This window comes from Xyrauchen texanus, chromosome 4, assembly GCF_025860055.1.
Source record: "Xyrauchen texanus isolate HMW12.3.18 chromosome 4, RBS_HiC_50CHRs, whole genome shotgun sequence".
NCBI classification, from domain to species: Eukaryota; Metazoa; Chordata; class Actinopteri; order Cypriniformes; family Catostomidae; genus Xyrauchen; species Xyrauchen texanus.
In genome coordinates, this window is record NC_068279.1 from 43,079,579 (window position 1) to 43,299,854 (window position 220,276).

Sequence of the window (220,276 nt, forward strand, 5' to 3'; positions counted from 1 at the left end):
CACATCCCTCTTTGGGATCTTGGTTTAATGCATCAAGTTAGGCAAGTTTCATCAAAACTCATGGATTGATGGATTAATATGTTGCCAGAACTTGGCCTGCAATGTTGCAGGATCTTGATCTATGTTTATCCACCATTACCATGAGACAATGTCATTTCACGCAATCTTCACTATCTAAGATGTGATCAAATCTAACTACATGATCTATCAAGTTAAAACAGATGATCCACCATCCCAAAGCATGACACACACCTATCAAACGCCTATAGTAAGTTGCATATTGCACTCAGAAAAACATAGTACTTTCTCAATCTGCTAAGTTCTAGTCTAATTGGTTGGCTTTACGCAATTTCAGGGAGTAAGGGCACAAACGTCTTTTTTTTTTTTTCATCTGTCTTTCGTGTTTATGAGGTTCAAGGCTAATATACTAAGTGTTAATCATTGAATATACAAAACCCTGGATTTGCAAAAGTTAAATTGGTGCTTGAAGTTTTGATTTAGGCACTTAGTAGCAGGTTACTTAGATATCCATGAGCATAACTGTGCATTCCACTTTGCTTTCTGATTTATGTCTGTGAAAATCAGTACTTATTACTTTTGGAAGGTCAGAAATTCTGATTACAAAATCTATACATACGTTTCTCTATTTTTGCACTGTTTTCTGTACAACTATTCATGGAGACTGCTTGACGTCTACTCCATACATTTGGCATTTACAAACCAAATTAACGATTATTCGCTTTAAATGTCAGTAAGACAGTCTCTTCTTGTCTAAGTTGCCAGTTCTTCACTAGAATATGCTGAAATGTGTGCCAGACTTTATTACATAGTTAAAAGGAATTACAGAAGAAAACTAGGAAACCAACCACCATTTAGCTCAATAATATTTCTACTCATATACTTAATTTAATAATACAATTTATTCATATACAGTTTATATTTAGTTTGACTTAAGGCTGTCAATTTAACAAGTTCAGTGCAATTATTTATATAAAAATAAAGCATTAAAAAATGTATGCAATTAATCAACTGTAAATTCCATCAGCAAGGGGCAGTCGGCACAGCCCCAGCTACACAGACAACAAACCACCTTACCAAGAGCAAGCAGCCCAAAAACAGGAGCCTTACACAGCAGGAAGTGTTCTTGCATTCAGAGACAGTTGGATAGGGCACAACTTTGAATGCATACACAGACCAACTAGATAAACAAAATAGCACAGATAGATGCAAGAATGTGTCCTGTGAGGACAGCCTGGGCTGAGTTTCCCAAAAGCATCATAAGCCTAAGCCTTTATATGCAGTAGATAATGTGTAATTTGTAATGTTTACATTCTGCATTCATGACGCTGATGCGCTAACATGCTATAAGCAGCCATAATTAAACAAACAAAAAAAATCATGACATGTTGTTGGAAAATGTCTCTACATGAACATCATTCAGATGCAGGCAAGTTTGCACCAGCAAGTTAATAAATCAGAACGCTGGTGTGTTCATGTTGACTGGTCTTATTTGACTGAACAGCAATTATTCATCAGCTCCAGTTCACACCTACTGATGACATGGATGAATGTCAGTAAGAAGGTGTTTAGCAGCTGGTACAAAGTTTCCTGAAAGTTCACATTGGAGAGTGTTGTGTTCTGCTTATGTTGTAATATCCTTTTAAGAAATTTGTACAAGTATGTGCTCAGAATGAGGGAGGACAAGAAAAGTGTATGTATTGGCACGTTGAGATGACGTCAGTAAAGTTCAAGTTTATTTAAAAACTGTTTCTTTATTTAAATGCACAACATATACAATAGTGAGCTATTAAAGACCACTGAATCCAACTCAAAAACACCTTTGTTTTGGACAGAATGACGTCACACTATTCATTCTTCCATTTTGTATTAAGTATGCCAGTGTCTTAACCCCAAACTCTAAACCTAACACTTAATATAACCTTAACCCCAGCCCTAACTATAACAGTTCACTTACTTCCTACTGCCAGAGATCAATAGGGATATGACGTCAAAGGCACAGTACAGGTGATTTTTCGGGCATGAGCATTTGCGGTATGGTGGCACTTGGAAATTCTGCACATCGCATACCAAATTGGGTAACTAATTTTCAGATTTACCATGAGACAATGTTGGTATTTTCTTAATTTCAGATCTCAACAACCAGCAGTAAAACAAGTACAGGATCACTTAAGATTCTCTATTTGTTTTGCAGAAAAATTCACAGGAGCCCAATTTTAGTAGATGAGCCTGTGGGCATGCAGCGGAACACACTTCAGTGGAGGAACTTCATCACTGCACCCTTCCCTCCACGTTTTAATTACACACAACAAACAGCATAGATGTTTCCTAATAAGATGGAGTCAGAGATGGTCTCATCAGTTATGGAGAAAAAAGAGGGAGAGAGAAAGTGGAAGAGCTTTCTCAAGTAAAAAGAGCATTCCTTATGCATAAAGAGGGAGTTCTTCAGAAGAATACAAACCCACAGAGTACAGTAAACATCAAGTAAATGAGGACTGCTTGTGTTTGTATTTGGACCCTTGAATTTCACATCATTAGACAAGAAATTATCAAACCAAATGGCATCTGCAAAGAAATGATGCTAGAGCATTTCTCATGCTAGAGCTAACTCCCCTTTTCAAAGCCATTTTTGCAATTAATTGAAACCAACTTGTCGCAAAGTCACCTTTAGTGGGTGTATGAAGTCATTTCCCCTCAAGTTCACACAGGTAACCCAACAGTCACTATAGGTGTAGTTCATCACTTTAACTATGGACATGTTTCACTAATGTTTGGCAACCAGAAAGGTTCTAAATACTTATTATTCATTTTGAACAGTTAATATATTGTTGGGTTGCATGTTTATGTGGTTTACAAGGACAATTTTTGACAAGGGTATTATGATATAAATTTTGTTAGGGTTAGGGGTTGTGTTAGGTTTAGGGGATAGAATCTATAGTTTGTACAGTATAAAAATCATGGTGTCTATGGAAAGTCCTCATAATGATAGGTAGATCAACATGTATGTGTGTGTGTGTGTGTGTGTGTGTGTGTGTGTGTGTGTGTGTGTGTGTGTGTGTGTGTGTGTGTGTGTGTGTGTGTGTGTGTGTGTGTAATGCAATGACGCTGATACATTTTTTAAGTGTGGCCAAATACTTTCTGGGGCTACTGTATGTGATATTCTTACTGGAATAAAAAGTTTTACTGAAATTTGCAGTTGTATGCAAAACAATGTGCACGTGAACTAGACACATGGTGTCATGGCCCTATGCAATCTGTAAAATGCTATAAACAGCATGCACTAATTTTCCTAAAGGTTCTGATTTTGTTGACTAGTGCAAGGACGCAAGGACCCCCATTAACTATTTCAAAAGTGCTTCAGTCATCTGCTTCAACAATTGAGACTCACACTGGTGCTGCACAAGTGTGTGCATTGTGCCTCATTATTCTTTTAACTTAATCTTGTTTGACCTTCACATTTACATTAAGTATCTCCTTGCAGTATTATAATTTATATGCGGTTGAGTATTCTTACATAAAATCAAAGGTTTCATAAAGTGGGTGCTCTTTAGTTCATTTTGGACATTTACATAGTACAATTATTCCCAGAGCAAGTGTGCAATGGTTTTGTGCTGCAGGCCGAATTTTGTGCCGAACTGCTTGAAAATCACAGCAATTATGATACAGAGGCTTATTAAAGGAATAGTTTACCCAAAAAAGAAAATTGTATCATTAATTACTTTAACTCATGTTGACTCTCACAAAACATGTTTTGAGCCATTGAGCCAGTCACCATTAACTTTAATTGTAATGGGAACGGTGAAAGTAAATGGTGAATAATGAACTGTTTGGAACAATGTAACTGTGAGTAAAAGATGTCTTGGGGTGAAATCAATTTTGGGGTTAAATATCCCTTTACCCCAAATGGGATAAATATTACATTACATATTTTAAACGCTACTACTTTAAAGTGGACAGGTAATGCATCCTGTTGTGACCATCATCGAGTTTTTACTTCATGAGAAAAAAGTAAAAAACTTACTGTGCAGTTGAAAGATGCATTTGTGTTAACTCAAAGCAGCAGAACCACTGCAGTCAAAGTCATAGAGCAACACTGCCCTCTTCAGAGAGAAAAATGTCCTCATAGATTAGACCAGCTGTGATACCTAATTCCCATATAACAATCTTGCAAATTTATGAGATTTTTGGGTGCAATGTCAACTGTATTAATGGATCTAATAAAACATAAACTGTAGGAGAATAGTAATAGAGAATCTGACAAGAGTGGTTTAAGTCTGGCCTGAGGAACCTATTTTATAGCATTGGACACTTAAAACACTTAAAATGCCTATGTATTATAAAGCTAAATGAAAACCAAGTGACAAATATCAAGCTTATACACTAATTGGTAGATTGACATGAGTGTAACAATAATGTGCTTAACTACACCTGAGTGAACTTGAGGAACTGACTACGTACATCCACTACAGCTGACCTTGGGACCAGTTGGTATAAAGTAAATGCATACATTTGAAGTCAAAATAAGTCAAGCATGATTTGTTTGAGGACACTTGGTTTGATAATTTTTTAATCAAATGCAATGGAATTCATACAGTTTAAGTGTCCATATACTTTCTGATGCCAATTTTCTGATTACAACATGTTTGTACAACTTTAAACAGTGGTGTGTCTGTAGAGTGCAATTGTACATCTGAACTCGTGTCATATATTTAAGATATACAGCTGTAATCATTTCATGCCTCTGGAGCAGGGGTTTCTGATGCAATTCTAAATTCTTTAGGAACGAGACATTTATTGATGTCTTTCGGTTGTGCAAAATTTTTTTAATGTAAATGCATGATACTGTTTGCAAGAGTACAGCATAGCTGAGCAATCCTATGATTAACAAGTGAAGTGTGTATTGATTGCACATGACCAAAACAGACAAATGTCATGTCGAGTTATTTTATTGCTGATTAGAAGTTGAATATATATTTATATGTACAGTTGCATACATAGTAAACTCATATGAATATCCCATGTTGTCGAATGAGCGATGATGGACAAATTAACAATTGAATGAATTTCTACAGACTCGCAGTGGTAATGTAGCTTAATCCAACACTGCTGATTGTCACTGTGGCACTGTCTAATACTGCAAATCAGAAATCATGTCTGAATCCTAGGGATAAGGAATATCATTTTGAATCCTATTTTCAGGAGCTAAAACTATAAATAAGCATTGGAATTCTTTTTTTTTTTTAATTAGTAGTTTTACAGAGCCATTCAATTTTTTAACATGTATATAATTCATTCACAATGTATATTAAAAAGAAATAAAATGGTGTGGATGTAACAGAATCAAAACAGAAAGTTAAGTCCCCTGTGATCATGAATGATCATTTAAAAATAAAATAGCAGCAAGTGAAAATCACCAAATCTGACCTGGAAACCAAACCAAAATGCCTTTAAAACCCATACGAACTAAAATCATAGCTGCAGATTCTTTAAAAGTGCCTTTCACTAATGAAGCATACCATTTTACAATACTAGTTAAGATTTAGGATTTGCATTGATGTGCAAGATTTACCAAGTACAGACCGTTTTATGTAACTGTTTTTAAAGAAATCTTGTCTGCTCCAGATTCATTCCAAAAGTATAATTATATCTTTTTAGGTGATCTGCTGTCATTTAAGTCAGAAAAGGCATCACAGTCGTAAATTGGCAACAGAGGGTCTCATCTTGGTGTAAGATTCAGGCACCCTCATAAGTCAGCAACTAAAATATGATTTAAAAATGAGCCTTGCACTTCTGCAGACGTATGTGAACATAGACACTTGTATGAGATCAACTGCTTCTGTTAAAACCCAACCCAACCTTGACCCAACTTTAGCTGCCTTAAGATATGGTGAAGATTAAGATGACGACCATGTCTGTGTCCCCATGTGTGCATTGATATTCTAGTCATATAGTGGGGAATGGATGAGGGAAATGCCATTCAAGGAATAGTTCAACCAAAAATAGAAATTCTGTCATCATTTACTCACCCTTATGTCATTCCAAATCCATACTTGTTTTTTTGTTTTTTTATTCCATGGAACACAAATGGAGATATTTTGAAGAATGCACTGGTTGCCCTTTTCCATGCAAATACAATTAATCACAACTGGTGCTTTCAAGGTTAAAAAAGGATGTAAAAAACACCACAAGAGTACCACAAATGTAGTTAATTTGACTTGTGCACTATTCAAAGTCTTCTGAAGCCATACGATAGCTTTGTGTTACAAACAGATCAAAATTTAAGTCATTCACTGAAAATCTTGACATCTGCCCTAGCTCTTATGCCTTCAGTTCATGAGAGAATTAACAATGTCTGATTGTTGATGTCTATGTATCCCTTTTTAAAGCTTGATCGCCCAGTCCCCATTCATTACAGTTGCATGGAAACAATGACCAGTACATTCTTAAAAATATCTCCTTTTTGTGTTCCATGAAAGAATGAGTCATATGGGTTTAGAACAACATGAGGGGGAGTAAATCATTTTCATTTTTGGGTGAACTATCACTTTAACCCTAAGACACATCATCACCTATTAACACAGACGCATTCACATGCATCCAACCTTATGCTGCACAGCATTACTAGCAACTCTAGTATTCCCTTTTCATATCAAGATTAATTAGATCTACAAACAAGTAGATCAAGTTGATTGTTCACATTGCTGAACCTTGGGCCACTTGGCTTTGTGCATCTCGTTTTAGGCAGTCCTCTGTAACACCCTGTGAGGCCAGTTCTGAGAGCACATTGTCCAGGTAGTTGGGGTCTGGGTAGCCATGGCCGGACACATTGGACATCATCTCTGTCTTGTGGTGGATCTCGTTCCATATAACGGTGTCAGGTTCCCCTGTGGTGCTTGAGGTGCCCACAGTGAAGATGAGGCGCCGTGTCCACGCCACTTTCAGCAACTCGAGTACCTGGAGACAGTTACCATGGAGATGATGAGTGCCTCAGATTTAAAGTAAACACAGTGTGTGGTTTGCTCAAAAAGAACGAGGCATAGACCAGAGCAATGTGCAAAGATCAACACAACACAATACATGCTGAGCAAGACCTGGGTCACAATCCAATATATACTGCATTTCTTTTGTTATTGCACTGCAGTATGTGATTTATTTTCTTGCAAGTCCTTCATGCAAGTGAAATTGTATGCTCTTAAAACCCACATGCACATGCCTTTAAACAATAAAGACAAATTATCATAAAAGAAATCTATCAGTTGCAATAGCAGCTGTCAAAAATGCTGTCTTTGCCATCAATTAAACCTCTTCAGCTCTGATGCATATTTTGGCTGCCACCTGCACTTTTCACATTTAAAATTAAAAGCTCACTTAACACACTGACAGTGGACTGATTGAAAAATATTGTTCTCAATTTGCATAAAATTTCTCACATAAAAAAATTAACAAAAGCAAAGATTCCACTACTTCATAAAATATAGTATATATTTACAATATTACAATGAACATCTTTTTATTTACTTGTTTTGTCTTGTCTTTGAAAGCCTGTGATTCAGGCTCTGTTTGCTCCCTGCTAAAAATTTTCATTTTTGTGGAATTCATTACACTATATGGAAGCATTTACTAGGAAAAATGTATTTTCCTCTATGACCTTCCATCACAATACACAGATCTTAAATGCAGCTCATTGTGCTCATCCATTGGCATGGAGTCTATTTTGTAAACCCACACATCTTCCCCAGTGTTTCCTTGAATATCTCGGCCTCTGAGTGGACTATATGCTTAATCTACTTTTCGCCAGAAAACTGAAATCCTAATTTTTTAATGGGTAGTCGGAGCAGATAGTTGCAGATCTAGCATGTAATTTGTAAGTTATCATGTTTAATATTTTTGGTTAGTATACAATTCCCATACTTTCATTTGTTATTGAAAGCTATTATTCGGAAAGTTATTATTTACTATGGAAATGGAGCAAAAAGCATTGCAGACACTGCATTCAGCTCCAAATTAATAGTGCCCTTATTTCTTATTCTTATTTCAACCACAGATTTGTCATTTTTGCCATTTTGGTGGTGGTTTGTGAATGGGTGCACTGTAAACCATTGCTTTTGTGATTAACAGATGCGAAAACGTCTGCGTTAAAGTTTACTAAAAAGGTTAATCCGGTAAATGTATGGCAATTTAACAGGTTTTATATGTGAAAGTGGTTTATGATTCAATCTTTATATGAACAGAGTCGATTCTCTTTCTATTACCTTTCTGCCTTTGTCATTATCAGGAAGGAAGCAGAATCGAGGGAAACCTCTGCATGTATACGGCTGTCCTGGGTTTGGATGCTCCGGACCCTGCAGAGAGAATGGAGTGCATTAATATTAGAGTGTTTAGTGCAGTGCTGAGGCAAGGATAAAACTATTTTTGCATACAATAGGAATGAACAGTTGCGACTGGTCAGAGGAAGCTCAGCCTCCTCAAAAATGTATTAAAAAAAGAACATAACAAAAGCGATAAAATAACAGATTATTTTTTCCAATATACACAACTCGGATGCCTTTAATGGAAAAATACGTAAATGTTTTTTATGCACGGTAGCCAGGAGAGTTTAAATTACTGTGTGAATCGGTATGAATGCCTAAATGGATATTGAAATGACGCAACGTCATCTGGTTCCTTTCAAACAGCGTCCAACAAAAAAAGGCAATACAGAGGCAAAATTTAATTTGCCTCCTTCCATGTTCATAACCAATCATTATCAGAAGTAACCATTCAAGCCATTTAGCTTTCAGTATCACATTTATTCTCCATTAAGACTGCATGTGATTAACGTGACAGGTGAAGAGAAACTTAAAACAAATACACCAATGATGGAATAAAATCTATGTGTGAAAGGCTGAACGACAGGATCACATAAATTTACACAATGAAGCAGTGGAAGTTAAAGTTAGTCTGCACATACTGTATACGGTGAGTAGATGTTACTGTACATGGAATGATTCCCTCCATTAATTTATAAATGTTTGCATTGATTGCAGTCTGTAAATGCTGGTGTGTCATTTGTTTCATTCTTTTGTTGTATCGACAAGGGTTGAGTTGATGATTGGAAATATTATAACACAACAGTAGTTATCATGACTATTGACCTTATTCACGCTAGCACCATCTTTGATTTGATGCACAACAAGGCTGTGAGGTATAGACTTACCATCTATTCAATGGCACGAACAGTATAAAGCTGTACAAAATCTCTTAGATCACATCAGATTTTCTACAACTCCTGTTGTCTGTACAGAATGTTCTTGGACAGATATTTTATCAATGTTTTGTCCACGGAACGAGCCAAAAACACAATAAACTGCAGTACAGCCCATTGAAGACACTGAAAGTCTCTACCTCACAGCCTCGCTGTCATTCCCATTAAAAAACAAAGATGGTGCTAGTGTGAATAAGGTCTATTTAAATATATCAGGGAGAGGACATAATCTGTGTACAGCAGCATAACTATCAGCAAAAAACATATAAAATACATGATATTTAGACCCAGTGAAAACTTTTATTGGTTTGATATTTCAATACTGATTTATATATTTGCCTCCCTGGAAAAATCTGTCATGGACTGCCACTGGGAATGAGTCAGTTATGCAGCATAAGACACCACTTTGATCTATTCCTGCAGCATAAGCAATCGGACACTAACGTTGGACTGCTGGATGCAATTATTTGGCAGGTTCATATAGCACAGTTTTTTGCATCTTCTAAAAAGAGGTTACTGTTATACATATATTCATATGTAGAGGTATAGAGGTTATAGTATATACATAAAACATGGTTCATGTAAATAAATCCAAAATTAACTATCACTAAATATTATTAAAAGAAATAAATAAAAATAATTCATGGCCATGAAACTAATTTTGACTTGCATTTGCCAAGTGATAATGTTGAACCCTGCATTTAAATATAAAACAGCACTCTGCAGCACTGGTGTTAGTCAAACCTGTATTCCGGGTGGGATATTGTAAATGATTTGTATAGTGCCGCAGTCTGGGTGTCCAGGCAAAGACTGATGAATGCTGTAGATCTCCATCTTGCCCTTTGGTTGGGTGCCTGTCTTCTCTCCGTAGATTGTCTTACATGAGGGGCACTGTAAGCTCCCATCCTATGTTGTGACAAGATTCGACAAGTGGGGAAAAAACTAAATGTAATGAACTTCTGGAATGACCCCAAAATTGCACAATAGTTTAAGACAAGAACTGCGCTATTCAATTTCTTAAGATCCCAAGTACACAGTAATTAACAACTTGGCCCGGACACGCATTGCATTGTACTACTGATCGTGCATAGGGATTTCTATAATGGTATCTGTAACTGAAAACTATGCTTCCTCCACACCACTAGGTGTCACTGTCCAAGAAGTCGAAGATAACAAGCAAAAAATTACTGTGCGCACCTTTAAACATGTTAACATATGTTAAATTAAATTACATTTTAGGAGCTAAAAACAAATTAGCCAAAATATTTAAATGAACAGTTCCCCTGAAGTTCCCACCCCTTGCTTGTTTGAGTATTAAAGGAATAGCTCACCCAAAAATTAACCATTCTGAAAATTCTTTCATTATTTACTGTCATTTTGTCTGTGGAACACAAAAGGGAGAGTTTGGAAAAATCATCTGCCTCTGCTTTTATCTTTGATAAAATATGCTGCAGGTCTGACGTCATGACATTTGACTTCGACATTTTATGTTGACGACATCCAATAATGGATTGGGAAGATTATCAGTGAATGATGACTTAAATCTCAATCTGTTACTCACACAAAGCTATCGTATGGCTTCAGAACACATCCAATACAGCACAGATGTCATATGGAATACTTTTAAAGAGCTTTTTGTCCTTTCTGGAGCTTGAAAGATGTGGTAACTATAAACTGTCATTGTATGGAAAAGGTCTATGTGAAGATTCTTCAAATTTCTCCCTTTTTGTTCGATGGAAACAATGCCGGGCATTTCAATTCTTAAGAAATGCTACAGAATCCACGTGGCTTACTGATAGTAAGGTAATACACACCTTTGTTCCATTGTTGTACATGGCCAGCATGCAGAGCATGTGGAAGGTGTGTCCACACTTCATGAGTTTGCTCACAGTGTTGGGCTGAAGAGACTGAGAGCACTCAGCAGGGACCTCATAACCAGACGGGCAGGCTAACCGCTCCATACAGATAATACAGTCCTGATACCACACAGCCACATATAAAAAAATCTTATAGGGCATCCTGCAATACCACACCTTCACAATCAGAGGTTACATTCCCAAAATAGTATACAGCGGGGACCAAAAGTCTGAGACCACTAGTGGAATAGTTCTTCTATTTTGCATTCAAGCTGGCATAGACTGCACAATTTTGTGCAAAACCTGATGATCCATGTGTGGTGATGGGGCGTGGTCGAGCAATGTTCTGTAGAGAGCGAGGCTAAGAGAGGAAAGCGGTAAGGATTGACACCTGTGGGAAATTACCCCTAAACAGCTGTTTTGTGTTGCAGTGAGGGCTGGAGAGGGATATAAGGGCAGTCTAGACTACCAGAGTGCTTCTAAGCAAAGAATTATAACTGTCTGTATAAATGAGAACATGGTCATGTGACACAAATCTGCTTCTTGTGTTAGTGAAAAATAGTGCAGAATTTTTACGTCACAACTTCAAAAATCCTAAAATGTTGTTTTATTCCAGGTTGAAATAAAACAATATATTTTTTTAAATGTCTCTGACTTTTGGACCCCAGTTTAATTTTTTTATTTATTTTCATTGTTGGAGAGAGGACCTAAAGAAATAGTAATCCAATAAATAGACTGTAAATATACCTCATCTGGGACAACAGGCACTTGCTCCATGTATTTCTTAATGACTTCTTCTGGCTTCTGAGGGGCTAAGGACACACATATAACACACTTTGAACTAGTCAACTAACAAGCACCCAAATTTAGGATTCAGATGTGAACATGGAGTTTACATTAACATACTTAAACCAATATTCTCTGAGGTTAACATTCAGATATTAAATTCTTTACAGTTATAAACATGTATTCTGAAAGAATTCACTCTTTAAGCATTAAACAGACATTTAAAATATAAATATTTATTATTAATTTGATCAAATCTATTGTGCCATAATTAGTGCACCTTATTTACAGTACATGAAAGTGCTGTGAGGAAACTATGTTTACTTCCTGGCAATTGCTATTTTTCAGTATACTCTGGTTTCTAAAAAGATCAAATAATCCATAAAAACGTACGTTTCTATTAAGCTATTATACATAATATGGCATCACCTTTCCAGTGTAACAACCAGGAATCAACAACAAATTACCCAATGCATTAATGCCATCCTGGTAAACAGTTTGTTTTTAATGAGCATGTTTACATGCACAACCTAACACCAAGTGTTCTTTTCTGGGAAAAGGTCTTAAACGATTTAAGCAAAACTCGATTTTTGACACTCATTTTGCTTTGCATATAAACAATTATTGTCAGCTTATTCGGTGCGCGCATACATGTTTGTTTTTGACGATTTGTGTTGCGTTGGCATTTTCAAAGCCGTTCACACTGACAGGGATTAAATCACTGGAGGTTGACGAGTCCAAGACAGCGACTAACCCCCTGCTGGTAGATGCTGTAACTACACCATTCTCGGGGCGAAAAGCCCGTTTTACCATTATTGGTCATTTAAAAGTAACCGTTAATTGTGACGAAATGCAAGCAGCATATACATTCCAAATAGTAAATGCTTTATCAGTGGCAAAATTTAGTAGGGCCCTTGAAAGCATGAAATGGACTTACTTTCCATTTCCATTTAAAAAAAAGAATAATCTATATCCAGAACTGAATGCCCATCAGCAAAGATGGAAGCATGCAGGTCACGTACATCTGGGGAGGTCATGCTTCAGCCAAGTAGCTGCCATCGAGATGAAAGGGAATGCTAACCGATTGCTTTATCCGTGTATTGCAGACCTCCATGTTAGAGTCTCTGCGGTTTTGATAGTTGCTCTTCAGGTTTGCCGCATCGCCAACTGTCGTAGTCACACATGTAAATGCATATCTTTAACTCTTTGAAAAAGAATGACTTAATTTTATTGTAAAATCAATGTAACATCGTGTCAGTGTGAACCCTCTGTATTGATTTGCATGAAACCCTTAATAAAGCAAAGCATTGCAGAGTGCCTAAAATACCCTCAACCAAGGGTAAACCACTGTAATGCACAGCCACGAGTGGCTTATTGCTTTTATAAAAGGGTGACAACAACACTATAATAAGACGACAATGTTCAATAAATAGTTACATAAAAGTAAACAACTCTTCCGCAAAGTACTTGACTAACTGTAGTGCATTCTAATGCAGTAACTTACCGCATTAAAATACAATTCAACTGATGTGCAGTCAAATGTGTTTGTATACTGTCTATTAAGAGTTGATAGAGAATTTAGAGTCATTTTATTTTATAAAACAGGGTTTTATAATGCAATTTTCACAAAACAAAATTTTTGAGAGTTATTGCCTTTGTGTTGGATGTACAAACACACTGACTATTCAGATCACAGACCTTAGTGTTTTTAGAGTTATCAGCCAACAATGCAATAGCCAGTTCAATACTGAATATGTGTTTAGGATGTTTTAGTAAGCCGATATTAAAGCAGTAAACTCACATTGCTTGTGAGTGTCAATCTGAACCTAATACGTCTTCTCTTGTAACGTGGGCATTAGATTAACAACAAACATAGAAGTGATCAATTGTTATTCAAAATAAAAAAAACCCAGTAGACATCAGTCTACCATGTCCCATAGGTGAGCGCAGGCAGGTGTGAAGTCATATACAATCAATAGTGCATTCATTGTGGTGACAATGAGGATGAAAGCAAGGCGTGATCGTGATGGCACAAACATGAAATGACTGAAAACATGACAGCTGAAGCAAGTGATAACAAGCAACACATAAATGTCTTGGAATAGCTGGAAGAGGCAAATCACTTAAATCCTTCTGAAACTAAAAAGCTAAATCCCATGGCAAAAGAATACATTGGAAGTAGAATGGTAAAGAAAAATAGCAAATTTTAAAGGAATACCATACGCAAAAATGAAAGATTCTGAGATTATTTAATCACCCTCATGTTATTCCAAACCCATATGCTGCTATTGTTTTCCATCAAGCACAACATTTCTTGCTCTTCTTTCTCATATAATGACTTTCTTAATTTTTCTAGATGTTTTCTAATCATCTTCTATAAAATGTGTTGGTATTTTGTGATATATATATATATATATATAAAATTAGACCAAAATACTTGCAATATTATTTTTTGCTTATAATGCTCACCCCTACTTCACATAGATATTTTTTAAATACCACAACAGTTTATAGTGGCCATGTCTGTCAAGCTCCAAAAGGGACACAAAAATCACCACAAGTACTGACGACATGACTTATGCACTATATTGCAGTGCCTGTATTCACAAATATTTATCTTTCTGGGGTCGGCAACCTTTTTGACATGGAGCACCATTTTTATTTTCCTGGTCAATGGCTGTGCCAATTTTTCAGATTTAAATAGTTTATTATAATTTTTTAAAATGCAGGCTTCATGATCCGGTCAACTATTTAGCCCTTTTCAGTTAATCGCACCTGCAAAATCCTAAAACTTTATTTCCAGGTTTCATTTATATTTTGAATAGACTCACGATGCAAGTTTGTTTTCTCTTTTAATCGTTTAATGTAATTTTGAGTGTGACCATGGTTTAAGGAGTGTGTACCTGTATGCTGGGTTGGAAATCTCAAGGATTAATAGTGGTGTTTTCCTTATTACATTATGTGTTGTTCTGAATGCAAAAAGAAACAAATGAGACAGAATGTAAACTGTCATCCGCGCAGCTTGCCCGAAGGCGGGCGCGATTATTCCAGCGAAGCGCTGCCAGCTTGTGATGTGTGAATTGCTTGTAATTGCAATCATAAACAGGGAACTAATATTTTATTTACTAATCATTAAATGTAGCCTATTTATACAAAATGTATATATATAGATTCATGCCTCATTGTCTACATGAACTTCATGACTTCACCCCATATTTTAGGCAAGGTTCTGTTAAGATATTGCTCAAAACCTTTATCTCTGGTGTAACTGGGTTGTTTTGGTTCGTGGTGGATGTAATTCCATCCCTGACTAAGTTTACAATAATAATAAATAAATAACAAGACTATGTCATTAAATTATTTGAATACATTGACTCGATTGCAATGTGGCTTGACAAAAGAAGCCATGCTTTTGAACATCTGCAATTTCCTCTTAAGGATTTAGGAGTCCTCAAGAAGCTTTCTAAGTTGTCGTGGGTTTAGGAGCTATATACTGTACACTACCGGTCAAAAGTTTTGAAACACATTCTTTATTATAATTATTTATTTTTTTCACATTTTAGAATAAGTCATCAAAACTTTGGAATAACATAAATTGAACTATGGGAATTATGTTGTGACTAAACAAAATCCAAAATAAATCAAAAATGTGTTATATTTTAGCATCTTCAAAGTAGTCACCCATTGTCTAGAATTTGAAAAAATATTTTTTATTAAATTTTAGTTTTATAATTAAATTAATATGGTGACAATTATATTTTTGTCAAAAAAACTTTTATACCTTCAGATAAAAATGTTTTTTTAAATCACGAGAAGCATTTCAGTCAAGTGTTTCAAAACCTTTGACTGGTAGTGTATAAAAATAATTTTTAGTCAATATATAATTTATTTAAATAAGAGTTGCTTCTAAATGAGCTATTTCAAGCCTTCAGATTCTTTTATGAATAGGTACCAAGGTTTTTGAAGCCATACAATAGCTTTGTGTGACAAACAGACTGAAATTAATGACATTATTCACTGATAATCTTGCTCTCCAATGAGCGGTCAATTCAAGAACCGAATCAGTCTGATTAGTGAACTGAGTTGTTCTTTTGCACAAGTTATTTTCAATGAACGGACTGACTGATACAGTTCTGGACTCATTGCCTCAATCAGTGACAAAACAATCTGAGTTTGTAGCTGACTGGAGAGGAAGATTATCAGTCAATAATATCTTAATATTTGTTAATCTAATAATATTTGAATGCAACTCTGTTCTCTATACAAGCCTTGTGTATGGCTACAGATGATTTGAATGAGTTGACTAAACTACTTTCACAGAAAAACATTATAGCATATGGTTTTACAACGAAATGAAGAGGGGTTAATAATGACAGAATTTTCATTTTTAGGTGAACTATTCCTTTAAATAAAAAGGACAGTAGCAGTGACGCTTGCAGGCCAGCAGAGGGCATAGGTTTTGGTCAGGCTTGTTGGCGGTGCTGAACTACCTGTCCTGGACTGTCTCTTTGCCCTCTTAACGTAGCTGGGATGGGCTTTGGTGGGCCTGCTGGAGCCAAGCTGGGAGAACGGGGCTGTCATGAAGCGAACTCCCAGTCCTGCAGCTGACATCAAAATGGAAGCCATGCCTGGAACGGCGGAGGCCATGTGGAGACATGCAGGAGGAGGGGGGAGGAGGAGTGGAGGAAAGGAAGAGTAATGAGCCAAGAGTGGAGAGGCCAACCACAAGTGGGGCATGCTCTGATGAGGTCAAGAGAAGTTTAGGGTCCTACTCACTTCTGCATAAACTACAGGAGAAATAATATCAAAACATCCATCTATTGGTGCTGACTACTGTACAACACCTGCAGTGTCAGAAATGAACTTTTACAATATGGGGCAACATTTGCCACCTGGATTAGATTTTTGGGGGCATTTTTTACATTTATGGAAGCACATTGTTTTTTTCCTAACCTTTTAAAACAAACTGTGCCTCATCTGTTTATGTCAAGTCAGTTTCCATTTATTTAGATGACCTGCTTCTTCATTAATTGAACATTAGGAACTGATTTGAATGCCCAAATAAATAAATCAAAACACATATACAAGGATTTAAAATATCACGAACTTGCATGGTATCAATGTATGAATGCACTGGCCAAGCCCTCAGGGCGACAGATATTTATGGGGCTGTCCCATTTTCGAAATCATCCCAGTGTACTGAAACATTGGCTCAAATTACCAGAAAGCACTGTATAAACCAGTGAGCATCAGTTGATCACTACATTGACTTACTGGAAATGTTGTCACATTTTCTTCTCAATTTGTCAGAAATGGAACATGACTGCACAATTCATATATTTGCACTTTACTTTCTGACATTGTCCAATGATAAGCAAAACACATCCTACAAGAAGGATATTAGCCATGGTGTATTATAAAGCGATGTTGATCAATACCAGCTACTAAACTCAGCAAAAAATAAACGTCACTTTTTCAGGATGCTGTATTTTAAAGATAATTTTGCAAATATCCAAATAAATATAACAGATCTGTATTGTAAAGGGTTTAAACAATGTTTTCCCTGGTTAAACAATTAATGAACCTGTGGAACGGTCATTAAGACACTAACAGCTTACAGATGGTAGGTAATTAAGGTCACAGTTATAAAAACTTAGGACACTATAGAGACCTTTCTTCAGACTCTGAAAAACAACTAAAGAAAGATGCCCATGGTCCCTGCTCATCTGCATGGATGTGCATGATGCATGGCATGATACATGGAGGCTAGAGGACTGCAGATGTAGCCAGGGCAATAAATTGCAATGTCCGTGCTGTGAGACGCCCAAGACAACACTACAGGGAGACAGGAAGGACAGCTGATCATCCTCACAGTGGCAGACCATGTGTAACAACACCTGCACAGGACCGGTACATCCAAATATCACACCTGCGGGACAGGTACAGGATGGCGGCAACAACAACTGCCCGAGTTACACCAGGAAAGCACAATCCCTCCATCAGTGCTCAGACTGTCTGCAATATGCTGAGAGAGGCTGGACTGAGGGCTTGTTGGCCTGTTGTAAGGCAGGTCCTTACCAGACATCACCGGAAACAACGTCGCCTATGGGCACAAACACAGACAGGACTGGCAAAAAGTGCTCTTCACTGAAGAGTCACAGCTTTGTCTCACCAGAGGTGATGGTCGAACTCACGTTTATCGTTGAAGGAATGAGTGTTACACCGAGGTCTGTACTCTAGAGCGGGACCGATTTGGAGGTGGAGGGTCCTTCATGGTCTGGGGCGGTATGTCACTGCCTGCAATGGCAACAAGCTCAGTCCGATAATGCAATCTCAACACTGTGCGTTACAGGGAAAACATCCTCCTCCCTCATGTGTTACCCTTCCTGCAGGCTCATCCTGACATGACCCTTCATCATGACAATGCCACCAGCCATCCTGCTTATTCTGTGCATGATTTCCGGTAAGATAGCAATGTCAGTGTTCTGCCATGACCAGCGAAGAGCCTGGATCTCAATCCCATTGCGCACGTCTGGGACCTGTTGAATCGGAGGGTGAGGGCTAGGGCCATTCCCCCCAGAAATGTCCGGGAACTTGCAAGTGCCTTGGTGAAAGAGTGGGGTAACATCTCACAGCAAGAACTGGCAAATCTGGTGCAGTCCATGAGGAGGAGATGCACTACAGTACTTAATGCAGCTGGTGGCCACACCAGATACTGTCTGTTCCTTTTGATTTTGAAATTTTTGTTAAAAGTTGACATAAGCCAGATCAGCACTATGAAGTCTCACAGTTACACCATGTTTTTAAAGATCACTGTATTTAAGACAGACCCAAGAGCACCCCACCATCAGTCTATTGAAAACAACCCTATAAATGTCACTTTGCCCCAGATCTGTCTGTCTGTTCCCCAACAACCTCATTTGTCTTAGTGCTGTGGCTGTCTGCTACAAGAACAACAGCTATCCACAGATCATTAACTTGACCATTTTTAAAAGCTCTTTTATGACACATCAACTCAATACCCACAAAATTATGACTCCAACAGACAAGAAAAACACTGACCTCATGTCAAAGTATGTGGCATGAATAAACTTAGTTCACAAAAAAGTAATTGTCATCATTTACTCACCCTCATGTTGTTCTAAATCCATGAGACTTTCTTCCGAGGAACATAAAATTAGATTTTAGGCTGTTCATTCCGTTTACCATTTAATTTCATTGCATGGAAAGAAGAGCAGCATCACCATACTTCAAAATCCCTCCTCTTGTGTTCCATGGCAGAAATAAAGTCAAACTGGTTTGAAATGACATGAGGATGAGTAAGCCCAGAGTATACTTCGGTCAGACGCGAACGCAAGATATCTGCATTCAGGAAGCATGACGCAAATTTCACCAGTAGAGTGCCCGAGCACTGAACGGTGCTGCCCGATTTTTCAAACCATGCGTACTGTACTCTGAACGAGATGCATACGCATGCGCCTGGAATTATTTGCACTCATTAGTGGGTCCACAAGGGGGCAACACTCACAACTGAGCCTTTGCTGTCATGAAGATGCACTAGATGTAATCACCACTTATCATCAGGAGATGTAGAAACAACAACAGCAGATGTACACATCAAAAGTGCATGTGTGAAGAGGTCAGGAGATACCTGCATACCTGTATAACTTGAGTCTGAAGGAATATAAAAAACTCTACACGTGTATCCTACAGCAGTAGCAGCACACATGCGCCAACCTCTAGCAGGCTAGTGTCCGACTGTATGCATATGCTAAGCATTTGCATCAAATCCAAAATATACTTTAGGCTTAAATGGCAACAGAATTTTCAGTTTTTGATGTGGTTCATACTGACACTCCCAAGACAGTTCAGCTGCTACTGCAATATCAAACATCTTTCTGGAACGAGAAGAAACCAATACACTACTGTAACGATGACAAAGAGGGTTTTTCCCACTTGTGTGAATGCATGATGGATGAGTGATGTACCTGCCAGTGCCGCACTCACATTACTGGATCCGTTCATTTGTAAGGGGACAGTTGGAACACTGTGGAGACAAAAAACATAGATACTTAAATGCATACAAATGCAGCATTGAGAACACCAGCATTTGACACTGACATTCACTGGATGTCTGGAAGATGTTCTAATACAGGAGAAAAATACTGTTTTAGATGACCTACTAAAGAGAAAATGAAAGCAAGGTACTTTCCTGAAGGAAATCCCCAGCCTTTCTCAAGCTGTCATGGTGGCATGCAATGGACCTTATTCATAGTAGTGAAATGTTTTCAGATATGACAATGAGGCTGTGAGGGACAGATGGAATCAGAGTATCACCTATTGCTTGCATATACCGGAAACTAGTCGGTTGCCGGCCCCGTCCCCCCTTCAACGTTTTTTCACTATTTGAAGGAGTTCCCATATTAACCAAATGTAATTTTACAGTAGTGATAATTGTAGTAACTGTATTGGTGGTAAGGTTATAACCATCTTAGGGGGAAGTTATTGGCTCATACAGGGCTCCAGACTAATAAAAAATGACTTCGGAGCCATTGGCTCCTTAACTGAAACATTAAGGTGAATGATAAAAAGGGAAATATCACTAAAACTTCTATTATATACCATCTGCAAATATGTGCATATCTCGTAATATCGTAATAACCCAACATCACACAACTTCAGCAGATGCAGCATCATGTGGAGCGTTCATAAATCTTCCTCTAAAGCATTTATTCTAACAGTCTCTCCTCAACAGTTCCCGGTCACCTTTAACTGTCTTTTCTAATGATAAAAGGGAAATATCAATAAAACTTCTATTATATACCATTTGAAAATATGCAGATATCTCCTTTAAACAGATGTAATACACGAACCTAACGGAAATACAGCGTCTTCTTCCGGTCGAGCGCTCATCTAATATCTTTCTCTGAAGCGCAGATTCTATCAGCCAGAATCAAAAACTTCAGAATCAGGATCAAAAGTTCCTCTCATTCACAAATCATGATGGTCACTCTGTGACAATCCATGCAGGCCCTTTAAACTTTCAGGAGATTGAGGCATGTGAGCGCAACTTCAAGGCTGCGTCCGAAACCAGGAAAATGCTGCCTTGTAGGCTGTATACGGAGGTAGGATGAAAATAATGTACTTTTCAAACTGTTCTGAGACCAGTTTCAATAAGAGATCCAATCATTGGATAGATTTTTGTACAAATCTACTTAAGGAAGTATGTGTATATGCTTAACCTGGAAATACTGCAAAATGTATCATGTATTTTCTGTCCAGTTTTTATTGTGAACTTTCCTGTTGAAATAAAAGGTGTCAATTATATTATATATTTTTTAACATATATAATTTATTTTAGCAGGACTGAAAACCACACATGGTTTTCAGTTTCTGATTGAAACAGAATGACCAGAATTGTGGTTTGTGGTTCCAGCCAACAATGTTCATTTCGGAGCAATCAACCCACACATTAACCAGAAACTACATGTGAGAATCCATCCCTGAAGTGACATGTTTCTAAATACAGGCATTTCCTGGTTCCCCTTTCAGCCTTTTTTTTTTTTTTTTTTTTTTTTAAATCAGAGGAGAACAATACAATCCCTACATCAGGGTCTTCCCTTTCCACTCAACACAATAAGTGCAGACTTGCTGTCCTCCATGTTTCCTAAATCAGGCCTTTACTCATTTTCTCCATGTACAGGGGAGGATCTGACACTATTACACTGTGAACAGCCAATTAAACTATCGCAACAAAAATGGGAGATGATGATTCTTCTTGCTCTTGAGCTGAAATCAGTCCAGACTGAGAGGAAATGATGTTACCATAGTCTTCCTGTCCATCCCACATTTAAGTCGTTGTTTGTGAAATCAATTGACTTTGCAGTGTTATGGCTATGTTACCATTTGTCTGTGCTTTGATGATGGAATATCAACGCTTAAGTCTTCAAAAAATGTGTTTGCCTACTACAACTACCAAGAGGAAGGACACAAAAATAGGAAGGAAAGACACTTAGTAACTGATGTAATAAAACCTTTGGACCTTTCCTCTCATTTGAAACTCTTCGGGTCAAACATCTTGTTTCCTTATCACAACAAATATTGCCGTCGTGTATTTTTAAACTGCTCTATGTGGGAGGACTTCTCTGCTTTTGCAAAGTCCTTGAAAAATATGGCAAGTCTCTTGCCCTCACAAAGGTGTTTACGAAGTACTGTGTCAGTATAGAGGCACATGCTGGTATTGGATTGTAATACCATGGTATATATACACTATGGCACTGAAGGAAAATCATATTAATGTGCTCACTGTACATACCCATGACAGGAGAGTATGTGCTATTCTGTGTTTTTTATTGGCTACATCTTCCACAGTGGGTGGGAGCAGGTGTTTTTTTTTCTTGTCTCAGGCAGAATTAAAATGGGTCGCATGCACCATGATATCAAGGGAAGCCTGATATAATCGCGTATGTGTGCCACTGTACATTATCCTGTCACCGAAGCTCGCAGCCCTGTTGATGAGTGCGCACGGATCGGACAGAGTGCAACTTCAGGCTTCAGTCACTCCGTGCACATCCGTGTCCCATATGAGAAGCATATTTAGTGCTTATAACAAGAGTTGCTGCATTGCCCGATGGTCGCATATTCAAATTGGTGTGTTACGATTGGTAACGACATCTCAGACATCAAACCAGATGCATCTTCATGCGACATATTAAAGCTAATGCAAGCACAAATTAGTTTTGAGAGCTTTGATTGGTGATTTTCAGCATATAACAACTTCTCTGTTCTGTTCCTCACACAAAGCTATCATATGGCTTCAGAGGACTAATTGTAATTTAGGATGCTTTTTGTAAATTTTAACAGCACTGACAGCATAAGATTAGACTGAATATGCGGCCGAACAGCTTATGTGTTCTACAGGAAGTCATACGAGTTTGGAAAGAGATGAAGGAGTAAATCAGGGGTGGGTAAAAATATTGTTTTTCTGATAAATCGCAAACTTCATTTTCGATATCGATTCTTAAATCCCAAGATTGATCTTTCACTCAATGCACAACCTTCTACTACAATCACAGGAAATCACTTGCAACAAAATGTTGACCTATGTGACTGAAGTGAATATATTTGGCAACTGGCTGGTAAATGTTTACATGTCACTCACCAGTAATTGTGTAATTTATTTGTGAAGTGTTCATCAGTGAGAGTTAAAGTTGTTCTGTGTAATGTGTGTTCAAGACGAGATCCACGTGACACATTTGTCATTGAATACTGTCTCTTTTAATACCCTTTCTGTTCTTTACAGTCAGTTGTTGATCAAAAACAACTACAAAAAACATTTTATTCTAATCATGCATCACACAGATGAGGTAAAACCATTCGAGTCTTCTCTAGTTAACATGCGCTCATTTAAAGATGCTGATTACAGAAATGACGTTTTTTGTTAAAGTGACAGTACCGGTTTTAGCACGTGTTCAACAAATCAATGTAAATACTTGTAAATAGTACAAATTATGGAATTTAACAATAAATATGTAAACATTCATGTTCATTTGTTTTTTTAAAAAGCCAAAATGTGACCAAAATTATGAAAATAATCAAATATAATTAATAAACTTACAATTTTTCTAATGTACATAGTTAAAATGTCCCCTGTATAAGTAACATCATTACCTGGGAGATTATTTATTTTATATGCAAGCAAAAGGGACATTATAACTTATATATTGAATATATATTTATCAATATTAAATTGAATCGAGAGCTTGTGTATCGGAATCAAATTGAATCGGGAAATCTGTATCATTATCTTGCTCTAGAGTAAATGTAAGAATTTTCATTTTTTATTAACCAGATTAAGATCTAAAGAACGTTTCTGTGGCATACTGCTAATTATTACAATAATATGGCCTATATAACTGCAAAATCTGTTCCACACAAATAATGTGACAGGAACAGAAACACTCTGCTAACTTCCACAAATAACTGGGGATACTAAACTAGGCCCACTGAATCAGTCTCACCTTGAACCGTTGGCATGGTGGCCAAAAGCTTGTGGTGGTCCTGGGGGATGAACCATGGAGGTGGAGGTCCCCCAGGGGCCGTTCCATAGCAGGTTTCCCACTGAAAGAGGTCTTCTGGGGTAGGGTGAGTAGACTGAAGAGGGGCTAGCTCCTGGAAGTCTTCCATGTTGGGTCTGGAGGTTGGGTCGGTTGGTCTGCCCCGCAGAGAAGGAATGCCGCGATCGACTCGGCATGGGACCGGCAGTGCTACTGCTGCTCATGCACTGCTGACAGGTACAGGCTGGGCCCGAATGAATAACCGACCCAGAGGCGAGGGGATACGGTGTACTGCCCTGCCGCCTTACATGCCGTCTGTAACTGGAGGACTTATTGATCTGCTCAAGAGCTGTGAGGTCCACAATGTAGTTGTAACCATGTGAGCTGAGGTCAGCTGTGGCCTGCCCTGCTTGATAGCTGTGCTCCAGCAAAATGGAGGTTCGTATCTCGTACGCTGTCCAACTTCCTTCATCATTCGCCCATTCCCAAAGAACACCACTACCCAGGGCGGATGACTGAGGGAACAGGCTTCGACGCACTGAGCGCATCTTTCCTAAGAGGCGTTAAAAAAATAAAAAAATAAAACAGTAATAATGGATCCCATTTTACAAAACGAATAGTCTTATCATTTAAAACCTAAATACATTGTTCAATAGCAGAAAATAAATAAATAGAAAAGTTGATTCAAAATAATACAAATACAAATTGTAGAAAAGTGAAGTTAGTCCTTAAAAAAAAGCATAATTTGTTTGCAGAGGGCCACTTTTGTTTGAAATTTTGTTATCTACTGCAAAAAATTCAAACATTTGTAGGTGTGGCTTAAGTGTCCAAATACTTTTTTGGGACCACAGTATGTTGTCGCTATCTTTCTAATGCACATTTACATCTTTCTCTAACCAAAACAAACAGATTCTCTGGTTAACTGTGTGAAAGAGTTGTATTTCATCCACAAAATGTGCAGTGCATCCTGTAGGAATCTGATAGCTAATTTCCTGATATTTTGTCATCTCTTTCCTGTTCTTTCCACAGAGACCACAGGTGTCAAAAGTCATTCAAACATCCCCCCCAAAGCAAGCATAATCTCTAGCTAACAGACCAAACACTATATACAGTGATCAGCCATAACATTAAAACCACCTGCCTAATATTGTGTAGGTCCCCCTCGTGCACTACCCCGCATCTCAGAACAACATTCTAAGATGATACTCTTCTCAACACAATTGTACAGAGCGGTTATCTGAGTTGCTGTAGACTTTGTCAGTTTGAACCAGTCTGGTCATTCCCTGTTGACCTCTCTCATCAACAAGGCATTTCTGTCCACAGAACTGACCCTTACTGCATGTTTTTTGCACCATTCAGAGTAAATTCTATAGACTGTTGTGTGGTGAAAATCTCATGAGATCAGCATTTACAGAAATACTCAAACCAGCCCGTCTGGCAACAACAATCATCCATGTGATTATCTAATCAGCCAATCGTGTGGCGGCAGTACATAAAATAAGATACACAGATACGGGTCAGGAGCTTCAGTTAATGTTCACAACCATCAGAATGGGGGAAAATGTGATCGCAGTGATTTGGATAGTGGCAGACAGGCTGGTTTGAGTATTTCTGTAACTGCTGATCTCTTGTGATTTTCACACACAACAGTCACTAGAATTTACTCTGAATGGTCTGGTATTTACTAAGATTGCCTTTGTTTTATGTTAGATTTTGTTAGAATTTTTTTTATATAATTTGGTATGAGATTTCTCATCATCTCAGGTTTGAATGGACAAGTCTGCCATCACACTCACCTGTGTCTTGTCTGAACTGTTTGAGGTTGGGGATGTCAATGATGTATGCAGCCAGACTGGGGTCTACCTGTCCCAGCGAGATGCTGCTGGCTGTAGATGTTCCTCTCTGATGCTGGAGACACTGCTCGATGTAGCCGCACACCTGTCCAGTGTAGGGCCTCCAGTAGCCCAGATCATCCAGCCATTCCCAAACCACCACCATCGGCTGAGCCTGTCCTGGCACTCCAGTGGAGGAGGCTGCGAAAGATGATACATTTCTAGATCCACTCCCACCAGAGGCAAAACTAGAGCCTGTTGCCATTTTTCCAGGAGAAAGGATCGCCTGCAGGAACTGACCTCAAAATACACCAGCAACTGGAGTCAAGAGAGTCATGTAAAAAGCTGGGCCAGCTAGCAACACAGCGCGTCGGTTTCACCCGATTTACATCCAACGAACCAGATTTAACCAATAATAAATCGACCAATGTCACCAAAACAACCTCTTATTCAGCTGGACACACTTATTAGCCGCAGATGGGAGTGTAAACACACTGACGTCGCATCATCTTGGAGTCGCAGCTCCAGTTTAGCCGCGTCTCGCGTCACTCTTTGCCATTAAATTGGTCACTGTTGGATTACTAGGCAAAAAATCGATATCATGTCAATAAACTATTATTGAACTATAACGTAATCAGGTCGCGAATAAAAACACACTGTTCGGCATTGTTCTTTTTAAAGTGCGCACTACAGATACTTCCTCTCCTGCGGTGTCGGTGTGTGTTTGTGTCGCTGTTAGTGGATTCCCATAGACACACACACATTGTGAAGCAAGACACAGAGAGCCATTTCCTGTTAAAAGTCTTTGTATTTTTAACAGCGTTTTCTTCACTGGCTTGAAATAATCCAATGTAGTTAAATCGTTTCAGGTGATTTTAATTTTGGTCATATTTTTATTGTGTCACGAACAAATAATAAAAGGTATTTTTTTTAAAAACTTTGATAAAGCAAGTGTTACTTTTTTCAATTACTTTCTCAGGTGGTTGCTACCGATTACAGTGGTGTCTATCAAATCCATTCTGTGTCCTAAATCTTAAAATGCGTTTCCGTTATGCCAAAGCCAACCGTCTGAATGCACAGGACTTTTGAATAAACTAAATTTAGTTGATATCTAAGCAAAATAAAAGTCCCTCACTACCGCTTGCCAAAGGGCTATACACAAACATGCCGTGTTGTGATATTTTGTGTGCCCAACCAGTCAGTAATTCTGAAGAATATCACTCAATTATTTTGATTCTGTGCATATAGGTTTGCATAAAACCTTACAATATGAACTGTGATAAAGTGATAAAATATAATGACCATGTCCCACATGTTAAGAACCTATATAAACATATATGTTTTAATATAGGTTTTGATATAGGTTTAGAATATATGTGACAATTGGCCGGTTTCCTATATTATATGTACATATATGCACATATAGGTACATATATGTCTACTTATATAGGTACATATATGTATACATGTATATACACATATATGTACACTATATCTGCATATATGTACATATAATATTGGAAACCGGCCAATTTTATATATGTCACATATATTCTAAACCTATATCAAAACCTATATTAAAACTTATGTTTATATAGGTTCTTTCCACACTCAAAAAAATTATATGTTGGACTAACTCAACTTTTTTATGTCAACAGGATGCACACAACTGGGTTATGTTGCATTTAAGTAACATTATTTATTTCGGTAAACGTAAGTAAATTCCTTTAGGTAAATGCAATTTTGTTTAGTTGAATCAACTTAACAGTCTTGGTTTTGTTTTAAACAATAAAGTTAATTAACTACAATTATCCTAAAATTTATATTTTTAAATTCATCCAAAATAAATAATCAATTTTCATTCTGTTCCAGTTTTTTATTGAATCCATTCAATAACAATTCTGAAAATCTGTAATCTCAAAAGACTAACTTTTCTTTTCAAAATGAAAAGAATCTGCTTATTACAAGAAAATAAAAATAAATAAAAGCAAGCTGTCTTTAAATTAAAGGATTTATAAAATATTCACATACAAGTGTTATACTTAAAAAATAATAGCGGTCTTCTTTTGCTTCGTGTGCCTCCTTTTAATTGCACAAGAACAAAAAAAAAAAAAAAAAAAACAGTATTATGTACATAAATATATGTACTGCAACAGCCAAACAACAGTGCAACATTATGGAGAAAACATAAATCCTGGCTCTTGGTCCTGACCTCAAGTTACAGCGTTTCTGAAAGGAGTTTATTTTTCAGGACCTGGACCTTGTTTGACAGCTTGTATGCATCTAGCTCCATAAAAATCTTTTTAAATACTTCAAAAGTGTACCTCAGGTCTTGTGGGTAAGCCAAGTTTAAAGTGTAAATTAGACCAAGCATCACAGAACAAGCATTTGCCACATTGTTCAGGTCTTCAAGTATTTGGACGCCTTCAATGATAATGCCAACATCTTCGTAAGGGTCTGTAGCATCTGCCCCTTCATGTACGATGACATAAATGCCTAGGGTGGTGTTTCGCATTGAAGTTTGGCCTTCATCATGTTCAACGTCCTAAAAAAGTAAAATACAAATAGAAACAATTAATAACAGATCAGGGGTGAAAGTAGGGGTTGGTTTTAAAGAAACATACAATAGGTTTTAAAAAATAATAAGTAAATAACTTACCAAGTACTCCTTCATAAGGTTTGAGGGGTCTTCGTTCATGTAAACAGTAAGGGCTTTCAAGATGCATTCACGTTTTTTTCGATGATGTCATTCTGAAAAAGTTGAAATGAGCATTAGTTAGCACTTTGCTTTTTAGACTTGTTACTGTACCTCTAACATTTTATGTAGCATTATACAGATTATCCCACTGTGTTGTTTTCATTCAAGTCAAGATTGTCATTCTTGTGATAACATGAAGAAACAGAAAAACTGAGAAAGATTAAATCCAGAAAAACTGCGTCAACATTTCCAAGACACCTGAAGAAACCTTCCTGCAAAGCTACCTGAAAAACTATGAGCAGGTGTACCTGCACAAAAGCTTTTTTACACGCAAAGGCTGTTCACGCAGAGTATTGATTTTATGTAGTTAATAGAAGTAAATAAAATCTATTTATGGCATTGTGTTTTAAAGCAGTACAAATAGTACTGTAGCTTCGCAGGAAGGTTTCTTCAGGTGTCTTGGAGATGTTGACGCAGTTCTTCTGGATTTAATCTTTCTCAGTTTTTCTGTTTCTTCATGTTATCACAGACAAACTTGATGATGATGAGATCCAATCTCTGTGTGGATCATACTGGCTATTGTCAGACTCCTTGTGCATATAAAAATGTCACTGGATTATTACAATTAATGGCAAAAGAAATGTTTGGAAATGTAAACCGATATTTCGTACTGACACACTGCAGTAAAAGATTTAAATAACTGGCTTAAAACCATTTTTTTGGGGTGAAAATATTAACATGCCAAAGACTTTTGCACAGTACTGTATATACCAGACTTTAAAGGAATACTTAACCCAAAAATTAACCCCCTCGATAACATGAGGCTATACATAATGACTGAATTTCCATCTTTGGGTTAAATATTCTTTTAATCTATTATTAATTATTGTCAGATTTAAAATTATGATGAATTTAGAGAACATACCTGATCCATAACTGACAGGATGTTTGTCATCTTCTGTGTTGCTGTTCCTCCTTTCTTTCTGAAGATCCTGAGGAGCTGGGTTGAGAAATGATGTTTTCGCCTCTTATGTGAATTGAATGTGCTATAAACATTTGATTTAAACGAGCAGTCCTTAAACATACAACTTACTGTCTCGTGACTGCACAAATGCTTATTTATGTGGAGAAAGTAATCATTTACTGAAGGAATGTCAGTAACATCACAAACATGACAATTTATCTTTGTACTTTCGCTAGAATTTTGCTTTTGAGGTTGTTGCTCACTACCATGTGATCTGCATAAGTGGGACCGCAGTGCATTCCAGGTTTTAAAAGCGCAGTGGACAGTAAGAATATGCGCATGGATATGCTTGTCTGCGGCCATAGTGTCCATGTACCAACCTGAAGTATTTTAAAAGCTTTGATCTTGATATGTGAGATGAGCCACAATCTCTGCACAGCCACATGTAGGAATCAGGAACTCCAAAACTCTGTGAGAAAAAAAAGATGTAAGTCACCAAAGAATAATAATAATATAAACAACACTGTAACACTTTATAATAACGTTCAGTTATAAGTGACTTATAAGTTATTAGTTAATGATAAACTAATAATTTACAAAACATGTCTATATTCATAAATAATTAAGAAGTGTTGTGCTAACATTTTATGAATGTTTTGTTAAATTAGTTATAAGTCACTTCTAAGGTTATTAGTTAATGAAGAACTAATAATTTACAAAACATGACTAAACATTCATAAATGACTAATAAGTGATATGCTACAAATTTTTATTGTTTTGTTAATTCAGATATAAGTCATTTATAAATTATTAGTTAATAGGTTCATAAATTATTAATAAGTAGTATGCTATACAGTAAAAATCTGTATATATCCATGGTAAATAGTTTACACTTTAAATTAGGCCTAACCACCAAGCTTACATTACTTAGCTAACATCAATGCCATCTTATTCATGTGTCAAATGTGTTTATAGCTGTTATTTGGGTCTTCCAAAGTTTGAGTGTTAACATTTGATATTAAATAAAAATGCTCAACACCATTATTTGAGACAGTTATTAAAACTGATAACATTACTAAAATCTGAAAAAGTGCTTTGCTTTATACAGTAACATTACAAACAACAATCCGTTAACACATAAATGAAGAAACTCTTTTTAACTCGCAATTTAATAAGTAATTTGTGTCTTTGTGTGGATAAATTCACATCAAAGTTCAACAAGTATATAAAGATCGAAACACACGAATGTAACGTTATAGGCCTAACTAACAAAAATGCGGCAACTTCATTAAAATACCATACAAAACACGATATCCGCGATAAACCATCTACTGACAGCCTCTAGCCTATATAAATGCATAAAAAGTAAAATACCTCACCTCTGCGTCCACAAAGACAAAACGTTGATTGTGAAATGTTTGGCTGCACAAAATGGCGATGAGGGACTTTGAGTGAGCTGAAGGATCAAAGTTGATCGTTGGATGTGCTTTCCATCTGCGCATGTGCAGATATAACTCCATCTGCTGACCAAAGTGCGGTACTGCAGAAGCAACACAACTGCATGGGAAATATCACTTTTTCTAATTTTGTCAACACAACTGTTTTAATTTTAATACACAAACGTAAGAGCATTATTTAATTTAAACATAATTACATTCTTTGGACCAACAACAACCAATTTTCATTTTTTTGAGTTGGGGCTTATCAGTATTTATAACGTTAAGGAAATAAGACGCAGAGACATTGACATTGTCTTCAAATTCATTAACCACAGTGAAATGCTCAGATAGATGTGGGATGATGATGATGATTACTTGAATGCATGTTCTATGCACTTTTTTTTTTTTTTTGCTACATTTAGACTGTAATGACCTTTCAGCCATATTCATCTAGAAACTGCATTAAGACAATACAGAAAACATTGCATTTTGCATTGCATTTGGTGGATGTAATGGTGAATGTGTGGATGTGTATGAGCTGTAATGTGAATCTGGAAGTGACTTGAAATTGGAAAAAAGGCTTGATTGACAAAATAATAAAAACGACAAACCATTTTGTTATTTCCTTCTTTTCCACTATCTTCATACAAGAAAGAATTGACCTTGTAAATGTTTCAGGAAAACATGTAGACATAGCTTTCCCTCTCCTCTCACATAATTGCCATAGTTAAATTCCATAACATGCAAATAACATGTGATACCAATTTCACGTGTTCGCATAAGTTCTTGCATAGTTTTTTTTTTTTAGTTAGTTCTTAGTTATTGCCTTGATAATAGAAAATATGAGCTAGGCATCATGTATGACAGTTGCCAAAGTGAGATATGAGCTACAAAATGACCAGATCCTGCCATGAGCTATATAGGAGACATATCTTGTATGCACATATAGGGCTTATATGTGGATATAAAGAAGCAATACAGGAGACCTATATGGCCTGTATGCACATATATGCACCTCAATGTTGCCTATATGTGGCATATATACACATATATGCAGCATATATGTGACCCGGTGTGAGTGTTAATGACAGCACTGGACACAGGAACATAAATTATTCAAGAGGTCATTTATTCCAGACTTCACTTGGAACAGCGCAGCGTTAACTATGCAAATTTAGAATGTTAGACAGAAAAGCTTGCTAAATTGAGTGACATAAATCAAGGTGTTTTTCTTATTATCAAACTGAGTCTCTCTTGCCTTTCTGTTCTCAGTCACCACGTTAACAAATCAATTACAGGAATCTAACTAACATAGACAACGATAGTGGATCTCATTTGTTCATCACCACCCTCTATAGCATGTACACACTTCCACAGCAAATGATGAACCCCATTTCCCTTCTTACTGCTTCACACTCGGCCTGGAAACACTCAAAAGGCCTTCAGAGTACTTCTCTCCCCTGCTTCGAGATCTAGTGTCGATCAGATTTCTCCACATGCGTCTCGACAGAAGTTAAAAGTTCCCTCTGCACAATACACAACCCTCACGACACACTAAGAGAGACTTCCAGGTCACTATATGTGCATATTTCCCTTTATTTTAACAGTAACACAGAGTCTAATGGTCTCGACACTCCACCGCATGAGCAGCACTTCAATCACTTTGTGTTCACGCGCTGTTCACAGGCAATTTTTCCGACACTTCTAGAATGTCACACATCGCGTTTCTTAAAGGGCTAGTGCATTATTACGTCAATGAGTGAGAAAACCCTGAAACAGTCCATAGTGTAACTTCCCTTATCCCAGAGTATTGGTTAACTAGTACAGTACTGTGTTTGGTAACATTTGACCTGGTTACATATATATTATCATATATGTGCATATATGCTATATATATATATGCAGCATATATGTGCATATAAACTGCATATAGGTTGCATATATGCGCATATATCCTCATATATGTTCTTTCCATGTGGGGTATTACAAACAACATTGCAGCATTGTTTGCTTCTGTGTGAGGCTTGGGACTTTCTGAAATAAATTAATAAAAGCATTAGTTAAATATGTATTAATATATTATTTGATGTTAATTGTCATAGCAGGCATAACACTGTCAAATTCAAGGATAGCTAAATAAAAAATTCACACAAAAATGTAAATTCTCTCATCATTTACTCACCCTCGTACCATCCCATATGTGTAATCCTTTCTTCTGCAGAACGCAAATTAAGATTTTTTTTAGAAGAATATTTAACCTTTGTAGGTCCATATGATGTGAGTGAATGGTGACTAGAACTGAGGAGGTCCAAAAACCACATAAAGGCAGCATCAAAGTAATCCAAATGACTCCAATGGTTAAATCCATGTCTTCTGAAGTAATATGATAGGTGTGTGGGTGTCCTTTCAATAAATGTTCACTTTTACTACGGAATACTTTTGTTTTTGGCGATTCACATCCTTTCTGCATATTGCCACCTACTGGAAAGGGAGGAGAATTTATAGCAAAAAAAAATAAAAAATTGCTTCAAATTTCTGACCACAATTCACTAGTATTGTATGGACAAACAGAGCTTAGATACTTTGTGTTCAGCTTAAGAATGTAAAATAAATCTTGTATGGCATGAGGGTGAATAAATGATAAGAGAACTTTAATTTCTTCGTGAATTATTCTATTAATGTTTTCATGCTAATATTGCTTGGGCTGTTGTCCTTGCACAACCTATTAATCCAGCAGATGGCGCTAATTCTAGTCTTATGATTGGATGTATTACACATTCTACACTGTCACTGAGTATCTTTGATTACACAAGAGCATATTAAAACAACTGACATATGAGAAACAATATATAATATTAAATATAATATAAAAAACCTACTAAATAATTCAAACAAAAGCATTTTTAAAACGCATTACATAACATCAAATCTCTAAACATCAAATCACAATCACACAAGTAAATCAATAAACGCAAGGCAACACATTTTATTCCAAAGGCCTAAATGGCATTAAGGTACAGCATATAAATACTGGTGATTCCAGAGACAGACATTACAGAATTACATTATAGCATTCTTTCATTTACAACCAATATATTCAAGATGTTTTCTCCATGAAATTTCTCACTTTATGCCTTTGTTTAATGAACTTAAGGGTAAGTTAGAAAGCTAAAATAATACAAAAACGTCTCTCAATGGAATATAAGTTAGTGCTATCATGTTAGGATACTCCAACTTGAGATACACAAACCTGAAGCAAAAGTTTCTCTATGAATACATACAGTAGCTAGTTGTTTTTAGCGTCATTAGTCGTGTCATTCAGTATTTTATGCTGCATACCGAATGTGGTACTTTACATTCCCTGCATATACAAGTTTTTTTTTTTATTTAAATAAATAAATAAATAGCAATACAAACATTTGCAAGGCGTGAGACCTAGTTTAATACAGGAACCGTATGCAGTATGCATGTACGAGCTCTCGGCACCAAACAAGGCTGTGAACCCTAAGAGCGACCAGTCATATTTGGGACAAGTGAAATCCCAAATCCCATTCCTACTGCTCTTTTTAATATGGTTATTTAACCATGATTGTGTCCAGCACCTCCTAAGAGAAATCCTGGTGGCAAAGAAATATAGTTTATCTGATCTGCAAATGATGGCCACTCCAAACAACCTATTTAAGTTATAAAGATCTGGCAGAATGTCTGATTTAGTGCTGGCTTTACCCATCGTTAGCACTTCATCATTAACAACTGCATCCTACAGTTCACACTCTCTAAGATCTGCCAGCATACACAAATGTCTCCATATGTGACCCATATGTGGGTTGCAAGATCAGCCATGACACTGGAGGTTTAAGCAGAATTTAGCATTCAGTAATGTCAGTTTTAAAAAAAGGTCCCATAACGTTGCAAGTCCTCAATATGGCATCAGAGAGTTCACTAGAATTTGACTTTGCCAGGAACTTGAACATTCACTCCACTATAGTCCACCATGTACATGGGCCATTGCTGCAAAAAAGGAGAAATAAAGAAAGTGACTGTTGTAGTACTGCATCCAAATTAACATGATCATTTCACTTTCATCAAAATGTAATAAACTGCTCCAATTCTGAAACAACTAAGCTTTTTGACTGATGACTGGCAAGCTACTTGATCATGTTACATACAACCCCAATTCCAAAAAAGTTGGGGTAGTATAGGAAATTATAATAAAAACAAAAAAAGAGTGATTTGTAAATTCTATTCACCCACTAAACATGTTATTTCACATTTTACCTTGTGCATTTATTTATTTATATTTTAAATATAGACTCATTTCAAATCAGATGATTGCAACACGGTCCAAACAAGTTGGGACAGTCGAGTGTTTACCACAGTGTACCATCCCCATTTCTTCCAATAACACTTAGTATGCATTTGGGTACTGAAGACACAAGTTTTTTCATTTTATCAACCAGAATATTTCCCCATTCATCCATAATGCAGGTCTTTAGTTGTAAAAATTGTATGGGGCCTTCATTGCTGTACTGTGCACTTCATAATGTACCACACATTTTCAAACGGAGACCGTTCAGGACTGCAGGCAGGCCAATCTAACACCTGCACTCTCTGCTTATGCAGTCATCAACTTCCACAGTATGTGGAAAATGCAAGGATGCCCCTGGAAAAGACAGCGTCTGGATGGCAGCATATATTGCTCCAAAATTTTTACATATCTTTCTGCATTAATGGTGCCCTCGCAGATGTTAAATCCACCCATGGCCATGGGCACTGACATACCCCCAAACCATGACATCATTAGCTTTTGGGCCTGACATCGATTAAAGCTTGGATGGTGTTTTTTACTCTTTGGCCCTGAGAACACGACAGCTGTTGATGTGTGTTGAGTCTATGTTTCATCTATGGATGCAGCTGTGAAATGGTGTTGACTGACAAAGGTTTACAGAAGTATCCCCAAGCCCATGTCATGATATTCATTACAGACACATGATGGTTTTTAAGACAGTGACGCCTGAAGGATCAGAGATCACATGCTTTCTTGAGTGGTTTTCATCTTGCACAAGATTTGACTGGATTCCTTGACTTTTTTAACTACTGTATATTGTGCACTGTAGAGGGTGACATGCCCCAAATCCTACATATTTGTCTTTGGGGAATATTGTTTTCAAAGTGGATTATTTGCTGATGGGCATCGACCATCCTTGCTCTTGAATGACTACACTTTTTTTTCATGGCTACTTATCCACTATAACACATTTGCTTTAACTGTTTAACATCTCATGTTTCACACCAACTTGTAATTTCAACTTGTCAGATTGATATTAGTCCTAAAATGTCCATCGCAACTTTTTTGTTTGGTATGTTGCATTCATCTGATTTAAAATGAGTGTATATTTAAAAAAAAAGAAAAACATCACATGGTAAAACACCAAATAATGTGTTGTAGTGCTTTCAATATAGCACATGGTGAATATAATTGACAAATTACTCCTTTTGGTTTTTATTAGCATTTTCTAAACTGTCCCAACTTTTTTTAGAATTGGGTTTATACATTGCCAGCAAATTTGCATTCAGGTCGGACTCTATGCTGGTAACGGACACACACTTTTCACGATCCAACCGTATCATTAAATATTCAGTGTCACTCTGAAATATGTCACATTACAGAATTAATGGTTTTCAATTGCCACTTAATGTTGACTTTAAGAGTTAAAAATAAAAAGTGTAATAAGAGATCAACCCTTATGTAATCCATTGACATACCATGACCGGTATCTGATTGGTTGATAGCGCTGAGTCTGCTCCAGTGGGCACAGCCGCTCGACTGTTGCCAAGCACCCGTTTGCGCTTGCGTCGATTGGTGGACGCTTCTTTCCCCTCTGTGAAAGATACAAGAAAATGGTAAAATAACTTTCTTCAGAGACTGAAAGAAGCACAAGTTAAAGACAAAGAAATGGCTCTTACCTGTATTACAAGATTGACTACACAATTCTGTAAAAGGCCTTAACAAAGACAACAAGAAAAATTAGATCCTTTATATCAAACCATAACTTGGATATACAGTATATACAGGTGAAACTCGAAAAATTAGAATATCGTGCAAAAGTTCATTAATTTCAGTAATTCAACTTAAAAGGTGAAACTAATATATTATATAGACTCATTACAAGCAAAGTAAGATATTTCAAGCCTTTATTTGATATAATTTTGATGATTATGGCTTACAGCTTATGAAAACCCCAAATTCAGAATCTCAGAAAATTAGAATATTACATGAAATCAATAAAAAAAAAGGATTTTAAATACAGAAATGTCAGCCCTCTGAAAAGTATAATCATGCATATGTACTCAGTACTTGGTTTGGGCCCTTTTGCATTAATTACTGCCTCAATGCAGCGTGGCATGGATGCTATCAGCCTGTGGCACTGCTGAGGTGTTATGGAAGACCAAGATGCTTCAATAGCAGCCTTCAGCTCTTCTGCATTGTTTGGTCTCATGTCTCTCATCTTTCTCTTAGTAATGCCCCATAGATTCTCTATGGGGTTCAGGTCAGGCGAGTTTGCTGGCCAATCAAGCACAGTAATACCATGGTCATTGAACCAGGTTTTGGTACTTTTGGCAGTGTGGGCAGGTGCCAAGTCCTGCTGGAAAATGAAGTCAGCATCTCCATAAAGCTTGTCTGCTGAAGGAAGCATGAAGTGCTCTAAAATGTCCCGGTAGACGGATGCGTTGACTCTGGACTTAATAAAGCACAGTGGACCAACACCAGCCGATGACATGGCTCCCCAAACCAACACAGACTGTGGGAACTTCACACTGGACTTCAAGCATCTTGGATTGTGTGCCTCTCCATTCTTCCTCCAGACTCTGGGACCTTGGTTTCCAAATGAGATGCAAAATTTGCTCTCATCAGAAAAGAGGACTTTGGACCACTGAGCAACAGACCAGTTCTTTTTTTCTTTAGCCCAGGTAAGACGTTTGACATTTGAAGCCCATGTCCAGGACCCGTCTGTGTGTGGTGGCTCATGATGCAGTAACTCCAGCCTCAGTCCACTCCTTGTGAAGCTCCCCACACATTTGAATGGCCTTTTCCTGACAATCCTCTCCAGGATACGGTCATCCCTGCTGCTTGTGCACCTTTTTCTTCCACACTTTTCCCTTCCACTTAACTTTCTATTAATGTGCTTTGATACAGCACTTTGAGAACGTCCAACTTCTTTTGCAATTACCTTTTGAGGCTTTCCCTCCTTGTGGAGGGTGTCAATGATGGTTTTCTGCACAACTGTCAGGTCAGCAGTCTTCCCCATGATTGTGAATTCAACTGAACCAGACTGAGAGACCATTTAAAGGCTCAGGAACCCTTTGCAGGTGTTTAGCTGATTAGAGTGTGACGCTTTGAGCCTACAATACTGAACCTTTTCACAATATTCTAATTTTCTGAGATTCTGAATTTGGGGTTTTCATAAGCTGTAAGCCATAATCATCAAAATTATATCAAATAAAGGCTTGACATATCTTACTTTGCTTGTAATGAGTCTATATAATATATTAGTTTCACCTTTTAAGTTGAATTACTGAAATTAACGAACTTTTGCACGATATTCTAATTTTTCGAGTTTCACCTGTATTATACTACAAGAGGGTCTCTCATCCGAGTTAGCACTGCTCGTCCACATAACAATCAATACATCCATTTCTGAGCACTTACTGTAGTGGGGTTTTGATATTGAAGATGATTTCATCATGGACCTGCAGGATTTTTTCCAACCGAACTATGTCATAAGTATTAGGATTTCTGAAAGGGATGTCATCTGGAAGTCCAGACACTTCAAATGAGCCTGGATTGGCACGTATTAACTTGTACGGGACAAGGACTGAGCGGTCCAGACCCAGAGCATCACCTGAACACAAGAAATTGGCAAATAAACCATTGGAGACTATAACAAAAATCAATCATTGTGTAGAGGAATATAACAGGAATTACACTAATAACTTACCATATTTCTTATTGAAGAGTTCTTTAACTTGTTCTCTTAATATCACCTTCTCTCCCATTCGGTTGATCTCATCTTCTTCTGTTGAACAATGAGAGGATATGTGCCGGGTTTACTGACAGACTCTAAATTAAAAAGATCTTTTTTGCTAAGCTTTAAACAAACATCACTGCTTAACACTGTGTCTATGCTGGAAGCTGCATGTCACCCACAAATGTTCTCAATCGTCAGATCAATTAGCTGTAGGTCTATACTTCAGGAACAGTTAAATTGGTGAATATCTTAAGAAATAAAAGTATTCATAAACTGGCGATGCATCAGACACTTGCAGTGTAAACATCTCCCTTGATTTTAATGCCAGGTATCTAGTATCTAGCAAATTTGTAAGTGAACAGAATAAGGAAAGATATATTTTTTTACACATTATTTTCCGCAGACCCACTTGCACCACTGTTTGAAAACCTCTGATGTACTATTATAAATTAATACAACACCTCATCTACATACTAAATGATGCCTCATTCTTACCACTTATCGCGGTGTAACCTTTCTTCATTATGGTTATTCTTCGTGGTGCTAGAAAATGTGAAATATTTTAATTTGGAATCACAACTTCCATGAGAAATTCACTCAAAACAGACAATTGAAAGCAAAAGATGCTGTGAGATTTCAAATGCATACCTGGCTTGGGAATAAGCCCTTGGAAAGGCCTGTAAAGACAGAAAGACTTCATAATCACCTTCTCAGATGTCTTATATAAAATGCATCTAATATGCAGTTGCCACAAAAAGTATTTGGACACTTAAGCCACACTTAAAGATGTAAGAATGAACTTGCGTCACTTAATAAAACAGACTAACTGACGTTTATTTTAAAGAAATATAACGCAAACTCACTATAGCAAAACATGTAACAAAAAAAGTTTGCTTTTAAAATGTGAGGGGTTAAAAGGACAAACCAATATTTTTTTTATTAGGTTAAAACTAAAGACAAAAGGTATTTGGACACTTGTGGAACATGTCCATAGTTGATGTGATGAACTAAACTCTGCTAAGACACCCGTGAAGGAGAACTGACTTGATTCAGTCACAGAAAATGACATCGGGAGCAGTTGGTTAAAAGTACTTGAAAAGAACTATGAAAGATGCAGTTAGTTCTGAGAAAATCTGTAACATCTTTTGTTTGCTGGTGCCACTTTTGCAAATGCCACTTATTTTGACATTTTAAGCTATATTTACATGGCAAATCTGTCACAAAGCTGCATCTGAAGTGGCATTTAGTTGTATTTACGCAGACTGGTTAATGGAATAGTTCACCCAAAAATGAAACTTCTCATCATTTATTCACCCTCATGCCATCCCAGATGTGTTTGACTTTCTTTCTGCAGGAGAACACAAAGATTTTTAGAAGAATATCTCAGCTATGTAGGTGCGTATAACCCTTACAAAAAAACTGCCGCAAATTTGCCGCTCGTTATTTTCACGTGCAAATGAGTGTCTGAATCACTGCAAATGTTTGAAGCTCTTCAAAGGTAGTGGTGAACCTCCAGCAAACCTTCGGCAGCATTATTTGCTGCAAAGCTCATTTGCATGTGAAAATGATCAGTGGCGAATTTGCACATTTGGAACTCTCATTTTTGTAAGGGAATGCAAGAGAATGGTGATCAGATTTTGTAGCTCCAAAAATCACAAAGAAAACAAAAGTAATCCATAATACTCCAGAGGTTAAATCAATGTCTACTAAAGCAATATAATATATATGTGTGTGTGTGAGAGAAACAGAACAATATTTAAAGTCCTTTTTACTCTAAATCTCCACTTTCACTTTTATATCTGAATGTCACATGTGGTGCCTGTTTAGTTCCCCTTTCACATCTGAAAGTGAAGATTTAGAGTAAAAAAAGACTTAAATATTGATCTGTTTCTTACTAAAAAAGTATCTTATTACTTCTGAAGACATGGATTTAACCACTGGAGTTTTATGGATTACTTTTATGCTGACTTTATTTGATTTTTTTGGGAGCTACAAACGTCTGGTCACTATTCACTTGCATTGTACGGACCTACAGAGCTGGCATTTGCATCCTTAAATACAATTTTAAAGCAGGCACGGAGCAGGTTTAACTCGGCTCTATAAGGACGCCTTAATGCAGTTTTAAGTGTGTCTAAAAGTGTCCAAACGTATACAAATAATTTTGGGGCCACTGTACATCACATAAATATTAACCTTCACTATTTTTCCTTACTCAAATGAGTAAAGAAGTTAGAAGTTATGTAGTGTTCCACCTTGTAATGCTAAAAGAGATCTTGTCAGCCACAGCTAATATCCTCTCCAGATTCTGTGAACCGAAGGTGCAGGGTTTTCTGAAGGGGATGCCAGGGGGCAAGCCCTCGATAATCACTGAGCCAGGGTTACTCTTGATCCTCTTGTAAGGCACTTGCACAGGATACTTAATGCCCAGTGCCTCGCCGTATTTCCTGTTGAACAGGTCTTGGACCTGCTCGCGCAGTGTGTTTGCCAAGTCGATACGGGAGAGCTTGGCCTCTAAAGTGTCTGCGGGCAGAAGAATGATGGAAAAGCCAACGGTTTAGTCACAGCAGATCAGGAAAGGAAAGGAGGGATTTGAAAACGTACTAGCATCATAGTTGTGTGGCACATGGCTTGACTCAGTGTTGAATTTAGTCAAAATGCAATTGTAATGTGTACAACGCTTGATAACTTAATCAGGGTGAAACCTGAGAATCCTGGTCTCTTGGAGGCTGGGCCAGGGTCATCTGATTGGTCTTTGGAGTCAGTCTCTACTGAACATTTAATCAAAAGAGCATTACGTTAGACCTTGGTTAAAAAAATAAAAGAATTCGAATGAACATAAATATCATTCTGATCTGTTAAGAAAATTGCAGAAAACTACGCAAATTCACCTGAATCAGAGGTTGATTTAGAAAGAGACTCATGTTTGACCTGTTCTGTTAACAATTCTGGCCTGAAAAAAAAAAGAAAAAGGCAAATCATTTACATTTCCCCTTTTTATCATTATTATCAAAAATGTTATGTCAATAATCAGACAAGCAGCTTTTTGACAGGCTGTCAATGGTTCTGAGTATGTATTAATGTTTTAGATCTTTTAATATGTTCTATATGACAAAAGATCTTAAAAGGAATATTCTGGGCAATTTTCAACTTACAACAACCACTAAATCTCTTCCATGTTTTTGTCCAAACCACTTTCAACATTAAAAAAACAAAAAACATTTGCATTAATGCAGCAGTTATAATGGAAGCCACAAACAGACAAATGGGTTTGAGGGTTTAAAGGGTAACTAAACCCTAAACCAACTTTTTGTATTAAATGATCTGTAAGAATGGGGCTTTATTAGTACTGGTCATTGATTCAAGTAACTTTTTTGACATTTGTGCATAAAGTGTTTTAATTCTACAATATATGGTGTAAAAACGTCTGAGTGCTGCCCTCTTCAGGTTGAACGGTGGCTACTGCAGTTGAATTTTCCTATTGGCTGTTTGCAGTACTTCGTGACGTAACCGGTGACAGCTGATGTAAGCAGGTTCCAGCTCACCACGCCCTTGGTACAAGCTACCACGCCCATGGCAGTATAAAAACCATCTTGTTTCGTCAAAACCACTGTAGCGAGTCAGGAGTTGGAATTGCGAGTATTGAAAACGATCAGGATAGAGTATTTTAGCATCTATTTAGCATAGCATTTATATAGTTATTTAGATTATTTAGTGTAGTCTAGGTAGTTAATTAGCATATTTGTTAGTGTAGTATTGTTAGAAGCATAGTTAGTTAGTAGCATAGTATTGCGTCAGTTAGGATAGCGTCAAGTTAGCGTAGATTATCTGTATTTAGTACAGTGGTCAGGATGGTACGTAGGTGTAGTGTTGCTGGTTGCAACAGCACTGCTGGAGTGTATAGCTTTCCAGCAGACTTGGAAATTAGGCACCAGTGGTTGCATGTCCTTGTTCTGGAAGACCGCGAGTTCCCGCCTAGAGCTGTAGGAGTGTGCAAACTGCATTTTACGCGGGATTGCTTCTCCAACGCAATGGAGGTGGAAATGGGCTTCTCCAAACAGCTCGCGCTGAAAAGCGACGCAGTGCCAAACGCTGCTCCTCCTGCATGGAACCCACCACCGCAGCGGCGTCTTGAGGTGAGTGATCATATATATTTGAATCACAATTTATGGTTAGGCTAAAGTTAATCCTCTGGGGTCGACAAACGCGCCGGCGCATTTGCTGGATTTTTTCACATAGCGGCAAAATATGAATATGCCTACAGAGCGCGCGCTATTGACATCAACTCGATAAAACTCATCAGATTCATGTAAATGTCGTCTAGCGACCGTGTGAGGAATAATAACAACATAATAGTAATACTCCTGGAGAAAATAACCACTCCAGTCACTCTCCATTTTAGAGTCTGACAGCAGCTGTCAATTAATCCGTCACTACGGGTCTCAGGTGCACGCCCCACCGCTCAGCCCCGCCCTCGTTTCGTCCCCTCTATCCCCGCTGGTGTCTGCCCACTTTTCCAGCATTTTTCAAATATTGCTAGTGGGTGGAGTCAGACTCTGAGCAGGGGTTTAGTTACCCTTTAAAAGCAGATAGACACGCCCCCCTCGCCTGTCCAGAGAGCTGGACCTTAATGAGATGTATAGGAGGGTGGCAGCCAAACTGTCTATGGACTGGCCGTCACAGCAGGCTGGTCAGGGCACAGAGAGGGATCTGTACGATGGCAAATGGCTGCTGTTTTGTACTGCCCTGGTAAATCAATTTATTCCAGCCGTCCCAGCGTGCGTCATTTTGGGACAAGCCTTTTTCACAAAGAGTGCCTGTTAAAGGTTTCTCTACACTGGATGTGCTCGAAATGGAGGATCTCCAGCCCCCCTCCAGTAGAGAGTAAGTGGTGAATCACCTTCACCCCGATTGTCGGGCGTTTTTTTTCATCTGCTCCTGCTTCATTGCCAGGATGGACGGAGAGATTGTTGGCCTCCATTTTCCAAAAGATGTACCGATCTTCAGCCTTAGTTGTAAGAGCTCTTAATCCCACCTTGTTTCTCACAGCATTTCAGCCTGAGTTAGAGGAGATGGGTTGACAAATTTATGGGGGGTCAGCCAGATGCGGCGTTCAGGGAAGAGATCTCAACCTGCATACATCAAGATGGGCTGTACAGAGCATGGGTCTTGCCATTGTCTAAGAACGGGCTATTTGGCTCGGTCTGTGTGGCCTGTCTGAGAGGGAGAAGACAGATTTCCTCGATGCCCTAGCGAATACGGTGTCAAGTCAAGTGGTTTTTATTGTTGTTCAACCATATACAGTTAATACAGTACACAGTGAAATGAGACAATGTTCCTCCAGGACCATGGTGCTACATAAAGCAACATAGGACAAACCCAGAACAACATGAGACTACACAGGCTAAATAACATGCCTATATTAAGTGCACGTGCAAACGTGTGCAAAAAGTATGGGACAGTACAATAAATTACTAAAAATGAACAGGACAATTCAGTGAGAGCAGTACACAGTACTGCAAAAAGATGACAGTTTCTAAAAATGCCAAATGTAAACATAACATACTATGGGATAGTGTTCTATGCACATAGCAGTTATTGAAGTAGCAGCCAGGTATAAAGTGACAATAATTAAAATTACAACTCGGGACACGTGTGTCAGTCCAGTCTCTGAGTATTGAGGAGTCTGATGGCTTGGGGGAAGAAGCTGTTACACAGTCTGGACGTGAGGGCCCGAATGCTTCAGTACCTCTTGCCAGATGGCAGGAGGGTGAAGAGTTTGTGTGAGGGGTGTGTGGGGTCATCCACAATGCTGGTTGCTTTGCGGATGCAGTGTTTTGTGTAAATGTCTTTGATGGAGGGAAGAGAGACCCCGATGAACTTCTCAGCTGTCCTCACTATCCTCTGCAGGGCTTTGCGGTCCAAAACAGTGCAAGTCCCAAACCAGGCAGTGATGCAGCTGCTCATGATGCTCTCAAAAGTCCCTCTATAGAATGTAGTGAGGATGGGGCCTTTCTAAGAAAGTAGAGATGCTGCTGAGCTTTCTTGGTAACAGAGCTGGTGTTGAAGGCCAGGGGAGGTGCTCCACCAGGTAAACACCAAAGAATTTGGTGCTCTTGACGATCTCCACAGAGGAGCCGTCGATGTTCAGTGGAGAGCGGTCACTCTGTGCTCTCCTAAAGTCAACAACCATCTCGTTTGTTTTGTTGATATTCAGAGACAGGTTTTTGGCTCTACACCAGTCCGTTAGCCGCTGCACCTCCTCTCTGTATGCTGACTCATCGTTCTTGCTGATGAAACCCACCACGGTCGTGTCATCGGTGAACTTAATGATGTGGTTCGAGCTGTGCATTGCTGCACAGTCCTGAGACAGCAGAGTGAACAGCAGTGGACTGAGTACACAGCCCTGGGGGGGCCCCAGCGCTCAGTGTGGTGGTGGTGGAGATGCTGTTCCCGATCCAGAATGACTGAGGTCTCCCAGTCAGGAAGTCCATGATCCAGTTGCAGAGGGAGGTGTCCAGGCCCAGTAGGTTCATCTTTCCAATCAGGTGCTGAGGAATTATTATGTTGAATGCTGAGCTGAAGTCTATGAACAGCATTCGACCGTATGAGTCCTTTTTATCTAGGTGAGGGCCAGATGGAGGGTGGTGGCGATGGCGTCGTCTGTTGAACGGTTGGGACAATACGCAAACTGCAGTGGGTCTAGCGAGAGGGGCAGCTTGGTCTTAATGTGCCTCATGACGAGCCTCAGTGTGATTAGAGGAAAAAGGATGGGAAATTGTTCGATACCTGCCTTCCACTGCTTGCCCCCTGCAGCCGTCAAATTCCATGTTCACAACCCATTTTAGAGGTGGACAATCTGGTTTTAGAACCCAGACCAGGCCTCCTCCACTGCCCCAGCAGTCAGGGCAGGGAGGGCCACAGATGAAGCAATGCTTCTTTCAAGGTGGCCAAACATAATCCGTCTAACCCTCAGGGGAACAAGAAGAGACGGGCGACCTAACTAGTGTTCTGGTTCGGGATATGGAGTGGGTGAACAGCACTCACAGAGTCTTTGTTCCACTCCTCCCTCATGAAGCAAGTTTGTTTTCCCACCCCTCCAGCAAAGAGGACATTGCACGGCTCATACACAAACAATTTAATTGGAATTTAAATGGGTGCCAACCCATTCCCCCAGTGCCTCTCAGTTTGCATCTCCCCTCTCCACCCACGAGGTCAGAAAAGAGAGAGGAATAAAGTTTGCACAAAAACGTGTGACAAAAATAAAAATCTACTTTGTGCATCCAGGCAGTAGGCCAAGGGCACAGCAATGGCCTACTGTGTGAAAATAAATCACAAAATAATACCAAACTCAGAGGTGCAATCCTCAGCTCTGCTACTAGATGGTGCTGCAGCACCATCTTTGATCAAGAGCTATGGTGGGCCCCTCTCTGTTCACGCAGAAAGTTGCCGTGCATGCGCAGTTGATCCCTGTGTTTTATCTACAATACAATGGGGTTAAGTGGTGGCTCAGTGGTTAAGGCTCTGGGTTACTGACTGAAAGCCCCGCCAAGATACCACTGTTGGGCCCTTGAACAAGGCCCTTGACCCTATTTGCTCCAGGGGCACCGTTTCATGGCTGACCTTGCGCTTTGACCCCAGCTTGGATTTTAGAGGAGAAAATAGCCAATTTACTGAGCAAAAGAGCAATAAGGATTGTGCCACTGGAGGACAGCTGTCAGGGCTTTTACACCAGGTATTTCATCATCCCCAAGAAAGGAGGAAGTCTCCATCCAATTCTGGATTTGCGAAATCTCAACAAATACCTCAGAAGGTTCAAGTTCAAAATGCTCATGCTCAAAACACTCAGTCAATCTGAAGGATGCATATTTTCATGTGGGCATCTACCGTCATACAGAAAATTCCTCAAGGAATAGCTTATGAATATTTGACGGTGCCTTTCGGACTTTCATTGGCACAAGAGTCTTCAGCAAGTGTATGGAGACAGCGCTAACGAAGCTGAGGTTAACGTGTCTCACGTGTCTGCTTATCTAGATGTCGCGGCAGCAAGCAGAGATAGATATGAGAACGTCTCATTTAGTGAATCTGCCATTCAAAATAAATGAGACAAAGAGCTGTCCGATGCCCCCACAGGACATAATTTATCTGGGTCTCAGATTGAACTCCAAACAGTATCAAGCATTTTAGTTAGAGGAACACATCGGCTCAATTCGCAGTTGTTTGTCCCTTTTTCAGAAAGGGAAAAAAAGTGTCAATGAGGTTGTGTCTACACCTATTGGGTCTGATGGCCTCAACGGTGTCAGTCATTCCTTTGGGACTACTGCGAATGAGAGAGTTTCAGCATTGGATTGCAGCACAGCACGTGTCCTCGCCGTCACTTTAATCGCAGATTAAGAGTGATGTCAGATGGGATGCTCGCTCTCAGTCACTGGAGAATCCCTTCTTTCCTTCACGGGGGAACCCCTTTTGGGGCCGTTTCTCTGAGGAAAGTGGTGGTCGTCACTCACAGGTTGGGGCATGGTGTGCGAAGTCAGAAAACAGAATGGGGTTTGGCCCACGGCACATAACTTTCTGGAGTTATTGACAGTGTTTCTAGCATTGAAGCACTTTGTACAGTTCTTTCAAGGCCACACTGTCCTAGTCAGATCAGACAACAAGACAGCAGTGGCATACATTAACAGACAATGATCAGAAATGGGCTGTTTGAGTAGACACAATTGTTCAATATTTATTTTCTTTTAGATAAAGGCAGGGCCTTTTCTACCACCAAGGTTTATCTCGCTGCAATATAAGCTTGTTGTGTGGGAAATGACTCGAACACTATGGGTCAACCACTGGTTCCATCATGGAATCTGTCCATGGTCCTGAACGTGCATTCTCAGCCTCCCTTTGAGCCAGTTGACAGTATAGAATTAAAGCTCCTTTCGCTAAAGGCAGCTTTATTATTGGCCTTATCAACAGCAAAGCGGGTTAGTGAACTACATGCTCTGTCAGATCATCACACTTGTACGTGCTTTGCGGTGGATTTTTCAAGAGTGTCTCTTAAAACGAGCCTCCAGCCTTTGTGCCTAAAGTGAGCAACACTGTGGCCCCAGTGCTCAGCTTTAGCCCGTGGATTTGCTAACTTTTTACCTGCCTCCTTTTTCCTCGCCAGAGGATGAGGGACTTCACTGTTTGTGTCCAGTTTGTATGTGGAAAGAATGAAGGCATTGAGAAAGAGTAATCAGCTTTTTGTTTCTTGGGCTGATTCTTGTAAGGGCAGACCCATATCATGGCTTGATATGCGCTTGTCTCATTGGGTAATAGAGGCTATTATATTAAGTTATAATAGTCTGGGGCTGTGACCTCTGGAGGGCTTGAGAGCTCTCTACCAGAGGCATGGCTACCTCATGGGTGCTGTTTAAAGGCATTTCAGTCCAGGACATTTGTGCAGCTGCGAGTTGGGCATCGCTTCACACTTTTGTCAGATTTTATAGATATCTGCCCATGGACCCGGCAGAGTTGATGTTAACTGGTAAATAACCGGAATATGCTTGTAATTTACAAACCTCTTTATGACAAACTTAATCTGACTACTGGCAGCAAGAATCCTCTGGAGTTTTGCTGCCCCAAAACAGTTCGGTCTTCGAAATGTCATCCCTTCCGGTAAACCTGTGACATGCAGATCATCTGGATACATCTGGAACTTGGAGTATGGCACTTTAGCAGGCTCAGGCAGGCCAAGAGCCTCACCTGGAACGAGAGAGAGAGAGAGAGAGAGAGAGAGAGAGAGAGAGAGAGAATATGACTCAATATGACAAAATCTGATGATTATGAAATCTGCACATTACTTCTGATCAGATGAATACATTTAATTGACAGATTTGTAGGTCTTGTATGGCGAGTAAGTCATTGACTCACTGTACTTAGAGCTGAACAGACTCTCCGCTTGCTTTCTCAGCTGAAGGATCATCTCTCCGATGTCTTCTGGGGAAAGGAACCATAATCACACCAACAGGCCATAATCGAAGACAACCTTGAGTGACCTTTAAAAAAAATTTAGTTTTACCTTCAACAGCTCTCTTGAGCCCTTGCGGTGTAGACTTCGGTGCCAGATCTTCTGCAGAAAAACAAACAGAAACATCAGCAACCTTGTAGTGCATGGGTAGTATTTCAATGTGTATCATTTGATCAAGAACATATGTATTCTACACACTTTGCTGGAGATGTTTTGATGATTCAACTCACCTTTGCTTTACTCCAGTGACCATGTGTTTAATGCAAACTTCAACATAACAAATCGAGTGTCATTAATTATGAGTCAAAATGCTCAAACTGTGAGTCAATATGAACACTTCAACAACACCAGGTTTCAACCTGCTGACTCTTGTTAGAATTATACATGTAAAAACTCTTAAACTCTGCAGTAAAATATATTAATATATTCTTGAAATCAAGAATAAATAAATGTGAAAATATTGTTTCAGCTTTGAATTATAATTATTAAAATATTTAAGTATGAAAACAAAGTATTTAAAGGTGCACTCAGTAATTGTTTATGTATGTCGTCTTGGACTTACACTGACATCTAGTGGTGTGGATGCAACATAATTCAAACGATGATTAAGTCAATACTTGAGTGAAAGTGTCCAATGACAGTGCGGTTAATGAGATTAAAGGACTAGTTCACACAAAAATGAAAATTCTCTCATCATTAACTCACCCTCATGACATCCCAGATGTGTATGACTTTCGTTCTTCTGCTGAACAAATATGAAGATTTTTAGAAGAATATTTTAGCTCTGTAGGTTCATATAATGCAAATGAATAGGTGCCAAAATGTTTAAACTAAAATCCAAAATCCACGTAAGGGCAACATTAAAACTCCAGACGACTTTGGTGGTTGAAGCCATATCTTTAGAATCGATATGATAGGTGTGGGTGAGAAACAGATCAATATTTAAGTCCTTTTTCCTTCACTTTCACTTTCAAATTCTTCTTCTTCTGTTTTTGGTGAGTCAGTCTTCATGCATATCGCCCCCTACTGGGCAGGGAGGAGTATTTATGGTAAAAACTGACTTAAAATGTATCCGTTTCTCACCCACGCCTATCATATCATGTCTGAACACGTGGATTTAACAACTGGAATCTTATGGATTACTTTTAAGCTCCCTTTATGTGTATTTTAGAGTTTCAAAATGTTGGCACCCATTCACTTACATTGTGAGGACCTACAGAGCTGCAAGATTTTTTCCATACACATCTGAGATGCCAGTGGGGTGAGTAAATCATGAAACAATGTTCATTTATGTGTGAACTATACCTTTAAGGGATTAAAGCCCTTAAAGGTATAGTTGCAGCCATATTCAGCGGGTCAGATCCTGTAAAGATTTGGGGATTTCACCATATGTGGTGAAGTCCAGTCAGTAACTTATTAAGCTACAGGTTGGATGCTGATGGCAGCCTCCATGAGGGGACCCTCTCCATGTAGAATAAAATATATTTTATAAGGTTATTGATATGACTGAACACTTCATCTCATGTGAATGCTCATATTTTATACATAAGTTTATTATTCATTCCTTTAGGGGTAAAACAATTTAATAAGGAAATAATTACTGAGATTGTACCTTTAATTACAATAAATGCATTATAAATAAATTTTGTTTAAAGCAGGGTTCCCATACTTGACAAATTAATTTCCCTGACTTTATCATTGTACAAACCATGTCATTTGATTGTGATAACTGAATAAGCATTTTGATTCATTTAGATTCAGACAGATGAGAACAGGTTTGACCAATTCATTGAAAATGAATCAAAATAACAGCTGTCTCAAAAATCACAGCACACTAAATATTCAGAGCTGAGCATAAATAGAAAAATTTATATTCACTGTAGAAAATACCATAACTTTTATAATTTTTTGAGACCTGAGAAACCTTTTTAAAATTCTCTGATATTTCCCATTGTCTTCCATACCTGGATTTCCTTGAGCATGGGTACCCTGTTAAAAAATATTGAAATCAATGAAATATACACACCACAGTGGTTGAGTGTTCATATAAACCCACAGTTTAATACTACTGTGCATATTAGGGGCTAAGACTAAGGGTCCATATGGGGACGTTCTAGTGGATGGTGGTTTATTGTAGGGGGGAAACTAGCACACCACAGGGAACAAGTTTGGTTTTCATACTGTACTTGGCATGGGCTAGGACTACTGTTTGGGTAAGTCTGGGGTATTGGGTTTAGGGTGGAAGAAAGTAATGTAAAACTTGAATCTTACCACAATTCATCTTATTTTTTGTTATAAACTCTGGTTAAATGCCTTTTGTACATTTTATAGAGTGTTGTACTCCTGTTTGGTTCTTCACAGGGGTCTGAACATGTGTTCAGTTCCTTTTGAGAGATCAGGACATGGATTCTCCATCCTCACTGTGAATATAGTTCTTTCTAGCATATTTTCAAAACATTATTACTGTTCAAATCAGTATTTGATTGACTTAAACAGCACTTAACAGTCTTGTGTTGAGCATTAGCTCAATTAAATAAGTGGTCAGTGTATGTACATTTCTATTTCCATTTATTCATTTAGCAGAGGATAATATACAAAGCAACTTACAAATTGAGGAAGGAAGCATTAACACGAAAAGTGCCAAGACAGACGTTAGACATCTTTTTTTTTTTTTTATACCCAATTATCATTTGGTATAAATGAGTGTGAGTTTTTTTAATGAGCTTTACATGCACATCTCAAACAATGACAGGCACTAAAAGCTGGTAGAAATGGGGCTGAGGGATTTGTAACTGGAAGAATACATTGGAGAGGGTTACTTTAGAGGCTTTAATATGTCATATGTTTACCCGCCCCTTAAAGAGATAGCTCAATCGGGATTGAAAATTCACTCATCATTTATTCACTCTCATGTCATGCTGTTCTGCAAATGAGATTATTTATCATTTTCCTTTGCTTTATCTCTCTCCCTTTTTTCTTTTTTAAGTGAACCCATTATACAATTTCCAATATAGTAAAGTTACAATTTGTTATAAATCTAAGTGCACCATGATAAATAATGTCTAAGGAACGTAAAAGATAGGAGGGTGCAGATTTATACAAAACATTTCCATAATCAAGCATAGGCGATTCACATATAGGGCAAAGAGATGCTAGATTTGTTGTTCATTTCTTTGAGTTACAGAAAAACATGGCTTTAGTTTTATCAGCATTTAATAAAAGTTAGCTATATTAGTTAGGTATAAAGCCTTTGTTGCGCAACACCAAACGCAGACTGTAGTTGAAACAGAGCTTGATGTATTGTGGGAGTACTACAATAAATTACAGTGTCATCGGCATGGAAATGAAAACTAAAATTTATAACATCAGAAATGTGTTCTCCCAATCAAAAAGCCTTGTTCACTACATTGAGACATGCATCGTCTAAAGATAATACTAGGTTTTATTTTGGGTAACTTTGCATTTCTAACTGTAGTGACAGCACAATTGTCACTAATATTGTGCACATAAACAGACACTATTGAATACTTATGCAGAGCATTTGCTGAAATAAGGGTTTTTTAAGTTAGTCTGGTAGGTATATCTACTAACTGTGAAATATTACAGAATAATTGTATTTATATCAATATATAGTACAATGGCTGCAGCCAGTTCCAATTAAAATCACCAATTAAAACAAGTTCCTTAAAGTTTAGTGATGACAAATGACGAATTAAAGATGAAAAAGCATCGTTAGTTGTTGACGGATGTATGTTTTAAATTCTCAGAGAAAACTACATTAAGTGCAAGAAGTTCAAATTGTTTAGAGATCGATTTGGAGAACAACAAATTAACATCACATCTATTTTTTATATAAATTGCTATCCCACCACCTCTTTTTGGGCAATCTGTCCTAAATATACTATAACCATCAATACTAATGTCTTTCTCTAAACCAAATTATTAAGCCAAGACTCAGAAATGACTAAAGCATCTGTATCTGTACCTGGGATTTGGTCATACATTCCCAGATATCAATAACAAAAAGTATTATCATGCTTCTTTGTATAACTGATTTAACAGGTGAATCCTTATTCACAGGCACTGTACAGTTAAGAGGACAATTTATGATGTTATAATTGTCAGCCTTCGGAAGGTCCACAAACACATAATTCATCATATCTAACAATGAGAAACCTGAAGTCAGGTTCCAAACAGCTCCAGGCCATGGCCTAGTCGGTCACGCGTCCCTGATCGAAACTAAAAATCCTGATTCAGACAACAACGTCAATGTCTATCGCTCATCTAGGCAGTTGTATTTGTTCATGCCACATTGCGCCCCAAAACAGCATCCACGCACCACATAGATTCAGAGAACAAACAACCAACCGGTCAGGCCAGCGATGAAAAAAACAGAAGTCAGGTCCCAAACAGCTCCAGGTCGCAGACCTGAACCTGCCACTCGTCACGACCGAAACTGGAAATCGTTGATGAAACAGTAACATCAATGTCTATCTCTTGTCTAAGCGAATGTCCTTGTCAAGCAGGTTCCACTGTGCCCAATACACTTTCAAATAAATTTTACGAAATTTTTAAAGTAAAAATCATTATATAATCCTACAAATGAACGGTGAACAAACAGACAGACAGACAGACAGTCTACCAAACTACTGCGTTATACATGAACAATGTAAAAGCAGAAGAAGAACTCTCAATAACGTTCATAGGAGGGCTTTGTGAAAGTAGATTTATAGTAAAAAAGGACTTAAATATATATCTGTTTTTCAGCCACACTTATCATATCACTTCTGAAGACATGGATTAAACCACTGGAGTTGTATCGAATACCTTTATGCTGCATTTATGTGATTTTTGGGGCTTCAAAGTTCTGGCCACCATTCACTTGCATTGTATGGGCCTACAGAGTTGAGATATTCTTCTAAAAATCTTTGTGTTCAGCAAAAAAATAGAGAAAGTCTGGGATAGCGTGAGGGTAAATGATGAGAGAATTTTCATTTTGGGGTGACTACACCTTTAAGGCAAGAGAAACAGAGCATGTGACATTAAGGAGGAGCTATATCCAGATACATGAGAGAAGGCCAGGATGCCTTTACCTGATACAGGCTCAGAGGGACGACAGAGGTCAGGGGTCACCCGCTCAGCCGGAAGCTCACTTGGCTCCTCTGTAGGAGCACTGGACTCTGAGAACACAAGATGACTTCAAAAAGAGAGCAAAACTTGTAGAAATAAGCAAAATATCAACGCAATCAGCTGAAGCTTCATTGTGGGACTGGGCAGAACATACCTGGCACTGTCACCTGGATGATTTCTCCATCTGGGGGTTCAGTTTTGATCTTTTTCAAAGGTAGACAGTCCCCAGAAGGCCCTGAAAAACAAAACATATTGGATTACTTTTAAGTTTACACATAATGTTTTTTTAATATAATCATAAAACTACAGGGCAAAAGCTCCATTTAAACGATGAGTGGGTGAGTTCACAAATCTACCTGCTTCACATTCAACCAAAGGACTGACACAGGAGCTAGTCGATCTGCAACAAAGACATTTGCAAAGATTTTGTGTGAAAAATGCAGAGGAAAAGGATGTATACAGTTTTTTTTGTCCCATGCATTATTCCTAATTACTTTTCTACTTTTTAGTTGCAGGAAATTATAGTATAACCGCTATAATACCAACAACAGTATATGAGGTATAATGTACAGCCTGCCAGTCATTTTCAAAAAACATGCCCTAACAAGCTTTATTTAGCCCCAATGACTGGCTGACTGCACATTTTTCTGATTATTACATGGATAATTACCAAATAAATAAATAAATGACATGAAATGTTGATTTGAGTTTAAATTGTTTTATTACGTAAGAAGAAAGAATGATACGAGAGACATAAAACTAGCACAACTATGTAGGAAATTAGTTGCATAGGACAACTGTCAATCGAATTTTAGTGGTAATTTGACCACAAAATGGTGCAATTGACCAATCAGAATTAAGTATTCCAGAGAGCCGTGTTACAACAGTATGGAAATACTGATATTGCACTTTTGTTGTGGTGGGAACTAAAGGGAAACGGTACCTGCTACTGTGAGTGTTGCTGACCAGATCTAGGGAAGAGCTCGGCACCCTGAGTCCATCTGGGAAACCGTCCTCAGGGGTGGCGCCATCCTGTTTGCCCTCCTCCTTTGCAACTTTACCAGCAGCTTACAAAGAATGAGAAAATTCAATACATACGCATACAAAACAAACATCATGGTATAATATTGCCACACACTGTAAAAAAGTGCTTTGTGAGCCAACTTCACAAAATAATAAGAATATATTATATACAGTTGAAAAAATGTAACCACTCCACAGATTACATTTTAGCAAACTATGGTTTTGGCAATTCGTTTAGTACAGCTACTTTATGCATGACACGAGTTTTCAACTTTTTCCAACAATTGTTTATAGACAGAATGTTTCACTTTTAATTGACTATAAATCACAATTCCAGCGGGTCAGAAGTTTACATAAACCAAGTTAACTGTGTATTTAAGTAGCTTAGAAAACTCCAGAAAATGATATCAAGCTTTTAGACAATTAGCTTTGGACAATTGGACGTGTACCTGTGGGTGTATTTTAAGGCCTAACCGCAAACTCTGTGCCTCTTTGCTTGACATAATTGGAAAATCAAAAGAAATCAGCCAAGACCTCCGAAAATAAAAAGACATATCTGGTTTATACTTGGGAGCAATTTCCAAATTCCTGAAGGTACCACATTCATCTGTACAAATAATAATATGCAAGTATGAACACCATGGGACCACACAGCCATCATAAAGCTCAGGAAGGAGAGGCATTCTGTCTACTAGGGAGGAACGTAGTTTGGTGCAAAAAGTGCAAATCAATCCCAGAACAACAGCAAAGGACCTTGTGAAGATGATGGAGGAACCAGGTAGACAAGTATCTATATCCACAGTAAAATGAGTCCTATATCGACATAATCTGAAAGGCTGCTCAGCAATGAAGAAGCCAATGCTCCAAAACCACCATAAAAAAAGCCAGAATGCAGTTTGCAAGTGCACATGGGGACAAAGATCTTAATTTTTGGAGAAATGTCCTCTTGTCTGATGAAACAAAAATTGAACTGTTTGGCCATAATGACCATCGTTATGTTTGAAGGAAAAAGGGTGAAGCTTGCAAGCCGAAGAACACCATCCCGACTGTGAAGCATGGCGGTGGCAGCATCATGTTGTGGGGGTGCTTTGATGAAGGAGGGACTGGTGCACTTCACAAAATAGATGATATCATGAGGAAGGAAAATTATGTGGATATATTGGAGCTACATCTCAAGCCAGGAGGTTAAAGCTCGGTCACAAATGGGTCTTCAAAATGGACAATGACCCCAAGAATACCTCCAAAATTGTGGCAAAATGGCTCAAAGACAACAAAGTCAAGGTATTGGAGGCGATACTTGCATATTATTGTTTGTACAGATGAACGTGGTGCCTTCTGGCATTTGGAAATTGCTCCAAATGATGAACCAGACTTGTGGAGGTTGCATTAAATGTGAAACAATCTGTCTGTAAAATTACTTGTGTCATGCACAAAGTAGATGTCCTAAACGACTTGCCAAAACTATAGTTTGCTAATATGAAATCTGTAGAATGGTTAAAAAAATGAGTTTTAATAACTTCAACTATCTATCTATCTATCTATCTATCTATCTATATATATATATATATATCCATATACACACACACACACACACACACACACACACACACACACACACACTATTTAATATGACTGAATGTACTTGCCCAAATTAGGTTAAACCATGTAAAAAATTTAATTTTGTTAAGGACAAAGTTATTCTAAAAAAACATTTGTGTATTGGTATATTCATAATATTGTATTTTTAGATACAGGGGGACAAACAAATTCTTTAATTTAATGCTTGCATCTTAAAGTGGATAAAAGAAGCCCTCTTTTGAATTATGGGTCGTTCACAAATAAGGTTGTCCAAGCTGAGTTTGTAAGTAAGAATTTACAAATACACATATACATATATATATATATATATATATATATATATATATATATATATATATATATATATATATATATATATTTGTGTCCATGTTGGTTTAATACATTTTTGAAAATTATTGAAAGCATTTTCTAAAACAATTTGACTAAAAAAATATATTTCAATGGTGTTACCATCAAGCAAGCGATATTAAAATACTTTCCTTGCACCTTCAATGAGACGTGTATCTGCAGAACAAAAATAGGTGTTTTTCAATGAGTGCAAACGGAGCGTCGCATCAAAGAAACAGAACCCACTATAAATCAATGATGCAATAAATCAAATCATTTTGAGCTGCACACACTGTCAATGTCACGTTTGTGTTTTCTTCTTGTTTTCATGTCTTTTATTTTAAAGTTTAGTTCCTGTTCCTGTTCAGGTTATGTGGTTTTATGTCATGCGATTTACTGTTTCCTCATGTGTTCCTGGTCATGTGACATCATGTGTTTATTAGTGGTCATGTGTTTATTAGTTCAGTCTTGTGATTGGTTGTCTTATTTACTTGTTACCCATGTCTGTGAATTTAAGCACTCATTTTTGTCTTTGTTGTCAGGTATTGTTAATGTAACATTGTTGGTGTACATCATTTCATGTCAAGTGAAGTTTCAAGTTATAGTCAAGTTCATGTTTATGTTTTGTTTACGTTTGGATTGACTGATTTTGGATTTCACATTTATATTAAACTGCACTTGGGATCTTCATATCATCTCTTCGCCATCGTTACAGAATACCTGATCGCCAAATGAACCCAGCAGTTCAGCTTCTTTGTTTATGTCAGGGGGAATCATCGCCTGGAGGAATATGTAGAGGACTTCTGCGCTCTGGCTTGCAGGGTCGACTTAATGAGATTGCCCTCAAGGACCATTTCCGTTTTGGGCTGAATGAGCCGGTCTCCTCCCTGATGATGAACGGTTGGAGTACCTACAGCCTGACTCAGTATATCGACCTTGCCCTACTGATAAGTGGTTCACCGTTCACTGTGGGGGAGGTGGAAAACGAGCCAGAGTCCCATGTCACACGGCCGTCGAGCCATGTCACGGTCGACGCGCCAGGATCCCACGTCACGGCCGACGCGCCAGGGTCCCACGTCACGGCCGACGCGCCAGGGTCCCACGTCACGGCCGCCGAGCCAGGGTCCCACGTCACGGCCGCCGAGCCAGAGTCCCACGTCACGGCCGGCGAGCCAGTGTCCCAAGTCACGGCCGCCGAGCCACGTCACGGTCGACGAGCCAGCATCCAACGTCACTGTCACCAAGCCAGGGTCCCATGTCACGGTAACCGAGCCAGGGTCCCACATCATGGTCGCAGAGCTTGCGCCACCTTCTGCCCCGGACCCCCGAGTCTGCTCTATGCCATGTCACGCCTCGGCCTGCTCCATGCCATGTCACAGCCACGCCTCGGCCTGCTCCATGCCGTGTCACAGCAACGCCTCAGCCTGCCCACCTCTGCTCCATGGTCCCGGCCCGCCTCTGCTCCATGGTCCCGGCCCGCCTCCTGCCGTACCATGTTACCACGTCATGCCATGTAGCCACGTCAAGTCACCACGGCCTTTAGCTCCCCACAGTGAACTTTGTGTTTATGTTTGGGGAGTTGGGAGCCACCCCTATTAGGGGGGGATATGGCATGTTCATGTTTTGTTTACGTTTGGATTTACTGTTTTTGGAGTTCACGTTTTGAACTGCACTTGGGTTCTTCACATCATCTCGTCTTCATCTGACTGTCATTGATTGTTACTGTCAGACATTATTAGAGTCAACAACACAAATAAATGGTTTAGAACATTTGTGTCGACACGCCCGCTGTACAAAGGTTGTTACAATTATTAAATTTTGCTTGATCAAAATGTGCCTTCACATTTGATTTTTTTTTTTTTATTAAAATGAGGTTCAAAGAGGGTCTTCTTTGTTTTTTGCTTTGTCACATGACATTAACATGGCTTCTTGCATCTTGGCTTTTTCAAATGAGATTTTTTTTAAATGCTTATTCTTTTTTTAAAGAAATAACAATAAAAGATTATTCCAAATTACAAATGCCAACATTTCTTTTATCAAGAATTTCAACTCTTAATGAGACTTGGTGGTGTGTCTCTGGGACACCACTATTTTTTATATTAACCCCCCCCCCTCCGAACTTGAAAAAAAACAAAAAATACATGTTCATCGTAGTCGCATTTTTGTCACAACAGTTTTTTTTAAGTGCAGAAAGGATTATCAATAGCAATAAGGAAAGTGCAGCTAAACAGATAATTCTGGGAATTGTTCAGTAAATACATACCTGTAAAAATGCGTTCATCAAACATTCTAAAGACAAAAAAAAAAACAAATTGTGAGTGTTTTTATGAGCCCACTTGAAACATACTGAATTGCTGTCTATGCATGTCTGTTTCGAGCAGCGGGACATTTCCTCATTATGCCAAATCAGCGGCTCCATGCTGGCTCATGTATGGCAGCGGTTATCACAACCAGCATGGTGCTGAACTTTGGATGCCTAGTTCTGCTCTGCCAGATGGCAAAGATGGCTAAACAGTCTTTTTTTTTGTAATAAAGCAAATTAAAAACTCAGTATATCCAACATTTATATCTAGATTCATTTTTCAACGGGCCACACAGTTAATTACGGGACAAAAAATAAATGGTTATCAGTAATTAAATCTTTTACATTGTTGTCACAAGTGCAAAAATTGGAAGTGCTACCAAACACACCAGCACCAGACAGTTTCTGTTTTACTACACCAGAAATGTACTGTAGATTTGACTTTGACTTAAGGTTATATTCAGTTTGATTGAGAAAATCCCTCCAGTTAGGCCAGTATTCATTCTCAATTAGGAGTATGTTGAGATGGAGTTACCTTTTGACAACAAAGCGGACTGCATGTCTTTCCTCCAGGATCCGTTTTAGTTTAGGCACTCCGTAAGTACATGGCCTCTTGAAGGGAATCTTGTCTGGAATTCCAATGATCTCTACTGCTTCCGGATCACAGGCGATCTTCCGGTATGGCACAGGAACCATGTGATCCAGGCCTAATGCCTCAGCTGAAATAAGTAAATTGTAATGAATCAGCCTTGGCTTTTTATCACTAAAATTCATATTTTTATCATACACTTATGTATTTGTTAATTTTACATTGGAGATTTGGCTCACCGTATCTGCTGTTGAAGAGGATCTGAACACACTCTCGAAGGGTGTTGATATCCTCAGTCTCCCTGATGAACAAGTCCCATTTTTCTGTGCACACAAATCAAAAATCATGTGTTTAACACAGTGCTTCCTGCAACACTATTCATAATAAGCAGTGTTGACAATAATAAATAGTACAATAATTCTTACTGCATTGTACTCGATGACTGCACACACAATAGAATATACTGCACAAAGTGCTGTCCAAATTTGCAAATTAGTCGCTCGATTGGCGTGTGTATGTGCGGGCAGGTTTGGGTGGTTTACGAGGAAAACTTTAGGTTACAAACTGGTAATTACAAGGGTATTATGCTATAAATGTTGTTTATGAGGACATTTCTAGTGTCCCCATAATTCAAATCGCTTAAAAAAACAACATACTAAAAGTTTTTTTGTGAGGGTTAGGTTTAAGGGTAGGTTAGGGGATATAATCTATTGTTCGTACAGTATAAAAATCATTATGTCTATGGAGAGTCCTCATAAGGATATGGACCGACTGGCGAATCAGACTGAAATAAACTGGAATCACCTGAATCGGAGTCACATTCACTTCCTTATTGAATTGGCTCAGATACTCAATAGCTAGAGAACTCACTAGAAACGAGAACTATTTGTGTTACCTGTACTTTTTTGAAAGCATATTTACAAGCTTTTCTTGAAGCTTAAAATGAGTCTAATTACTGAGTGTTTGTTCATATGAGTTTCAGAATTTCTAATAAATTGTATTTTATTTAAAAGCCCCTGCATAAAACAACCTGCTTCATGAAACACTGCTTCAACAAGCTTCCTATGCAACCAACAGCAATAATGTAATTATCCAAAATCAGATTTTTTTTTTTATATAATACATTTGTCATGTAGACATTGAGTTGTTTTCCTCTGTTGTTTTAGACATTTAAGACAGGTCCTGACTCTCTGCGGTGCCTGACGATCTCATGCTGATCTTTTCAGAGGAACAGAAGCTGGATTCCCAGGTGATCTGGCCAACCTCCCATTACTACCATCCACACCGCCAAGACCCATTATGTCCCATCCACCTCTAAATCTAACATCTATCTACAACTAAACATATAGCTCTGATATCCAAATAATCTGTGTACCATTTCTAATGACTTTTTACATTTATTTCTGTAGGTGTACTTTTTGGATGTAGACATTTTAATTATACAGCAACTTTTAGAGTATTCAGCTTCAAATCTTGCATACTCATAAGACTCTTTGCTTTATGAGAAGGAAATGAAGTTTGCATCCTGTTCTAGTTCCATTAGACATGTTTCTTGAGACCCCATAAAAGCCCCTGAAATGAGGCCCAGCCTGCACTTGGCCAGACACTGTGATAGTATGTACAGTCTGTCGCCCACCTGATTTTTCATGCACAATGGAGAACAGAAGGCGCTTGGAGACATGGATGCTGGGATGACTTTGGGCAAGATCCCCTGCCAGCCCTATTCGCTCACCTGGAACAGACAGAAACAGAGTCATGGCTACAGCCTCAGAGAAAGTGTATAAAAACAAACATTTACATATGGTTCAGCACCAATGTGAATGATATAGTTTATCTTAAAAGACCCTATGAAATGAACAGGTGGGTGCTGTTTTCTTTACTGTGTTGACATATTTCTTGTTGAAACAGGAAGCTGGGGTGGGACATATTAAAGAGTGTGTCCCTTTTTTAAATGGCCAGGAGGATTTCGTTTCATCACAGCCACGAACCATGAATTGTAACCTGATGTTCCGCAGGAAGGGACATTCTAGAGAGCATTTGATTGAACAAAAAATGGGACATGCCCAAGAGTACAATTTTCCATTTTAAATTAGCTCTCTGCTAATTGTTATGATTTGGAGAGAGGTGAGCACCCAAATGCAGAGTTCAAAACCAAAAATACTTTAATGCAAATATGGCAGCTATATTAGATATAAATCGATCTTCACAATCACATCACTCTTTTGTATAGCGGCAGAACAAACACAGGTAGGAAGGCCTCAGCAACTTTTTGACAGATAAAAACGTGGCTTCACTTCGCAAGCTCCACATGACAGGGAATCAGAGAGAGAGAGTTGTGGCGAGTTGGTATGTTTGTCACCCCTCCACCATTTTGTATCGGCAAGTGTGTCAAACCTCCAACTGAGGGGAGCGAGATTTCAGTCTGCACATTTGACACCCTCGGACAAAATCTAGTTGTTTGGAGTCTGCAAGTGTGGCACAGGCTTAATATGCATTCTAGAAAAGCACAATCTAGATCGTTCCCACCAGCAAACACCTGGAGTTTCTTACCATTGTCAGCATATTCTTTGGCCTGCACAGCTTTATCATCAGCGGATGCCCACATGCCCAGCCGCTCTTTACCTAAACTGTGCAGGGATATGGGCTTCAGGTCCAGCTTGCTGTCTGGGTGGGGCTGGGAGGACATGGGCATGCTGTACAGGAAACTGGAGAGCATGGAGTTGCTAGCAGACACTTCCTGCAAGGAGGGTTTGACGGAGGCATGGTTGCTTACACTCTTTGAGATCGAAGAGTGATGGTTGACATCCAGACAGGATTTGGCATCCCTTGTGGGTTCCTCTTGTGTTCTATTAACAAAACAGGAAGAATTTGGTCTTTGGTCAAGCTAATTAATGTGTTTATGTGGCTAATTACTGGTGATTTATAAAGAAAATTACAAAATTCTGTAAAGTTCAGGCCTGTTGCGAATAAACTGCTCAAAGGTTTGCAAATAATTTTTCACACCAACACAAAATACGAAGCGATTTCTTTCATTCACAGAACAAATTTAGCATACCTGAATGGAAGCACTATAGTCATTCACATGCTTTAATGCAAAATACAGCCCATCTTATAATACATATACACTTGCTGTAATGAAAGCCCTTCAATAGGATAACAGACAGATATTCTAAATCACCTTTCACTGCACAAAACTATTATAGTCCTCAAAAAATAAGAGCTTTACGGATTATGTATAATAACTGCTGATAGCAGACGACTTGCAGTCTGACAGTAATTGTCTTGCAAAAATTGTGTTCCAGTCAGTTATTGGATGATAAAACCCAAAGTATACTTCGGTCAGATGCATACGCTAGGCTTCCAAACTCCTGAGGAGTATTAGTCCATTATCTCATAGCCATCGTAGCGCACATTTGTTTAAAAATTAGAAACAAATTTAAAAAAAAATCCCATGTACATAAGTATTCACAGCCTTTACCATGACACTCAAAATTGAGCTCAGGTGCATCCTGTTTCCACTGATCATCCTTGAGATGTTTCTACAACTTGATTGGAGTCCACCTGTGGTAAATTCAGTTGATTGGAGATGATTTGGAAAGGCACACACACCTGTCTATATAAGGTCCCATTGTTAACAGTGCATGTCAGAACACAAACCAAGCCATGAAGTCCAACGAATTGTCTGTAGACCTCAGAGACAGGATTGTATCGAGGCACAGATCTGGGGAAGGGTACAGAACAATTTCTGCAGCATTGAAGGTCCCAATGAGCACAGTGGCCTCCATCATCCTTAAATGGAAGTTTGGAACCACCAGGACTCTTCAAACTGAGCAATCGGGGGAGAAGGGGCTTAGTCAGGGAGGTGACCAAGAACCCGATGGTCACTCTGAAAGAGCTCCAGCGTTTCTCTGTGGAGAGAGGAGAACCTTCTAGAAGAACAACCATCTCTGCAGCACTCCACCAATCAGGCCTGTATGGTAGAGTGGTCAGACGGAAGCCACTCCTCAGTAAAAGGCACATGACAGCCCGCCTGGAGTTTGCCAAAAGGCACCTGAAGGACTCTCAGACCATGAGAAACAAAATTCTCTGGTCTGATGAAACAAAGATTGAACTCTTTGGCCTGAATGGCAAGCGCCATGTCTGGAAGAAACCAGGCACCGCTGATCACCTGGCCAATACCATCCCTACAGTGAAGCATGGTGGTGGCAGCATCATGCTGTGGAGATGTTTTTCAGCAGCAGGAACTGGGAGACTAGTCCGGATTGAGGGAAAGATGAATGCCGCAATGTACAGAGACATCCTTGATGAAAACCTGCTCCAGAGCGCTCTGGACCTCAGATTGGGGTGAAGGTTCATCTTCCAACAGGACAACGACCCTAAGCACACAGCCAAAATAACAAAGGAGTGCCTATGGGACAACTCTGTGAATGTCCTTGAGTGGCCCAGCCAGACCCCAGACTTGAACCCGATTGAACATCTCTGGAGAGATCTGAAAATGGCTGTGCACCGACGCTCCCCTTCCAACCTGAGAGGTCCTGCAAAGAAGAATGGGAGAAACTGCCCAAAAATAGGTGTGCCAAGCTTGTAGCATCATACACAAAAAGACTTGAGGCTGTAATTGGTGCCAAAGGTGCTTCAACAAAGTATTGAGCAAAGGCTGTGAATACTTATGTACATGTGATTTTCTTTTTTATTTGTAATAAATTGAAAAAGATTTCAAACAAACTTATTTCACGTTGTCATTATGGGGTATTGTTTGTCAAATTTTGAGGAAAATAAAGATAAGGCTGTAATATAACAAATATAACAAAAAGATAAGGCTGTAATAAGGCTGTAATATAACAAAATGTGGAAAAAGTCAAGCGCCGTGAATACTTTCTGTATACGTTTAGGTATAATTCGACTTGTTGATCATCCTGACCCATCCCTGGTGTGAACAGGCCTTCTGATTAGAGTCCCCAATGTTGCTCTAATCAATGTATAATACAGTTATAGACTGACCTTTTGACTATGAAACGGATTCGATTGCTCTGTTCTAAGATCTTCATTAAGGTCTTGGTGTCGTATTCAGAAGGCTTTCTCAAAGTTACACCATCAGGTAGGCCATACGCAACAACTGAGCTAGGATCCTTAAGAATCCAGTCATAAGGCATAGGGACCAGGCTGCTCTTCCCAACAGCCTCACCTGAAACACATTACATGGAATAAGCAATGTTTTTGCTTGTAAGCCAAATCTCATACATCCACACTATATTTTGCCCATTCAAACATCAAAAAAAAGATTAATAATAAAATAAAATAGTGAGAGGCTGTTTGGTTCTTACTATAAAGCACGCTGAACACCTCCTCCACCATCTTCCTCAGAACGAAGATGTTGGAGTGAGTGTCTGTTAAGGCTCTCTGTCTGCCCTGCTGCCCGCACTCTTTGCCAGTCCTGCTGGAGTCCACATCAGGAACTTTGGGGTGGGAGTTTAAAGAGGTCAACGCTTGCAGACAGGATACTTCTGTGGATAATAAATCGGTTTACTTCATGAGAGTAAACTCTGCAGTGAACAAACCTGTAATTAGAGCAGTGCAAATTGCACTGATTTTTCATATATTGAGATGTAATGACATTCCTCAAGTTGTTATATTGCTTAAGAACATCAACATAGTGAGATATTGTACAGATGTTACCGTTCTTTAGAAATGCGAACAAATGACTCACTGCAGAACTTGTGGAAGTCAGTCTGGATTTCCTTTCTGGAGTTTAGGAAGATTCTTCCCTTCTCTGTTCCCACAGCAATGACGCTGTCCTCATGCACTGTGACACAGGCCACCTCAGCATTCAGTTTAGACATGGCAGAGCACTGCAAACACATTCCTCTTCAAGTCATCCACCACCAAAATGCTGCATAAACACTCTCAGTATGGGTAAACTCAGACTGTGCTGCAGTCTTACCACAGAGTCCAGAGCAGACACAAGGCTGGTGAGGATCTCTTGTCTGGCTGAAACATGTGGAACTTTGAGCTCTGGCCGAGAGTTCGTGCTCAACACGTCACAGCCCAGTTTATGAATCTGTGCCATTCTTCTGTAGGCAAAGTAGAAAGAAGATAGCTTTATTTCTTTGTTCACACCCAGACAGAGCACACAGTCCTCGAATTTTCTTTTTTGTTGAATAAGAGTCCCTGCTGACATTGCCAGCTAGTTCAGTTCAAAAACACTGAACTGAATATTGGCATGTGCATTTTGCATGCACAAGTATTTGAGTATTCATATACGCAATAATTTTCAATTTTCGTGTCACCATTGCATTGCGTCTCAAACCAGAAGTGCTGTCAACTGGTAAAAATTAGGGGGAGTACTTGATAACAACATTTTATTTTTGTTTGAACTATCCCTTTATGACCCTTGTATTCGGTTCCATTTAATTCCATCAGTTGGGCTCTGTTTGGCTGTTTTGGAAGGCAAGAACACATCCTGTGTGCACACTCTGAAATACTCTCTAAACAGAGGGTTAAGCACAAACCATTTGGACTGCAAGGCATCAATCTGAAAAAATAAATGTTAAAAAAGCTTTTGAAACAGCCCCATCTCATTATTTTTCATAGGTAGGCTATTCCTAGTACGTAACATTTACACATATTTTTGTACATTTTGATAGATGCTGAAACGTACCATATTATGGACAATTGACGGCATCTAAAATGCAAACATTTTTGTTTTTACACATTTTGAAACATAAAAAATATTTACGAATATATTAATTATATAAATATATTTATACATATTCAGAAAAAAAGATTTATGTCCAATGGCAAACACAATAATTAAATGATTAAGAAATTATTAAATGATTATTCCATTTTATAATTTTTTTCATTTTAACATTTTAAAGTTTAGTTTTGATTAAAGTGATGGAATTCTTCAAAATGAGTTGAATACAATAAAATAACACGAAACAGAATGAAACCAATATAATGTCCAATTAGGTAAATGCGTCAACTGCGTTAAACACATGTGATGACTCTGAACCCACCAATTAATTCCATGAATTCAATATTCAAGGATTCATAAAACATTTGGATGTCTCTAGTTGCTAAAGTTTTAAATATGTCAAATGATTTACGTTTTAGATGTTGTGTCTCTTTGGTACGTTTCAGTGTCTAGAACCACTTTACATAAAAATACCTACAAATAGTTCATGGTCAATCATTGCTCTGGGACATACTCGTGAACTCTGGTACTTGTGCATGTAAATAAAGAATATACTTAAAAAGTGAATACCACATCAAAGCACTGTTTGCTGTTACAGCAACTTTTGTAATCATATGGTTGGTAGGGACAACAAAACAATGAGAATGAAATAACAGCTCATTGTTATTTATAGTGTTATAATCAATAGAAAGTAGAGACTCATGTAAGTTTCAAGTTCCCCATTAACTTTTTTAAATATTTTCAGTTGTTCAAAACGTATTGAAGGATGGAAAACCCTATAAGAAGCTTTTGAAAGTGAAAGTAATACCCTTCTCTGTGCTAATAGAGCAAAATCCATCACACATGTAAAAGTAGCTAATTATGATAAGCCTTTGTCAACCAATTAAAGCTGGCTCAGATTATTGCCTTAAAACCCTTCATCCTTAATTTGCTCTCCTTGGAAGCAAGACACGGCCTGGAAACATCAGACCTCTAAAGTGAACTACTTTAGCCATCCCCCTCGACAGACGGCCCCCAGTCCAATCTTAATTTCAGCCATGTTGCATCTGAACTAAAATGCAGCAGTGAACTTGTTTATAGACCAGCCTAGGTTTAGGTTTTACATTAAGCCGAAAAAACGTTTAAAGAGGAAACAAACAAAACCAGCAGGGATTAAAAATATGCCCTGTGAAATAAATAATTAAATAACACAATCCTAATTCCAGGCCTTGTGTTCACATGGCAACCGCAATCCGTTTCCTTGGAAACTAATCTCGAGGCATGTGAACAATGCAGCTCTGGCCTTTAATCTCTCCAGACACTGGGAGCCATTATCCCAGCCTCCGGGCAAAGCCAAAACCACAGACTGCACAGAGAGAGCCCAGTACTACTATTACTTGTCTGAATGTGTCTCTCCAGTAAATACAGAAAAATCCTGGTGCAACACGAAGCTGGATGTTTCTGCCTGAGAATGATATCATTAACAACGTCATAACAACAACATGAACACCTAACTCTAGTTTGTGTCTAAATTATTCAATTACCAAATAAAATAAAAAAATGCGACACACAATATATTGGCCAATAAAAGCAATTATCGGTTGATTGTTTAAAAACATGAGATGATCTGGGGCCAATTATTTCCTGTCAATCAAAAGGGGGCGGAAAAACACATAGGACAATCAGCCTGCAACTCATGCTGTGTGTGAGAAAATGCCTCTTTTGTGGAATTACTTTGAATTGGGTGACAATAATGACAGCAGAGTGGCAATTTGTAAGCTTTGCACTGATATGTGCAAATGTGCAAACTGCTATGTGTAAAAGGAGTATGCTTCAGTTAAAAAAGGACAAGCTTCCTCGTTCAGAATTCAGGTCATATGAATTTAGAACATAAAAAAAAGAAACCTTACCAATTTAATGTGAGCCAAACAAGATGCTATTCAGAATTCAGTTAATATTTTGTTTCAGTGTTTATGAGACCTATTACTCTGAAACCTGGAATACACGTAGAGACATAAACATACATTTATTTTACAGTTGTGCAGTTAATTATCAGTGATTTGCACCAAGGTAGCATAAAAAAGCAGAACCATCAAACTATAGACAAACAGTGTTCTAAATAATCAGATATCGGTATCAGTATCTGTATCAGCATGAGTTGTTCTAAATAATCTGATATATGTATTAATATCGTATCAGCATGAGTTGTTCTAAACCATCGGATATTGGTATTAGTTTCGGTATCGGCAGAAGTTGTTCTAAACATCAGATATTGGTATTAAGTTTCGGTATCGGCAGAAGTTGTTCTAAACCATCAGATATTGGTATTCGTTTCGGTATCGGCAGAAGTTGTTCTAAACATCAGATATTGGTATTCGTTTCGGTATCGGCAGAAGTTGTTCTAAACATCAGATATTGGTATTCGTTTCGGTATCGGCAGAAGTTGTTCTAAACCATCAGATATTGGTATTCGTTTCGGTATCGGCAGAAGTTGTTCTAAACATCAGATATTGGTATTAGTTTCGGTATCGGCAGAAGTTGTTCTAAATCAGATATTGGTATTAGCAGAAGTTGTTTTAAATCATCAGATATCGTCTCTACACACACATTTTGTATCATAGTATCCCAATAAAAACCAAAAATTTTATGAATTGGGTCATGAACTGCGGTTGACAGGGTGTTCTAAGTGGTTGCTTACTGGCTCAAAAGTGCCAACCTCTAAATCTATAATGTAATATAAATGTAACATGTACAGTTGAAGTAAGAAGATTACATACACCTTAGTCAAATACATTTAAACTCAGTTTTCACAATTCCTGACATTTAATCGTAGAAAACATTCCCTGTCTTAGGTCAGTTAGGATCACTACTTTACTATTATTCTGACATTTCACATTCTTAAAATAGAGAGAATAATTTATTTGAGCTTTTATTTTTCCATCACATTCCCAGTGGGTCAGAAAGATTATTTACATATACTTTGTTAGTATTTGATAGCATTGCCATTACATTTTATTAACTTGGGTCAAATGTTTTGGAATTTTGTCTCAGTCCTCCAGACGGAACTGTTGTTACGGAGTCAGGTTTGTAGGCCTCCTTGCTCGCACACGCTTTAAAAGATCAGACTGAGGTCAGGGCTTTGAGATGGCCACTCCAATACCTTGACTTTGTTGTCCTTGAGCCATTTTGCCACAACTTTGGAGGTATGCTTGGGGTCATTGTTCATTTGGAAGGCACATTTGCAACCAAAGCTTTAACTTCCTGGCTGATGTCTTGAGATGTTGCTTCAATATATCCAAATAATTTTCCATCCTCATGATGCCATCTATTTTGTGAGGTGCACCAGTCCCTCCTGCAGCAAAGCACCCCCACAACATGATGCTGCCACCCCCATGCTTCACGGTTGGGATGGTGTTCTTAGTCTTGTAAGCCTCACCTTTTTGCTCCAAACATAACAATGGTCAATATGGCCAAACAGTAAAATTTGTGTTTCATCATACCAGAGAACATACCTCTAAAAAGTAAGATCTTTGTCCCCATGTGCACTGGCAAACAAAAACAGTGGCTTCATTCTTGCTGAGCAGCATTTCATGTTATATCGATATTGGACTTGTTTTACTGTGGATATAGATACTTGTCTTCCTATTTCCTCCAGCATCTTCACAAGGTCCTTTGCTGTCATTCTGCACTTCTTGCACCAAACTATGTTCCTCTCTAGACAGAATGCCTCTCCTTCTTAAACTGTACGATGGCTGTGTGGTCCCATGGTGCTCATACTTGCATATTATTGTTTGTACAGGTGAATGTTGTACCTTCAGGCATTTGGAAATTGTGGAGGTCCACAATTTTGAGGCCGATTTCTTTTGATTGTCCCATGATGTCAAGGAAAAAGGCACTGAGTTTGAAGGTAGGCCTTAAAATACATCCACAGGTACACCTCCAATAGATGAAGATTCTGTTTACAAACAAATGCTCCACCTGACCCTTCCGGGTTCTTTTGGTAGCCCAGAAAAGAACTGCAGCCTATGGGTGCTTCACTCAAATTGCACTGAAATTGCCCAAAAAGTGCTGTTTGTGGGGTTGGAACACCACATTTTCCACAGATTATTGGAGAGCAGGGCTTCATCAAATTCCCATCAGATCGTTGCATCAGGAAAAATACAGGATTTTACATAAATTATGATAATTCAGGGGTCACTGTCATTGTAATTGCATCTGCTCTATTAGATACAATTGACCTGCAGCAGCTGTTGGTTGATATTCACTTTTTTATGAAGAAATTGTGTAAACTCTGATTGCAAACTGCTTTTTTTTTTTTAATTATTCCAAAGTGCTGTCACTTTGACAGATTTGAGGTCAAATATGATCTAACGATGATCTTATCTGATCAAGACCACGATATTACGATATAACATGAGGAATAGATCCCGTCACCACCACTGTAGCGCATGGACTACTGTTTGTGAAAGAATAAGTGAATAAAAATAAACAGCCATACAGCAAAAATGATGTCTTTGCATTTATTTTGAATTAGGGCTGGGCGGTATACCGAGTTTTGACAATTTATCGATATTTTTTCTCAACGCGATACAGGATGAGACAATATCGTGTATATCGATATGGTTTGATGCAAACCTCTCCCGCTCAAGCTTCAGTTAACGCGCGCGAACCGGACCACTCCCACTCCATCACACAAGTTCGTCTGGCAACATGGAGGAAAACACAGTGACGATCACAGTGACGTAAAAAGAAAAACACTGGTTCGTTTATTTGGAGATGGTTTGGATTTAAAAGATCCGATGAGCAGCAAAACCAAGCTATCTGCAAAGAATGCCATAAAACGGTCGTGTCAAAAAGTGGAAGCACATCAAATCTCTTCCACCACTTACAACGTCACCATAAAGTGCAGTACGATGAGTGTTTAAAACTTCGCGCTTCGTCTGCTACAACCTCAGCCACGAAGAATAAGCAGCCCGAAAAGTTTTCTGTCCCAAAACAAAGCTCGTTGGAAGCAAAATCTGTAAGTAATATACACTATAAAATACTTTGTTTATTAAAGAATGTTCTACCTCAATAACCTACTTGTTCTGATAAAGTAGTTAAGTGTTCTACTGTTCTGTTTACATTATTTGCACATCAGAGTTGTGCAGCTGTAAAGTTTCAAACAAGTAGAAAACTTTGTTTTGTATGTTATTTTGATCATCACTGCTTTAATAAAGGTGATTGTGAAATCTCACATAAGGCTTTGACTTTTAGAATGTATTGTGATTTTAACTACCTTTTTGCACATAATATATTGCATAGCCGCCATTACATTCACTATATTTGTTTCCATATTCTTGAATATCAACATTGTTTTGCAGGATATCATTGGGCAGGATGTGAAATAATAATAAATAAAAAAATACAGATTTTCTTTATCCAAATAGGAAAAACGTAGAAAGTACCGAGATATATATCGTATATCGCCATTTCACCAAAAAATACCGAGATATGATTTTTTGGCCATATCGCCCAGCCCTATTTTGAATTCAGTAAATAATATTGTTCAATCTGAAACAGCTATTATTAAGATATGATATCGAATAGGATCATATTGAAGTAAAAATATATTTATTATTGTATGTGGCTTAATAATATAAGCAGTAAAGACACATATTGCATGTCTAGTGGTAGTTTTTATTTGTATACATCGCATTTTTTAGGCTTTAGAAGTGTGTAAAACATGTGAGGATATGTATTCATCGACCTGTTTCATGTCCGACATAATCATACAGGCTCGAAAGAACCCAGAAGCGCAGTTTCCTGCAGTGTGTTGTCAAGAGTTATTTCATCTATTGACTCTAATTAGCCAATTAGCCTATCAGAAGCTAATTGTCTAAAGGCTTGACATCATTTACTGGAATTTTCCAAGCTGCTTAAATACACAGTTAAATTGGTGCATGTACATTTCTGAGCCACTGGAATTGTGATATAGTCAATTAAAAGTGAAACATTCTGTCTATAATTTTTTTTTGGAAACTTACGGTTACGAGCTAGTTCAAATCACTAACCCCAAGTTATATAAGAGCAACAGTAAAATCTATGTTTGCCTAAGCGAACACCACTTTTTATCTTGTCTGGAAAGGCTTAAGGTTATTTAATAGCTTCATCTTGACACTTCTGAGTTTAACAAAAACCTCTGATGAAAAAGAGATGAGTAAGACTTTGAACAAGCTTATCCTATTTGCAGGCGAAACTACAATCATCTGACACCTTAAGCTTTATGTATAAATCACTTGTTTTGTACTCGGCACTAAGCTCTTTCCAGTAGCCAAAAGCAATTTGTTAACTTTAACAAATAAATGTTTTCTTAAGAGTAAAAAAACTAAATTAAAAAACACAAGAAACAATCAACTGGTGAAACCAAGTATTCGGACCGACATCCTAAAATATTCAGATTAATGACTTCCTTATTAGCAATCTGCCCTGCCAAAATACATTTTTTTCATTCATGTTATCTGAGACACTCAGCTCCGGAGGAGGCATAATGCAGCTGGTTCTTGAATTACTTGGAATTACTACAGCCTCTATGGTGCTTAAAGATATTACCGGCATCTCAATAAAGAGTATTGTAGGTTTATGAGCGGTTTTGCCCTAAGAGGCTTGTGGCTCTGCCACTGATACACAATACTTTTGCTAATAGCCTATATAAAGATTCTGTACACAGATCCTTTCAAAAAGACAACAGTATCTAAATCGTTTAGCTCATGGACTGATCGTTGACTTGTAATTGGTCTTAACTCCTTTCATCCTGGCCATTTTCCGGAGGGCCACACAAACATGTTGCATCATGAAAACACAGGGTGGCCTGGAAAGATGCTGCATTGACTTTGATCCACATTTGAAACGGATACGCTTACTTTTAAATACAAATTCATTACTGTTTAAGTTCTCTCTGAGCAGAACAGCATTGCCTTAGTGCATGTACAAAAAGTGTTTCGTTTGTTCAAACCATGGACTCATTTAAAGATATAATGCTTGCAGAGGGTTTCTAGATTGTTTGTTGTTGTTTATTTGTAGTGCTATTGGTTGTCTTGCCTTAAAGGGATAGTTCACCCAAAAATTAAAATTCTCTCATTTACTCACCCTTATGCCATCCCAGATGTAAATGACTTTCTTTCTTCTGTTGAACACATTTGAAGATTTTTAGAAGAATATTTCAGCTCTGCAGGTCCATACAATGCAAGTGAATGGTTACCAAAATTCTGAAGCTCCAAAAGCTAATAAAGGCAGCATAAAAGTAATCTATAAGACTCCAGTGGTCTAATTAATGTCTTCTGAAGCGATATGATAGGTGTGGGTGAGAAACAGATCTATTTAAGTTATGTTTTACTATAAATCTCCACTTTCAAACAGCCCTGCTTAGCACTCTTCTCTCGTAAGAGTTCTTCTTTTGTTTTTGCTGATTACCATTCTTTGTGCATATCGCCACCTACTGGGCAGGGAAGACAATTAATACTAAAAAGGTTAAATATTGTACCGTTTCTCACCCACACCTATCATATCACTTCTAAAAATACAGATTAACCACTGGAGGGTTATGTTTCCTTTTTGTGGTTTTTGAAGCTTCAAAGTTCTGGTCACCATTCACTTGCATCGAATGCACCTACAGAGCTGAAATATTCCTCTAAAAATCTTAATTTGTGTTCAGCAGAAGAAAGAAAGTCACACACATCTGGGATTACATGAGGTTCAGTAAATGATGAGAGAAGTCAAATTTTTGGGTGAACTGTCCCTTTAAATCAGTTTACATACACAATGTCCACATTTTTTTTTTTTTTTTACAAAAATGGTAGTACCATGGAACTTGTAAGTGAAAGGGTAAAGTGAAATACAATATAACAATGATTAAGAATTGAATATCTATCGATCGAAATATCCAGTACTTGTACAGTACTGACAGTAAATTATTCTTGCATAGTTTTTTGTTGCAGTTAAAGTGATATAATTAGACAGAAGAACTGCATCTTGACACTCACTGTCTTTATTATTGGATCTGACAGTCTAGAAATCCTTTGAGGAATTGTGCAAGTTTAGAAACATGTGATATTATTACTCAATAGCAAACTTACGGGGACATACTGACATATGCTTAATCTACTACACCAGCCTTCATAGTGGATATGACATTGTAAACATGACCTTCTCAGGTCAGCGTCCATTTCTCCCCGTTACGACGCAAATTAACACCATTTTCAACAGACTGCACGGAATAAACGCGATTAAAACAATCTGTCATCCAGCCAACAATAGAACTGCTGTATTTCTGCGATTTGCTAGCACTCAGATTGCGTTGCCATTTTCTACAAGACAAATAAAACACTTGAATTGCCGCTACAGTTCACAATAAAACACCACGCAAATGTTTGACTTATCTACCAAGTACAAGTGTTGTTGATTTAAATGCGTATAAAAACATCGCGTTGCGTGTCATCTTTTCGCGTGCACATCGTTAGCATGATAGCCAGTGTGCTAACACTCCTCCCCCTGAATTATAATCTGTAATTTCACTTTATCAACATCCATAAAAAGTCACGTGTTCAAGAATCATAACCGTAAATGTAATTTCACATATAAGTAAAGAGTATTACACTTAATCCTTACTAATTTCCCCGTCTTTAATTACCTTATGCTGTCAATCCCGGAATAGGTTTATTCTCCGTTTAATCCAATAGTGAGGGCTGAATTCCCATCTGAAGAAAAGAGATATCTTTCAAGCGATCATAATCTCGAGCGTGTGCCTCGCGTTGGTAGCCTGTTGAAAATTTTTCGACGTGATTTATTTGATCAATTTCCCCCGTTTTTCTTAAACAGCGTGTGTCCCCTTTCCCCTTTCTTTGTTCTGTAATCCAGTAAAATTGAAACTCATTCGCCTCCGCTAATCCCAGCCCAACGCAACAACAGCATCTATTGGCTGTAATTTACATACAGGATTAAAGAACCGCTGGAAAATCATGGGGGGAAACTCGTATGATAAATGTGTCCAACTAACTCTTTTGACATTGTGACTGTAACGTGTATATGTCCCACAGCCCCCTCCAAAGCCCCAATTTCATTGTTGTTTTAAAGACGAACTAGACCACTATAAATAATCTTACAATTGTTATTTTAATTAGCCCAATAACAACTCATTGCGGTTTACCGATGTGTTATTGAAAATAATTAAAACAACAACAAAGATTTTAAGAATAAACTGTACAAATGCAATAATAATGATAAAATATTCACAATGCATTGTTGATTAGAAAACCTTAAATGTCCTGGCTCAGATGACCTAATCATTTTTAATACAATTTAATTCAGTTTAAAACATTAAAATACAATAATTCAATTTATGTTTAAAAAAATAAAAAATCTTAAAAACTAAACTGAACATAAAAGTATAACATGTATTAATCTATTCTAAACTATAACCTATACTTTAATATCTAATTATATAATTAAAAATAATGCATGCATAATGTATGTATTTATTTATATAATCTCCTCTAAACATATCTTGAAACTTCAGCAAAAGTTCAATTAAAATCACTCAAAACAATACGTGATCACACATACTGACCATGTTTGGTACCATCTAAAGTTTAAATATAGAGACATGTGCTGGTATCTCTAACTCATACGGTTGACCGGTTTCTTTTCTTTTTTTCTACTTATATTTATATTTTATTCTATATATATTTATATAGTTATATTTATTTTATTCTAAATGATCTTATTAGTTATTAGTGCAGAAGAAGCAGAGGATTGCCCCCTGTTGTCACGATAGAAAACAGCTACTTCCACAGAATATTAGTATGCTTATCAAAACACATAGTTTGTAGTAAATAAAAAAAACATGAAATCATAAACATACACCAATGAATGGCGGGAACTGCTCAAAACAATGTGTGTATAGTATTCTCTGAAGAGATCAGAACTTTTCACATGATTTGATCATGTATTCTGCCTCTAAGTGAGTGTGTGTAATGTAAAATACATTTTAAAAGAAAACACTGTAATATCAGCCGATTTGAATTACATTTCATTGGATTTCAGACATTTTAACTCTACAAAATCTTGCTTTTATTGCAATTAAAACATCAAGCTTGCATTATGCAGTTTGATTAATGTTTGCATTTTGTTTTCTTGAAGAAATGATTTGTCCTTGTCCCCCGCTTTGTTCAATTATACTGTGATATTTTCCCCTTTAAAAGGGTGCCATACAATCATAAAAGCTGTTTGTGTGTGCGTGCACAACTTTGTCATTATTCCGTTGTTGTTACATTAATATTGGCCTCATCAAGCTCAATAAGTTCAACTCTAATGGGGGAAAATGCCAAACTACATTTTTTCTTGACACATTGAACAAAATATATTGCTGAATGGTGTGCTGCAATATTTGCCATTCAGTTAGGGCCATTGTATTGACCTTAAACCCTGTAATGTTAAACCCTGAGACATTTTTCTTAACTATAACTAAAACTATTTATACTTTGCAAGGCTGTAACAAGGTAGTAGTTGAATTTTTTTTTTATTTACCCACTAATCTAATAATATCAATGACGGTTTAGCACTAAAGCCAACTGACTTAAGCCCCTTCTGTTCACCCAAAAATTTTAATTCTCTCATCATTTATTCACCCTCGTGTTATCCAAGATGTGTATGAATTTCTTTCTTCTGCTGAAAACAAATTAAGATATTTAGAAGAATATTTCAGCTCTGTAGGTCATCACAATGAAAGTGAATGGTGCCAGCATTTTGAAGTTCCAAAATCCACAAAGGCATCACAAAAGTAATCCATACGACTCCAGTGGTATAATTCATGTCTTCAGAAAAATATGATAGGTGCCTGTGAGAAACAGATCAATATTTAAGTCCTTTTTTACTATAAATTCTCCCCCCTGCTCAGTCAAACTCACTTTCATGTTCTTCTTGTTTTTGGTAATTCATATTATTCGTGTATATCACCCCCTACTGGGCAGGGAGAACAATTTATGATTAAAACATTTTTATCTGTTTCTCACCCACACCTATCATTTTGTGTCTGAAGATATAGATTTAACCACTGGAGTCGTATGGATTAATTTTGTGCTGCCTTTATGTGGATTTTTGAACTTCAAAATGCTGGCACCCATTCACTTTCATTGTGATGACCTACAGAGCTGAGATATTCTTCTAAAAATCTTAATTTCTATTCTGCAGAAGAAAGAAAGTCATACACATCTGGGATGCCAGGAGGGCGAGTAAATGATGAGAGAATTTTCAATCTTGGCTGAACTATACCTTTTAAGAAAAACCTTCGTTATTATACCTTTACAATTGCAACTGAAGGTATTTTTTTCTTTTTTAACTTGAGAGGTGTGTAGTACTTGCAACTGGGCACAGGTACGTTGGGCCTGAGGTGGGAAATTGTGATTATACAAACATTACATATACAAATAATACGCCATAAGATTCTGTTTTGTTAATGTTTAATTATTGATTCTCAGGAACCATACAGCAATTTTTAATAATGAACTGTTTTCCAACAGATAAAAGGCATCTTTGAATCCAACAGCAATTTGAAGCAAATTCAAATGCAAAACTTGGGGCCAGCCCTATCATTTTCCCTCTTTTTTTGGATTACAAATCATTTTTACTAATTTATTTCTTTTTCGCTTGGAATGACAATCACATGAGTATAAAGTTTCTTTAAGACCAAAAAAGATTTTCCGATTTTTAATGGAGAGAATAGCTTCTAGATTACCACTGTGAATATCTTGATTACCACTGTGAATATCTTGATTTATGGGATAGCAGTTCCACCTGTGGTTGTTTTTGTATTGTTTTAACATTGGATCTGATCTGTAGTTCATAATTATAAAAATCAGTATGGACAAAGGGCAATCTGATCTTAGAGTAGCACCTACTCAATGGATGCTTCACAGAATCAAATATTTGTTCTTGTGAGGGAAGGTACTACAAGTGTATAGGCTAAAACGTGTCCTTTCCTTTTATCCAAATATAGTTTAATCCTGTTTAAAACTTCGAAAGCAATATATTTAAGAAGCAATATATTAGGAGTCTGTACCTATAATGGAACATATTACATTTGCTGAACAAAATGTCACTTCAAGAAAATCCTTATTGAAAGATGAAAACCACAGAACATCAATTAAATTCAACCAAAATCCTCACTTATGCATGTAGTCCCTCCCTTTAGTGTAAATAAACAAAAAAACACTGCAACCCTAATTTGCCAACACCTGAAATAAAACATAACAGATCAATGAAATGATTCAGCACAGGGGTTTACACTGCATCAGTTTTAAAAACAACAAGTGAAAGTGGTTAGCTCATTGTTGAATTGAATTTAACTACATATTGAGAGTTGGTACTTGTCTACTAATATTGCATAATAAAACAATGGTAAGCACTAATGTTTACTTAAAACTGCAAGACTGGCTCTTGTAACTTTATGGTGCACCTTAACTTGCTAATTTGGTTTAACATGGTGGCTGAATACTGTATAATTCATACTTTAAAATTCATATCTCAATGGAAACACAAAAATGAGCAGATATGGATTCCAGTATGAGAGCCTGCATTTTTGATTTACTTGTTTCCTACAGTATCTAGGAAGAGTGGCGAGCCTGATTCCTTTAAACACTAAGCAGGGAGTTGGCCAGTCTCTCTCTTTGATTATTTAATCTAAAAGAAGGTAAATGGCAAATAAATTAATCAGGTAAAAATTGAGGCCAAAATAATTTTCTAAACTGCAACAGCAAACTTGGAGAATTGTTTTTCCGAGGATTCAAGCATCCTGATCATTGCTCACCCATTTTGAAAGTCAGATATCAATGTCCATCTCAGAGGTAGTCTACAGGGTCGGTGTCAGTTGTCAGAAATTGTACAATGACCTTAAAAAACACTTTTTTAGCATCTCAGATCGTTTTAGATATTTTTTAATAAGTGGTTTCTGTTTGTTCATCTATGAAGTCATTGTTTTGTTGTTAACTGTAAACTGAAAATAAGATGTCCAGAGAAGCATTAGTCCAAAGGTCTAGGCATCAAACTGGCTTCTTCTTCTTTAGCAATACACCTCCATTCTTCCTTAAAACATCTGAGAATTGCTTTAGCCCTCATCAGTGTTCTCCCTAGAAGACACATAGGGTTTTGCAGACAAATTTTCAATATGAATACATAGTTAATGAACATGTTTAATTTCAGTGACAATGACAAAGGGTTAGGACTAGTGATGCACCGATCCGATACCTGGATAGGTATCGGCTCCGTTACTGAAGCTTTTAGATGGATCAGGTATCGGTCTGACAAGCCCGATCCAAATCCGATACTGTGTGTTAGTCATGTTCGTTACTGTCAAGCTCCAAAAAGTACATAAAAGAACAATTAAAAGACAATTAAAGTAGTTCATATGACTTGTGCATTTTATTCAAAGACACTTGAAGACGTGCAATAGCTCTGTGAATCACAAAAGGCTGTGTTTAATAAGTAAATATATAAAATGCACACGCAGATCCAGCGCATCAGTGAATGGCGCTGCTCTGTTTACACACACACATTTGCGGCTATATTTTGGCCTTCAAGCGGTGCGCAATATTTGAGCACGACTCACGAACAACATCTCAGATGTATATGCTCAAAAGTTCAGTTCACTGATAATATGCATTTACAATGGCTCTGGAGGTGCATTTTTTTTTTACCAGAATTTGAAGCTAGTTAAACTACTGTGAACTTAACAACAAACAGACGTCCTGGAAAGTTCAGAATGTCAAAATAAAAGCATGAGGGTTTAAAAGTTAAAGGTGCACGATTGAGATACATTACTATATTATATTATATATCATTTGTTTACAAATTATAATAATATTTATGTTGAATGGGTTCCAAAAAAATAACTGTGAATGAAAACTGAGCTGATATCTTACAACTAAATTGAACAAAAAGAGAGAAGTCCAGATACAAGCTGATAAAGTAGCAAAAAAGTTAGCTTCTTTTCTACTGATGACTTAAACTGGAATTACTGTTAATTTTGCTGCTACATTATCCAGTGTACTAGTTAATAATAAGTGTTTCTTAATAAGCTATACATTTATATTGAAATAATGTGTAGTTTGAGGTTTGTGTTTCTTTACATATTAAATAGTACTCCTAATTATTTCCACACAATAATGTAAAGATATTATAAACTGATTATGCAAAAAACAACACTGGTATTGGATCGGGAACGGTATTGGCCGATACTGAGATTTCTGATATCGGATCGGAAGAGAAAAAGTGTTATCGGTGCATCTCTAGTTAGGACACCCAAAATTATATTTCTGTCATCGTGTGCTCACCCTCATGTTGTTCTAAATCATTAGAACACAAACCCGTAGAACCAGTAAACACAAAAGGAGATGTAAAGCAGAATGTTAGCTTTCATTGCACTTTCATACAATGAAAGTAAATGGTGACTGGGGCTCACATTCTGCAAACATCTCCTTTTGTGTTTTATGTAGGGATGTAAACGGTTAATCGATTATCGATTAATTGTCGACAAGAATTTACTCGATTAAATAAAATTAATTATCGGCATTGCGAACGTGACACGAGATTCTCACGGCGGCGACTCATGAGAGCCCGACAAAAACTTGATGCGGCAAAAAGAAACGAACATGAGGCGGTCAAAACGGAGTGGAGTGTGGGAGCATTTCAAATTAATTAATGATGACAAAGACGCCAAATGTAAACTCTGCGGTACTACAATTAAGTACAACAGCTCTACGAGTTCGTTAAGATACCACCTTCTTAATTTGCATGCAGCCGTGTTGCAGGGAGGAAGTCTGTCGTCTTCTCAACCTACAATCGCTGCTGTGGTGGGAAGGCGAGTATGTGACCACAGGAAAGCGGAGGGCATTACTCAGAGGATTTGCGGCATGATCGAAAAAGATATGATGCCAGTTAGCACCACTGATGGTGAGGGATTCAATGAAGGAAGATTTCCGAGGCTGGCAAATGTGGCACGACGATATCTGTGCATACCGGGCACGTCTGTCCCATCTGAACGTGTATTCTCAGCAGCTGGCCTCACTGTAAACAGGCTGCGCACACGAATTACTCCTGACCATGTTAATATGCTTATTTTCTTAAACAAAAATATAGGGGTCTAGGTCAGGAGCCTATTCAAAACACATTGAGACAGGAATGTTTTTGTTTCAGGAGAGGTAGCCTATATCTTCATTTGACTGTTCCAAGGCACGCCCTCTAATTTTACTGTCGCAAGTAAAATTAAATCGCAAGAGGTGAACCAGTGCACAATTATTTTTTTAATGTATTTTAATTTTCTGTGCATAATTTATTTTGTTAAAATACATAAATGCCATTATCTGTCCCAACTGTTAGAATAAAACATCAATTGAGCAATATAGCATGCATTTTTATTCAGTATATAAGCAATATACTTTTTATGTTAAAGACACTATTGATACTGTGAGAAATTTACATTCTCAGGAAAATAGCCGCTTATCAGTTAATCGTTAATTGATCGATAAGGTTAATCAACTAATGATTAATGAATTAATCGATAATTTGCATCCCTAGTTCTATGGAAAAATGGTCATAAGGGTTTGGAGCAACATAAAAATTACTGAATTTCTTTCTGTAGTAAGATGCTTTATGATTTTTAGACATTGAACTATTAACCTCCAGTGTTAAGGAAGCGTCTTCTTGATGGATTCCATTTGCAGAATTTGCGCTAACATGTGCCTGTAGAAAGCAAAGCTGGGTTAATTCAACCATAGTTTACAGGACAATAAAGCTGGAGCAAATGAACTGATACACTACATAGCCAAAAGTATGCGAACATCCTCTTCTTATTAAAGGGATAATTCACCCAAATATGAAAAATCTCTCATTATTTACTCTCCCTCATGCCATCCCAGATGTGTAAGACTTTCTTTCTTCTGCTGAACACAAATTAAGCTTTTTTGCAGTATATTTCAGCTCTTTAGGTCCATAAAATGTAAGTGAATGGTGACCAAAACTCAGAAGGTCCAAAAAAGACATAAAGGCAGCATAAAAGTGATCCATTCTGTAAGACTTTAGTGGTTAAATCAATGACTCCAGTGTTTAAATACTATAACTATCCACTACCGCGTTCACATCCACAATCTTTTTTGGAGATTCACATACTCCGTGGATAAAGCCACCTACTGGTTGGGCTGGTATAAGGTGAAGATTTATGATAAAAAGGACTTAGATGTTGATCTGTTTCTCACCCACACTTATCATATTATGACATGGATTTAAGCCTCTGGGGTCGACGGATGCGTTGGTGCGTCCTGCTGGATATTTTCGTCATTACAGCGGAAACAACTTAAAATACTCCGTCATTTTGAGCCATACAGATAAATGTAAGACATCATTAGAGACTATAAAGGGTCTACTTTTATTTGTGTACATTCACAATAACAACAAAACCTTGTGCTTTTGTAAAATAAAGAAAATAAAAAGGGTGAGCTGTCAGCAGTCTCCGGGTTCACAAGCATATTTCTGAAAAACCGTCACAAAAATGAACTGAAACTCCGAGAATACTTATCAAACAAACATGAAACATATGTCTAAAGAAAGCTTAAAATGTCAAGTCAAGTGGTTTTTATTGTCGTTCAACCATATACAGTTAGTACAGTACACAGCGAAACGAGACAACGTTCCTCCAGGACCATGGTGCTACTTAAAAAAACATAGCCACAAACACGGAACCACATGAGACTACACAGACTAAATAACATTTCTACATGAAGTGCACTTGCAAACGTGTGCAAAAAGTACGGGACAGTACAATACATCTCTAAAAATGAACAGGACAATAGGCACAGTGAGCGACAGTGCAGTGCCGACCAGTACACATTATTGCAAAAAGATGACAGTTTTTAACACCATGGAAATCTAGGCCCGCGGACGGGCCCTTAAATGTACAAAATAAAAGTATGCGATAAACAAAACAGCTGTGTGTTACATTGGTACACATGCCACATATCTTTGGAAAGCTACATTTCTTGATTTTCTATTGATATAAACCATTTTAAGATACAATCACAACAGCAGGTACAATCTATATCTTTGTCAGACCACCAACATATAAACAACCAATAACAAAATTTAGGCAACTCACCTATGATGCCTCATAGTTGTACACTGAGCCATAACTTCCCGACAAAAACGGTGTTGTTTCATTGTCAAATGTCCAAATGATCAAATCAAGTAAAATGTTTAGTCCAAATCACAGTATTACATCAATAAATATCCACAGACTCTTGTTGCATCATTTCAAAGCACCTGGCAGCTGTGCCTAATCTTTCACATATTACCGGTAATAACTTCAGTTCAGATGTAAACATTTCCTATATCCGGTATCAAAATGGAAGCACGCACTCTGGCCTTTCGATTGACACCTCATTTGACCCAATAGGAGCTTCCATGTCCTGTCCACAGCCTCCAATACCCAACCACCATCTGTGTCGAGTGTAAGGGCATACCCACTTTCCTTTGTTTACTGATCAAACCAATTACATTGAAGAGTGGAAATGACTGACGCATCGTGATAGCCAATGAAATTCTGAAAACAGTGATATGCGGCTTTAGTGGAACTATCAGATGACGGCTCTGTTATTCCTGTGCGCAAAGTTTCCTCGAAGTTTACCCCTGCTGTGCGCCTCGTGCGTAAATGCATGCAGAGCTGCTTTGGAACTGTTTACACATTTGGCGATTTAAATATGGTGAAACGGACCTGAAAAACAGGATTTTCACCCCAGGATGTGATATAAGAAGGCATTCATTGTCAAAATTCTGAGTTTGGAGATGAAATTTCTGAAAACAATACAGATGATTCAGAGGCAGATGGAGAGATGAGACACGGCTCTGGACAAGTAAGTGTTTTCTTGTGTTTATAACATATATTACTGTATATTCCGCATAAATAAGCTTTAGTTTGAATAATGAATACACATTTTGTAATTACCCTTTGTCGTGTGTTTCCTCAGTGAGTGTTTGAACCGTTTGTGCGTGTTTTTAGTTCATTGTTTGTTTCAGATCTATTGACATGCTATATAGATGTTTTGTATATTTACTGTAAAATATATATATATATATATATATATATATATATATATATATATATATATATATATATATATATATATATAGTAAATAAATCAATAAATATAAGTTGAAAATAAGAATATATGTTGTGTTTGAGAGTCTATTTGTTACAATGCGGGGAGGTGGGGGAGGTGTAGGGCCATCTATTTGTTACAGTGCTGAATTCATGGGGAGGTGTAGGCCCATCTCTTTGTTCCATAGTACATTGGCAAAGTATACAGTATTTACAGTAAATATACATACAATAATACATTTTTACACACTCGAAAAGAAAAACTAATATATATATATATATATATATATATATATATATATATATATATATAGAATACAGAAAAGATGGAGAAGTTGTGTCTAGCTTTGTAAATTACATTTATTTATTATCCCCCACTCAGCAAGCGGCCACATAAAGTGGAGCAGCAGGACAGCACCTCATCAAGAGAGGAGGGCTTTCAGAGAGACCCTTGCTGAGGAGCATGGCAGAGTTGGGGTCTCAATCCACAGCCAGACCCGTATCTCCTGCTCCACGAAGAGCACATCACAGGCTGTTGCACATCACCAAATCTTGCACCGCTGGTCGTCTGAAGTGCAGGCAGTGTCATGCAAAGACACCAGTGAAGTACTCTTCCTGTGTTCTGCCTATGTGCTTTGTACACAAATGTGACTGCTACAATGACTGGCATGTTGCTAGAAACATGTACAATTTTATAATGGTTTGTAAATACTTTATGTAAAAATTAATGTAAATAGTTTGTTGTGTATTTTTTATATAAACAAATTGTCCACCATAGCACTAGTTTTGACTCTTTTATATGCACAACATTTAGTTTCAAGAAGGGAAAAGGCACTCTAATGTGTTTATGCATCAGTTACTCTGTGTCAGCAAAACTAATAGTGGATCTGGATATGGAATATGATAGCTCTAAGTGTCATCTTTCATTAGAGCCCACAATTATGACTGTACGTTGAAGCGTTCAAAAGTTGCAGCCTTTTTGTCCTAGGTTTCCAAAGTGACCTTTTGGTGTACCCTTAGAAAAACATGTGTAAAATATTCATTTTTTTATGATATTGTTATAACATTTGAACCTGGACTAGGTAAGGATTCATGCTGTGATCCCATTGTGTTCTCAAGCTAATAGCTACAAGTTATAGTCATCTGCAGGCATCTGTATGCAAAAAAAAATTTCAGGCGGAAAAAGAAAATTCTATTTCATTGTGTTCAAACTTCTATTACTCAAAATCAGTAGCACTTACAGTAATTCTGACTGCTGGAGAAAAAACTTCAGAGTGTCCCCTTTCAAATGTGACCAAAACCATGCATGTACTCCAAACGGTTCAAGAACAGCTTTAAATTTACTTTGGGTATGCCTTGATTAGGCGTTTTAGGCTAATTTTACAGGATTGGGAAGAGGTTAAAAATGCCAAATGTAAACATAACATACTATGAGATAGTGTTCTATGCACATAGCAGTTATGGAGGTAGCAGCCAGGTATAAAGTGACAATAATTAAAGTGCAACTCAGGACTCGTGGTGTGTGTGTCAGTCCAGTCTCTGAGTATTGAGGAGTCTGATGGCTTGGGGGAAGAAGCTGTTACACAGTCTGGCCGTGAGGGCCCAAATGCTTCGGTACCTTTTGCCAGACAGCAGGAGGGTGAAGAGTTTGTGGTGTCATACACGATGCTGGTTACTTGGCGGATGCAGTGTTTTTTGTAAATGTCTTTGATGGAGGGAAGAAGGAATTTGGTGCTCTTGACGATCTCCACAGAGGAGCCATCGATGTTCAGTGGAGAGCGGTCACTTTGTGCTCTCCTATAGTCAACAACCATCTCTTTTGTTTTGTCCACATTCAGCGACAGGTTGTTGGCTCTACACCAGTACACGTTAGCCACTGCACCTCATCTCCGTATGCTGACTCGTCGTTCTTGCTGATGAGACCCACCACGGTCGTGTCATCGGCGAACTTAATGATGTGGTTCGAGCTGTGATTGCTGCACAGTCGTGAGACAGCAGAGTGAACAGCAGTGGACTGAGCACACAGCCCTGGGGGGCCCCAGTGCTCAGTGTGGTGGTGGTGGAGATGCTGTTCCCAATCCAGACTGACTGAGGTCTCCCAGTCAGGAAGTCCAGGATCCAGTTGCAGAGGGAGGTGTCCAGGCCCAGCAGGTTCAGCTTTCCAATCAGGTGCTGAGGAATTACTGCATTGAATGCTGAGCTGAAGTCTATGAAAAGCATTCGAACATATGCGTCCTTTTTATCTAGGTGGGTGAGGGCCAGATGGAGGGTGGTGGCGATGGCATCGTCTGTTAAACGGTTTGGACGATACGCGAACTGCAGTGGGTCTAGTGAGGAGGGCAGCTGGGTCTTAATGTGCCTCATGGCTAGTCTCTCAAAGCCCGTCATGATGATGGGTGCGAGTGCGACGGGACAGTAGTCGGTGAGAGAATTCTTTGGCATGGGGTTGATGGTGGTGGCCTTGAAGCACATTGGAACGACGGCACTGCTCAGAGAGATATTGAAGATGTCGGTAAGAACATCTGCCAGCTGGTCTGCACATCCTCTGAGCACTCTGCCAGTAATGTTGTCTGGTCCAGCAGCCTTCCGTGGGTTGACTCTACGTAGCGTTTGCCTCACATCAGCCGTGGTAAGACAGAGCACCTGATCGTTGGGAGGAGGGGTGGTCTTCCTCGCCACCACGTCGTTCTGTGCTTCAAACCTAGCATAGAAGTCGTTCAGCGCATCTGGAAGGAAGGCATCTTTGTCACATACAACTGATGCTGTGTTTTCCTCCAAGTTGGTAGAGTCGCCATATGTTGCAGCCTCCCTGAACATGTGCCAGTCAGTACACTCAAAACAGTCCTGAAAAGCAGAGAGCGCTCCTGCTGGCCAGGTTTTCACCTGCTTCTGCAGCAGCAGCCATATCATCCTGCAGCTCTTGACTGGTTGCCCACTAAAGCTAAGCAGGGTTGAGCCTGGCTGGGAGACCTGGATGGGAGACCTCCTGGGGAAAACCAAGGTTGCTGCTGGAAGTGGTATTAGGGTGGCCAGTAGGGGGTGCTCACCCTACAGTCTGTGTGGGTCCTAATGCCCCAGTATATTGATGGGGACACTATACTGTAAAAAAGCAACGTCTTTTGGATGGGACGTTAAACCGAGGTCCTGACTCTCTGTGGTCATTAAAAAAAATCCCAGGACACTTCTTGTAAAGAGTAGGGGGTTTAACCCCGGTGTCCTAGCCAAATTCCCCCCATTGGCCCCTATCTATCATGGCCTCCTAATAATCTCCATCCCTGAATTGGCTACATCACTCTACCATCCCCTCTCCACCAATAGCTGGTGTGTGGTGGGCGTTCTGGCACACTATGGCTGCCGTCGCTGCAACCACTGGTGGTGGTTGAGGAGATTCACAGGGTGCTATTCATACGGTAATGTGCTGAGGTGATCAATGCAAATGGTAAACGCCCCCGACTATGCTGTAAAAACTAAATTCATTCACTTTTCTACGTGTTTGGAAGACGCACAATACACAGGCAAGAAAGCTCCTGGATAGTGATGAAGAGTTAAAATTTTCCTCAGAAGAGGAGCATAAATTGTATGCTGTATGATATAAATATGATATGTAATATAATATAAGAATAATATGAATGTTTAGATTATATTTTAACTAGTGTTTATGCTGCCTCATTATCATCAATGCTTGTGCTTGCAAATATGTGTTCAGGTTAAAAGAGTCATGTGACACTGAAGACTGCAGTAATGATGCTGAAAATTCAGCTTTGATCACAAATTGCATTTTACAATATATTCAAATAGAAAACTGTTCTTTTAAATTGTCAAAAGAGTTCACAATATCACTATTTTTACTGTATTTTGGATCAAATAAATGCAGTCTTGGTGAGCAGAAGAGACTTCTTTTAAATGGTAGTGTAGGTCTAAAATTAAGTAAAGTCTTTATTAAAGAAAATGTATAGTCCGATTAATTATTTTAACTTAAAACTTGATTTTGATCATTAAGTCTCCTCATATTCATTCTCTTTCTGTCACATTACTCATTAATAGGCCCAGGGGAGGGGTCTTTTGTCTCCTCAGGTGTGAATTACAATCAATATTCATGATTGTTCACGCCTCCTCACACATGACCTTTCTAACACTAAAAGTGTCTTACAAAAGTTTAATTACTATATTGTTTTGTATGAATTAGTGTTCAGGATGGTTTTTACACCATTTTGTAGCAGAAATTCTAAGCTACAAGATCCAGTTCTAAAAAGTCTTGTGGACAAATGTTTAGTATGTGTTATATGGCCTTATTTCAATTACTTAAAATGCATAAATGTTATTTTCTCACAAATACAAACATGTACACACATGTTGCTCACATTTTATTGTAGCACAGTTTATGCTGAATACAGTGTTATCAGACTTTAGCCATTCATATGTTTTAAGGAACTGAAAAAGCACAAATGTCCAAAACGCCCTCAGACCCCAAAGGGTTAACCACTAAAGTCTCATGGATTACTTTTATGCTGCATTCATGTACAATTAATTCTGACCACCATTCGCTTGCATTGTATGGGCCTACAGAGCGGAGATATTCTTCCAAAAAATCTTAAATTGTGTTCAGCAGAAGAAAGAAAGTTATTCACATCTGAGATATCATGAGGGTGAGTAAATAGTAAGAGCAAAATAGTTTTTGGGTGAACAATCCCTTTCAGGTGTGCTCGGTTATGTGTTTACCTGGCTCTTGTCCGGGCGAGTACACATAGCCTGCACTAGCTGGTCCACGTGTTGGTTGTGTTCTAGAGCGTTCCTCAGAGCCTCTTCTGTGTTTAGCAGCCGTTGACGAAGACAGCCCACCTCAGTGTCTGAAGCAGACGGGTCCATCATTGAGTACCGGCGGTGGTCAGGGGACGACCTCTCCTGACCCTAAGGTATGGAAGCCGTGCAAATTAAAAATAATTTACAAGTATAAAAAAAGTGAATCATTAATGCTATTTACCTCACTGATGGAAATTGTATAGTCGAAAATTAAATAGCAATCATTCTGTGACACTCTAATGGGAAACCCAAGTTTAAGTACAACTTGCTACATTTCTTTATCCTGTACCCAATCTATTTCTCTCTCCTAAACATTTATAGCCCTCACTCTACTATACTCACAAATAAAAAGAAACAAAAAAGGAAAAAAACTATCATTACAAGTCATTACAACATATCACCAAACGAATGGTAAAAATAAAATGTGCTGACAACGTGGGATGTCTGTCATGAATCTATCCATCTGCCATCCATCTGTCTCACCAGCAGCAATAGTTTTTCCCGCAGGGTTTTGATGTCATCCTGTAGTTTCTGTTCCTTCACTCTCCACTCGGCTCTGTGGACTTCACGACTCATATCACGATCCATTCCAGGAGAGTGACGAGGAGATTCTAGCATCAACACCCGCAGTTCATTCAGGCTCCTGAAACACACGTGTGCAAGCGCACACACACACACACACACACACACACACACAGAGAGAAAGAGCGAAAGATGCAGTGGAATTATAAATTAATGACACTGGTCCTTGTTTAAGGCTCATCAAATCTGAAGACAAAAGGTGCAACTAGTCAAGTCTCAACACCTGGAAGATTTTAATGCCTATTGCTGTGTAGTTACACAACTGCCTCCATTGTGGAGAGCAATGTGGTTCAGCACAATAGAAAACAGTTCTCAAGGTAAGGTTCATACCCAAAGCCCCTGACAGGAAGCAAGGTATCGTCAGCAGATAGTACTGAGCTAAAAGGCTAAATTGCATTTAGGCCAGAGTTTTAATCAGTGTAATTGTCTTCATTAATTCAAATTGCTCTTGAGTGGATCACACTCAGAAATACTACAGAAATACTACCCTTCATGCAAGTGTATTGGAAAGCAATACACATTCCAGATGATGGCTCTCCACGACACAGACAGAATATAGGATGGTGCATTCATTTCAAGAAGATGTGTTAAAGTGTAAGAGAGGGGGAAAAAAGCATATCCTGGAATGTACTTCATAAACCATGACAATAAATAAGCACCAAAGTCAATTTCCATATGGCCATGCTGTCATTGCCATTTCAAAAGGTTCAATCTTCACTCAGACCAGTAATAAATCATACAGCGTCCTCCGCTCCACCATGTCATGGTCTATACCTTTCTTTCTTCAGCAGCTCCTGGCTAATAATCACCAGCTGGCCTGATGCATCATGAGATTTTTTGGTCATTGACTCTAGCTCCGCCTCCAAACACATCTTCTCCCGAAAGAGTCCATCTGCCTTCTTCTCACCCAAATGAACCTTTTCTTCCAAGGCTACACACGAGATGCAGTTGAGTTCGTTGTTTGAAAGAGAACAAAATATAGCAAACATCATTGTGAACATAGATCTTTTTTGCAAAACACTCAAAATGTGATATATGTTTAATTACCAGTCATTTGGGTTTTTAGAGCATCTACTTGTGTTGTTAGAGTGGATACTTCTTTTTCCCGTTTTGTGAGTTTCTCCAACGTTTCTTAAAGAAAGTTTAAAGTCATAAACATTTCAAGTTTCATTTAAAAAATACTGTATGAATAAAAATACAAAGATGGCTAAAGGAAAATATTAATACCAGTAAATGGATTTATTTTCATAACATTCTATTATCAGCTCATAACAAGAAGAAACAAAATAACTTGTGTCACTGAACTTTGATTGTACCTTCCATATTATGTTTTAATTTAATCTTCTCTTCAGAGCTGTCGTTTTTTTCTATCATCTAGATGGGGAGAAAACATATTTATGTTTGAAAGGGAACCATCCAAAAAAAATTCTCAACCTTAGTCTAAAATCTTAAAGGACTGTGAAGGACACTGGAATTGCTGTCATAATTTGGAACAAATCCAAAAGGATTTTAATGGGATGAAAAAGAATCCTTCAAGCATTAAAGATCCTACTGGATAAACAAAGTTTGGTTTATTAAATTTTTTCAGGATTTCACTATTTACAGAATCGTAGGATTCTTATTCATCCCATTAGGGATCCTTTAGAATTGGTTCCAAATCATGTTAGAAGCCCTGTATATTCCTTTTGGGATTTAAAAAAAAAAAATCTACAAAATGATTTGCACAGATTAGCCGTTTATTACTAGAGATGCAGCGATACATCGGCCAAAAATTGTTATTGGCCGAGTAAAGCAATAAAAGCAAACTTATTATTTAAATGTATTTCAAAGTTGTTTAATTATCAGTGATCTGAAACAAGGTAGCATAAAAAAGCAGAACCAGATATTTGGCAGTTGTTGCTCTAAATACTCAATTTAGCAAACTTATAAATGTCAGAGTCATATAAACATTGAAAAATAGGGTTTTGTCCCAATTGTTTCTTACATTGACATCCTTAGTGGTGTGATCCACATTCACAGCTTGTAGTCGGTTCTCACTGACCCTCAGCTTCTCCTGAAGAGAAAGGATCTCGGCCCTACTCTGAGCTTCAGCCTTCTGTAGGGCCGCATAGTCCACCATTTTCTTCTCAGCCAGCTCCAGCTGCTCTTTCAGAACTTGTTTGGCCCTTTCATGCTCCTCATGTGACTTACCCATCTCACTGATCCTCAACTCAGCCTTCTGGAGCTTCTCCAAGACATCTTTAAGCTCCAGACTATGCTGGTTGCTCTTGATTTCCACCTGTATCTTCCAGTTCTCCTCACTCTCCTCTAGCTGGTCTCGGAGGTCCTGAAGTCGGGCACGTAGATCTTCACGCTCTTTGGCCATCACTGCAGCTTCAATCTCATGTTTGGCCTTCAGGTTCTCCAACTCCAGTTGCTGCTCCATCTTTAAGCTCTCCAGAGCTACTTTCATCTCAGCTGTGGTTCCTTCACCTTCTCCTCCACTGCTTTCAGCTGATCCACGATCTCCCATTAACGAGGATTTTAGCTCCTCTAGGGCACGATGATGGTCTCCAACCAAGGTGTCAAGCTTGACTTTCCAGCTGTCCATCATCTCCATATTTTCACATGTGGCCTGCTGAAGTCTTTGCTTCAGGTCGGAGATCTCCTGGCCTTGACGTTCTGAGGTGCCTTTAAGAAGTTCAACTTCTTTCTGGCTGGTGCTCAGGGATGCCTCGTACCTCTCGCGCAGCTGACTGCTCTCTTCACGGTGTTCGCGGCCTGCGGAGATAAGCTGTTCCCGCAATACCAGAGTCTCAGACCTTAAGCCTGGCCCAGTGTCGCCAGCATCTTTCCCAGGGCCGGAGGAGCCTCTCCGCAGCCGAGCCTGGAGCTCCTCGACCTCAGCTTTTTGCATGGCCAGCTCCTCTTCCAGCTGCACAACCCGGCTCTTCTCTTCAACTGTAGTTTGCTAGAGGACAGAAAGATGGTCTTACTGTAAATCCTGGACTCCACTGTTTATGTGCCAAAGCCTCCAGTTCTTGCTGCTCAGGGGCAACTCTCAAAAGTTAGTCATTTCCTCAATTTGAGCTTTGGAGGTTTTGAGGAATTTAAATATGGATTCAAAATAGGGCAAACTTTCAAATTTTTTTTTTTTTGGTTATAACAAATGAACGTCTATTACTCATGGCAAAACATAATAAAATATTTAAATAAGCAATTAAAATAGGGACCAAAAATATATAGTTGATCACATAGGTATTGGCAGCCAATAATGTTGAATCTCACATAGAAATGTCCAGGTCATACTTCTCCCCAAATTCAGGAAAACATTTTAAATTATTTTGGCATTAAAAACGTAAACGAGGGAAAAGGCCTTGCCATTTTCATGACAATTAAGCACATCTTTTAAACAAATTTTCACAGCTTAAATGAAAAATAGCTAATTCTCATTACTGTAAAATTGCATTAATTTATCATAAATTAAAGGTAGTGCAAAAAAATGCTAATGTATACTTACACGGGTAATTTAGAAATGTGCTTTACAATTTAAATAATTTACTGTAGCTTTTTACATAATTGCAATTATTGCAATGAGAATTCGATTTTTACAGAAGTTTACTGAGACTTTATTTATTATTATTATTATTATTATTATTATTAATTTTAATTATTGTCTTCAGTCTGATTTTGAAGACGTTGGAAGCAGATATTATTACAGGGATAGCTCACCCAAAAATGGAAATTCTCTCATGACCCTCATGTCATCTCATGTCAATTTGTTCAGAAATTATGATAGGTGTGTGTGTGTGTGTGTGAGAAACTTCTCTCTGCCCAGTAGGGGGCAATATGCATTAAGAGTGTGAACCACCAAAAACAGAAGAAGAATGGGAAAATGAAACTGAATTGGAAACTGACTGAACAGGGAGGAGAATTTATAGTAAAACAAAAAGAAAAAAAAAAGAACTTAAATATTTATCCGTTTCTCACCCACACCATCATAATGCTTTAGAAGTTTAACCACTGGAGTCATCTGGAGTACTTTCATGTAGCTCTTATATGGAATTTTGGCACCCATTCACTTGCATTGTATGGATTAACAGAGCTGAGGTATTCTTTTCAAAATCTTCATTTGTGTTCTGCTGAAGAAAGTCATACAAATCTGGGATGGCATGAGGGTGAATAAATGATGAGAGAATTCTTATTTTTTGGTGAATTATTCCTTTAAGGCTTGTTTTTTCCCCATTCAAACCATTTTAATCTTCTAGACCAGATTTTAAAATGCTAAACAGCCATTCAACTTTCTACTGTATATTATAATGATTTGTTGGCTTATTTCACATGTAAGAGCTTTCAAAATGCAACATTGGAGATTTAGTTTGGACAGAATTTGTTTTTTTGCAATTTATTAGATTTATTATAAAAGTAATCATTTCGGCTAACGTGGGCCACTTCATATTTTTAACAAAAACAATCAGCTATCACTCTAAATTAATTGTTATGATGTTGTTAATAATCAATGTAAAGTGTTTTAGAGAGTTGCCCACTACAACTGGAGACTTGCACTCAGAAGACATAAGAGGCAAGAGAAGCATATAAGGCAATTTTTCTTGCCCCGCAAACATTTCAGTGATGGCCATTTCTTGAAAAATTCCTCTTACAAGTGCATAAAAGTAGATACAGTGCAACCTATAAAAATACAACAGCATTCCTGTTGAATCCATGCCCAAGCAAGCCTCATATTTCAGTCCATCTAGAAGCGGCCAGGCAATTATAAAATGACAAGGCACACAGCAAGTCCAAAAGAACACGCAAAGAAATCACTACTAGGGATTAAACTACGTTTAAAGTACAGATATTTCACAAACCATATGATTTTTTTATTTTGATGTAAAATGTAAATGTTAGTCATTGTGGGAGCATCATAACAATAATGGAATATCTGATGGTTCCAAGGAAAAGATCATTAGATGTTATCAAAGATCAGAAAGTACAACAAGAATTCATAGAGGCAGTCTCAAACCACAAGAGAGATGCCGAAGAGTAGAGCACACTTCTAAATGTGATGTTCACTTTTAAAGAAATAGTTTACCCACAAATTAAAATTCTGTAGTAATTTACTCAACCTTAAGTTGTTCCAAAGCCGTATGGCTTTCTTTCTTCCATGGAATGCTAGCTTTAGTCACAATTAACTTTCATTTTATCTTTTCACATTCAATGAAAGTTTATGGTGACTGAGGCTATCATTCTGCCTAACATCTACTTTTGTTTTCCACAGAAAAAAGAAAGTCATACAGGTTTGGACCAACATGATTAAATGATGACAGAATTGTAATTTGTAATTTTTTTAAATTATAACTATTCCTTTAATTTAGAAGGTGACTTTAAGCACTCAGAAACAACACAGTGTGTTACTCCCTTTATATCACCTTGTTACTTTTGCCCAGCCTCATGGGTGCTGGCTGGAGTCTGCCTCTGACCTGTTGATAAATGTGAAATCCTGTTTATTAGAGTGCCTGAACTGCGCTGGATTCACTCTAGTCATCATTCACCATAGCGTTTCACAATTAGAACCAAAATTAGATTTATATACATCTGAAAACAATGTGAGTGGAACTTGCCATGGTGTTCTTTGTGGTCACTAGGGTATTGCTAAGTTATTCTGCTAGGTTGCTGGGGGGCTCAGGATGGTTGCTAGAGCTTTACTAAGAGTGTTCTGAGTGGTCACTAGGGGGTTGCTAGGTTGTTTTGGATGGTCACTTGGGCATTGCTAGGTAGTTGCTAGGGTTTTCTAGTGGTTGCAAGGATGTTGTTAAGTGGTTTCTATAGCATTAGAGTGATTTGTGTGGTCACTAGGGCATTTCTAAGCAGTTATTTGGGTGTTCAATTTGTTGGGTTGTCAGTTTAGTTTTCTGGGTTGTCGCAAGGGCATCACTGCTGTGTGTTAGTTGCTAAGGTGTAACTATTTAGGGGTGGCCACTAGGGTGTTGTTAGGGTGTTCTGGGTCTTTGCTGATACATTGTTGTGGTGTTTTAGTTGGTCACTTTGGTGTTAATATTTTGGGTGTTAACAAGTTGTTAGGGTGTTCAGGGTATTTGCTGGGCATTGATTTGGTGTTACTATTTAGGGTGGTCACTAGGGTGCTGTTAGAGTGTTCTTTGTGTTTGCTAGGGTATTGCTATGGTGTTTTAGCTGGTCACTTTGGTGTTACTATTTTGGGTGTTAACAAGTTGTTAGGAATTTCAGGCTATTTGCTTGGGCATTGCTTTGGTGCTACTATTCAGGGGGGTCACTAGAGTGTTGTTAAGGTGTTCTGGGTGTTTGCTGGTGAATTTCTATGGTGATTTAGATGATCGCAAGGGTGCTCCTTTTAAGGTTGGCAATAAGTTGTTGATAGGGTGTTCTAGGTGGTCACTAGAGTGTTCTGTGTGGTTGCTTTGGCATTGCTAGGTGGTTGCTAGGGAGTTCTGGGTGATCACTTTGGTTTTCTGGGTTGTCACAAGGGCATCATTAGGCAGTTCTGGGTGTTTGGTGGTGCATTACTATGATGTTTTGGTTGGTTGCTAGTGTGTTACTATTTAGCGTGGTCACTAGGGTGTTGTTAGAGTTTTCTAGATGTTTGCTGGGGCATTGTTATGGTGCTTTAGTTGGTCGCAAGGGTGCTACTATTTAGGGTGGCCACTAAGGTGTTGTTAGGGTGTTCTAGGTGGTCGCTAGGGTGTTCTCTTTGGTTGCTATGGCATTGCTAGAGTGTTCTAAGAGGTCACTTTGTTTTTCTGGGTTGTCGCAAAGGCCTTGCAAGGCTGTTCTCTGTGTTTTGCTGGGGCATTGCTGTGGTGTTTTGGTTGGATGCTAGGGTGTTAATAGATAGGGTGGTGGTCACTCCAGTGTTTTTGGGGTATTCTAGGAGCATTCTGGATGGTTACTAGTTGGTTTCTAGGGCGCTGCTAGGCCGTTGCTAGGATATTATGGGCCGTTGCTACCTGAAGGTTGATTACTGGTCCAAGTGAAACAGGCCCACCCCCAAGTCTCTAAGATATTCTCATCCCTGGATATGTTGCTACATCCAGGACATAAAAATAAGGCCTGGGATAAAATGTAAAGCCATAGCGAGACTATTCAGGGACTGGAAGCTGTTTTTCAGCATGTAAAAACTAGACAAAATTAGACAATCCTTAACTCGACCTGAGGGTCTCAGACAGATGCCAAGACAGAAATCAAAAGAAGACAAACATGAAAAAAAATACTTGCAAATGAAATGTGCAAGCAGCTATCTAGACCAGCACTGTTCCACTGAGACAAGCAAAGATCTCCAACACTTGTGACTTTGGGTTTCACGGCAATGACTTTGCTGAACATGTCAGCAACTTAAATGCAAAAATAGGATAGTTCACCAAAATATGAAAATTTTTTCATCATGTACTCACTCTTATTTTGTTTTTCTTCAGTGGAACACAAAAAGAGATGTTAAGTAGAAAGTTGGCCTCAGTCACAATTTACTTATGTTGTACAGTAAAAAGATGCAATGAAAGTAAATGGTTTTTCATTTTATGGTGAAGTATCCTTTTAATACTGGCATTAGACAAAACGAGCATGTTCAAGCATTTGCTAAAAAAATTCAATCAAATTTTTTTGCAGTAAATGATGATGATCCTGGACTGGGTAAATCAAGCACAAGCATTGGCCTCCCAAAGACACAAGGCTCTAACAAGTGGGGCTGACAGAGAAATGGGTATGGGAGAGATGGCTGCAGGCTGGGTGTCTAATATCCCAGCACATTTACCATCTTCTCCTCTAACTCTTTCTGAAGCCATTCTGCTTTGGACTTTTCCAAATGCAGACACTGCTCGAGCTGCCGAATACGGGCATGCTCCAGTTTGGTCTGAGTCTACAGAGAGAAAGAGAGGGGAGGAGTGGAAAGATAAAAAAGAGACAGAGAAAACGAGAGAGAAACATACATAGGTAGTACAAAAGATTAGCAGGTCTTCACCCTTTATAAGCTGTTAAGAGGTATTAAGGCTGGATATGGGAAAACTTGGAATGAGACTAGTTTAATTCAGTGATTTCCAGTCTGACCATGTGACTGCCAATTAAACAACCTAAATGCCCACTAGAGTGTTTTGGCATCAAGCATGACATCATTGGGCCTGATGGAGTCAATGAACCGATTAACTGAGCGTTATATCTGATATTCAAATAGACCACAATTAGAGTGAACGCCATACTTCGGTTGGCATAAATGAAAGTGAGGCTATGAGGATAGACGTATGTATAGCCTGTGCAATAGGTCGTGCTTGCCTATCGATTGCTATAATGTAGAATCTTTGAAAACACATGTTTTTTTAATATTTCCTATTTACAAAAACAGAAAACATGAGTCGTGAAAATTAGACAAGACCTAGGACAGTGCAAGATATCGAATGAACTGCACTTTGATCCTTTATAGCCTCCTTTTTGTTTGTATCAAATTAAATATTAAGTCTATTCTGACTAATGTGTATTGCAACTCATTTATTTTGTAATATATAGAAACAATACAAATCACTTAAAATATTAAGAATAAATTTACATTCACAGATAAAGCTCAATTCAGTCCTAACATCAGTTCTCTTCTTTAAAAATCTCTTCTCTTTTTTTAAATCCTCCAAGGACGACATGCTACTTATTTTGACATATTCAGATTTTTTTTTTTTTTTTTTAAATATAATAGTTTTTTACAAATCATCTCTCAGAGAGCAGAAAGCTTTAAGAAGTCAGTGCATATTTCAGTAAAACAGATACCTCCAGGTCTCCTTTGGTAATGCACTCTTCCTCAACTCTGAACTGAAGATCCTCCACCTTCCTGTCATAAAAAACAATGACCACCAGGTGTCAGGAAATTCCTAATATATAGAACAAAGCATTTAAAGGGGTCATATAATGCCATTTTTGTACAAGTTAATATGAATCTTTAGGGTCTAAATGAAAACTTTGTAATATACTTTTATTAAAAATTCTCATTAGTATTTTAAGAAAACACTAATTTTACCTGCTCAAAAACAGCTCTGTTTTCAGCACGCTGTTTCAGAGCATATGACTTTAAATGATAATGAGCTTTGGTCACCCCGCCCCTCCGTTCTGGAGTTATTCTCCGTATAACTGTTTTTTTGACATTACTTCTTAATCAGTAACATACAAGTAAACCAGGTGTAACTTAGTGTTACCATGTTAACTGTAACACCTGCGTACACAGTTTTTAATAACACAATAACCATAACGCGTTGTTCATTATAAACGTGGGATTATGAATTATATTGAGAACGTCGTAACGTTATGGAAAACATGCCGTAATGTACCCTGAGTGTAAACATTAGCCACATTCATTGTGAAGCGTGCAAGCGATTTGCAAAGATTAATATAAAGGTTAATAAAACGTTACACTTATTTCTTCTGGAGGTGCAGAGGGAATATAAATAGTTGGTACCGAATCTTTTTTCAGCAGCAGCTTCTTAGCAAAACCAGCTTTATACTGATCCTCGTTTATAAAGCAGTCTGGTGAAAAATGATTCACGCAAACATGAACGCATTGACGTTGCTCGTGGGGAATATTCCCATCGTAAACAAAACTCAGCCACTGCGTCTTCAGCGGTTCAGATTTAGGAACATCAAAATGACTGCTGTGTTCGTTATTACACCGAAGAACAGGACACCACAATCGCTTAGGCGCCATTCTGCTCCAGTGTATCAACAATGATGACGGACTATGATTGACAGCTCGCTCACGAGCGAGGGCGGGTCTGTGTTGAAACACTGCTGTCAATCAACAATCTTGGGAGGGGCGTCCTGACGTCACACGGTCGAACGGCTCGATTTGAGGCAGGGGAAAATATATAAGGAGATTAAAACAAAAACACTGGATGGATTTTTATCATAATAGGATGGTTGTGTACAGGCACAGCCAACACACATTTCAGTACAATCAACTTGAAAAAGTGCATGTACCATTATATGACCCCTTTAAAGGCGCACAAAGTAGTTTTTTTGTTTGCTTCACTGGCTAATACATCAGTGATCTTGGACTTTATACTGACACCTATTGGTGTGGATGAAACAAAAGATGAAAGTAAAACAAACTTAGTGCCCCTTTTACTTGACAACAATGACACAACATAACCTGGCTGATAATGAAAGCAAACATCTTGTATTACTGAGGTAACAAGCAAAGGATAACATGGCACCTTCTTTCTTCTTCAAGTTGATTGGCCAGTTCCGTTTTGTCCTTCTGAGTGCTTGCTAGCAGGGCTCGAACTTGTTGTAGGTTGCTCTCTGACTCTGTTGCATACTAAATGAAAAAGAGAAAGAAAAATAGTTGTTTTTCAGAATCCAGTAATACCCATTCAGAGACTTTCATAGATACGAATAAGTCAAAGGCTTGAATGACAAAAGTGAGTGCAAAGTTAGTAACTGAGAGTAAATGTAGTAAATTAAATGCACATTTAAGGGCTGCTGGGGTGTGTGTCACACCTGCAGATGTCGGGCCTTCAGTGCTGCCAGCTCTTTTTCCACTTCACAGATGTGGCTGGTTGCCTTGGCCACCTCGGCCCGCTCCAGGTCTCTCTCAGCCAGAAGCTGCTCTATGTGCTGCTGTTTCTCCTTCAGGGCCTCCTGCAGCGCTGTGGTCCCCGAGATCTTCCGTGCGTACCTCGAAGACGTCTCTGTTAACTGCCGGTGTGAAAACCTCACTTAATGTAATGGCATAAGACTACTGAAATCAGAACATGATTTCCCATTGTATTCTTAAATGGGTGAGATAATTTTCTTGATCTTTTGAAAGAAAACACAATGTAACTTTCAGAATTCAGAACTTACCTAGTATAAAAAAGCATCTATTAAAACTAAGTTGCAAAAACTGCATGAGAAACCTGGAAACATTCACTCATGACTGCCCACTTATGCATGACAAATCGGTGTAACTTGGAATAATTGTACGAGTTTGGGGAAGTTTGCCCAATGTTGTGTTGTTTCTGGTTGTGGGATAGCACATGTTAATCTGCACAGCCTTCCAAAAGATCCCAACGGTTAGAAAGATTGGCTCAAGTTTATTTTTAGCAAGTTCTGTGAAAATGTCAGTGTTTATATTGTTTTGTGAACCTGTCAAAATGTAATGCAGTCTTTGAAAGAGGCAGTAGATGGGGCATTTGTTACTCACTTGAGCAAGTATTTGATTAAACTTGTTACCCATTTAACCTCTACAAAGAGGTTAGCCAGTTCAATTGTAACTGCTTTTGATGCCTGAAACATTGAATGACTTGTGGACATTAGAGAAAAATGTGTAATATATTAAATATAACTACTACTGAAATGACCCATTTAAATGTTTTCTTGGTTTAACAATCTCTGTCTCTCACCAGGCCTGTGCGGCTGGGTCTGCCCCCGACACTTGAGGCCACAGAGCTGACGGAGCTGATGGAGGAGCTGGAAGGACTGTGAGCCAGAGACGACACGCCCATTGCCATACGCTTGCTCTTCTTAGCTTTAGCTGGACTGGTGGACGGGAAGCCAATGCGTATCACTTTGTGGATAGGAGCAAAAAGGCCAAACTTGGGCGGACACTGGAAATATCTAGGGAGAGAGAGGAAGAGGGAGAAAGCGAAAACAAGTGAGTGAGGAAATAGCTGAAATGCAGTATACACAGGGGATGCAAGCAGAACATTGGCAACATTGAATGACTTTCCCTAGTGTCACCTCAGAACATTACTACATTCAAAGTATAATTCATATTTTTTATTTGAATAATGTTTGCTACTTATAATCTTAAAGGAACTGTTCACCCCAAAATGAAAATTCTCTAATTATTTACTCACCCTCATGCCATCACAGACATGTATGACTGTCTTTCTTCTGCTGAACTCAAATTAAGATTTTTAGAAGAATATTTCAGCTCTGTAGATCCATACAATGCAAGTGAATGGTGACCAAAACTTTGAAGCTCAAAAAGCACATTACGGCAACATAAAAGTAATCCATATGACTCCGGTGGTTTAATCCATATCTTTTGAAGCGATATGATATGTGTGGGTGAGAAACAGGTCAATATTTATAGATGTCCTTTTTTACAATAAATCTCCATTTTTGACCAGCCCCAACCACTAGGTGGCGAAATGCACTAAGAATGTGAATCGGCAAAAAACAAAAGAAGAAGAATTGTGAAAGTGGAGATTTATAGTAAAAAAAGGACTTAAAAGTATTGATCAGTTTCTCACCCACACCTATCATATTGCTTTTTGCTTATTAAAATTACAGAACTCTTTTTGAATATTGTTTCTTTTCTTAGCACCAAGCACCGGAGTTCAGGCGAATGTCATGCTTTCATTTTAAAAACAAAACACATAATCAGATTGTGCCACAAGCCAACAAATAATGAGTATTCATTAAACTGTTATTTCTGTTTGGAACGGATGAAAAATTAAAAGACACCAGAGGTTTTAACCTTAGCAGTGAATGTGAAACATTACATGTACTGTACCTCTTAAGCTGCATTCACACTGCCAGCTAATTTATCGCTACATGTCGCCAGTGGCTGACGTTAGGTCACTAGTGGTGTGTATGGAGAGTCTAAACAGCACTGTTTCTTTACAATTAATATTGTTATTAAAATATTAGGATCACGTGAGATCTACCATCTTCTCGTATTGGCTGTCACTCCCTAAAATTGCTTTTCGTTTGCATAAATGTAAACATTTCTCAACTTTGTGGCGTCACTGAACACGCCTGCATCTGGTTGCCAACTGTTGCCATTGCTCGTGTTGCCGGAAGTCGCCACGAGCAATGCATTGCATTGGCCAAGTGCTCTGGTCTACATTAGTGTAAAGTACTTGCGTTAAGTACGTTTCTGGCCCAAGACTTCTTTCTTTATGTGGAAAGCAGAATGTTAGCCTCAGTCACCATTCACTTTTATTGTGTGGAAAAAAGATGCAACGACTTGATTTTAATTATTGGTTGAACAATCCCTATAAGTTGAATTACAACTGTACAACAGATATATTCAGAAACTAAATATAAAATTTAAACTCTTGTTAAAAAGGCAGATCGAATGAAACAAGGCCAATGACAGTTGAAAATCATTATAGGTGCATTTAAAGACAGGAAACTAATAATGTACCTGGTTCCAGCAACAGCTCCATCATTTTTCCCTAACGGTTCGTCCAGCTCCACCCCACACCACTCGCCCTTAGCAAAGTCAGTCTCACCCACATAACGCACTACTCCGGTTTTAGTGCCGCCAACCTGAGGAGAGAGCAGAGGAAGTTATATATAGCTATATTTAGTAGTAACATACTGAAGACATGGTTTATTACCATAACAATGTAAAGTTTGGAAATATTTCACGCTGACTTAAAAATGACAACAGGCAAACCATTAAAATAGCAAATATTGATCAATCATTGGTGATGTAATACTGAACTGGGTGTTGGTACAAGTGTCTTTGTGTTTATTTGTCAGCCGTTACAACAGTGGTGTTGGACTGTATATTGACATCTATCAGTGTGAATTCAGCATCACTCAAATGCAAAGGTTTTTGGATACCAATGTCATTATAGGCATACACTATTCACAGGTATATTTTGATCCATGATTCATGTATTCCGCAACTGAAAAAGTGTCCGATAATCAGGGTTCACAAAATAGTAGCCTTGGTATCGATGCCTATATCAGCATATTTCAGCTACTCATTGCACAATAGTCTTTGTCTCTTTATGCATATTTCTCAACACAGTGTTAGTGGCAGGATAAATGGGGGAGGGGGTCAAGTGACAAGACAAGGTTGAGAAAATGTCAACTTTATGCAAATGACGAGCGACATTTGCAAGCGACTACCAGTGAGAGTGAAGACAGTGGAGCTCATGTGATCCATCTGCTGTGAGTGTGAGATACTGGAGTGGAGTGAAGGCAAGATGGAGAAGTTAAAGGTTTCTGTGAGGGATTTCACTGTTCTATATCATTTGTCTGAAACCACATACACTACTGGTAAAACGTTTTTAAACACTTTCACATTATTTATTAGAATTTCTTTTTTTTTTTTTTCACATTTTAGGATAATTGTCATCACAACTATGGAATAACATAAATAGAAATATGAGAATTATGTTGTGACTAATCAAAATCCAATAAATAAATGTATTGATAGATCGTTCGTTTTGTTCATGGTGCATTGAACACTTCTGCAGGTTATGTAAAAAACAATCTCCCCAGCAAAATGTTCATTTTTAGAAGCAATACAACTGATTCCTTGTCAAATTAGAATGACATGTAGTTCACCAATAGCATTAAAGCGACAGCAGAATGAACGCCCACCAGTGACATAGATAGCAGAGTCTAGCGACACCAAGTGGGGCTCAAGTATGTAAAACTTTCTTTAAATGGAAAAAATACGGAGATAGAGTAAACAGAGACAGTCCCACTGCATGTTAACAGTAGCTATGCTTCCATCCAATTAGCAAATTTAATTTATACAAAAAAATCATAATTTCACAAAAAAATTTGTGAATAAACCTGCATTTCCATCCCATGTGCTCAAAAGAACTTCTTTCTCACTTCTGGAGAAATTGAATGGTAAAGTACTCACGGTTTAGAGCACACAGTCAAAACACTTGTAAAGAACTATGTCCCATGTCTGAGAGCGATAGCATGTCACACAGCTCTGGGAGTGCTATGTGTGCATTCCTCCATCCTTATGACTTTACAGTGCAGATCTATTAAATATTTTTCAAAAGTGTCAATAATCCTGCTCTTCGGCACAGTTCAAGTTTGTACTCAACTTATTATTTAAATATATATTTAAATAATATGTGGATGGAAACGAATCGGTTACCTAATGTAACCTCGGTTCTCTCTAGATGAGGGAACGAGTATTGCGTAAGCTAGCTTACGCTACGGGAAAGATTCATCTTTTCTGAGATATTGAAGCCAAAAAATTATCCTTAATTTGTATCATTTGTCAACGCAGTGCAGCAACTGCAGACCTTGAGCGGGCTAGCTAGCGAGCTCATTGGTTGCTCTGCGGCAACTGCTGCAGCCTATAGACGAACTTGGGCGAACTCGCGTCCAATGAGTGGCGTCCGCGCGCTTACTGCATCAAAGCCCGCCAAAATGGGCGTGGCTAGAGTGCATATAAGCGTAGTTCGTAGGCTGGAACCCTGGTTTTCATTGAATGAAGCGAAAGTCGCTCGTGGCGCGAGCACGGCCGGCTACGCAATACTCGTTCCCTCATCTAGAGAGAACCAAGGTTACGTTAGGTAACCGATTCGTTCTCTTACGAGAGGTTCTCTCGTATTGCGTAAGCTAGCTTACGCTACGGGAACCCATTGTCAACGCCGTGCGCGCCAAGCATCCACTGCATGAGCCCCGGGGGTGGGGGGACCCGGGGGAGCCCTTGTGAGTGGGGAAATAATATTTGGCCGGCAAGAGTGCGGGCCAGTGTGTGTGTAATACATGAGCACATAGTGGGAAGGGAACGACACAGCGGCGGTGCCGGTCTGTGTGGAATGAGTCCCATCAGTGCAGCTCACCAGGGGAGCTATAGCGTATTAAACCGCTAGTAGTTTTGCCTGCAGGGCGGGCACTTCCAGATTGTAAAATCTGACAAAGGTGGAGGGGGAAGCCCAGCCCGCTGCCACACATATGTCGTGAATGGAAATCCCGCTGGACCATGCCCACGATGAGGCCATGCCTCTAGTGGAGTGAGCCCTAATGCCCAACGGGCATGGCAGGTCTTTTGACGCGTATGCGGCAGCAATAGCGTCCACTATCCATCTAGATAGTGTCTGTTTCGAGGCGGCGAGACCTTTGGTGCGCCCTCCGAACGAAACGAAAAGCTGCTCAGAGCGTCTGAAAGAGGCGGAGCGCGCAGTATACAATCTCAGTGCTCTGACTGGGCAAAGGAGATTGGCGTCGTGTTCGCTATCGGATGCTGGCAGCGCCGATAGGGAAATGACCTGTGCTCTGAAAGGAGTACCGATCACCTTGGGAACATAGCCGTGTCTAGGCTTTAAAATGACCTTGGAGTCACTTGGTCCAAACTCAAGACACGCAGCGCTGACAGACAGAACGTGAAGGTCTCCCACACGTTTGACTGATGACAGGGCAGTCAGAAAAACGGTTTTGAGTGAAAGGTATTTCAAATCCACGGATTGAAGCGGTTCGAAAGGGGGGGGCTTTCATAGTTTCGAGAACTATAGAAAGATCCCAGATAGGAACCGATGGGGGGCGCGGGGGGTTCATCCTTCTAGCTCCCTTGAGGAAGCGGATGACCAGCTCGTTTTTTCCCAGTGACTGGCCGTGCAGGGGTTCAGCGAACGCCGCGATGGCCGCCACATACACTTTGAGCGTGGATGGGGATCTGCCCTTATCCAGCAGCTCTTGTAAAAACACGAGCAGCGACGACACCCCACATGTCCGTGGGTCCAGGTCTCTGTCGGTGCACTATTTTGAAAACACAGACCATTTTGACGCATAGAGTCTTCTCGTGGAAGGGGCTCTAGCGTGTATGATGGTGTTTATTACCCCTTCTAGCAGAGCGACGGGTAGTCGTTGATCACCCACGCGTGCAGCGCCCAGCGCTCTGGGTGGGGATGCCAGATCGTGCCGCGAGCTTGAGAGAGGAGATCTGCTCTCACTGGGATGGGCCACAGCGCTGTCAGTGACAGCTGTGTAAGCTCCGGGAACCATGTCTGATTCTCCCATGTCTGATGATAGTCTTTGACCATAGGCCAAAAACCGGAGAGCCCTCGCAGACCGCGCCCCAACCCGTGTTGGACGCGTCTGTCGAGATGACTTTTCGGCGAGATACAGCTCCCATCGTCACTCCCCGCTGATACCATTCGGCCACTGTCCAGGGCTGCAGAGCTGAAATACAGGTCTGAGTCACCTTGATCGGCTGGCGGCCTGTGGCCCAAGCCCGGCGAGACGCGCGGGTGTTTAGCCAATGCTGAAGCGGGCGCATGCGCAGTAAACCCAGCTGAAGTACTGCTGCGGCTGAGGCCATGTAACCTAGCACTCTCTGAAATTTTTTCAGAGGCGTGAGGCTGTTCATCTGAAAGGACGTGGCTAGTCGCTGAACACGGCGCGTGCGCTGTGTAGATAAGCGAGCCGTCATTGCCACTGAGTCTAGTTCTATTCCAAGGAAGGAAATTGCCTGACTGGGCTGTAGTGAGCGCTTGGTCAATTGACTGCAAGACCCAAACTGTTCAGATGGCTGAGGAGAACTGTTCTGTGAGACAGAAGCTCCGTATGTGACTGTGCCATAATCAGCCAGTCGTCCAAATAGTTCAGAATTCGCAAGCCCTGACTCCGCAGGGGTGCGAGCGCCACATCCATGCACTTCGTGAAAGTACAGGGTGCTAAAGACAGGCCGAACTGAAGGACGGTGTATTGATAATCCTGGCCGTCCAAGGCGAATCTCAAGAATGGCCTGTGACGGGGATTTATCTGAATCTGAAAGTAGGCATCTTTCAGATCGAGAGAGATAAACCAGTCCCCCTGGCGCATATGCGCGAGGAGTTTCCTGATTGTAAGCATTTTGAACGGTCTTTTTGCAAGCACCTTGTTCAAACCCCTGAGATCTAATATTGGTCTGAGGCCGCCGTCTTTCTTGGGAACAAGAAAATAACGGCTGTAAAACCCCGACTCGCTCAGCGAAGGCGGCACTTTCTCTATGGCCCTTTTGCACAGAAGGTTTGCTATTTCTGAACGAAGCATGCAGGCTGCTTCCGTGTTCACAATAGTTTCGAGCCGCGCTCTGAAGCGGGGAGGGCGGCGATCGAACTGTAGCAAATAGCCCTGTTTTATTGTGCTTAACACCCATTTGGATATCCCTGGGATAGCTTCCCACGCTTTGAAGCGTAACGCTAGAGGGTGAATGGCCAAATCGCCCTGATTGCCGCACACAGCGCGCTGAACAGAATGTGTGAGCGCTTACTGTGCTTATGCATGACCGCTCGCAGACAGCAGGGACAGGCTGTTCTGTGAGTGACTTCCCGATTTAGGTGAATGGGGAAAGAGTCACATCTGTTAAGTGATGCGCGAGCATAGTCACGGGCACGGGACTTACATACAGAGAAGTGTTTGCTGGCCGTGTGACAGAGCGGGCAGAGAATGGGCGCGCGCACGTATTCGTGAGCGCGTTTATTGACTCTAACACTCGAGCGGGTTGTGTCCGCTTTATGTGAGTGGGCTCTGATTGGGACACGGGAAGTGTAATGCTTGTTTGTAGAGGTGAACACTGGATTGTGGGCACATTTTCTACACATAAGGCTGGTCGTGTGACAGAGCGGCCAGAGAAGGGGCGCGCGCACGGATTCGTGGGCGCGTTTATTGACTAACACTCGAGCGGGCTGTGTCCGCTTTATGTGAGTGGGCTCTGATACGAACACAGGAAGTGTAATGCATGTTTGCTCTTTACAAGATTTCTTTGGGTCACCGTGAAAACGGCGTTTGAGTGCAGGCAAGCGGGCAGTATCACCGGCTTGTTGGCTGCTGAATCCACCACTGTAGTAGCCTGAGAGAGGGGGGACTGACAGGGGGCGAAGCTTTGACGGTGGTCCGGCCGCGGCGGGACTGAGCCGTCGTTTTTTCAACAAGGCTAGGAGAACTTCGGTTGCTCAGGTTTCAGCGCAACCTTAGACCGAGGCCCGCGGGGGGGCGGCGGTCTGCGGCGGCTGTCTGAGCGTGATCGAGGGCGGCCGTCCTGTCGACGCTGCGAAGTCTGACTTTGTTGAGCTGGGCGCTGTGAAGAGGCTCATGCAGGAGGCTGGTCACGTGGGCGGCCTGCAGAGGAGCTAGCGCGACGCGGCAGGAAGAGGTTCATGGCTTGGGTGGCTTTCTGGACTTCTGAAAAGCGGTCAACAATGCCACTCACCACGGAGCCGAAGAGACCGGTCGGAGAGAGCGGTGCGTTGAGGAACGTGGAGCGCTCTGCTTCTCCCATGTCGGCTAGCATTAGCCACAGATGTCTGTCGGTCACAGTCAGCGAGGCCATGCACTTCCCTAGAGCTTGGGCTGCAGCTTTGGTGGCGCGAAGGGCGAGGTCCGTCGCGCCTCTTAGATCTGTAACAGCCTCTGGGTGCCTGCCTTTCTCATCCCACTCCCGAAGAAGGTCCGCTTGGAGGATCTGTAAGACGGCCATGGAGTGCAGAGCAGATGCTCGGAAGCTCCTCGCAGAGGTCGCATCCACCTTCAGCGAGGGCGAGCTCTGCATGCCCCAGTCCCAGGCAGAGAGCGCAGATGATGTGGCGGTCTCCGGCGCTGAGAGGGGCGCGGCATGAAGCGCAAGTGGTGCGAGGCATCTTAAAAAAGACGCTCGTTACTCTTTTGTGAAGTTGAAGAACTAGCTTGCTCTAAAAAAGGATACGTCGCCGGATGGCGTAGCTCGCAGGATGGCTGAAGGTGGTGGAGACGGCCGGCTTCTTCGAGCGCTGTCCAAGCTTGCTAGATGCCCCTCGAACGGCGACGCGGCTTCCAGTTCAGAGATGCGAAGAGCTTCGCTGAAGAGATGAAAATCAGGGTTCCAGCCTACGAACTACGCTTATATGCACTCTAGCCACGCCCATTTTGGCGGGCTTTGATGCAGTAAGCGCGCGGACGCCTCTCATTGGACGCGAGTTCGCCCAAGTTCGTCTATAGGCTGCAGCAGTTGCTGCAGAGCAACCAATGAGCTCGCTAGCTAGCCCGCTCAAGGTCTGCAGTTGCTGCACTGCGTTGACAAATGATACAAATTAAGGATAATTTTTTGGCTTCAATATCTCAGAAAAGATGAATCTTTCCCGTAGCGTAAGCTAGCTTACGCAATACGAGAGAACCTCTCGTAAGAGAACCCAGCTAGTGTAGTTGCAAATCAGTGGCATCAAGATGGAAAAACTCTGCCAGCTGATGCTGCCATGACACTGCGATGTACCTTGGCATCGACTGTGGTGCTGGTTAAACTGGTTTACATTCAGCAAACCCGGCACTGGAAAAAGAGGTCACAAACCAGTCACTATTCACATTCAATAAGGCCTGATGGCTACACATCAGGAAGCATTAACTACACAATGAAGCATGTATGCCCCATTTAGTGGGCTGCAAAATCATCACAAACAAGCTTATCTTTATAAATGTACCTCTCTCTCATTCACACACACAAAGATTGAACTGAAACAATGGCCACAATTAGGGACGTTAATGATTAATCGATTAATCAATGATGATGAATGATTAATGACTTTGAACTCTGAGACATCTGTGTGATTTTAAACATCATTAAATTATATTCAAATTGTTTATGAATATAAACAATAATATTCATGAGGATAAATAGATACAAATATGAAATATGAAAATAAAAAAAGAACCAATTAATAAAAAACAGATACATAAAACATTTTAAAATGCAATATTCAATTTAGCCATTTATAATACAGAAATTATAAGTAAATTGTTTTTTGTATTATTAATGTGATTACGCAGTGATTGAAAATTTTACTTTTTCTATTATCTATTGCACTTTTCTCGATTTCCTGCTGAGACGGGAGGGGGCGGTGCCTAATCGGTTGTCATCACACATTGCCCAGATGTTACAGAAACTGTCATTGGTCAATGCTTCATGCCGTTTCCACATTATTAACATTTAAGCCGTCAAAGATGTCTGGCTTCTCGGCTTCTAAGAGATGCAGCCGACCAACTGAAGAGTCTAGGCCCTCCATCTCCATCAAATCTGTACAAACCGAACAAGCAGCATGAAATTCTGTATCAGCGGTCACCAATTAGCGGACCATGGTCCTGCGAGACATCAAGACAATTAGCGGACTCCAGACTGCGAGACATCAAGACAATGGTTGCCCCATATGATCTCACCATTTCTGAAGCGTAGATATCGCTTAAAGGGTTAGTTCACCCCAAATTGAAAATTTTCCCATAATGCACTCACCCTTAAGCCATCCTAGGTGTATATGACTTTCTTCTTTCAGCCAAACACAATCAGAGTTATATTAAAAAATATCCTGGCTCTTCCAAGCTTCATAATGGGAGTGAATGGTACCTTAGATTTTGAAGCCCAAAAAAGTGCATCCATCCATCAAAAAAGTAATCCATACGGCTCCAGGGGGTTTATAAAGGCCTTCTAAAGCGAAACCATGTGTTTTTGTTCATCACTTCTCACCAGAGCTTACGCTACGCCAACGTCATACGCCAGAAATCAACTCTCTTGTGACTGTGCGGACGACCATACCGGAAGCCAATGATTATAGTTTATAAAGTTATAAATATGGATATTTTTCTTACAAATATGCATGGCTTCACTTCAGAAGGCCTTTATTAACCCCCTGGAGCCGTATGGATTACTTTTTTGATGGATGGATCAAACCTTGGGGCACTTTTTCTATAAAGAGATCCATTTAAAAAAAGTTCACAAAGAGGCCTAAACCAAAAGGTTTTTCCAAGCATGCTTTCTCATATGATGCAGCAAAACAGCACATCAGAAAACAGGAAACCATCCATTCTTTGGCCCAGTTCCACATACTAACTAGAGCCATTATGTTTTAACTGCAATAAATGTAAGCGCAAGCGTAGTTCTAGCAGGAAGATCTCGAGATTCATTCATCAGGCATCACATCCAATCACAATACAGCCTCCGCTTTATAAGCCTGCCAGCTGTCTCTCATTGCTCACATACTTCTGTGTTTTCACAACCCATCCCACCCCATTTCCACTAGTTTAGGTCCTATCCTTGGCAGGGGTAAGCTCCACTTTCCTGCAGTCATCGCCTTCGGAAGGATTCGAGCAGCATCAGAGCACTGAGCCATAGGATGGGGCTTATGCCAAATGATACAAGTATCTTTCTGTTCATATTATTCCAATAATCTCAAGTCTTTCTGATAAAACTAAATAAAAAAGCAACTGATATCACCTCACACACACAGTACTTTAAATGAATTAATGTCATAATATCTGTTTGGGGATCAAAAGCACAGAGACTGTGAATCTGAATCTAATTTCAAACTTTGGTAACATTTACCATGTTTACAATATTTACGTTTTTAAAAGGTGTTTAGATTTGATTTGAGGAATTTAGCAGCAAATAATCTAGATATCCATGAGCCAAACTCTTTATTTTTGTTTATTTATAATTTATGTATGTGGAATAATCATTATGCTTCACTTGCTTGTGCAGAGAGAAAATCTGATTACAAATTGTACACATATTTTCAACTTATTCAATGGTTCGTACAACCGTTCACGGAAACATCTGCTGCATGATTTTTTGAGATGAGTTTCTCCCATGCTGATCAATTATTGTGTCATTATGGACTTCAGATTTACCTGTTCCTAAATGTCATAATTAACTGGGTTTTTATAAGATGGTATCTTCTTATTTGGAGGTTCTTATTTGGAGGAAAAAGCAGCAATGTGGACCAAACCATATGCCAATTGTCAAAAAAAAGAAGTGGAAACTTATTCTTCTAAAATACGAAACTTAACTTAGAAATACACAGAATACATTGTGTCAATGCTTGAACTGACATAAAGAGTGACATATCCGCTGGCGCTGAGTCCCTGTTTTGACGTAGAAGAGAAAATATTCAGACAGACACATCACAGCCTCCTGCCAGTGAGCCAGTCTGTGTGTTTGTCTCTGTCAGACGTGGCAGATGAGCGACAGTATGCTCCAGTGTGAAGAAGGCGATAACACAAACATTCCAGAGGGAAAATTCCAGTCGTTCAATATTACATTTATCAAGCTGCTGTTTCTCATAGGAACAGTTTCATGTCCCAAAACCCAAACAGCAGAAACTTATGAAGAAGAAAACATTTGTCAGACAAGTTATTTGGGCAAAATCTCCCAAGTCACCAATAACAAAAGAGCTTTAAACAACCATCAATCCTTCTGGGTGTCAGCAGATCTATGAATTCAGCAGTACACATAAGTAAATGAGAGGTGAGAAGAGGGAAAGAGTAGAGTGGAGAAAGCTGACTCAGACCTTTCTCTGTCTCCTCTCTCAACATCTCTCAGTCGAACACACACACACATCACTCGCCATGCTGCAGATCAACAACCAGTCAGCATAAGCCTGAACTTGGCAGTGACTTAATCCACCTTCCTGTTCCACTGACGGACTGGCCGAGCTGACTGAGGCACATTAACAAGGCTGCCAAATACACTATTGAAAAAATTATAATTTAGAAAAATTGTTCACCTACAAATGTCAATTCTGTCATTTTTTTACTCACCTTATTTCGTTAATGGAACACATAAGGAGAATTTTGGATTCTCCTCAATTAAAATTAATGGGAGAAATTAGAATGCCCAACCAAGAAGCTTTAGCACCCAACTGACAACGGATGTAGAACAGAAGTCCCGCCTTACAGGTAAAGGTACCAATCACCTTATAGATACAGACATCGCCTGCCAATCAACTCTAGAATGCGCATGCGCATTAGCTACACAAGCTGTGTTTTAGCATAATATGAGGTAAAGCAGCCCAATTTATGCACACATTTTATTAATGACTTGAAATATGTTCTTTGATTGTAATCTTGACCAACCGTTTTTGAGATTTCGGTGTTCCCCCATTCAAGTAAATAAGAGCTGCATTGGTATGACCGGAAATAGCCTCCCGAGAGTGTTCCAAAGATGGCAGGTAGTGGACTGACTTGCTAGAAAAAATTTGCCTTCACGTAGCTACTTTTCATACGACACGGCTTTACCATAGTGATGTCTGTCAAGCTCCAAAAAGTCTATATGACTTGTGTGCTTTACACAATATCTTTTGTGAAAACATACTCAAATTTAAGTAGTTATTCACTAATAATCGTGTCATTTTTTTTAATCTAAACTGATGCAAATAAGATTTCAAAGTTTCACTAGAAGGGAAGATAACCATTGAATAAAAATTTAGATTTTAGTCTATTCCACACACAAAGCTATCGTATGGTTTTAGAGCACATGGAATTTAGTCAGATGGTCCTTTTATGGTGTTTTTCAACATAATCTCATGAGAAGATGGCATGTTACTGATAGATCCTAGGATCAGCCACATTCTGCCAACTCACCACAAAGCAACATGACATATAAGATATTTTACATCAGCTCCAGAGTGTTTAACTTCCCCTGTGCCACGTCCTGAAGCACACAGAGTCAACAGTGTGGGAGATCCGGATTCAGATCCCATATTGAAAACAGGAAGTTATCATGTTAGCATAATCAGTGACAAGCGCAATATATAAATTTTTAAATGCATCGCAATCTTCATTTTACTTTTACTATATGCGCAACCCTCTTTTACAATGAGAGGAAATCACTCACGTTTGCAACCAAAATGTTCAGATTTCACAAACCAGTGAGATTCTTTCACTTAAATGTTGAGTAGTAAATGTTGTTTTATGTAATGTGTGTCCAAATTTGAGATCCACCCAACATATTTGTCATTGAACAATGTCTCTTTTAATGCCCTTCAAGTCCATTGTTAATCAAAAACAACAAAAAAGAAACATTTAATTCTATACACGCATCAAAGATGAGACAAAGCCATTTGCACCATCTCTCATTAATATGTGCTCATCTATAGACAGTATTTACAGGAATGCTGGTTTTGTTAGACCGATTTTTGGCACATGATCAACAAATCCATGTAAATCCTGTAAATTATGCAACTAAACAATAAACACAAAAAATATTATTTGCAATATAATACATTTATTGATTGAATGAATACATGGATTTTTCATTTTTAAAAAGCTAAAATGTGACCAATATTATGAAAAAAAATCTATATAAAAACAATTACATATAATTACCTAAATTAATATTTTCATAATGTACCTAAATAAAAGGTCCCCTGCATAATTAACAACATTAGCTGGGAGAGCTATTTTTATTTCATATGTAAGCAAAGGCGACATTATAACTGAAATATACCCATATGAAATCGATATCAAATCAACAATTGAATCTGAATCAAACTTAATGGGGAAATCTGTGTCAATACCCATCCCTAATTCGGAAGTTGCATTTCTCCCTCTAACATTCCATTTTTACTCCACTGTTGGTAAGGTTCAGGTGTGAGGTTTGGGTTGGGGGTATGGTTAATAAAAACATTTGGGGTTGTCTCTATTGGAACTTAACAGCCATGATCACTATGAACTGTTGAAAAGAAAAGCATTAATTGTTTTGCCCAAATTCTCCTTTCATTTTTTACAGAAATATAAAGGCATATGGGTTCGGAATGACAGGTAAATCCCTACTAAACAACACTAAACAGCTATGGCTCCATGCTAAATTCCCTAAGAAGGGCTGGAGTCGTGGCCTAGTGGCTTGCACACATGCTCAAGGCATGTAAGTTGTGGTGCTCATGTAAGAGACGAAGGTTCGATTTTGCACTTGTCTCACTCTCTATCTCTCTCCCTGTTAGATCTTTATTATGTGTCTCAGGATAGAAATTGCCTCAAAAAAAATACCCAAAGAAGGTGGTCCAAATAATTTATCTTTCATAAGTTAATAAAACAAACTAGCTTATAGAATTATAGTCAGTATAAAAGGATGTATGTGTTTATGCGTGTCCATGTACAAGTGAGTATTCTTCATGATGTGTTAATCACTGGAAAAGCCAATCAGTAAGGACTGAAGCAGACAGTAAAGTAGATGGCTGGGATCAATAGCAGATGGTTTATGGAGCAATCCCATCTGATTAAAGATATTGACTGCTTGAAAGGCTTTAAGACTGTGCTGTACTAAATGGCAAGCAATTTGACCCAAAGCCAATCAAGTGTATGGTAAAGCAGGGTGAGTTGTGTGTGAATTCCGAGGAGAATAGCATAAAGCCTCCACACGTGCTAGGTCTCCGCAGTAACGCGCTCAACAAGCCACGTTATAAGATGCGCGGACTGACTGTCTCAGACACGGAGGCAACTGAGATTCGTCCTCCGCTACCTGGATTGAGGTCACACCACATGAGGACTTAGAGTGCATTGGGAATTCCAAATTGGAGAGAAAAGTGGAGAAAAAAAATTACAAAAAAAAAGAGTGGAGACAGGTAACAAGATAGGGAAAACTGGGTCAATAGGTGAATTTGAACTCAGGTCATCCACATGGAAAAAACACATCCATACTGCTTTTACACTGAGCCATTGCGGTGACACATACTGTAAGAATGCAGTTTGTCTTTAATTTCTTTGTTTCCACCAGACATTTTGAGAGCAAATAGCTGCACTGTGTGGCAGGTATGAACAACAAGTGTAAATAGTCACTTCGTAATAATAGTAATAATGTCATTAATAAAGTTATTAATGCTCTCCATCATTAATATGTTGAGGTGAGCAGAAAAAGCACCATAGCATCATACTGGAATGAGCATGCGCAAGGACTTGATGTGAGAGGGATACCTTCTAGACACAACTCTCAGGCGTGCTTGACACCAGCGACAGCACAAGATGAGAAAGTGTTCTTGCTGTAGACTGTAGGCCAAAGATAGGCTCATGTTCAATAATATGGAAATAAATGTATTGCCTTCTAAAGCCACTTTTTGTCTAATTATTTGATAATTATATATTGAATTACTGTTAAGTGAGGGGCTTTGTCAGCAAATATTCATTTAATCAATTAATTGCAATTAATTTGATTAATGAATTGCCATTTCGTAATTAATCCAGATAAAAGTTTTGAAAGCCCTAATATAGATATACAAAACATCATTTTAAAGCATCTGAAGCATTTTGTTACATATTGGAGTCCTGGTTAATTTTTGGCCTAGGCTCCACAAACTATTTGACAGAAAAGAGGAAACTAGTGGAAAATGCATCAGACGACTGATTCATCATCTCACTCGCTGTGAAAAATGTCAACACTCACCAGCACTCGGTCTCCAACCTTCAGGTCCTTCTCTCCCCCTTTCTTTACTGACCCACTGTCAGACATGTTGGATCCAGATTCATTGCCGGTCTTTACTGAGATGTTGAGCATCCCTTCTCTGAGCGGCATGACCACGCGCTGGCCGGCTGCGCCTACACCCCCCTGCAGCTGCGCGTTCTGCTGCAACTCGTCGATGCCGTCTCCAATGTGCTGTCGCGTTAGTTTGGAGGGCCTGGTAAAGATGCCTTGCAAAGGCTGACACTCGAAGTAACGCACCCCGTTGACTGAGCCATCATTCTTCCCAACCAGGTCATTAAGTACCACTCCTGCCCACTGTCCAGGGGAAAACTGGGTCTCTCCAAGATAGGCAATGACTCCTGGCTTCACTCCATTCACCCAGACACGTTCACCCACCACAAAATCTCCAGCCACCTCATCACCCACCTCAGAGGCTTTGGAGCTGGACTTGTCTGAGGCATTGCTGCTGGGGGTGGGAGGGGTTGGCTTGTAGAGGCAACCTGAGGGCAGACAAAAGGACAAGATTCAAAAGGAGAATATTCAAAGTTAAGATTCAGTATGTGTTGAATGTATCTGCCTGCTAGAGTGATACAGTTGTGTTGGGAACTAAGCACTATGTAATTTTCATGACATCCGTTCTGTTAACGGTTCCCAAACATACAATTTTCTGCTGATTTGTACTGGAATATCTTACTAAAATACTCTTAACAGTGATTCCTGAGGCATAATTCAGCAGTAGCAGTGCCTCGCTACAGAATCTAGAGCATCAAACACACGCGCGGTTCATAAGACCCGGTTCTTTTGAATCCATTACATGAATCATACAGAATTACCAATGTACTCCAAAAACTGAACAAATTATTGTTATGAGCCAGTTCCTTTGAATCTACAGTGTGAAGCATGCAGCACTATGAGTGTAGTGTGGCTCCCAATCACCAGTGTAGTGCAGAGTGGAGAGATGGGCATGGCCGAGCGACGCCTGTGGTGAGCGAGTCCAGTAGAGAGAGAATGGTAAGGATTGAAACCTGGGGAAAATTATCTCTGACAGCTGTTTTGTGTTAACAGTGAAAACTGGATGGAAATAAAAGAGCAGTGGACCCGCAGTGAAGAGAGAGGAGACCTGAAGCTTACGAAGTTGTGGAAGGCAGCGTGACTTTATGCTGAACCTTTGAAAAAGGACTTTATGTTAAAAGCTGATGAGTTTTTGTGCGGTAGCTCAAAAGCAACTAAATAAATCACCCTAAAGTGTAAGCTGGTTCCCGTGTTTCCCGAACGAATGACTCTTTACAGACATTTCAGAGGGATTACTGAATTAATCTTATTGACATGCAACTCAAAATGAAATAATAACTGTTACTGTGTTATTTAATGTTGTGCTCAAGGATTGTAAGACTTCAATCAGGCAGTACAAATACTGACTGGTTGTTCATATGACAGTGTGAAGTTAATAGATGCGTTTTGTTGTAATTGGAGGAATTTTATAAAAGAATAAATGAATTAATTAAATATTGTCAAATGTTTTATTTGTTTAGAATTTTTTATAATATATACTGTATAGTAAGGATCAATTACTGGATTTATGTCTCTAAAAAGTCTGTGTAAACACACCTTCAACAAGAATTACTTTACATTTAGTTATGATTTTTTAAAATCTGCTACGTAAAAATCTGAAATGATCTCATCATTTAGCAACAGACTGCTGCAGGCAGTAAATGCAATAAGAAATGCTTTCCTTTTATCCAAATATGCCAAATGTACTCAAAATTACAAAAATAACTGCTAATCGTTAAAGCATCATTCCAGTAAAGAACCAGAATTGTTAAGAGGAATCTGAACCAGAATCAAAATTCCTTAAAATTCCCATCCTTACATAACAGACCTTTTGTCAATGCAGTAGTATTTTCAAGGACAAGAAACTAAAATTAATAATCATCAGAAGAGTTATTACAGCAAACCCGATCTTCAACCTTCCAACACAGCTGGTCATCAAAATATGTTGTGCTTTGGATTCTGGTCCACAATTTGAGATGCTGATGATGCTACCAGCCATTTTTATTTATTGCTTCTTTTTTATTTATTTTTAATTGCCAATTTCTCTAGGTATGTTTTGCTGATTCACAGTATGGCTATACTGGTCCAGCAAGACCAGCATTAACCAAAATCAGCTTGGATCAGAATGGAAATTCATGCTTGTCTAAGCTGGTCTTTTCAGTATTATTCATTTTCACTGTGTTATTAGTATTATCTATAGTATGTCTCCTCTATTTGAACACTTACAAAGAAAGTTCAATGGAAATACCATGCTATTTTTGTACCTCTGTACAAAACACTGTTTTTGACCATATACTGTACCATGGTAATCCCATGTTATTTTTGGACATGATTATAATTTTATGTTTTTGAACACATACCATGACAATACCAAGTTTGTGAACTTATAGAATGGCAATAGAAGTTTGGTAGTACCTAACTACCATGGTAGTACCATTTTTATTTTGAACTAGTACCATTGTAATATCATGTTTTTTGAAGACATACCATAGTAATACAATGCTGTTTTTGGACATGTATCATTATAATATAAATATTGAACATACTGTATAACCAACATATTATAGAGTTTTGTGTTCCTTGACACAGTCACCTTCAGCTTACTCACAGGAGTTCTAAATACAATTATTATTTAATTTGTATACACATTTTACAATATATTTAATCAAACTACACAATGATCACTGTTTGGTTCTCGCTCTGTGCGTGGATGCCACAGAGAATGGCGTGAAGCCTATGTCTTATGTCTCTGCAGTAACGCACTCAACAAGCCACGTGATAAGGCGGTCTCAGGCACAGAGGTAACTGAGATTGGTCCTCCACCACCCGGATTGAGTCACTACGCCACCATGAGGACTTAAGAGCGCATTGGGAATTGGGCATATATTGGGCAGATAAAAAAACCACATACTAATAGCACTTTTCCCTTAAACATTACAGTTCGACTCAACTCTACTCGCTTTACTTTTCTGAGCTTGCTTTTCCACGGCTGTTTGGTGCCACCTCAACTTGGGTGAGATTATATGCTGATCGTCATAGTTGTGCAGCCTCTACTGCCGTGACATCATCTTAAATGCAACACAAACATTACTGACCATAAACAATAACACGAACGCTAGCTACTAGCTCATTGTGAGGCATAATGCAGTTGTTGCATGGTGATTTTACACAAGTGTAACAGTTAAATTGGCCTGGTTGTTTTAGAAGCAAGCTTCCAGTGGCTGATCAACTAAATAAAGTGAAGCTTTCAAGGAGAATATAGAGTTAACATAACAAAACGTACCATGCTCCATCGTGGACTCCAGCTGTGGCTGAGTCCATGGTACTCTCCCTCCCATTGCTTGCCGGTCGAGATAGCATCCATTTGGTCGAACCACTTCCTCTTTTCCTTGATGGTTCTGTAGTCACTTTTACGTTTTTTTTTTTACTTTCCCTACACTGTTGGTAGGTCCGGTGGTAGCCGTGTGCGGCCAACAGCTGAGACACTTCCTGAAAGACTTTTTCATTTCACGTCATTTCGTTCGTCGCTAATGAGAGGAAGGTCTGCACCTTGTTTATTGACCACAGCGTGGTTTTGCGCACAGCCATTTCTTTTTTACAATTCGATACTCCCATCACTGTAGCTAACTTTAAAACTAGCGGGTTGATGTCCCGTGTCGCAAATCCAGTGATGCTGAAAGTGACGATTCTCTGAGAATCAGGGTTTTCACGTCACATTTAGTATTGGCTCGGCTCCCTTGGAACCTCGACCAAAGTGGTACTAAAAAAAGTACCAGGTACCATTCACAGTTGAAAACCCCCAAAATTCGAGTACAGTCGAGTCAAGTTGTACCGTGCAGTGGAAAAACCCCATAGTAGTACCATGTTTTTACACATACCATAATAATACCATGTTTTGTTTTACTTATACCATTGTAAGATGATTTTTTTGGACTTTCCACCATTGGAATGCCAAATGTTTTAGACCAAAAGCATGGTAATCATTCCATATAATCAATCAGTATCATGTTTCATATCAAAGCATTATGGTACCAACACCAAAAACCCATCACTATACCATGGTATCACCAGTGCTTTTATTAAAATGAAAGTTATGAAAGTCCACTGAAACTTTAAACTGATTACAAAATATTAAGAGAAACAGGACACACACAGAAGTGACATCCATTTCTTTGAAAGTAAATGTCAAAGAACTGTAATTCTAAGTGTATAAGACTTAACTGTACATCAGAGATAGGGAAGTACTGGTGTCACGGTTTCAAGGTGTACCACGGTTTTAATAAAAGACGGTTATCAAACCGTTGACATTTATAATTCATGGATTTTTTTTCTAATATCCAAGTAAAAGAACTAAAGTTTCCCTTTTAAATATCAGTTAATTTAAGAGGAAATCAGCTACATTTACACAGCAGCATTTAAACCTGATAAAATAAGTGTCAAAATTGCGATGCAAGTCTCATGTTTCTAATTAAGCGCGCAAACTGCATGGAGAGAATGCAGCACACAGAAATGTCAAAGCCTTTATTTCCCTCCGTCAAATGGCTGAAGTCCGCGATATATATCATGGTTATTTAAAAGACCCTCAAGACATCATCAATGTTGATGGTCTCTCAATTTGTAAACTTTGTAAAAAAATATTTCATAAACAGTATAAAAAATACTTATGCATAATTTATCCATTTCACATGGTATTGTTTTTCCTTAATTCACAAGATGCACCTAATGGGAAATACCTGGAAAAAATATTTTAATATAGGCCTGTGTATTATAATTTATAATGTAGCCTGTGTTTCAAAAATCAGATAGGGGCAAAATAACTAACTATAAATATTTCAGATGTATTTATTTATTCATCCAGACATCCCAACATTTCATCCTGGGCCATCATCTAGTCAGACAACTCGTTGCTGTATTTTATAATCATAAATAATTTTAATACCATTACAACAATTTTTTTTGTGAAGACTATCATAATGAACATTTCATACCGTTACACCCCTAATCAGGGATATCAATAATCACCCATTAATACCCTGGTCTACTGAATGTCATAGCATATGCTGTCAACACTTGTTACACATCTCATTTAATGTATCAGTGTGTACCGTGTACTTTTATAACTTTGCTCATGTCTGGATGTCATTGCAGCCTTCATGCAAGGCTGAGCAGTGCTCAAATTTTTGACTAAATCTGGGTCAGTGGGATTGCCGTGATACATTGTTTATGTGGCCCATTTGACACATGCCATTTAGATGATTGTCCTTAAAGCATGCAGTGATAAATTAGCATGTGTTTGACTTCATACTCTTAGTATGTATCTGTGTGTGTGTGTGTGTGTGTGTGTGTGTGTGTGTGTGCGCGCGCGGGTTTGGGTTGTTTACTAGGACATTTTTAGGTTAAAAACTGGTAATTACAAGGGTATTGTTATGCTATAAATGTGGTTTCTGAGGACATTTCTAGTGTCCCCATATTTCAAATCACTTAAAAAAAAACATACTAAAATATGTTTTTTTTTTTTTTTTTATGTAAAAATGCAGAGCGTTTTTTGTGAGGGTTAGGTTTAGGGGATAGAATATATAATTCGTACCATATAAAAATCATTATTTTTATGGAGGGTCCTCATAAAGTAAGGATAGCCGCACCAACATGTGCATGTTGTGGTATTGATGCCAGGGTGTACTTTAGCTGGGGGGAGTGTGTAATGACTGCTTATGTGTCTCAATTGCTCCAACATGTTCTTTAATATACAAAAGTGGTTAAGGAGCTTTGATATGAAGAATATCATCTTATCGTTTTGACACCTTTTCTGTCAAAAAACATCCTCATTTAATTTACTGTTCTTTATTAAATGGTGCCAAAAGCGAGTAAGTTGGTGTTGTAATCAGATGAGTTTTTAAGGTGAATGTTGAATGGAGGTTTAAATTAGTAAAACGTACCTTACTAACCTAAATCTTTAACCTAAACCTAACCAATAGTTATCTAAAATCAAACTGAAGGTAGACACAAAACCTTAACTAGCACCTAAGCCTAACCGATAGTGTCCAAAAACAAAGTGAGGAATGAAAAGTGCCGCAAACTTCAGAGTCCAAAGTCCAACAATCTATCAGGCTACTGTGGAAGCGTATCACATTGGAATAGCGGCCTGTGCACACATGCTGCAGCTTTATCGCTTGATGTCACTAGTCTCTGTACTGTAAAGTCACTAGTGGCCGTTCCTACTGCTGTCACTCGAACTTTATTGATGGAGAGCACGTCTGGCCATGTCTTTGGAAAAATCTGATCACAGATATGGCATTTTGCCAGTAAAACAACTAAGATATCATTCTAATTTGACAAGGATTCAGTTTTCTTGTCCCTAGAAATGCACATTCTGCAGGGGAATGTGCTTTTATATAATCTGCAGCAGTACTCAATGCATCAGATCATTAATAAGTTGAACGATTGTCAATGTATGAATCAAACTCAGTCAGAGAGCTCACAGTTTCTTTTCCACACATCATCTTATTATATACTAGGGCTGCATCTAACGTTTATTTTGATAATCGATTGATCTAGCAATTATTAAAATGATTATTCGACTATTCGGCGATTATTGCAGCAATTAATCATTAGCACCAGCTCAACTTATTCCACAACGAGAGTGCTTCTGTATTTCCTTTTTTGTATTTTTACATTATAATTCTCTCATACTTTGCCCTTCTACCCCTGAAGCTGTTTGGAAAGTTTAGAGTGCATCTGAACTGTGAGATGTTCAATTCTTCCTCTCCTCAAACATGTGCGAGCAACAGTGCTGCTCTCATCATTAAAGTTTAAAGTGATCTCATGTTACATTCAATTAGATCAAACGACTATTCGACAACGAAACTTTTCGATGACGTTTTATTGTCGACATTGTCTAATAATTTCAGCCCTATTATATACATGTAGTGGTTACAGAAAATTATACAGAACAGTGAAATTACTCATAGAAATTTCTTCTCTGTCTTGTCTTGCCTGCATTTGACTCCATTATCTCAAAGGAGACGGATGACTTGAGCTCCACTGACACCCTCTTCACTCCTATTGGTTGTCACTCCTGAAAGTCGCTCCTCATTTGCATAAAGTTAAACTTTTCTCAACTTTGTCATGTCGCTCGCCATGCCCACATCTATTCCCCAAAGGTCACTGCCTCTCGTGTTGCCGGAGTCATTGAAAATGAAGTCATGAGTGGTTGAGTGGTGGTGGTGTAGTGGTCTAAGCACATAACTGGTAATCTGGTAATCAGAAGTACACTGGTTCAAACCCCACAGCCCCACCATTGTGTCCTTGAGCAAGGCACTTAACTCCAGGTTGCTCCGGGGGGATTGACCCTGTAATAAGTGCACTGTAATTGTAAGTCGCTTTGGATAAAAGCGTCTGCCAAATGCATAAATGTAAATGTAAATGTAGTTGCTTTGTTGCTGGAACTCACTGCATGTGTGTTCGGGGTGTGTAAATGTAGGGGAGTATGTAATACAAGCTTTAAAATGTATAGTTTTACAAATGATGCATTATAGTAAAAGTGTTTCTATATTATAACATTGCAGTGTGTATGTAATTGTCCAAACAAATAAGTGTTATAAAGTCATAATCAGCCGTTGTACTGATAAAATGCACAATTGTTGTAGTGCCTCTAGTGTTAATTTCACCAGGGACCTGTGAAACACAGAATTCGTCATGTAAAAGTCAGTTTGCAAAAATGTAGTTACAGTAACGTCCAAAATCATGATAAAAAATATTTTTGAACCACTGGGCTAATATATGATGCTGCAAATGAAAATATTACCTGTGCGGTTTGCTACATATGCGAAGGTAAAACAAATAAATAATTCCATTGTCGAAGAACAATGCAAAATACAGTGTAATGGCCAGTAAAGACATTTTCTCAGTTTGGCTGCCATTGGCAAGTGTGGCAATTTCATTTGTTTTTATTAGTTAATTTCGTTCATTAAAGTTTATTTTGGACCCTGGCTGTGCGGTTTTGTTCTACAAAGCACGGTTTTATGTTTTTATGCACGTGCAAAAATCTTATTCTCATAGAAATTTGTAGTTTGCTGCCTTGTTTCACAAGCTGATGACCCCATTACAATCGAAAATAACCAGCACATATTAGGATAGCAGTATAGCACACTCAGCACAGTGAAACATAAGTAGAGGTAGTGTGCTGATATGTGCATGTGCTGGGACTCAAGGGTGGCATACATGTGCACTACACTGTGTTAGAGAAAACTGGGACCTTTCAGGAAGTCTCAGCCCATTGCAGGGCTTGAGCTTAGGCGCTGGTGCATTGCTTGCCCAAGTGACAGCATTGCTACGGAAACAGTAGATCAGCAAGGGGAAAAAAGGGAAAAAGGAGTGATACAGGAGGAAGAGAAGAACACAAGCTTCACTTCACTATTGTGCCTGCATTCCTCCTCCAACCATCTGAATCCCACCATTCAGCAGCACAAGCTAACACAATGACCCCAGCTCAGCCTTTAACCGCCCCCTGCACGCACACAAACACTTCTGTCCTTGGGGCTCTCAGTGGATCACTCCTCCACCTCAAACGCTCCCTCTCTCTGCGTTTAAAAGGGGAGGATATCTCCTGATATCCAAAACGTCCCACAGGAAAGAGAAAATCACAGATAATGCTTTAATATCTCAATTATTTATTCTAGACAGCAATGAGAATCACTACCTAGAGAGCAAAAAGAGAATTTTGAAGTCTTCTGCTTCTCAGATGTTTCTCTTGACAAAAAGACCCCAGTCTAAATGTAACTCTTCTAGAGTTTCAGATAAGATCTCAACATTGCCTCAAGTCAACAACTGTGCTCATGATAGTACCAAATAGCCACAGTGTTTACACTTTTCGGGGAAAACTTAAAATTGCTTGTAATTGTCTCTTCATATAAAGATATAATTTTACACAATTACACAATTCACCTTTCATTCTAAACTATTATGGGCCATTTCAAGGATTGTTTGTCAGTGTAAGAAAGTGACATCTTTGTCCATTTCTTGCTGGTTGTCAAACTTATTCAAAACAATTGATGGAGGCACTACATTCATAGAGACTTTATCATGATTTTGTTACCAATTGTCATAAAATGTCATTATTAAAATGTGGACCATTCTGTACGGTGGCTGGATGCTCCCTGGATGCCTGGAACTAATGGAAATTCAAGTGTTTAGATCTCCAAAAAAGCAACCACAAATGGACTTAAGAACCTCTGCAATGAGTGAGATGACTGGATACATGCAGTAGTAACAACTTTAGCACACATCATATCTCTGGTAGGTGAACAACATTTTTGCCAACTGTAAAGGGATTAAGGGAAAGGAGGCGGCGAGAACTGGCTTGAAAATATAAATTATATTTCATTAAAATCTTAAACCAAAAGAGACAAACACACACATATGATGGACAGCTGCCAGTAAAAGCTCTCTCTCTGTCGCACCACAGTCTGCAGTCAGCCTTTATCCCTCTCGGAGGCTTGCTTAGCCCGATAAGGGGCTGGGTGTGTAGAATAATGACCCAGCCCCACCCTCCACCCTGTCACGCCAACTATTTGTAACTTTGAGAGGTAGAGCTCTAAAAGTGACAATAGATTGCTCCCATTATAATAATGAAGCTGCACAAGTTAACCTCCTTGTGGTCGCTATAATGTGGTTCTCGCTCTTGGTGGGGCTCGTGGTGAGTTATGCGTGTATGCTGCGGAGAATAGCGTGAAGCCTCCACACGTACTAGGACTCCGCCGTAACGCACTCAACAAGCCACGTGATAAGATGCACAGATTGACGGTCTAGAGCGCATTGTGAATTTGGCATTCCAAATCGGGGAGAAAATCCACCAAAAAAAAAGAAAGAAAAGAGACCGGTCAAACCAGCACATAGATCGCTCGTTATTTGTTCTTCATATAGTCCAAGTTCTTAGGAGCTGTCCGGTCCAAAGGTGCTAATAATGAATAAGGACGAAACTGTACAGGAGTTGGTATTCTCAACATGAACATAATGCAGAAACACTTCAAAACACTGAATATGGTTACATGGAAACCAGAAAGCAACTTATTACAAGAAAGCGGGTTATTGTTAAAAAACAGCATTCCGGTTTACATGTACTGTATAAGCGGCGTACTGTTTACTCCCGTATATATGCGGCTCATTCAGTAAGCAGCTTTCTCCATAGCAATGTAATTTTCCCATGACGCTTGTGTAAATAACACACATGGCATCCGAGTCTAGTTTTAGAGCACAGGACAACACAATATTACCATGCTGTGAAATTTACAAAAGAAGCATATTACAACATTGTACACATGCTGTTATAAATATTATAAGCTGCTTTAGTTCAAACAAATAGCCTACTGTTATTAGAGGTGGCACAAAATATCAAAATGTTATGACTATTTAAACTTTTCTTTACAAATACAAAATGTGAAGTTATCTTAAAAAGCTAGTTCACCCAAAAATGAAAACCTGCATGACTTTCTTAAGTGGATCACAAAGTGAGATACTATTCACTTTAACATTCACTTTAATTGTATGGAAAAAATTGCAGTGAAAGTTAATAGTGACTCAGTCCAACAAACTGCCTAACATTAGTCATGAAAGAAAGTAAGTCATACGGGCTTATAACAACATAAGTGTGAGTAAATGATGACAGAACTTTCATTTTTGGGTGAACTGTCACTTTAAGAGTTCTCAACGTGACCAGCAGAGCAACTATATTGTCTGATTTTCATTCTCGACTGTACTTCCTGTGTGTGTATGTGTGTGTATGAACAAAGCATTGCACAGTCTGCTTGAACCATGACACTCATCTGGGTGACATCCAGACTAATGTAAATAATGTGGTCTGGTTTCGCTGTGGCTGTCTATGAGGTCAGCCACGTCAGTGAGGCAGGATTAACCCACTGTGATTTATGTAACCAATGACTGTGTAACCAGTGTCAGGGCTTGTCATCTGATGTAAAAGATAATTAGCCTCATTAAACCACATACCAGATCAAACCTATATGGATTAAATCAATCACCACCCATTAATGCCGTAAAATGGTCTCCACTTTTGCGAAGTGCACACAGCTAGTAGCATTACTTCTAAAAACAGTTAAGTGATCTGTTTATGTTATACCAGGCAAAAACGTATCACAAGTTCCTGTGCTTGATCTAATCCAAGCAATTGCTAAATTTCAACTACATTACTGAAAGTAATTTAATAGCTGAATCATCCCTTACAAAAAAGTATTCTGGTGGTACCATGATACAGTAATTGTACATGGTAAAATTATGCCATTATATAACATGGTATTGAATGATTACCATTTGTGAAAAATTGTAATCCTTCCACAGAATATGTCCAAAAAGTTTCTTTTTTTTCCACATTTAGCATTGTTTATCCAGATATCCGCAACCCTATCAGAACAGACCTGTAACCCACCATTTAAGAAAGCCGACCCTAGACCGCTGGGACCTGAGAAGCCCTCTGGTTTTGGGCCGGGTTCAGGTCAAATTTCAATTATGACCTCTGGTCGGCTGGATCCGGGTTTAAAGTTAATGAAAAAAATAAAGAGGCCTACCTAATATATTCGCACATGCATTCTGACAGACATGCGGGAACGGATGAGTAAGGGGCCGTTCACACCAAATGTGTTTTTGCGTGCGCCTGCTCTGTTTTTAAATTTTTTCCAATGTAAACACATGCTGGACGGACGAATTTGAATGTTGCACCACATCACGTGTTTCTTCAGCGGCTTGTGCAAGTTTAAAATTTAAAGGAACTTTATGTTTCAAAAACGCATGTCAAGACACCTGTGCTCTGTTTCATTCGTTGCATTCCTAGCTTGTTTTTACCGCAGGTGTCACAAAGATTTAAGGTTCTAAACAAGATCAGGTTGCAAAGAGGACTTTGTGATTGATACATTGTTTCGCTTTATTCCAAATTGTTCTGCACCAAGCAAAGTTTCACCGCTTGACAAACTCAAAGCCAGTGTTTATTTTCCGTCTGCTCGGGTGTGCTGAGGGTCTGACATACCTTGTGTGATTACTGTTACAATACTGTTACCAATGTTGCCAACGATGCTTACATAAAACACAGCCTATTGCAACAATACTGAAAGAAGAAATTATAAAGAAAGTGAGCAGGTTCGGGTTTGGGCTTAAAGGGATAGTTCACCCAAAAATGAAAATTCAAAAATGTTTTACTCAGCCTCATGCAATCATGCAATGCCTCAGCGTCTTTAAAGGAAACACCCCAGAGTTACATCTTAAATGCAGTTATATAATGCGTTGTAGCTTTATTAAAGTTCAAATAATACAGAAGCAGATCATGTAAATAACTACAAACTCCAAAACTGGCATTTTTCTGTGCGGTCAGCGCCTCTTCTATGAGTTGCTCGAATGTCCCGATCTAAGGGGGAGAGACTGAATCTGCACCCGGCTGGGACGCTCATCCCTCGAGTGCGCACACCGATTAATACAGCTAGATTATAACATGATGGCTCGCGATTTATTGAATCACAATATATGTGTCACTGTGCATTTCTTATCATGAATAGAATTGGCATTACGCAGCTTTATAAGAGAGTTTTTTTTTGTGAGTTAAAGATGGATTGAAGTGAACAGAAACGTGAGAGAGACAGGAAGTCTTCGCCCCATTATACGCTGCAACAAAATATGTTTTTGATTTGTTTTTGTTTTGGCTTGTTTCACAATATAAATATCTAAAATTCTTTTAAATGCAAGTGAATGGATGCCAAAATTGTTATGCTCCAAAAAGCACATTAAGGCATCATAAAAGTAATCCATACAGTGTTTTAATCCATATCTTCAAAAGTGACATGATAGGTGTGGGTGAAAAACAGAACACTATTTAAGTCCTTTTTACCATACATTCATCTCCACTTCATGCATATCACCACCTACTGGGCAGGGAGAAGACTTTCTAGCAAAAAGGACTGGAATATTGATCTGTTTCTCATCCAAACCTATCATATCACTTTTGAAGATATGGATTAAAACACTGTGTATGGATTACTTTTATGATGCCTTAATGTGCTTTTAGGAGCATAACAATTTTGGCACCCATTCACTTGCATTGTATGGAGCTACAAAGCTGAAATATTCTTCTCAAAATCATAATTTCTCTTCTGTAGAAAAAAAGAAAGTCATACACATCCGGGATGGCATATCTTTAAAAATGTAGCACTCTAAGCTCCATTTACCACATTATAAGTACATTTAAACCCATTCTGCAGATTTCATATATACAGAATATATATATGGGTAATATAATGAACTGAAAGTTTGCCATCATTACATTCAGAGGGTCCGGAGGCGAGTGAGGTACAGAAGGAGCTGACTTACTATCTTTTTGAGCTGCAGGACTGGTCGACGGGCCGGCAGTTGTTCGTCCCACTGGACTGGAGTGTTTGGGACCCCTGCCAGGGATCTTCAAGCCACTGGACTTCAGCACGTTCATTATGTCCACTGGAGAAACTGTTGAAGGTTTTTGTCGAGGCACTAAATGCGAGGATGGCGAATATCAGTCTCCATTCTACCTGTGGGACTGAAGACAACCATCATAAGAGTTGCAATATGCACACTGTGGATGACCTTGCATGCCCCAAGTAAATACAGACAGAAGGATATTGTCTGAGCTACACTATCAATAATGTGATGCTTTAGGGTGAAGAAAGGCTCTAAAATCACTGTTTCTTTTGGAAGAATTGGAACAGGCTGTAACACTGTTTCAATATAACTGACACCATTGCTGAAATTCGAAACAGACAGTGAGTGTTTGAACTGAATGAATATTTTTTTAGTGATAAAATTAGCAACAAAACAAGGTCATTAGTGGTATTCCAGCAGGATCTGTGAGATGGACCCATTATCCACCGATGTCGGCAGTTTTTAATATGCTTACAGCTACCGTCCAAACACAAACTTAGCTCTTTTAAAAACAAAAGAAGTGATTTCCACTTCATAACGACACACTAATTCAATTTTAAGCGCAATATATATATCGTAAAAGAGGCAGAAGTGTAAGTGTAAAGGTTCATTTCTGCTGGTCTATTGTTTTGGCTCTTCACTGCGGCGTGCTCGCGACTACCGTCCTCTTGCGCCCCTGTCACCCGACACAAACGCGATTCGCTCTCGCAAACAAGACAATTACCTTATAAAGTCCAAAATCAAATATAAAGATGTCGGCGCCGACTAACTTCAGATGTTCTGTGCAAGGATGGATCGGTAGATTTCCCGGCATGAGATTTGTCGGCGTCTGCCACTCCCTTCACTCTCTCTCGCACACACACACACACACACACACACACACACACACACACACACACACACACACACACACACACACACACACACACACACACACACACACACACACACACACACACACACACACACACACACACGGATGCGAAAAATATGGATGCTGAGCTGAAGCTGGAAGTGGGAGTGGGGCAGGATGCGAGGCTCACAGACACCGGCTCACTTTAGGAAAGCTCCTGTACAGAAATGTTGCTCGTGCGTTGCCTTACTCAGCTGCCGACTGCTTGCGCTACAGAAATGTCCTGGAAGTGTGTCAATAGCGCGCATTTTTCTCCGGAATGAACGAGGGTCATGAAGGGGGGGTAAAAGGTTTCAATTCAGGCTTATAGAGAATGCATTTTACTACAGAGCAGAGGGAGGAGACTTTATTTTTTCTGTATAATGGAGTGGATTAGGATATATTTGCCTTTTCGGAATAAAATACAATAAAAAGACAGTAGGTGGTGACGATTAGGGCCTATCATTTATACATTGATTTAGCTTTCTTCTAATTACTGCTTATGAACGACTTCTGTTTCCCGACTCAAATCCAGAATGAAATTCAGTCATGCCCATTTATGGAAATCCCGCCAGTGACCGGAAGCTCATACAGCTGCTGTGGAATTTATGCACTTCCGGTCATGGGCTTTCATTACATTAATTGGTAACACTTTACAATAAGGTTTTATTTGTTTACATTAGTTAATGTATTGGGTAATATGAACTAACAATGAATAATACATTTCAAAAGAATGTATTGTTATTGGTTAATGCTAATTTATAAAGATATAAATATTGTTATGGACTGATGAAGCGCAAGTGTCAAAATATAACTTTGTTAGGATTTTCACATGTGTGTCTCACAGATCCTACCTCATAACCAGGTTATCTATGTCAGATGTCTGATGCCTTACTTCCCTTAGATAAACTAAAACAAGGAGAATAACAGAAAGAGAGAGCAGTTTAATCAGATGGGTTTTTTTTTATTGATTGCTGCATGAAACGCAGTTCCCCAACGTTTCTTTATAATTAAATATTAATTAAAACATGCTTAAAATTGCATTAAAAATAGTTGAACATTATTGACATAGATTTTGAAGAAACATCACTGAAATGTATTACTCAAAGTATAGCCAGCACCATGACTAACTTGACAAATGAATTGGCTAAAAAGGTCAATGGGAAAATGATCCCTTAAAATAAAGCATAATTTGCCGCCTTGCACATTATCTTCTCATTTCAGGATAAACAATGTTATTGTGGTCATCCAAAATACATAACAGAACACTGAGCTCAGTTGTACTGAAGGCCACTGAAAAAAGAAAACCAGTACCTCCTCTTTAGCATGTGAAATAATAGTGCCTGTCTTTCAAGTGCAGAAGGGGCTGAAACATAATAAAGCATTTCACTCAAAAGAAAGCATTGGGAGAGAATACAGACTAAAAGAGAGGGGGCGAGAAAGAGAAAAGACCAGAAATGGTTGGTAATGTTTCAGATGACAACTGTGGAAAGAAAACAGGAAGCACATTCTTGCTGTAGGTTGTAAACATAAGGCACCACTTAAAGTCTTTAATAACAGGAGCAGTGCATGCAAAATTGTTAAAACATTCTCAGACTAAAATGTGACTGTAAAACTGATATTTTAAACTAAAGTAGGCCTACTGTATGCTCTGATATCATGTATTTTCAAACACAATATGAGAATCTGGTTGAATCAATATAAAAATGGTCCAAACGTCTCATGTAAATCATATGCTCATTGCCAATTCATAATTTGTAATGCCTGCATACTGTCACCTGACTTATCTATATGCTCTGTGACTATATTTGATAAATATTAGTTTACACATTCACACATACACCACACACAAAAAAAAAGTTGCATCAGTTGCATTTCACAAAACACAGGTCCTTAAGTCAACACTGATACAACATTAAAGAGATAGAATGTCCAAGATTAGTCACACAATCAGTTATGCTTTGAACGACACTGGGGGTAAATTGTTTTCTCATTAATTTAAGAAGAAAAAAAAACATTGTGAATGTGATTGCACTGTTAAACTGAGGGTTAAAAAAGTAATAGTAGGAAACTACGGTAGTAATACAGTAGTACTTTCACCCCCTTTTTACAGTAGTAATCCTATAAAGAAGTGCAGGAACCGTGATAATACATCTTGTGAAACTGGTTTTGAACACCTTTGTGTAAAGACAGCTGTATTGTGGATAAGCTCTGAATTCAGTCACTGAATTATGAACACTGTAGCACCATCTAGTGCATAGATACAACACATCACCAACTGTGAAGAAAAAAACATTTTAATGATCTACATTTTAAAGCTTGCTGTGTATGGACACAAACACCAACAGAAACACAGTGTTTTGTGAAATGAATAATGCATACTTGTCTACAGTACATAACATATAAGGACATAACAACAGAACATACGAAATTGACACATTGTGACATTGTAACAGAAATGGCAGCTTTGCATGGGATTCCGATCCAACAACGAACTCATTCTCCACATTTGCATTGTCATAGAATTCAAAAATAAAATAAAATACAAACATATCTTTATAAACATCTTTACAAAATACTTAGTTACTCAAATGATATGGAGGAAAGTTTGACATTTCCTCAATGCTTCTAAGAGCACATCAAATTTAAGAAACATTTTTATTAAAATGGGAAATCAATAAGTGAATTAAAAACAAATAAAATAAATGGGATCCAAAAAAATAACTGTAACTGAAAGTGGATGGATATCTTTTCATTGAAGTGAACAAAAAAGATATCTGAATCCTTTTAAATCCAGACATGGTTTGATAAAATTGTGCAAAGAAAACTGGCATCTTTTCAACTGAAGACCTTTCACTGGAATTGCTGTTAATTTTGCAGCAGAATTTTCCCATAGACTTTTAACAATAAAGTTTTTCAAAACACAGGTGACGCCATGCAAGGAGCAGACGTTGTTAATTTTTTTTATTACTTTCATGTTTTTATCCAGTGAGATTTGATACACCCAGTTACATATTTGTTCTTTGATGTAAACATGGCAAAGAAGTCAAAATCCTCAGGCTCTGGAGACATTAAAAGACACTTACGTGTTCAGGATTAAACCTCTGTCGGGCCTGCTGACCGGGGACTCGATTTGGATGGCGCGGCGGGAGAAGAAATTCAGTGTCAACTGTCCAACATGTTTGTGATGCTGACGAAGGTTGTTGCTGACTTGGAGGATCTCGCTGTAATACGTTGATCGATTGTGGCGATGGAAACACAATTATCTGAGTTGGTTACAAGAGTGGCAGATGTTGAGAAGTGGATCGATTATCTGGAGTCATCGGAGAGGGAATTATCTGATTATCCGTTGGCGACCAAAGTTGATTTGGAACATGTTCTTGAAAAGCTTGAAGATCTTGAGAATAGGAGCCGCAGGAATAACATCTGAATTGTTGGAATTCCTGAGCATTAGGAGGGCAGAGATATGGCGCAATTCCTAGATGAGCTCTTCCCAAGTCTGCTCCTCATAACATGCCATAAGCTGGAAATTGAGCAATTGAGTAGTCTGTATAATCTAGTTTTTGACACAATTTATTTTGTCTATTATATCAAAATGTCAAATGTCATGTTAATATGAGTGGATTGTCTCTCTCCACTTGGAATGTGAATGGGTTGGACACCCCATAAAAAGAAGGAAGTTTATTTCTTTTCTTAAGTATAAGGTATGTGATTTAGTGCTTCTTCAAGAAATGCATCTCCCCCTCAGGAAGCTGAAAAAATTGGGATGATATGGGGTGGGCATGTTCTCTTTAGTTCTGGCTCAAGTAAGAGCAGGGGAGTCATTACATTGATAAGTAAACATCTACAATTAAAATGTCTCAAACAGATTAAAGATAAATTAAGAAGAGTCATTATTGTTTTAGCAGACATTCACAGGCAATGGTTTGTTTTGGCTAATATTTATGCACATAACGGTGATGATCAGGGCTTTTTTATTGATCTTGAAGGGATGTTGCAAGCCGCTGGCATCCCTCATGATATAATATTGGGAGACTTTAATCTTTTGATGGAGAACATATGGAGAAATAGAAATCATATAGTTGGCTCTTTAATGCATCCCTGTTGCAAAATCCTGATTTCCAACAAATGTTAAAGACTGAAATCAGTGTTTACATGGAGACCAACTGGTCTTCAGTGTCTTCTGTGGGCATGGCTTGGGAGGCACTTAAGGCAGTTCTTAGGGGTCGTATCATACAGTATTCCTCATTTACCAAAAAATCCAAAGCATGAGAACTCGTGAGAAGGGAATATTAAAAGTGCAGAGGCAGAAATGCCGAATGTCCTCTGATGGCCTCAGAGAATTGACCAGATTGAAATACAGACATAAAACTATTTTGTTGCAGAAAGTGGAGTTTTGGTTATTCAGGGCAAGACAGTCATATTTTGAGTTGGGGGACAAAGCAGGGAAGCTTTTGACTAGATATATAAAGCAAAGAAAGTATTTTTCTACTATTCCCTCAGTGAAATCTGTTGGTGGTGAAATTTTTACCTCTGCCATTGATATTAATAATGCCTTTAAAGAGTTCTATCTTGATCTTTATAGTTCCAAGTCTTCGTCTACTGATCAAGATATTAGAAAATTTGTTGAACTATTAGAACTCCCTAAACTGATGACTGAGCAAAAACAAATCTCTTGATTCTGAGTTAAACTTGGAGGAGCTTGACGAAGAAATTAAGGCCTTACCTATAGGCAAGGCTCCGGGGCCAGTTGGTTTTGCTGCTGATGTTTTTAGAACTTATGGTACAGAATTGGCTCCATTTTTGTTAGGAGTTTATATAGAATCATTAAAGAATGGAAAGCTTCCCCCAACCATGACACAATCCCAGATCAGTCTGATTCTTAAAAAGGACAAGGATCTAAGTGTAAAAAAAAATTGTGTAAAAATTACCGTCCAATTTCCCTGATCCAGCTAGATGTAAAAATATTGATGATTTTCCAGGGGTGATGGTGGGAGGTGTGGCGCATAAGCTTCTGCTTTATGCACATGATATGTTATTATTTGTCTCTGACCCTTCTAGATCTATGCCTTGCCTTCACAGAATTACTAATTCCTTTTCCAAGTTCTAAGGATACAAAGTCAATTGGTCTAAATCCGAAACTTTGGCTCGTACTGTCCAGTAATGGCCTTCCAGCTGGGCACCTTCCAGTGGCCCAAACAGGGCATTAAGTATTTGGATATTTTTTCCCAGCAAATTTGTCTGATTTAGTTAGAGTTAATTTTGACCCTTTAATGAAAGGTTTTTGAGTGATGTGGGCAGGTGGGCTTCATTACATTTATTGATGATTGGGAAGGTTAATGTTATTAAAATGGATTGTATTCCAAAATTCAACTACTTGCTACAGTCACTCGCTATAGATGTCCCTCTCTTATTTCTAGCAATTTGATAGCATAGCAAAGTCCTTAATTTGGAATGTTAAATGTCCCAGACTATATTTCAACAAATTACATAGGCCGATTGACAAAGGTGGGCTAGGTCCCCTTAAACAAGTCCCCTTTTTGCTGGTCAGAGTGGATTGGGAGGGGGGTTACTACACTCTGTGACCTATATGAGAGTGGAGAGATGAGATCCTTTCAAAGTTTGGTTAAACTTTTTGGGATTCCCAGATCTCAGTTCTATAAGTATTTACAGCTGCGCCACCTGCTGTGTACTGTTTTTGGGAGTAGTTCACACCCCCCTAAAGCAGCAGATACTTTTACTTTCCAAAAGCAGATATTACTGCTTTTGGAAAAGGTCATGAGGCATCTGTGTATTACTCACTGCTAATTGAGAGTCTGGCGGACGGAACTTCAACTTCTCTTAAGAGGTTGTGGGAGAGAAATCTAGACTTGGCATTGGGGGAGGGAGAGTGGGCTAGGATTCTAAATAACATCAAGTCTGCATCTAGAAATGCAAGGGTTCACCTTATGGAATTTAAGATTTTACATAGAATCTAGTGGACCTCCTCTAGATTTCATTGGCTTGGTCTTAAAGAAACACCCACCTGCTGGCGATGTCAATCAGAAGATGGAGACACAACCCATGTATTTTGGAGATGTGTTAAGATTCAAGAATTTTGGTTGAGGATTCAGAGTTTTATGTGCGAGGTTTTGGCATCTCAAATTTTATTTTGCCCCAGACTCTGTACTTTAGAAGATGGGGAAGTCATTAATTTGGAGAATAAGCATGTGAAAAACTGTGACCTGATTAGTATTATGATTGCCAGACAGGTTATTTTAAGGAGTTGGAAGTCGGCTGGAGCGCCCCATTTCAGCAGTGGTTTTCAGAAATGACCAGAGGGGCAGCTTTTGAGGGGGTATCCAGAAGACTGGGGAGTCTAGACCTGTTTGTGGAGAAATGGGGCAAATATCTTTCTTTTTTGGAGGGCTCTCGGGGAGGGACAGTGGAGAGAGTTGTAGTGGATGTGTCTGATTAGTGTGTGTATATATATATATATATATATATATATATATATATATATATATATAGGTAGTGAGGGTTAAATATTGATTCTGTATCTATATGTTTTGCTGTACTTTATTTAATAGATGAATCAGTAAAATGTTAAATCACGCACACACAAAAAAAATTATAACGTATGTTTTAATACATGTGAAAGTTGATGTCCGTAGAGATACCTACAAAGACAGTTTTTGATTTGGCAAGCAATTGCAGTACAATTATAATCCTGGATAATAAAGTCTGGCTTCATTTTACCTTAATACCAAATATACACACCAAATACACCCAAGACAATCTTGAATAAGGGATTATGGTCATAGCCCTCTAAATATCAATATATGCATCAAAATAATAATTTATAAAATCAAACCAAATCAAACTTACTTTCAAATTTTAACTTGTAAAATAACAGCAGGTTTTTAAGCCTGTGCAGTTGGAACAGTTGACCGAATAACACTGTGAAAATGCAGCTGGGTGCAAAAAAAAAGAAAGAGAGTCTTTTTGTTTACGTTTGTAATTCCAAGAAAACGTTTTTATTCTTCGATCTTTCCTCTTCCTCTACTGCGTCATGTGCATCATGCAGGTCTTGAAGAATACTGATGAGGTTTGTTAATCCATCTACTTTCTTTAGGTCTGAAAGATCAAAACAGTCATAATATCTGTTATAAATAAGAAGCTGTCATGAGCTTGTCATAAAAAGACTTATCAAGTAATAGTAAGTACATGGAGATTATAATAATAGTACTACAAGTAATACTAACAAACTAAAGCCTACTGGGAAATAATGATGCAATATAAATGAGCACTGGTGTCCGGAGCAGATAATCTATATGGGCTTGATAATGTTTGTTTACAAACTCATTCATTTACTTTTGATCACAAATGGCAAATATACAGTACTTTAAGACATACCTGTAATAGAATCCGTCTCCTGAGCTCCATGCAGCTCTCTCATCTTATAATACTTATCGCTGCACAAGAAAAAAAAGAAACTAGTCAACTTGATGGAATCTGTCCCCATTTTTATAAAGCAGTGACTTAAAAATTAACTAATATAGCAAACATTACAAAATTGATTTTCCAAACTTTTTGACCTGTGAAATTACAATGACCTCTTCAGTCGTTTGTGATATTTAAATAGTCTCAAATTAAAAAATATATAATAAATAAATAAATAGTTGACTCAACTTAGCTTAATTTTTGACTACCCTTACTAGTTTAAATTAAGTTATGGTTTCTCTCTAAACCCTAAAGTTGTCATTAATAAAAACAATCAAGTAGTCAGTACTAAATTAACAGTACTTAAAATGTCACATTTTGGAATTCTAACTCAAATAAACTTTATTTAAACTTTGGCTTTGAGTACTACTTACTCAAAATGATCAAGTACAAAAGTGTGGCTGTATGGTCAAGACGAGGGAACTTATGTAGAAATATTATAATTATTATTAAAAAATGTATATAGTTTTAATTCTTATGACTATTGTGGTCATAGGTCACCATTAGAATTAGTGTTACCTTTGGTGAACTTGGAGCCTGTGAAATTTAAGTCACTCTTTTCTACTCAATTGTACTTTACAAAAGTGCAGATATATGAGCACTAAGAAGTACTGAGGACAAACCAACATGCCTTATGGCTATCCTAGATTCATGTCAAAGTTGTCCTTATATTGTATAAAGATGTGCTATATCTCAGTTTAAATAATTAAATAAAAACATTGATACTTTAATTACAGGTGAGATATTTACTTGTAAATAGTTAACTGTACTTAAATAATGAATTTCACTTTAATTGAGCCAAATAACTATATTTACTTACAAAAAGAAAAACCGATTGCCTTAATAAAAAAATCGAATTCAGGTCAAATAATTCGATTTTAAAGTGTTATCAATCAACAAAACAAGTATTTGCTCACAAATCAGACATCATTATGGCTTGCGAGCAAGTTTCACTGTCCAGGTGAAACTTATCCTGGCCTACACAAGTTTAAAATTCCCTAATGTTTTCAGGTTGTCCATGACAGTTGGAACCCTGTGAGCTATTCTGCCCTACAAAGGCTAAGTGCAGTAACTACAAATTTGGTGAAAAATGAGTTAAGACTTCTAATGGGCTTTATGACATGTGTTCTGTCTTGTGAAAAAATATCTGGGTTAAATGATGTCCCGTTTCAGGATACATGCATTACCACTAATCTACCCATAACATGTTTGACTGGCTGGTATAAAAACTTTAAAGGCCTTTTTCTCTGTTTCTTTGTTTGCGTAGTTACTGCACTTAGCCTTTGTAGGGCAGTATTCAGCTGAACTGCAGTGTACAATTGAATTCACTTATAATAAAAGTGTAATCGCTTCATACCACTGTAATTGCAAAAAAATTGCTAAATGTCAATCGTTCCAGTTGACATGACAAGCAAATGAAATACAGAATTTAGGCATAGGTTCGGACTTGTTAATGCCACATTACCGCATGGCATGCTGGACACTGCTGAGATGTTGGTAGATCAGCTGAGCCTCCAGGTCTGGATCCAGCGGGTCATACCATTCCTGTAGAGTCACTCCATGTCTAGTTTTATCACAGCCGGGGTCTGTGCACAAGTCCATTAAGAAGGAAAAAGTGAGCAGAATGAACTAAAACCCTTTTAAAAAGTTAGGATGTACATGTAACTGATTCATTCTACATTTGAACATAATACAGTTTATTTTAACATTTGCATCAATGCATTTAGCAGCTAATAGTAAAGGTGAACTTTTGGTGTGGATTGAGACAATGAAATCAATGAATCAGAGGTTCTAAATTGGTGGGTCGCAACCCAAAAATGGGTCATAGGTATGTTCTGATAGCGTTATGAACAACAGGGGGAAAAACAATGCTGTATGCAAAAAATAAAGTGCAATTAACCCTCGTTACGATGTAAAATAAATAGGCTTATCAGTTTTTAAAAGTTTCATTAAACTATTAAAGCATTTTGGATTCATCTGTCACTTGGCAAATATGGCAAATACTCATATAATGATTATCCCAGTGTCTGTTCCATGTCTTAGGCTAGTCAATCACATTTCTGCTGTTGTTTATGCATTTACAAAACTGTCAGTTTTCCCATTCAGCCTATTTCACACTGAAAGAATAGTTCACCTAAAAAAATTATTCACCCTCATGTTGTTCCAAACCCACATGACATTCGTTCATCCTTGGAACACAAAAGGAGATGTTCGGCGGAATGTTAGCCTCAGTCACCATTCACCTACATTGTAAAATGATGCAAAGGAAGTGAATGTATCTAAGGATAAATATTCTTCATAACTACTTTTGTGTTCCACAAAAGATCAAAATTCAAATGGGTTTGGCACAGCATGAGGGTGAGAAATCTTTTTGGGAGAACTAATTCTTTAAATCATTTTGCATACTGTTGGGCTTATGCATTTTATGGTCATATTAATAAGTTTCAATATTATTTTAAGCACAGGGTCATTGCTATTATACGATAAATTATTTTGATACTGTGTTGGAAGGCCTCTTGCTGTGCAATGTAAAATCTGTGTCCTGAAGCAAAACTAACTGAAAAACACTGCCGTACATCATATGGCAATATAATTGTGCAGTACCTGTTTTCTCCTTTTGATGGCAGCAGCTCCATCTGTCTGCTTTATAGATTCCGGGATGATAGCAGCTCATAGTGTTTGTGTTGTGACTGCAGGCTTTCCTCAAAGCTGACAGCCAGTGATTCAACTCATTTACACTCTACAGACAGACACAGAGACAAAGAGGAATAAACAACGATACTTGGCATCAAATATAGAGTTCTACACTCTAATATTTGAGTTGGTGCCTATAGGCTAAATAGCTGCATCCACTGCCATTTTTTATTTTTGTATTGTGAATTTGAATGCAACACTAACCTTGCAGTCAAGGTACAGGGTCTCCTGCTGACCAGAGTCTTCACTTGAGATGATCTGCATGACGTTGGCACTGCCAAAGCATTTCTCCTCCACCTTCTCTATCGCCCGGATCTTTGGCAGTGAAATAGATGAGCTCTTCTACAAATTTAGAGAGCAGAGCTCAATATATCTCAATATATCTCATATTTATAAAGCAGTCGGGACATGCAGTATGTTAACATTTACTTAAGGCCAACTCAAAAACAGAGAGAAACACTGGATTTCAATCCGACATGGCTTGGCTTCCATCACTGTTACTCACTTTATAGTGTTGTGTCCGAGAGTAGGACAGAGTATCTTTGCTCAGCGTCACATAGTACTTCTTAAAGGGCGAAGTCATGGGCATGCACTTGTCCTTGGTTCTATGCAGGAAGAGGAAACCTTCTTTCTCCATAGTGCCACACTGGAGACACATTCGTGTCTGTAGATTGAGATCTGTTTTAATGAATGACAAATAAAGCAAACAGGTGAGAGAGAGAGAACAAAAGAATGGAATAAAATTAGGATCTTGACTGTTTCATCACTGAAGGATCTGTTCAGCTAAAAGGAAAGTTCACCAAAAACTGTAAATTCTGTAATTATATACTAATTACAGTATTTACTAAAAACATTGTGTTTAGATAAGCAGGTTTAAAGAATTGCTCACATAAAAATGTCAATTGTATGTTCATTAGCTATCCTCATGAGTTTAAGCTGTGTTTTTTCCCTCTGTGGAACATAACAGGATAATTTCTGAAGTATCTTTGCACAGCTCTCTTCCATACAATGACAGTTCATGGTTACCAAATCTGTCAGGCTCCATAAAGGACAAAAAGCACTATAAAAGCGGTCCAAGTTGCTACAAGCACTCAGATTAAATATGGCACCATTAAACATGATGCTTCAGCTTTGAAAAAGCCACTTGGTCACAAGACGCACAATAACATTGACGTTACATATCAATGATGTCCAACCTGCAAAACTGTCGAGTTCCAGAAGGAATCATCCTATCTATTTTCTCCACAGGGGAATTTATTTTTAATGCTAACTTTTAAACCTTTAAAGACACACCTACCATGAGCTCCAAGGTTGGTAGTTGATGGTATATATATGTTTCTGTGCATATAAATCAAAAATTTTATATTATTCCATTGTTTTTAATTTACTCTACCAACTTGGAGGAATACACAGCATCTGTGACCAGCAACATCAGCAAGTGCATTGATGGTGTCACCTTCTCCAAGACCATCACCACACGCTCCAACCAGAAGCCCTGGATGACTGAGGAGGTGCGTGCGCTGCTGAGGACCCGAGACTCCGCCTTCAGAGCAGGCGAGAAGGCTGCCCTAAGAACAGCGAGGGCCAAACTGTCCCGGGCCATCAGAGAGGCAAAGCGCACACACGCCCAGAGAATCCACAGTCACTTCCAGGACAGCAGCAACACGTGGCGCATGTGGGAGGGCATCCCACATGCGCCAGTGACAAAGATGCCTTCCTTCCAGATGCGCTGAACAACTTCTACACTAGGTTTGAAGCACAGAACGACCAGGTGCTCTGTCTTACCACGGCTGATGTGAGGAAAACTCTACGTAGAGTCAAACCACGGAAGGCTGCTGGACCAGACAACATTCCTGGCAGAGTGCTTATAGGATGTGCAGACCAGCTGGCAGATGTTCTTACCGACACCTTCAACATCTCTCTGAGCAACGCTGTTGTTCCAACGTGCTTCAAGGCCACCACCATCATCCCCATGCCAAAGAATTCTTCAGTGTCCTGCCTCAACGACTACCGTTCTGCCGCACTCACACCCATCATCATGAAGTGCTTCGAGAGGCTCGTCATGAGGCACATTAAGACCCAGCTGCCCCCCTTCACTAGACCCACTGTAGATCGTGTATCGTCCAAACCGTTCAACAGACGCCCTGGCCCTCAGCCACCTAGATAAAAAGGACTCATACGTTCGAATGCTGTTCATAGACTTCAGCTCAGCATTCAACACAATCGTTCCTCAGCACCTGATTGGAAAGCTGAACCTGCTGGGCCTGGACACCTCCCTCTGCAACTGGATCCTGGACTTCCTGACTGGGAGACCTCAGTCCGTCCAGATCGGGAACAGCATCTCCACCACCACCACACTGAGCACTGGGGCCCCCCAGGGCTGTGTGCTCAGTCCCCTGCTGTTCACTCTGCTGACTCACGACTGTGCAGCAATGCACTGCTCAAACCACATCGTCAAGTTTGCAGATGACACGACCGTGGTGGGTCTCATCAGCAAGAATGACGCGTCAGCATACAGAGATGAGGTGCAGCGGCTAACGGACTGGTGTAGAGCCAACAACCTGTCGCTGAATGTGGACAAAACAAAAGAGATAGTTGTTGACTTTAGTAGAGCACAGAGTGACCACTCTCCACTGAACATTGACGGCTCCTCTGTGGAGATGGAGAACGGAGAACCTCACCTGGTCCCTCAACACCAGCTCTATTACTAAGAAAGCCCAGTAGCTTCTCTACTTTCTTCAAAGTCTGAGGAAAGCACATCTCCCAGCCCCCCATCCTCACTACATTCTATAGAGGGACTATTGAGAGCCTCCTGAGCAGCTGCATCACTGCCTGGTTTGGGACTTGCACTGTTTCAGACCGAAAAGCCCTGCAGAGGATAGTGAGGACAGCTGAGAAGATCATCGGGGTCTCTCCATCAAAGACATTTACAAAAAACACTGCATCCGCAAAGCAACCAGCATTGTGGACGACCCCACACACCCCTCACACAAACTCTTCTCCCTCCTGCCGTCTGGCAAGAGGTACCGAAGCATTCGAGCCCTCACGGCCAGACTGTGTAACAGCTTCTTCCCCCAAGCCATCAGACTCCTCAATACTTAGAGACTGGACTGACTCACACTCACGTGTCCTGAGTTGTACTTTAATTATTGTAACTTTATACCTGGCTGCTACCTCCATAACTGCTATGTCCGTACTATCTCATAGTATGTTATGTTTACATTTGGCACTGTGCCTATTGTCCTGTTAATTTATAGTAATTTATTGTACTGTCCCGTACTTTTTGCACATGTTTGCACGTGCACTTTATGTAGAAATGTTATTTAGTCTGTGTAGTCTCATGTGGTTCTGTGTTTGTCCTATGTTGTTTTATGTAGCACCATGGTCCTGGAGGAACATTGTCTCGTTTCACTGTGTACTGTAACCAAAAACCACTTGACTTGATTGTGCCATTTGCAATGTCCCTCATTAAAGTGGAGAAGATTGTCAGTGAATAATGACTTAAATGTTGGTCTATTCATAACACAAAGCAAAAGACTTGGAATATAGCACACGTCATGGACTGCTTTCAATGTGTTTTTTGTCCTTTTTGTAACTTAAAGGAATATTTCACCCAAATATTTAATTTCTCATTATTTAATCCCCCTCATGCCATCCCAGATGTGTATGACTTTCTTTCTGCAGCAGAACACAAATTAAGTTTTAAAGAAGAATAGCTCAGCTCTGTAGGTCCATACAATGGAAGTGAACAGTGACCAAAATATTGATACTCCAAATGCACAAAAAAGCACCATAAATGTAATCCGAGATAAAACCACTGGAGTCTTATTGTTTACCTTGATGTGGCCTTTATGTGCTTTTTGGAGCTTAAAAATTGGTGTCATTGGTGTTCTACAGAAGAAAGTAAGTCAAACACATCTGGGATGGCATGAGGGTTAGTAAATTATGAGAGTATTTGAATTTTTTGGGTGAACACAATGATTTTTATACTGTACAAACTATAGATTCTATCCCCTAAACCGAACACAACCCCTAACCCTAACCCTCACAAAAAACTTTCTGCATTTTTACATTTTCAATAAAACATTATTTAATGTATTTTTAAGCTATTTAAATTATGGAAACACTAGAAATGTCCTCATAAACAACATTTAGATCATAAAACCCTTGTAATTACCAGTTTGTAACCTAACATTTTTTCCTCGTAAACCACATAAAAAATAGTAATGTGCAAAAGTTTTAGGCACTTGTGAAAAATGTGGCATAATAAGGAATTATTCAATAATTTCATGATAGTTTTCATTTATCAATTAACATCATACAAAGTCTAGTTAACAAAAAAAAGCTAAATCAATATTTGGTGTGACCAACTTTAGGATGTTCCAAGCTTCATTGAGAATTCACCACAGTTCTTCAGTCTATTTCGGCTGTCTTAAATGTTTCTGCTACTTTATATAGTCTCAGACTGACTCGATATTCAGTGGGGGCTCTGTGGGGGTCATGGCATCTGTCGCAGGGCTCCCTGTTCTTCTATTCTAATCTTTTCTATTTGCAAACATTTGGGAGTATAAAATGTATATTTCCTAGTGACAGACAGAAGATATAAATAAACGTTTTAGGACAAATGATTGTGAAACATCTTATGTGTGTAATGCTTTTGCACAGTACTGTGTGTGTGTGCATATACATGCAGGCTTGAACTAATATTTGAACAGTTTCATTTTTCATTGAACAATTCCCTTAAACCTGCTGTTCCAACAAGACAATTAAAAATGATTATAAAACCAAGGTCATATATCTAAAGATTGATTGGATGCGACAGATATGAATGAGTATCTGGCCAGGGATCCACTCAATTTTTCATCTAAATTACTAATTTAGAGCAGCTCACCCTCTGACTCATGGCAGCTGACCAGCTTTGTGATGAAGTCTTTGAGCTGGGTTATGCCTTGTTGAATGGCTGGCTGCAATCGTACCATCCAGGGCTCCTTAGAGCAACATGTCAGAGTGTCCATATTCCCAATAGTCTGTACAGCCTGAGGAAACACATATGAGTCACTCTGACATATGAGGAAATGTGTTAATTCTAATGAGAACCATGGATGTTCACAGATCATAATCCATGATAATACCTACTGACCTAAACAGAAGATTTTATTACTACAGTGAGTGTAACAGGAGCTTATTCTCCATTAACTAAAAGGATCTGAGCTTGATCTGTATTACGTTAGTGAGATAACAGCTGGACAACAATAGCACATTTAATTTATTTTAAACAGTATGTGTACTGTAAGCACTAGTACTGTGGACACTAAAATGGTTTGCAAGCCTGTTCTGACAGGGTTGCAGACAGCAGGGAAAAAGAAAATGCTGAATGCAAGTAATAAAATGCGTTTAAGTATATATTTGTGCATTATTAGAATAGAAAGAAAAATAGGTGAGAGAGAACATTTTCCATATCATATTCTTGACAGTAAATGCTGTGAATTGAGTCAATACTCCTAGGTATTTTGGCACAAATTCATCTGTCACTTGGAAGAAGCAACAAGGATAAACATGGTTTGTTCTAACCACTATGTGTATGTGTTTTGTGCAGTGAATTATTGGATGCCGAGAGCATGAAACCACTGAAATTCAATTTTGTATCATAACCAATTTTGCCAATGTCCAATGTCAAATCTGTGGACCCGAAGCAAAACCAATTAAGGACCATTGCACTAGTATTCACAACTATAGTTTCTAGCTTTATTATTGTTCTTGTGTATACTTTAGCCAGCAGTAGGAGTGTCCGGCTTGTGCGGGCATCTGCATGTTTCTCTCGCAGGTGGAAAAGTTTTGGAGACATGATGGCAGGTGAGATGAAGCGCAGACACAGGAAGCTGGTCACAGCAATGAACTTCACCTTCTGAGGAAGAAGAATGTAGAATCAGATTAAAACATCGTGAGCAAATTAACAAAAGCTTAACATCTCATTTTGAAGGAGCATAGGCAACAATCTCCAAACTAAATTTTTACATTTCCTGAAAACAATGTGATGCTTGCCTTTTGCAAAAGTCGCCTCCACAATACTAGGGTGCTCTGGGTGGTTGCTAGGGTACTGCTACATGGTTGCTAGTGTGTTCTGGGTGCTAGGTATACAGTATATATATATATTAAGCCATCCCAGATGTGTACAAATTTCTTTCTTCTGCTAAACACAAACAAATACATTTCGAAGAATATTTCAGCTCTGTAGGTCCATACAATGCAAGTGAATGGTGACCAAAATTTGAAGCTCCAAAAAGCACATAAAGGAAACATAAACGTAATCCATATGACTCCAGTGGTTTGTCTTCAGAAGCAATATAATAGGTGTGGGGGAGAAGTCCTTTTTTTCTATAAATCTCCACTTTCAATATCAAATTCTCCTATGTTTTTGGCAATTAGCATTTTTCGTGGATATCGGCAAATACTGGACAGGGTGGAACATTAGAGTAAAAAAGGATTTAATTTAGATTAATGGACATAAATACTGATCTCACCCACACCTATCAAATCGCTTGTGAAGATATACACCCAACCACTGGAATCGTATGGATTACTTTTAAATGTTTTCTGGAGCTTCAAAGTTCTGGCCACCATTCACATGCATTGTATGGACCTACAGAGCTGAAATATTTTTCTAGAAATCTTCACTTGTGTTCAGCAGAAGAAAGAAAGTCATACACTTCTGGGATTACATGAGGATGAGTAAATGAGACTTTTCATGTTTGGTTGAAATATTCCTTTTCAATATTCCTAGTCAGTAACTGATTACAAGAATACAATTTTTCTTTTTTAGACTAAAAAGTAATTGGATTACAGTAATTATGTTGTAATTAGATGACACTCAACACTGTTTGGTTTTTTTCAAATCTCTAATCTTTAGTATGTGCAACATGAAAAGTGATCAAAGCCTCAACAAGCACCTTTCAATAACTTACTAGACTAAAACAAAGACCCTCAAAGGAGGAGACAGACCACTCGTAGAAAAAACTCACTATGGTAAATAACATCTAGGTTAAGTATGTAACCTCTGTTCCCCGATGGAGGGTACGAGACGTTGTGTCGGAGAAGCGACACTAGGGGTCTCTCTTGAGTGCCGATATATGCCTCTGATCTATGAAAAAAGGCCAATGAGAAGTTGGCAGACGGTATTTGCATACCCCGCCCCCGGACATACGGGTATTTAGGCGGGGCAAATACGAGAGTTCATTCAGGATTTTTCTGAGGAGCCAGAAATGGTCCGGCCACAACAGTGGCTCGGCTCAGCGACATGGCGGGGAAGACACAACGTCTCGTTCCCTCCATCGAGGAACAGAGGTTATATATGTAACCTAGACGTTCCCCTTCTGTCGCTCTCTCCACTTTGTGTCGGAGAAGTGACACTAGGGGTCCCACTTCAATCATGCCATGCACTGAGCCGTGTACGTGAACTGCTGATACAGAAGCGGGCAGGTATTCTTTACGTGCAAAACACGACCAACTGTATCAGGCTGCACGTACCCTTCCCCAATGCCCGATTAAAGTCATCAGAATCCTTCTGGTTACCCTAGAGAGGTGAACAAGGTGATGCTTGCCAACCTGGGAATGGGCCAAGCCTGGCCGGGCCTCTTTTCTCTCTATGTTTCTTGCATAGCGCAATTGCGGCTGGGGCCCTTACATGCATTAAGGGAAGGGGGTCTTACCCAGTTTCCTATTCTTTCAGAGGGAGAAGACCCTGCGGAGACCACACCTACCCTGCAGGGGTGGTAAATGTGGCGAATACATCACATGGCCATTTAGGACCTATGTGGGAAAGTTGGCGCGGTTGTAGATCCAGCCTCGTAGAGGGGGGAGTTGCTACAGCACGGTGACCGAGGCAGCTGGAACTGCCTAAGGGAGACACGGGATTCCGCTCATGAGGGGACAGTACTGCAGAGATTACACACAGGGGGAGTCTGTACAGGAGGCCTTAAACCTGTGGAGCACCTATTCCAGTACAAGGTAGATTAAGTACCCGTAGTGGCTTGGGTCGGCGAGTTCCTGAACTGCGGACCCATGAGGGCTAGGGAGGAATCAACCAGGGATCCGAGAGATGGGGTCTCCTGGGAAAAAAGGTGCACTATTTTAACTCGGCTTAGGGAAAGGGCGCTAGGTGCAAGCGATTCACCCAGCCAGTTCGTCGGCATGTTACAGAGTTCTACGGGCTTGGACCTGAGAAAACACGGGACGATACTGACTTGTAGAATCTCGCGTATTAGGTGTTGCCCACCCTGCTGCTCTACAGATGTCTGCTAGGGAGGTGCCCCTGGCCAGTGCCCACGAGGACGCAACACTTCTGGTTGAGTGCGTTTGAACCCGCAAGGGGGGGGGCACGGCCTGGGTGTGATACGCCAATGAAATGGCATCGACAACCCAGTGGGCGAGCCTCTGTTTGGAGACAGCGTTCCCTTTCTGCTATCCCCCAAAGCAGACAAAGAGCTGCTCAGAACGTCTAGAGCTCTGCGTGCGGTCCAAATAGATACGCAAAGCATGTACCGGACACAGCAACGAAAGGGCTGGGTCTGCCTCCTCCCAGGGCAGCGCTTGCAGGTTCACTACCTGATCTTCTGAAGGGCGTGGTAGGAACCTAGGACATGTAGCCCGGTCACAGTCTTAGGATCACGTATGTGTCTGCCGGACCGAACTCCAGGCAAGTGTCGCTGACAGAGAACGCTTGCAGGTCCCTGACCCTCTTGATGGAGGCGAGCGTGATCAGCAGGGCCATTTTGAGAGCGAGGGCTCTGAGTACAGCTGAGTCTAGCGGCTCGAAGGGGGGGTCTCTGGAAGCCCGTGAGGACCACTGAGAGATCCCAGGAGGGGAACAGGCTTGGCCGGGAGGGTTTTAGCCTCCGGGCGCCTCTTAGGAACCTGATACTTAAGTCGTGCTTACCCAGAGACTTGCCGTCTACTGTGTCGTGATGAGCCACAATGGCGGCGACATACACCTCGGGGGTGGATGGGGACAGCCTCCCCTCCAGCCTCTCCTGTAGGAACAAAAGCACTGACCTAACTGCGCACCTCTGTGGGTCTTCAGCTCGGGAAGAACACCAATATGCAAACAGGCGCCACTTTAGGGCGTAAAGCTGCCTGGTAGAAGGGGCTCTGGCTTGGTTGATTGTGTCTAGGACGGTCGATGGTAGACCGGCTAGCTCTTCCGCGTCCCGTCCAAGACTTGGAGGTTCCAGAGGTCTAGGTGTGGATGCCAGAGCGTGCCCCGTCCCTGAGAAAGAAGGTCCTTCCTTAGGGGAATTCACCAGGGAGGGGCTGTCGCGAGAAGCGTGAGATCCGAGAACCAAGTCCGAGTGGGCCAATGGGGGACCACTAAGGTGACTTGCTCCTCGTCCTCCCTGACCTTGCACAGCACCTGTGCAAGAAGGCTCACTGTGGGGAATACGTACTTGCGCCAATGCGTTTGCCCCAAGGGGAGCCTCTGTTCGGGCGTACCAGAGCGGGCAATGGGAGGTTTCTTGGTCCAGTCCATGTGGAGGTTTTCTTTGAGGATTCAGGTCCAGTCCATGTGTTATGTTTCTGTACCACAAGGGTGGCCATCGCCTGTCCGAGTGCAGTTCCTGCGGCACATCAAGAACAGGACTACCCAAGTGCAAATTTTGAAGTGCCTTGGCCCAGTGGACTTGCAGGAGGGGGCCATGGCGTGCAGGGGGGAGCGTTCTGGGACCGTTCTACCGCCGAGGATAGCGAGAGCGGAGGAGCGAGGAAGCTCGGCTTACTCAGCTCGTCATGCACGTCCGTGAAGAAAGGAACCGGGTGGGGCGCGGCTGTGAGAGGCGCACATGCCCGCGGAACCAATTAAGCCCGGGGAAGCATAGCGGACCTCCGTGTGTCAGGCTCAGACTGGGCGGCAGACCCAAAGGTGGCGGCCCAGGCGAGTTATCCGCATCAGACGCCGCTGTGACACTCTCCGATGCAGCGGTGATGTCGTCATCCAATGTCCGGGAGCTCGAGGGACCGGACAGTAGGCCGTTAAGCGGACCACACTCATCCCGAGCTCGGGGGAAGCAGGCAAGCATGCCGGGGAGGCGGGAGGTTTCGAGGGGATTTTCCCGGCGAAAACGTCCCGATATTCTCCCCAAATCGTCTTCATCGCCCGCGGCGCCTGCCCCAATCCCGTAGGAAGGAGGCGAGGCGCGGGGGGGCGGCTGAAGTAGCTTTCTCTCACTACAAGAGAAAGCCGTGACCGCAATGCTGTCATGGCTATGTTCTTGTACTGAAAACATAGACAATTCATAAAAACGCTGCCTGCGTGTGATCGCAACCCAGGTACGCGAGGCAGTTTTTATGACCGTCAGAGGTGGGGAGAAATTAACCGCATCCAGAAACTACACAGGGGTGGAAAAAACGTCTTTAAAAAGACGCGTCCTGCAAAGGACGTTCAACGCCGCTGTGTTTGCTCTTTAGAGCAAAATTACTCTTTTAGAATAACTCTTTCGAGTTGTCTGCACTGTCGAAGCGCCCAGGGGCAACAATGCACAGCCGTGCAAGGAAGGAGAAAGCCGCTGTTATGCGTCCAACAGCATGCAGAGCGTCAGAGGATTAAACAGGAACTGGTGTGTGACTCGCAGCAAACTGCATGCACGACCATCGGCTCCGAAGAAATTTTCTGAATGAACTCCCGTATTTGCCCCGCCTAAATACCCGTATGTCCGGGGGCGGGGTATGCAAATACCATCTGCCAACTTCTCATTGGCCTTTTTTCATAGATCAGAGGCATATATCGGTGCTCAAGAGAGACCCCTAGTGTCGCTTCTCCGACACAACGTGGAGGGAGCGACAGAAGGGGAACTTTAAAGTAAATGAAGTGTAAGCTTGGCACACAGTTTTGAAGATTTTGGTCTTTTTACATTCAAGTAGGTCGGAGCTGCACTAAAACACAGCCACCCAGGGGCCTTACCAAGATGGTCGCTAGGTGAACTAAATTGACCCTTTGCTAAGCTCCACCCCCTTGGTAACATTGCTCACTCAGACCAGTTTTGCAGAGCTTCCCATAAGAATAAATGGTAGATTGCCGTTAACGGCACGTTTTTTGTCAAATATTCTCATAAACTGAATTGATATAATTTTTGTGTGGGCCGGAATGAAGAGTGGCATTGCCATGTATTTTTATCTGACATTTTCTTTAAAGAAATTGTTAAATTACACAGTAATGTGATTAAAAACTGTGTCGAGACTGAATCAGAATAGAGGTAAATGAAAACCAAATAGACCTGAAAAGAGAAAAGAGCAATTTGACATGGATTACAAACTTGATAACATTAGTATAAGTGAACAGCACTTCTCATAACGTCACTTTTTAAAACACACTTAATATGGAGCTGTGAACTTTTTATTTTTATTATCGCCTCTACTGTTACCTGAATCAATACATAAATGAACTGAGCTGTAATTTAACTTGGCGCAAATGTGGGTGTCCTTTCTGATGTTATACTGTACATATTCATTTTAGACACAGAGTTTAAACCATAGCATGCACTTTGCAAGATTTAATTAAAGAATAGATAAAAGATAAAATACTTTCTCAATAAAACTTATAACTACCAATACACACATGACTCCCATTGACTCTCATTAGAAAAAAAGTAAATGCTTGTCAGATGAAAATTGCACATGGTAACAGTTGCTAAAATAGGATTGGTCAGTAACTCGTTTAGGGCAGGATTAGCGAAGAGTCAGTTGTTTTTAAAAAGACTGTTTAAAAGACTGTTTAAAAATCAGGCATAGAGTACTACAACATAAATAACATATAAGGAAATAAATGTTACTGACTCGGTACTCAGGATCAGGGAAGCATTCCTGCACTCTGTGGTAGAGTTGATGGAAAGCCTGGCAGATGAGCAGAGGGCAGTAGGAGGCAGACTGCAGGATCGAGGTGAGCAGTTCAGAGAGGTACGAATTCAGGAGATTGGTGCTCTGCTGAATAACATCCGATTCAGTCTGCTGACGATGCAAACCAGCACACCTACAATACCAGATAGGAGACTCTGAAAAACTTGTCCTTTTGAACTTGACTCACATAAAAAAATGAAATAAAAAAAAACGTTAAGATAAAAGGACATGGTTGAGTTGTTATTGTCTAACCCAGCCTCTTTCAGTTCTACTTTACTGGGGTCCAGTTCCACATATTTCTTTTCATCAAAGATTCGGTTTATAATGGGGCCCAGAAGCCGGTGCAGATACTGCATCCCAGCCACCTGCAGAGAGCAGAGGAAGACAAAGATGCCTTTGTGTTATTTTGAACATAACCACATTACAAATATTGCTAGAGTAAAAGCCATAAAACAGCAGGAGGTTTCAGTCTGTATGGATGAGCAAAACACAGCAAAAAACTAAATAAATAAATAATTTAAAAAAAGATTGATGCACCTTCAAAAAAGACTCCATAGACTTGGATGCTAACGAATTACTGCGGAATAGAGTGTTGGGCTCAGCTGAAATATAACAAAGAAAATTATAGCATTAATCCCAGTATGTGCTGTATAAACTAGAATGTTTTGGGGCAATTTTGTTGTTGCCATATGAACATGAATAACATTTATGTGCCTAACATGCTTACTAGTCTTTTCCAGCTCCAGTTTGAACAGTACATCCAAGAATTCCTTGACAAGCCCTTGACCCAAAAACAGCTTCACCAGATTATTAGCCACTTCCTGTCTGCTCTCTGCTGTAGTGGTCTCGTCAATCAGCATGATGAGATCTGGCCAGTTGCCCTATATATATATATATATATAAAAAAATACATATGTTAAAAGCGTTAGTAGGAAAATATTCATCATTTATTGATTGTTTACCTGCACAACAATTTAACTGGGGATGCACCGATATAGAAATGTTGCTGATACTGATAACCTATAATTATTGTATTATATGGCAGATTACCAATATAATGGCTGATATTATACTAAATCTATACAGTTTCACCTGTTTTTGAATATAAAAACACACACACAAGTCAAATACTTCAAGCAAAATCAGTAATCAACATATCATAATGTACATTAGAAATATGGACAAGTATTTAATACTTTTAAAATCTGGCATAGTAAAAGAGTGTACTGTTTAAACTGGAAAGAATATAACCTAATATTGTCTGCTGATATTAATGAAAATCATGGCCAATACTGCCATGGTGACCGATATACTGTATATTGTGCATCCTTAAATTTAAAGGGATAGCTCACCCAAAAATTTAGAATTTTCATAATTTACTCGCCCTCATGTCATCCCAGATGTGTATGACTTTCCTTCTTCTGCAGAACACAAATTAATATTTTTAGAAGAATATTTCAGATATATATAGGTCCATAAAATGAAAGTAAATGGTGACCAGAACTTTGAAGGTCCAAAAAGCACATAAAGGCAGCATAAAAGTAATCCATACGGTTCCAGTGGTTAAATACATGTTTTCAGAAGTGATATGATAAGTGTGGATGAGAAACAGATCAATATTTAAGTCATTTGTTATTGAAAATCTACACTTTCACTTTTACATTCAGCCACCTTCTGGTTGGGGTTGGACAAAGGTGGAGATTAATAGTAAAAAGGATGTAAATATTGATCTGTTTCTCACTCACACACCCATCATATTGCTTCTGAAGATATTGATTTAACCACTGGAGTTTGTGGATTACTTTTATGCTGCCTTTATGTGCTTTTTGGACCTTCAAATTTCTGGTCACTATACACTTGCATTGTATGGACCTACAGAGCTGAAATATTCTTCTAAGATTCTTAATTTGTGTTCAGCGGAAAAAGAAAGTCATACACAACTGGGATGAAATGAGGGTGAGTAAATGTGAACTGTCCCTTTAACGGTACCAGTATTCATTCAGACACTATTACAGTGCACACTCTGTAATAGTGTGTGCACTGTTTTTTTTAGATTCATGCATTTTAATTTCACAACAAAATTTCATCAAATTGAATTGAGTAATGTTAAAAAACAATAAATTTTAAGTTTTATTCATTTAATTTAGTTAAACATTACACAATTCAAACTGATAGTATTTTGTTATGATTTTGAAATGCGTAATATGCAATGTGAATTAAAGAGATAATGCAGAGGCATATTTCCTGAGATGAGACTCACGTTGAGCTGAGAGCCGACTGATTGACTGAGGAGCTCTGTGAGTGGCTTGTAATGGCTGGATGGCAACACAACCTCGTCTCGAAGCCGAAGCTGCAGCCGCAAAGAACCCAGATTTCCTCTTAAAAAGAGAGAAGGAGAAGAGAAAAGAATTGCATTTACACTTAATAATGTTCCTTTAATTCCATTTACTTTGTAGGAGGGCATAACTCCCCTTCCAAAAAAAAAAAGGCACTATGTCATACAATATTATCAAGGTACTTTTATATATACCATGGTACTGAAAGATTGACAATCATATGACATGTTATGTATAAGTTAAACCAAGGGACATAAAAGAACACCATGGTACTTTTTTGTTAGTGCCTTGGCAAAAGCTAATTTCTAAGTATTGGTGGCAGAAGTAGCTCAAAACTACTTCTGACTTAAACTGGAAGTTTTACATGATTTACAGATAACTGTTGCACTAAAAAAGTGGTAACCTGCAGTTGTTACCTCAAGGATCTAATTGATCTAACCCACAAAAACTTTCAGTGATGTAACCAACATGTACTAATGAAAATGGGAACAAAGTGATTTCAATTGTTCCAGAGTTTTTAAATGCCGGTAACCGGTTATAACCACAAAATTTCGTTCTGATAATTTTTTTCATGGAACTAAAAGGCCAAATGTTTTATCGCAGTACATTTTTGGAATGTTTTGGTCCTGAAAAAATGAAACATGTGCTTTGAGAAAACTCCTGCATCACACATTTCTTTGCATAATTGCACACTGTGGATGTCACATCCTGTATTAGAGGTAAAAAGTACATTTCTCAGTTGTTTACAAGTCTTCACTGAATTATTGTTACAGACTTGATGCTGCAGTGTTTTGACTGAGAAGCATATCTTTTATTAAAATTATACTTAACTGTTAATTAACTGCTTGTTATGATTTTTATACTGATAAATCCACAAGTAGCTTATTTTGGGCTTGAATTTCCAGATCAGGTTTCTTGTTTCTGTTGTGAGATCTGGCAACATTGCAATTGATATTTCACCCACCCCTTAGTCCTGTCATTTCAAAAAGACTTTTATTAACCGTGCTTTTATTTTGGCCTAACCGGAAAGGAGGCTGCGAACTTCTGAACCTTTTTTTAAAAAGGCAATTAATTTAGATGTTACCTCATCAAGCACATATTTTATGATACCTCACAAAACATTTTTACAGTGTGGTGACTGATTCCCTTTCGCCTTGTCCCTATGTACACATCCTGTACTATAACATAAGACCGAGCACAAAGAATTAAGCACCTACTGTATAAGATGTTCAAAATGTTTAGATTATTTCTTAAAATAAATTAGCAACAAATACTTTTTACATTTAAAAAAATAATAATAATAATTTTGGTGTAATAAATGATCACAAATGTCCTTAATCTATAGAGAACATTGTCAGAGGGCGTGCTCATAATGACATCTGGAAAATAAAATACAGTAAAACATTTCCAGGAAGGCAAACAACATTACATGGAATGACTCCATTAAGCACACTGTTCTGAGCACAGTACACAAAAAAAGCCAAACAGTAAATGTTATTACAGTGAGTGTCAGGGTGACTGTGATTTCTGGCGCTGTCATGATGGAACAGAAAATGAGGGCAATGTAGTAGCCGAACGGAAAAACACAATATTGCTTCAAGCATTTGCAGACAATTTGTCTTCAGAAAGGTATGTCTCACGTTGAAGTAAAAATGACTTTCGATGTAGGCTGACCACAGCTGTACAATCCTAGATTCTGTTTGTTGAGTCCTAATGTGTTGGTTTTACTAACATCACCCAGAACAAACCAATAAAGCAGAAACTTGTCCTATGTTTCTCTGTATGCTGTGCGGCCTAATCAGTGTCGTTAAGATTCAAATGTTTGAATTGTGAGTATTGCATGGGCATAGGAATAATTTGTACCCCCTTATTAGACCCAGTTGTCACACATTGTTCACAAAACAATATGGGTAGAAATGTGCCATATTAAAGTCAACATGAAGCACTTTTCACAACCCCATTTACTGTAACTTCCATTAAGTGATGTCTTTCCACATAAAATAAGTAAAAATATGCGATGCTAGCTTTGTAGATATGTTATCTATAATAAATGTATTGGATCGCAAAAAGTAGGAGTTTCATATAGCATGGAGCCATGTGGTTAGAAGGGAGGTGTTGAAAAAAGTATTAAGGCATAAGCCAAAAAGGAAGCTTGTACATTTTGCAAACCTTACATTTTTTTTTCATTTTTTTTAAAATAATTTCTATGGAGTAACTTGAACTGCTGTATTGTGCACAGTAAGACCAGAACACGTATTAAGAAAGTATATAAGGTCAATTTCAGGGACCTTACTAAAAACTCTTGAATTCTTCCAACAGCACAAACTGGTGTTTTTTGTTTGTTTGTTGTTGTTTTTTGTCACAAACTCACCGGGACTGAGTGTGGCAAGTTTCTGTATGCTAAAGGTTGAAGTGTTTTATGGTAATGTGTTAATGTCATGGTCCTGTCATATTGTCAGGTTGGGTTTCTGTCTGACAGAACCATGGCATTATCGTCTCCTGTCCGCCTTGTGTTTCGTGTACATTCTTTGTGTGAGCACAAGGGTCCGGTCTTTGGTTATCGCCATGTGTTAATTACTGCCGTGCACTCTCCGGTGATGTCACGGTCCTGTCACCTGAAGACGACCATGGCATCATTGTTCCCTGTTTGTTTTGTTCCGTTCCAAGCCTGTTGGCGTTTTTGCCCTTATGTGTTTCAGGTGCTGCTGGCACACGTTATTAGGGTTTCCATGGTAACCCTGATTGTTTCCACGGGAACACTGATCATGCCAACTTTCAGCTGCGAACGGCACCTGCCCCTTGTTTGTTCATGCCTATATTAATTCCCTTGTGTGTCATGTCTTTGGCTGGATTGTTTAATGTTAAATGTAGTTAGATGTTGAATGTTTAATGTTTAATGTTGCTCAGTGTTGACTGAGTTTTGAGCATTGTTGTTTAATGCTGAGTGGAGTTTGTTGTAGATTTTTAATGTGTTTACTTTATAGATAGCTGTTTGATGCTGAGTACTAACCTCACTCTCTCTGCCTAATTGGCCCCCGTCTCGTATATCTGTTGGTTGCCCGCGTGTCGGCTGTATGGTTGCCTTCCAGATCGCTGTGTATCAGCTGGGCTTCCACAGAGGATACTATTATTTGTTGTAAATAAATCCTTTGAACTGTTCTTCTGCTCTTGGGTCTGTTTGTGCTCACTATCACTCGTTAAAGCTCATACATTCAGAATGAGTCATTTTTGCAGATTAGTTTCAATAAATGGTCTTTTTAGACTGAGTTCTGAAAGTTGTTTTCATTGCAGATCAAACTTATTTAAAAAGATCAAGGGGTATTTGATTCCTCATGATATGACACATTTAAAGATTCAAACCCAATATGGAGTGGTTCAAAACATCAACACATTGTTTTTCCTACGGAGATGATAATAGTATGTATACTTTTCAACTAGTGCATAAAATCACAATACACCGCATGCTCTTTCTCTGTAAAGACGGGTAATACACAAGGGAAGGTGGGAATTGGACGGCAGTAAGTGTGTATGGAGTGCCAGTCACTAAACAGCAGGCAACAGACGGTGGGCTGTCAAAAACCCAATCAGGAAGAAGACGGTGAGGGAGCGTAAAGAGGAGGAAGAGAGGAAATAAACAAACCAACAACAGCTTGATTTGTGCACTGAGATAAGAGCAGATCACCTGAGGGAAGCGAGAGATTACAGGAGCTTAATGGAAAACTTTTCATCAGAATGACATCAGTGTGAGTAAAATAACCAAACAAACTTCTGAAAGAAAGATCACTAATTACATCAAGGACGTTCTCGTGAGGCATGAAGAAATATGGAAATAAGTTCAGGTAATATATATAGGGGCATGATGACTTAAAAATTAATTACAAACAACAATGCTTTTGTTCTTGCAGGTGGACAGAAAGCCACGGTGAAATAATCCTTTGTTCAGGATTGGCTGTGACATTTTATTTCCCATCTGGTTGTTTTAAATCTGGTATGAGTAGAAAAAAGTTAAAACTTTTTAGCAGGAAACTGATTTGCTGAACATGTTTTAAAATATCTAAAATCAGTTATATTTAATATTAATATAATATTTGAAATATTAAAAAATATTATATTTATTTATTTATTATTAAAAATATTATATATATATATATATATATATATATATATATATATATATATATATATATACACATACATATATACATACATACTGTAGGTTATCGATATGAATAAAATGTTACAACAAAAAATACACATTAAACACGTTGATGACTGGATATGGATTTTTTTTTTCCCCACTAAGAGCAATTACATTACTAAAATATGTATATTCATTACAGATAAGCCAATGATTTTTTTTAGGCCTTGATATCATAATTTTAAAATTCCCTGATATATATAAGTTTTCCATGACAGTGGGAACCCTGTTTGCAATAGTTCATCTGCAGTATTTATAATTGATTATTAAATTCTGTACTTGATGCAGGATAGTTTTATACACCTAAAGATGAATAATATAAAACACCACCCAAGTAGTAAAAAAAAGTTTAAACTTAAGGAAGATTTACGATTTGATTTTCCTACATTTAAAGGTATTTTTCAAAAAAGTAACTCCAGCATGATTGAAGTAACATGTTAAATATTAGAATGCAAGGCAACCTGGTTAGAAAGTTTTATAGAAAACAAAGATTTGTAACAGAAATGCACAAAAAAGTGCAACAAACAGAAAGTTGTCAACAGCGTAAAAGTAAAATACATTTTTATCTAATTTACTTAAAATAACACTGATGTTCAGAAATAGTAGTATAAAATAAGAAAACTACAAAATACCTCAAAGCCAATTTAGGTATTATTTTTATCAAGTCCTTTTCGAAAGTTGTCTAAAAATCAATATCAAGAAATAGTTATGTTTATCTAAAAAGTATTTTTAGTATATCAATCATTTTGTATGTATAACCATAAACACCTGCAGATAGAGTCTAGATGTGCAGTAAATTTGAAACATGTCACAGAATACAGCAATAATTAGCGATTTATCGGTCTCCGTGTTGTTAACCTATGTTAAGTTGGAGCGTGCAGCCGCGCATATTTCCACACACATTTCAGCCATTGTAGGACTGACAGAGTATGTAACTACAGCATCTGCTAATATTTTATGTAAAACCTCAATTTCATGATTAAATATTTTTTTAATTGTGTCAAAAATGTAAATTTGAATTTATCAAAAAAAAGTATTAGTGACACCACTCTAAAATATTTTGATAAGAAGAATTCTTAAAGAAAGAAAGAAGTAGGTCTCTATAATCCTGAAACTGTGGACATTCAGTCCATATATGCCTTTAATAATATCCATTGATTAGATATACGATCTTATGGAAAGATCCAGTATTTTTAACTCTACAGAGAAAACATATGATACAAAAACAATGAAAACGTGTTGTCTTATCTGTACCTTGTATTTCTTGAACATTTATACAATATTACACTTTGTCTACAAAACACATTATAAAGGCGCTTAATCCAAATCTGTTCATCATTGAATATGTGCTGCTTGAACTATGTGACTGAGATATAAAAATTTGGCCAACAACCATACCCAAATAATGTCAAGTGCATGAAAAAATGAACGAATTAATTAAAATAACTCATCTGTCCCATGAGCACACAACTCTCTGTCACACTGACACTTCGTGTCCCCCAAAACTCTCTCTCCCTTCATCTAGCCACAGAGGCGCAATGCTCTCTGATGACGCATCGCTTTTGTCATCGCCCAACCGGATCGCCCTAACAGGAGTTTTTACTTAAGCCTTTCTGCTCCACTCCTCCTTTTTCAGCTTGAGATAGAATCCACACTGTCCATCAACGTGGCCAAACGATCTCTTATGTGTGGAGAATAGGGATGGGTGGAGGGGGAGATGGAGCAAACATAAAGAAACAAATCCCAGGATTTATCCAGGGAAAGGATTAGTACTTCCTGTCAACACATGGACCAGAACACACATGCGTAACATAGTGAAAGCCGGAGGGAAGAGTAAAAAACAATCCTCCAATGGTAGGGTTGCCAAAGTGTACGGCGTTACCGGTTTTACTCGGTACAAGGGAACTTCTAATATCAATACAATAGCCTAACTAATAAATAGCATTAAATAAAGAATAGTTGCCTAATGAAGAGTTTGCGAGCCATGATAAATGATCCTAAATAACGCATTGAAAGCCAGATGTTCTTTACCAACATATCAAATTATTTACCAATGTATTTTTTCAAGAATAGTATCGTCTCAGCTCAGGTGCTTTGAGTTCAATTTGCTTTATTTCCACAGTTCATTGTGAGGCAACTCTGCAGGGTCACTTTAAATATAGCCTATACATCTGTGATTAAATCATAAAATAATACAAAAACACGATTACCTCGAACCATGCTTTATATTTCAGTACCAATTATCATCATTATAATTATCATGTTTACATTTATAATTGTTTTAGATCTTACTTTGTATTAGTCATTTTTCACCTGTTGTCATAGACGGATACTTGCGTGATGGTAAATGCACACTTTTTTTGCGCTGGTTCCGCCTAGCGGCTGGAGATTATTTTATAGAGTAACACAAGTTTAGGACAAATTTATGGATGAATTTACATGGTTTTTGTGCTTATTACACATATTGGCTGGAGTTTGTTTTATAGATTATCTTTTATTGTGTAATTTTGTCTCACAAAATTTGTGTAGAAACACCGGACTAGAGCAATCCAACTGCAAAGTGATCATGGAGTTCTCATGGATCATCTCATTATCATGGAGTGCAAGACATTCATACATGGAGTCAGGGGACAAGGGAGGGAATCTTCTGGCTAGATATATAAAACAGAGTGTATTGATATTAATAATGCTTTTAAAGAATTCTATCTTGATCTCTATAGTTCCACATCTTCATCTACTGATGAGGATTTTAGAAACTAGGGCCGGATGGCTTTGCCGCTGAGTAGATCTTATGCTACAGAACTGACTCATTAAAGGAATCATTAAAGAATGGAAAACTTCTGCCAACCATGACGCAAGCCTGGATCAGTCTGATTCTTAAAAAGGACAAAGATCCAAGCAAGTTACCATCCAATTTCCCTGAACCAGCAAGATGTTAAAATATTGTCAAACATTTTGGCTAACCAATTAAGTTATGACATCCCATATACTTATAGATCAGGTGGGGTTTATTCAGGGTCGTAACGCTTCTGATTACATTAGGCATTTCATTAATGTCATGTGGGCAGTGGCGTACAATCAGACTCCAGTAGCTGCCATCTCACTTGACGCTGAAAAGGCATTTGATATGGCAGATGGCATTTTATGATTTGTCTCCGACCCTACTATATCAATGCCTTGCCTCCACAGAATTATTAATTCCTTTTCTCAGGATACAGAGTGAATTGTTCTAAATCTGAAGCTTTGGCTCAGACAGCATACTGCCCGGTAATGGCTTTTCAGCTGGGCAGCTTCTAGTGGCCCAAACATGGCATTAAATATTTGGGTATTTTATTCCCAGCAAATTTTAGTTAGCGATGTGAGTAGGTGGGCTTCATTACATTTATGTATGATTGGGAAGGTTAATGTTATTAAAAGGAATTACATTCCAAAATTCAACTACCTGCTACAATCTCTCCATATAGATGTCCCCTCCCTCTTATTTCAAGCAATGTGTTAGCATAGCAAATTCCTTCATTTGAAATGGTAAATTGCATAGGCAATTTCATTAATAACATTCCAGTCATACGAGAGTCCGCATGATTTCCACCCTGTCCTGAAGCTTACAGAAAGTGAAGATTTAGAGTTAAAAAGTAATTCAATATTGACCTTTTTTCACATCAAATGTGATCAAATCGCTTTAGAAGACATTCTTTTCACCACTGGAGTAGGGGTGGGTGATATACCTTTAGACATGATAAACTAAACAATCGGTATACATTTGGATTATCATCTGTATCGTGGCAAATCCGCCACCACATGGAAGAAATGTGCACTTCATTCTATTCATGTAAAATGTACGCGGTACACATTCTGTTGGAGAAAAGGAGGAGGAAGGTGGAGCAGCTTTATGTCAGACTAAGAGATTTCAAGAAAAAGGGATTTTCAGGAACTGACAATTTTTCGGCAGCTGCCCAAGCTAAATTTCGGGCTTCTCATCAGACACATGCAGCAGTGTTTCACGTGATTTTTGCGCGTGCTATCACTGAAGCATGAAAGTGCGTTTGAGTCAAGCAGGCTTCCAGATTTGGTTCCACGAACACTTACGCTACTCAACACGGTTTCTATCTATTGTGGCACAAACTTCAAAGCTTGCACGACCCACTTGAATTCTACTGAGTTTTGAGTTTTTTTTACCTTAAAGCAAAATGGAGGAAGTCAAACATCTCAAACGCGAGAGAGCCTGATATTCTAACAAACACTGACAAAGAAAACAGCTGAAAAAATGTGTCATGCGCCAACAATTATGCGTCATCTGTCAAGCAGATTTTGTAAAATACACACAGGGTTGGGAGGGTTACTTTTTAAATGTAATCAGTTACAAATAAAGATTACTTGGTAAAAATTTAATCTGTAACTTAATCCAGTTACCTTAATAATGTTAATGTAATCAGATTAGTTTTAGTTACCTTTTTGATTACCTCAAGATCGCATATGTGAATATATTTAAAAAAAAATACATTTAATCATGCCTTCTGAATGTAAACAAACCATTTTTGAATAATTTTATGAGTGATATAGCTATTATTATATACAGTTGTGGCATGGGGGCGTGGTCATGTGTCAGGTCTGCTGGAGAGGGGGAGAGGTAAGGCTCGTCACATGGGCTGTAATTACCTCTAACACCTGTCTCTCATTATAGTGATGGTGGAGGGAGACCTGAAAAGGCACGCCAGAGCATCAGAGTGGAGAGAGAGAAAGGGGTTAGAGGTAATTACAGCCCAGGTCACGAGCCTTATCGCTCTCCCTCTCCAACAGACTGACACATGACTACGCCCTCTGGTTATATATATCATTATCATGATGTAAAATTTGTGATATCGTCAAGATTTTGGTCATATCGCCCACCCCTACACTGGAGTCATATCAATGGCATTTATGATAACTGTCTGTGATTTTTGGAGCTTCAAAAATCTGATCACTATCCACTTGCATTAAGGACCCACTGAGCTTAGCTATATTTCAAATTTTCTTCAAATGTGTTCTGGTGTAGAAAGAAAGTCATACACTCCTGGGATATCATGAAGATGAGTAAATAATGAGAGAATTTAAATTTTTGGGTGAACTATCCCTTTAACTCATATTAATAGAGAGAGTAGTGTAACAAACTAGTGGAATGCAAAAAATTATAGAATATATTCAAACAAATCCTCACACTTTCCCCAAATACATAAAGTTTAGCCAAAAATATTGATATTGGGGAAAAAAAGCTAATGTCTACATCAATTTGCCAACAGCCCAATGGCTGTCTGTTGACAAAATATTATAGCTTTTTTTTAATCTAAGACCCATTGTCCTCGTGTCATTTGCTTAATGTACTCCACCACAGGTAAGCTTTAAGGGTGAATACTTGTTTCTGTGGCAACAAACGCTCAATGTTTGCTATCATTGTGACAATGTGAATAGTTGCAGCAAATCCAAGTACACTCACTCATATTCACTGTGTTTAGATTTGTCAGGCCCCAGGCGAAACCAGCCCTCCTGTTGCTGTGCAGTCTGAAGCTTGTTGATGTTGAACAGGACCTGAAGGAAAATGATTAGTGACAATTAGCTGTCAAAGCTAAAGACAGCAATTGGAGCTTTTATTATAGGGCAATGTCACAATGAAAATGAAACTGTGACTAATATAATATTTCAAGCAAATATTAAATAAACACTTCACTCAAAAATGTAACTTTTGTAATCAGTAAGTAAAATATCTTCCCCTCCACTATAGTTCTAACTCCACTATAGTTCTCATCTCACCAGGCTTGATGTCATTGACAAGATGCGAGAACCAATGATGTTTAATTGACATCTAACATGCCGCGATGCGTCTCAACGCACCATTTTTGAATTGAACAATAGCCAAAATGAGATTTGAGCACTATAGGATGGGTTGTAAGCAAATAACACCTTCACATTTTGGTCAGATCCTCACAAGTATGTCTTCAGAAGACTTAGGGATGGATTCACTAAACAGTTGGGCCAATTTTGTGTGGTATTTCAGTGCAAAGACCTGCACTTTCATCGCTAACCATTATCATTCCTTTCATCCAAACATATCTCCTCCTGCACCCCCTGCAACCCTCCTCCTGCTACACAACCTACACTTAAGATCCGTGAGGACGATGTGTGCCGTGTCTTTCAGAAGCAAAGGTCAAGGAAGGCTCCAGGCCCAAATGGCATCTCACATGTGTGCCTTCGTTCCTGTGCTAACCAACTGGCCTCCATTTTCACTCAGTTCTTCAATAGATCACTGGAGCAGTATGAAGTCCCAAGCTGCTTCAAATGCTCAGTTATAATCCCTGTCCCTAAGAAACCTAAAAACACAGAACTTAACATCTGTGGTCATGAAGTCATTTGAGAGACTGGTGTTGCCCCACCTGAAGGACATCACTGGACCCTTTCTGGACCCACTTCAATTTGCTTATCGAGCAAACAGGTCTGTGGATGATGCAGTCAACATGGGATTGCATCACGTCCTGCAACATCTGGACAGACCGGGGACATATGCAAGGATCCTTTTTGTGGACTTCAGCTCGGCTTTCAACACAATCATCCCAGATATACTCCGGACTAAGTTAAACCAACTCCCTGTTCCCACCGCTACCTGTCAGTGGATTACCAGCTTTCTGACGGACAGGCAGCAGCTTGTGAGGCAGGGAAAATTAACTTCCACCACCTGTACCATCAGCACTGGTGCCCCCCAGGGATGTGTGCTCTCCCCACTACTCTTCTCCCTGTACACCAATGACTGCACCACCAAGGACCCCTCTGTCAAGCTCCTGAAGTTTGCAGATGACACCACTGTCATCGGCCTCATCCGAGATGATGATGAGTCTGCATATAGAAAGGAGGTCGAACGGCTGGCTGTCTGGTGCATTCAAAACATCCTGGAGCTGAACACGCTCAAAACGGTGGAGATGATTGTGGACTTTAGGAGGAACACCCCAACATTGTCCCCCCTCACCATTCTAAACAGCACTGTGGCAGCTGTGGAATCATTCAGGTTCCTGGGCACTACCATCTCACAGCATCTGAAGTGGGAGATACACATCGACTCCATTGTGAAAAAGGCTCAGCAGAGGTTGTACCTCCTTCGCCAGCTGACGAAGTTCAACCTGCCACCAGTGCTGCTGAAACAGTTCTACTCAGCAGTCATTGAGTCTGTCCTCTGCACTTCAATAACTGTCTGGTTTGGTGCAGCTACAAAATCAGACATCAGAAGACTACAAAGGACAGTTCGGTCTGCTGAGAGGATTATTGGTTGCCTCCTGCCCCCCCTTCAAGAACTATACACTTCCAGATTGAGGAAAAAGGCTACAAAAATCACTCTAGACCCCACTCACCCAGCCCACTACCTTTTTGAACTGTTGCCTTCTGGCCGGCACTTCAGAGCTCTGAACACCAGAACAGTCAGACACAGGAACAGTTTTTTCCCTCAGGCTATCCATCTAATGAACAATTAAATTGCCCCATTGAGCAATAATTATGTGCAATACACAGTTTAATTCTACTTAAATTATCCAACATATCCACTTCTGCCATTACTTACATTGCTCTGTACATATTATACAGTTTTTTGTTCTTTATATAACAGATTGTGATAGATTTGCACTACGTGTGTGTATGTGGGTATGTATGAAGGTGAGTGTATGTACGTATATGTATAATTATTTATTTTGTATTCTTTTTTGTTTTTTGTTTTAATTACCTGTCTTGCTGCTGTTTTTGGTATTGTTTGTATTGTTGTACACTGGAAGCTCCTGTCACCAAGACAAATTTCTTGTATGTGTAAGCATACTTGGCAATAAAGCAGATTCTGATTCTGATCTCCTTTCTGTGTAAATTAGGCTCATTGTAGATTGAGCAGCATTCACAAAAACTGCCAGATGCAATTTATATCGAACAATAATCGGCAGATGAAAGCAGGAGGTAAACTTTATTTTATTTAACAGACATGTTTCTGTACATTTTCTATTGAACAAATCAGCATTAATTAATCAAATAATGATCAGATGATGGAGAAGAGCGTTATAACTTGGCATATATACAGACACACAGTGTAGTCAAGCACACTTTCAGGTCTCTGGATCAAAAGAGTGGAGTTATGCTGTAGCTATGGTCCAGGCAGATTGTGTCAGATCATGGTGATCTGCAACATTCTCCACTATATAGCATTAAGAATTGGTCCACAAGATCGAAACCCAATGCAAGTGAATGGAGGTCAGAATTAATAGGACAAGAATGCAGCATAAAAGTAATCAATGAGACTTTAGTGGTTAACCCTCTGGGGTCTGAGGGTGTTTTGGGCACTGGAGAAGTTTTGACATGCCTTGACAATTGTGTTTTTTTCAGTTGCTTAAAAACACATTAATGGCTAAAGTCTGATAACACTGTATACAGCACAAACTGTAGTGAGGTTTACATATACAGCACAGCTATCACGTTCCAGATGGCTACCGTTACACTCACCCCACTAAACCTCACTCCCATCCGGGTCACGGCACCACTGTAACCAGTCCGGCATTGGAAAGAATTAGCATGCAGCAAAACATGGAGAACTCTATAACTAACAATCTTGTGCAAAAGAAAATGTCTATTCTGTGTAGTCACCTTCCCCAGGAAGTCATTTCTGCTGACAAGATCCCAGTCCCACACCTCCACACTCAACAGACTTTCAGCCAACATCTCATCCAGCTGAAACTCGAAACTCTCATTCCAGCGAGGGTAACAGGTCTTTTTCACCACCTGCAGGAATCAGGGTCATGGACATCAGTAACAGACAAACAGATATAACTGTGTAGCAGATAAAGCTGGAAACATATAGAAATATAGTATATCCTTACCGCACTCTCATATGTTTTGCCATTGTATCTGACTCTGACAAAAGGGTCAGAGGCCCCGTTGCGATCCTTTTTTGCAAGATCTCTAGAAACAAACACAAAAGAACATGACGCTGCACACAAATCTATATCTAAATATCATCCTTAAATGGGATTCCTTTGTTATTGTTTCTATAGCACAATTATGAATACAGGGATCTCGAGACTAAGTTTCAAAGTTTCTATTTTTCAAACTACGTTTTACTTGACACAGCATCCTAAAATGCCTAAAATTATGACACAATATATTGTTTTGTGTATTTTTATCAGAATTATAATTTTTATCATGTATATATATATATGATATTTGTCATTATTTAAATATAAATATTTATAATTATTTAATCATAATAAATTGAATAAACATTTAAAAGGGACGCCAAGTGTCGAGAGGGGGAGAGAGAGTGGATCCAGAGAGCTCCACAGAGTGTGATATTGTTTAATTTCTTGCATGAACATACAACGGTCACCGCCGTAGAAATGTAACTATAAACAAAACAATATCACACTCCGTCTGTGGAGCTCTCTGGATCCACTCTCTCTCCCCCTCTTGACACTTGGCGTCCCTTTTAAATGTCTCTCTCCGTATCACTACAACAAGACACAGGTGTTTACAAACAGTTCATTACAAACCAGGTGACAAGCCTTACCGCTCTCTCTCTCCCACAGACCGACACACGACCATGCCCCCCATGCCACAGAGGGCTTTCTCTTAAAAAAATTTGATTAATTGCGATTAATTAATCGACATTAAATTGACTATTGACAACCCAAATTTGTATCCTTTTCGGAAGAAAATGTGAGTGGTGCTTCCCGTACAAAGTGGGTGGTTGCCAGGGCATTGCTATGGGTTGCTATGATGTGATTTTAGCATTGCTATACGGTTGCTAGGGGGTTCTTTTTCTGTTGCCAGGGCATTCCTTTGTATTTGCTATTTGTGGTTGTTTACTGGCCCATGCCACTAAACAGTGTTAGGCAGCGGCATGCATTTTTTAATGTCATTATTTACATTTATCTCTATATCACAAACAGCTCAATTTAGGTACAAAGGTTTATTACTTTGATCTAGGGGTTTGTCCAAATCTCTAAACATTAGCAAGCACCAAGAAAGAACATATTTTCTTTTTTGTTGAAATTGTTTGCTGTTGAGGAAGCTCAGCTCCCAATAGCTCCTCACCTCGCCTCCAGCACTTGGCAGCAAAGCTTTCGTGGGATATCTCCATCACCGAGCACTGATATCTGCAGGTGAATCTCCCCTTGTACCTCTTCATCTGGGTCAATCTCTGTCAGGTTCATCCACCCGTCTACACCTGAACACAACATTACAAGGAGCTGAAAATGTGGAGGTCGTAATCTGCAGAAGACAGGTTGTAAAAATTGAAATGAATCATATAGAGGCCACTTTTATCAGAAGCTAATTATGGTAGGCGAAAAAAAATAAATAAAAAAAAACAGTGCTCAGGGCAAAAATGCCTCTTTCTTTTTTATCTGTTATCTAACATTGGATATATTTTGAAATTTTCTATTAGGTCCATGTAATGATGGGTTCAGTGTTGGTTAGTTTTTCTGAGAGGGGTTGTTGTAGGTGTAGCTAATATGAAAAACACTAAAATCCAATTCAAACTACTCCAAAATCTACTGTGATGGTAGACAGTAGAAAGCTGTATGATCGTTTTAACATTCTAGCAGAGCATTAATTCTTATGATCTCATGTGCACTATTTACATCTACTTCTGTATTTTATAGGTAACAACATAATTGTTTAGATTTATAAATTATTTTTAATAAAAAAGTAAAAATAAGTATTGCCCTGTCACTTAAAGTGCCATTCATTTGTTTAATGGTCCAGGTCCGACACTCAGCTTTCACTGCTCGATAATTTTACTTTATATATGCAAACTCACACACACACACACATGATCTGATAAGGGAAAGTCAGCATGCACACAAACATATACACACATGAGCCTAGGATTGGGATAATTGTAACATGTCATGCACCTTCTCAGTAGGGTAATAGAATGAATGGCCTTGCTGTATTTCTACATCTTACCAAGAGTATTTACTTACATGAGACGTTATATTCATGTACTATAAATGCATGTTAAAAGTTAAACAGGCCATTTACTAGATTTCTTTTTTTTTTTCCTCCCCTGAAGTCCACTAATAATATTATATTAGTCATGAACTTTGTGGAAACAACAGTCGTGATTTATATTCTTATGATAATTTCCCATACTCTCTCTGACCCATACATGCTCTATGCAAGCTTGTGTGTGCAAACACGTTACGCAAGTGTTTACATATCATGTTCTGCAACGCCAGTAAACATTGCATTATTCTCAGAATTACCACATGGGGTGCTATAGCTGGCCATAAATTGACCTCATCCACACAAATTGCCGCACTTAATAAGCACAAATAGGCCTATATTTCAGTTTTCTAGAAAATATTTGAATCGATTGACAGCCCGGCTTTTTCCTTTAGTAACTGTTCTGTATTTAAGAAATATGGCCCTGATTTCAGAGAGCACTTAAGTAGCTGTTAAAGGGTGTTTTTAACATTTGGTTAAGAGCTTGTCCACATACTGGCTGATATCTCAAGGATCCAACAAACCACTCATGGCCATCCTCTCTGAATTTTAAAGTGAGGAGATTCTTTGGCTTCCCCAGATATGGACATGAGGATTGTTTATCCCTGTGGACTGGTAGGCAGTTTTTCATCTTGATTAATATTCCAGCGTATCATTCGTCAAGGTCCATTTTACTTTATTGCTCTGTTGAGTGGCCGTAAAAAAGAATTGGGCCTGGCCAAGCAAAGCCTTTCCGCTTATCAGAATGGAAATAAAGATCCTTGATGCTTTCAATGTATTAGTGTGGTTTCAAACGTGACTATCTGAAGTCTCATGTATTTCATATTCACATTTTTTTACAGTTTGAGCTGAATGAAGCTCAGTGAAATTTTAAAGCTTGACATTTTCCAGACAATACAGATTGATTTAAAAAAACAGAAGAGAGAATGCTGTTGAAAAAACACTATTTGTTGTTGTTCAAAAGACTGAAGTAGAGAGCAACAGAAGTAAAAATCCCATAAATGTTTTTCATAGACAAATTGATTTCCAACGATAACTTATAAACTTTTAAAGACAGACAGAGGTTGAGGCTCGGAGGTTGTTCATCGATGGTATACGCTTCTGTTGAAGCCATCAGTCTGCATCATTTCAACAACCTTTTTTAAAAATCGTGTTTGATTGCAGAATTGCAGTAAACTATATTGTTCTATACTTAAAATCGAGTTTTATATATTTCCATCGCTTTCCAATCGATTATGTCATTCGCAATGCTTAATGGCATTGTAGTTTGTGCCCTCGTGAAAGACGTTAAGTACACAGTCTTTTGTCCAATTTTAAAATACTTTTTGCTTCAAAACTAAGTTTAATGTTGTGATTCGCTTTGGAGCTGGTTGGTTTTGTTCATGGCTTAGAGCTCTTTTATGAAGGATTTTATGAAAAGTCAATGGAAGAAATGAATGGGAAAAATACTTCAAGAACCCAGACGGCTGAAAAAATAGGCCTCTGATGCACTCAATTGAATAGAAAATGCATGTGAAGCAAAATCGCTGTCATAGACAGTCTGTAATGGCCAATATTATGTTCAATCTTCCAGACTAAAACAACCCAATTGTTTTGGTTACAAAAACGTGACGACCATGCAAAGACATTTTTCCACCAACCACCGACACAAGCACCCTTTGAAATCCATTTTATTAAAGAAAGAGATCCGTGAAAAAGGAGCTCTATTAAACTAAAAAGCTAAAATATTTACCACAATAATGCAACAGATATTCTCTGAGGTAAAAAGAAAATGAAACATCAGAAACTGAGACTTTCCTTCGCCACCCGGATTGAGGTGAGTAACTGTCAGAGACCATACATTTTTGACAATTCATGTTTATTAAAGAATGTTAAATTTTTTTTTTTGATGTGGTTCAAACAATGAACAACTAAAACAACTAAGAAAATGATGAGTCAATGGGACTCCTAAATGATCATTTTGGGGGTTGCTAGGGTGTTGCTAAGCAAATTTGCAAAGGTGTTCTAGGTGCATGCCATGATTGCTAGGGTGTTCTGAGTGGTTACTAGAGAGTTGCTAGATGATTGCAATGGGTAGGGGTGGGTAAAAATATTGTTTTTCCGCTTAATCGCAATCTTCATTTAAACAATCTCGATTTTAACTGATGGTTGGATTTTGTAATATTCTCTGCCTTTATTTTTCTCAATTTGTTTCTCCCCAATTTGGAATACCCATTTCCCAATGCACCCTAAGTCCTCATGGTGGCATAGTGACTTAAATCAATCAAGGTGGCGGAGGACGAATCTCAGTTGCCTTCACATCTGAGAACGTCAATCCGCGCATCTTATCACAGGGCTTGTTGAGTGCTTTACTACGGAGACATAGCGCATGTGGAGGCTTCACGCTATTCTCCGCGGCATCCACGCTACGGATGGGCATTGTGGTAATTTTGTCTACTCGAGTACTCAAGGGGCAATTACATGTTCATAACTATATATATAATAACATGTCTGACAAACGTCTATGGCTGCTGCATTGCGTTTTGTTGTTCCAGTGTATTGTCTATTCAATATTACAAAATGTACAAAAGATTGCATAATCAAATTATAATGCATCATATTTTGTCATTATGTGAAGATTCGCTGCCCAACTCTGAGAGAATGTTCCAAACATGCGTCGGTCTGTTCTTCCTTCAGGTTACCGTAGTAATCTTCGTAAGTGCACACCAGTTTTTTAGTGACTGTCTGAACAGTATATTTTCAAATAACAGGAGAAGCCATAACCATTGTGTTTTAATATGCATGTTAAGTTGAAGATTTGAAGATGCTGCATTGTGTTCCATTTAACTGCGCTCTGTCTAGCTGTTTGAAAAACTCATCTGCTGTACACTGCCACAGGCACCTGGTGTGCATGTGTAAGTGTGTGTGTCCGTCCCCAAATGTTCGATCTTGTGCGGAAAACTGTGAAGCTCCGTATTGTTGTTGCTGTGATTCATTAAGCATTCCATTCAACTCGGAGAGTCTGAATTTACACCTTTTTAACTGAGGAAAGTGCAATGGAATGACACTTTATATCAGATATCTAACTTGGAAACTCGAGTGGAAATCTTCATTTCGTCGAGATGCAGGTGTGTGTTAAGTCACGCAGGCAAGGGGAGTTTAGTCAGTGACAATCATTCACTTTTATTAAATAATATCCATTAATGAGTCAAAGTTCTTACATTAAATTATAATAAAGCGTATAATCAAAGTATCTGATCAATATACCCCTCAAAGTCACAACGTAATCAATCTCAAAATTTAAAATAAGCTTCCTCTTTGACACGTTTGTGTTTAGTTGTCAGGTAATTGTCACTGGATTTCAAATTAAGTGAAAAGTCACATCATGCGTTATCACAATCGATCATCGATTTCATGATCAATCATTGCTTCCACGTCCGAGTACCCGAGACCTCGAGTACTCGTGCCCATCCCTAATCTATGGACAACTCTCAATGTGCCCCACCAAGAACAAACCACATTATAGCAACCACGAGGAGGTTACCCCATGTGACTCTACCTTCCCTAGCAACCGGGCCAATTTGGTTGCTTAGGAGACCTGGCTGGAGTCACTTGGCACACCCTGGATTCGAAATCACGACTCCAGGGGTGGCATAATCCTAGATATTTAAATTATTTAATTAATTATTTAAAACAACAACGGAACAAACATTGCGAAAGTGTTGTATGCTTTTGAACACTTTTGCTATCTAAATTATTTAGCAGGGATGATAATTATCTGAATTATAGAGAGATTATATACAGTTTGATAAACATGTCATTGTGCAATTTTAAGGAAATTTCAAGGGAAGCCATGCTTCCCGTATAGTCTTAAAGCAAATCGCCACTGATTATTATCCATAGCATAAACAGTGTGGTACAAGTTACACACTGAAATGTATTATTTCTTCAATGTCCGACAAAATGTTGCAGGTTTATCACAATCTATTTCATAATAATTAGGTAGTCTATATAGGCCAGCCAGCATAATTAGACACCATGCACCTCAACTAATTACACACCAACTCATACTGTTATCGGTGTGGTTAGATTATGATTTGACTAATATAGCTAGTGTTCACACCCTGTCAAACTAAGGCAAAGAGGGGCACTCAGCTATTTCTGTGCTCCACAGAACGTGTCCTTTCAGTTAATGGTATTTCAGAGCCTGTGGAGAGAAAGGTTATTCAAGGTATTTTGTTTATTATAGCTACAAAGAGTGTGAGGTTGAGAAGAGGACAGATGAAGAGAGGGCCAGAATGAGAAAAAGGGTTACCCAAAAGTCCAGGAAGGTTATTTATTTAAACTTTAAGCCACATTTTTTAAGAGGACAGGAAATGAGGGGAGAGAGAAAGAGGGTGAATGTAATTGCAAATAGATTAGAACTTGCATCGCCCAGTTGAGCGCCACAGCTCAACCTGTTAATTCCCTTTCACCTTTCTTACAATGCAACACTTAACACAAATGTCCAACATTGTTCTGACCTCCATATGACAACTGTTGCAGACAAATCAAATCAAATCAAATCAAATCAAATCACTTTATTGTCACACTACCATGTACACAAGTGCAACAGTAGGTGAAATTCTTGTGTGCAGGTCCGAGCAACATAGCAGTCATGACAGTGACGAGACATATGCCAATTACAGTAAACAACATACTTACACAACACAATTTACATATCAAATGTACACATACTTACACAACACAATAATTATATACAATGTACAGTAGACAATACACACAATATAGAATACACAATATACAATACAATAAGGAGTATATGAAATATATATATATATATATATATATATATATGAAGTAGTATATTGAGGAGAATATGTTGACAGTCCAGTGTGAGATTATAGATTAATAAAGTGCAGTGCAAATTAATGATCATGAGAGATCAATTGTTCAGTAGTCTGACTGCTTGGGGGAAGAAGCTGTCATGTAGTCGGTTGGTGCGGGTCCTGATGCTACGATACCGCCTGCCTGATGGTAGCAGTGAGAACAGACCATGACTCGGATGGCTGGAGTCTCTGATGATCCTCCGAGCTTTTTTCACACACCGCCTGGTATATATGTCCTGGAGGGAGGGAAGCTCACCTCCGATGATGTTTCTGGCAGTTCGCACCACCCTTTGCAGGGCTTTGCAGTTGTGGGCGGTGCTATTGCCATACCAAGCGGTGATGCAGCCAGTCAGGATGCTCTCTACAGTACTAGTGTAGAACCGTGTGAGGACGTGGTGGTTCATTCCAAACTTCCTCAGCCGTCTCAGGAAGAAGAGGCGCTGGTGAGCCTTCTTCACAATGGCCTCAGTGTGGACGGACCATGCGAGTTCCTCAGTAATGTGGACACCGAGGAACTTGAAGCAGCTGACTCTCTCTACCGGTGCTCCATTGATGGTGATGGGGCTGTGTTCTCCGTCTTTCTTCCTGAAGTCCACTACAAGCTCCTTGGTTTTACTGACGTTGAGGGAGAGGTTGTGCTCCTGACACCAGCGTGTCAGAGTGTGCACCTCCTCTCAGTAGGCTGTTTCATCATTGTCAGTGATCAGACCTACCACCGTCGTATCATCAGCAAACTTAATGATGGCATTGGAGCTATGTGTTGCCACACAGTCATGTGTGTATAGTGAATACAGGAGTGGGCTGAGAACACAGCCCTGCGGGGCTCCAGTGTTGAGGGTCAGTGATGAGGAGGTGTTGCTGCCCATTCTATTAGATACATATCTAATGTGCATTATAAGATGATTAGTCTCTGAATGTCATGACATGCCTTTGACGAACAACTTAACTTATGCACAACTCTAGATATGCAGAAGATCAGTCTCTTGAATCTTGGTGTGATTTTTGCACCAACACTACCAACATTATAATACGTCATGCAAATTGTCAAAACAGCATACGACCAGACAACTCACCAAGAAATGGTAGAGTATGCAGTAAGAAGTACACTAGAATACCATTGTGAACATAATAATTGGTTGCATTTCAAAAGGTCAGCAAGCCGGTTCTCGCCTCCTCCTTTCCATCAAACTACGTTACACTGGTGCCGAAACCCGGGAAGGAGGAGACGAAAACCGGCTTGATAATATAAATAATAGTTTAATATAAAACTGAAACAAAAGACAAACGCACACATGACGGACATGTCAGTAAACTATCTCTCTCGTCACACCACCGTCTGCCATCAGCCTTTATCCCTCTCGGAGGCTTAATTAGTCTGATAAGTATAATCACAACCCGGCCCCGCCCTCCATGTCCGCATCGGAGATGCCACAACTAGCTATGGATATCTAGTCATTTTGGACATGTTGGAATGGCTTTTTGATTTCATAAAACACCAGACCACAGAGTAAAATTTTCGTGATTTGGTAATGTTGTTTTAATATGATTAATCATAATAATATTTTATTATTGTTATTAAAAGCAAACTTCAATGAATACCCCTAGCATACCTGTCAAAAAGACCCAGCATCCTGATACGATGACAGTGATTTCACAGCAGGGAGAAGCAGTTGTCCTCCACCAATCAGTCATGGCACATCAGCTCACTGAGCTTACAGAGCAGATGCAGAGCATGACCGAGTCCAGCTCTTCCGCTGCGTCCTCTCCATCTGCTCCTCCGCCTGCTATGAGGCCACCTGCTCAGCGGATGTCAGAGCCTTGACTCAACCCGCCACCAGGATGGTGATCCTTAGAACTGACCTTTCTTTCTCAATGATCATTGATCTTCTCACTACAGCCATCGGCATTCCCCACATCGACTCACCCAGGGTCTCTGCCTGCCACGGCGGGAAGCCAAGGTACTTTTCCAACTGTGTCCAGCAAAATGCCCTGCTCAACCATAGACAGGGGCATACTGGTGAGTGCTATGTCTGTTGATTCCAGGGTCTGCTGTTCGTTCCTGAGTCAGTCAGATCACCTGTCCACCAGTGATGGAACATGTCCAAAATTTCCATTGTCATCCAGCAGTCAGGAGCACTTTGGTGCTGGTGTGTCAGAGGTTCTTTGGCCTACTATGTTAAGAGGTGTCTGCTGGTTCATGTCGGGCTGCCCGGTTTGTGCTCAAAACAAGTCCTCCAATTGCCCAATTGCTGGCCTCCTCCCCATCCTTTCCCATACCTGGTCCCACATTGCCCTTGATTTCATCAACGGTTTCCCCCATCCATGGGCAAAATCGTGGTGTTAACGGGTGGTGGACCGTTTCTCCAAAGCTGCCCACTTCATCCCTCTCCCTATGCTTTCCTCTACCGGGAGATGGTGACCACTGTCGTGGACCACATCTTCCACATCTATGGCCTTCCGGTGGATGTGGTCTCCGACAGAGGCCCGCAGTTTGTCTCCCACTTCTGGAGAGTGTTTTACCTGCAGTTTGGGGCCTCCGATAGTCTGTCATCTTGTTTCCATCCACAAACTAATGGCCAGATCGAGCGGGCCAATCAGGACTTGGAACGCATGCTCGATTGTCTGGCTTCCCAGATCCTGCCTCCTGGAGCCACAACCTCTCCTGGATTGAGTATGCCCATAATTTTCTGCCGATGTCACCTACGGGTATGTCACCTTTTTCAGTTGTATCTTGGGTTTCAACCACATCTGTTTTCTTCCCCCTGCCCCCTCAGCCTCACCAGTCAATGTCTCGGGCCAAAAGATTTGTCTGTCTACCAAGGACCTCACGCTCAAGACCTCAACCCACAAACTTTCCCCTTAGTTTGTGGGCCCTGTGACAGGGCAGAGGGCGGGGCCGGGTCATGATTATACACACCCGGTCCCTTATCAGTCTAATCAAGCTTACGAGAGGGATAAAGGCTGACTGCGAATGGTGATGCGACAGAGATAGAGATCGTTTACCGGCAGCTGACTGTCATGTGTGTGTTTGTGTATTTTGTTTAAGTCCATCCATCCATCCATCCATCTTCAACAGCTTATCCGAAGTCGGGTCGCGGGGGGAGCTGCTCCAGCAGGGCGATCCAAACTTCTCTATCCCGAGCCACATTAACCAGCTCTGACTGGGGGACCCCGAGGCGTTCCCAGGCCAGTGTGGAGATGTAATCTCTCCACCTAATCCTGGGTCTTCCCCAAGGCCTCCTCCCAGCTGGACGTGCCTGAAACACCTCCCTAGGGAGGCGGCCAGGGGGCATCCTTACCAGATGCCCAAACCACCTCAACTGACTCGCAAAGGAGCAGCGGCTCTACTCCGAGCTCCTCACGGATGACTGAGATCCTCACCATATCTTTAAGGGAGAAGCCCGCCACCCTTGCGAGGAAGCCCATTTCGGCCGCTTGTAATCGCGACCTAGTTCTTTCGGTCATGACCCAGCCTTCATGACCATAGGTCATTGAGAGTAGGAAAAAAAATTGACCGGTAGATCGAGAGCTTTGCCTTCCGGCTCAACTCTCTTTTCATGACAACGGTGAGATAGAGCGAGTGCAATACCACCCCCACTGCCCCGATTCTCCGGCCAACCTCCCGTTCCATTGTCCCCTCACTCGTGAACAAGACCCCAAGGTACTTGAACTCCTTCTCTTGGGGCAATACCTCCTTTCCTACCTGGAGTACGCACTCCATCAGTTTCCTGCTGAGAACCATGGCCTCAGATTTAGAGGTGCTAATCCTCATCCCAGCCGCTTCACACTCGACTGCCAAGTGATCCAGTGAGAGCTGAAGGTCACGGACCGATGATGACATGGAGACAACATCATCTGCAAAAAGCAGAGATGAGATCCCCAGCCCACCGAACCGCACACCTTCCCCACCCCGACTACGCCTCGATATCCTGCCCATGAATATCGCAAACAGGATTGGTGACAAAGCGCAGCCTTGGCGGAGACCAACCCCCACATGGAATGAACTCGACTTCGTGCCGAGGACCCAGACACAGCTCTCGCTTTGGACGTACAGGGATTGGATCGCCCTAAGAAGGGACCGCCCCACCTCGTACTCCCGCAGGACCTCCCACAGTCTCTCCCAGGGGACCCGGTCATATGCCTCCTCCAGATCCACAAAACACATGGGCATACTCCCAGGCCCCCTCCAGGATCCTTGCGAGAGTAAAGATCTGGTCCGTTGTTCCACGGCCAGGACGAAAACCGCATTGTTCCTCTTCAATCCGAGGTTTGACAATCGGCCGAACCCTCCTCTCCAGCACCTTGGAGTAAACTTTACCAGGGAGGCTGATAAGTGGGATACCCCTGTAGTTGGCACACACTCTCTCTGATCCCCCTTTTTGAAGAGGGGAACCACCACCCCGTTCTGCCACTCCTTAGGCACTGTCCCAGATTTCCACGCAATGTTGAAGAGGCGTGTCTTCCATGACACCCCCTCCACATCCAAAGCTTTCAGCATTTCTGGTCATATCTCATCAATCCCCGGGCTTTGCCACTGCAGAGTCATTTGATTACCTCAGTGACCTCCCCCAGGGAAATAGAATCTGATCCCCCATCAGCCTCCGGCTCTGCCTCTAGCATAGAGGGTGTGTTGGGATTTAGAAGTTTTTCAAAGTGTTGCTTCCACCGCCCAATAACCTCCTCGGTTGAGGTCAACAGTGTCCCATATTTGCTGTATACAGATTGGATGGTTCCCCGTTTCCCCCTCCTAAGGTGGCAGACGGTTTTCCAGAAGCACTTTGGTGCGGACCGAAAGTCCTTCTCCATGGCTTCTCCGAACTTTTCCCACACCCACTGCTTTACCTCCCTCACGGCCAAGGCCGCAGCCCTTCGGGCCTGTCGGTACCTTGCAACTGCCTGCGGAGACCTCCGGGACAACAAATCCCGGAACGCCTCTTTCTTCAGACGGACGGCTTCCCTGACCACCAGTGTCCACCATGGTGTTCGAGGGTTACCACCCCTTGCGGCACCTAAAACCTTGAGGCCGTAGCTCTCCACCGCGGCTTCGGCAATGGAAGCTTTGAACATTGCCCACTCCGGTTCAATGTCCCCAACCTCCGCAGGGATGCCTGAAAAGCTTCGCCGGAGGTGTGAGTTGAAGATCTCGCGGACAGGGACCTCCTCCAAAGGTTCCCAGTTCACCCGCACTACTCGCTTGGGATTCCCAGGTCTGTCCAGAGTCTTTCCCCACCCCCTGACCCAACTCACCACCAGATGATGATCGGTTGACAGCTCTGCCCCTCTCTTCACCCGAGTGTCCAAAACATATGGCCTCAGATTTGACACGATTACAAAACCGCTCATCGACCTTCGGCCTAGGGTGCTCTGGTACCACGTACACTTATGAGCATCCTTATGTTCAAACATGGTGATTGTTATAGATAATCCATGACTAGCACAGAAGTCTAATAACAAACATCCACTTGAGTTCAGATCGGGGAGGCCGTTCCCCCCAATCACGCCTTTCCAGGCCGAATACTCTGAACTGCTGTTCGGTGCATATGCAATGACAACAGTCAGAGTCCCCCCCCACACAACCTGTAGGCGTAGGGAGGCAACCCTCTCGTCCACCGGAGTAAACTCCAACGTAACGGCGCTCAGCCGGGGGCTCGTGAACATCCCCACACCTGCCCATCGCCTCACACCCTGTGTGAAACTCCAGAGAAGAATAGAGTCCATCCCCTATCCAGGAGTATGGATCCAGAGCCAAAACTGTGCGTCGAAGTAAGCCCCACCAGATCCAACTGGTAACACTCCACCTCCCTCACAAGTTCTGGCTCCTTCCCCCCCAGTGAGGTGACATTCCACGTCCCTAGAGCTAGCCTTTGCTGCCCGGGTCTGGTCCGTCGAGGCCCACGGCCTTCACTGCCACCCATATGGCAGCGCACCTGACTTCTGCGGTTTCTGCAATGGGTGGTGTGCCCAAGGGATGTAGAGGGGGGTTTCACGTCGCTTCTTTGGGCTGAGCCCGACCACCAGGCGCTCGCCGACGAGCCCTCCATCTGGGCCTGGCTCCAGACGGGGGCCCCGGGCTTCCTCCGGGCAGGGTAACCCCTCCTCTTGCCGTTTTTTTTCATGGAGTCTTTGTGAACCCTTCTCAGTCTGGCCCCTCACCTGAGACCACTTTGCCTTGGGAGACCCTACCAGGAGCACCTGGCTCCAGACAACACAGCCCTCAGGATCATAAGGGCACACAAACCTCTCCACCACGATAAGGTGCTGGTTTTTAAACTAAGTTTTTCATTAAAATATTATTTATATTGTCAAGCCGGTTCTCACCTCCTCCTTTCCCTTAATCCCCTTTACAGGCCCCTTTACCATTTCTAAGGTCTAGAGAACAGTAGAGTAGGGTAGAGTCTAGTCAGTCTTCCATATCTCCCGGATCAAGCATTTTGTCCATTCCTCCCTTAAGCAAATGCATGAAGACGCAGTGCCGTTACATGTCATTGCTGTGATTAGTGGTATTGCGACCAACATTAATCTGATTTAAATTGGGATCCTCACAGAATAGCGCTGAGATGAGTGACTGATGCGATATTGAGAGCACCTGGAAAGCGCAAATGTTCGATTGAAACTGCAAGTGAGCATATTGAAGGGAGTGAAGCTGAAAGTGTTCATGATCACACAAACAGTCTCTTATCGCTCAAGACAATGTCTGATTGTCACGACTCACGTTACATCCCGTATACACAGATTTGTATACGCATGTTTATTTGTTGTTTAATTAATTTTTATACCGTTTTGCAGTATCTTTATCCTCTCCGTGCTCACAGTGCAGCGAGTCAGAATTACTACTGTAATGACTCTAGAAATTGGGCAACTTAATATTCATACACATGTAATTCTTACACATTTAAAAAAAACAAATGTGTAGATTCATCTGAATAACAGTATGTCTGAAAGTTTACATTTGTGAATACTTAGAATTGCCAACAGTTCACCTTCAAGAGGCCACACTGTTGTGCATCAAGGGCTGAGAAAGAGCTCATTCATTAGAGTAGCAGTGTATGTGTGATTCCCTGTGTGCTGCAAAAATTATCGGCCCTGATTCTAGACACGATCACCTATCACAAACTTTAGATCGGCTATTTAGATCGGTGGCTGATCGATCGCTGCACCCCTACATTTTGTTTTTTTAAATACGAGATGATTCTGTATAAAACAAGATGGTTTGCAACCCTATGTATTACTGAAATAAAGCTCTATAAAATTCAATGCATTGCTAACACTAACAAAAATCATGAAGTCTTTACAGAAATGCACAAACAACTATGCCAGAACTCCTATAGACCCACTGCAATAATATTAGTCATTAAATGGGACTGTTGTTGCAGGGCAACAAGTTAGAACAGCATTATATTTTAGGCTATTGTGAAAGCTAACAAGCTGAGCTGCATATCTAAACAATCATTGTTGCACGTTATCTCTTTGGCACACCAACACCGGGGACTGGACAATGTTAATGAATGGTGTAATTTAGCTTTTCCATTCCATTATGGTTTTCCAGCTTTGTGTGGCTAGTCACCATCGTAGGGGCTGCAATGAGCGATACTCTCTACCATTCTGTGTCATGATAATGATAACCCTGCAGTGTCCTGCCCCTCAGGCATAACTGATGTGAGTTACAAGCCCACACAGCAACAATGACTCACCATAACCAATATGAAAAGACTACCTCAAAGGAACCGATACAGAAAGTGCTTCTTTTTTGTGTGTGTGTTTCAAGAGTGAGTTTCCCAACTATATAAAGTTTTTACTGTTTCTCTTTAAGGAATGGTTTATCCAGAAATGAGAATGCTGCTATCATTTAGCTTCAGGAAAAAATATAGTGCACAAGTTATATATAATATATTTGTGAGATTTGATTGTGTATTTTGGATCTTGACAGCCCCTGGTAATTGTTTTAGTTGAATGGAAAAGAACAGCATGCATATTCTTCAAACATCTAAACATCATATGATGGCAGAAATTTCTTTTTAGTTTAAAATAGTTCATGATCCGTTTAAAAGGCCAACTAACAGTAAATAAAGCTAAAAGAAACACTGGAAATGAAAGTATGACTAGAGGCAGTGTGTATTTCTAATGAGGAAGAAAAACATGGTCACATGACAGACATTTGTCCTACAGTGTAAAGTCCACATGTACACTGTGTGATTGTGACTAAGTGTCTCACTATCTTCTTGCAACACTCACCTTCCAAGCTCTATCTTGTTTACAATGGGAGATCCAGTGCTGGCTCTGGATATTGATTTAACATTTCTTCTCAGCTAAGCAAATATTTTATAGCTGTAAATACTCTCTAGGAAATCTTTTCTTACCTTGAGGTTTAGTAGTCAGAAGCTCCTTACTGACAGACACCTTTCCAATGACATCATCTCGGCTGTGAATGCAACAGTTTTTCCAGGTTAAAACCAGTTTAGTTAAACACCGGATTCTACTCTGGACAGTTATGTATTCACTGGACAGGACAGAAGTTCATACTAAGCTACTTACATACTATACCTTCTATCAAACAATCCACAGATACACTGCCTAGACCAAAAAAAAGTTGCATACTCTAATATTTCGTTGGACCGCATTTAGCTTTGATTACGGAGTGCATTCGTCATAGCATTGTTTAGATAACCTTATGTAACGTCACAACATTTATTTTCATCCATAGTTGCATTAATTTTTAGCCGAGATCTTGTATTGATGACGGAAGAGTTGAACCACTATGTTAAGTCTTCTCCAGCACATCCCAAAGACTTTCAATGGGGTTAAGGTCAGGACTCTGTGGTGGCCAATTCATGAGTGAAAATGATTCCTTATGCTCCCTGAACAAAACTTTCACAATTTGAGCCCCATGAATCTTGGCATTGTCATCCTGGAATATGCCCATGCTGTCAAGGCTGAGCCTAGACCTGACAAATTGAAGCAACCACAGATCATAACACTGCCTCCAGAGGCTTGTACACTGGGCACCTGACGCACCCATCACTTTGGAATAGCGTAAATCGGGACTCATCAGACCACATGACCTTTGTCAATTTTTTTGGCCGGGCAGTGTACATTGATTACAATAAGTCACATTAATCATGGCAGTAGTTAAAGGTTAAGTGTTAGATCTGCGTCACTAGTGGCACCAAACGTAACAGCAAAAATACATTGATTTTTGTTCAAGGTGGTTGCTAAGGCATTGCTATGTGGTTTCAAGTAGAGGTCGACCGATATATCAGTTTTACAGATTAATCGGTACCGATAGTTGTTTTTGGAACTATCAGTTAGCAGCGAAAATCAACGCCGATAGTTGCTGATTCTGTTCATCTGTGGCTGGCCCTGGAGGATTCTACCATTAGAACATTACCCATCAGCACATCCTGTACATATCTCTATATGTATCCAACTTCAAATCTTGTGAACAATAATACAAAAACTCATCTGGTGAAATATATATATATATATATATATATATATATATATATATATATATATATATATATATACATACAGTATCTCACAAAAGTGAGTACACCCCTCACATTTTTGTAAATATTTGATTATATCTTTTTATGTGACATCACTGAAGAAATGACACTTTGCTACAATGTAAAGTAGTGAGTGTACAGCTTGTATAACAGTGTACATTTGCTGTCCCCTCAAAATAACTCAAAACACAGCCATTAATGTCTAAACCGCTGGCAACAAAAGTGAGTACACCCCTAAGTGAAAATGTCCAAATTGGGCCCAATTAGCTATTTTCCCTCCCCGGTGTCATGTCACTCATTATTGTTACAAGGTCTCAGGTGTGAATGGGGAGCAGGTGTGTTAAATTTGGTGTCATCGCTCTCACATTCCCTCAAACTGGTCACTGGAAGTTCAAAATGCCACCTCAAGGCAAATAACTCTCTGAGGATTGTTGCTCTACATAAAGATGGCCTAGGCTATAAGAAGATTGCCAAGACCCTGACACTGAGCTGCAGCATGGTGGCCAAACCATACAGCGGTTTAACAGGACAGGTTCCACTCAGAACAGGCCTCGCCATGGTTGACCAAAGAAGTTGAGTGCACGTGCTCAGCGTCATATCCAGAGGTTGTTTTTGGGAAATAGATGTATGAGTGCTGCCAGCATTGCTGCAGAGGTTGAAGGGGTGGGGGTCAGCCTGTCAGTGCTCAGACCATACGCTGCACACTGAATCAAAATGGTCTGCATGGCTGTCGTCCCAGAAGGAAGCCTCTTCTAAAGATGATGCACAAGAAACCCGCAAACAGTTTGCTGAAGACAAGCAGACTAAGGACATGGATTACTGGAACCATGTCCTGTGGTCTGATGAGACCAAGATAAACTTATTTGGTTCAGATGATGTCAAGTGTGTGTGGCGGAAACCAGGTGAGGAGTACAAAGACAAGTGTGTCTTGCCTACAGTCAAGCATGGTGGTGGGAGTGTCATGGTTTGGGGCTACATGAGTGCTGTCGGCACTGGGGACCTACAGTTCATTGAGGGAACCATGAAAGCCAACATGTACTGTGACATACTGAAGCAGAGCATGATCCCCTCCCTTCAGAGACTGGGCCGCAGGGCAGTATTCCAGCATGATAACGACCCCAAACACACCTCCAAGACGACCACTGCCTTGCTAAAGAAGCTGAGGGTGAAGTTGATGGACTGGCTAAGCATGTCTCCAGACCTAAACACTATTGAGCATCTGTGGGGCATCCTCAAACGGAAAGTGGAGGAGCACAAGGTCTCTAACATCCACCAGCTCCGTGATGTCATCATGGTGGAGTGGAAGAGGACTCCAGTGGCAACCTGTGAAGCTCTCGTGAACTCCATGCCCAAGAGGGTTAAAGCAGTGCTGGAAAATAATGGTGGCCACACAAAATATTGACACGTTGGGCCCAATTTGGACATTTTCACTTAGGGATGAACTCACTTTAGTTGCCAGAGGTTTAGACATTAATGGCTGTGTGTTGAGTTATACAACACTGTGTGACACTTGTATGACACTGTTATACAAGCTGTAAACTCACCACTTTACATTGCAGCAAAGTGTCATTTCTTCAGTGTTGTCACATGAAAAGATATAATCAAATATTTACAAAAATGTGAGGGGTGTACTCACTTTTGTGAGATACTGTATATACATACACACATACATACATACATACATCTATATATAAATCTCTCTCTCTCTATATATATATATATCCTTTTTTATGGACTATTTATTTACCTTTATTGACTGTTGAGCTGGGACCCCAGACATTTCAAATAAGTGTCTCTGGTGTGTTTCGGGCTTGCTTATAGTAAAATTTTCCACGTAATCATTTTTATATGATTATTATTACGATTTTGATAGCATATTAAACTACACCTGGGATTTTTCTTTATTTTGGATTATTTTTGCTTCTATGTATGTGCCTGTCACAGTAAGGAAACACTTAGAACATTTTTAACATTCAGTAAAGTTTGGGGAACTGTGAACTGCAAATTCGTATGACGAGAGGACGCGTAACCAATAGAAGATCGTAACATCACACGCTGACCTCTTGGCTCAATTCAAAGAATATATATTTTAAAGCTGCATGTTATACTGTTACAGGAATGTGAGTAGACAATATATTTGAAAATGTTTAATATTATATTATTGGTTATACTAACAATTACTATACTAACAATTGTTTCCAAACAGGTTTTGAAAACACTTTTACTACTTCTACTTCTCTCCCGTCTCCCATTGTTTGTACAAATCTCCAATTGTTTGGTCTCGCCCATCTATTTTGCTGTCACACTCCTCAATTAAAAAGAGCAATGTTTTGAAAGTGCCACTGTTAACAAAAGTTAACATGGCTTACTTATAGACATCTCTAAACTGGGATATTAGAAAGTATTTTAAAAATCCCACACTTTAACTTTAATCATGTCGGTAACATTTGGAGATGATTAAGTGTGATACATAGGGTTTCATACCTGAGAGAGTCTTCATCCAAAACATAAAATGATACTGTGCGAAATGAGGGAGGAAGATCGACATTGTATTCTTCACCCCAAAAAGGAGACAGAGTCTTCCATATTGTTGCTGTCCTAAATTAGAGACAGGTGGGAAACTGATTAATAAAATCAATCAATCAATCATTCCTTTTTTTTTGTCTTTGAAATAATATGCACTGATGAATTGTTCACAATAAGACCAGAAAGATGTACTAAGAAAGTAAATGGGGTCGATGTTGAATTCATGTTGACTTTAAATAAATATAATTCCTAGCAAAGGAAAGACCCCCTGATCAGAAGGAAAATGTAGGAGTGCAGACTGTTAATTACAACATTAACAAGAGAACCAAGCTAGCTGCTCTTATAGAAACACAAACACTGAGATACCCAAGAAATCATAGCTGAACTAACAAAAACACACTCAAGTGTTCAATAACCCCAACACTGTATTCAAGTCTAGATTATAAGCCTGACTGCACATGAACCTCTGCTCTTTTTCTATTTATTCCAAAGTATGATTCATGTCACAGCCAAAGGAATTAATAAGATATTTTTAAATCTGTAGAGTGTCTGTAGAACTATGTAAAAACTTGTATTTAAACATTTACTAAACTGTGCATCTTAAACCATATTGACAGACTGAGGCGGTTAGTACAAATGTCAATATCTATATTCTAAGCAAAAAAAAACCTGCAGTTTGTGTAAATGTGTTTTGAATATTCTGCAGATTATATCAGTGTTTCCCCAACCATTTTTCTAAATGGGTAATGAAAAAACAACAAAGTTGCTTCTTTTCTAATTTGTAGATTTGTTCTTGCAATGCCACAACAAATTACAGGGATGCAAACTCATGCGGGATGTAAAAGGTAAGACAATCACTGGTCCATAAAACATTTTTCTGGGGATATTTTTTTAAAGAATAAGCTAAAAGCACCAATTCCACCTATTTTAGTGATTCAACTTTATTCAAGTTTTCAATTGAGCAGAATAAGCTGCAAAATAAATATATGGGAGTACAGAGTATTTTGGTGAGACTTGCTTCTGTTTCACAAATTTGTTCAATTTAATAAACTGATTAGTTCAGTGACCCCTTCTGTAAATGTCACTAGGTGGCAACAAATGAGTGTCTTATGTGCTATGAGTGAGTCAGTGAATCATTTTGAGTCGTTCATGACCGAAATCTACCAAGAGACTTTATAGTGTTTAAGCATTAAAAGAACAAAGCAGATCTATAGTCTTCCTTCAGTCTGAGCATTATTTTTAATAATAGTCTAATAATAGTGAGTTTCAATAATGATTTATCTTCTCCTTTATTAAAACTTGCATGGCTACAAATCTACTGACTTTCACATGAGATGAGTCGAGGCGTCACGTGCTGCATCGCCCTCCACATGACAAGAGTTGCAGAATGCATCACAAAGGGGCGATTTTACGAGTTTGCCATGTAAAAAACCAGGAGATGTGCACAATAAACATTGAAAACATGAATTTGGAAGACAGAAAAAATGCTTGCAGTTGCTTTGATAGCAGAAAGTAATAAAAGGATTTGTTTAAGTTTAGGTCGAAGCGTTTTCTTGGTGAATTTAAATTAGTTCAATAACTGGGGTCTCTGATATTCGTAAAGGATAAGATAATATTCAATTAATAGAAATTATGAGACATTCAATGTCTCTTCACAAATCTGGACAGTTTTTAAATATTTCTTGTTGCTTAGTGCTCTCAAATACATTATTGGGGAGGCAAAAACGTGTGTGTGAAAATCACTTTGGTGTAAAGTCACTTCATGGACTTGTATTCTGCAGTGCTGACGCGAGTCATGTGAAAGACCCTTAACATGTATAAATATCACTCACATTTGCACTTTAATCATGGCTCTTCACATTCACAAATGTCACTGATTATGGTTTCAAAACAGCGAATTTCTCCAAAAGATGAGGAGGAGTTTGGATCCCTGGAATTATAATTTCTTTCATGCATTTATTTATTTATTTTGTGGAATTTCACAATCTTTAGAACCTCCTACCTTTTATTCCATGTGGAGCACCTGGCATCAGTATGCACACTCAGTACTGACTACTTTTTTCCATCTCAAATAACTTAAATAGGACTATAAGAGGTTTATTTAGACCTTAATGGCTAACTGGATAGATGACCTTTGGTGACTTTGATACCGCACAGCAAGCTATGGAAAAATTTCAATTATGTGGCACAAATAAAATTAGTTCTGCTTTGTAGGAAATCTCATTTCTAACCTGTTCAAATTATGATAATTGACTTATGATAAGCTGGATTTGCAGTGCAGTCCACAAAACAATGAGGCTTAAAATGAAATGAAATGAAAAAAAAGTCATCCCTACCGGATTATAGCCTCATTATCAATTTTCACGATGCAGTATGGATCACTGCTTCCAGTTCTGCAAGAGAAATGAACCGTTAAGTTATTGCATACACGTATAAACACAGTTACTTTCCATAGACAATCATAATTAATCATATGATCATATGCAGTTGGTGACTGTAATCAGAACCGTAATTATATGCTGATTATGGTGCTGTAGCTGTCCCAGATCAGCAAAAATGCATATTCATTGATAATATAGGAACACAATATACGTTTAATATAAAGATATGGTTAGGATAAATGATAGTTTTTTGTTCTTTTTACACTCATAGAAATCAATGTTTATTATATTATAGCCCGAAAACGGATTTTATGTCATACATATACTAATGGCATATAAGCTCCACTTAGAACTTTATTCTCTACACTGTATAAAGTGGTAACTTGCAATTGTTACTGTACCTCATTACTAGCTTTTATGGTGTAAAGTATTCAGGTTGATTCACCCAGGTTAATTAATATTTTTGACTTGAATCGAAACTGTTAATTTAGATGGTTTATTCATTTTCAGTGTAGTTCCTTAGAAAAACATATTTGTACTGAGAACCCAGACACCAAAAGATCAAAAGCAATAAATAAATAAATGTATAAATAATAAGAGTGTCCTATTCTGAATCTACACTGGAAAAAATGCCCAGTCCTTCAGAAAAGCATCCTTATATAAATGATAGTTCTGGTTCTGGATTGGTCAAAACAACATTCCATTCATGCTAACATACGGACATGTTAGATTAACAGCTCTGACGCAAAACACCTGATCATCCAGCTACTTTTTATATCACCTTGCAGCACCCATTGAGGCCAACTATTAGCCTTAGTTTACATGTCAGTAAGAATATCTTCCAGTCTGCCCAATCTCAAGAACATGACTTGACTGTGGTGACATTTTATTGTAAAATAACATTATGTAGTTCATTACACGTATCACGGCAGTTTCAGGGTAATATGTCCATTGTTATTCTATTTGTTTCCATGTCTCATATCCCGAAGTTACCAGATCCAGCTCCATTCCTGCTTGGTCTCCACTACTATGTGTCCCTGAGAGATGACAGCAAACTACAGCTGGTGCTAGCCAGACTTCACTTCAGCCTTTTGACTTCAGAGGATGAACTGATGCCAACTCCAACTGTAAGACATCGGATACTTCATATGCCACTGCCAGACCTTTGGATTTAGGATGGACCACACCGAACCTCACCGAAATGCCCTGCAGGTCAGACTGCGATGCGCCTCCCTGATCTCTGCCTGCATCATATTTGTCTATTGATGGACCACACTCTTATACTGGAATACACAGACTATCATTTAATTGCCAGCAAAAGCCTTCATCAGCCAATTAACAAAGGACAATGCATCTATGTGAACTTCTGCAGTTAATCCAGGATGGACTTCACAGACATTAGTCATTAATCTTAAAGTTCTTACAAAATCTTTTATTTTTAAAACACTGGACCGCTTATTCACTGGGTCGCTTACTTAGTTTACAAATGTAAAACAATGACTTACACTGCACACAAATAACTAATATTGCAATTATATTCATGTTGTTTAGCCAGAGGGGAACTGACCCCCCCACAGTGAGTCTGGTTATTTTTCTCCATTAACCAACATCTTATGGAGTTTTGTGTTCCTTGCCACAGGGGTTCTAAATACCATCATTTAATTATTTAATTTGTATACACATTCTAAAATAATATTTCATCAAACTACACAATGATCACTGGAAGATATTATAGATATTGCAGTAACACAAATGTTTTTTTGCTTTTGTTAATGCATGATTTCCTTTAAAGCTGCTTTGAAATGATGTGTTTTGTGAAAAGTGCCATACAAATAGTAATGACTTGACTTGACACTGCGTGGTGCTGAAAGCAAGTTAAATGTTCTCCAAAACAGATGAGGTTAGGGTTAATGCTTGATCACATTTTAAAATCAACAAAACTGACCTCGCTAAACAATAGTGTAAAAAAAATGTGAGATTGTGCTGAATAATGATTTTAAGTCATGACTACAATAAAGCACAGCCTCTTGTACCTCATTGCTTATGAAATTGTCAGATTGCTGTGTGCAGAGAGATGACAACTAAAAATGAGCCAAGCTATTATTAAGTTTTAAGTGACATGTATCTTAGTAACTTAGCCTTTTACAGCAGTTAAATTACATTTAAGAATTTCACCCTTATGTTGTGTTCCTGTTATTTTGACCCAGATAATTTTTTTTACCAATTGGAATCAAATTATTTTACTTTGTTCACATATGGTATCTGAAAACACACAATTTTTTTTTAGCATTTTCTGTACATCTGGTTGTGTTCCCGGTCAAAAATGACCGGCCATTGGAAATGAATGGATTACACCACAAAATCAGAAATATTAAGTGTTCAGGAGCATTCCAATCCTTCAGATGAGCACCTGTGTTGGATGTGTGTTTGCACACATAAAGTCCTCGACATGCGCACACACACACACACACACACACACACACAAACACATACTCTGTGTTTTGAGCACCCTTTTGTGCATCATCTTTCCATGTACTGTCCACTTTTTATATATATATTATGTTGTGTTTGAGCATGTTTGAATTGAGATAGTCTGCTGTAACATTGTCAATGCTATTTGTATGTTTCAGGAAGTAATAAGAAACAAGTATATGTACTTTAAGTACTTAAGCTTATGTATATTTATGTGTCAGTGGGATTTTAAACACTAATACTCACTGCAGTTTTTGCAGGCCAACAAATTTGCTCATTGTATTCTACTAATTTCCTACTAATAACCTTTCAAACGTTATATAATACATGGCTATCTCTTCTTTTTTTATGGTTTTACCAATTCAATTATGAATATAACTGTTGTGATAAAAAATGTGCAAATGATGAGAATGAGTTGCACGTTGGTACGTCATGCTGAGGGTCCCCGGCCTGAGGCAAAGGAGGGGAAGAGTGTGAGGAGGTCGTTCTGCCGGTTCCAGCCTCCTCCTATAATATAGTAATATTTAATGAAAAAAAACCACACAAATACACACATGGCAGCTGTGTGTGGTGCTCTCTCTCTCTCTCTCTCTCTCTCTCTCTCTCTCTCTCTCTCTCTCACTGTCACATCCGGCTACATTTATCCCTCTCCTCGGCTGATTAGCCCAATTGGGGATGGTCGTGCCTAGTCACAGCCCAGCCCCGCCCTCCTCCTCCTCATCGTCACAGAATACAAAACTACATAATTACTAAAAAGAAGTTAATAAAAAGATCTAATGTAATATCTTGTGATAATATATGCAATATGAGAGTTAGTCAGGTGAGTCTTAGTTAGGTGGTCATTTTTGAGCAGGAACAAAAAATATGTTAGCACAAATTGAACACAACACAAGGGTTAAATATGACATGGGTACAGTATATAATCATGTGTTCCTGTTCTTTATCTAATTAATTTCTGTTGGATATTTAAAAATTAGAGAACCTCAATTTTCATTTATGTATCCTACTGTCTAATAGACAAGCAAGCATTCATTCATTGCAGACTGCCTCAGATGAACAATGAGTAGAAGAGTGAAGAGTGAGTCTGTTGTCACCATGAGGATACTGAAATTCCTATGTGGACTCAGAGGTATTGATGGCCCCTGGCAACTTTGGTGAGGTTTATGAGTATTTGTGTGTGTCTATGTGTGTGTAGAGAGAGGAGAATGAGAGGACCACGCGGTGATTCATCTTTGCCTGTTGTTATCAGTGTAATGGGGAAACATGTGACTGTCAGAATCAGGTGCTACATCAAACAGCAATGTGGCTTGGCAGTTAAACCACGTACTATAAAGCCCATACCACCTGCAGAAAGAGGATTGAGATGATGACAAAAGAGATTCCTCTTTCATTCTCTTTTGTTATCTCTTCTTTTAGGATACACTTAAACCCAGTCATGAGTATACGAATAAGACTTGACAGAGTCCAGACCCGACTGTGACAACTGAATTTATCCAACAAACTGCAAGCTGTAGGATCTGCCTGCTCTACACTTGAATTCAAAATGGTTTCTCTTGTTATTTTGCGATAATGGTTCTTTAGACTGCAGGTTTTCAACCTTTATAGACCTCCCAGCTTCTCTGTCAATCTAGGGACCCCTAGTATAAAAAAAGCTGTATTTACTCTGCAACATGTAAAAATAACCTTATATTACAAGATTATATAATGCATCACAGATCATTAGCAGATGTTCATTCAAATGAGTGTCAAATCTGGGAAATTACTTTAGATATTTAAACCTCTATATCAATAAACCTCAAGCTGTCGATGGAAACTGAGAGTCTAAAGTAAAGAATTAGAAACAAATGTTTATTTACACGGCAGGTTGGCATGTCATTTCCGAGAGTTCCGGTAAGGTGCTTGCCCAATATGCTGGGTAGATTAATAAACATAAAATCAAATGGTAATTTTCAGGTGCTTAAAGGGTCATTAATATTAATGTTACTCGAAACAGAAGACAATGAGAACATGTTTGTATTTTTAATTACAAAATAATTGATGTTATTTAGGAAATTAGAAATTAGGGATTGGACTTTTTGTTATCCAGCTTTGAAAGCAATAATGAGAAAATGTCTCTTGATATGATGTATGAATGTCTAGAGATGTACAATTTGTACTTCCTCATAATTATTAATAAGACATTGTGGCCTTAACCTAAGACAGGTGGGTTTTTTTTGACATCCTGAAGCATGGGGCGAAGCTCATTTATATGCTACAAAAGAAAAAGAATGCATGAGCATGACACCTCTAGAAAATGTTGTTTGCCGCAGGTCTTTTTACAGAAGAGTGTCTAGAATTATGGATAGGTGGACGAGGGCTTGTTTGAAAAACATTACTTTTGATGCAGGGTGCAAATATGACCAGCTTGGCATTTATTTGTGCATTCATTTAGAAACTAAATTTAAAACAGAATCCAAATGCCGTGTTTATTTGTGGATTGTATTAAGCACTGTCAATGCACACGTGGCTAGATGATGCATAGATTAATAATTAAAATACTTTATAGTTAGAGAACATATAGTACATACAGATATACAAATAAAGAGAACATACAGAACCTCCAAAATGCTTCTTTAGACTGGATGTGGAGTATTTATCAGTAGATATAATTTTTGAAAGGTAAGGATTGCATTGCTCAATTATTTCCAAGAATGTAATCATGTAATCCAGAAATGTTTTAATGTAATCTGATTACAGACAATATAAAATGTAATGTAATCCAATTACAGTACTAGATTTTTGTTATCTGATTAGGTTATCCAGATTACATGTAATCACAATTTAATAATAAGTTAATTAATTAATTAATTAATTAATTAAATTAATTAAATAATTTAATTACATTGCTAGATCATTCCAGGGAGTTGCTATGGCATTGCTAGGTGGTTGCTAGGGTATTCTGGGTGTTTTTTTAGGTGGTTCCTTACTGGCCAAGTCTATAGAGTGCACCCTCATTGGTCACCTAAAGGCCAAAGTACACTTTGTTTGTTCACATTGGTGATCGCTCCACGCACAGTATGCATGAAGCAAATTTCATCGTCAGCTCAGTCTGCATGGACTGTTCCCGCGGCCCAGATTTTCTCAGTAAGCAGACAGTCCTCGCCTGTGCATCTTGCATGCACCTGCCGTTGACTGTACTAAAGGAGTATCACAAAGCAGTCATAGTGCACATATATGGAGTGTTCATATTTGTTTGCGGTCAGAAGAGTGTACGTTGAAAAGCAACACAGTCGACCGTGCGCAATCCTAAAAATCATAATTGACAATTATTTCCCTTGAAATTGTAATTGCGCGAAATTCCGATAAATAAAATTTACATTAAATACTTATTTTGTCTGGGGCATCTACATGCCATATCTTAGTGTAGGCTTCACATCCAAAAACAAGCTGAAAATTCTAATTGTAAAGATTATTTATTCGATTAATTGTGCAGCCATCCTCAGGACCCTCAGGTTTGATGTGAGTCTATTTATCCCACATTTTTCCCCCATTGTAGGTCAGATCACTTACAAATGTAATAGCACACCTACCCTCAATAAGCTGCACGATTTGAGGTGTCATTTATGTCCATAGCGCAAGGAGTGCGGGACGAGTACAGGTACTGTACATGCAAAGTTTAACATTTATGACAAGTTTAATATTATGGATTAGGTTAAACACCTAACCCTGTATAAACAATATCAACAGTGTTACTTCACTTAGTAAGCACTAACTGACAACAGTATCAGCAGCTTTGAAGTCCATAGTATCTCATCTCATTTCAACTTTTATTTAAAATGACCTTGTAAAAATCCCACTCTTTCAAATGAACATTTATTTCAGGGAAAACAAGCACTCATGTACCCAGGTGCTGATTCATAAGGAGATTAGGCATCGACTGCTTGATTATAATTGCTCAACGATAGTCTGTCATTTTCTATTCTTTCCAGGGCCTTGCAATTATTTGAAGAAAATTGGGGTTGATATTAATTTCAAAAAGCTCAGCCAGGGCAAAAAGCTCAGCCAGGGCATGTGTAAATACATGGGGGAGGCGGAGTGTTTGTGGATAGCGTGGGCAATCTGTCACTGTGCACTGTTTGACATTGTCACCACAGTGCCAATGCAAACAATCTACACAACATCAGCTGTAAGGTTCGGTACACACACGTACACACACACGTACACACACACGTACACACACACACGTGTACACACACACACACACATGTTTGGTTTCCAAGTTTTATGGGGACTTTCCATAGAAATAATGTTTTTTATACTGTACAAACTTTATATTCTATCCCCGAACCCTACCCCTCACAGAAAACTTTCTGCATTTTTACATTTTCAAAAAACATAATTTTGTATGATTTATAAGCTGTTTTCCTCATGGGGGCTGACAAAATGTCCCCACAACGTCCCCACAAATTGATAAATACATGCTCACACACACACACACACACACACTCACAAGCTCACACACATGCACACACACACACGCGCACACATACACACACACACACACAAACACACACACACTTTTAGATCTCTGACCATCAACCAACCAGTTCAGCAAATTCGCTGGAGTGATTACTTTAATCTATAATTTTATAAGGAAGTGAATTCAGTGGCTCAGGAAGAGAAAGGTTAAGAATTGCATGTCCTTTGTATCGATTTGCTTACACTGCTGAAATGTTACTGTAAATCACCTTCCAAACGAATACAGTCCTTTTCTGATAGAATGTAGGCGAATTATCCTTCGGCCAAATAGAAATAGATAAACTGTTGTCGGTCTGGGCTTCTTTGGTCACATTAGAAGTGGTGAAATGAAATCATAAACAGGCCAGTAACAGGGAAACAATAAGATGAGCACTGCATGAATTTGAGTTATTCAAAATGTATACTGCTCATTAAGGGTTTGAAAGAGATGTTTGGCATCTTCCATAATAATAATAGAAAAAAACATCCAGTATCAAATGTATTCTTTGTTTGAAATTAATAACACTGAATGGAAATATCTTTAAAAAAAATTTTTTACAAATTAAAAAAAGAATACACATACCTGTGAAAGTATTAAAAGTGATCTACAATGAATTATTACAGTAAATAGAAATCTACTGAACCGACAGGACATGTCTTTCAGATACTACGGTATACTGTATGTGTGTTTCTGTTATAGTGTTCATCATTACTATGTGCAAAAGGTATACAAATTATGCACACACAAAAAAAAAAAAAAAAAAAATCAATTTTAATAAATTCAGAAATTGTTTAGTTCATGTCAATTAATGTAGCTCAAGAAATAATCATAGCAAAGCCCTAACTTTCCCCCTTAAAGATAAATGCCATATTAGTATAAAATATATAATATTTACATTATTAACTATTACATAGTTAAAATGCTCATTCATGTTGATTGAGAATACTTGTCTTTAATACTATATGTAAATGCAATTTCAGGATATGACATTTGTTTGAAATATCAATATTTATTATTTAAGGATTCACAAATAATTATAATATATATATAATGCGTCATTTTAACCCATAACATTTATTTGCACACATTCACTGGCACTTCACTTTTACTGTTCACTAAAATACAAACTGTGGTTGTATATTTGTCAAATCCCTCGTGTCCATACTTTCAAGTCGTTTTATTCCTCTTTTTTTATGTTGGGCACATCCCAAACATTTCTATCTATTTCATTTCATAATTGAACACAACATATAAAGTCATCACTTACATGTCCTTGATTGGCAGGTTCTTTCCTTCTACAATTCTGATGAATAACGTGCTTCGTTTAGCCATGCTGTCATTCAGTGTAACTAGCTGTTTCAACTGGCACCGACACTTCTTATTCCATCAATAACACGCATGGAAGCGCACGAAAATGTTATAAGCATCGCAAAACATCCAGAAGAACAGACCGCTCTACCTTGTAATGAACTGCAGCTTACAAAAAAACCAAAAACAAAACCTGAGGGGCGACACCGCTGTCGTCCACACAGTTCACGCGTTTGACACGGGCGGTTATGAGCTCGGTGGGTTGTTTGGAGGAGGAGTGACTGACTTGAAGAATTAATGTAGCTAGGCGGCCTGAGCGATGCAACGCGAGCGATAAAATTAGAAAGCGCCAGTAATATCAACGAAGTAAACTGCCAGCGCGCGACTGCCTTGCTGATAATAAAGGGAGCGTTCTAGTCTTGTCGCGTCGCGTGTCATGGTGTGATTCGTGACGCGACGGGTTCCAGGGAAATTATCCCCTAGTTAGTTTAAGGATTCACGCTTACCTTCGAGAGTGAACCAGAGAGGTAAGGGGCCGTTCACACCGAACGCGTTATTATTTTAATGTAAACAAGCGCAAGACGGACGTCTTTGACTCTTGCGTTACGTACCGCTGTATCGAGTTAAAATGAACTTCAACTTTTGAAAACGCGTCTCGAGACACCTCAAGATAGGCAAGAACGTGTTTGGTGTGAGTTACACTTGGGATGAGCAGAAAATGGTCATAGCTCTTTATAATATCCCTAATGAACGTTTAGTGTAGCCTATATACACAGAAGATGCCACTACTTGTTTGGATGTATTTTCACCTTCATATAAAAGTATGTTCCTTGCATGGTATTTTATCAGAATGTGTTGTGGGTTGTACGTGTACATATTTAGGCATATTTGCATGCAGGTTTTTTCCTTTTTTCTAATAAGTCTGTCCAGTGTCGACAACTATTAAAAGGGATAGTTCACCCATTAATGAAAATGATCTCATCATTTACTCACCCTCATGCCATCCCAGATGTGTATGACTTTCTTTCTTCTACAGAACACAAACAAAGATTTTTAGAAGAATATTTCAGCTCTGTATGTATCTCAATATCTTTGATCCATTTAATGCAAGTGAATGGTGGGCAGAACTTTCAAGCTCCAAAAAGAACATAAAGGCAGGATAAAAGTAATCCATATGGCTCCAGTGTTTAAATCGGTGTCTTCAGGAGTGGTTTGATATGTGTACGTGAGAATCAGATCAATATTTAAGTCCTTTATTTATTATAAATTCTCCGCTCTGCCCAGTATTTGGCAATATGCATGAAGAATGTGAATCAACAAAAACAAAATAAAAATTGAAAGTGTAGATTTATAGTAAAAAGGACTTAAATATTGATCTGTTTCTCACTTACACTTATCATATCGCTTCTAAAGACATGGATTTAACCACTGGAGTCTTATGGATTAATTTGATGTTGACTTTGTGTGCTTCTGGAGATTCAAAGTGCTGGCCACCATTCACTTGCATTGTAGGGACCAACAGAGCTGACATATTCTTCTAGAAATATTTGTTTGTGTTCTGTAGATGAAAGAAAGTAAGTCACATCTGGGATGGCATGAGGGTGAATAAATGATGAGAGAATTTTCATTTTTGGTCAACTATCCCTTTAAGTAAAATTGTCTTACATGGCCAATAAGAACCTATTCTAATTCTATTCTAATGATTTAATGTACATGTTATTTTTCTGATGAAAAACTGGAACAGAAAATGTTGTCATATTCAAAGGGGTAAGAATAGCATAAAGTTCTAGATGTGCTGTAATCTGTCTACTGTACTTCCTTTTTCACTAACAAGTCATATGCTTTTCTATTAATGACCTCATTCAACACATGTTATGACTGATAAACTCATGATTTGATCAAACAGATGAAAGAGACTACACTGAAAATTGTGTAAACTAATACAAATGTGCTTCATGTGGTAAAATCTAAATTAACTGGTTTTATTTAAGTCAAAAATATTAGTTAACAACACAGAGTTAACCTGAATACACTAGTTTACATAACAAAACACATTTTTAAAAGTCAAGTAGAAAAAGATTGCAGCGTACCACTTTTTGTACAGTTTCCACATAACTGAAATCTCTCCCATGTGAGCAAAGATATGGCCAAATCTAAGACTTGCTAGGCTCAAAAGCTCAGGCAAGTTGTTTTTTAAAGGTTGACAGCCTGTGGTGAAAGCAGGCAGTTGAATAAACAAGGCTAATGAAAAACAAAACTTGTTGAAAAGGCTTCTTCTTGATTATGGTCTTTGATGAAAATCAAAACATAGACTCTCAATGTCTGATGCACAAGAAGTGCCGTCTACATGGACAGAACAATCAGAGAAGGAACCAGATCCTCAAGATGGAAGGAGGGTGATTCACTGACCAAACGGTGATGTTTTCAAGGCAAACCAGACATAAACAGACAAAATGACCAATGCTACAACAATGAAAGGAAAGTTAGGGATCTCCACTTGAGGTCCTTTGATTTGAAAACAGGTAAAATGGCAAAACCATAGAGTTTTGTGAGGTTTTCCTTCAAAATATGTGTTTTTTTTCCACATGAACAGAGACAATCCAACGGCAGTGGAATATGTGTTTATGTCTGTGAGCCTGGGCTTGTGACTCATTGATCCAGGAATACAGATGGAAGGAACGGTACTTTTAGTGCCATGACCAGAGGAAGGGATATGCTGTGTGGGCTTCTTGTGACTCACCAGTCTATCAAAGAGTTACATGGGTGTGCCTCTGTAACTTAAATATAACATTTGTGAGTGTGAATATGAGTTGCTGTTTTCTAGTTAATCCGGTATACATTTTATTTCAAATTCTTCTGTTATTCTGTGATTCTTTTTAGTATAGTACAACCTTATTTTAATTTTTTTATAGTGGACTTCATAGGGGTGACAATTCAGATGAGTGTTGCAAGTAAGTAGTTCCATGGACTACCTGGACCATTAAGAATCTAAATGCTGATTTATACATTCACAATTTTCATCAGCAATCACATCACATTGTGTATATTCTTATACCACAGTATTGACATTAAAGCATTGTGACATAATGTACTTCACTAAAGGGATAGTTCACCCAAAAATGAAAATTCTCTCATCATTCATTCACACTCATGTAATCCCAGATGTGTATTACTCTTTCTTCTGCAGAACACAAATGAAGATTTTTAGAAAAATGTTTCAGCTCTGTAGGTTCATACAGTGCAAGTGAATAGTGATCAGAACATTGGAGCTCCAAAAAGCACACAAAGACAGCATAAAAGTAATCCATACGACTCCAGTTGTTAAATTCATGTCTTCAGAAGCAATATGATAGGTTTGGGTTAGATTCATATTGAAGTAATGATGAGAGAATTTTTTTTTTTTGGGTGAACTGTTCCTTTAAGTGAAGTACATTATGTCACAATGCTTTAATGTCAATACTGTGGCATAATAATATACACTTTATTTTTTTATTGTTATACAGTTTATATGATCATGTTTATTGAAAGTCTATACATGGAGTTTTAGTGCTTAAAAAAGTGTTTGTTCATCACACAAGTAATCAGTAAAAAATAAAGAAATTGATGACTTGGACCAAATAATAAAGAAAAGCAGCCAATAAGTGTCCAACATAGATGGGAACTCCGATAATAATGTTTGAAAAGCATCCCAGGGTGATCCTTCAAGAAGTTGGTTGAGAAAATGTCAAGACTACATATCTGCAAATTCTAGCAAAAGGGTGACTACTTTTGTTTAGTCACAACATAATTCCCATATTTACATTTATGTTATTCCATAGGTTTGATGACTTTACTATTATTCGAAAATGTGAAAAAAAAAAAATAATTATAGTAAAGAATGAGTGTTTCAAAACTTTTGACCAGTAGTGTATGTATGTGTATGTATGTATATGTATATGTATATATATACACATACACACACAACAGTTAGTTCTGGTCCTCGAATCTGATTGGAGGAGAGACGTTCCATGAGCACTGATGGTCTGACAGCATCAGCACTCCTGTGTATCACTCCGCTTGTGTTCGTGCTGTTCTAAACTAAAGTGTAAGAGCAGTGCAGAAGTGTAAGGAGTTACTCTCTTTATTTTTTAAATTACATATGTTAGCCAGAAGGTGGTGGCAATTATTATTTTTATGTGTAATATGAGCCAGTTGGTGACGTAAAGTGAATCCGTTAGTCATTGTTTACATATAACAGCGCTCCATGATCGCTCCTATAACTAATACATTACCAAAGCTGGGAAATAGCTTTAAACAGCTTTAAATGGACAACTTCAGTATTAAGGCTTATCACAGCTGAGAGACAAAACAGACTGATTTATTACAGAACTCAATTGCTTACCTTTTATCAGAGTTTCCACATTGGATACATAGTGTTTAAAATGGCGGAGGACATCGCTGTTTCTATAGTGACTGACTCTTGCGCACCGGCTACCGCAAAATAGGGAGGAATACCTCTGATTGGATGTCTATTTTCCCCTACAGAGAGCATATCTGCTTGGGTGTGGCAACAGGTGATCGCATATCTCCATCTCTCGCTCGCTCTCTCACTCACACACACACACACACACACACACACACACAGCCGTCTATCCTTGTTGATCCAATAACTTGTTAGAAACAGCACAAGCCTTGATACTATTTCTAAAGTGACATTTTTTAATTATTAATGGAGGTTTGGAGGCATCATTTGTTTTGAACCAAGATTTTGATCCATCGTGTAAGAAAGTAGTTCCATGCACAAATGGGTTTTTATGACCGTACTCATTTTTTCCAAATTTTTTTAAATGTACTTGTTCATTGAACTGTTGTATATAAGCAATATCACACTCGCAATCATGCTATATGGCTCTAAATCAGCACTGCTGTAATTACCTACGGCACTCGGTCTGCGGCCAAATCAAAGCACTGCTGATGTAGGGCCATATCACACTCTTGCTCCGTGTGATATTTCTTACATTTATATACTGTATATATATATATATATATATATATATATATATATATATATATATATATATATATATATATATATATATACTGTATATATATAAAGCTAAATGAGCAGGTGCAGCACTTATACAGTATACTATATACAGTATACTTTCCCTTATACATAATAGTAGAATAGACAGTGGCTAGTTGTTATACATTTTAATCCAGAAAAGATTTCTCATGGAAGGTTTCATTTTGAAAATCAACATGTGTAGACAAATAACTTAAAATCTTGGCTAAAAATAAAACATGTCCACCATTATTGCACTGGAAAGCAGATATAGTTAACTGAACACATCTTAACCATGACCATAGTGGGGCATGTGGCAACACTATATATGGGTAAGTTATCATGTAGCATATGATACCATTTTCAGTCAAATCTAAACAGCAAAACAATAACAAAACACAAATCCATTTATTTTGTTGACCTTAAATGTAATGTCATCTATGTATTGGTATTGTGACAAATACCCCACGTGACAGCTTACCCTGTTAACATTTTTACTTAAAATTCTAATCTTGAAAAAAAAATAATAATAATTCATGTCACTAGGAAACATATTTACTTTGCTACCAAACAGCTCCATCTAGTGAACCACATTTGCTATGGCAGTCACGGCAGAAGTGTGTTTTTAGGACAAGTTGCTCACCCGCCAAATTCAGATAATGACAAGGCAAATAATAATAATAAAAACTATAATACAATATACACTAGACAATATAAAATAAAATCCGCATTAAACAGGACATTATGAACATAAGAGAATAAAAGTACTGTGAATGAAGTATATTAAGGCAGTGATTGGTTTCTGAGGGTGTGCAGCTCAAAAATGAATTTTGCTGCAACTGATGCATGATGGTCCTCCCCCAGTAACACCAGCATCTGATCTGTCTCTGCTGAACTAGGAAACTGTGGCATGAGGTTTGAGAGTTTGTGGAGGTATTTCTCTCTCACCTCTGTAAATTTCTCACAGTGAAGGAGAAAGTCTGTCTCTGTCTCGACCTCACCCGTGTCACAGTGAGCACAGACTCGTTCTTCCTTTGGAAGCCATGTTTGTCTGTGTCGGCCTTTTTCTATGTTCAGACTGTGATCACTGGAGTCTGTATTTGGTGAGGATCCGTCTCTGTTTTGGATCTCTTACAGTGTGGAGATATTCTGCAAGATTATATGTTCTGTTTAGGGCCTGATAACATTCCAGTTTGCTTTGATTTTTACTTTAATTTTTCCAATGGTCCAAATATGTATTTTAGCTTTCTTTTATGATTTGGTTTATTCTGATCTGGTTTTGTTCAGCAGTGCTGGTCTGAAACTGGTGTTTGTTAGTTGTTAGTGGGTTTGTGAGTTTCAGAGCCAGCTGACAAAGTGGACTGGTTTTTGGCTTCAGCTCCTGGGTTTTAAGGACTTCATGTTGCAGTGTGTTAGGGGAACTTGAATTTAGGTGTGTCCAAAATTTGAGGGATCGTTTTTCGATATGTACAATAGGGGGTATCTGCCTAGTTCGGCCCGGCATGCATTAGTAGGTGTTCTTCTCTGAACTCTCTCTCTCTCTGATCATAAACAATACTTAAGTCACAATATTTACTCAAAAGTAAACTGATAACATATATGCTTTTAATAGAGTCATTCTGGTTACATGGTTCAACATACAGGAAAACGTTCTACAGGACACAGATCTGATCTCATCAAAGCGTTTATAAAAGGGCCTATGCTCGAACAACACTTGATAGACAGACAGCAATGTAACATACATACACAATTTGAGTGTCATACAATTAATGGCTTAATTTGAAGTTTTCCATGATTTGCTTTCCTCATTTCTTTTCCTCAACACTCTTTGAAATAAAGTTATTTAATGGTTCTTTGCAGCACCTAAGGTTCATCAGGAACCATTTTACACTGTTAATAGTTCCTGGTTCGGTTCTATGCTTCTTTGGAGAATTAAAAATATTTGTGTATCAGTTTCCAGGTTATTTACAGCAACAGTACATTGATGGTTTTCTAAAGAACAAGAGAATAAAATGTTCTTTGTGGAACCTTAAAAGGTTTTACTATGGAATTAGGGTCTAAAACCCTTTTCTAGTTTTATTTTACCCATTTGGAATCTTTCTTTTTAAGAATGTACACTCATCAATCTGTTTGAATCCATCTTTCCAAACTACTCTATGTGACGTATTGAAAGAGAAAATACTGCATAGTAATTTTGTTTCCCCATTATTCGCAATGCATTGACGGTGTCTTTGGAAGCTCACAGTTTTCGTAGCTTTATGGCATCTGAAGTGTCAACATGCTCCGGTTCTGGGAAGAGTGTCATATGTGGAATATTTTTTCCCCTCTGATTCATAGGCAGGATTGTCGTAGGGCTGCACAGTGTTCTTCAGGTTATGGATGTCATAGTGGGGGATACGAAATGAGTTCACAATTGTGATGGGCTTGGAGTCTTTTCTGCCACAGCTAGATTGAAAAGATTTAAACATTTGTTATTAAATAGATTAGAAATGGCTTTGAGGAATTTGATGCAATCATTAGCAAACATGTTGCTTTGCTATTTGAGGAGCAAGATTAATAAATTAGACAGTAATGCATGAAAGATTCCTACAAATGAGCATGTTTTAAAGGGTGAAAACTGAATTTAATGTTAAATAAAAAAGGTTGGATAAAATTAGTTCAGTCATCACAAAATGAATTGTACACATAGGACACCTAAAAATGAATGAATGCCATTGCATAAGAAAACAAAATATCAAACCTAGTGCCAATTATTTTAAAAGAATAGTTCACATACAAAAGAAAAACTGACCCACACTCCTTTTTTTCAATTTCTTTTCATTAAAATTTTTTTTTCACCAGTCAGGGGACATAGACGTTTCGGCCTCACGGCCTTCCTGAGTGTGTGCCTGGTTTACTCGTGCAAACAGTTTATTTGTCTGAATTTTGAACATTGTCTGAAAACCTAACAAACTACTTTTTGTGAAATATTTAGCTTGAAATGGCTTGTACATTCATGCAATGCATGTGAATGGCGGCCAGAACTTCATAGGTCCAAAAAGCACATAAATGCAGCATAAAAGTAATCCATAAGACTCCAGTGGTTTAATTAATGTCATCTGAAGTGATATGATGGGTGGGGGTGAGAAACATATCAATAATTAGGTCTCCACCTTGTACCAGCCCCAACCGGTAGGTGGTGATGAATGGGAATGGCCAAAAAACAAAAGAATGTGGAAGTGAAAGTAAAGGTAAAAGTGGAGATTTATAGTAAAGTATTTAAATATTGATCTGTTTCTCACCCACACCTATCATATCGCTTCTGGAGACATGGATTTAACCACTGGTGTCTTATGGATTACTTTTATGCTGCATTTATGTGCTTTTTGGAGCTTCAAAGTTCTGGTCACCATTCACTTTCATTCTATGGACCTACAGAGCTGAAATATTCTTGCTAAAAGTCTTAATGTGTGTTCTGCAGAAGAAAATATTTGGGTGAAATATCCCTTTAAAGGAAGCCATTTCAAGCTAAATATTTCACAAAAAGAAGTTTGTTAGGTTTTCATTTTCAAACAATGTTCAAAATTAAGACAGAAACGTACTGTATCTGGACACTATATGCTTGTCAAACCTCAGGGAATCTGACTTCATACATATACTAAAAATAGCCTTGGGAGGAGTTGGTTAAAATTACAAAAATGACAAAGAAATGTGAATTCAGTTATGAGAAAAGTTCTTCAATCATTTGTTTGCAGATGCCACACAATTTGTTACTTGGTTGTCTAATCCCATGAACATTAGCTAATGCATTTTTAAGTGTGGCATAGTTGAGTCCGAATACATTTTGGGGTCACTGTATATGAAGCGTAGATTTACTCACCAGACTAAGCACAGCATGATGAAGAAAAAGAGCAAAAGTAGAGCCACAGCCACACAGAGAATGCTAGTAATGACAATCATGGCACCAGATCTCCTACTAAAACCATCGTAAATGCTTTCAGGGTTTTTTGCTGTGTAAATAGATTTATATTTTAATCATTTCAATATATCTTGGCAGTATGATTGTTAATTAAAATGATGATTTATTATTATGAACTCTGTGCACTCTTACGAGTGTAAAGATTGATGTTGTCAGACCAGTCTGTCTGATTAAGAATAGTCTTGCTGGTTCCATTGACAAGAAGATACTTGAATCTATAAGTTAAAAACAGTTGCAATACAGTTATAGAAAACTGAAATAACATTCTTCATATTAAATGCACAACACATGTTTGGACTACTTAAAGAGCATTTGTAAAAAATATTGTTCCTCCTGACATTATTTAGTTACCCTCATGTAGTTCCAATTCCAAGCCTGTATGCTTTTGTCGTATTTTTTTTTCCCCATGGAGCATATAAAGCACCTATTATGGTTTTTCAAATATTACCTTTCATGTAGTGTGTTATGTAGCTGTTTGTGAATGTAAAAAAAGTCTGAAAAGTTTAAAAAAATCAAAGTGCTCAACAAATGGAGTTAAAGACTCCCAAACGAAAGAACCGATTCTGAACACCTGAGACGAGTCGTTAGTACTTCCAGACTTACTTCCTGTACTAACCTATGTAATTTGGTAACAAAAAACCCGCCTCTGGTCTTCATTGGCTGCTCGCGAACAGCTTTAACTCGCCCTCAAATGCTACACTAAGCGGTAGACCAATCACAACAGACTGGGACTCTGACCAATCAGAGCAGAGTATGCTCTCTGAAAGGAGGAGTTTAGAATGAATGCAGAACGGATCACTGAAAGAGTCGTTTTTGACACTGGGGAAAAAAAGGTAATGCTGTAATTTAAATTATGAGAAAATTAAAGTGTTTTTTTGATCTTGGATCATGTAACTCTATTTTATGAGACCTTTAACACAAAATTAGGCATGTTTAAAAACCATAATAAGTGCACTTTAAGCACAATTTATGAGGACTACCAGTTGGGGTGAGCCCATTTACATGCACACCAATATCAGCTCATTTAATAAATTCAGCAAAGCAAGAAATCCGTTTTAAAAGGCATTTGAAATACTCATGTTGTTCTCCGATTTTGACATCAAACCGGTAAGAGGCATGCGCACAACAGTTGCACTCATTGGAGAAACTGGTGAGAATGCGGTTACGGTGCTTCGTGCAATGCAAAATCAGCTAAACGGGCAAAAATCTATGTGTCGATCCCTTTAAACTGATAAAGGAATGCAGTTTAATGTGATTACACGACCACACATTTAGACAGCATATTAAAGGGATTGCTCACACATCTGTCCCAGATGTACATAAACTTTTTCTTCTGCAGAACAAAAAAAGAAGATTTTTAGAAGAATATTTCAGCTCTGTAGGTCCATACAATGGAAGTGAAAGATGGCCAGAACTCAGAAGGTCCAAAAAGCACATAATCTATGCTTAAAAGTAGTCCATAAATTTCCAATGTTTAAATCCAGAAGTGATATAATAGGTGTGACTGAGAAACAGATCAATATTTACATCTTTTTTACTGTAAACATACACTTTCTGGTGTGGAAGTGACGTTTACTTTCTACTGGTTGGGGCGGTTTTTTAGTTTTTTAGATTTATAGCAAAAAAAAATATTTATAAAGACTTATATATTGATTTGTTTCTCATCCACACCTATCATATCGCTTCTGAAGACATAGATTTATCCACTGGAGTCTTATGGATTACTTTTATGCTGTATTTATGTCCTTTTTCAACCTTCTGAATGCTGGTCATATTCACTTGCATTGAATGGACCTACAGAGCTGAAATATTCTTCTAAAACTTTTCATTTGTGTTCAGCAGAAAAAAAGAAAGTACATACCGTACATATAGTATGGCATAAGAGTGATTAAATGATGAGAGAATTTTCATTTTTGGGTGAAGTATCCCTTTAAACATTATTGGTGTATAAATGTGCTTCTAAATGCGTTCATTAATGATTTTCGGCAAGTCTCTCACACAAAGCTATCGTACGACTTCAGAAGACTCGAGAAATAAGGAATATAGCACACACATTTTTGGTCTTTTTTAGAGCTTAACAGACATATTCACTAGGAACTATCATTGTATGGAAAGAGCTTTGTAAAAAAAGACTGCGCAACAATGTCTGCTTTTGTGCATACAGGTGTGGAATGACATGAGCATCACCAAATAATGATAATTTTCATATCTGGGTCAATTACTAGTATTCCTTAAAGTATCCTACCTAAAAGTAGATCCAACAGGTAATACTCCATTGCAGTTGGGTGTAGAACATTTTCCATCTGCTCCGACTATGAAGTATAGAGCATCTGAGGCTGCAATGCAGGGGAAACCTTTCTGAAGTCCAACTTTGGTCAGAAAGTAGTTTTTTGACAACGGTTCAATGAATGCTGAGGGATAAGGTGACAGGCTGAGGATGTTGGCATTTACGCTCTCCGTTTCAAAGGTGCCGGTTGCTGAATGAAAGCAGATGCAAAAACAAGAAACAGAAATTGGAAGAGTACCGCCTGGTTTGTCAAGACAGACTTTGAATGTTGGTTTGACAAAGCCTTGTCTGAGATGTCAAAATAGTATAAATTCCTTGACAGTTTAAGGGTTATATAGGCCTTAAAAAATTGAACATGTGCTTTGATGAAACTGCTGCATCACACATTTACAGAAGCGTACTTGGTACTTGGAGATGGGGCCATCTATCCATTGGGGGAGCATGGGGCATGTGCCCCAAATGCCCACTCAGTAATATTGACTTGCTTTGTCAAGCCAACATAAATATAAAGTTTATTTGCATAAGATGGGAGCATTTGTTCTACTGTATATTTTCAAGGACATCACAGTCATTCACCATCACCCTTAACGAAAAGTATACAGAATTCCTTATTCATTTCTAAAGAGTTTTACCTGAAACTAGCGCCGGCACCAGCCAAATCTCACAGTCATCTGGAGTGCATGTCTGGTTAAAATAACAGTATGGATGCTTCAGTATTACAGAATTAGTGGTGATTTTGGCTTGGATATCATTAGGTGTGATCTCTGGCTTGAAAGTCTGACCTGTATGAACAGAAAGTGCCTTAGAAAGTTTACAGAGCATATTCTATTGTGCCTCCATTGTCCATAGTTGATCCCTATTCAATTCCACTAGTCTGAGTGAATAATAGTGGGTTCAACCAGTTTCATTTGCACCTGTCATGGGAAAACTAGATTGTATAACACCTTCAAAATCCAAATGCTGTAATTAGAGAGCCCACAGGTGTATGCATGGAAAAACTAGGGAAGGAATGGAACTAACAGGTTTTGTCTTGTCTCCAAGTGCTCTGTATTTCTGTCTTGTTTTTACTAGTATAATCATCAGTGTTGTTTGTCTGTGTGGTGCGTCATTCTCATGAAATGGTGTCATTTGTAAATTCCCATGATTTACTGTACAACTTATATATTTAATAGGGATTCTTAACTTTTACTCCATTTAGAATGTAATACAAAATCACTTTGAAAATTAAACATTGATGTTTCAAATAATATATACATACATATATATATATATATAATTACTAATTGTATAATGTTTAAAATAATTCTGTATTTAATTTATCATTACATTGTTATGCATATATGTTACATAGAATATATACTGTGTGTATATAAATATTTATAACAGGGCACAAAGAGAATCAATTACTTTGAGATTAGCTATGCTTTTTTATGCACATTTGCGTACAAATCTTAAGCGGGCTGCAAATTTAGATACTGAATATCATGAGTATTATAAAACAGGAATGACAGGTCATGAGTACAGAAGGTTAATATAAAATTGTAGGAGAATTTGAAGATTTTTTGTTCCACACCTAAAGAGATTCTGCTTTTGTTGTTAAAAGTTGAGCTGTTATAGTCTTGTTAAGACATGTCACATGCAGTGCTGGGTAAATTACTCTAAAAAAGCAATTGCATTACTTATTACTAATTACTTTCTAAAACCCTTATCAACCTCGACCAGATGAAAAATACATGACATGAAACTGTTCTTTTAATGCTTTCAAATAAATCATATAAAATCAAATAAATTATTCATGAACATAACATTAGACGTTACATTTCTATATTAAAATCACTATTGTTTTATATACAATTGTTCTATAGTCTATATACAGTATTTAACACAATTACATCAGAAGTAACTGTATTAAATTACTGAAAAATTAAGGGTAATCCCTTACTTTACTTTTTTTATTGAAAAAGTAATTTAATTAGCCTATAGCACTTAATAACTAAGTAATGCATTTACACCCAACACTGGTCACATGCAGTAATCAAACATAATGAATATATAATGGGATATACACTGTACACTTCACTCACTCGTTAATTAGCTGTAAATACGCCTTTCCCAAATCAACACAGAGACAATTAACGCTAAAATGCACTTACTTTGTACCATCCAGATGCAAATAGACAGCAGTGATGTCAAACAGATCACGCTATTTGTTTTCATCTTGAAGGATGCCGCAAATCCTGCTCAAGATCAAACCTGGCTGGTCTAGCACTCAGTAATAATCCTGGCATAAACTAATCGACTCAAATAAAAAGGAGTAAAAGGGGTGTGTGAACCCCAGGTAGAAACTGGGAGGTGCTTCGGGCATAACATGACAAGTGCTGACTGCTGTTTCTATGTAAACTGTGAAAAATGTTTTCATACAATTAAAAAAAAATGTCTACCTTGAAACATGGGCACTATTATTTACAAAGCCATTATATTATGCCCTGATGTTACAACGTTATCTAACACTATCAAATGAAAATTCTGTCATCATTTACTCACCCTCATGTTGTTCCAAACCCACATGAACTTCTTCCTTTCTTTCATGGAATACAAAAGAAATACAAAAGTCTCAGTCAGCATTCACTTTCATTGCATATTTTGTCCATAGCCTTATAGTGAATGCTGACTAATGAGTCATTCTGCCGATCATCTTCTTTAGTGTTTCATGGAAGAAAGAATCTCCTGTGAGTTATATTATAAAATAAGGGAAAGTAAATGACCGAATTTTCATTATTAGGTGAACTATCCCTTTAATGGTAAATAAAGTTGGAGTGAGTGACTAATGTAAAAGTCAACAACTGCATGCTGGTGACATCATACCCACAAAAGCAAGCAAGTCTTTTATTACCCACTACATTAAAAGGCATGGGTGTGTAGTTTAGTCACACAATTAAATCAACCTTTTACATTTAGAAGCATTGCTCCATTTCCAGTCTCAGGACAGAGGAATTAAAGGGTGTTACCTTCAACGCAACCATTACAGTTTTTCACAATCGATTTGGCACATTTACTGAAACAAACTTACGATTGTAGAAGTACAATCCTCACATCATGTGGAAGAAAATATGCTGCAAGTTCATACCTCATGGGTCTTCCAATCGCTCCTCTCTGTCTGTCCACAACATTTCTTCTACATCACACCTGATATCCTCCCTTGCAATGCAATGAGGGAAAAATCTTTTGGCATGACGCAGCCACCCCCTACAACAATCTGCTGTGATATCCTCACAACCAGCATCCATTACACCCAGTAAGGACAACTGGTCATGAGGACAGTGATCATAGACATTCCATCTCCATACAGAAAAGAACTCCTCAATGGGATTTAGGAATGGGGAATATGGTGGGAGAAACTCCATCAAAAAACGTGGGTGCGCAACAAACCATTTCCTGTCTGTATTTGAATAATGGAAACTTACCCAAACTATAATATACGTTGGCAAGTCATTTCTTACCAACCCCCTCTCATTCTCAGGAATAAGATCGCTGTAAAGAGTTTCCAGGAAATTGAGACTGCTGTGTGAGGAAATTGTTGTGTGTTATAGGGCCCAGTGATGGGAATGTACACCATTCCCACATATGGCAGCACACATTGTAATGTTCACTCTACGCTGGCCTGGCACATCAACAGTGTCTCGGTGGCCAATAATATTACAGCCACGTCTCCTGACTTTGGTCAAGTTTAATCCTGCCTCATCAACATACACAAAATGTGTGGGAATTCATAAGTCTCAAGCTCCATCACTCTCTTTAAAAGATTTAGCAATTTAGGAAATAATTTATAGTAGATATTGTAAATCATGCAGTTACACATATCCCACATTGTATAGCATGTTCTACATATACAGGTTGTACTTGTCAATACTGAAAGACTTGGAGATTACAGCACTGTGTAGTGTACAATGATGAATTCTTACCAGTACATACATTGCTCTAAATTGTTAGGAGATTGAATTGTTCCACATCTAGTCTAAGTCGGTCCATATGACAACTATTACAACAATACCACATAACTATTATGTATCTAACATATGTATGTGTGACAGGTTATTGTGATTGTTGGTTGTTCTATTTAGCATGTAGAGATTTACACAATGAACATACGCAAAATTGCATTTGAGAGTAATATCATTCAATAGCAAATGAATACAAACAATTTAGCATTTTGTGCCAAAGCAATTATAAATTATAATAGTCATGTGAACAAATTACCTAATGTTCATATAGTTAGTCATATAGTTTGACAAAGTTTATTAACCATCAACATTTTTTATCTTTAATTAGCACCACAAAATTGGTTTTCTGGAGCAAACTAGGTCACATATTCTGTTACTCCAGCAACTGTCTAAAGTAAAAAAGAAAAAAAAAGAAAAAAAAAAAAAAGTGGATGCCTGGGTAAAAACCAGCCTAACCAGGCCTGCTTAGCTTAGACATGACACATACTGTATACAGTAAACTCTAGTTTAGAAGCAGAAAGTCGTTTAACTCTCACTCGCTATATAAATACATATACATACAGTATATAATGTATAAATCAACATGTAAAACTCAGAACAAACATCATTGGTAAACACTAGATGGTCAGTCAACATCATGATGTAATAAGTGTAAAATCCTATTGTGGTGAATCGGACTTGAAACTAGAGCTATTAACAGTATTTACTAAGTGGTAAGGGTGGAGGATATATTTTGAAGCCAAACGGTTTTCACAATTAAAGCGGAACAATAACAGGATCCAAATAGTGACTAATGAACAATTACACTGTTGGTTTTTTTCAGCATGTGAGGGGGAAAAAAATTAAGTTACATGTCAATATTGAGATAACCACATACTTCAATGAAACATTATACCAATTAGAGAACATTGGTGAAATATTATAAAAATGTACTCCATGTGTGTATGTGACCTGCTCTATTATTTTTGGATGATTTGACACAGAAAAGAGTTTTACGCAGTAAAATAAAAGTATCAGCTTTTTAATGACAATAAGCTATCAATATTGTTTCTATTCCAAACCGCTGAACCATTTAAAAAATTGGTTGAAACTCAAAATGTCTTTTTGGGTCAAAGTATGGAGCATATATACTTTATATTCACCGATCAGCCATGTACTTATCTTATCAGCCAATCGTGTGGCAGCAGTGTGGTGTATAAAATCATGCAGATACGGGTCAGGAGCTCCAGTTATTGTTCACATCAACTATCAGAATGGGATTTTCATACACATCTGTATTTAGAATTTACTCTGAATGGTGCCAAAAACAAAAAACATCCAGTGAGTGGCAGTTCTGAGGACAGAAATGTCTTGTTGATGAGAGTGGTCAACGGAGAATGGCCAGATTGGTTCTAACTGACAAAGTCTACAGTAACTCAGATAACCACTCTGTACAATTGTGGCAAGAAGAATAGCATAATGCTATTCTGAGATGCGGGTTGGCGCTGTTTTGATGGCACGAGGGGGACCATTATACTACCAGTTTAAACTACCCAGTTTTGAACATTACACTACCCATTTAAGGTTCTTACACAGCATCTCAATCGGGTTCAAGTCAGGACTTTGATTAGGCCACTGCAAAACTTTAATTTTGCTTATTTTGAGCCCTTCAGAGGTGAACTTACTTCTATGCTTCGGATCACCGACTCACGGACTGATAACCGGAGGTTCTCCTTTAGGATTTTCTGGTAGAGAGCAGAATTCATGTTTCCCTCAATTATTGCACGTCGCCCTGGGCCTGAAGCAGCAAAACAGTCTGTAGCAACGGGGGCATGGTCGAGCACCGTCCGGAGAGAGAGAAAGCGGTTTGTGCGCTTGCACCTGAGCTAAATGATGTCTAACACCTGTCTCTAATTCCAGTGAGCATGGGGAGTGTGGCATATAAACGGCCACTCCACCGCCAGACAGGAGAGAGAGAGAGAACGACATGAGTGACCAGCAACTGGCATGTCTTACTGAGTGTTGTATTTTGTTGTGAAGCTGAAGACTCAGAGAAGTTATGTTGACAAAGTATTTATTGCACTGATTTGATTGAACTGAGAAAAGCACAATTCTGTGTTCGATTTACGCCAGATGTAACAGGACCCCTGTCTTACAAACAGTACCACTTTCGACTGATCAATCCACAGAAAATTCTCCCAAAAGATTTGAGGATCATCAAGGTGTGTTTTGGCTAAATTCCTACAAGCCTTAATGCTCTTAATGGCTTAATGCCTCGCCACTCTTCCATGGATGGCATTTTTGGCCAGTCTTACTGGAGTCATGAACGGTGACCTTTATTGATGCGAGAAAGTCCTGCAGATCCTTGGATGTTTTTATTTGTGACTCCCTGGATGAGTGGTCGCTGTGCTCTTGGAGGAATTTTGAAAGGTTGGCCACATCTGGGAAGGTTCACATCTGTGTCAAGTTTTCACCATTTGAAGATAATGGGGTGTCACTGTGGTTCTTTGGAGTCCCAAAGCCTTTGAAATAGCTTTGTTACCCTTCCCAGACTGATGTATTCCAATCATCTTTTTCCTCATTATTTCTGGAATTTCTTTCATCCTTGGCATAGTGTGCTACTGGGTGAGACCTTTTAACCAACTTTATACTGCTGAAATGTTCTATTTAGGTATTTATTTGATTGAACAGGGCTGGCAGTAATCAGGCCTGGGTGTGTCTTGTCAAGCTGAACCTCATTATGAATGCATTTTCATGGAAGGGATATAGTAACGGAGGGGGAAAATACTTTTTCCACACAGGCCCAGCTGGTATTGGATAACTGTTTTGCTTCAATAAATAACATCATTATTGAAAATCATTTTGTGTTTTAGTATGAGTTATACACAAAAACAGAAGAAATCAGGATGGGGGCAAACACATTTTCACAGCACTGTATATCCTGTATGGTCCTGAGTTAAAAGAAAAATGTGTATAATTTCATTTGTATGGCTGTGATGTTTATGATAAAATGGCAGTGTTCCTCAAATATGTGAGGTACAAAAACAGCGTGCTAACATGATGATGATATTACAACACCACACCCAACAATGTAAAGAAAGCTATAAATCTCCCAAAATTTTTTAGGACATGTGCATACAGAACTTCTGTCATTAGGGAGCCTGTGTAGCTGAGCGAGTATTGACACTGTCTACCACCCCTCGAGTCGTGAGTTCGAATCCAGGGTGTGGGGAGTACAGCCAGGTCTCCTAAGCATCCAAATTGGCCCGGTTGCTAGGGAGGGTAGATTCACATGGGGTAACCTCCTTGTGGTTGCGCTTAGTGGTTCTCACTCTCAATGGGGCATGTAGTAAGTTGTGCATGGATTGTGGAGAGTAGCATGAGCCTCCACATGCAGAGTCTCCATGGTGTCATGATTGAGTTGAGTAACCGCGCCACCATGAGGACCTACTAAGTAGTGGAAATTGGACATTCCAAATTGGGGACAAAAAAATAGAAATAAAAAAAAGAACTGCTGTCATTAAATATGTTTAATTGTATGTGTTGCCAGGCTAAAGCTACCATCACAAACTGCAGGTCTGTGACTGTCGCTTACTGTTTTAAACAGCAGACTGCTTCAAGACTGATCTTGCAACTCATGTACAGCATGATTAGAAAATGTTCCAACATCTTGTGAGCTTCAATGAAAGCAACGAGATCTGACCCATTGTACAAAGGAAATAACATGGTCAAAGTCACAAATTTGATAAGTGACACATAGCTAGATAGTGTAGAATGACAGAATGACAAACAGACAGCCAGACAAACGGATAGGAAAGAGTGAATGACAGACAGACAGGAGATAGGAAAGAGTAAATGACAGACAGACAGACAGACAGACAGACAGACAGACAGACAGACAGACAGATAGATAGATAGATAGATAGATAGACAGACAGACAGACAGATAGACAGACAGACAGACAGATAGATAGATAGATAGATAGATAGGAAAGAGTGAATATCAGACAGACAGACAGACAGACAGACAGACAGACAGACAGACAGACAGATAGATAGATAGATAGATAGATAGATAGATAGATAGATAGATAGATAGATAGATAGATAGATAGGAAAGAGTGAATATCAGACAGACAGACAGACAGACAGACAGACAGACAGATAGATAGATAGATAGATAGATAGATAGATAGATAGATAGATAGATAGATAGATAGATAGATAGATAGATAGATAGATAGAAAGAGTGAATGACAGACAGACAGACAGACAGACAGACAGACAGACAGACAGATAGATAGATAGATAGATAGATAGATAGATAGATAGATAGATAGATAGATAGATAGATAGATAGATAGATAGGAAAGAGTGAATGACAGACAGGTAGGAAAGAGTGAATAACAGACAGACAGACAGACAGACAGACAGACAGACAGACAGACAGACAGATAGATAGATAGATAGATAGATAGATAGATAGATAGATAGATAGATAGATAGATAGATAGATAGATAGATAGATAGATAGATAGATAGATAGGACAGAGTAAATGACAGAAAGACAGACAGACAGACAGATAGACAGATAGACAGATAGATAGATAGATAGATAGATAGATAGATAGATAGATAGATAGATAGATAGATAGATAGATAGATAGATAGATAGATAGGACAGAGTAAATGACAGAAAGACAGACAGACAGATAGATAGATAGATAGACAGACAGACAGACAGACAGACAGACAGACAGACAGACAGACAGACAGACAGACAGATAGATAGATAGATAGATAGATAGATAGATAGATAGATAGATAGATAGATAGATAGATAGATAGATAGATAGATAGATAGATAGATAGATAGATAGATGGATAGATAGATAGGAAAGGATGGATGGATGGATGGATAGATAGGAAAGAGTGCCAGACAGACAGATTGATAGATTTGTTTTATTTTGTTTTATTTGTTCCTGTATTAAACAGGATGCTTCTGATACCACAAATTCAGTATTGAGAGTATTTTCAGGATACAGCTCACTAAATCTTCATTGCTTGGGGAGTGTTTGGCATCGTAAGGTAGCATGCTGGAGATTTCAGTCTCGAAGGCCATCACCCCTTTTCCATTACGACCCTCCTCACCCTGTCACCTCTTACACGTGATGAAGCTGGGCACCTCTGCATCATCTTCTTGCTCGTCTGATTCCTTTGGTGTGGGTGCAGGTTTATCCTTTAAAAAAGTATCAAACTTGTTTGACTGTCAGCAATTATGTAGTATCATTAGGATACCAGCTGCTACACCATTGAATCAACCCCTTGTGACAGCAGTTTGAGGGAAAGTATTGACTCACAGGGTCTCCAACTTTTAAGCACTGCTCCTCTGTGGAAGTTTTGGCGATCATAAAAGGCTGAGTCTCTTTTCCAAAAGCTTTCCCTGGACGGTGATATTTTTTCTCCACAGCCATGTTTCTTCCAGGGTCTTCTTTAGGCAATGTTTATTTCTTCTCCTGTTCATTTATGGCACTTACTGCCAGCAACTGAGTAATGCTGACCATTTGAGCATTGAGAATATTATGATTAAACAGGTTGCTTTACAAAGTTTGTGCATGAAAGTTATTATAAAATGAAAATCTGTATCTCTATAGCTACAAATACATTTGGAATCTTTTTACTTTCACTCAAGTATTAATTGAATTTATTTTTATTTTTAATTGAATCTCTATTGTCCATTCTCATGGAAATGTGTATTTTGTCCTTCACAAGATGGAATAACATATAAGACAATATGAAAACATGCAAACATTCACACTCAGTACTCTGCCACCACATTCAAATAAAATAAATAAGATTCGATATACCATGTGCATTAAAAAGCAGTAAATTCCACTAAGTAAATAACAATTGGATTGCATAAAAATTACTGCTAATAAAAAAAAAAAAAACTATAAGGAGACCTGGGAGTACAGCCAGGTCTCCTAAGCATCCAAATTGGCCCGGTTGCTAGGGAGGGTAGATTCACATGGGGTAACCTCCTTGTGGTTGCGCTTAGTGGTTCTCACTCTCAATGGGGCATGTAGTAAGTTGTGCATGGATTGCGGAGAGTAGCATGAGCCTCCACATGCAGAGTCTCCATGGTGTCATGATTGAGTTGAGTAACCGCGCCACCATGTGGACCTACTAAGTAGTGGAAATTGGACATTCCAAATTGGGGACAAAAAAATAGAAATAAAAAAAAGAACTGCTGTCATTAAATATGTTTAATTGTATGTGTTGCCAGGCTAAAGCTACCATCACAAACTGCAGGTCTGTGACTGTCGTTTACTGTTTTAAACAGCAGACTGCTTCAAGACTGATCTTGCAACTCATGTACAGCATGATTAGAAAATGTTCCAACATCTTGTGAGCTTCAATGAAAGCAACGAGATCTGACCCATTGTACAAAGGAAATAACATGGTCAAAGTCACAAATTTGATAAGTGACA

The 220,276-nt window shown here is 38.9% G+C and overlaps 5 protein-coding genes and 1 long non-coding RNA gene across 15 annotated transcripts; all 6 read right to left on the reverse strand.

Moving 5' to 3' along the window:
• Window positions 1–4,492: 4,492 nt before the first annotated feature.
• On the reverse strand, window positions 4,493–26,533 carry LOC127636802 (probable E3 ubiquitin-protein ligase DTX2). Of its 2 annotated transcripts, XM_052117546.1 has the most exons (9): window positions 25,757–26,533; window positions 23,925–24,513; window positions 19,893–19,951; window positions 16,395–16,532; window positions 11,866–11,930; window positions 11,077–11,238; window positions 10,007–10,168; window positions 8,271–8,360; window positions 4,493–6,972 (listed from the first exon to the last, which is right to left on the reverse strand). In XM_052117546.1, the coding sequence occupies exons 1-9, from the start codon at window positions 26,055–26,057 to the stop codon at window positions 6,712–6,714; spliced, it is 1,827 nt and encodes a 608-aa protein (XP_051973506.1). In that variant the 5' UTR covers window positions 26,058–26,533; the 3' UTR covers window positions 4,493–6,711. The 2 variants fall into 2 exon arrangements, with proteins under 2 accessions (XP_051973506.1, XP_051973515.1); XM_052117555.1 differs by lacking the exon at window positions 16,395–16,532.
• Window positions 26,534–27,669: 1,136 nt separating this feature from the next.
• LOC127636815 (uncharacterized) lies at window positions 27,670–32,546 on the reverse strand. Of its 2 annotated transcripts, none has more exons than XR_007969640.1 (5): window positions 30,834–32,546; window positions 29,835–29,923; window positions 29,416–29,490; window positions 28,452–28,543; window positions 27,670–28,337 (listed from the first exon to the last, which is right to left on the reverse strand). It is a non-coding gene; the product is annotated as an uncharacterized LOC127636815 (long non-coding RNA). The 2 variants fall into 2 exon arrangements; XR_007969641.1 differs by having other exon boundaries at window positions 29,416–29,536.
• Window positions 32,547–33,870: 1,324 nt separating this feature from the next.
• LOC127636775 (general transcription factor II-I repeat domain-containing protein 1-like) lies at window positions 33,871–75,580 on the reverse strand. Of its 5 annotated transcripts, none has more exons than XM_052117535.1 (27): window positions 75,232–75,580; window positions 65,829–65,958; window positions 65,595–65,736; window positions 65,212–65,391; window positions 64,889–65,072; window positions 62,438–62,733; window positions 61,524–61,619; window positions 60,127–60,210; window positions 59,834–60,017; window positions 59,260–59,285; window positions 54,991–55,114; window positions 54,404–54,447; window positions 54,202–54,282; window positions 54,011–54,097; window positions 48,969–49,019; window positions 48,821–48,886; window positions 48,469–48,652; window positions 41,812–41,873; window positions 41,626–41,688; window positions 41,176–41,443; window positions 39,572–39,600; window positions 39,419–39,466; window positions 38,894–38,971; window positions 38,605–38,797; window positions 36,861–36,898; window positions 36,660–36,775; window positions 33,871–34,904 (listed from the first exon to the last, which is right to left on the reverse strand). In XM_052117535.1, the coding sequence occupies exons 2-27, from the start codon at window positions 65,952–65,954 to the stop codon at window positions 34,836–34,838; spliced, it is 2,919 nt and encodes a 972-aa protein (XP_051973495.1). In that variant the 5' UTR covers window positions 65,955–65,958; window positions 75,232–75,580; the 3' UTR covers window positions 33,871–34,835. The 5 variants fall into 5 exon arrangements, with proteins under 5 accessions (XP_051973495.1, XP_051973486.1, XP_051973469.1 ...); XM_052117526.1 differs by having other exon boundaries at window positions 41,626–41,691; XM_052117509.1 differs by having other exon boundaries at window positions 36,660–36,898; window positions 41,626–41,691; window positions 48,821–48,883.
• Window positions 75,581–78,048: 2,468 nt separating this feature from the next.
• Window positions 78,049–131,366, reverse strand: LOC127643197 (CAP-Gly domain-containing linker protein 2-like). Of its 4 annotated transcripts, none has more exons than XM_052125824.1 (17): window positions 131,199–131,366; window positions 130,391–130,592; window positions 116,960–117,477; window positions 103,244–103,368; window positions 101,490–101,703; window positions 100,606–100,803; window positions 100,320–100,423; window positions 98,884–98,944; window positions 95,532–95,582; window positions 92,108–93,073; window positions 91,440–91,497; window positions 91,171–91,254; window positions 90,898–91,054; window positions 90,025–90,184; window positions 89,461–89,649; window positions 82,272–82,334; window positions 78,049–79,723 (listed from the first exon to the last, which is right to left on the reverse strand). In XM_052125824.1, exons 2-17 carry the CDS (start codon window positions 130,503–130,505, stop codon window positions 79,712–79,714), a joined length of 3,075 nt encoding a protein of 1,024 aa, XP_051981784.1. In that variant the 5' UTR covers window positions 130,506–130,592; window positions 131,199–131,366; the 3' UTR covers window positions 78,049–79,711. The 4 variants fall into 4 exon arrangements, with proteins under 4 accessions (XP_051981784.1, XP_051981783.1, XP_051981787.1 ...); XM_052125823.1 differs by lacking the exon at window positions 95,532–95,582 and adding an exon at window positions 97,886–97,990; XM_052125827.1 differs by lacking the exon at window positions 95,532–95,582.
• Window positions 131,367–137,954: 6,588 nt separating this feature from the next.
• LOC127640238 (ras GTPase-activating protein 4-like) lies at window positions 137,955–199,128 on the reverse strand. Its single transcript, XM_052122693.1, has 21 exons — window positions 198,476–199,128; window positions 190,194–190,250; window positions 187,816–187,929; window positions 184,183–184,244; window positions 170,043–170,175; window positions 168,830–168,911; window positions 168,597–168,731; window positions 165,430–165,521; window positions 155,686–155,803; window positions 154,153–154,306; window positions 153,963–154,027; window positions 153,678–153,790; window positions 153,366–153,558; window positions 147,310–147,447; window positions 146,434–146,578; window positions 142,048–142,220; window positions 141,747–141,884; window positions 141,453–141,588; window positions 140,314–140,434; window positions 138,762–138,820; window positions 137,955–138,482 (listed from the first exon to the last, which is right to left on the reverse strand). Exons 1-21 carry the CDS (start codon window positions 198,538–198,540, stop codon window positions 138,355–138,357), a joined length of 2,421 nt encoding a protein of 806 aa, XP_051978653.1. The 5' UTR covers window positions 198,541–199,128; the 3' UTR covers window positions 137,955–138,354.
• A 4,584-nt stretch (window positions 199,129–203,712) lies between these two features.
• Window positions 203,713–212,095, reverse strand: LOC127642927 (uroplakin-3b-like). Its single transcript, XM_052125375.1, has 6 exons — window positions 211,959–212,095; window positions 210,438–210,587; window positions 209,764–209,995; window positions 207,651–207,733; window positions 207,420–207,549; window positions 203,713–206,005 (listed from the first exon to the last, which is right to left on the reverse strand). Exons 1-6 carry the CDS (start codon window positions 212,020–212,022, stop codon window positions 205,834–205,836), a joined length of 831 nt encoding a protein of 276 aa, XP_051981335.1. The 5' UTR covers window positions 212,023–212,095; the 3' UTR covers window positions 203,713–205,833.
• Window positions 212,096–220,276: the final 8,181 nt, after the last annotated feature.

Excerpts from the sequence above, each read along its gene's own strand:
- LOC127642927 (XM_052125375.1), bottom strand. The coding sequence starts at position 212,022 with ATGAAAACAAATAGCGTGATCTGTTTGACATCACTGCTGTCTATTTGC. Across the intron at positions 209,996-210,437 it reads GGTGCCGGCGCTAGTTTCAG|CAACCGGCACCTTTGAAACG; the intron begins GTAAAACTCTTT and ends GCTTTCATTCAG. Across the intron at positions 206,006-207,419 it reads ATCATGCTGTGCTTAGTCTG|CTGTGGCAGAAAAGACTCCA; the intron begins GTGAGTAAATCT and ends TTTTCAATCTAG.
- LOC127636775 (XM_052117500.1), bottom strand. The coding sequence starts at position 65,954 with ATGGCACAGATTCATAAACTGGGCTGTGACGTGTTGAGCACGAACTCT. Across the intron at positions 48,887-48,968 it reads GCTCAAGAGAGCTGTTGAAG|AAGACATCGGAGAGATGATC; the intron begins GTAAAACTAAAT and ends TCCTTTCCCCAG. Across the intron at positions 39,467-39,571 it reads AGGGCTTATTCCCAAGCCAG|CACCACGAAGAATAACCATA; the intron begins GTATGCATTTGA and ends CACATTTTCTAG.
- LOC127643197 (XM_052125823.1), bottom strand. The coding sequence starts at position 130,505 with ATGAACGTGCTGAAGTCCAGTGGCTTGAAGATCCCTGGCAGGGGTCCC. Across the intron at positions 98,945-100,319 it reads CAACTTGAAGAAGAAAGAAG|GAAGGTGGAGGATCTTCAGT; the intron begins GTGCCATGTTAT and ends TTTTTATGACAG. Across the intron at positions 89,650-90,024 it reads GGGAAAAACTATTGCTGCTG|GGTCAGGAGAGGTCGTCCCC; the intron begins GTGAGACAGATG and ends TCCATACCTTAG.
- LOC127640238 (XM_052122693.1), bottom strand. The coding sequence starts at position 198,540 with ATGGCTAAACGAAGCACGTTATTCATCAGAATTGTAGAAGGAAAGAAC. Across the intron at positions 147,448-153,365 it reads TCCCTGATCCTGAGTACCGA|AAGGTGAAGTTCATTGCTGT; the intron begins GTCAGTAACATT and ends CTTCTTCCTCAG. Across the intron at positions 142,221-146,433 it reads CAGCTGCCATGAGTCAGAGG|ATCTCAATCTACAGACACGA; the intron begins GTGAGCTGCTCT and ends TCATTAAAACAG.
- LOC127636802 (XM_052117546.1), bottom strand. The coding sequence starts at position 26,057 with ATGGCAACAGGCTCTAGTTTTGCCTCTGGTGGGAGTGGATCTAGAAAT. Across the intron at positions 19,952-23,924 it reads CACCATGCCAACGGTTCAAG|TGTTCCAACTGTCCCCTTAC; the intron begins GTGAGACTGATT and ends TTGTCTCCACAG. Across the intron at positions 6,973-8,270 it reads ATAATGACAAAGGCAGAAAG|GTACTCGAGTTGCTGAAAGT; the intron begins GTAATAGAAAGA and ends AACTGTCTCCAG.